This window comes from Anomalospiza imberbis, chromosome 13 (assembly GCF_031753505.1).
Source record: "Anomalospiza imberbis isolate Cuckoo-Finch-1a 21T00152 chromosome 13, ASM3175350v1, whole genome shotgun sequence".
In the NCBI taxonomy this organism is placed as follows: domain Eukaryota; kingdom Metazoa; phylum Chordata; class Aves; order Passeriformes; family Viduidae; genus Anomalospiza; species Anomalospiza imberbis.
Window position 1 is genome coordinate 18,807,112 of NC_089693.1, and position 230,897 is coordinate 19,038,008.

The window sequence follows — 230,897 nt, forward strand, 5'->3', positions numbered from 1 at the left end:
AGTGGGGCTGGGATGGGGCACAGGGTGCAGCCGGAGGGAGGCGGGCACGCCGGGGCGGATGTTCGGTGTCCGAAGGGGGGCTCAGGCAGAGTTTGCAGCCCCCAGCCCCGCTCCCCGCCGGGTGACAGGCCAGGTCCTGCCCTGCAGGGAGAACAAGGGGGACCAGCCCCGCTCCCAAAATCTGTCCCCTCCGCCCTCATCCTTGTTCCCAGCCCAGCCGCTACGAGATGGGAGATAGGCCAGGGGGTCCCGCCCCGCCGGGGGGTCCCAGAGGTGACATTAGGGACATCGCGTGCGAAGGGGCTCCGGCCAGGCCCGGGAGGGCCGTCCTGGTCACTCGCAGTCACGCTATGGGTGGGTGGGGGGGGAAATGGTTTTTAAAGGACCAGGGCGGTGGCCTCCCGTCCAGGAGCCTGGCCCGGGGTCAAGGCGGCGCCGGAGCAGGTCAGGATCAGCTCTCCCCACGGCTGGCTGCGAGCTGGGGTCCCCAGCACTGGGGACAATCGTCGGTGTCAACAGGAGTGCCCTCTGCCACAGGATGCTGCATCACCTGCGAGGGGACGGCAGTGCCCCTGTCATTTGTGTCCCCTCGATAGGACACGGTCATCCCAGCCCTTTCCAGCCACGAGTTGAGAGAGAGAGAGGGGAGTGCCACCTGAAATGTCCCCTCTCAGCGCCAGGCGACACCGAGCGGTGCCCCGGACTGCGGGGCTGCTGGCTACAAATGTCACAAATGTGCCCCACGGCTGGGGACACTCGTCAGGGCGCCCATAAAATCCGGCCGGGGATGGCTCTGGCACCTCGTACAACACCGGGCACAGCGCTCGGTGCGTCCGTCCCAGTGTCCCCGCGTCCCTCCCGCGCGTGGGCGAGCGCCCACGCCGTGTCCCCACACACCTGCGCAGGTGTGTCCCCGCACGGACACGCCGCAGCCACGGAGCCGCATCCGTGTGCGGGGACAGGCTCGGGGGTGCGAACACCCTCCGTGTCCCGCACAGCTCCGTGTGCCTCGTGCGTGGGCACGTTCTCATGCCACACGTGCCTGTGGGCACCGTCACCCTGCCGCTCCCGCCTGTCCCTGCACGCACAGCCCGGCACGGCCGATCCCGCGGGATGGTGACCCACGGAGGGGACAGCGACACCCAGCAGGGACAGGGGGCTGGCAGCGTCCCCGCGGCTGCCCCAGGCAGCTCCGGGGATGCGCGGGCTCAGCGAGGGGCGGCGGCCGGGGCTGAGGGTGTTTTGAGGGTGGTTTTGGGGTGGTTTCGGGCTGTTTTTGGGGTGTGAGGCTGCTTGGCACGCAAGGCAGCAGCTCTTAACGCAGTTCTCATCAGGAGGCACCCTGCCCTCGCAGGGCTTGGCAGCCACCGGGGAAGGCTGGGAAGGGCTGGAGGAGGGTCCTGGGGAACGTCTCTGGGACTCTCCCCAGCTTCTCCAGAGCTTTGGGATGTGATGGATGAGGAGTGGGTGGGTTCAGCATCAGCACAAGGTCTGAAATGCTGCTGGGAGGGTGAGGGGGGGTCACTCAGCCCCCCAGCCCCAACCCCACAGGGATGGGAGGCGCTGGTGGGATCCAGCCCGCCAGACAAGCCCTGCTCCTGCAGTCTGGCTTCCCAAAAGCGTTCCCAAGGGTCTTGGCGGGGCCGGGAGGGCTGCGGCATTCCCGGGAATTATCAGCAGGAATATTAGCAGCCAAAGTTTTTTAGCTGTTCTTGCCAAACATTAATGAACGGCGTCATTGCTATTAACGAGCCCGATTAGAACAGATGTTGAAAGCCTTTATTAAATATTAGCTCAGCTTTCACCTGGGCCAAATTCCCCCTGGAATTTTTGAAGATTGAAGGAAACTTCGGGCCAGATGCCCAAGCTCTGGCTTATCCCAGCTGCACTTCCTAAACTCCTCTGAATTTTGCCCTGCCTGGAGAATCAGCCCCATTGGCTCGAGCATTTCCCTGTCTGGTGTCACCCAATGTTTTGGAGGGAAGAACTGCCCAAGCCTTGCCCCGTGGTGCCCCTTCACCTCTCCTATCTGCCGGGCTCACCTCCTCCCCTCTGCCCCGTCACTCCTCCTCTTCCTCGCTGCCTGTTTGCCCCGGAGGAGCCGGGGGAAGCGAGCCAGCCGCCTTCTCACGCAAACCTGGCCAATCGTTAACCTGAGCCTGGCTCTGCCCCTGGCCCGGATGATCCTGCTGCCACTGCTCCCGGGACAGGGGACCTGCCCAGTGATTCCTCAGGGATGGATGGAGAGGGCTGTGGATGCCTTGCCACAAAGACGTCCCCTCACTCACAGCCTGCTGCTCCCAGCACCTTCAGAGTGGCCATGGAGGGGACAGCCCTCGCTGGCTGCTGGGAACAGCCGGGCAGCCCAGAAAAGCTTTTTGGGGAAATGTTGGCACCTACATTCCATAGGCAAACAATGCTGACAACATGTCCTACATCCTCCCCAAGGCAGGGTTTAGGCACCCCCTTCTGCCTCCCTGTCCTAAGGACCCCCTTCTGCCTCCCCACAGCAGGCTCCAGGGCCCTGACCCAGGAGGAGAAGCCACCATTCATGCCCCAGAACCTGTTGGAGGGGAGAAAGGCTCTTCCCTGCCTTCTTGGGCAGGCTCCAGCCAGGGTCAGCCCCATTTGTTAATGGGTAGCTATTCTCAAGGGCTTTTGCAGATAAAAACCCAGTGGTGCAGTCAGGGGAGAGCTTAGACTTCCAGGTGGCAGGAGAAGGACCAGGCAGAGGAGAACGAGGTGACAGGAGAAGAAGGTTGAGGAGACAGAGGAGGACTGCCCCCTGCTCCTGGTGCCAATCCCTGCTGGGAGCCTTGGGCAATAAAACCAACCAGGTAGGAGAGAGCCTGAGTGTTTGAGGGGAGGGTGAACATGGATATAGGACCAGGAAGGTCGTATTTGGGTGCCCCTGCTCACCCAGTGAGCTGTGTGTTCTCATAGAGCAGCCCTGTGGTATCCCCAAGTCCCCCAATATTGTAGCCAGCAGGTCCATCCTCCTGGCTGTAACTCCAGATGGGTTTGGAGGTCCTGGAACCACATTCACGGAGGAGCTGTTCTTCCTCTCCTCCTCTTCCCCTGGGATTTGCCGAGCTGCGGTTTTCCATGCCTTGTTTTACAGCACTGTCTTCCTGGGCAGGAGCCACGGCTGTGCCAGTGGGGGTTTGGGTTTTGTGTGGGGACAGGGGTGTCACTGAAGGCTCAGGCAGTTGAGGATGGGTGGGTGTGTTTGGAACCTTCACAGATCTCCAGCCTGTGCCACTGGAAACCCCCAGTGCTGCAGGGGCAGCTCCATCCCCCGAGCTGTTTAAGGGCTGTCGTTCCCGTCCCTGTCTCTGTCAGGAACACCTTCAAGTGTCACTGCCTGGAGACCAGCCCCGGTTCCTATATCTTTGGTTCATTCCTGAGGGTTCTGCACACCAGTCTAAGGGTCTGCTGCAGGGAAAGGGGTGCTGCAAAGTCTCTGACGAGTTGAGGTTCCCCTTAAAGTATGGGTGGGTGCCTTTGGACCATTGACGGATCTGCAGCCTGTGCCGCTGCAGCCGCCCAGTGCTGCAGGGGCAGCTCCATCCCCCGAGCTGCTCAAGGGCTGTCGCTCCCTGTCCCTGTCAGGAGCCCCGGCAGCGCTCAGCCCCTCGCTGCTCCCGGCTCTTCCAGTCACTCCGCTCCCCTCCTTCAGGGCTGCCCGGTGCCGGCGGTGATGCTGAAGGCTGCCATGTGGCCGGTGGGGAGCCCCGGCGTGGTGTCGGCCAGCGAGGTGCTGCTGGTGGCCGCCGCGTTCTGCCTGGTGTTCCTGGCGCTGCAGTGGCTGCAGCAGCCCGTGCCCGAGGGGCTGCGGAGGCCACCGGGCCCGCGGGGCTATCCCGTGCTGGGCAACGTGCTGGAGCTGCGCAAGGACACGCACCTGGCGCTGACGCGGCTGAGCCGGCGCTACGGGGACGTGATGGAGGTGCGCATCGGCACCCGGCCCGTGCTGGTGCTCAGCGGGCTGGACACCATCCGGCAAGCCCTGGTCAAGCAAGGAGAGGACTTCATGGGGCGCCCCGACCTCTACAGCTTCCGCTTTGTCGCGGACGGGCAGAGCCTGACGTTCAGCCCCGACTCCGGGGAGGTGTGGAAAGCGCGCAGGAAGCTGGCCCAGAGCGCCCTGAGGAGCTTCTCCATCGCCCCCAGCCCCACGTCGTCCTCCAGCTGCCTGCTGGAGGAACACGTCTCCAAGGAGGCCGAGTACCTGGTCACCAAGTTCCTGCAGCTGATGGAGGAGGAGAAGAGGTTTGAGCCCTACCGATACCTGGTGGTGTCGGTGGCCAACGTCATCTGTGCCATGTGCTTCGGCAAGCGCTACGAGCACGAGGACCAGGAGCTGCTCAAGCTGGTGAATTCAACTGAGGAGTTCACTGATGTGACTGCTGCTGGCAACCCCGCCGACTTCATCCCCATGCTGCGCTACCTCCCCAGCCGCAGCATGAAGTTGTTCATGAATTTCAACAGGTACTTTGTCAGTTTCCTGCAGAGGAGGGTCAAGGAGCACTACGAGACCTATGACGAGGTAGGAGCTTGCAGGAACTTCACCTGCTTTCCTCCCCTCTCTTCCAGCGAGGTGTTTTTGTTCTGGCCACAGCAGCAATGGCCATTGTCTCTCCCCAGTCCTCCTTCTCACAGAATCAGAGTATCATAGAATCATGGAATATCCTGAGTTGGCTCACGTGTGGATCATCCAATCTAGCTCCTGGCCCTGCACACACACCCCAACAATCCCACCCTGTGCATCCCTGAGAGCATTGTCCAAACTCTCCTGGAGCTCTGGCAGCCTTAGGGCCGTGCTGGTTCTCTGGGGAGCCTGGTCAGAGCCCCACCACCCTCTGGGGGAGGAACCTTTTCCTGTTGTCCCGCCTGAACCTCCCTGGACCCAGCTTCATGAGCCTCTCAGCGTCTCCTCCATTCCCTGTGTGATGCAGCCAGTCTGGTGGTTGAACACCTCCTCTGTGCTCGGGTTCCTCAGAGAACCCTCTCCTTGTTTCCACAGGGACCACAGGAGCTGAGGGATGATCCTCCCCAGAGCTCGCGTGACCCCGGGCTCCCCCAGCACCAGGTTGGGCTGCCCAGGAGCACCCACCCCTCTGCAGTCCTGCTCCATGACCTTGTCTCCTCTTCCTATCAGAACAACATCCGGGACATCACGGACTCCCTCATTGAGCAGTGCCTGGACAAAAAACTGGGAGCAAACACGGCCGCGCAGATCCCCAAGGAGAAGATCGTCAACCTCGTGAACGACCTCTTTGGAGCAGGTATCCTCCCACCTTTCCTCAGCTGTGGCAGATGCTCTCAGATTTTTTCCAGCTCCTCCTGCCTGATCCTTCCTTGTCCACCAGCAGGCAGCTGGTTTGGGCCTAAGCACTCGCTCTCCTGCTCAATGGGCCTTCCAGGGATACTTCTAGAGACCAGTCTGGGACCTCAGCTCTGGAAAAGTGAAGGGTGTGCGTTATATAGTTCAGCTGAACCTCACAATCCAAAGTGGTTTTTCCTGGCTGAAGGAGATCTCTGTGGGCTGACTCATCTTTCTGTGGAAATTCCCCCAATTCTGGAGAAGTTGTACAAACCTGACACAACCCTGGAGCGGGACAGGTTGAGAGAGCAGGATGTTTTAGCGAAGTTTGTTATGGCAGAATAAAGCCCCAAGCCTTGCTGTGTGTCCAGGACGTCCCCTGCCTCCTCAGGCAGCCCAGACTGCCCTGTGTGATGGTCAGCCCACAGGCCAGGGTGGGTGCTGTGCTGAACTCACCCACACTCCATCCTCTTTGCCCAGGCTTCGACACCATAACCACAGCCCTATCCTGGAGCCTCATGTACCTTGTGACGAACCCCAACATCCAGAAAAGGATCCACGAAGAGCTGGGTGAGTCCATGAACCACATCCCTCTGGGGCCACAAGCTCTCTGCTCAGCCCTGATCCTGACCCTCTTCCTGATTCACCTCCCCCAGACCGGACCATCGGGCGGGAGAGGCGGCCGCGGCTGTCGGACCGGGGCACGCTGCCCTACACGGAAGCCTTTATCCTGGAGATGTTCAGGCATTCCTCCTTCCTGCCCTTCACCATCCCACACAGGTATGGGCTGGGCTGGCAGAGGGGCTCCAGGGACGAGGCAGCCTTGAGGCACCGTGTTAGGGCTTGTGGAGGACACAACCGCCCCCACAAAACCACCACTGTGGGTCACACTCTTCAGGAGCAGCCTGACAGTCCCCTGAGGATGCAGAAGAACCTTTGGGCTTGCCCAGCTCTCCATCTTTTCTCTCTCCAGCACCACCAAGGACACAGTGTTGAATGGCTACTTCATCCCAAAGGATCGCTGCGTGTTCGTCAACCAGTGGCAAGTGAACCATGACGAGTGAGTACCTTGTGAGGCACTAATCCTCCTGTGGTGGCAAACAAGACCCCTCCCATGGTGGCAAACCATCAGGGATGTTCTTCCTGACAGTTCCCACCTTCCAGTGTCCCCCCGACACCCATGGCCAGGAGAAACCATCTCAACACCTGATGTTCTCCCTTCCAGGAAGCTTTGGAAGGACCCAGAAACCTTCAACCCCGAGCGTTTCCTCAGTGCTGACGGGACCAAAGTGAACAAAGAGGACGGGGAGAAGGTGCTGGTGTTTGGCCTGGGGAAGAGGAGGTGCATTGGGGAGAACATTGCCAGGTGGCAGGTGTTCCTCTTCCTAGTCACTCTGCTCCAGCAGCTGGAGTTCAGCGTCTGCGAGGGTGGCAGGGTGGACATGACCCCGCTCTACGGACTGTCCCTGAAGCACAGGAGGTGCGCACACTTCCAGGTCCGGCAGCGCTTCCCCATGAAGGGCAGGAGCTGAGCGGCAGGAGCAGACATCTCCAGGGTGTCCTTGCAGCAGAGTTGGGTCTGATCGACTTTGTGGGGTGATGGGATAAACTGAAACCGTTGGGACTTCTGTTTTATCTGCTTCGTTTTGTAGCAATTGTTGCCTGTTTTGTTTCCTGGTGTTCCTAGTGTTAGATAGTCCATTAAATGTTGGCTATTCCACCACACCCAGTTTTGGACCGTATCCTTTGGGAGTTGCTCTCTGATGGATGCAGGACAGCCAACCCATGCCATAACCCCACAGCCCCCATCGATGTTTCAGAATTACAGAATTATGGAATTGTTTAGGTTGGGAAAGGCTTTAATATCATCAAGCCCAGCAGTGCCAAGGCCACCACTAACCCATGTCCCCAGGTGACACAGCTTTTAAGACCCCCTGGGATGGTGGCTCCACCACTGACCACCTTTATGGTGAAGAAATTTTCCCAATATCTAAACCTCCCCAGGTGCAACTTGAGCCTTCATCTGCCTCCTCCATCACGGTCGGTGGTGGCCCTGGAGGACACAAGGGAGGACACAAGGAAGGGCACCTTCAGCCCTGGCTGCTGAGAAAGCCGAACTGCTGCTGTTCCGGGCTGGAACAAAGGTGTTTTCACAGCAGGAAGAGAATGAAACCCAAGAATTGCTCCATCTCAAAGCCAAGAGTTTACATTGGCTGCCAGTCAGCCCATGCCAGCAGAGCCAGATGCCTCCTTTTCCCCAGCTTTGCACGCAAAGCCACCCCAGCCAACCCCAGCACCTGGCAGCGATGACACGGGGACAAGCACAACCCCGGTGCAGCACACTCTGTCCTGCACCCATTGCCAGGGGAGCATTCTGCCCCCACAGCCCCAGACCCCGAGCAGTGGGGCTCCAGCCAGAGCTCCTGCGATGTCCAAATGCCAGTCACTCATCGGGCGTTGCACAAAAGCTTCCCAGAAGAGGCAGAGATGAAAGTGTGGTGGGGAAGAGAACGGGGAAGCCAATTGCCCAAGACTTCAGGGAGATCCTGGCTTGTCCAGACCCGCTAAACCAGCCTGGGGGAAAAGGAGTGACTCTGTGTGTCCAGGGCCTGCTTGGTCACCAGATTGTGGTGAAACCCTGAGGGGACACAGCCCCAGAGCCACCTGAATTCTTTGAACCAGCACAAGCAGCTGTTGGCATCACACCAGCCTTATCATCCTTGCTTAACATCATGATCCCAATATCGTAGGAAAAGCACTGGAGGGGAAGGTCCAAACCTGCTGCAGGCTACCAAAGGCATTGGAAAAAAGTGGAGGGTGCTTTAGGACAGCCCATGAGGTTCACCAGCCAAATAACAGCTCCACCAACTACGACAAGGACACAGGTCAATGTACCAGAGTCCCAAACCCACTTCCCACAGGGGACATCCCACAGGTCAATGCACCAAAATCCCAAACCCACTTCCCACAAGGGACATCCCACAGGTCAATGCACCAAAATCCCAAACCCACTTCCCACAGGGGACATCCCACAGGTCAATGCACCAAAATCCCAAACCCACTTCCCACAGGGGGCATCCCAAAGCCAGCATTCCCCTGCTGCAGGAGAAGGTGGTGTCATCCGCTGGAGGTGCACCTCAGTGCCTAACCTGGTGACTCAGAAGAGCAGTAAGTTTGCTGGGGACACACCAGTGCCATGCTGTCCCCGTGGGGTGGACTTGGCCCCGTGGGGACACGTGATGCTGGCCCTGCTGTGGGACCACAGGGCTCGTTTGCTGCAGCCATTGCGTGCCTCCCGTGCCCCAAAGGCTGGCTGGGTGTGCTGATAAGGCTGCAATAAGCAGGAGCAGATAGAAAGAACAGCGGGAATTGTTTTTTCCCCCTTTGCAGATGAGTGTTTTATAGCCCCAGGGCAGATAAGCAGCTTAATATTAACAACAGTGTTGTGGAATGGCCTCTTGATGGTGGGGAGGCTCCCCAAGATCCATTCATGGAGGGCTGAAGAAGTCACCCCTGTGTCAGGATGGAGCAGGGGAAGGGAAGAGGCTGGAGGGGAGAGGAATGGGCAGGCAAGTTATCCTTCCCTCCTCTTCATGGGGCTGGAGGCAAAGCAGCCACTTCATAACTCCCTACCTACATTTAGCACCTCTCCCTCTCTTGATGCTGATGGAGCCATCCCACAGAGCTGTGGAAGACCTTTCCAGGCATTCTACAAAGGCAGGAGGGACCCCTGAGACCTTGGTCTGAAATCCCTGCATGTTCACCGCTCCTTGCACATCCCATCCAACAGACCAGACCCCAGGAGAGGCTCCAGTTTTCCTGCTGGGCTCCATAAAATCACAGAGTGGAATCTCCTGAGCTAGAAGGGACCCCAAGGATCATCAGTCCAGTCCCTGCACAGACACCCCAACAATCCCACCCCGTGCCTCAGAGTGTTGTCCAAATGCTCCTGGAGCTCTTGGGGCCGTTCCCATTCCCTGCTCAGTGCCCCACCACCCTCTGGTGAGGAGCCTTTTCCTGGTATCCAGCCTGAACCTCCCCTTTTCACCATCGCTGCCGTGAAAGCCTCAGTGACTCACAGTAGCTGAGAGGCTCCAGTTCCCCTACCTTTGCCTGCCCCTAATGACCTTCCTCAATTAAGCCCTCCAATTACTCGCCGGGCAGTCTGCGAGCGCCACAGTTTCGTTGCTGGAATCGGGGTGGTGATAAGCCAGGGAAGCTTTGATCACTCCATGGAAAATTGCTTTTATGGTTGGTTTTAAAGTGAGTCATGAGTCCAGCCACGGCATCAGGGCTTCAGCTCCACTTCCAAATGCTCCCAGCACTGTCATTCCTGCAGGAAAAGCCCTGGGCAGACACAGACTTCTCCCTCTGTCCGAGACACCTGCCTGATGCCAGCACTCGAGCTGGTGGCATCTCCTCCCTGGGAAAGTCAGTCCCTAGCCCCAAAATGGGCCAGAACCACCACTTGTGACTCTCCTGGATGGAAGAGAGGAGTTGCTCTAACACCCGACAGCCCTCCCAAAAAGTGAGTCATGCATTTCTAATTTCTGTCCTTTCCTGTTTGGGATCTGTTATCAGGAGTCATCTCGCCATGGGGATTAATACTTCTGTGTCTCACTTTTGCTGTTTTTCCCCAGCACTGGTGACAGAAGAAAATCCCCCAACACCATCTTTCTCTTTGCATCTCCACAGGCACAGAACCCCACACTGGTTTCTGCCTTTTTGGGAGAATAAAAATCTCTGCTCAGCCTCCATGAGCAGCTTCTGGGGTGCTGGAGCTGGTGGCTGAGGAAGCTGCTGGTTCTCCAATCCATCCAGGTTGGACCTGTGGGTGGAGCAGAGCTGGATCCAAAGGAGCTGGGCACATTAAACCCAGCACATGGCTCTGCTCCAGCGGTGCTGCCAAATCAGCCTGAACCCTCTTCCCTCCTGCCACCCTCCCCTCCTTCCTCCTCGTGGGAAGGAGGCTGAGTTTGGGCTGATCGATCGCCCCGTGCCATCACAGGTACAAGGTGCCTGTGAATCAGAGGGCAGGAAAGAAGGCAAGGATGGAGTTTGTCCCCAGGCTGAGAAGGGAACAGCAGAGATGCAGAGATAGCTCCTCCCTGCACGCAAAGCCCTGCTTAGGGAAAGCTCTGGGATCCCAGGAATTCCCTCAAACGTGGCTGTACACCCACCCTGGCAGGATTTTCCGTGGGCTGAGAGATGGGAGCACCAGGGGCCACCAGGTCCCACAAGCGCTGGCAGTGTGAGCCAAAAGCCTCTGGGATGGTGGATGCTCCTCAAACTCTGCAGGATGTGGGCTGGAGAGCTGGGATGCATTCGGGGCTGGCTGTCCCCTGGGTGTCCCCAATTCTGGCCCTGATGGCAGCGTATCAGTGGGAGGTGGGGTCACAGAGGACAGGCTCTCATGTCCCCCCCCCAGCAAGGGGTCCCAGTTGTCTGCCCCACTCTCGCACCCCTAAAATCACCTCCCTGAACCCCAGCAGGGTGGGTAGAGTGGGGCTGGTGCTGTCAGGGTGGGGGACACAGGCAGAGGGGGAGAGCCAGCGTCCCCAGCCCTCTCCCCTTCAATTAAAAACATCCCAGCTCCAGGGGAACGAGGGAGGGCCCTGAAATGAGGCTGCTCTCCAGAGCCGAGGGGAGTTTGGGGTTGGCATGGAGGAACAGGCACCCCGAGAAGCAGAACTGGGATGGAGAGAGCAGGATCCTAACTCACTGAAGCGCTGCTGTCCCTGAACGCCCTCCGGTGGCACCTGTGACACAGCTCCCCCGGTGGCACCTGCGACACAGCTCCGCCAGTGGCACCGAGGAGCGCCGGGCTTTACCCCTGACGGGACATTTTTTGCGGGGAGGGACATTTGGGGAGGGGGATCTGTCGGAGACGGATCCCCCTGCAGAGCATCCCGCATCCCCCAGAGCCCCCGGAGCCCTGGGAGCCGCAGAACCGGCCAAACCCGGCTCCCTTCGGGGCTTTTCCAGCTGGAAGGTGAATTCTCCAGGCTGGAATGAGCTGGGAGCTGTCACGCTGGCTTTACTCGGCTGTTCCCAGCCACAGCCTGCGGATCCTGCGCTGTCTCGAGCATGCCCGGCAGGATCGCTTCCCTTTCCCTGCCCACCCCTCTCATCCCGCCCGCGCTGCCAGAATCCCTCGGAGCCTCCGAGTTCCACAAGGAGCCCATCCAACCAGCCGGGGATGCAGAGCGACAGGGCAGGCGATTTTCCATCCTTCACTCGGCCGGGATTTCACGCTCAGCTCCTCCTCGGCTGCAATTTCCCCCGCTTTTCTTTATTTTCTCTTTCCCTGCGGATTCCAGCCGGCTGGAGGGCCCCCTCTCCTGGAGATGTCCATCCCTGCCTCTCTGGCCGTGCATCCATCCTTCCCTTCCAGCCAGGGCATCACCCCCCCCTCAAACCAAGACCCTTCCAGGGAAAAATTCCAACCGGGACTTTGCCCGGAGGATTCCCCTCCGTGTCTCCCCGCACGGAGCAGCCTCGGCCAAAGCCCCGCTCCGTCCTTCCAGCCACCTCCGGGGATGCTGACGGTCTTGGGGCTCCCGGGGCAAGGAGAAATCCCGACGGCAGAGCTCCTAGGTCAGATGGGCCGGGAACACCTGGGGCTGGGCATCCTTCCCCACCAAGCTGGGTTCGTGCCTGGTTTTTCCCCCACCGAGGAGGGGGCTGCAGGCTCCAGCGGTGCCGTGTTGAGGATTTTTGTGGAATTCTGGTCACCAGCCACCCCAAACACGCCGAGAGCGTGCAGGGCAGGGCCGGGTGGGTGCACCGGGGCGTGGTGCGTGCCTCAGTGACCGCGGGTGCATTTCTGGTGCACTTTCGGCTGCTTTCAGTTCCTCCCAGAAGGAGCCTGGGAGAGGATGGAGCCCCTTCCACACCTCCCCGAGGCCAAAGGAACATTCCGGACGCCGGGGGGAACTCGGGGCTCACCCCAGGGACGCATCCCTGGATCTTTCCTGCACGCTGTTGGAGCAAGGATGTGCTTCCTAAAAATGAGCTGGGCTTTGCATCCCGCTCTCATGGCTGCTGGATCTCCCTGGTGCCGCACCCTGACTTTCCCTGTCCCCTGCGGTCCCCTTGTCCCCATGGAACGGGTTGGGTTGGAAGGTACCTTAAAGATCACCTATTAATTCTATTAATTCCATTTATTCTATATGATGATGTCAGATCATGTCGTTATATGAGATTATATTATGTTATGCTCTCTGATATGTTTATGTGATGTCATGCTATGTATTATTAGTTATTTGAGCAATTTTATTGCATTATTGTTGCTATTAATAACAATAATTCTACATATAATATCTTCTAGGACCACAGAATCAGGGAATGGACTAGGTTGGAAGGGACCTTAAAGATATATTATGTTATGTTATGTTATGTTATATTATATTATATTATATTATATTATATTTTACATTTCATTGTCATTTGACCATTTTAACGTTATTTTTTTGTAGGCTTTGTAACACTTTTTATTATTTTATTGGCATTTCAGCATCATTTCAGTACTACTTCGCACCCACGTGAGCACACACCGGGCAGGAACCGGGGGGTCGGTCCCGGTCCCCGTGCTGCTCCTGGTGCGGGTCCCCATCCCGCTCCCATTGCCGGTGCATGTCCCGCTCCCATTGCCGGTGCATGTCCCGCTCCCATTGCCGGGGCGGGTCCCGTTCCCTTTGCCGGTGTGGGTCCCGTTCCCATTGCCGGTGCAGGTCCCGTTCCCTTTGCCGGTGTAGGTCCCGTTCCCATTGCCGGTGCAGGTCCCGCTCCCATTGCCGGTGCGGGTCCCGTTCCCATTGCCGGTGCGGGTCCCGCTCCCATTGCCGGTGCAGGTCCCGCTCCCATTGCCGGTGCAGGTCCCGTTCCCATTGCCGGTGTGGGTCCCGTTCCCGTTGCCGGTGCAGGTCCCCTTCCCGTTGCCGGTGCAGGTCCCGTTCCCTTTGCTGGTGCGGGTCCCGTTCCCGTTGCCGGTGCAGGTCCCGTTCCCATTACCGGGGCGGGTCCCGTTCCCATTGCCGGTGCGGGTCCCGTTCCCATTGCCGGTGCAGGTCCCGTTCCCTTTGCCGGTGCAGGTCCCGTTCCCATTGCCGGTGCGGGTCCCGTTGCCGCTGCCTGTTCCATTCCCGGCCGCGGTGCGGGTCCGGCTCCCGCTGCCGCTCTCATTTCTGTTCTCGGTGCGGGTCCTGCTCCCGTTCCCCTTCCCGCTGCGGGAGCCGTTCCACGGCCGGTGCAGGTCCCACTGCCCGATGCCGGTCCCGGTGCCTGTGGGGTCGCCAGTACCGGTGCGGGTCCCAGTGCTGCTGCCGCTGCCGTTCCCAGTGCGGGTGCCGCGGGTGCGGGTCCCACCCGCGGTGCGGGTCCCGATGTCCCCGCTGTCGGTCCCACTGTCGGTCCCTCTGTCCCCGCCGTTCCCACTGTCCCCGCCGTTCCCGCTGTCGGTCCCTCTGTTCCCGCTGTCCCCGCTGTCGGTCCCTCTGTCCCCGTCGTTCCCGCTGTCTGTCCCGCTGTCCCCGCCGTTCCCTCTATCGGTCCCTCTGTCCCCACTGTCTGTCCCGCTGTCCCCGCCGTTCCCTCTGTCGTTCCCTCTGTCCCCGCTGACGGTCCCGCTGTCGGTCCCTCTGTCCCTGCTGTCCCTGCTGTCCCCGCTGTCGGTCCCGCTGTCCCCGCCGTTCCCTCTGTCGGTCCCTCTGTCCCCGCTGTCGGTCCCGCTGTCCCTGCCGTTCCCTCTGTCGGTCCCTCTGTCCCCGCTGTCGGTCCCTCTGTCGGTCCCTCTGTCCCCGCCGTTCCCTCTGTCGGTCCCTCTGTCCCCGCCGTTCCCTCTGTCGGTCCCTCTGTCCCCGCTGTCGGTCCCGCTGTCCCCGCCGTTCCCTCTGTCGGTCCCTCTGTCCCCGCTGTCTGTCCCGCTGTCCCCGCCGTTCCCTCTGTCTGTCCCGCTGTCCCCGCCGTTCCCTCTGTCGGTCCCGCCGTTCCCTCTGTCGGTCCCGCTGTCCCCGCCGTTCCCTCTGTCGGTCCCGCTGTCCCCGCCGTTCCCTCTGTCGGTCCCTCTGTCCCCGCTGTCTGTCCCTCTGTCCCCTCTGCCCCCGGTTTGCGGCGCTGCCGGCGGTGGCCGCCAGGTGGCGCCGCGCGCCTCCCGGTGCCCCCGCCCCGCCGCCGGCGCGGTGCTCGCGGCGCATGCGCGCTGCGCTCGGGGCGCTCCGGTTCCGGGCGCCGCTCCCTCCGTCCCTCCGTCCCTCCCTCCCTCGGTCCGTCCCTCCGGCCCCGCCGCCCCGGGACCCCCCGCGCCCCGCCCGCCCCGCGCCCCCCGCGCCCCCCGCGCCGCGCTGGGCCCCGCCGCGCTCCGGCGGCGGCGGCGGCTCCGGCTTCCCCCGCCCCTTCCGCCCCCCCGCGCCCCCCCGCCGGCCCAGCCGAGCCCGGAGGCCCCGGCGGCGCCGCATGGAGCAGCCGGCGGCGGGCTGAGCCCCTGCCCGGAGGGAGGTGAGTGACGGCGGCGCCGGGCGGGGGCAGCGAGCGGGGCGCGGACAATGGGGCGGGGGGGGCGCGGGGTCCGGCCCCGCCTGACCCCCGGTGACCCCGCACGGCCGCGCCCGCCCCGCCGCAGCCCCCGGGGACCCCGCACCCCAATTCCCGTCCCGCAGGCAGGCGGGGAGCGACCCCCGCCACAGCAAGGGGATGCTGCGGGGGTCCCGCCGGGGGTACCACCTCCCCTCCGCTGCATCCCCATCCCGTACAAAGGCCCGCGGCAACGGGAGGTGCGGGGACATCCCGGGCACCCGGCTGCTCGGAGGGCTTGGCGGCGCATTGTTGCTTTGAATGTTTAAAAATTTGGGGCTTTTTGGGGTTTTTTTTTGTTGTTGTTTTTTGTTGGGTTTTTTTTTTTTTTTTTTTTTTTTTGGGCACTAAGGCGGCGGCGGGTTATTTATAGCCGCGGCTGTTGCTCGTTGGTTTAGCGAGAGCGAAAGGGGTTGTGCCATCGGGCGGAAAAAAAAAAAAAAAAAAAAGTCCCCCGAAAAATCAAAAAGTCGGGAAAAAAAAAAAAAAAGGAAAAAAAAAAGAAAAAAAAAAAAAGGCAAATCGGAGGTGCGAGGGCTGGGGAGCAGGAGGAGGAGGAGGATGGCAGCCTTCCTCCCGGGACAGGGGTTTGTTCCCACTGCAAGGAGCACGGCCCCATCCCGGCGGGGCAGGGAGTGCCCGGAGAGGTCCCCGCAGGGATGCGGGAGGTTTTGGGAGCATCCCCATCCTCCCTCGTGGAGCACCAGCGGCGCGGGAGTGACGGAGGCGTGGGGTAACCCCTGCGAAGCCAGGGACTTTTGGGGTGCTTCTTTGCCCTTTGACCACTGCCTGCCCCCAGCTTTTCGGTTTTGAGTGAGCGTTTGCCAAAAAAACCCCTTCCGTGCCCCACTCCGCGTCCCGTCCCCGTCCCCAGGTGACAGCACCTGGGAAGGGGACACGGGGGTGATTTGTGGTGGAAAGTCACCCTGGTGAGGATGGTGTAGGGTAAAAAGGAGCACCAGGAAATGCTCTTCGCAGTGTGGGGTCAGGAGCAGCTTCTCTCCAGGCCTCCACCTGTCCCCCAGGTGCCTCCAGCTCTCTGACCAGCAGCATCCTCTCTTTCTCTTCTAAAAGAATTTTAAAAAACCCTGAAAAAGAGGTTCCTTCCCCCCTTTTTTGCAGCAGGGCACCCGGCTGGGGCTGCTTTGGGGGAGCAGTTCCGAAACGCTGCGAGCTGGCGAGCGAGATGAAGGAGGAACATTTTTCTTTCGATTAGTGTAATCGTAGGTGTTCGTTGTAATAACAGCAGATAACATCTCTCAGAGGCAGGGAGGATGTTGTCTGCTTTGGGTTTGGTTTGGGATTTTTTTTTTTTTTTTGGTTGTTTTTTGAAGTTTAAAGGACTTCATTGGGAGGTGGATGCACGGAAGGGGGTGGGTGTGAGTGGTGCCCACACACCTGTTCCCATTGGGAATGAGGCTTCTGTGCCATCAACAACCAAACTTCATTTCAACAGAGTCATCCTGGTGCCGGGCAGGTTCTGCCCCCTCCCCTGCTTGGGTTTGAAACTGAGAAGCAGCATCTTTCACCCTACCCACCCTGTGGTGATGGCGCTCCTGTGGAGGTCCCAAATTCCTCTCCCAACCCACCCGTGGGTCTGGCACGACTGGATTTTATTTTGATTAAGGAGAGGAACGCTGTCCCCAGCTCATTTCCCGGTGCCCTTTGGATTCTCAGAGGTGTTGGCTGCACCTGCCCTGCCCGCCTTGCCCGGCTCCTGGCTGCTGGGCCGGCCTTCCCATGGGGAGATGCGGGAGCAGGGCCGTGGGGGAGGCATGGGATGGACCTGGGGGGTGAGATCCCTCCCTGGGGCTCCTGCACGGAGGATGCTCCGCTGGGCAAACAAGGGAGCTGGGTTTTGGTTCACCTGAGCACATCCCGAGCCCTATTTGGGAGTGGGGAGCTCGCAGAAGGAACAAACCCTGGCCTGGCAGGGCTGGGAACAGCCAAACCCAGCACTCGGCTCTGCCCAATCGGCCCGGCTGCTCCCTGGCTAATTTTTAAAATTATTATTAATTTCTTTCATGTGCTGCCGCACATCCTCCTGGAGGAGAGAGAAGGGGCGATGCCCGTGTTTTCCCGGCAGGCACAGGATGCTGCTTTTAAGCTGTGGATCCACTCCGGCAGCATCTCCACGTCCTTCTCCCAGCCCAGCATCCCAAGGGATGTGCGGGGCGGGCGGAAGCGGGCACGGGGCCGGGGCTGGCCCGGGTGACGCGCGGCAGGAACCGCTGGCTGTCACATGAGGCCTTGGGGGGCTGCTTGGCAGCTGCCCCGTGTGGTTTCCTCCTCCTCTTCCTCGGAAAGTCTCGGCTTTGAAGCAGAAATTAGGTAACGATTAAAAAGAAAATGAGGCTCAGAGGAGGAAGGCCTGTGTCGGGCTGAGGGGCAGCCTCTGGTGTTTTAACCACCTCCCTCTTTAAAAACTGAAAGGCAGATTTATTGTGTGTAATTATAACAATGCCACGGTCCTGTGCCATGAATATCCACGATCCGGGAAGATAAAAAAGCCTGGGCTGGCTGGAGCGTGTTCTTGGTGGGGTTTGCTCACACAGTTTCCTCTTTAGCAGGGAAAAGAAATTTTCTTTATGAAGGCAGGCTATGAATTTTGTATCCTCGCTGCATTTATCAAATATAAATGCTGGTGACATCCGTGAGCTGAAAGCCCAAACAAGCGGCCTTTGGGACTGGGAGGATTCAGCACGGGGTGGGAAACATGGGATTGAACCTTTGGGCTTCCCTTGCACTGGCTCCAGGGCTTCCCAGCTGGTCACACCTCGGGTGAAACCTCCATCCTGCTGATTTTTGGCTATTTGGAAATAAGGCCTGTGGGAAGTGGCCGGTGGGAAGCGCTGACTCAGGGCTTTGGGCCAGAGCTCTCCTTGAGCAACACCCAGAACCAGCCTGTGCTCGGTGTCCCCACGGGACGCTGGATGGGGAGCAGGGCTGAAAGCCCCAGCGATGGGAAATCCCCCCCTTAAACCTCCTTCCATGCACCAGCCAAATCCCTCCCCGGCCTAGAGCAGAGTTTATTCCCTGGTTTTCTGGTGCTGCGTTTCAGACCGGTGGGATCCAGACCCCTGGCTGAAATTTTTGTTCCGTGCCAGGTGTAAATCCAAAATCTAACCAAAAATCAGCTTGAAACGGCAGGGGGCTGGAGCTGGGAATGTTCTGGGTGGAGCTGGGAATGTTTGCTCCCAGCTGTGGATCCCAGCTGGTGCTCCCCAGCCCAGAATCACTCTGTCCTCCCCTGGATCCTGGCACTCCTGGCAGTGTCCCCAGGGCGCCATCAAGCTGGGTTTGGGTGCCATCTCCAGCTTTCCCCGGGCTGTCTGGCAAAGAAACCCACCCAACTCTGTGGTGATGGAAACCCCTCAGGTCCCCAAACTCTGGTTTTGGGGTGAACACCCAAGCCTCGATTTCTGCCAAAAACGGGGCGCCGTGTGCCGTGTCCCCGCGCTGGGGGAAGGCGAGGAAGGTGCTGGGTGGCAGCGTGACGCCTTTTCCGGAACGCTGCGGGCACGTGGTGGAAACAGGGCCACGTTCTCACCGCGCTCTTCCTCCCGCAGCTCTGCCCCTTATCTCCTTCCTCCTCCTGTCCTCCGCCTTGCCCCTCGTTTCACTTCCTCCTTCCCAAAATACTCCCAGCCGCTGACCGACGCCGCGGCAGGGCTGCCGGCGGTGACCCCAATGGAGGTGATGAATTCGTAAATATTTGGGTGGGTTTTGGGGGTTGCTCTGCCTGTGTCCCCCCTCTGTACCCCCCAGGCCAGCACGACCCCAGCGCCCCAGCCCAAGAAAGGCTGGTTTGATTGTGGGGCCGGTGACTTCATCCCGTGCTGGGGGCTGGAGCTGCAGGAATAAAGCCGGGTTTGTTCCCCTCCCTCCCACACACCCATCCCAGAGCACAGCACCCCCGGGCAGCACATCCCCCTGGGCTTTAGGAGCTGCACGTTCCAGAGTCCCAGTGGTTTTTATGCTGCAGGGAGCAGTTTTGGTTTATTTCTTTTGGATCCCAGGCCTGGGAAGCTCTCAGGGCTGGATGTTTCCGCGTGTGGGTCACCAGGGAGAGCAGGGCTCTGGCTGTGTAGCCTGGGAGAGGAGTGGGATGGACCTTCTGGAGGTCATCTCTGTTCCCTTCCCTTCTCTGGGCATCTCCACCCGTCCATGCTGTGCTGGACTTTTCCTCGATGCAGATGCTGCACTCAAAAACTCAGTTCTTCAGAAGCTGTATCCGTGCAAATGCCTCCTAATCCGGGTGAGCAGCTGCTCCCACCCCGACTGCAGGGGCTGAGCAGGCCCGGAGCTCCCACTTCCACCTCATTCTGGGGATATTTTGGGCACAGGACCCGTTCTTGGAGGGAGAAGAGATGCTCACCTGGCCTGAGAGCTTCCTTGGAGGGGTGCTGCGTCCTCCTTGCACCTCATTCCCGCCGTGCCCCGTTCTCAGCCGTCCTTTCCCCCCGTGCAGGTCTCATGGTACCAAGTGACGTGTCCCCCCTGTGAGAGTCGCTCCCCCAACCTCCTGAGAAGATGTCAGGGATGCAGGTAAGCTCTGGGCGAGGAGAGGAGGGGATGGAGCCATCCAGAGGTGGCCCCAGCGCTCGGGAGGGACGTGGGGACACTCGGTTTAAATAGACCCCGTTTGGGTTCACATCTGCGAGGGGGGTCCCCGAGGGTCGGGGGGTGCCAGGGGCGGGTGGCACGCTCAGGCAGGGCGCTGATGGCACCCCCTGCTCCTGCCAGGCCGTGTGGCCGTCCGGTACAGAATGTATCGCCAAGTACAACTTCCACGGTACCGCCGAGCAGGACCTGCCCTTCAGCAAAGGAGACGTGCTCACCATCGTCGCTGTCACCAAGGTAAGGTGTCCCCTCTCCGTGTCCCTGCGCCCCGTGACACGTGCCAGTGACAGCCCCTGGTCCTGCCGGTCCCGCTGGGCGTGAATCGGGCCGCGAGCTCGGTTAATTAATTCCCGGCCTCGTTAGTTAAGGTTTCTCCGAAAGGCGAGCGCCTCCCGGGAGGTGGAGGAGGGATGGGAGAGGCAGCGGTGTTGGGCTCCTCTGCGGGGAAGGAAAAGAGGGGCTCTGGGTTTGGGGGGCTCTGGGATGCCCGGCAGGTTGGGAGGGGGATCTCACTGAGCCCTGTGGGGCCACCAGCATTGGGGTTTGGTGGTCCCAGCAGCGGCCCCGATGCGCTGCTCATCCCATCCTTCCAGCTAGCAAGGGTGTGCAGGGGTGCTTGGGGAACTCCTGGAGAGCTCCTCGGGTGGGATGCAGGGGCCATGGGCTCGTCGTGACATCCCCCTGTCCCCACAGGATCCCAACTGGTACAAGGCGAAGAACAAGGTGGGCAGGGAGGGCATCATTCCTGCTAACTACGTCCAGAAGCGGGAAGGGGTCAAAGCTGGCATCAAGCTCAGCCTCATGCCGTGAGTATCCAGCCAGGGCTCTGGCTCCCGGGGGAGGTGGCTTGGGCTGGAGCATCCCTGTGGCCAGAGCTGTGTCCCAGCAGAAGGGACACTCCTCAGAGGGCACAAGGGGCAGCAGTGTGGATTTGCTGCTGGGGACAGCTCTGAGTGTTTTGAGAGTAGCCTGCATGGCTGGGAAGGTGATTCAGTGGTTGGGTTGTGTTTTAAATTGTTTTTTTTTTACCCAAGGCTGGGGTTGTAAAGGCTGCTGGGAGGAAAAGGGAAAATTGGAATGGGGTTTTTACAGGAGGGAAGGGAGATAGGCTGGTTTGATGTTCCTGCTGCATCCCAGAGCTGCCAGTGACTCCCAGGCTGGAGGAGGAACCTCCTGGGAGTGTGCAGAGGGACAGAATCCTAGCTGGGGCCAGGAGGAGGGGAGCGGGACACTGTGGAAGGAGCTGTGTCATGGGGTGGGTGGGGACAGCGAGGAACGGGCCACGGGGACAGCAAGGAACACCGGGGACAGTGAGGAACAGCACGGGGACAGCGAGGAACACCGGGGACAGAGGGGAACACCAGGGACAGAGAGGAACAGCACGGGGACAGCGAGGAACACCGGGGACAGCGAGGAACACCGGGGACAGAGGGGAACACCGGGGACAGAGGGGAACACCGGGGACAGTGAGGAACACCGGGGACAGAGGGGAACACCGGGGACAGCGAGGAACACCGGGCACAGAGGGGAACAGCACGGGGACAGAGGGGAACACTGGGGACAGACACTGGGAACAACGAGGAGCACCAGGGACAGAGGGGAACACCGGGGACAGAGGGGACAGCGAGGAACACCGGGAACAGCATGGGGACAGAGAGGAACAGCAGGGGGACAGCGAGGAACACCAGGGACAGAGGGGAACACTGGGGACAGCGAGGAACACTGGGAACAGCACGGGGACAGAGGGGAACACTGGGGACAGACACTGGGAACAACGAGGAGCACCAGGGACAGAGGGGAACACTGTCCCCACGCAGGCAGGGCCAAAAGCTGCTCCACATGCAAACACAGCCCCACAGGGGTGCGGGCAGCCCTCAGCCCGCCCTCCGTGGCCCTGCAGGTGGTTCCACGGGAAGATCACGCGGGAGCAGGCGGAGCGGCTGCTGTATCCCCCCGAGACGGGGCTGTTCCTGGTGCGGGAGAGCACCAACTACCCCGGGGACTACACCCTGTGCGTCAGCTGCGAGGGCAAGGTGGAGCACTACCGCATCATCTACTCCTCCAGCAAGCTCAGCATCGACGAGGAGGTCTACTTCGAGAACCTCATGCAGCTGGTGGAGGTGAGGTCCCTGCTGGCCACTGTGGGGACGTACGGGGACATCAGAGCTTGAGGGGCTGCAGGGTGTGGAGCCTGGCGGGCAGCGGGTGCTCTTCCTTCTCTGCTGGTGCCCTGGGGTGGGGATGCTGGGGACAGAGACCGGGAGGAGGGACAAGGACCTCGGCTGCCACCAGGCCGGTCCGTGGCCTCGTGCTGCCACCTGGTGGGACCTCAGAGCCCGGCACGGCCGGGGTGTCACCCCCTCCCCGTGCCAGGGTGTCACCCACGCCCCGCCGTGTCCCCCCAGCATTACACCACGGACGCAGACGGGCTCTGCACCCGCCTCATCAAACCCAAGCTGATGGAGGGCACGGTGGCAGCGCAGGACGAGTTCTCCCGCAGTGAGTGGCCGTGCCCCCTCCCCTGCCCCTGGGGACCCCCCCCAGCACCCCCTCACTCCCCCTTCTTCCCCCGTGCAGGCGGCTGGGCCCTCAACATGAAGGACCTCAAGTTGCTACAGATCATTGGCAAAGGGGAATTCGGAGGTGAGCCCGCTGTCCCCAGCCCATGGTGGTCCTGAATGTAGGGGGGCTCCTCTGTAGCCCCCCCAGGGTGCTGTGGGGCCCCAGGAGGCTGGGATGCTTCCCAGTGCCTCTTGTGCCCGTCTCTCCTGGCCTGCAGACGTGATGCTGGGGGATTACCGGGGGAACAAAGTCGCCGTGAAGTGCATTAAAAACGACGCCACAGCGCAGGCCTTCCTGGCAGAGGCGTCCGTCATGACGTGAGTGTCGCCCTCAGTGGGGGGACAGCGTGAGGGAGGGGGCACCTCTGTCCCTGTGAGCAGCGCTGGGTGGTCCCTGATACCCCTCTTGTCCCCAAACCCCTGCCCTGAGCCCTCCTGTGCTGTGCAGGCAGCTCCGACACAGCAACCTGGTGCAGCTGCTGGGGGTGATTGTGGAGGAGAAGAGTGGCCTTTACATCGTCACCGAGTACATGGCCAAGGTGAGACCCCCACCCGGCCACCTGCCCTCCCCCTCTGTCCCCGTGTCCCCCCCACGCTCCTGGGGCTTCACCCTGGCACAGCTGAGTCATGCCAGCTTGGGCTGCATCTCACTGGGGCCACAGTGACGGCTGCAAGGTGGCGTGTCCCATGTGCCATCGCTGGCTCCCAGCGGGGGTTGGCATCCCCAGATCTGCCCCTTGAGGAAGGGACACCATCCTTGTGTTCTGCCCCTCGTTTGAAGGGACATCTCCCCTGGTCCTGCCCTATCCTAAAGGGACATCTCCCCTGGTCCTGCCCCATCCTAAAGGGACATCTCCCCTGGTCCTGCCCCATCCTAAAGGGACATCATCCTTGGGTCCTGTCCCATAAGGGACACACATCATCCTTGGGTCCTGCCCCATCCTAAAGGGACATCATCCTTGGGTCCTGCCCCATAAGGGACACACATCATCCCTGGGTCCTACCCTATCCTAAAGGGACATCTCCCCTGGGTCCTGCCATATCCTAAAGGGACATCTCCCCTGGTCCTGCCCCATCCTAAAGGGACATCTCCCCTGGGTCCTGCCCCATCCTAAAGGGACATCTCCCCTGGTCCTGCCCCATCCTAAAGGGACATCTCCCCTGGGTCCTGCCCCATCCTAAAGGGACATCATCCCTGGGTCCTGCCCCATCTTAAAGAGACATCTGCTCTGTTCCTGCCCCACAAGGGAGGAGTGTCATGCTCTGGTCCTGCCCTGTGAGGGAGGGGCAGCAGGTGGGCTGCTGGCCCTGCTGACCCCATCTCTCTGTCCTTCCCTGCCTCCAGGGCAGCCTAGTAGACTACCTGCGGTCGCGCGGGCGGTCGGTGCTCGGGGCAGACTGTCTGCTCAAGTTCTCCTTGTAAGTACCAGGCAAGGCCATGCCCACCACCCTGACCCACCCCACCCATGCTTTGGGGCCGCCCTGCCAACCCCCTTGTGCCTCCCACCCCTCCCAGAGATGTCTGTGAAGCCATGGAGTACCTGGAAGCCAACAACTTCGTGCACCGGGACCTGGCGGCGAGGAACGTTCTGGTCTCGGAGGACAACATCGCCAAGGTCAGCGATTTCGGGCTCACCAAGGAAGCCTCCTCCACGCAGGACACGGGCAAGCTGCCCGTCAAGTGGACGGCGCCAGAAGCACTTAGAGAAAAGGTGGGTGAGCAGAGGGGGGCCTTGGATATGGTGGAAGGTGTGGGAAGGGGGAACTTCCCAGGCTGTCCCAGAGATGGTGCTTGAGTGCCACTTCCCACTGTGTGACCCCAAAAGTAGCTGCCCTGAGGGGTGGGGGGGATCCCTTGCCACTCTTGATCCTGTGGTGTGTGCTGGGATAGCAGGCCAAACCCTGTCTCCACAAATAAAAAACATTTCCTTCCAGAACTGGAAGGAAATAATAAATGCAGATTGAATTAAAGAAGTATAGTTGCACCATGAGGTCTGATTTTTAAATATGCCGTGAAAGGGAGTAACATCTTTAGCTGAAGATGGATCTTCTCCTTATAATTAAATTTGACACGTTAGGTCATGTACATAGAGCCAAGGATCTCTAATTCTTGAGGCTCAGAAGATGCCTTGGGAAGGTGAGGAACCCACTGTTGCCATGCATCCACCGGAATCCAAGGATTATTTGGGGGTGATGCCATAAATGTGCCTGATGTAGCTTTTTGAGTATCTTTTGGGCTTGGCCAAACTTCTACCGGCACACCAACCAAATAGGTGGAAAATGGTTTCTCGGGGGTCGTGTTGGACAAACATACGCTATCTAAACCTGAAGCACTAGCTAAAGTCACCCAAACATTTGTTTTAGGTTGGCTAACTGGCAAATCTGCATGGCTAAAAGCAAGAAAGCAAAAAAGCATAAGAATAGCTTTTGACTGAGCTCCGTATTTTTCTTAAACCATTATCCAACAAAAGACTTCTACAACACTACTGATTCCCACACCCAAAGTCCACAGTCTCCTGTGGAACTGTAGATCCCACACCCCTACCTGAGCCTGCTCACAGGGCCTCTCTCCCCTCCCTCCCTCCCTGCAGAAATTCTCCACCAAGTCGGACGTGTGGAGCTTCGGGATCCTCCTGTGGGAAATCTACTCCTTCGGGCGAGTGCCTTACCCGAGAATTGTGAGTCATGAGCACCCCCGAGGGGCTGGATTTTGTTGGGGGGGGGGGGGTGGATCTGAGCCCAAATTTTTGGGGAGAGCCCCTCCCTGACATCCCGACTTTCCCCCAGCCCCTGAAGGACGTGGTGCCCCGCGTGGAGAAGGGCTATAAGATGGATGCTCCGGACGGTTGTCCGGCCGTCGTCTACGAGGTGATGAAGAAGTGCTGGACCCTGGACCCCGGCCACCGGCCGTCCTTCCACCAGCTCCGTGAACAGCTAGTGCATATCAAAGAGAAGGAGCTCTACCTGTGAGGGGGGGCTCTGCCACCCCACAGCCGCAGGGGACCCACGCTGGGGGGGGACCGGGGTGTGCTCAGCCCCCCTGCCCCACCACGGCACCAGGAGGGAGCCCCGGGGGTGTGGTGCCCCCCCTGCAATTCCCCCGGTTGCTCCCAAACTTCCAAATCTGTCAGTTTTTTTTTTATTTTCTAGGTTTGGGGTTTTTTTTTTGTTTTGTTTTTGTCTCCCACGCTCTTTTTTTATTATTTTTGTGGGTTTTTTTGTTGTTTTCTCAGTTTTGGGGGGGCATTTATTGTTTTGGGTTTGTTTTTGGTTTTTTTTTTTTTTTGTCGTTGTTTTTTTATTATTTCAAGCAGGGCCCAGCTGAGCGTTGGGTGTTTTACTAAAGTACGAATCTTATTTTTTAATGTAATTAAAAGAAGAAAAAAAACAAAAAAAAAAAAAAAGAAAGAAAGAGAAGAAGGTTGTTAAAAGGAGAATAATAATAAATAAACCAATGAAACGGACACATGAAAAGGAAACCCCCAGCGACAGAAGTGATGGTTGACGGGGAGACGCTGGACTCGCTGCCCGGTCGGGAGAGCGCGGCCGCGTCCCCGCCAGACGCTTTTTTTTTTGGGTTGTTTTGCTTTAAACTCGTTGCAATGTTTGCATGCTGTCTCCAGAGGCCTTTTTTTCCAGTCCTGTCCAGTGCTTTATTCTCATGTAATGCTACCGACTGTGAGATTAAAAACTGTAATAAAAAACCATTCCATACGGACGCGGCACACCCCGCCTCGCCCCCACTCTGTTGCCAGCGGGTCCGGGGGTCCCCTGGCAGGGGAAGAAGTGGGGGTGAACCCCCCATCTCCTCCCCGAATAGGTGGGGATGAGCAGCCTGGGCAGCAATTGGCTCCATCCTGCTTGTGAGGACTGGCAAGGCTGTGACAGGGATGAAGTGATGCCAAAGCTTCCCTTTAGAGCAGGATTTGCTTTCTGGTGCTCTGAGCTGGCAGGGGATGCAGTTTGGGGCTGATTCCTGAACCTCGCTGCCTTCCCTGCGTGTCCCACCTGTGCAGTGAGACCCCGATGTCCCGGGCCCCCGTCCCCAGAGTTGTCCCCGTGAATCCCTGGAGGGAGCTGGGTGTCGGTGCCGTCTGGCGGGTTCAGAATAGTTCCGCTCATCCGCAGGGAATTATTCAGCGTTGAACGCCGCGCAGAGCTCCGGCGCTGCCGGCTGCCGGCTTGGCAAGCCCCGGGCGGCAGCTCTCCGCCTGCTTTGGGCCGCGATTGAGACCGAGATTCCTCTTGGAGCGAGGTTAAAGGGGAAAAAAGAGAGTGGTGGGACACGGGCACAGCTCAGGGATGTGTGGATGGAGCGTGCAGAGGGGAGATGTGCTGCTGAGCCCCTTCCCTGAGACCTCGGGGTGTTGGGATGTCCGGAGGGGATGGCATGGGGATGAGGGATGTGATGTAGCTCCGTGGGGTTTCCTCTCCCCTGGACTGACCCCCCTTCTCTTGTCCACGTCCCCCCCCGTTCCTGCCAGTGCTCCAGCAGGCCCAGCCGGATAAGCAGCTTTACTTTTTGGGCTTATGAAGATTAAAGTCATTTACAGGCAAAGCCTGCAAGAAACGGCTTTGGGAATGGCGAGAAAGACCCAGAACCTTCTCGTGATGGGAGACAGCAGGGAGGGCTCTGCTCCTATCCCCCGTGGTGTCCCCTCCTGTCCCCTTGCCCTGGGTTACTGCTGGGGACAGCGGTCAAAAAAGGGGAGAAAACTCACCCCAAAATTATTTAGATCTTAGATTTTTTCGATTTTTGATTTTTCTCCAAATGGCACCACACTTCCCATTGTTGAGGCTGTGCCTGGTCTCAGGGGTGGTGTTTGGTGCCTCAGCATCCTCCAGGGTGTAGCTGAAGGATGCTGAGAGAGCTGCTGGAAGAAATTGTGTTCTTCACTACAACTCAGGGAATTTAACCCTGATTTGCTGGGGTCCTGCCCCTCCTGCCACCACCGTGCCTCAGTTTCCCCACACGGAGAGGGTTGCTCCTGCCCCTGGGTCTCTCTCACTCTGGGCCTGCAGCCGCTTATCCTGGATCCCTCCAAGTGATTTGTCCCAAGGGATTTTGGGGCTCTGTCCATCAGCAGCAGCGTGGGCAGAGGGGACAGGCTGAGTGACACCCCGGGGCTCTGAGTGCTGGCTCACATCATGCCTCCTTTCCTCCTCCTCCTCCTCCCTCGGGCAACCAGACGGGCACTGGGCCCAGTTGTGTCAGCTCCCATCCTGCCTCAAATTCCCGGCGTGAATCGTCGGCGTGCGGGGCGTTATTCCCATGGCACACGGGGACCTCTCCCCACCGTGCCAGGAGGGAACGCGGCAGAGGGAACGGGGACACGGCGTTTAAAAAAGCTCTGGAAATTCCAGCTTTCCGTTCCGGCAGCTCTGCTGCTCCTCTTCTCCACACCGCCCAGCGGGATCCCAGCTCGGGCTGGAGCTTGGGATCCCAGCTGGATCGGGACAGGGCTGGGGAGAGCTGGGCTTTGCTGTGTGGAAAGGAGCATCTCCAAAGTCACACATCCTTTGCTTTTCCATCCCTAGCCATCTCCTGCACCCCACACGGACTCCTGAGCCAAATCGTCCTTTGCAGCCCCGGCCCTGGCTCCCCCTGCTCCCTGCAGATCCTCTCTCTTCCCCATTAGGGCTCCTTCCATGAGCTTTGGCTCTTCCCGATGTCCCCACACCCTGCCTGCCTTCTAGAGCTGCAGAGAGCCTTCTTCACCCTAAACACCCAAAAATCCCTTCAAGGGACCCCAATTCCAGCTGCAGCAGCCGCTCGCTCCTCATTTCCCCGGGTGGCAAAGCCTCCATCCCGAGCAGAGGGGGTGCCATGAGCCCCCCACCAGCGACTCGGTTCTCTCAGTGCTGCCTGGGGCTAATTACCAGCTCTAATTATGGCCCTTCCGCTCCATCCTCGGAGCACGGGCTTCCCAACCCCTGGCATCCCTCGCCGGCATCTGTGCGCTGCCGGCGCCTCCTCCCCCTCCACGATCGACTTTATCACAAGGACTATTTTTAGCGTGATGTACAAAGCCATTCCCATCACCGTTCAGTGCCGTTCACCTCTCCATCTCTCTCTCTCTCTTTTTTTTTTTTTTTTTTTGTGGCTTTTTTGTGGTTTTTTTTTTTCTTCTGGGCACTCCAGGAAACGAAGGCAAGACTGGGAAGATCCCCCGTGGGAATGCTGCGTGTGCGTGGCCGTGTGTGCGCTGGGGCTGGCGTGTGCCTTTGCTCGGGGCTCGCTCTCCACCCGCGGCACGGAGCAGCACATGCTCTCCCCATGTGCCTGTTTACATGCTCTGTATGTCTGTCCGGCCGCATTTGTGTCACGGCTCGGGCGCAGACACCGCCGTGGGAGCCCCCCCGCCGCCCCCAGCACCTCCCTCTTCTTCCTCACCTCACACAGCCCCCTCCTCCCGGCGGGAATCGCGGCTCTCTGCTGGGAGCTGCTTCCCTTCCTCCTCTGCCAAAGCACTCACAGCACCCCAAAACCTCTCTGTCTCCTGGGGCAGGGGCTGTGTGTCCCATGGGACAGGAGAGTTCCCACCCCAAACCCCATCCCTCAGGGTGTATGTTCTGGATGACAGGACCATTCCCACCCCAAACTCACATCCCTTGGGATGGGGGCTCTTTGTCTTCTATGACCATTCCCAGCCCAAACCCCATCCCTTGGGACCAGGGCTCTGTGTTCTGTGTGACCATTCCCAGCCCAAACCCCATCCCTTGGGATGGGGGCTCTGTGTTCTGTGTGACCATTCCCACCCCAAACCCCCATCCCTTGGGATGGGGGCTCTGTGTTCTGTGTGACCATTCCCACCCCAAACCCCCATCCCTTGGGACCAGGGCTCTGTGTTCTGTGTGACCATTCCCACCCCAAACCCCCATCCCTTGGGACCAGGGCTCTGTGTTCTGTGTGACCATTCCCACCCCAAACCCCCATCCCTTGGGACCAGGGCTCTGTGTTCTGTGTGACCATTCCCACCCCAAACCCCCATCCCTTGGGATGGTGGCTCTTTGTCTTCTATGACCATTCCCACCCCAAACCCCATCCCTCGGGATGGATGTTCTGGATGACAGGACCATTCCCACCCCAAACCCCCATCCCTCGGGATGGATGTTCTGGATGACAGGACCATTCCCACCCTAAACTTCCCAAACCCCACAATGGTGAGTCTGGGCAGCCCGTGCTCAGTGACAGGAAGATGAGAACAGGGAATTCCGAGGGAACTGGGGGGACACTCCAGCAGCATCCCCACTCCTGGCTTCCCTTCTCAGCACCACTCAGGGGCTCCCAGGGGCTCTCCCAGGGCACCTCACGGTGAGGAGGGGTGCACTGGGATTTGTTCATCCTGTGGAAATGATGTCAGATTTTGGGAACTCAGAGGCTTGGTTCTATAGGAGTTGGGAGGCTTTCCATGGGAATGCCTCCCTAGGTCAGGGAAATCTTTGGTTTCACTTCCATGACAAGCTGAGCTGCAGTCCCTCTTCCTCAGCCAAGGCAAATCCCAGCTTTATGGAATTCTGTTCGAGTAAATGCTGGAAATTATTTCATTTGGTAATTTACCACACCCTTATCCTAAAGTTTCTTTATTCCCTCTGTTAGTGATATGGCAGCACTTCCATCCCTGTAAAGGACCTCCCAGTCGGGATCCCTCTGAAGGGATGTTTTTCTCAAGACCTTCAGGATATTTTCCCTCAAACTCCTGCGAGCTGGTGGTCCCTAACAGCAGCGGGACTCTCTGGATCGATGTCACCCTGCCTCACCCCCGTGCCCGAGGGGCACAGCAGGGTGTCCCTGTCCCCATCCCACCGCAGCACCCCCATCGGCAGGTGGCAAGAGCGAAGGTGACCCTGCCCTGCGCCCGGGTCAGAGCCGAGCGCGGCGGTTCCTGAGGTTGGCGGTGCCTGTCCCCATCAGCAGAAGTGACAATCAGCTGCCAAGTGCCGGCGTGGCTTCCCCCGGCAGCAGCGGCAGCAGCAGCAGCAGCAGCAGCAGCAGCAGCAGCAGCAGCAGCAGCAGCAGCGGGCTGCCTGCTCGCTTTGGAAACGCCTTCTCATTTCCCTCCCGTCGCGGCGCCGGCGCGCACACACGCGGCTTTCCAGGATTCCCTCACCTACTCCTTCGGGGTCTCCAAAGGTTAAAAACGCTCATGTTCCCTGCATTTCAGGCTGACAAGGAGCAGGCCTTCTGATGGCCTTATTGCCGTGGCCCTGCAGCTCGAGGTCACCGAGCCTTCTTCCCCTCTCCTCTACAATCCACGGGAAGCGGCTGCTCCTGGCCATTCGGGGACCTCTGGAGCATCCTCTGGATCCCGGGTTGTGGTAACTGTACCTTTGGAGCCAGTTACCTGGAAAGAAGAGCTGGAATGATCCCTCTTAGCATGGCAGAGGGAGCTGCTTGCTTCCAATTTAAATCAGGTGTCAACGCTGAGAGAGGATCCTCTTAACTTCCACCGTCTTGTCTGAGGCTGCGGCGATGGGACGTCTCATCTCCCTGCCGTCTAATCCGTGGAGATGTGTGATATAGCATAAGCTAATATAATAGGTCATGCAAGGATTTGCATCTCATTACGGCAGGTTAGAGTCTTGGCAGGAAGGATGACTCATCCTCACTTGAATATATTTCAGGGATGAGGAGCGGTTCAGCTGCCCGAGGAAAAGCAAATGGGGAAATCAACCACCTCGAAGCATCATTTCCCAGCTCGCTGCACCCTCTGATTGTCCCCCCGGCTCTGCCTCCAGGTGGGACACCGGCCTCTCCAGGAAAAGCTGAGGGGATGGGAGAGCTGCAAAACCTCTCCGGAGGTCCTTTCCTTTGCCTTTTGCTCCATCCCTGTAAAACCCGGGCTGCAAGAGGTGCAGAGCCCGAGCTGGTGAGAGAGCGTCCCCGCCACGAGGAACGGGATCCGAGGCGCTGCCCGGCACGCCGGGCTTGTTTTCCCCTGCTTGCCTTGGCCCAGGGGTTCTGCTCATCAGGAGCTGTTTGCTCTTAGTTCCTCAGACAGGGAGGCTCCGTGGGAGCTGACCCATCTAACCCAGCTGGAAAAAATCGGTCCTGACTTCCAGTCTCTTATTGTTAATGGATGCTCGCAGCGAAATCCAAAGCGAGCGAAGCTCCCAGGACCAGCCGCATCCAAAATCTGCTCTGAGCCCGCACGAGGCTCGGGCCAGCACCTAAGGACACGACCAGGGGTGCTGGTCCTTCTTCCTGCCCCTCTTTTCAGCCAGACTGACAGCCAGAACGTGACCACGCTGCTGGCAATGGGACATCTGCGGAGAGCCCGGGGCTCCCAGCCTATTTCTCAGCAGGCTGTGCCAGCTCATTGTGGGTTAAAATTAATTTTCCATGGGTTCTCCATGGGAAAGCACTCAGGAGGGCCTGCAGATCAGTGTGAAAAGCAAAAATCATCACTTCAAAAAGCTGTTGAGGCTCCTGAGCTGTCAGCTCGGGGTGAGCAGCAGGCGCAGGGGCACCTGCGTGGTGGGGGATGCTGTGGGTGACGCTGGAGTTGTGCCAAACAGAGGGACCTCCCTCATCCCAGCGTCAGTTTGCACATTTGGATGGACTCGAGGGAACTGCTGGCATCAATCAGGGGGCTCTGCTCTGCCAGGAGAGCCTTCACCGGGACAAATCCCCTGTTGTCACCTCCAAGAGCATGTCCCAATCCCTAAGAGCATCAGTGACTGCCAAGCTGCTGGCCAGATTATTATCCTAGAAAAATGCGTTATATTTTAATCTATTTTCCTCTTAAGACATAATTTTACCTTGGGCAGGGGGGAGGGGAGGAGATGGGCCCCCTCCCTCTGTCACTTGGTTCTGTCACTCCACAGCTGTTCCATCATTTTAATCTGCAGAGATTGTCTTTATATTTCGGAAATGAAATGATTTCCCGCAAGCCGGGATTGGGGTTTGGATCCACGCTCATTTTTCAGGAGCGGAGAAGAAAAAAGGGAGAAATGTCTGTTAAAGCCAGGCTGGCCATCTGGAAGGGAGGTGCGTTGCTGATGCCATTAATTGCTCACTCCCCAAGGCCTGGAATGCGGCTGCAGTCAAAGGGAAGAGCAGGAGTGGGAGTGGGGTTGGAGAGAGCCAGGGAATGATGCAACACAATCAATGCCTGCTCCGTCCTCCTGATTTAGGTGATCAGTGAACACCTTCGTGCCTGTGTTCTGGGGGCTGAGAGCAGCTTTAGTATTAACTAGTATCATAAAGTCGTGGGATCACAGAATCACAGAATGGCTGGAATCAGAAGGGACCATAAAGCTCTCCCAAGCTCCAACCCCTGCCATGAGCAGGGACGTTTTCCACTATCCCAGGCTGCTCCAAGCCCTGTCCAGCCCGGCCTTGGACACTTCCAGGGATGGGACTACTTCCAGGGATATCATTAACAGGATAAAAGGAAAGGAACTTTTGGGCACCAGCCCTTGGATGGATGCGCAAACAACAGTTGTGACTGGTGCTGGTGCATATGGCTTGTTCCAAGGAAAAGCCTGGCTTTTCCTCCTGCCAGACCCGAAGGATGGGGAATAGAGTGGGAGAAAGGGCGCTAGGGTGGGTTTGCTCCTCGGTGGGATGGAGCAGCCGGGAATCACGGAGGGAAGGCTGTTCGGGGGGCTCCCCGCAGCCCCCACAGTGGCTCCATCCACCCGGTGTCCCCGGGGAGCTCTGGGGCTCCTTCTTCCCACGGGGGTGGCGTCACTCGCGGTGCCCCGGTGCGGGTCGGGACGGCGGCGGCTCCGCCCGGCGGAGGGCGGCGGGGCCGGGGGGAGGCGGCGGGGCCGGAGAGGCGGCGGGGCAGGGCGGAAGGCGGTGCTGCCGCCGCCGTGCAGGGACACACACACCGGAGCTGCGCGAGCCCCGGTGCTACAGCGCCCGCTCCGCTCCGCTCCGGGCCGGGACCGCTCCGCCATGGGCGGCCGGGCGGCGCGGCCCCGCTGACCCCGCACACCCCGGCAGCAGCTTCGGCATCCCGGACTCCGGCACCCCGGCAACTCTGTACTCCGGCATCCCGGCAGTTCGGCACTCCGGCATCCCCACAACTCCGCTCCGCTGACGCCGGCGTCCCTGGAGCTCCGGACTCCGCCGTTCTGGGAACTCACCTCCCGGGAACTCTGCTCCGCTGAGCCCGGCTCCTCCATCTCTCAGTACTCCGGCATCCCGGGAACTCCGTGCTCCACTGGCCCGGGAACTCCGCTGCGCTGACCGCTGGTCGCGGCTCCTCGGGAATTCGGTACTCTGTCATCCCCGCTGACCCCATCTCCTCCATAACCCCGTGCCCCAGGTCCCCGAGAACCCATCTCCCCCGTCTCTGGCTCCTCCACTGCCCCGTACTCTGGCACCCCGGGCATTCAGCTTTCCGTCATCCCGGGAATTCATCCCCGCTGAGCCCCTCTCCTCCGTGACCCCGCACAACAGCTCCCCCGGGACTCAGCTCTGCTGACCCCGCTTCTCATCACTCGCTATTCCGCCTCCCGGGAAATTCCGCTCTGCTGATCCTGGCTCCTCAGGAATTCGGTACAGTGTGAGCTTGGCTCTGCTCATCCCGCATCCTCCCAGCTCCCCGCGACCTCGGCTCCGCTGACCGCGGCTCCTCCCCGGGAGCTCATCTCCCCTGTTCCCAGCTCCTCCTAACGCAGACCCCGCTCCCCAGGAGCCCAGCTCCGCTCATCCCGGCTCTTCCACCGCCCGCTGTCCCAGCTCCCCGGGCGCTCAGCGCTCCAGCTGCCCAGGAGCACATCCCGGTGACCCCAGCTGCTCCCTAGCCCGGCACTCCGGCTCTCCAGGAGCTCCATCCACAGCCTCCCGGCGATTCCCTATCCCGGCACCCCAGCTCCGACCATTTCTCGGCTCCCTGGCGCTCCAGCTCACCCTTAGCCCCGTTCCTCGGGGGCTCCCCATCTTCCACACCCCCATCCTCCCCGGACCACCCGGTGACCCCGGCTGTCCCAGCTGCAGAGCCGCGCTGCCCCCCGGCCCCCCGGCCCCCCGAAGGCGCGGCCATGGCGTTCATGGTGAAGAGCATGGTGGGGGGGCAGCTGAAGAACCTCACGGGCGGCCTGGGCGGCGAGGAGAAGAGCGAGGGCGAGAAGTCTCCGGCCGAGGCGCAGGGCATGACCCGCGAGGAGTATGAGGAGTACCAGCGGCAGCTGGTGGAGGAGAAGTGAGTGCGGGCGGCACCGGGCACCGGCACGGGCTGGAGCCCCGGGGTCCCTGCGGGAAGGGGATGCTCCCGCTGCAGTCCCGCATCCCGCGCATGGGAGATGGGGGGAGAGGCGCTGGGGACAGCAGGACCGCGAGGGGGTTTAATGACCCCCCCTAATCCCTTAATCCGCTTCCTCGCCCGCGAGATGGGATTGTTTCTCCTTCCAGGCTGCGCCGGGGGGAGGAAATTGTGGGAAAGCGGGACTTTTCAGAGAAAATGGGGGTGCTGAGGCTGGGGGGAAGTGCAAACCCGGGGAAATGGGGCACGGGCTGTTGGTTAGTGCCCCGTGTGTTTCACAGGATGGAGAGAGATGCCCAGTTTGCCCAGCGCAAGGCGGAGAGAGCCACAGTCAGGTCCCACTTCCGAGACAAGTACAGGCTCCCCAAGGTACGGCTGCGCTGGGAACGGGGCCACGAGGGGAGCCAAGCTCCAGATGGAGCTCTGGGGTGAGGGGAAGGGACAAGGACCCCCTTGGCTGGCTGGCGTTTGAGCCTCAAAGCCCAAAGGCAAACAAATTCCCCTCAAAAACCATCCTTCTCCCCAAACTTTTCCTTCCCCCTGAGCACCACAGACCACCAGCCTGAGACAGTGGACTCCCAGCCTTGCTTGATTCCCCTCTCACTCACTTTTGTCCCCTAAATCCAGCTGGGTGAGGGAAAACCACCTTCACCCCAGACTCCCTGGAGCTGGGAGTGCAGCCAGGGTTGCACCTTCCTGGCTGGATTAGCCAGCTCCTCTCCCTGGATTATTTGGTGAACGTCTCCTACCTAAATTCCAATTTTGGAATTTCCGCACGATGAACGATTCACTGAAAACAATTTAATCAAGGGATAATTCAGCCTTTCTTGGAATTGTCACAAGCTCTTCTGCCTCCAAACCCACCCTTTATTCAGGAAGAGTCGCTCAGTGGTGAATACTCCAAATTGGAGCCGGGCTAATATTAGTTCCGAAGGGTCAGCTAAGCCAAGTGAGATTGCTCTGATTGTTTGGTGTTGTTCAGCCAGCCTGGATTCACCCCCCCTACTTCCCACCCCCCTTTTATATCCAGGAAATAAACAGCTGGAGAATTTCTTTTACCTCCTGCCAAAAGCCAGAAAAGGCAGAGAAAGAAGAGATGGAGATTTTTTTTTATTTGCCAGGGGAAACTGGGATTTATTTGGATCTGGCCCCACCATCCTTTCACTGCCTTCTTGTGCTTGAGATGTCCCTTCTCATCTTTTGACAAGTTTCTTCTGCTCATTACTGATCCCGCTTGGCAGCCGGGCTGCCTCATCCCGAGTCTCCCCGTGGCTCCCAGCTCAGAGCTGATCCCGTCCGCCGGTGGGAGCAGTCGTTAAGCATAAGCCTAGCTTAATTATGTGCCTAACCCCCTGCAACGCGAGCTGGAAAACAGTCTGTACTGGTGCTGCGCGTGGGTTTCCATCTCGCCTCTCGCTGTGAGTGCCCAGGCTCTCCTCAAGCTGCACCAACATCCCACCCTCACCCCCAGGGACCTTCCCACATGGTCCTTTAAGTGGGAAGACAGCTCAAAGCCCCTCCTGTGATGCTTCCAGAAGCCCCCTTCCCGCTGTGCCATCCCCCCTCCTGACTCTCTCCCGGCCCCTTCCAGAACGAAACGGATGACAACCAGATCCAGCTGGTGGGAGGTGACGTGGAGCTGCCCAAGGAGCTGGCCAAGATGATCGAGCAGGACAACGAGGAGGAGGAGGAGAAGAACTCAGTGATCGGCCAGCTCAGCAACATCCAGAACCTGGACCTTGATTCCTTGAAGGACAAAGCTTCGGCCACGCTAGAGGACCTGAAGCAATCGGCGGAGAAGTGCTCCGTGATGTGATGGGGCTGAGCGGGAGGGGACGCAGCGCAGGGTCTGGCGGGGGCTGCTGCCTGCAGCGGGGACCCCAGCGACGTTGTCACCCTTGCCGTGCGTCACTCGGGTCCTCCTGAGCCGTGTGACCCCTCAAGTCCCTGACCCAGGTGTCCCTGATGTGTGGCTTTCGTTTCGTTCTCTGGGCTGAGGTTAGAGCCAAGAGCCAGCATGTCCCCCCCGTTCCCCAAGGCCTCCTCCCATGCCCGGGCAGGGGGTGTCCGCAGCCAGAGCTGGGGAGGTTGCAGGGAAGGAGAGTGACCTTGGAGTGTGATTGACCTTAGGGTGTGATTGACCTTGGAGTGGTGGCCACAGGCTGCGGCTCTGCCTCTGCGTTTCCACTCAGCCTCCTAGAAATGACCGGGAGGCTCTGATTTGCCTCGCAAGGACGAGGCAGGGTGTGGAACACCCCCCCTCCCCGTGTCCCGTCCCCATCACCCGAGAAACACCATCCCATCCCTGCAAGGAACACCAACCCCTGCGCCCTTGAGGGCCCCTCGGAAGGAGCCAGCCGGGAAGGACCTGCTATATGATCCCTGTGGGAAGGGGGGTGCTGAAGCCCGAATTGACACCAGAGAGGAACAAAAGCCCTCCCTGTTGCTGAGCTGAGCCCGCAGCAGCCCTTCCCCGGAGCAGTGGCATCCCTCTCCTGGGATGGCATCCTGTCCTTGTTCCTTCCAGGAGAAGAACAAAGCCATGAGGGAATGTCTCCCTGTCTCCCGCTCGTCGTGCTGTAGTCGTGCCGTGCTCGGTTGAGTGTCCCTCCCCTCCTGTGCTGTCCCCGTGCCATGGCACTGTTATAACCAGTGGAATAAATACCAGGAGATGTCTATGCATTTACTTCTCTCCCCAAGCTCTGTTTTCCTGGGCAAATTTTCCTATTTTCCTGGTTTTGGGGTGCCCCTTCCTGATGCAGGGACAGGAGCTCCAAGGAGAGCTCCATGGCAGCAGAATCCCAAAGAAAGCTCCTCTCCTCCTGGTTGTGCCCATGTTTGGGACCAAAGGAATGCTACGAGCAACTTGTTGGCAGCATTTGGGTTTAAAGCAAACAAAATTCCCATTTTTTCTGCAGGTTTTTTGGCTATTTTAATACAAAACCTTGAGAACTCTCAGTCTCAGGGGCACTGCAGGATGCCCAGTGCACTGCTCCAAGCAAGGACACGCTGCAGGGATGAGCCCCAGCTTGTGCAGGTGTGAATCCCAGCCCTGGCAGCATCCCGGCAGGCAGGGGGCTCCTGTGGCGAGGCTTCCTGGAAAAACTTGGCATGGGCTGGGAATTTATCGCTCCAAATCCCGTGGGAGCTGATGAGCTGCAGTTTGGTTTTGCAGGGGAGGATGGCTCATCCAGGAAAACACAGGAGAGTGTGCTGGGAAACTGATATTATTATTATTATTATTATTATTATTATTATTATTATTATTATTATTGGTGTTGGATCAAGCCATGGCTGGGGCTGCTGCACCAAGAGATTCCTTTCTGCCCCCAGCCCCTTGATAATCCTGTTCCAGGGCCAGGTAGCTCTGGGAAACTCCTGATGTCCATTCCCGAGAGGACAGACAGACAGAGACAGCTCAGGCGTGGACACACATCCTCCCAACCCTCCAGACACTGGGACCCGGAGACTCCAGCAGCTCCAGGGACGTGTGCTCCCACCAGATCCCCAGCCCAGCTCCGGCTGGGAGCCAGGGAGAAGCGAGAGGGGAGATTGGCAGGAGCAGCTTTAGCTCTGGAAGGAGATCATACCTGATGAGGATCAGCCCGAGCTGATCTAATCCCCCACCAGGAAAGGGATAGCAGGGAGCAGGCACGGCCCCAGCCGTGCCCTCGCTGTTTAAATCCCGGGCCCAAGGCACGATCAACGCTCATCCCACGGGGGAGAGCGGGATTCCAACCGGAGCCGGGAGCCACGGGGCTGGGATGGAGGGAGGGGAGGTCGGGATGGAGGGAGGGGAGGTCGGGATGGAGGGATGGAGGGAAGGGAGGTCGGGATGGAAGGAGGGGAGGCTGGGATGGAGGGAGGAGAGGTTGGGATGGAGGGAGGAGAGGTTGGGATGGAGGGAGGGGAGGTCGGGATGGAGGGAGGGGAGGCTGGGATGGAGGGAGGAGAGGCTGGGATGGAGGAAGGAGAGGTCGGGATGGAAGGAGGGGAGGCTGGGATGGAGGGAGGAGAGGTTGGGATGGAGGGAGGGGAGGTCGGGATGGAGGGAGGGGAGGTCGGGATGGAGGGAGGGGAGGTCGGGATGGAGGGAGGGGAGGTCGGGATGGAGTGAGGAGAGGTCGGGATGGAGGGAGGAGAGGTCGGGATGGAAGGAGGAGAGGTCGGGATGGAGGGAGGGGAGGCTGGGATGGAGGGGTGAGAGGCTGGGATGGAGGGAGGAGAGGTCGTGATGGAGGGAGGACAGGATGGGATGGACAGAGGGGAGGCTGGGATGGGGGTGAGAGGCTGGGATGGAGGGATGAGAGGCCAGGATGAGGGTGAGAGGCCGGGATGGAGGGATGAGAGGCCGGGATGGGGGTGAGAGGCTGGCATGGGGGCAGCAGGTGCAGGCAGTCCCTCCTGCCTTTTCCCTGCCCGCCAAGGATGCACCAAGGCTCATCCCGCGGGAGAGCAGGATCCCAGCGGGAGCGGGGAGCCGCGGGGCCGGGGATGCAGCCCCGCGGTTCATCCCCCCACAGCCAGCCAGGATCCTCTCCCGCACCTTTTCCTGGGCCCCCCCTTGCCCTGCCCCCCGTGCCCGACCCCTGGGCTGTGCTCGGCGCTCTCCCGGCCCACGTGCCGCCACGCAAAGGCCGCGTGAAGCTCAGCGGGTTTATTTTAGGAGGCACCATGACCCCCAGGCATGTGAAAAGCCAGGCAGCCCCCGCTTCCCCCGCCCGGCTCCCGAGACGTGTTAAGCCTCAGCAAAGCGTTCCCGGCAAAGCCGAGCATCGGCAGCTCCGAGGATGCTCCTCCGAGGCTGCGTCCCTGCTCCCATCGCTGGGTCGCAGCCTGTAGTGGGGAGGAGAGGCTGGGATGGAGGGAGGAGGCTGGGATGGGGGGTGGAGAGGTTGGGATGGGTGGGGAGGAGAATTGGGGATGGAAGGTGGAGAGGCTGGGATAGGCGGAGGAGGATGGGATGGAGGGAGGAGAGGCTGGGATGGGGGTGGAAGCTGGGATGGAGGGGTGAGAGGCTGGGATGGAGGAGGAGAGGCTGGGATGGAGGAAGGAGAGGCTGGGATGGGGGTGGAAGCTGGGATGGAGGGAGGAGAGGTTGGGATGGGGGTGGAAGCTGGGATGGAGGGGTGAGAGGCTGGGATGGAGGGGTGAGAGGCTGGGATGGAGGGAGGAGAGGCTGGGATGGAGGAGGAGAGTCTGGGATGGAGGGAGGAGATGTCGGGATGGAGGAAGGAGATGTCGGGATGGAGGGAGGAGATGTTAGGATGGAGGGAGGAGATGTCGGGATGGAGGGAGGAGATGTCGGGATGGAGGAAGGAGATGTCGGGATGGAGGGAGGAGATGTTAGGATGGAGGGAGGAGATGTCGGGATGGAGGGAGGAGATGTCGGGATGGAGGAAGGAGATGTCGGGATGGAGGGAGGAGATGTCGGGATGGAGGAAGGAGATGTCAGGATGGAGGGAGGAGAGGCTGGGATGGAGGGAGGAGATGTCGGGATGGAGGGAGGAGATGTCGGGATGGAGGGAGGAGAGGCTGGGATGGGGGCATCAGGGGCAGGCAGCTCCTCCTGCCTTTCCCCTGCCCACCAAGGGATGAATCCCAGTTTCCAGTGGTTTCTGCTGCTGTATCCTGAGCAACCCTGCAGCCTCCACGCCATACGACTGCTCTGGGCATCAACACACACACCAAAAATCTTAAAGCAAAGAGTAAGTGTGGATTAAAGCAGAAAATGGGTTTTTTTTCTCTCTGTTTTACAGGTCTTATATAATTGCCTCACCTATGGGGCTGGGATTGGGATAGGTTTGTCCAAGCAAGCCCTTGCTGGTTGCTGAAAGACGCTGTCAGTAAGGATTTTTGTCAATAAAATAAAATAACTTTTATTGATCAAATAACATAAATTTTATTGACAAAACTCCCGCCCTCCTGCACCAGCCCATTCCTCAGCTGGCTGCAGGATCTTCCTCCTTCCCAGCAGTGAGTGTGGGACGAGTGAGTGGTTTCCCCAATGGATAAAGCATTAAATGAGCAATTGTTAAAGTGCTGAAACAAATGAGCTGCCACGGAAGGCTGGGGAATCTCCCTTCTCCTTTTTGCAGGCAATTAAACTTCCCTGCGAGTGGCTGTGGGAAGGGATGGCCCATCCATCCACCCACTGCTGGTCCAACAACCAGGATTAATCCAGATTAAAGAGCCCGGGGAAGCCCAAGGCTGGCTCCACACACTGACCCAGCTCTCCCCAACCCATCGCGTGCCTGACCTCACGTCAACCCACGCGCTGGCACCGCCAGGGTGACAACCCAGCTGCCACTCCCGGGTGACAATCCGGCCCCAAGAGCCACCCCGTGAGGGCTGGGAGAGCCCTTTGGAAGGGCTGGGGGATGGCATGGATGGGACTGGAGCGGAGCAGCTCCTCCCTGAGCAGCTGAGGGACAGAGGCCACGCTGCCACCGCTGGCTTTGTGCCACCCTCCTGTGGGAAATCCAGGACTCTGGGACAACTAATCAATATGATTAAGTAGAAGCCATTTATTGTTTATATTATGTGCTTATTTATACATTTTAACTCTACTGTGCACGCTGATCACGCATTTCGTTCGTTCGTCCACACATTCTGCACGCACTTCTCAGAATATGTGACTGGTAATAGTCCAGGTGGCTCACAGCTCTCCGTCACCTCTTTCTTGTGGTCTTGGAATTCAGTTTCTTTTCTTCTTCCTTATTTTAGCACAGTTGATGTCTTAGTAACCTTGATGAATTCTAGAGGGCCCTGAGAAAATCCCGATAAGAGCAGTTACAAGCGAAACAACCGGTGCACCCCGTCATTGCTCAGATACAGAGCTACACCTTCCCTCGGTGACATTTGGGCAGCCAAAAACCCCGGTGCAGGTGACGCTCACATCCACCCTGACTCCATCAGCCCCAGGGGAGCATGCAGAGCCTCGTCCTGCTCCCGAGGGCTGGGGATGGGCCGCGCTGGCGGCCGAGCGTGAAGGCAGATGCGATTATCCGCACCGGCTGCCGCAGCCATGCCCGCGGCCCCGCGCTCGCCACGGGCCGGGGGAGGGCACGGGCTGGGAAAGCACTTTAAAGCCTCGGGATATAATCTCTGCTCTGAATAATAATGATAATAAGAGTAAAAAGATATAGAAGTGCCTTGTCGCATCTGCCCAGGAAGCTCTGCGCCAGCTTGAGCACGGAGCAGCCGGCACAGGGGCAGGATGTGGGGGGAGGCTGTCTTGGGAAGAGGTCATGGCTCAGAATATCTGTGGGACACCCCAAAAATCCTCCTGTTGTTCGCTTCAGCCCTTCTGCCTTCCCTCATGGCCCAGCCCGGGCATTCCTCACCCCCCACAAAAATCTATTGGAGAAAACAGGATTTTACGTAACAGCTCGTGTTGTTCTGCTCCGTGTTTTCCACACACACAGAAAAATAAAAAAGATGGGAAGTGAAAACAAGGTCAAACCTTGCTTTGGCTGCCTCGTGTTCCTGGGGAGCACAGGAAGGAACAGCACTGCTGGAGCAGAGGAGGGGACACCCCAGCTCCGCTCCTGGGGGAACAGGGACGAGGGTCCCCAGCCCGCCTCGATGGCTCCAGGACCCCAGGTGGCCTCAGGGTCCTGGGCTTGCCTGGGGACCCTTCTTAGGCTTAAATCACAAATCTGAGTGCAGAGGAGGTGAAGAAATCAAAATTAAAGTTTATTAAAGACAATAAATTACATTCCCTTGAGATACAGTAGATTTTGAGACAAGTACCTTGTTTTGCAGGACAGGCAACATCAGCACCCCGTAACAACGACTCCTGGGAACGTGATTTGGATGTTGGGGGTGTCAGGGCCCTGAGGAGTGGAGCAGGGCAGGCAGGATGCTGAGAGTGTCTCCCTGAAGGTGACCGACTGCTGCTCGTGCCCGACTCAATCGGTCCCCGCTGAGCACTGCTCACGGGGACACGGATGATGCAGCCAGTACCTGTCAGGCTCCAGGTTTAGGAAGGAAAAGCCTCATTCCCAGTGCTCCAGCAGTGAGAGGCAGGCAGGTACGGCCAGGCTGGGCCAGTGCAGTGGGTGCTGGAGGCTGGACGAGCAGCGGTGGATGCAGAGGTAGATGCTGGGCGAGGAAGGCACAGCGGAGCATCCCTGCCCACCCTCAGCTCCTGGCTGGATTTGTGGGCCGTGTGGGCTCCCCCAGAATTTAGGAGGTGGAAGAACCACCCAGCCGAAAAAGCAGGGGGGATGTCCTGCCAGAGCCCAGTGCCAGGATAAAAATACCCTCCCCATGGAGCCAGCGGAGGGAATTAGAGTGGAATAACCCGGCCGCTGTGGCAGGGGAGGCTGCAGCAGCAGACGGTCGGGGCAGGGCTGGCAGGGAAATGAGCCAGCGCCTGGGAGAGGGGCAGATGGCCCCGCCGACCCCCCCGGGGCCGGGAGCACGAGGGTGACCCCCCAGGTGTCACCCCGGTGGGGGGGACGGAAACTTCGTCTGGGCGCCGGCGTCTCCGGGCAGGGCAGCGAGCAGCGTCCCGCGGGGCAGCTCCCGGGAGTCACTGCAAGGTACAGGCTGTGCCGGGGCACACAGGCACTCACCGGCTGTCCCCGCCGCTGCCACCCCCCGGCGGGGACGGGGACGGGGACGGGGCCGGGTGGGGCTGGGATCAGCCGCGGGCAGGGACATCCCCACGGCTGGGGGAATATTGCCCAAGTCCCCGTGGCAAAGGGCGACTCACCGCTCCGGACGGACTCTGCCAGCGCCTCTTTGCCCATGGATTGTGCCTCCCGCATCTGCCAAGGGAGAGGGGGCTTTTCCAGCCTTTATCCTCCCCCAGCACGCTCCGGAGCCCCCCCGTCATCATACCTTGATCTGATCCTTCAGGTACTCAGCTCGGGCCATCAGGGTCTGGATCTGGTGGGGACAGAGAGAGGACACAGTCCCTCTGGAGCCAGGCCACCAGGGACGGCCGGTGTCCCAGGGCTTGCACTCACCTCAGCGTGGAGCAGCTCCCGCCGCCGCCCCGCCGGCTCCGCTGCAGGGGAAATGTGCCACGGGATGAGGGATGGGAGCAGGACCCATCCTTGCCCTAAAACCCCGGCCTCAGTCCCAACTCACCGGCCAGGAGCAGCAGCAGCTCCCCCAAGCTCTGCTGGTACAGCTCCAGGGCGTCACTGTCATCCCTGCCTTCCTCCTCCTGCAAGAGGCCCCGGGGGCTGGCTGTGGCTGGTAGGGTCCAGCAGCCCCCTCCCCACCAGGTCTGCAGCTTCCCCTTCCCTCGAGGGGTGAGGGGACCCCCAAGGCCGCCCCTCACCTTGGCAATGGCAGCTGAAGCCACTTCCAGCGCCGCGCAGAGCCGGGGCTTGTCCTTGGCCATCTCTGCAAGGGGACACGGCTACGGGCATTGCCCAAAACCTTCACCCTTCAGCCCAAAACCCCACCACGGCCCCTGCCAACCCCGACACCGGGGGATGGGCAAAAACCACTACCTTTAAGGAGCTCCCTGGCCGGGTTTCCTTTCTCCAGGAGGTTCTTGTTGCTGGAGGTGACCAACACCTTCAGCTCCTCTGCTCGGGAGATGTACTGCCTCACCTGTGCACATCTTGGGGGTGAGGAGACCCCCGACACGGGGTGCAGAGGATGGGGGTGCTGCCCCCACCCCCCCAGGGGTTTTGGCTCACCTTGGCCCGGATGGCTTCTTTGCGCCGTGCGTCGCTTTCATCTAAGGGGGAGAATGACCAAACACGGGGTGGGTGGGCTAAAAGCTGGCCTCCCCCGGGGTGCTGCCCCCCAGAAATACACCCAGGCCCCACATAACCCCCGGGGGACTCACAGTGCAGTGCTGGCACGAAATACTCCAGGGCTTTGCGGTAGAGGGAGAAGGCGGCACCGGCGTCTCCCTCCTGATCCTTCCTCACCGCCTCCACCACCAGGTCGGTCTGGGGGACACAAGGGGGGGTCTCAGGGCTTGGAACGCCCCCGTTCCCAGGCAGCAGCCCCCAGCCCCGCTCACCGCCTTGCCCAGGCTCTCGGGGCCGGGGATGTGCTCCATGTCCACGAAGGGGTGGGCAAAGAAGCACTCGAAGGAGATGCGCTTCCGAGGGTCCCTCTCCAGCAGCTGTCCCAAGAGATCCCGGCATTCCAGAGAGAGCTGGGGCCGGCTGGGAAGCTGGGGAAGGAAGGGGCTGAGCCCACTGAGGGCTGCGAGAACCCCCCCAGCCCCATCCCACCCCACGTTACCTCCACAGCCCGGTCGCTGCGGATCTTCTCCTCCAGCTCGGCGAAGGAGCGGGAAGCGAAGGGCGGCTTCCCAAAAAGTGCTTCTGCGGGGGGAAAAGGAGCGGTGGGGGGAGATGGAGAGGAGGAAACCAGCCCTGAGTAGAGCCCCCCGGGGCAATAAAAGCCAAACCCACCGTAAAGGATGACGCCCACCGACCAGAGGTCCACGCGGGCGTCGTAGTGCTGCCGACACACCATCTCGGGGGCCATGTAGAGCGGGGAGCCGCGCAGCACGTGCTTCTCGTCCCACGGGGACATGTACTGAGCAAAGCCAAAATCTGCCGGACAGAGAGCTCGTGGGGGCACAGGGAGAAGGGATTGGCCCCCTCCCAGCCCCTGCCAGGGGCTGCCCTGACCTGCCAGCTTCAGCTGGGGGTTCTCCGGGGCGCTCAGGAGGATGTTCTGCGGCTTCAGGTCCAGGTGGGAGATGTTGCGGTCGTGGAGGAACTTCAGGGCACAGGCTGGGTGGGTGGATGGGCACGTGATAGCACAGCCCTGCACCCCAAAACCCTGGGATGGGTCCCCACCAGAGCCAGAGCGGGAGCCAGGCGGGGGGTCCTCACCAAGCTGCTGCAGGAAGACGCGTGCCACCTTCTCGGGGAGCATCCGGCGCATCCGGATGAAGCGGGAGAGGTCGCCCCCGGCGCAGAACTCCATGATCAAGTAGATGTGGTCACTGTCCCACTGCGAGGCAATAAGACCCTGCCATGCCATCCCAGCCAGTCCCACCCACACAGGTTCGCCTGGACCGGTTTGCCCAGCTGCTGGCACCGAACCCCACGGATACACCCGTGGAAAGTGGGGATGGATCCAAGCCGGAGTAGTTCTGGCTCAGAGGCCCCCCGGGAAGCCCCCAGCCCACCTGGAAGTCCTTGAGCTCCACAATGTTGGGATGGCGGATGGTCTTGAGGATCTCGATCTCTGTCAGCAGGTTCTCCACCGATGCCCGGTTCAGGCTCCTCTTGTTGACGCACTTGATGGCCACCACCTCACGCGTGTCCCTCTGCCGAGGAGGGGGGACAACGCTGGACCCCCCACCCAAAGAGCCACGGCGGGCTGCTCCCCCAGCCCGCCGGGTGGGGACGGAAGGGAAGGACCCTTCAAGGGGGCGGCAGGTGCCAGGCGAGGGCTTTAGGGGTGGTACCCCATGTGGAGAACTGGGAAACGGGGGTCCCACGGGAGTGGGGGGGCAGATTCGGGAGCAAAAAGGCGACGCCCGCGGCGGGCTCGGCCCTACCTTCCTGTAGGCCTTGTAGACGGTGGCGTAGGTGCCCGAGCCGAGGGGCTCGGTGAGGATGAACTCGTCGAGGCGCGGCGGGGCCCAGCCGGCCCCGGCCATGGCCCCTCCGGACCCGCGGTCCCGGCGCTCGTTGCCCCGGAGCCGCTTCCGCCTTCCCGGCGCGCCACGGCTCAGGCCACGCCCCCGACACGCCCCCAAAACACCGGGCCACGCCCTCAACCCATACGGCCACGCCCACCCACTCGTCATCCCCCAAACAAACCACGCCCCCCGGCTCTACCCCATCCATAGTGACCACGCCCCAGCCAATCATCACACCGGGCCACGCCCACAGCCCCGCCCCCAAATTGGCCCCGCCCCTCCCGCCCGCCCGGGCACCGTATCTGGAGCACATGAACAGTTTTTTATTAATAATTTTTTAAACATTAAAAGATCAGACGCGGGGGGGAAAAAAAATTCCAATAATACAGGAGGAAAAGGGTGTAAAAATACCGATTTCTGAATCCCAGCGCCCCCCCCGCCGCCCCTCACCGGTACGGGATTGGGGTCTCATAAATCCCCCAGCCCTGCAAAGGGGCACCACAAAGCCAAATCTGCACGAACACCCCTCCCCGACACCCCAACCACGGGGCTGAAGGAGGGAGAGGTGGGAACCTGCCCCATCCACCCCTGCACCTCACCCACATCCCAAGGGACATTCCATCTTGGGATGCAGCTGAACACAAATGAAAACAGTTCCTTCCCAGCTAAAAAACAATTAAACTCGTGAGAAAGAAGGCAGGGAGGAGCCTTCCCTGGAGAAAGACTCATTCAAGGTTAGTTGGAGAAGGGCGTCACAGGCACTGTGTGACCCGGCATCCTCAGCTGCCAAAGCTGGAGCTGGGAGCCCAACCAAAATCCCTTTTCCCCTCCCTCTCCTGGTTTCAAGTCACTGAGAAGAGTCAGCCTCCACTGATCCCCTTCTCCCCCTCTCCATGCCCAGGGCTGCTGCCTGCAGGATCCTCGTGGAAGCAAGGGATGTGCCCTGGGGGCACCAGGGGAAATACATCCCCCCACACACTCCCCCATGCTCCCAGACTTTCCTTTGCGGCTCTCAGGAAGCCCAGCAGTTATGAGGTCAAAATACAGCATGGTGTGAGTGTAATAAACCAAAAGTACAGTTTCTGTTCTTAAAATTAACGACATCAACTACATGCACGTTACAAAACCCTCCCAAAACAGCAGATAATCAAGTTCTTCATAGCAAAGGCCAAGAGAAGAGAGAGTAAAATCAAAAATCTGCTTCCCCTCATCTTCCTGCTACAGATAGAGTGAGGGGAGGAAGAGACAAACACCTGGAAGGTCCTGGAAAGAGGAATATTTGCCTCAGAGAATGTCTTCCCCCATCTCCCCACACCCTAAAACAAGACAGGGAAAACTAACTAATCACCCAAACCGTAGCTCAGCTGAGGCCAAAAAAAAAACCTCTTCTCATCAGGAGTGTTGGCATCACAGAGCTCACATGGTACCCCCAAAAAAAGTGCATTTTCAGGAAAAAAAAAAAAAAAAAAAAAAAAAGAAGAAGGTTGGGGAGATGAAGGTAGAGGGAGGCAGCCCAGGAAGAAGGGCTGGATTTCCTGGGAAGAAGGGCTGGATTTCCTGGGAAGGGTTAGTTTCCCCGGAAAGCATTCTGTGCAGCCGAGGAGGCCGCCCCGGCCGCTGCGTTCTGGAAGCTCCTGTTGGTGAGGATGCCTTGGGAAAACTCCTCTTGGGCCCTTTGGAAGCTGGCTCCAGTGCGCCGATACAGGGAATGCACCTGGGGACAAGAGGGGAGGGAAAGAGGGAATGAAATCAGCCTGTGGCTGTGGGATTGCTGCTCACACCCAGCTTTTTTCCTTGGCTAAGCAGCTCCCTGGACAGCTGCAGAGCATGGGCTCTGCCTGTGGCTCCATGGCTCCCAGCACGGGATGCTGCAGATTTCAGGAGACCTTCCTTTGCTGAAAAATGTGGAGCTCCCAGCAAAATTGCTGGTTTCAGACCCAAAACTCCCCACACTGTGATGGCTCAGATTTAACCCAGTGTTTACTGGAGGGCAGGACATGAAGGTGCCAACAGCATCAGGATAAAGGCAGGAGAGCAGAAGGAAGTACCAATAGAAACAGGATCAGTCCAGCCTGTCCTTGCCTTCCCCAAGCTCCATTTCTGCTGTTCCTGCAGAAATCCAGCCTTGCTGTTGTCAGGCAGGAGGAGGGAGGAGGGTTGGGTTTAAGAACCAGTGGGAAGGCACTCGCTGGGATCCCACCAGGCTTTGAAAAGCTCCAAAATGCTGTGGGAGCAGTGACTGAAAATCCCTGGATGCTGAACAGAGCCATGGCCACCTCTGCTCTGCCAGCTCCAGGCACGACAAGGGGCAATGGTTTTAAACTGCCAGAGGGCAGGGTCAGATGGGGTGTCAGGGGAAAAATCCTTCTCTGTAAGGGTGGGGAGGCCCTGACACAGGGTGCCCAGAGAAGCTGTGGCTGCCCTGGGATCCCTGGAAATGTTCCAGGTCAGGTTGGACAGGGCTTGGAGCACCCTGGGATAGTGGAAAGCGTCCCTGCCCTTGGCAGGAGGTAAGATGAGCTCTAAGGTCCCTTCCCAAATCATTTCATGATTCTATGACTCCAAAGGGAGGCTGCTTCCCACTTCAAGAGTATCCAAGAAATTTGGCATTGCTGCAGGAAGCACAAGCAAAAATACTTTAATTAAAACCTCTTGACCCACCAGTGCCCCGCTCCCGTCATCATTCCCAGGTGGGTGAAGGGAAGAGTCAAACCCAGGTCCCCTGGGGGCAGCCTGAGCTCTGCTGGCCCCGGAGCCACTCACCTGCTTGAGGAGGAAGAGGGAGAGGACGGCGCAGAGCGTGAAGAACGCTGCCACCACCATCATGATCACCACCACAGCCACGTTCCCGTGCACCTGCGACAGCGCCGCGATCCAGCCGCTGCCAGGGACAGGAGAGGAGAGGAGGGTGAGCATGGAGAGCGCTCCAGCACAGCTGGAGCGCAGGAGGGAGCACACACATGCCTCAGGGGAAGGTTACAGTGGAGCACAAAACCAAGCAGCTGTGGCAACGGGAGCCTGGAGCTCATCCATCTTGTGTTGGGGATACAGCTTCCATTAGCATTTTTAGAGGAGGACTGTGCTCATCCCACCCACATTCCAGCCCAGTGCCCTCCCCTCAGGCAGCAAAATCAATACCCTTGGCGCCAACAGTGACTTCCATGGGCAGTCAAAATTCAGCCAAGTGGGGTAAAGATAGGCTGGAACAACTAAATTGGAAGAGATCAGCCGGCAGGTCTGGAGCCTGGACCTGAGTGTCACCCTGACAGGGATGTAAGGGTCGGGAGCGGGAGGAAGAGGCAGGAAGGGATGGAGGTGGTGAAACCCTGGATCCCTGGAAGTGTCCCAGGCCAGGTTGGATGGGGATTGGAGCAACCTGAGATAGCGGAAGGTGTCCATGCCCATGGATGAGATGAGCCTTCAGGTCCCTTCCAGCCCAAAGCATTCTGTGATTCCACCATTCTAAGTTCCAGACACTGGGAGCTGTTGAAGGGAAGGGGCAGGGAGAATTCAAGGAGTTACCAGCACTTGGCTGTGGCTGAAAATACCAAGACATCTCACTCAGAACACCTTCCTGGGCGCTGGAGAAAAGAACCTTTCCAAGTGCTCCACCAAGCACGCCGTGTGCCAGCAGGAGGGAGGGATGGGGTCCCATCCCATGTGTAGCACCGCTCCTCGTGGCACAGGGAAGCGGAAAGGCACACCACGCACCACAGCCAAAAATATCCGCGCTGTCTGGCAGGAGGAAACGGAGCAGAAAGCTCCAGACAGCCCCTCCAAGCCAGACTAAACCCCCTCCCATCTCCCGTGCCTCGGGCAGCGGGGGGAGGCCGGGGACAGCGCTGCCCACGGGCCCTTCTGCAGGCAGAGGGCAGAAATAGACAGCAGCTCCCGCCTGGAGGCTTCCCTCAGGAGAGGCACCACGGGCTGCTAAGCTTTCCCCGAGCTCCCTAACTGCAGAACTGGAGCTGCAGCCGAGGCAGCAAGGCAAAAGGAAAGGCTGTGCTCTCCTGCAGGGCACAGCTGCTGACACGAGGCTGCTGGACCCGCTCCAGAAGCCCAGGCTCACCCTTCTGGACAATGTCACCGAGAAAGGACGAGGCTAAAAGCCTCTCTGCTCATCTCAGCCTACCAACCACACGCTCCAGAGGGATTCAGGAAGAGTTTGGGGACAGAGTCAGGGTGGTAGCAGCGGTATCAGGCTGAGCAGTACCCAGACTTCAGGTCAGAGATCCCTCAGCCCCACACTGCTGTCAGGGAAGGCTCCAGTTTGAACAAGGCAGATGTGGTACACACCACAGGAGCAAATATGATCTGTACTGAGTGAGGGAGAAGGCAGCAGAAGAGGCACAGAAGAATTCTCACAGAATCACAGAACGGTTTGGGTTGGAAGGGGCCCCAAAACTCATCACATTCCACTCCCCTGCCATGGGCAGGGACACCTTCCACTGTCCCAGGGTGCTCCAAGCCCCATCCAGCCTGGTCTTGGACATGGCCAGGGATCCAGGGGCAGCCACAGCTGCTCTGGGCACCCTGTGCCAGGGGCTGCCCACCTCACAGGGAAGGATTTCTGCCCAATAACCAGTAATTCACATACTCCCCTTCTCATACTCCTTCACATACTGGGATTAGGATGGGAAGAGCAGAGGAGGGAGGCAGCTGGGACCTGCCAAGGCTGTGCATGAGCTGAGAGAGGAAAACCACAGCAGAAAGAACAGGCAGCTGTCAGAAGCAGGCCCCAAAGCTTCTGCCAGTCACAGCCCTGGTGAGAAAAGGGATGTGTGACATGGCAGGCAGCAAAGCCAAGCTTACCTGTCTCCCCAGCCAGGAATTCCAACAGCCTGGATGATGTAGATTGCTATTTGGCAGAAGAAGATGAAAAAGAAGACGAAGAAGCTGAAGGAGCTGTCAGACCTGCGGGAGAGATGGCAACAGGAGTGAAACCTGTGATCCCTGCACTGAGTCCCTGCTCTGAGAGGAAAGGAAAAGCTTCAGTGAACTTCTTTCTCCAGGGAAGAGCTGCTGAGGGGAGGTGATGTGGGGAGGAATTTGGGCACCCAAATGTGTCCACTGCAGATGCAGTGCTCTGCCCAGTGCAAGATGGGGTGAAGGCAGCTCCCTCAACAAACGCAGTGTGCTCGACATCAACGTACCAAAGAGTGTCTTAGGAATTAACAAAGTGAATAAAAAATGAATTTAAAGAGTCCTGTGTCTGCCTAGGCTTGGATTTCAGGATGAAAAAGGATCATCATAATTAAGTTCTATCAGACAGATCTAATATGATTAGTAACATAGTGGTTTGGGTTTATCTAATGATGCAAAGAGCTGGAAAAATCCTGCGGGCAAAACACGATGGGAACAGATAAACCCAAAGCTCCTCCCACTAAGAAATACATCCCTGTTACAGAAAAAAAAAACAAAACCAACCCAGTACTTGCCTGAAAGCCTTGTAAATCGGTCGGTACCAACAGAGAAAGGCACAAGGGGTGAATAAAATTAACCACAGAATCGAGAGACCAAAGTCTACTCCTCTGCTGTTGTCAACTGTGAACCATGCCAGGCAAGCGAGAAGGTTTAGGAGCAGGGTGATGGAATGCACTGTTTGGGGTGGGAGAGAGAGAAAAACAACATCAGCAAGCTCTTGGAAACTCCAAAGCATCCCTAATGTCTCACTGAACACAGGGAGAGCTGCATAAATTAAGGTGACTTTGGGCCATCTAATTTCTCTGCCTCCCTTGGAAGGGAATTAGAGCTTGACCCTAAGAAGCTCGTCTGATCCTGCTGCTCACAGCCAAATCTTAAATAGTTGTTCAAGCCTCCATTAAACAACTAAAATTCTGTCCTGAATGAGCTATTCCCAAAGCATAAACTCGGGGTTCTTCACATTTACCTTCATAAGAAAGGAGGGAAATGTGACTTTAGCCTTGCAGACAACACCAACAGCATTTACAGTGTGACAAAGCTCAGCTTTTCACACAGAACCTCCTCCAGAAGAATTCTGACTGCAGTCGAAGCCGTTACTTACACATCCACAAGTAATAGAGCATCTTGCATATCCGCTGGTAGTCAGCTGGGATGTCTGCAGAGAAATCCTGATAGAAGCACGGCTTGATGGGACACTTCTTGGGGAGAGGAGGCCAGTTGTTCTGCCTCGCTGTGGGAGGGAGGAAGGAGCAGCTCTTCACTCACTCTTGTCTCAATCAAAAACTAATTCCCACCCTGAAATTTCCAAGCAACCATTCAGCTATTGTTTAATTTGTGCATTAAAACTTTGGCAGAGCCCAGGGGTTGGGCAGCTCCTACATCTGAGCAGGCAGCACAGCAGCAATGGGATAAACTGCTGGCCCAGCAGCTGGTTTTCCCTTGAGGAAAGCAGAATTCCCCTGCACTGGCCAAAGGGCCATCACAGCCACCATCACTCAGCCCTGCAAGCCCAGATTCAGCCACTTCAGAGCAAGATTAGGAGGAAAAATATTAGATTCCTGTGGTTAAAAGAGTGTTGAGGCTGAGAAGAAGAGCTTTGCTGCTCCCAGTGAGAAGCCTCAATGTGGCAGTGTCACTCACCAGCTCTGACACAGGTACAGCTTGAGAGCTTTTGGTGGTGAAATACAGCTGCTTGAGGGCAGGGACCCACCAGAGCTGGCCTCCAGCATCCCACCTCTGAGCTGCCTTCCCATCTTGGAAGCTGTGGGATGCCAGGCACTGTCCCAGAAGGGTTGCCAAAGGGAGTTTTCCTGAAATCCTGGCAAAGCAAGCGATCCAGGCTGCTCTGGGCAGGAGTCAGTACTCACGGTCGATGCTGGCTGCGTGGCTCTGCAGTTCCCTTTCCTTCTTCTCCAGCTCAGCTGCCTTCCTCTCTAGCTCTGCCTGCTGCTGGAGCAGCCCTGCCTGTGCTGCTGCAGCCACGGCCTGGGGAGGGGACAGACATCAGAGAGGTCAGCCCTGCCCTGGGCTGGGCTGTGGTGGCACCACCAGGTGCCAGGCTGGGAAGGAAGCAGGGCACAAGGTGACATGAAAGCTCAGCCTCAGACATCTTGGGCACAGGGTGACATGAAAGCTCAGCCTCAAGACGTCTTGATTCTGTCACTGGAGGACAAAATCAAGTTATCCTACAGGAAGTTAGGGCTGGCAGGAAGAGCTTTTCCACAGCTTCTTCTGCCTTGCTGTTCACCTCACTGCTCTGAGCACCTCACAACAGAGTGGTGAACAGGGCTCCTGGGCTTACCAGGACAATTCCCTTCCCAGCTGCCTACCACACCTCTTAAAGATCTCTTCTACCTGTTTTATATTCTGAGAAATGATTCTTTCTCCCAGCAGCCTCAGTTCTTCAGATGAGGTGGTGCTGGCAGCCAGGTACTTGCATTAGTCAGACACACTGGCACTGAGTGTGTCTGACTAGACACCAGAACTAAGCTAAAAGCATTAGCAGGATTCATTCCAGGATTTCCAGAGGGAAGTCAGAGCCAACAGGACACAAGGCAAAGCAAGCTCTGCCACCAGAGGGACAGGGAAAGAGATGTAATAAGGACTGTACGTGTGTATTCCCTACAAAGATCTGCCTTGGAAATGCAAGTTGAAAAGATCACCTGCAGCTTCCCAGTCCCCACCCCAGGGAATCCTGTGCTCCTAGAGGCCCTGGGAGCTCGAGGAGGCTGGGAGGGCAGCAGACAGGGGCTGTACCTGTGGTGTGGGTTCCACGGATGTCTGCAGCACGGCTGGCTGTGAGTGGCCCGAGGGCTGCGCCGCCGGCGTCGTCCGCGCCGCATTGGTCTGCAAGAGACACGGGCCAGCAGGGAAAAACATGGCAGGAGAAACACAACGGGCTCTTGGTGAATTGTTTAAAGCATAAATCTTGCCTTCCTGTCCTCCTTCTCCTACTTGGCTCATGGCAGCAACCAGGGAATAAGGATGAGGGTCTCCCAGCCATCCCTCAGTGGCACGGCCAGGGCAGCTCAGCTCCCAGCCCAGGGAGCAAATAAATCCTGCTGTGCCCCGCCACAAACCATGTTCCCCTTCACACTTCATGGGGCTTCCCCGAGAGTCAGCAGCCAGCTGGAGCGGAGCTGTTCCATGCCAGTGGAGAGCTCCAGCAGGGAGCTTATTTACTGCTCCAGTGCAGGAGCAATTTCCCACTCCTGCATGCCATGAGCCACATCCACAGGGAAATCAGCTGTGAATTCCTTTTTTTTAAGCTGCACCTATCAAGGGACCTTCTACACCACTAAAAGCACCCCCAGGTACACAGAGCACAAAGACACGTGGCACGTACCCGCTGGGAGCTCTCGGAAAAGGGGTTGAATTCATCCAAGCCACTTTGGCTGGTGTTTGTGAGCTGTGTCACCGAGGGGTCCTGGAGGGAGAGAGCACAAGGAGAAATCAGTGCTGGATATGGGGTACCATCACTGATAGCACTGAATTGTTCCATTTGAAAAAGGCCTTTAAGAACATCAGGTCCATCTTATCCATGCTGCCTGCTTTCCATCTGCTTGTTAGCTGGGAATTTCAGGGGGTGAAACACATCCCTGCCACAGGGAGATGGCCCCGGCTGGCATGGAATTTAAATATCCAAGGAGATGATTACCAGCAAGGCAAGACTTGTCAGCAGAAATAATCTCCTGTTCAGCCAAGAGGGATGTCTGAACAACCACAACGTGCTTTTGGCACAGGAATACTTGGTGCAGGTTACTTCTGCTCACCTGCAGCGAGTTATTCCTAATTTCCAGGGATTTGGATTCATCTACCCATGGTCAGGATGTTGCTGGGCATCACATATCAAGCATGGAGCCACAAAAAAATGAGGTTTTAGATACAGCTGATCCTGGCTGAGAGACGCTGGCAAGTTAAAATGCCAATGATTGCTCTGGATAAGTGAAGCACTCGGGAAAATTGAGCTGGAGGTGTGACACCAATTATTTTAGGAGGTTTTAATGCTGCTGGCATAACAGCTCTCACTTCCACTCACAGCATCTCCCACTCATCTCCATCAAATCCTCCGATGTTTAAAAACAGCCTCTCTGCACCTCAGAACACCTCTCTCCCCTCACCTGCAGGGTTTTTACACAGCTGTTTTTATCTCCTCTTTTCCAGCCACTCCTTTGCATGCAGAGATTCCTCTTGGGCAGCCAGGTGCTGCCCTCTGGAGCACCTCAGTTATTCCAGAAACAAGGCCCTTTTTTGAACTCAGAAATCCTCCTGGCCTGGCAACCCGAGAGCCAGGCATGGGTCAGAAAATTAAAAAGTGGCTTCTTCTCCCTCCCTCAGCACCTCGTGTGTCCAGACCAGCCCTTCCAATTTGGTGCTCCATGGGGTGAGAAGGAACAGAAGCTGCGCCAGCGCGTGCGGGGCTGACGGAGCTGTGGCGTGCGGGGCTGATGGAGCCGAGGCCCGGAGGAGAATCCCTCTGGAGCCATTCCCGGGGTTCTAGCGCAGCCTTCTGCTGAGCAGGATCCACAGGGAGCAGTTAATGAGTAACTGCACAGCTCCTGCACGGCAGGCACTCCCCACCAACAGGTCACACTCGTTTGTGAATCACCCCGGGCTGAGGCATCGCGCATTCGGGTGCTGCTCAGGGAAGTTCAACTCCCCAGCAAGGAAGGGCTGCAAAAAGTGGGAAGAAGCAGCAGGACTGCCACGCTGGAGATAAAAAGTGCTTTTATTTCAGTCCTGACTCCTCTGGAAGCTTCAGCTGTGCAGAGATAAGGGCTGTCAGCACAAGTTTACACTTCCCCTCACACACAGTAGTGCTGCACATCAGCACAAACCCTTTAGTCCAGAGCACACGAGCCCCAGCTGGACTAAAGTCCAGCAGAAAACAGCTGCACAAGGAAGAGAAACTCCGTTCAAGGTGTGGGAAGTGGAAAGTGAAAGCTGCATAACCCTTTGGAGAGCTTGGCTGGGCAGGCTGGGAATAAGGAAAAATGCTACAGCAGCACCGTAAAACACGTTTCACTTCCTTTGGCTCATCTGCCCCCAAAAGAAAGCTGGAGGCTCTCCAAGGGCCGGGAGAGCAGCAGCACGGCTTCTGTTCACCACAGTTTGATTCCCAAGGTAGACAAGCTCTCATCTTACTACACAGCTTTAAAAAAAAAATCACTTAATTAGGCTGTAAGGCCAAGGCCCAGCAGCTCAGCTGAACTTGCCTGCTATTGTGCAAGCATGTCTAAAATAGGAACCCAAAGAGCAAGGAATTTGCAACAAAGCTGAAGTGTTTGGACACGTGCCTGGGTAGGGCAGGAAGGAAAGCAGAGGGTGATGTAGGAGCAGCAGCTTCTGTGAGCCCGGAGCAGGCAGTGAGGGATGAGCGAGCACCAGGAATGCAGAGATCAGCGAGGAGCTGCCCACAAACTTCATGTTTTACAGCTATTTTCTGCCAGCTAGGCAGCAAAAGGCAGCTGACCCTCTTGAAACAAGCCTCAGGAAGGGTCAGGAGACAGGGATTTAATTCAGAACTGCCTGGAGCCACAATAAGGGTGTCCAGCCACACAGCTCGTGCTCACAATTCAATGATTGGCTCGACCTGCCAGGGTGCCATGAGCAGATCCCATTTGTTACCCTCCAACCATGCCTTCCTCAAGTGCCAGGGATGCGTGATGCTGTTTTTCATGGCTTCAGATGCCCCCAGCCCAGAATAACTGCACACCTGGACCAAACTGCACTGCCAGGAATATTACAACTATTTTCAAATGCAGCTTTAATGGAAATACGAAGTTGCTGTCATGCTGCTGAAAGGTTTGGGTACAACAGGTTTGTGCAAGGAATTCTGTATTTCCTTTTCTTTCTGTTCCCACAGATTAAATAAACAAAATGAGAGGCATCTCTAGATGAGATCAAGGAAAAAGAGCTCAACCTAGAATCACCTGGAACTTGACACAGTTGTCAAAATATCACAGTATTGCCCCAAATATAACAGTCCTGCAGACTCAGAGTGCTGCCACTGCCTGGAAGATGCACGAAGAGAAATCTTGAGGATTTCATTACTGACATCTCTGGAAAGGACGGAAGTTTCCAGCTCTGTCTGAAGCGTGAATCAAAGTTTTGGAGGCAGCTGCCACTTCCAGCAGGTTACTAGATAAAGGAAGGAAGTTAATCATCTCTCATTAACTGGCTACAATAAGTAACAGAGCAGCCAGAGATATTTTTAACGGGACCAAAGCAGCTTATTTTACACAAAGCTTAACAAACATCATGAACAAAGTCTCCTGAAAAGGCAGAAAGCCTGGTCACACCATGATTTGAGGAGGATGAAGCACTGAACTGGGAGCTCCAGCAAGGAGGGACAACCCCGGTGCTGTGGCATGAGAGATCTGTGGGCTGGGAGGGTGAGGAGGCTTCTGCTCCTCCCAGAGCATGGCAGGGGGTGTCAGTGGGACACTGTCACCCCAGCACAGAGCCAACACCTGGATCCAGCCCCTGGCAGGGAACGGGCTGTCCCACAGGCTGGGATTCCATTTCAAACCAGACCAACGAGGAAGCAGCAGTCAAAAATTCCTCTCAACCAGCTGCTGGGGACTGGGGAAGTTTTCTTGGGAAGGAAAAAAAAAAAAAAAAGGTAAGACAAAAACTTGCAGTCCCGAGAGGAGGGTACAGAACCTCCCACAAGGATCAGATGAGCTGCAAAGAGCTGTCACAGGGAGGGAATCCACGCTGGGATATGTGTTGATCTTCATTAAGAAGTGAGCCTGACATGGGAGTTACTGCCTGGAAATCACCTTCAACCTTTTTTTTTGTTTGAGCAGTGAATAAAGAGTGAGCACAGCCCTGTTCTGCCAGATACCAGGACAGCTTTAATGTGCACAAAGCAGCTGAAGGGAGGCGACAAGAAAGATGGAGATGGACTTTTTACAAGGGCCCAAAGTGACAGGACAACAAAGAATGGCTTCAAACTGACAGAGATTAGATTGGATATTGGGAAATCCTTCCCCGTGAGGGTGGGCAGGCCCTGGCACAGAGCAGCTGTGGCTGCCTGATCTCTGGCAGTGTCCAAGGCCAGGCTGGACGGGGCTTGGAGCAGCCTGGAATAGTGGAAGGTGTCCCTGCCCATGGCAGGGGTGGCACTGGATGAGCTTTAATTTCCCTTCTAACCCAAACCATTCTGTGATTCTAGGAATATTTGCTTCCTCAAAGCCAAAGCAAGACATCCCACATCCATGAACAGCAATATATTCCATCCCCCAGAAGGAATATCAGAGGAACACAATTGTCCCAACTCTTCCCATTCCTGAGAGTCACAAGACCACGTCAAAACGAAAGCGAGGAAGAAGAGAAAGAATTTTTTCACTCTGATTCCTCAAAAGACTCAGCTCATCAACAACCAACTTCTGTTTGGCTCGGCCCTGAAACCCAAGGTCAGGAAAACACTCCTTGCTGGGGAGCACATCCCAGGCGGGCAGCGCAGGGATGCCCCACTGAGCTCCAGTGGGGACCAGGGGCCGGGCCCTGATTCTCCCAGCACGGCACAGGCACCGCGGCCCTGAGGCTGCTCCGGGCCAACTCCCTGCACCAGTGACCCCAGTTTACAGAGGCTAATCCCAGACAGGAGAAACCCAGTGAACACACACCAAGCCCTCGGTGACTTTAACAGCAATCCTCTGCTTTGAGCCACGAGATGCACAGCTGTGCCACGGGAACTCACTTTTAAGCGCTGAAGCACCATAAAAACAGACCCAGAGAGACGCAGCGGCCAGCCAGAGCAGCACGGCCGAGAGAGCTCCAGCCATGGATTATTTTTAATAAGCCCTCAGAACAGGCATTCCCAGCTGTGTGGGAGAGCCCTCCTCGGGGTGAGGAGCAGCCTGAGACTCAAGGGGACACAGCGGGGACACAGCGGGAGGGACCCCGGGGGGGGGCGGGTCACAGCGCTCGGGGGTGAGCTGGGGAAGGGGTTCGGGAGCCCCGGGGGTCGGGGATACAGAGAAGGGCGGAGATGGAAGCCTGAGCCGCGGGCAGGGGGAGCGGGACCCCCGGGCCCGGGCTCCAGGCCGCCCTCAGGGCCGGGGTCGCGGCCGCCTCACGCCGCCTGGTCCCGCCCCCTGCCTCTGATTGGCCGAGGCGCGGAGGAGCGGCTCCGCCATTGGCCAGCGGCGCTTCACTCAGCGCCACGTCCCGGCGTGCGGGGCACGGGGCCCGGCCGGGCCGCGCCGCGCCGCGCCGGGGGAGGCCGCCCGCGCCCCGCGCCCCACCTGGAAGGGGTTGATGTCCACCGGGTCGGCGAACGGGTTGGTGTCGAAGCCCGACATGGGCGCGGTCCGCTCCTGCTCCGCTCCCGCCGCCGCCGCTCCTGGCGCTTCCGGGGCACCCGCGTGACCGGGAGCCGCGTGACGTCACGGCGGCGCGTTCCGCTCGCGCGGGGTTAACCCGAGGGGCGTGTCCGCGTGACGTCACAGCGGCGCTTTTAGACGGCGGGGGGGGAGGGGAGGGGAAGGGAAGGGAGGGGAGGGGAGGGGAGGGGGGCAGGTCCTGCCCGGCCGAGCCATGGCGGAGATCCGGGGTGAGCGGGGCACGGGGCACCCAGCGCCCGCCGTGGGGATGGGGGCCCTGGGCTGGGCCGCGGGGACACCCCCACCGGGACCCCCCCAGGGCGACGGGGCGGAGGGCCCGTGACTCGTGCCCCCAGCCCGAGCACCCCCAAATCGCCGTGTGATGGTTGAAAATGGTCCCCACAGACAGTGTCCCCTCCCAAGGCCGTGGTCCTCTCCTTCCCTGTCACCCTGTCACCCTGCCCCGGGGGTTCTTTGGGTGTCCGGATGGATTTTAGGGGGTTCTTTCTGTGCCCCGCTAACACTTGACTTCCCTCCCGCAGTGTTCCCCCTCTCCTGCGTGGTGCAGAACTATTCCTGGGGGAAGGTGGGCCTGGAGAGCGAGGTGGCCAAGCTGGTGGCCAGTGGTGACCCCCTGGTCCAGATCCAGCCTGACCAGCCCTACGCTGAGGTGAGTGTGTCTCTACGTCCATTCTGTCCGTGTCTCCGTCCCATCTGTGTGTCCATCCGTGTGTTCATCCTACCCTGTGGCGGTGGCTTTCTCCATCCTGTGTCCTACCAGGACGTGATGCTGACCCTCAGCTGTCCCGTGTCCCCTGGGGGTGCCTGGCTTGGAGGGAAGCCCGGCATGACTCAGCCCTCCGGGGAGCTGCCAGGGATCACCTCCGGGTCCAGGCAGCCTCTGGAAAAGCCCAAGTCATCCGTGCTGGCTGCCCGGCTCAGGGTGCTTGCCTGTCTGTTGGTGTCTCGCAGCTGTGGATGGGCACACACCCCCGGGGCGATGCCCTCATCCGGGATAACCGCATCCCCCAAAAGACCCTGGGCCAGTGGATCGCCGACAACCCCGCCTGCCTGGGGGCCAAGGTGAAGGACGCCTTCCAGGGACACCTGCCCTTCCTGTTCAAGGTGCTGTCGGTCAACACCGCCCTGTCCGTCCAGGCGCACCCCAACAAGGTAGGGGGAGCCCCGCATGGCCAGCCCAGGCGGACCCCGTGTCCCTGGCGAGGTCAGCCAGCTCCTTCCCCCTCTCTGCAGGAGCTGGCAGCGAAGCTCCACGCCCAGTTCCCTGAGCACTATCCCGATGCCAACCACAAGCCCGAAATGGCCATCGCCCTCACCCCCTTCGAGGGCATGTGTGGCTTCAGGCCCGTGGAGGAGATTGTCTCCTTCCTCCAGAGTAAGGATGGAGGAGGGTGCGTGGGCAGACCGTGGAATGGGGATGGTGGCCCTGCTCCCTTGGGATGGGGTTTGGGGTGGGGATGGCGGCCGTGCTCCCTTGGGATAGGGTTTAAGGTGGGGATGGCAGCCGTGCTCCCTTGGGCTGGGGTTTGGGGTGGGGATGGCAGCCGTGCTCCCTTGGGATGGGGTTTGGGGTGGGGATGGCAGCCGTGCTCCCTTGGGATAGGGTTTGGGGTGGGGATGGTAGCCGTGCTCCCTTGGGATAGGGTTTGGGGTGGGGATGGCGGCCGTGCTCCCTTGGGATAGGGTTTGAGGTGGGGATGGCGGCCGTGCTCCCTTGGGATAGGGTTTGGGGTGGGGATGGCGGCCGTGCTCCCTTGGGATAGGGTTTGGGGCATGGATGGAGGCTGTGGTCCCTTGGGATGGAGTTGAGCGTGAGGGCAGTGCTCCTCAGGGATGGGATTCGCTGTGGGGACGGTGACTGTGCTGCTCCTCACTGGGGCTGTTCTCCCCTGGCCTGGGAGACTGGCTCTGAGTGGGGCTGGCCCCACAGCTGTCCCCGAGCTTCGGGCACTGATCGGGGAGGTGGCAGCGGAGCAGCTGGAGCGCAGCGGCAGCGACGACCCCCGCGGGGTCTCGGCCGCCCTCCGCGTGTGCTTCACCCGCCTCATGAAGAGCGAGAAGAAGTTCTTCGTGGACCAGCTGAACATGCTGGTGAAGAGGATCTCCCAGGAAGGTGGGTCCTGGCTGTGACACCCCAAACCAGTTGGGGGGGCTGTGTTTAGGGGAGAGGCTGGGGCAGCCCCAGCCCCCTCCCCATGTTGGGCTCGCTCTGTTCCTGCGCAGCGGCGGAAGGGAAGGACACGTCGGGGAGCAACGGGGAGCTGCTGCTGCGGCTGCACTCCCAGTACCCGGGGGACATCGGCTGCTTCACCATTTATTTCCTGAACCTGGTCAGGCTGGAGCCAGGGGAGGCCATGTTCCTGGGAGCCAACGAGCCCCACGCCTACCTGCACGGAGGTGAGCGTCACGGGGGCTCTCCTACTCCAGCATCCTGCAAGGACTGGCCGTGGGGACAGGAGGAAGGGCTGGGGTGGGCTGACAGCGCTGCCTCGTCCCCACAGACTGCGTGGAGGTGATGGCGTGCTCGGATAACACCGTGCGTGCCGGGCTCACCCCCAAGTTCATCGATGTGCTCACCTTGTGTGAGATGCTCAACTACACACCAGCACCCAGCAGCTCCAAGATCCTCCTGGCGGCGCAGAGCCAGCTCGATCCCCACGTCTACCTCTATGACCCACCCGTGCCAGACTTCACCATCATGAGGATAGAGGTGAGCGATGACAGCTCCGTGCTGGAGACACCAGGGGGACACCCCAGTGCTGGCTGGGGCTCGCTCACCTTTATAATCAGTGTCCTGGCAAGGAGGGAGGGATGCTTGGCGTGTTGGGTGCTGGTCTCTTTATCCCTCCTCTGTTCCCTCTGCCTGGAGCTTGTTCACCGTCCCCAGCAGCTCTGGGCAGAGGGAGAACCAGGAAGAGGTCTTGGGTGTCCTCGGCCAAGCCGAGCTCCCTGGGCTTGGGCTGCTGCAGGCACAGCAAAGGGGTGGGAATGGGGACAACCCCGGGCCAGCTCTCCAGAGAGGAGGAAAGCTGAGGGAGACTCCAGCACAGTGACATTTCCCTTGGCAGATCCCTGCCTCCGTCAAGCTGTACCTCATTTCTGCCATGGACTCTGCCAGCATCTTGCTGGTGATCCAAGGGACAGCCGTGGGCACCTCCACAGCTGCAGCCTCCGAGATGTCCCTGCACCGTGGCTCCGTGCTCTTCGTCTCGGCCAACGAGAGCATCTCCCTCCACCTCTCCTCGCCCGACGGGATGCTGCTCTTCCGAGCCTGCTGCCTCCTCTGAGCAGGATCTGGGACACTTCCTCCACAACACTCCATGTTTGAGTAGATAGAAACTGGTGTGGGCAAAGTCTTCTCGCTTGAAAGGTCTCCCTCCACCTATTAAATCCCAAAACCAGCCCTGATGTATAGAAAGAGCAATTCCGTGGATCGACTCCTTGGGTTTGGTGCAGACCACAGGCTTTCTGGTGGGCTTTTCCCAAGCCTGGCTGATGGCAGCCAGTGTCCCCCTTCTCTGGCTGTAAAAGGGGGCTGCGTGGGGGATGATGGAGCAGGAGAGCCTCTGCTGCTGTGAATAAAGAGGTGACTTTGTCCCTGGCAAAGGGCAGCGTGGTGGAGGGAGCAGGAGGATGAAGGGGCACAGAGAGGCTGGGAGCAGCTCCAGCATCCCCCCAACACTGGCTGTGGCCCCCTTGCTCCTCAGGCACAGGAAAGGAATAGAATGTGATGAGGGAACACAGGAGTCCCTCTCACAGCACCAGAACCCCTTCTGAGTAATGAGATCCAGTTTATTGAGTGCTCCCTTTTACAAGTAAAATACAAAAACAAACAAACATGCCCCCCCCCCCCCCACCCCCCAACCAGTTCATGTCTCTTGACATGAAATATTTAAATAAGGTTTCTGTAAAAGAAGCCGATTGTCCTCTATGTCATAGAGCAGGACCATGGTTTAAGGCAGCGTTTATGGTTTGCAGCAGGGAGGCTCTCCAGCCCCCCACATCCAAGCCCTGTGCAGAGCTGGGACGGGGGGCCTGGGCTGTGCCTCACCTGCATCAAAGCAGCGTTGAGGAGAATGGGAATAAGCCATTAGCTCCAGCCCCAGAAACTCCCAAATCCTTCCCTTTATATCACTGTGGAGGTGGCAGGCCCTGCCTGTCCTCCCTTCCCACCCCAGCCAAGTGCCAGGTCCCATCCAGGTCACCAAAATGTCACTGTGCCACCTCCCCCTGATATTGCTGAGTGTAAGAAGTCTTTTGGAGTCACTTGGTCTCTGCCATGAGCAGCATCATTCAGTCCTTGTGTCACTGTCCTGGTGTGGGACCTGGACACCCACCAGCATCCCACGGGACAAAGAAAGTGCTGGATTTTGACCTGTTCTTGTGCAGCTACTGGATCACACAGGAGAGATTTTCTCCGAAACAACAGGGGCAAGAAGAGGAGGCTGCAGGTTTTGGGGGGATGAGATCCAGGTCTTCGTCATCGGGGACCTCGTCGAGGTGGTACCCGTCCTGCAGCAGCTGCCGGCTCAGGTCCTGGGTCACCTGCTGCGGGGGACAAAGCAGAGCTCTGCGGGATGGACACACACCCATGCCCTGTGGGGGGATGCTTCCAGCCCCTAGGCAGAGCCTCAAGGGGTCAGGGGAACAAGGGAGCCCCTGGGGACCCCACAGTGTCAGAGTCAAAGCCCTGCACTTGCCTCAGCGGAGGAGTATCCTGAGGAACACCTGGATCCTGGCTCCCCGTCACTGAGGGGAAACAGAAAGAGAGCTGGCCAGGAAATGGGGTCTTCAGGATGCAGATAAAGGGAATTTGGAGGGAAAAAGGAGCTGGCAGTGCAACCCTAAGGGATATTTGAAATCTGGGCCAACAGGAGCGTTTTGCTGCTCTGAGGTGCCCAGTGCCATCAGGGGTGTTCTACAAGTGACAAGGAAAATCAACCCCCCCAAAAAGCCATCTGGGAGCACCCCCACCCTCAAAATCCTGGGATATTTACCCAAAATCCTGGGATATTCACCTGTCTGAGTCAAGGGAGACCAGGTTTTCATCAGCTGTCTGGCTGAGCGCCGTGTAGCCCTTGTTGAACTTCACAGACCTGCCAGAAAACACAGGAGGGAGACCAGCACAGATGTTTTAGGTGGAAACACATCCATGGAGCTGACAGGCTGAGAAGCCAGGGCAGGAATCCCACTCCTTCCCAGCCAGGCCCTGTCCAGGGCCACCACCAGCTAAACCCCAGGATACCCAAAGAAATCCATACCACCAAATCATCCCCAAAATAAAGAGAAAAGCCGTATATTTTATTATACTGGGTGTTCCTGGCCAAACAGAGCCAGCAAAATAAGGTCCCAAACCCTTATTTTTAATCCTCTGAGTTTCCCAGTCTCCCCAAGAAATGTGAAAAACGCATTTTGAAAACAGGAAGAGGGGCTCAGACCTTTTAGGAGTTGGTTTCAGGGCAGTGGGTGCCCCCAGCAGCCCCTGCCTTCGCAGCACTGCCTTTGCCAGCTCCCGCTGCCTCTCTGAAAGCCAAGCACAGGGACAGAGAGAAAAATTCCCAAGTGCTCCCAAAGGGTTTCTTCTTTTGGGGAATGGGTTAGGAGGGTGGAGCAGGTGAGCGTTGGCGCAGTGTTTGGAAAGTTTGGCTTTCCAAAGGCATCTCTGTGGGTTTTTAATGGGGTTTTATAAAGGTTTTATCCCAACAAGGAATTAAAGGGCTTTTGGTAACCGTGGCTCTGGGAGAGAGGTGGAAATGACACCCGAAATCCCGGCAGAGTCCACCAAGCATCACTTACTCAGCTTGGCCTGAATGGAGGGAGGTTTGCTCATGATGTATGGACCCCTTTTCTCCACCACATCTGCCCCCTTGTTCACCCTCTTCTTTTCAGCCCAAATCAGCTAAAAATAGAGTGGAAGAAGCATTTAGCACCTCTCCACGGGGATGAAGTAAAGCAGAGTCAACTCGGAGCATCCGGTGTTCCTAGGAGCTCAAGGTCAGCAGGGAAATCTGTCCCCAGGGACAGCTCCTCCTCCCCAGCCCAGGTGGAGGGAGAGGAAAAGGAATAAGCAGATCTGATAGCAGATGAAAGGATTATTTGGGAATGGTGATGCTAATTAAAAGCTCAGGTAGTCACCATCAGTTCCTGTGCAAGCCTGGCTGCAGTAGTACTTGGGAAAAGGTGGTGGAGGAGATAGTTTACTGAGAGGTGAATCAAACACAAACGTAAGGATTTTACCCTTCTTCTTTTATCCAATTATTGTCAAGGAGAACAAACGCTCCTAAGGGCAAGGGAGAGGAAAAAACCTCCACAAACACAAGAAGTAATGAAGAAAATAGAGGGAAAATCAGAGAGAGTTGGCACAGGAGGAACGTGGAATTAAAGGAACACAGCAGAGGACTCGGGCTGGTGATTGGAGAGCACAGCCAGGATTAGCCTCAGTGTCTTAAGCCAGAATTAGCATGACAGAGCTGTACAGTAGGAATGACCAGGCAGGCAGTGCCTCCCCAAACCCCTCTGGATGTGCCATACCCCTTCACAGCCAGCTGATGCTGTGCTGATACACCCCTGTGTGTGTACATATATGGATTTATTTGTATATTTATATTTATGCACTCTATACAGTACTGTGCCTGCCAGTCTGCAACTCCGAAAGATGAACTCTCCCACTGTATCGCTCCTACACTGCCCCACACACCTTCCCCACACTGCCCCATGGACACACCCCAGCCCCATAACCCCTGTGCACACACCCCACACTGCCCTACAGACACACCCAGCCCCATAACCCCTGTGCACACACCCCATACTGCCCTACAGACACCCCCAGCCCCATAAGCCCTGTGCACACACCCCACACTGCCCTACAGACACCCCCAGCCCCATAACCCCTGTGCACACACCCCATACTGCCCTACAGACACCCCCAGCCCCATAACCCCTGTGCACACACCCCATACTGCCCTACAGACACCCCCAGCCCCATAACCCCTGTGCACACACCCCATACTGCCCTACAGACACCCCCAGCCCCATAACCCCTGTGCACACACCCCATACTGCCCCATGGACACACCCAGCCCCATAACCCCTGTGCACACACCCCACACTGCCCCATGGACACACCTCAGCCCCATAACCCCTGTGCACACACCCCATACTGCCCCATGGACACCCCCAGCCCCATAACCCCTGTGCACACACCCCACACTGCCCTACAGACACACCCAGCCCCATAACCCCTGTGCACACACCCCATACTGCCCTACAGACACCCCCAGCCCCATAAGCCCTGTGCACACACCCCACACTGCCCTACAGACACCCCCAGCCCCATAACCCCTGTGCACACACCCCATACTGCCCTACAGACACCCCCAGCCCCATAACCCCTGTGCACACACCCCATACTGCCCTACAGACACCCCCAGCCCCATAACCCCTGTGCACACACCCCATACTGCCCTACAGACACCCCCAGCCCCATAACCCCTGTGCACACACCCCATACTGCCCTACAGACACCCCCAGCCCCATAACCCCTGTGCACACACCCCATACTGCCCTACAATACCCGCCACCCCTATGCCACCCCCACGCACACATCCCACATTGCCCTACCGACACAGCCCAGCCCTATAATACCCCTATTCACGTACCCCACACTGCCCCATGCTCTCCTCGGCCCCATAGCCCTATACAGATGTCCCACACGGCCCCATAGCCCCATGCAGATATCCCACACGACCCCATAGCCCCATGCAGATATCCCACACGGCCCCATAGCCCCATGCAGATATCCCACACGACCCCATAGCCCCATGCAGATATCCCACACGGCCCCATAGCCCCATACCAATATCCCACACGGCCCCATAGCCCCATGCAGATATCCCACACGGCCCCATAGCCCATTACAGATATCCCACACGGCCCCATAGCCCCATGCAGATATCCCACACGGCCCCATAGTCCCATACCGATATCCCACACGGCCCCATAGCCCCATGCAGATATCCCACACGGCCCCATAGCCCCATACAGATATCCCACACGACCCCATACCCCAATACAGATATCCCACGCGGCCCCATAACCCAATACCGATATCCCACACGGTCCCATAGCCACATACAGATATCCCACACGGCCCCATACCCCAATACAGATATCCCACGCGGCCCCATAACCCAATACCGATATCCCACACGGCCCCATAGCCCCATGCAGATATCCCACACGGCCCCATAGCCCCATGCAGATATCCCACACGGCCCCATAGCCCCATGCAGATATCCCACACGGCCCCATAGCCCCATGCAGATATCCCACACGGCCCCATACCCACCATGGACATACCCCACCCAGCTCAGCGCTCACCTCCCAGCCCCGCACCCCCAGTACGCCCGTACATCGCACGTACCCCCGGGCCCCGCCGGCCGCCGGCTCCGCTCGCAGCAGGACCCGGACCGGGACCGGGACCGGGACCGGGCCCTGGCCCGGCTCCGCCGCCGCCCGTCGCCATGGCCGCCCCTGGCCCCGCCCCATGGCCCGCCCGCCAATGGCAGCGCGGGGCTGGCGGGGCTCAGCCAATGGGAGGCGGGGATAGGGCGCGCCCCTCAGCCGCGCATGCGGGGTGGGACAGCGGGACAGCGGGACAACGGGACAGCGGGACAGCGGGACAGAGGGACAGCGGGACTATGGGATGGGACAGCGGGACAGCGGGACAACGGGACAGCGGGAGAACGGGACAGCGGGACAGAGGGACAGAGGGACAGAGGGACAGCGGGACTATGGGATGGGACAGCGGGACAACGGGACAGCGGGACAGAGGGACAGCGGGACAGCGGGACAGCGGGACAGCGGGACAACGGGACAGAGGGACAGAGGGACAGCGGGACAGAGGGACAGCGGGACTATGGGATGGGACAGCGGGACAGCGGGACTATGGGATGGGACAGCGGGACAACGGGACAGCGGGACTATGGGATGGGACAGCGGGACAACGGGACAGCGGGACAGCGGGACAGCGGGACAGCGGGACAGCGGGACTATGGGATGGGACAGCGGGACAGCGGGACAGCGGGACTATAGGATGGGACAGCGGGACAGAGGGACAGCGGGACAGCGGGACAGCGGGACCACGGATGAAACAGCGGGATGGGACGGGATGGGACGGGACGGGATGGGACGGGACGGCGGAGCATCCTGCCCCGCACGGCTCTTGTCCTGAGCCCACTGTGCAGAAACAAATTCCTGTTTTCCCAGAAAATTCCCCTCTTCTAGGAGGAAAAGAACAGAATTAAGGTATCTCCCTTCTCCTCCCACCCACTTCTGTTGGTTTGTTTTCTTTCCCAAACCCTTGCCTGGGCCAGAGCTGAGTGGAAAACAGGGACAGTATCTATCCCCGAACAGACGCCCTCCCGGTGGGGACGCGACCCTTGCAAACAGGCGCCTCCCACCCACGCCTGAGGCTTTGGACATCATCCCAGGGAAATGCCTCCTCCCCAGAGCTCTGCACAGAGGAACCATGCTCTCCATGTTCTCCACACAGCTCCTCCTCTTCCCCTCCCAGAGCCACGTGCTTGGGAAGCCTCTGGGCACCAGCTTTGCAGAGTAAGTAACAATTTAGAAGCTCCTAAGAGCACATTTATGGTTTGTTCCTTCTTTTTTTCCCTACAAAAGCAACAGGAAATAACGACAGAAGGCACTGGTACACGAGTCAAACCAGTTTTTCTTTTATTAGGCTCAACTCCACGGCACTTCCATTGTGACTCAATAAAGGAAGAAGTTATTTCAGGTAAGATTTAAAGTTTGTCTCTCCAAGTGACAGTGTACAATCTGGTAGCATCAGTAGAGCATTTGAGTAATCCACCTGGCACAGAAAATAACAGGGGAAAAGTAAAAAAAGCCATTAGAGAAGCAGCCTAGAATGTCCACAAAGTTTCCATGAGGTCCCAAAAGAGTTATTTCCATCCCTTTTAGCTTCAAAACCGTGGTTAACCATGCTCAGCTCAAAAATGCAGGTACTGCATTCCCAGCACAGCTGATTCAGGACGCCTGGCACCAAGACATTGTATCCCAGGGCAAGGAGGAAGAAAAGGACTTAAAATATGCAGAATCAAGCACTATTTGCAGCAGTCTGACACACAGTATCTCTATTCTAAGCATAATATTTTAAAAAAGAATATGACACTGGTTATCTCCTGAGGAAACTGAGATAAGAGGCTTCGCTTCCACGAGGATTTTTATTTAGGGCTTTATTTTAGTCTGGGATTAGGGCACATTAGGTCTTGCCTATGTTGTCTTTGCCAGGGGGTTTGGGGTGCAGGACTCCCATGCCACGAGTCTGGGAACCAACATCAAACCTTACCAACAAGGTTTATGCTTTGTCTAGGCCCAGTTCCTCTGGAGTGGAGATTCCAAGTTCACTCAAAGTTGGTCTAAGCTCCTGGATAACGTAAGGATAGATTTCCTTGTGGGGTCCTGCCTTGTCCTGAAAAAAAAAAAAAAAAAACCCAAAAAACAAAGAATGGAGTTACTTCAAAACACACATTTCCAAAGCCTCCCACCCCAGCCACTGCCTGTGGCAGAGCAGAGCTCCTGGCCTCTAGGGCTGAAATGAAAGTCCTGGCTTCTCTTAACTCCCTGGCCAGGCTGGATTCAGGTTTCAAGGAGCTGGTTTCAGGTGTTCCCCAAGAGAGCTTTCTGAGTTACTTCTCTCAGTCCCTCAAGAAGCCAGCAAGCTTTGTGCTCATCATAGAGCCACAGATTCTGGCAGCAGGAAAGTGTGGTTGTCCTTTGCAGCAGGAAAAAGCCAGGGAAAACTGCCCTGCTGCCAGGCTCTGGCAATAGGAACAGAGCAGTTCCACCCACCTTTACAACTTCTAGGATGCGGACAGCGCTGGCAAAGTCATTTAACCGTCTGCAGGCCCGCAGAGCCGCGTCGATGATTTTGGGCTCGGGGACCAGGTCGTAACCCACCAGTGTGTTTATGCCTGTGGAGACAAGGAAACACCAAGGGGAACATGGGACCAGCTTGTCATGCTCTCAAGAGGAACCCCTTGCTGTCTATTCCGTTCCCCTCTGACAGAAAAGAAACCCCAAAAACCTCATCAGGCAGGTGCTGCTGGAAGGATCCTTCTGGTTGCAATTATCTGCGTTAGAAATCACATTTTAACGCCTAATTGGCCTTAAAGATGAACTCTCCCGCTGTATTGCTCCTATACTGCCCCACACACCTACCCCATACTGCCCCATGGACACACCCCCAGCCCCATAACCCCTGTGCACACACCCCACACTGCCCCATGGACACACCCAGCCCCATAACCCCTGTGCACACACCCCATACTGCCCCATGGACACACCCAGCCCCATAACCCCTGTGCACACACCCCATACTGCCCTACAGACACTCCCAGCCCCATAACCCCTGTGCACACACCCCATACTGCCCTACAGACACCCCCAGCCCCATAACCCCTGTACACACACCCCATACTGCCCTACAGACACCCCCAGCCCCATAACCCCTGTGTACACACCCCATACTGCCCTACAGACACCCCCAGCCCCATAACCCCTGTGTACACACCCCATACTGCCCTACAGACACTCCCAGCCCCATAACCCCTGTGCACACACCCCACACTGCCCCATGGACACCCCCAGCCCCATAACCCCTGTGCACACACCCCACACTGCCCTACAGACACCCCCAGCCCCATAACCCCTGTGCACACACCCCACACTGCCCTACAGACACCCCCAGCCCCATAACCCCTGTGCACACACCCCACACTGCCCCATGGACACATCCAGCCCCATAACCCCTGTGCACACACCCCATACTGCCCCATGGACACACCCCCAGCCCCATAACCCCTGTGCACACACCCCACACTGCCCTACAGACACCCCCAGCCCCATAACCCCTGTGCACACACCCCACACTGCCCCATGGACACCCCCAGCCCCATAACCCCTGTGCACACACCCCACACTGCCCCATGGACACCCCCAGCCCCATAACCCCTGTGCACACACCCCATACTGCCCCATGGACACACCCCCAGCCCCATAACCCCTGTGCACACACCCCATACTGCCCTACAGACACCCCCAGCCCCATAACCCCTGTGCACACACCCCATACTGCCCCACGGACACACCCCAGCCCCATAACCCCTGTGCACACACCCCACACTGCCCCATGGACACTCCCAGCCCCATAACCCCTGTGCACACACCCCACACTGCCCTACAGACACCCCCAGCCCCATAACCCCTGTGCACACACCCCATACTGCCCTACAGACACCCCCAGCTCCATAACCCCTGTGCACACACCCCACACTGCCCCATGGACACATCCAGCCCCATAACCCCTGTGCACACACCCCATACTGCCCTACAGACACCCCCAGCCCCATAACCCCTGTGCACACACCCCACACTGCCCTACAGACACACCCAGCCCCATAACCCCTGTGCACACACCCCATACTGCCCCATGGACACACCCAGCCCCATAACCCCTGTGCACACACCCCACACTGCCCTACAGACACCCCAGACCCAAAACCCCTGTGCACACACCCCATACTGCCCCATGGACACACCCCCAGCCCCATAACCCCTGTGCACACACCCCATACTGCCCCATGGACACACCCCCAGCCCCATAACCCCTGTGCACACACCCCATACTGCCCTACAGACACCCCCAGCCCCATAACCCCTGTGCACACACCCCACACTGCCCTACAGACACCCCCAGCCCCATAACCCCTGTGCACACACCCCATACTGCCCTACAGACACCCCCAGCCCTATACCACCCCAAAACAATGGAGTAAGTTTAATAAAACTTGGCAACTCCACAGCAAACAACTGGAGACAGCCACACAAAAAGCCTGCAGGGAGTTATGGCCAAGCCATTAGCCAAAGTCCAAAGAAAAATGAGCATAGTAGAGCTCAAACACACTTTCCTTGGAGCAAATGTTACTCTCCCTCCCATCCATGTGTTGAAATGATGGAATCATGGAATGGTTTGGGTTGGAAGTGCCTCAGAGATTATCGAGTCCACCATTCTGACATGGGCAGGGACACCTTCCACTAGACCAGGTTGCTCCAAGCCCTCTCCAGCCTGGCCTTGGGCACTTCCAAGGACGGGGAGTCCACAAAATGCCAACTAAAGTTGTTATTTCTGGTCACAAAACATCTATTTACTCCAGGTTATGCTTCCTGGTCTTCAACTTACCTTTCCTGAGCTCCCAGGCATCAATATCTGGCTTGTTGAAATACGTCACCCAGCGAGCATCGAATTCTTCATCTGACTCTTGTGACCCGTGAGAGTAGCAGCGGGCAGGAAGCACAGCTGAATGCAGAAAAAAAGGAACAAACTTGGAGCAAAAGGAAGATTAACACTGCTTTAGTCCTGACCAAGAGGCCAGAAGCCATAAAATATGGATTTCCCTTGTTACAGTCGCTCTGGATCAGTCCTGGATGAGCCCTGGGCGGATGCAACTTATTAAATATAGTGGTTTATGTTGTAGCAAAGTGTCTACTTTTTTCCATATCAGACTTCCAAAGTGTTCCCAGAGCATTGGTCAGAGTAGGGGAAAGACACACAAAAACCAGCTCTGGAGACCAGTCCTGAAGAGGTTTTGTGGCATTCCTTTTTCTGTAAAATACAGGAATTCTCCCTCTTCCCACAGCCAAGTGAGACTGAGAAGCTTTAACATACAAATTCCTGACCAACAAAATTCCATGCAATTCCTACAGAGGCTCTCTAAAGCAAAGGGATGAGAGATATTCCTTCCAACAGAAGGGTTGGAAGAGGAAAAAAAAATTATCACTGTGTCTATCCAAGGGAAAACTCCTGGATCTCAAGGTTACAATTGCATTAACATTTGATAACTAATCACAAAAAGCAGATTGTATGCTAATGCACAAATTAGTCTGATAGGATCATTAATTTGTTTCTTCACTCAGCACTATCACAAATTGCTGGTTTTTTGGATGAACCTGTCTTTTTTAACCCCACAAAGGTTGGGACAGTTTTCTAAGGCAACTAAACTGAAGGACCACAAGCCTGGTGCTTCCTTTCCCCACTGCTAATCTCACTCCACTAATATTTGCAGAGAGGTCACACACCAGATACGACCTTGGAGCTCAAAGCTCTGCTTCACAGAAGTCAAATTTAGCTCCTGACTTTTTCTTTCTTAACCCAGCATGAACCACTCACAGTGATTAACTACATTTATTAAAAAAACAAACAGACAAACAAAACAAAACCAACATCATAACTGGGTTGTATTTTTGCTGATATACTTCTCTTTGGGTTCATTAATGGCAGCCTAATTAGCAGGCAATTTGCTTTTTTAACAAAATTTAACCCGGTCCAACATTTCAGCTGCAATACTGGTTTGTGCAATGGAAGCATGAAAATAGCTTTATTTATTTTAGCTATGGAAAAGTAAACAACAGGCCAAGACAGAATTAAAATGCTCTTTTGGTTCCTGTAGGGAAATTCCCCCTTCTTTCCCCAGCTCCAAGGCAGACCTTTGACCCTGCTTTCTGCAACAAATCACCTGCACAGCTGAGCTCAGAGCAAGAGCAGGGCTCTGTAAATGCTCCTGCTCCCAGGACACTGCTGAAAACCCTCCAGGTCTCAGCTGGTTGAAGGAGAATCCTTATTTTTCCTACACACACAAAAAAAATAAAATCCTACAGAGAAACAGCAAATCTCAGCTGGAGACAAGCTTAAACTGAACCGCTCGAATGCCAGCTTTAAGTCAAAATCTAAAGTCTTTCCTCAACAAAACCATTCCCTGGATCCAGGAGGCAAATACAGACCATAAGAATTGAAACTCTGGCTTTCCAGGATGTGTTTCTCAATTGCTGCTGGTTTTTTTTTCCACATTAATGTTTATATCTGTATCTGGAGAGTCCCTCTGCCCTGAGTTTCAGCAGGGTCCATCAAGGTCACTGTCACACACATGACTTGTGTGTCACAGCCGACCTATCCAGGCAGAGATTCTCAACTCAAGGAAGCACCAAAGGGCAAGCACCTTTGCTTTAAAGTGAACTCGACAGGCATTAAGCCTAAAATCACCTAATGAGACACAAAAACATGTTAAAGCTTCTCCGTGAGGCACAGAATTGGGCAGTTTTCTCCGGTAATGAGCACAGAAGAAAAACACATATGAAGAAAAAAACGTTAATTTACTGAAAATCTGAGAAGGAGGAGCCCAGGGATTACACAGGGGAGGTTTTGCAGCAGCAGAACCCCCGTGCAAAGGGGTGGCAGCAGTGTTAAGTGGGGTGTTTGAAACACAAGCCCTTGGAAAAGAAGAACACAGAGCCAACTGGAAGCGAGGCCCACGAGCAGCCGGGACTCAGCACATCAAAGGAACAGCGAGCAAAGACTTTTAGTGGATTAAAAATAACAAAAGACCAAGGGTGTTGAGCAGCACCTAAGGAATCCTGTGCTAATTGTTTAAAAAGACGCGACAGGCTCCCTAAGGCAGTTGTTTCACTCACGCGTGCCCCAGCAGAAGCACACGCAAGTCTCCGAGCATTATTAGGTCTCTTAATTGGGTATTAATTGCGATGCAGAAGTTAATTAGCTATTAATGGCGATGCACAGGCAGTGCATTCTCTGCAGTCTGCGTCTTCCAGCCCTGCCACCCTGGCCACCATCACAGCACGCTGCCTGGAACTGGTCTTCCTACTCTCCTTATTAACTGGAGAGCTGAAAAGGCGTTAATATTATAAATAAAATTAATTGGCCTGTTAATTAGGAGGGTGAGGGCTGGCGCGGAGCTGCAGCGGACCCGGGGGGGGCCGGCGCCCCGGAGGTCACCGCCGCTCTCCATCAATGTCACCTTGGCGGGGGGCGCAGGGAAAGCGGCACCGCCCCTCGCTGCAGCCCCCGGGCGGTGCCCGGTGCCCGCCGAGGCGGCGCCGGCGGAGGGCTCCCGGTGGCGGCGGCCGGAGCGGCCCGCGCTAGGCCGCGGGGTCACCGCAAGGACACGCAGGGCCTCGCTCCCCGCCGCGCCGGGAGCGCGGGCGCGGACTGCGGCGGGAGCGACGGAGACGAGCGCGGCCGCTCACCTGCTGGGCCGGCGGGCCGGCGGACGGCGGCGCGGAGGCCGGAGACGGCGTAGCGGCGGAGGAGAGAGGCGCTGGCGGCCAGCATGGCGGCGGGCTGTGAAGGGGGGAGACAGCACCGGGGACCGGGGGCGCGCCGCTGGCTCCCGCACCGCACCGGGAGGGAGGGACGGAGGTGAGGGCCGAGGGGGGCCGATGAGGCGGGTACGGCGGCGCGGCGGGGACGGACCGGGAGCGTGGAAGGGCGGGAGGCGGCGGGGACGGGCTGGGGGCGCGGCGGGGCGGGACTGCCGCCATCTTGGGGCGGGGCCGGCCGCCATTTTATGCGTGAGGGGAGCGGCGGCGCGGGTCCTTTTCCTCACGGAGCCGCTCCTCGGGAGTGTTTGGGCTCGTTTTTTGACGAGATCGGGCTCGGTCTGGAGGGGTTCGGGCTGCTGCTGCTGCCCCCGTTTAGCTGAGCCCGCGCAGCCCGAGTGCAGCCTCCCCGCCCCTGTTAATGGACACCCGCCGCACTCGGTCCCCGTGAGGGGAATGGGCTCAGACCGGCTCAGCCGCGTCCGCCACCTCCCCAGCTCTCCGTGAGTGTCCCTGTCCCCACACCGTGGGCTGCTGCCCTCAGCCACCGTCGCACCGCCCCGGGCACGAAATCGCCCCAAAACTTGTCCCTGGGGCTGTGCCTCAGCAGTGCCGCACAAAACCACAAAACCATCGTGATTATTCCACTCACCATGTCCCCCGGTATCATCATTTTGTTAAATACTTTTTTTTTTTTAGCAAGGAGGGTGAAATCCCCAGTGCTGCCTCTGTGATTGGAAACTACCTGCCTATGAAATCTATTAAAAATATCTTGCAAATTAACAAAATAAGGAGACATAAGTGGGTTTTATTCTTATTTCCTTGCTCAGAGAAATGTGAGGTGGCAGCAATGGAGGTGAAGGGCTGTTAGTGTTTGACCGTGTGGCTCCCACAGTCTTCAGGTTCTGATCAGGGTGCTTACAGAGAGATTTATTAATTACAGGGTTTAAAATTAATTTTATTAGTAAATTTAATGCATTTGGTGTAGGTGCCTGTACTCAGTGCTCCTGTGTGGGGTGAAGGGTTGATCCTTCAGATGGGGTCTGCACTGCAGAAGGGAACTGGGAAGGGCTGGATGGGACAGAGCCCAAAGCTTTACCATTCCCAAACCCACAAAAAAAGATCATTAACATAAAAAAACCAGTTGGAAATGAATGTTCACGTGAAGGGAATCAATCTGCAGTAGGACAGATAAGCACGAGCCTCTGGACCGAGGAGCAGCTGCCTGCTGAGGGAGATAACAAGGTCACTGCCTCACAAAACAGATCCTGCTTCCTCCTCTTCCTCCTCCTCTCCTTTCATTCCCGCTCCCAGCCAAGCAAGCCCTTGACAAAAAGGGAACGCTGACTGTCCCTGTAGAGCGGGAGTGAGGCAGGGAGATAAGGCAGCTGCAGCCAGAGAATCCCTCACACGTGGATTTTGGGAAGGGTTTGCTCCTTAATACCGATTAATTCCTCCCGCAGTGCCGCTGGGCAGAGGGAACCAGGTGGATCAAGGCTTGGCATCCCATAACCCATCCCCCAAATCTCCCCTGTCCCCACTGGAACTGGGGCTTTGCCAGGTGCTGCTGTGCTGGCATAGGAGACCCCAATCCTGTTCTTCCAAGGGACAGAGTTTGGCTGGGATCCCCTTGTTGAGAGCTGGCAGCAGCCTTCACTGTGCTGATCCGTGCCATGGCCAGCAGCCAAGATGATCCCCCCATTTTCCCATAGACATATCTCAACTATTTCTAAAGAGCTTTTATTTTTCCGTTAATTTCTCTTTACCCCCTGGAAGTAGCAGGGATTTTGCTCCAAAGCACTCAGCAGCCAAGGCACAACCCCAAAACCGCCTCATCCTGCGCTGGGCACTGCATCCTGTCACAATAACCCCCTGCCCAACGCTTCTGTTGCCCCCAGCACCCCACACCGTGGTTTCCCCCGACTCCAGACCAGAGTATCCAGTGTGGGTTGTTTTATTTCCTTGTGCTGTCCCACAGTCAGGCAGCGCAGTGCAGTGCTTGGCTCTGTGGGTGCAGGGAGAGAGCATCCCCTGTGCTTGTTTGGGTGATTTTTTTTGGGATGAATCACGGCCTCACAGGATGCTGAGCCCGGCATTAATAACTCCGACAGCTCCTCAGCAGCAGATTTGATAAATGAAGGTTTTATTCCAACAAGCTTGGGGCAAACGCATCTCTCCTGATGGATGAGGTGTTTGCAGTGGGGAGCGGTGGTGGAGGTCCAGGCACCCCTCGGCTGCTCTGGCTCCCTGGGAGTCGCTGCAGGATGTAGCTGGTGGTCACGGTGTCCCTGGGTGGCTGAATTAGAGGTCACCAGCTCCCCCCCCCCACATCCTCACCTGCTTCAATCCATGGTGGGTTTAACCGTTTAACGCTCACGCCAAATCTGGGGACCCCCATCCACAGGGGTCAAAGAGCAGCAAGTGGGGACAGGTCAGGGGGAGACTGCAGCCCACCAGTGACCCTGGAATGAGTGGATATTCCTGCCTCGATACCTGGCTGGTAGGGTGGGAGGCGCTGGGGTCAGTGGTCCTGCTGGCCAGCAGTGGTCCCCGTGCCCCTGGGGCTGTCAGACACCTGTACCTGCAGCTTCTTGGGCAGCAGCTCCTCGCAGGGAGGCGGCAGCGGCCGCTTCAGCCCCTTGGTGGAGGATCCCAATGTGTCTTCTCCCGCCTCATGCCGGGGCTCAGGGGGCTGGTATCCCATCTGGTTGGGATCCAGGGGGTCCCGGGAGAGCAGGATGCAGATGGAGGGGACGTTCTTGTGGACAGTCAGGTTCTGTGCAGGGCTGTCGGGCGGTGGGTCCTGGTTTTCCCAGACCTCGAGCACAGTTTTGTAGCGTACCTTGGTGACCTGGTGGAGCCCTCCCAGCTTGCGCTTCATGATTTCCACGCAGGTGATGGTCTTGGTGACCGCCCTGCCGCAGCCGCTGAACACGATCTGCCGCCTGCCCTTCAGCTCCATCTGGGCCATGGCGAAGTTCATCAGGTTCCTGATCTTGCTGCCCTCCTTCACTTTCATCTCCACCACGTCCGGGGGCAGGTCTGGGAAGGGTAATGGCATCTCCTCCTCCGAGGTCCTCACCTTTCGGAAGTTCTCCATCCTGGACTGGGCAATGGGCTTGGCTGTCCCTCCTTCGACAGCCATCCTTCACCTCTTCCCAGTGGATCCACACAGGCTTCTAGCCTCCCGTGACCATAGCAGGGCTGACCTCGCTGCCCTCCAGCCCAGCCGCGCGTGCAGCAACCACCAGCCCTTTCTCCTCGGCTCTCCAGGGGCTGGCAGTGGGCTCGGTGGCAGTGCCAGGGGCTGTCTCCCGTGGGGGACAGGGCTGCAGGATCCTCTGGGTGCTCCCAGTTGCTCCCAGCAGGGATAACAGCCAGCTCCAGCTCTCGGTGATGCTTGGGCTCCTCCGCTCCCACTGCAGCACTCGCTTCTGCTGCTCTTTGCTTCATTCTGGACTTCAGCAGCCCCCAGAGCTGTTCTGTGTAATTAGCAGATCCTCCCCCTCTCCCTCCCCTTCCTCCCCTCCTCCTCCTCTTCCCCTGCTCAGCTGCCCATCCCAGCACCCAGCTCCTGCCTTCATCCCTGCCAGGCAAAGGGGAGGGCAGGGAACCCAGGTCTCTGTCCCGGAACAGAGAAGGGAAGGAGGGGAGGGTGGAAGGCAGAGGGAGAAGCTCACTCTTGCCTTCATAATGTTCCCAAAGTCCTGCCCCCTTAAAGAGAACCTGGTCCCTTCTCTCGGTGCTTGCTCCTCTCAAGGACACCCACTGCTAACTGCAAATGTCACCCTGCCTGCCCGCCCTGCAGCATTCCTAGAGGGAATGCACAGCCACGCTGTGTCCAGGGATGGCACAAAGATGCAGCAGGTACTTCGGGAAGTACTTTGGAGTCTGAGCTCGACCCTTATTAGCCATGAGAGAAGCCACAGGAACCCACAGCCAGGAGAAAGCCTGGCAGATGGCATCGCAGGCGAGCGTGTATTGAGTGTGCCAGGGCTCTGCTCCCCCCAGCACCCCGCAGCCTCAGCCCCGGCTCTGCCGGCAGGAAAACCTCTCAATTCCCAAAGCTCCGAGGAGCAGATGCCGTGGCAGAGCTGGTTTTCATGGGCAATTTCTCTCCCTCTCTCCCGCTCCTCCTCCTTCCCCATCCCTCCCTCTCCCCGCTGCTCTCGCAGTCCCTGTCCCTCATTCATCCCCAATGCGGAGCTGCCCACTGTGGGCTCACCATTACATGTACTGGCAACAAATCCCAGAAAATCCCTGTTGCAGGCCAGGAGATGTCCCCTTCTTGCCCCCAATCCCTTCCCGGAGCAGAGGCGACGTCCCTGCCCCAGGCTGGCCTTCTGCCCGCCCCTGTCACCTGCCTGTCCCCTCCCGCCCCGCTGGCCGGGGGATCATTGCACAGTGGAAAGACATGTGAGTATTGACTTGCAGTCAAATCTTATCGGCCTCTGGAGGCCCCTGGATTGGTTTCACTCCTAGCAGGGCTTGAAAAAAATACATAAATAAATAAATAAATAATCAAATCGATCCCATGCCCGTGGAGGTGAAGGCAGGATGTGGCTGTCACATCCTATCTGGGGAGGATCCCACATCCCTGTGGTCCCCAAAGCAGCTTTCTGTGGATACCACTGCCTAAATGGGGGTGAATTTGGGACACCCCCTGATCCAACCACCAGACTGGGGTCTGGGTGGGTCTGTGGGTTGGGATGGGATGGGATGGGATGGGATCCTCCATCCACAAGCAGTGTGCTGGAAAACCCCTGTAGATGCAGAGCATTGTTTCCCAATCCATCTAACCCTCCCTGAGGTTCCTTGGGCACACAGAGGGAAACTGAGGCAGGGCAGGCAACACTCCCAGGCTCACCACCAGCACCAGATCCAGGCTTTGAACATTCCCAAGTCCCTTCTGGTGCTCTGCAGTAGTAAGCAAACCTATTCCCTGTGCTCCTACTGTGGATTCCTCACTGCTACAACACAAAAGCTGCAATGACATTTCTCCGTCTTTCCATTTGCCAACAATTCATGGAATCCATGCAGAAGGCACTTGGCTCCTTCCTTGGGCAGGCAGGGATGGATTAAACCCCTCAGGGAAACTCCTGCCTTCAAAATGTGCTAAACCCCTAGGGAAATAATCGGGAAGGGTTTTAGTGACTGAGAAATCCCTCGGGGTCGTTATCCAGGTAGCCTGGGAGGGTTACATGGATGTGGAGGGCTGACAGCTGCAGGGCTCTGGGCAAGCCACGTGAATCCCTGGTGCTGGCTGAACCATCCAGCCCTTCTTTCCTGGCCCAGAACCAGCTCCTGCCTCCCGTGGCCCATTTTCCATGGCATCATGGCGCTTCCCAACCATCGGATGATGGAAGCAGCAGCAGCTTCTCCCCCCCTCCATCTCTAATTGCTGCTTAATGAACTCTGCTTATCGCAGCCTCCGAAATGGAGGTGGGAGCGGTGCAATCACAGAAAAGCTTCCAGAGGGTGCATTCCCCACAAGGCCAAGGCTGTGCTGGGAGCAGGGGGGCATTAATGACAGGGGCTTATTTTCCCTCTGCAGCGCTTAAAATGTAAATGAAATTCATTATTAGCAACTCCGTTGCTAATTACCATCTGAAGCTATTCATTAGCCTGTCAGCTTATTTGTTGGAGGACAACAGAGTGGATGGGTTACTCCAAGCCAAGGAATAGCTGAAATGAGCTCAGTAGGGTGGGAGAGGAAAAGCAGAGATGGGGGGACAAAGGCACAGACAGCTCCAGCCGTGGGGAATCAGGGAAACAAAAGCTGGAAAAGAGGATGCGGAGTCCTTTGAAATGGAGAAGAAGCAAATGGGAAAGGCAGGAGTGATGAAAAAATAAGAGTAAAGGAATTACACACTGAGTATTGTCCGACTGCCCTTCTTGAGCAGCCACTCTGGTTACAGTGGTTTCTGCTTCCCCTTTCCCACAGTTTCTCTCTGAGCATTCCAGTGCCATCCCAACCCCATGCCAGAGGATTTCCAAATCCCTGTGGGACCCTCTTGCCTGGTCCCAACTCCACAGGAGGTGTGAGCTTGGAAGAGCTGTTTGGGAGAGCAGCCAAGAGGAGAACTGGTGGTGGCAGGAATGGAGAGGGCTGCTGGACACAGCACAGAGCCCAGACAAACCTGGAAAAGTGGGAGAAAAACCCCAGAAACACATTCCTAATGGAGATCACGGCAGCTGGAGAGGAGCAGTAACCTGAGCCCCTGTCCTCCACCTGCCCTCTCCATATTTTCTTTCATGCAAGGTGGCCCTAGTTGGGAACAGGATGGAAAGTGGGAGCATCCGATACAAGGAAAGTCTCGGTGCCATCGCCCATCTCTGCGTCACATCGGCGCGGCTCAGGTCTCAGCCTCTCATCACGTTGCACTCGGCAGCGGGCTGGTGCCAGGGTGGATTGTAACCCTGGCAAAAGGGGTGCAGAGGCACCTCCAGGATGCCACAGCTGTGGGGATCCCCGGCCTCCATCCCAGTGAGGGTCCTGGAGCTGCTGCTTCCCAGCAGCAGCTCCCTGAGGATACAGCCCAGGGTGCAAGGGCTGTGCCAAGATGCAAGAGGAAACCTTGGAGCATCCTGGGGTGGCACCAGCTCTCTGCTGAGTTCTTATCCCTACCGTAAGCAGAAAATTACAGAGCTCAAGATAATCCTCATTTTTAATAACCCAACAGTAAAAGAAAAGGGAAAAATCCCTTTCATAAGACAAATCCCTTTGCAGAGCTCCAGCATGATAAGTAGAGGGATGTTGTAAGGACCCTGAGGACATTAATAAACCTGGATGTTCCTCACCAACCCCACCTGGGACCTCGACCCCCTGTGCCCACGGCCCAGGAGCTCTTTTTAAGCTCAACCCAGGGGTCTCAGTCCTAGTCTCAGCTATGTCAGGACTGGTCAGCTGCAGCTGGTCTGGACTCCAACCTATAGACTGACCCTAAACTGGACCTGTGGATTGATTTCCTTGTTTTTGAATCTGTTTGCTTGCTGGGAATTTGCTGCTTGATCCAGCCTTTTCTTTGGACCTGCCCTTCCTCCCCAGCTTTCCCTGCTTAGGGAGTGTGGGATGAGCAGGGAGGCTCTTCCCTCTGTTATCCCTTGGCTCTCCAGGAATCCCTGTGAAGGAGGGGAGCACACATCCATTTGATTCCTGAATATCCCTGACTGGAAACCTTCAGGCAGGCAGGAATGTGGTAGTGCCGAGGGCAAGGATCAGCTCTGTACGTGACCATTCCCAAAGCCTCAGTGGAATGGGAAGGTGCTGAAGCAGCAGAGATGCAGGTGGGGAGGAAATTCAGGTGAGAGAAAGCTGGAGAGAAAGAAATAAGGGACAAGAATTCAGCCCCGAATCTTCAGTGTGCTCAGTGCCCACAGGCAGAGCCAGAGCAGCTCTCCAAGGCGCTGAGCATCCCCTGTGCATGGCAGGAGTGGGAATCCATGACCCCATCCCCACCCCCCTTTCCTTCCCTGCTGCTAGGCAGGACATGGAGCTGGATGTGCAGGGGTCCCTGCTCTCTGAGGGGAACAGCTCAGGGTCCAAGACCCAGAAAGGGGTCAGAGTGGACAGCTGGACCCCCTGCTATGGGGTCATCTGTGGCATGCTGGTTTTCCTGCTTCCCTCTATTTTACCATCTGTGAAGAAGGCATTTTCCCTCTTTCTGCCAGCTTTCCTTCCTTGCATCCCCACAGCAACGCTGTTCCCCTGCCGAAGGGGTTTGGCCACCAGGGCTCACTGGTGTAAAGAGATTTTGCTGCTTCCTTGCCCAGCTGTTCTCATCTTCCCGTGGTGGGATGTTGTCCTTGCTGCCCCTCCATGACCCTCGAGGTTGGACCCTGGGAAGGGAGGATGATTTAGTTGTCAAATAAAGTAATTTTCACAACACTTCACTGATATTCTCACAAGCACTAAGGCAGGAGGTCCAAGTGGTGTGCACAGAACTCTGTGTGCACAGAACTCTGTGACACTGAGAACAAGGGACACAGCCTATGGAGCGCTCAGGCTGAGTTGGGATTTATATCCCTTTTAGGAGCTTTTGAACCCTGTCCCGTCTGTGAATCAGTCCAGTCCCTTCCCCTGCCCTCCACATCCCAACCTTGGCATCACTGGCAAAAGCAATCAGCATGTCCTCTGCCCCTCACGCAAGCCATTAATTAATTACTGCTCCCAGAATGAAGCACATCAGGGCATGGACATGGAGTACCCAAACTTGGCCCTGCTGGTTTCCCATTGCCTCCTGGATAGAGGGAGCCTGTGTACCCTGCCAAGGGCTGACCCCCAGGGTCCCTGCCCTTTACCCACACAGTGCTTGCCATGCCCTGGGTAGGGGGCACTGCACTCCTGCCCCATAGAACCCCCATTCCTATAAAGCCCCTCAAGCCCCATAGACCACTCCCAGCCCTATAGAGCCCTCATTCCTGTAAAGCCCCCCAAAGCCAATAGAGCACTCCTAGTGCCATGGAGCCCCCAGCCCTATAGAGCCCCCCAAGCCCCACAGAGCACTCCCAGCCCCATAGAACACTCCCAGCCCTATAAAGCTCCCCAAGCCCCATAGAGCACTCCCAGCACCATGGAGGGCCCCAGCCCTACAGAGCACTCCAAGCCCCATAGAGCCCCCAGCCCTATAGAGCCCCCCGAAACCCCACAGAGCACTCCCAGCCCCATAGAACACTCCCAGCCCTATAAAGCTCCCCAAGCCCCATAAAGCACTCCCAGCACCATGGAGCTCCCAGCCCTACAGAGCACTCCAAGCCCCATAGAGCCCCCTGCCCTATAAAGCCCCTCAAACCCCATAGAGCACTCCCAGCCCCATGGAGCATCCAGCCCAATAGAGCCCCCCCAAACCCCATAGAGCACTCCCAGCCCCATGGAGCCCCCAGCCCTATAAAGCCCCATGGAGCCCTATGGAGTCCCCAAACCCCATATGGCACTCCCAGCCCCATGGGGCCCCCAGCCCTATAGAGCCCCCCAAGCCCCAAAAAGCACTCCCAGTCCCATGGGGCCCCCAGCCTTATAAAGCCCCTCAAACCCCATAGAGCACTCCCAGCCCCATGGAGCACACAGCCCTATAGAGCCCCCCCAAATCCCATAGAGCACTCCCATCCCCATGGGGCCCCCAGCCCTATAGAGCCCCCCAAGCCCCACAGAGCACTCCCAGTCCCATGGGGCCCCCAGCCCTATAGAGCACCCCAAGCCCCACAAAGCACTCCCAGTCCCATGGGGCCCCCAGCCCTATAAAGCCCCTCAAACCCCATAGAGCACTCCCAGCCCCATAGAGCACCCCAAGCCCCCTAGAGCTCTCCCAGCCCCATAGAACACTCACAACCCTATAGAGCACCCCAGGCCCCATAAAGCACTCCCAGCCCCATGGGGCCCTCAGCCCTATAAAGCCCCTCAAACCCCATAGAGCACTCCCAGCCCCATAGAACACTCCCAGCCCTACAGAGCACCCCAAGCCCCATAGAGCACTCCCAGCCCCATGGGGCCCCCAGCCCTATAAAGCCCCTCAAACCCCATAGAGCACTCCCAGCCCCATAGAACACTCCCAGCCCCATGGGGCCCCCAGCCCTATAAAGCCTCTCAAACCCCATAGAGCACTCCCAGCCCCATAGAGCACTCCCAGCCCTATAGAGCCCCCCAAGCCCCAGAGAGCACTGCCAGCTCCATAGAACACTCCCAGCCCTATAAAGCCCCCCAAGCCCCACAGAGCACTCCCAGCCCCATAGAACACTCCCAGCCCTATAGAGCACCCCAAGCCCCACAGAGCACTCCCACCCCCATGGGGCCCCCAGCCCTATAAAGCCCCTCAAACCCCATAGAGCACTCCCAGCCCCATAGAACACTCCCAGCCCTATAGTGCACCCCAAGCCCCACAGAGCACTCCCAGCCCCATGGGGCCCCCAGCCCTATAGAGCCCCCCAAGCCCCACAGACCACTCCCAGCCCTATAGAGGCCCCTAAGCCCCACAGAGCACTCCCAACCCTATAAAGCACCCCAAGCCCCATAGAGCACTTCCAGACCCATAGAACACTTCCAGCCCTATAAAGCCCCCCAAGGCCCACAGAGCACTCCCAGCCCCATAGAACACTCCCAGCCCTATAGAGCACCCCAAGCCCCATAGAGCACTCCCAGCCCCATGGAGCCCCCAGCCCTATATAGCCCCATGGAGCCCTATGGAGTCCCCAAACCCCACAGAGCACTCCCAGCCCCATGGAGCCCCCAGCCCTGTAAAGCCCCATGGAGCCCTATGGAGTCCCCAAACCCCATAGAGCACTCCCAGACCCATGGAGCCCCCAGCCCTATAAAGCCCCATGGAGCCCTATGGAGTCCCCAAACCCCACAGAGCCCCCAGCCCCATAGAGCCCCCAGCCCTATAGAGCGCCCCAATAAAGGCCCCGCCCCTTCCCCTCGGCCCCGCCCCTCCACCCGGCGGCATCAGGACCCTGGACAGCGGCGGGCGCTCTCGCGAGATCCCGGCGCTGCCCATAGCCCGGGCGGCGGCGGCGCCGCAGTCTCGCGAGAGCGCGGTCGCTGCGGCAGGAGCAGCACCGGGCGGGCGGGCGGCCGCCGCCACCCGCCGGGAACCGGAGGGGACGGGACGGGTCACGCCACGTGGTGAGTCCCGGGAGTGTGGAGAGGGGAAACGCCGCGGCGCGAGGGCGCTGGATGCTCCCCCCGAGGGGGCTGACTGCCTTTTGCACCGACCGACCTCCCGCTCTGCACCCCGCTTGCGGGGGGGATGCGCGGCGTGGGGGCAGCCGCGGTGACCCTGCTCACGCGTGGGTGCACCGGGGACCGAGCGGGGGTTGGGCCGCCCTTCCCCCCGATCCAGGCCGCTGCTGGGAGGCTGCTTTGAGGTGGGGATGCGTGGGGCACGCAGCCCTTCACGCGTGGAAATGCACGGGCAGCGATGCACGGCGAGGCCGAGCCCTGCCTGCCCTCCCCACACCCGCCCCACGCACCAGAGGGGTTTCTTCTCCTTGCCATCACCTATGTGATCCCCCGTCCTTTTTCCATCCGCTCCACCATATTCCAACCCCTCCACCATATTCCTAATTTTGCAAAAAAACCCCACCCGAATTTCTCGCTGTCCCGGTGCTTTCGCCCCCCGGTGGCGCGGGTGTGGGGTCGGGGGTGCCTGGCCGTGTGTCCCCGCTCCCGACACACGTGGGTAGGGGCGGCGGGGCGGACGTCACCGCGCCCGAGGAGCTCGTATTTATAGCACTGGCGGGATGGAAGCATCCGGGGGCTGCCGGCGGATGTCGGGGACGGCGAGCCCTGGGGAGGGCGAAAATACCCCTAGAGAGAGCCCCCCAAATCCTGCCGGGAGCCCCAGGCACCAACGGCCGGGACCCCGCGTCCTGGGAAATGTGTTGGCCGCGGCCAGTTCTGCCTGGATAGCTGGGGAAGGGCAAAACCTGCAGGCAGGTGGGGATACGCCATCTTCACGTGTCTCTTTAAAACCTCAGGTATTAATTTTTGGCTTTAATTCGCCGTAATTTTCACTTCTGGCACAGAGTCGAGCATGGAATGGTCTGGGAAGGTCCTGGGATGCCGAGCTCCCCCCTTTCCCACCTGCATGCTCTGGAATGAGGTGCCAAATGACATGAGTAATTGTTAAGCCAGGCACTCGAGTGACTCATTAGTGACAATCGCCACTGATTTATTTTTTTTTCCAGCTGATTTCTCTGCTCTGATTTTCTGCTCCCTTTTTGGCCTTGTTCTTGGCTTGGGCTTGCAGAGATGGCAGCTACGAGGCAGCCAGGTAGTCCCCTGTGCTGGAATTCAGCAAAAAATAACAATAATACTTTTTTTTAAAGAATTATTTTGGGGCCAGGTCATGAACTCGAGGGTTTCAAACTGCTCACAATCACCCACCTCCATTCCCTGCTGCCCTACCTGGCCCTCTCCTGGATGTAGGTCAGTTAGGAGTGGGAGGCCCCACATCGCTGGATCCTCTCGTAATCTTCTGCCTTAACTGGTACATAAGCCTGAGCCAGAGGAGCCAGGATTTATCACACTCCCAACCAGGTGCCATCCTGGATGTGTGATAGTCCAGAGTGTCACAGAAGTGAAGCCAGCTGCTGTCCTTGAGTTGTTTGGGAACGGGGGAAGGTGAAGGCTTTTGCAGAGGTCCCTGACCACTTCAATCAATCTTTTTTTCTCTCGTTCTCCTCCAGCTTTGCTAAAGCTCCCCCATTTTTCCCAAGTATTTTTCCTGAGGAGCAGAGGCTGAGCGTGTGCCAGCATGGCAGGTACGGGGGGCTCTGGAGATCATCGTGGGCTCTACTGGCCATAATGTCACCAGTGGGGTGGTGGGTGTCCATGGGTGCAGGATCCGTGTGGCCAGTGAGGGCTGAACTTGATCCTTTTGGGTGGGTTGGTGGCGGTTTCCATGGGAAATCCTTAACTCCTGTGTAAAATTTGTCCTTTCTTGGGGTTATTTAGGAAGCCTCTTGTTTTTGTTCAGCTCTGGGCAGTGCCTGACACCACTGAAACTTTTCCTTGCAGAAAAGGTGAACAACTTCCCTCCCCTGCCCAAATTCATCCCCCTGAAGCCATGTTTCTACCAGGACTTCGATGCGGAGATCCCGCCGCAGCACCGGACCATGGCCAAGCGGCTTTACTACCTCTGGATGCGTGAGTGGCTGCGAGGGAATGGCTCCAGTGGGATTTGTTTGCCTCTCCAAAGGCTGCTCCTCTGGGAGCTGCCAGCTGAAAGGGCAGGGCAAGGTCAGGGGAAGCCCTTCTCCCCCTCCAGGCCTTGGTGTCTCCTGTTAAAACTCAGGAACGAGAGGTGGGCTGCAGCATCCCCTGGATCCCAGCCCTTCCAGCCTCCAGGATGGAGCTGTGGAGCTGGCTCAGTGTCCCAGGGTCACTGGTGGTGATGTTGACGTCCTGCTGTAAGGAGGAGACGGCTCAGACTGGAGGGCTGGTGTGCCTGCTCCCCAAAACATGGAGCTTGAGGCTTCCCGGAGCTTGCCTGTTCCTCTTGCATGCCTCTGTGTGCCGTGCCGTGCTAACAGAGCTGTCACCAGCTTCCAGCTCTTCCAGCTATCCTGGATCTCTCTTCTTCACCAAACCTGGGCAGGGAACAGAGCCAAAGAGACAGGTCACACCCCAACATAGGTGGAAACGTGCACAGCTCAGGGCAAGCTGGCACCAGCATTTTATTTCTTTCTAGAAGAACTCAGTTCCCTTATCAGGCCCTGAACTTTGGAAGCGTCAGTGCCCAGGGAGTGCCTTGTGCTTTAGGGGCAGGTTAGGAAGAGCTGAGCTAACACCACAGAGGTTTTGTGTTCCTGCTTTTGCCATGGCACCAGGCTGGCATCCCTGGGGCTGGGTCCCATCAGGGAGGTGACCCTGGGGTAGCTTCATCATGTCAGGAGGGTCCACTTGTTTAAGGCATGGGAGGAAAAAAGCTGTGCGTCCCCTGGGAAGCTCTCTTGGGGGTGTTCAGTTCCCTCCCCATCCCAAACAGGATGTTCTTCCTCTTAATGTAACAGAGCTTGGGCCTCGCTCCTCAGCATCAGCTCTTAAGAGCCAGTCGCTGTCCCTTGGGTTTTGCCTCTGGAGCTCCTCTCTGGGGCATTTTCTCCCCACCAGCCCCTCAGACACCCAGCACAGAGTGGCTGGAAGGTCCCTTCGTGTCCTTTAGGGCAGCTGAGCTCCTTCCCTTGCCAGCTGCAGCTCTCAAGCAGGCGGTGGTGGGAGGGCTTTCGCTCTCGTCGAAATAATGAATCATTCTCCGAACTCGGAGGCGTCAGAATGCAGCTGAGCCTTCTCTGCTTTGTCCTGTGTCTGCTGAGCTGGGACTCATAGTCAGAGCCCTTGTGTGGCCTGTTCCCAAGCAGGGGTGGGCGAGGGAAATGTGTCACCCCCTGAACTGGTGAGGCGGGCTCAGGAGTTCAGGATTTTGGCTCTCAGTGGTGCTCGGGGAGCTCCTGCACAAGCTCTTTCAGCAAAGATGTATCTGGAGCAAGCAAAAAACTTCACCACAATTCCTCCAGTTTCCTTCTGTTAGTGGAAATGTGTCCTGGCTGGATAGGAGCGGGAGGATGCAATTCCTGCCAATCTTCAGAGCCCAGGAACTGCTTAGGGAATTACAACTCTGAGTGATACATTGATTTTCCTCCTGTTAAACTCAGCTGAGGTCTGACCCCCTTTTGCCCAGCCAGCCCAGGAATGTGCTCCCAGCTTAATTTAAGGGAAGTCCAGCTAGGGCAGAACTCCGAGGCCACGTCCCTGGGGTCGGGGTCCTTGGTGTCTCAGTGCCACCCTTGCGTCCGTGCTACTCTGCTCTGTGTGTGTGTGTGTTTGCAGTGAACAGCATCACCTTGGCGGTGAATCTCGTGGGCTGCCTCGCGTGGCTCATTGGAGGCGGCGGAGCTGTAAATTTTGGACTGGCAATTCTCTGGCTCATTCTCTTTACGCCCTGCTCCTATGTCTGCTGGTTTAGACCTATTTACAAAGCTTTCAAGTAAGTGGTTGCATCTGAGCCTGGCTTCTTTTTGCCTTGTTTTCCTTCATAAACGGTCAGTGTTTAGCATGGGGCATTGCCTGACTAATTGGGGGAATTCCTTTCTGTGCAGCCCTTTAGCTTTACTTTCTAACCTTCAAAACCAGAGTGTTTGGGATTCCCTGGGGGCCAAACCCCCCATCAGGCGATGTAAGGATACTTTCCTTGTCCCTCTGTGCAGTGGTGGGGGACAGTGGTGAGGATGCAGCTGGGGTGCCATTTTCCCTCTCATCCTGAGGCATTTTTTGTATTTCTCCACGAATCCTTGAGGTGTTTGTACGGATTACCCATGGTGCTGAGGTCAATCCCCAAATCTAGTGAACTAGGGGTGCATTTATTCCCCATGTGGGGTGGTGTGAGCTGAGAGCCGTGTCCCAACATGGATGTCCTCAAGCCCAGCTGACTGAGCCATAGGGAGAGTCTGGTGCCCTGTGGCTTTCCCAGGTGCCCCTTGACCACCTCTATCCTCTTGCAGTTTCTCCTTTGCCTTTAATTTTGCTTTTCATCACCGTCCTGCTAAATCATGGCCAGGTCTGATACGTCGGAGCATCTCCCTTCCCTTGGAGCGCAGCGGGGATGGAGGTGCAGGAGTGACTGAACCTTCTCTTGCAGGACAGACAGTTCCTTCAGCTTCATGGCCTTCTTCTTCACCTTCATGGCCCAGCTGGTGATCAGCATTATCCAGGCAGTGGGGATCCCTGGATGGGGGGTCTGGTAAGGAAAATGCTGCTGTGTTGGGTACAAAGGTGATCACTGTGGTGTTTTAGCATCCTTACCGTTTCTCTCCTTGGGGAAGACGGTTTGAGGAGCTGGGAGGGCTGCTGGCAGTTTGGGAGAGCGGGTGAATGAACCGGTTGTTTCCATCTCCTTGCAGTGGCTGGATTGCAGCGATTTCCTTCTTTGGGACCAACGTGGGCTCGGCTGTGGTGATGCTGATCCCCACTGTGCTCTTCACGGCCATGGCAGTCTTCTCCTTCATTGCCCTCACCATGGTACGGCAGGACAAACAGGGGCTCCACATCGCTTTGGGTGGCCCTCCTGCCACCCCGGGAGCTCCGCGCCGGCCGCAGGCGCTCAGCCCCTCTGGATTTTATCTGCAGGTACACAAGTTTTACCGGGGCAGCGGCGGGAGCTTCAGCAAAGCGCAGGAGGAGTGGACCACGGGGGCCTGGAAGAATCCCCACGTGCAGCAGGCAGCCCAGAACGCGGCCATGGGGGCGGCGCAGGGCGCCATGATGCAGCACGAGACGCAGTACTCAGCCACCCCCAACTACACCTACTCCAACGAGATGTGAGCAGCAGCAGGACTCTGTCCTCGGGAGGAAGAGCTGGGGGGGAAAAAGGGAGGAGGAAGCCTGAGCCGAGTTTCTGCAGCTGTCTCAGAAAGTCAGAGTGTACCATAATGGTGGTTCTTTTCCCGTCTTTGTAACGAGATCCTTTGGGATTTTTTCTTTCCTTTTTTTTTTTCCGTTTTTCTTGTCTTGAGCTCTTCTTTTCTCCTTTCTTTTTCGTTCTGAAGAGGCCGAGAGTTGACCTGCAGGGCTCTTGTTGTGCGTGGTAGTCAAGTGTCCGTTCACGTGTCTTCTTTTTCCCTGTGGAATAGTGTACGGTGGTGGTTTTTTTAATTACTGTGGTGATAGGTGTACGTTAGAACCTCATCAGCCAAAAGCCCCTCCATGCCCCCGAAAAGGGAAAAAGAGCAACCAGCACCCATCTTTCCTCTTGGAATAAGCCCCGAACCTCGGGTTTTTGATGTGTGTGAGTTTTCTCTTTCAGTTGGTAGTATCCAGCCACTTGCCACTGTCTCAGCAAGGGCAAGCAATCCTGGGAATTCTTTTTTCTTTTGCTTTTTAACTAGCAGGTGGCTGGCTGATTTAGGATTAAAAAAAAAAAAAAGAAAAGAAAAAAGGGAAAAAAATATAAGAAACCCTCAATCCTGCTGTTGATATGCTGGAAGCCAAGAGATTCCTAATCTACACCCTGGCTCAGGATCTACAACTTCTCTCAGTGTGTGGTGTTGTGAGTAGTTTACACTTCGATGTGGAGGACCAGTGTGTGTGTGCATGTGTGTGTGCGTGTTGGGGAGCAAGGACAGGTTTTCCCTGTGGGATACAACCATCCCATTCCAGATTCTGCATCCTGAGTCTGCTTTTTTTTAAGGCTTCTGTTTTGAAAAGCAGCTGTAAAAGTGACAGAGCGTTCCTCAGAGGACCTATGCTTGGGCAAGGCTGCGGGTCAAATCTTGCCACCCCGTATCCCAGCACATCCAAGCAGTCTCCCTGCTCATGGAAATAGCCAGGCCAAGATTTGTCCCCGTTAGCTTTGGAGGTTTGTGCTAATTTAAGTCTCTTACGGAAACCTCCAGGCTGGAGGGAAGGACTCCTGCTCACTTGTGCTCCTAAAAAGCCTGGTGAGATGTGGCTGTGTGTTTTCCTGGTGCAGAAATCCCTTTCAGGCCTGAATCCCTGCCCAATTTGCAGATGTTGGACATTAAATAATGATCCTGCACCCTAGCAGGAGACAGCTGAGCTCAGACCAACACTTCTTGGGGAAGGTGACTGGCACACCCTGGAAAATACTATGAATGGGAGCATAAATGGGATGGATGCTGCAGGGCAGGAGTAGGGAAAGCTACTTCTCTGAGATGCTTTTCAACTCTAAATGCACTTTAAATAAGCCAAATTTTTCTCCAAGTCCTTGAAAAGCAGCCCAAACAGAATCCAGTCCAGCCCTTTGTCTCCAGTATCTCCTGCCTGGCACAGGGAAGGAGCTCAGTGTGCCACCAGCCAGGATTGTGCGAGTCCCCATCCCTGTATCTGTCCCCTCCAGCCCTCCAGTGATGCTTGGATGTGATCCCTACCCCTGAGAATCACCCCAAAAAGGACCTTCTCTTCTCCAGCAAAGCACACCAAGACTAGTTTCCTTTTTAAGGGTGTCACTCCAGTCATTCTGCAATAGGCAGTCATCTCTTGACCAGACTAAAATGCAGCTACTGATAAAATGCCTGTGTGTGTGTGTGTATATATTTATGTATAAAATGTCAGGAGAAAAGTAATCCTTTGCTAAGCCTATTATGTACTTAATCAGGTTTAAATATTGTGCAATCCATTTCTAGCTCGCCTAAAACTTACTCTGCCAAACCACGTGCTCTGTCATCCGTGTCTGAGAAATGATGGATTAAGTGACTTCACCTCTTGCATTGACAATAAGATGCATCAATAATAACTGTAACGAGCTGTAACTAACAGACATTGCTTCAGCACCTAACCCTCCTCTCCGATGTGTCTCCTGAGTGTGTGAGCGCTGAAATGTTGCCCCCGTGGCTCCAGCCAGGTGGGAAGCTCGACCCCTCGTTCTCACCTTGGTTATTCCTAAGCTGTCCCTGCTCCAGGTGGGGCTGATGTGGGTGTGATCAAAGCATGGTGCTCCTGAAGCCCACGGGGTGGGAGAGATGGGGTGTTCCTGCTGCTGGGCAAGAGGCCTCTCATAGAACACACCTGGGCTTCTCCTGAGGTCTCCCTGTCGCCTTCCGTGTCCTGCAGTCGGCAGAGCACAGCTCTCTCTGCCTCTTGCTGTCCTTGCTGCTTGTTCGTAGCCAACATCGGAGGGATGTCCAAATAACTGCTGCTTTTGAGCTGCATCTGCAAAGGGCTGGGCACCGCGTGCTGCCCCGGATCTGTTGTGCCTGCATAATCATGGAAAGGTTTGTGTGGGAAAGGACCTTACAGCTCCTCCAGCAGGGACACTTTCCACTGTCCCAGGGTGCTCCAAGCCCTGTCCAGCCTGGCCCTGGACACTTCCAGGGATCCAGGGGCAGCCACAGCTGCTCTGGAAAACCTGTACCAGGGCACAGTTCCTTCCCAGTATCCCACCTAACTCTGCCCTCTGGCATGGGAAGCCATTCCCCCTCATCCTGTCCTTTAATCCACTTTCCCCTGCCAGCTCTGTGTGGCTGCCCTGAATCCCAAAGGAAAGGTTCCACTCCTGTTGTCTAGCACTTTCCTAGGCTCCGTTATCACCCCTGTCACTTGAGGGGCCCTCAGACCCTCTCCTCGACCCCGTTCCCCACATGCCTTCTACCGCCGACTTTTTTGGCTTTTGTTCCGTTCCAAAACCTTGCCACGAGCCAAAATCCCCGTTAAGACTGCTTCTTGAGCAGCCTGAAGCCACCCGCTGGCCCTTGGCGAGATCTCTCGCGTGGGCACGACTGGGTCATAAAATGGCACAAGGCGGGGCCGCCATAACCCGGGACGGGGCCGCCATGACACCCCTTCCACCCGCCCGCCGCGCGCACTTCCCGCGCCAATCAGCGCCGCGGGCGGGAGCAGCGTGCACCAATCAGCGCCGAGGGCGGGAACAGCGTGCACCAACCAGCGCCGAGGGCGGGAGCAGCGTGCACCAATCAGCGCCGAGGGCGGGAACAGCGTGCACCAACCAGCGCCGAGGGCGGGAGCAGCGTGCACCAATCAGCGCCGTGCTTGCGCCGGTTCCCGGCACCTCCTTTTCCGGTCCGCTCGGGGCCGCGGCCCGCTCCCCTCACGGCCCTCACGGCCCTCACGGTCCTCCCGGTCCTCCCTGGAGCGGTGTCGCAGCGCTGTTCGTCACCTTCCGGGGGCCCCCGGGCCTTCTCGGTGCTGGTGTGCGGCCTTTTGGAGCCTTTTTCAGCACCGCTGCCGCATTAAAAGTCGATTTAGTTAACCCTTAAGGGCCTGTAAATTGCTTGTTTTCTTGTGGCTGCTTCCCCACAGCTGTGTTTGGGTAAGAGGAAAGCGCGGCCAGCACTTTTTTGTCGTTATATTACGTATATTATTATACATACAGCCTTTACTATAATCCTTTGCTGTTATTTTATAATTTTTACCACTATTTTGCCGCTATTTTTACATTTGTGCCATTTTAAAATGTCGCCTTTTTACTATTGCTTTACCGTATTTACCATTATTTTACCATTTTAATAATTGTTTTCTAATTTTATAATTTTTATCCTTTTTATCATTACTTTATAACCGTTTTGAAAGTTTCCTACTTAAAAATTTACGTTTTAATACCCAGGCCTTAATTAGTGGTTCCTTCAGCAGAATTAATTGTTGACATTTTGGAAACGTCCAGAAGATGCTTTAAGTAGATAATAATTCTGATTATTTATAAATCATCATCATAATAATCTGAATTTAATTAGATGTAGATAACTGTGTGAAGCGTGGTGGTAGCATTAAAATCTCTCAGCCTATGTCCTGCTACATTTCCTCCCCTCTTAATTACCCTTACTAATCAGCAAAGCTGAAATTGGGCTTTCAGTGGAAGGTGTCCCTGCCCATGGCAGGGGGTGGGATTTGGGCATTTTAATTTCCCTTCCAACACAAACCAGGCTGTGAAATTCCTCCCTCCAGCCTCCGAGTTCCTCCAAAAAAATCAGGGCAGACTGTGCCCATCTTCTTCTTTCCACCCAAAGTGATTCCAAGCAGTTTGAGCAACAAGGACATCACTAAAATGGAACAAACTTTAACGGTTGCAGTGATTTTTTTCGAGAACTGAATTTCCCCTTTGCTACTTAATCATTAATCGATTATATTTGAGACTCTTGTGTCATTTTCTCCACCAAAACATCAATTTCTGGTTTTTATCAGTGTGGCAGCAGCATAGGAAGGCCAGGAGGAAGAGCAGACCTCAATTAGAAGCTGCTAGGGAATTATTCCTAGTGCTGCTGTTAATATTTAGGAACAGAGTGAGAAACAAGATGGTTGTGCATGCAGAGAGGCCCCACATTTTTAATTATTAAGACATCTCTGTGCATTTATTAATCACCAGAAAGCACAGAGAGAAAGCAGCTCAGCAGGGGTTTGTTTGCCTTTAGAGAACTTGGTGTAAAATTTTATCCCAAATTGATTTATTTAACTGCCCTAAATTCTGGACCGTGTTCAACATGTGGGAGTCTTAATTTTGGGAGGGCATGAACTTGACCAGGGCGCTTTTGTGGCCTCTCTGCTCAAGGTTTAGGAGTCTGTTTCCCAGTATCTGAGAGAAAAATGTAATTAAACACCGAGCTGTCCTAAAGTTCTGCTGGTGCTTGAAATCCCTGGGGGATGAGTGACATTTGGGGGATGACCCAGAGTCATCCCATCCTGCTGGCTGCCTCTGGGTCCCGCAGACTCCAGGTCAGATCCCCTCGGGAATGTGTTGGGGTTGGAGCTGTGCTTGGAGGCTCTGTTAGTGCAGTGTCTTTGTTTTCCTGTGCCTGCACAGCTGGATTGGAGCATGGAGCCCATCTCCCTGCCAGAACCAGGCATTGCTGCAGGAAACAGCTCATCTGTGGCACAGGAAAAATTCCATGTGCTGCTGGGAGTGACTGGAAGCGTGGCTGCCCTCAAGCTGCCCCTGCTGGTCGGGGAATTGCTGAAAATCCCTGGGGTGAGTGAAGCTGCTGGTGGAGCTTTGTAAAGCTGGAGTTACCCTGGTTCTGAGGAGTGATCACATGGCTGCTGCTGAAATGACAAGTTCCTCCTTGGGGCCCCTTACTTCAAAAATTTCTGTGAGGAGGATTCCACCTGTTTTTAAAAATTCTTTTTTTTCCCCCCCTTTCTTCTTTCTTACCATTTCAAAGATCTTTGCTTTGGATGTTTTTTTTTCTGGAGTTTGTCCTTGTCAGTCAAGTTTTCAGATGTTGTTGCAGATGGCGGTGATGCTTCTGAAACTTGAAATCTCCAGGGTATTGCAGTTTTTCATGGGTGGGATATGGCTTTTCCAAATGTGATCCAGAAAGGGAAAACAGACCTTGTAAAACCAGAAATGGAGAACGCAAGCTGCTGTATGTGTTTGTGTAGTATTTTTTTTACTGTTTGTTGTCTGGACTAACAGAGGTGCCCAGCAGGGGCCACTGGTGGCTGATCAGGGAGGGGAAATGTGCTCTTTTCTGCTGTAGGATAAAGTTAAACATAGAAAACTTTTAGTTTTTTAGAAATGGAGGAAATTTTTTGGAGCAGTGGAAGAAAAAAGTGGCAGGGGCAAGAAGTTGCACTGAAATCTGCAGATTTGTTGATGAGATTGCTGCATGAATATCCTTTGGGATGACTTGGGAGGCTGTACCTTGTGGGTACCTTGAGTAGAAGCAGAGGAGGTGCTGGTTTGTCTGGTTAATGTTGTTATCCAAGCTGGAAAGGGTGCTGGAGGTGAGGCAAAGTGAGGCCTCAGTTAATTTATGATTTAGCCTGATGTGATTAGAGAGGTCAAAGGTCCCAGCCTGAAATAAGAAGGACAAAGAAAAATGACATCAGGGAATGAATGGGGTGACCAGCCCAAAGCCAGAGATAGAGATCTTCTAATCCTCTCCCTCTTGGATTAGCTTGGCTATTGTCCATTTTCCTTTGCTCCTGGAGCTTGGGACATCCTTTGGTGCAGGTCACAGGCAGAATGCAAATGACCCGTGATAGGAAGGTGGCTCAAACACTTTGCTTCTCTCTGAGTGTTTGTTTCATAATTAAAAGCTCCAGACAGCTGGACTCCAGCTCTCTGTGCAGCCACAGAGGTCTGTGACATCCAGTGCAGATTTTGTGGCCACTGGTTTAGGACAGCAAAAGCAAAAAATAGACATCCCTGAGTTTATAAAAGCTTATTAATCAAAATTATTTGATTACTCCTTTCTGCTGTGATTTCAAGGCCTGCTGAGTCGGTGTAACTTGCCCATGGTGTTTATTGAGTCCTGCACCAGGCTGTTGCATGCATTTCTTTACTGCTGGAGCAGAGCTTTACAAAGCAGGCAGGACAGGAGCAGAATGTCTCTGATACCAGAGGAGATGTGGTCACAGGCTTGCAGCCAGAGTGGTTAGTGTAAATTGATGTTTAGCCTGAAACGGTCCGTGGTGGTGAGCGACTTGGCAGAATGATTTTGCTGCTCGTTAAACTTTAACACCTCCTCGAGGGTGTCAGTGGATGCGACAGCTCACTGCCTTTTGCTTGAATTGTCCTTGACTTATCCCTGGAAGTGTCCAAGGCCAGGTGGGATGGGGCTTGGAGCACCCTGGGATAGTGGAAGGTGTCCCTGCCCATGGCAGGGGGTGGAACTGGAACACCTTTAATTTCCTTTCCAATCCAGACCAGTCTGTGATCCTAGGTTAAAGAAAGACAAGGACACACTTTTTGGTGGGCAAAATCTTTTGCTCTTGAAGCTCCAGGCTGTCACCTGGACTTCAGGTTTAAACCATACCCTGTCACTTCATTGTACACCTGCCAGGCAGCCTCTGCCTCAGCTTCTAGGTGCCATTTAATAGAGGAGCTCGTGTACTCAGGCTATCTGGAAAGATTTTGCTGTCAGAACTGGGAAAGCCATTAAAAAATAACCACGTGCACCTCCTTACCCTGAGTAGAAAGGGCTATGCCAGAAAAATCCTCTATCAGAGACCAACAGCGTAGCCTGAACACAGGAGAGCAGCTTTATGGTAAAGTTTGTTTTGGAGATTTGGCTTAAGCCAAAGAATTTTAACTAATCTAAACTGTCTGCAGTGAGGGAGTTTGAGGCCAAACTGCCTTTGCTGTTCAAGATATCCACAGGCAAACAGAGGGTGTGCCAGGTAAGTAGAAAGAATAAACTATGTAGCTGAAGTAATGCTGAGAACACTGGCTTCTTCCCAGTGTAACTGGAGGGACTTGAAGGACCTGCTGAGAACGAGGGAACCAGGAGCCCACCCCAGCAGAAAACCTTCATTAGGGAGAATATTTAACTCACAAAACAACTTTCTTAGGGGGTGGTGAAATTTCAGCCACCAGCACTCAGACTCCTTGAACATCCCTCTGGAATGTTCTGGCCTGGAATGGTAGAATGCAGTGCTTGACAGCCAGAGCTCTTCCCTAGTCCTGGGCTTATACTTGGAAGAAATAAATTTTTTTTCAGTGGTAGCATTTCAGAGAGCAGCCATCCTCCTTCAAACTGCACCGTGGCCTTTAAACCCCTCAAATAAATAAATAAATTAGTTTTCTTGCAGACTGTGGTTAACACCTCTCCCCAGGCCTGTGGCACAGCGCAGCGGTGATAGCACCTTTGTGGGTGTCGCTGCTTGGCTTGAGCAGCTTCCTGTGGGGTGAGGTTAGCATGGAAATAATACACTTAGCTAATGCCTGTGAGTGTGATCTTCATGTTCAAAAACACTATGAACACCTGTCATTCCCAGTCAGGGGCGTTTCAAGAAAAACAGACATTTAGAAGAGGCAGAAAAGCAAATGTATAGTACTAAAAATGTGTTGTGCAGCTGCATTATCCTGTCACTTTTCCTTCAGAAAATGGGGGAAATTACCAGCAGGATTTTCCACTGTTCCCAGCAGTTCTAGTCTCATAGGATGCAAGGAGCCAACACTGCCTCGTTCCCAGTGGTATAAATGGTGTTGGGAGCTGGATTCATGTGCTCTGTCACATCACTGCTGCTGTTGCAGAGAACTTGGAGCTTGGAGGTTTCCAGCAGTTGATTGTAGCAAGGAGTGCACACATCGAGTGCCTCATTGGTTTTCTACCTCAAGGCACTGTTTACCAGCAGCACGGAGCTGCTGGTGGTGCTGATTTCTCCCCATCTCGCTGTCAGATCAACAGAACGGTGCAGTGGGTTCTGGGAGTTGCTGGAAGGATCAGGCAGTGGTCAATACCATGGAGAAGGGGTATTTTTCACTGTAATCAGCAGCCTGAGGTTCATCTTCTCATAACCATTCTACAGAGTGCTCCATCCATGTGTTTTGATGTTGACCAGTTTAAGGAACATCCTTGGGAGGAATTGCAGCTGGAAATTCAGCTCCATGTCCCACATGGGCAGTCAGGGCATGCAGAGCTGACGCTGGCTGACCCTGGTATGTGGAGGACACCTCTGGTTCACTGCCTGTGGCAGGAGCTGTTGGCAACATTTATCAGAGCTGCAGGACACGGAAAACAGGGGAAAGGCCCCTTTTCCACTTGGGAAGATTTCTGCAGGAGGAAACGAGAGGTTCACCTTAGCACCTTTTGTAAGTGCGTGTCAGATAAACACCTGAAGGATGGGATAGGCTTTCCCCAGTAGACACCAGTAAACGAAGGTTCCAGTGGCTTTGCAGGTTTATCTGAGAATTCAGAGAGAACCCTCGTGTTCAGTGTCAGGAAATGTCAAGACAGCCACTGCAGAGCCGTGGTGAGGAAGTTTGGTGCTTGTCATGAGTCATACTTGTCATGCAGTCTCTCTTTGTGGAAGCCACTGGTTTGCTGCACAGAAACCCTGTGCTATGGACTCACCTGCACAGAGGTTTTCCCTTTTGCTTGGCAGGTGAGGACTTGCCTATTTTAGGTAGACATGAAATGACTTTCTGGCTACTGCAGATGCCTGTGGTGGCCTGGCTTTTCAGCCATGAACAGGGGAGGCTCTCTCTGAAGCCACAAAACCATCAAAATTGTCCTCAAGTCTAACCAGTGGTCTTTTTCCTTCTGCTTAGCTCGAGGTGAAGGTGGTCACTACTGAGAGAGCAAAACATTTCTACGATGCCCAGGAGATTCCTGTGACCCTCTATGGTGATGAAGAGGAGTGGCAGGTGAGTTGTTCTTGCAAATAGAAGTATTCCTCTTCAGTTTTCTTGCAAGAAACCACACTTAGTTCTTCTTTAGACCTGAGCCAAGACTCACTCCTTGGTCTAGTAATATATGTTTGGAATGTGGCTTTTGAAGAATGTGCTGTAAAGGAGGAGGAAGAGACTGCCCTGATGCATTGCAGGATTTTGTCCTGCAGCAGGCAGGGAGGGTAGCAGTGGTCTCTCTCCACCCTAGGCTCAACTGCTCTGAGAGGAGTGTCAGGAAATGTCAAGACAGCCACTGCAAACCCATGGTGAGCAAGTTTGGTGCTTGTCATGAGTCATACTGGTCACACAGGCAGCAGCTTCATTCTCCTTAGCTCAGCTGTCAGGGCAGTGAACATCTCTGCTCCCTGTGAAACACCTTTTTCTCCTCACTGCGGTTTTACTGACACACTTTGAGACTCCTTGAGTATGAAGAGGTTCATTGTACAAGCATCAAGATTTGCTTTTCCATACATTTCATCCCTGCTTTGCAGTGCTGATCTGAGCACAAGGTGCTCTTTCCTTATTGCTATTCCTGCTCACACATGAGGATCACTTTTTAGTGGACAGAAACACGCCAATGGCAACAGCTGGGAAACTTTCTGGCTAGTCTCAGGGATTGGTGGATACCTACTGGATCCCAGGGTGCTACAGCCACAGGCAGTTATTTCTGAGGAGCCCTCAGTGGGGTGACAGAAGAGCTGTAGGTCAGGCTTTGAGGTCTGTTGGCACACTGGAGAGCAGGCACAGAGCCCTTGTGGTGGGAAATAATCACAGAATGGTTTGGGTTGGAAGGGACCTCAAAGCTCCTCCAGTTCCACCCTCTGCAATGGGCAAGGGACACTTCCACTATCCCAGGTTGCTCCAAGCCTCATCCAACCTTGCCTGGAGCATTTCCAGGGATGGGGCAGCCACAGTTTCTCTGGGCAACCTGTGCCAGGGCCTCAGCACCCTCACAGGGAACAATTTCTTCCAATATCCCATCTAACCCTGCCCTCTGGCAGCTGGAAGCCATTTCCCCTTGTCCTGTTGCTTCAGGCCCTTGTAAATAGCCTCCCTCCATCTTGCTGGTTCCTTCAGGCACTAGAAGGACACAATTAGGTCATCCCAAAGCCTTCTGTTCTCCAGGCTGAACACTGCCGGTTCTCTCGGCCTTTCCTCATGGGAGAGGTGCTCCGTCCCTCTGATCAGCTTGATGGCCTCCTCTGGGCTCACTGTGACAGCCTGCTCTGTATCTCTTTGTGAGATCCTTCCCTCTGACAGTGAAATGACAAGAAAGAATAGAAATGAGTGATGGAGGTGGGAAAGGTGTTCAGGAAGCCCCGGCTTTTCGGATGCTGCCTTTTTGTTGTGGCTTCCTGTGACTCAGAGGAGGAGCAGTTTGTGGCCCTGACACAGCCTGTGCTGGCCTGTGGTTGGGTGTCCTCTGGGGAATAGGCACCTGATGCTGTTTGCTGCTTCTCAGGACTCTTTCCCAGGTAACTGAGCTCTTAAGACCAGGCTTCTCTTGAGCAGTTCAGGGCTTTAGAGAAAACAGAAATAATCACTCAAAAGTCAAGGAGAATTTGTGGCTGCCCCATCCCTGGAAGTGTTCAGGTTGGATGAGCCTTGGAGCAACCTGGTCAAGTGGAAGCTGTCCCTTCCCATGGGATAAGGTGAGCTTTAAGGTCCCTTCCAACACAAACCATTCTGTGATTCAAAGAGCTGAGAGAGGTGAGAAGTGCCAAACTGGATAAACCTCATCCATCATGGAGAAAGGCAACAGGACACTGTTCCCTGCAGTACTTAGGGGGGTTCCCTTTGCTTTGAGTGTGAGTAGGGTTGTGCATCCTAATTAATGTTCAGTTAGGGGTCTGTACCTCATGAGAAGCCAGTGGGCAGCTTCACTTCAATGTGAAGCTTATAAATCACATGGGTTCCCCAGGAAATGTACCCCTGGTTTGGGCCTGCCTGGCTCAGCTGGCTGAAGGATGGAGCTCTTAGGAATAATTACAGAGCTGAGGGATGCTGTGGATGGGGACAGCTCTTTGCTGTGAGTTGAAACCTGTGGTTGTCAGATGTGTGGATTGTCTTGTGGGGAAAGGATCCCCCCATCCGCTGATCCGCTGCCATCCCTTGAATTCCATAAGCATAATATTCCATAGGAATTCCATCAGGAATTGTGATTCCTGGGGTGGGATTGATGAGGTGTGTGGGGGTTTGGTGCTGCCCACCTTGTCTCCCCCGCAGCTGTGGAAGGGCCGCTCGGACCCCGTCCTGCACATTGAGCTCCGGCGCTGGGCCGACCTCATGGTGGTGGCACCTCTGGATGCCAACACGCTGGCAAAGATCGCCAATGGCATCTGTGACAACCTGCTGGTGAGTACCCAGGCTCTGCCTGCCACTGCTGCCACCCCTCAGGACTGCCTGACCTTGCCTCCATGGAATCTCAGTGCTTCTGCAGCATCACCAACAGTGAGATTTGCACATTCTGCTCCCCCTTCATCTGCTTGTCTCTCTCTTCCCCAGCATGGTTCCCCTGCTGCTGCTATTTCCTTCCCTGACCTAATCTGTTCCCACTCCTCAGCTCTCTCAGTCTCTCGTCTCATTTTCCAGTCCCTGCTTTGTTTTCCCTGCTTTTTCTGGGGGGTGGTATTTCTTTCTGCCTCCATCCTCTCAGTCATTCATGCACACAAACACACGCTCACTCCCTTTTGAGTTCCACTACTTTTTTTTCACTGCAATCTGGAAAGACACCTGTGAGATCAGATAAAACTGTTTACTTCCTGCTACTTCACCACCTCCCTCACCTAACATAGCACAGACTTTCAAACATGCTCATGCCCACTTACCTCCCAGCCTCAGCTACAGAGGATTTTGCTTGTTCAGACTTGTTTTTTGGTGTTTAAAGGGCTCTTGAGGCTCTTCAGCCTTATCAGAAACTGTATTTAAAAGGGAGTGTGTTTCTTTGTTGGGTGCTGGGGACCTTCAGCAGGGCTGAATGTTTTGTGGCCAGGCATTAACCACACGAAAGATCTCAGGAAGCTGCAGATCTGCATGACCTACAGCCTTTTGGGTAAGAAGTGCATATATAAATGAACAAAATCCACTCAGAGAAGGTCACTGGGAATCTGAGAGAAGCCTGAAAGAGCTGTGGGAGGTACAAGCAGTGTCTTGTCCTTCTAGGTCCTTTGGGGGTGTGCTGAGGGAAGAGCTCAGGATGGATGTCAGGGGTGTGGGGCTTCAAATGCTCCTGCCAATCTTTGAGAGCCTTGTAAAGGGAAGAGGTAGCTCCAAGAAAGGAAAGTGAATACTGGAGGTGCTGGTTGGCTGTTCAGAACAGATTCCATCAGATTTCCTTGGGCTGGGAAGGGTTCAAGTCACAGGGTATAAAAAAAGGATGGACAGGGTTCCTGTAAGGACTCTGTGATCAGAGCTTGGAAGCTCCTTTGTTTGAAATGCTGCAAGGCCTTGGGAATCCAATGGACATTGCACTAAGAGCAGCCAGCATTTATCTCTCCGGGGGTGTGAGGTGATCCTGGGTTATCTGGAAGTGCTGAGGAGTCAGACTTGATTGCCTGTTGCACACAGGAGCTGCCAGATGCCTTGTAACCTGCTAGCATCTCCTGCAGCAGCCCATATGTGCTCGTGGTCTCATGTGTTGTATCCTGGAAGCAGCACTGCTTCCCTTGCAGGGAGTTATGGATCCAGCTGGCATTTCATGTCAGAAAGACTCATTACCAGCTTCCAGTGTTCAGCTTTGTTGTCTGAAGTGTTGCCCCGGGGGTTTCTTTGTAGCCAGTATGATCTGTGGCCACCTCCCAACTTCTCTCTCTCCTACACAGTCTGTACACATCCTCCTCCAGCTTGGTTTACTCCAGCCTGGGCTGCTGGCTGGAGCAGGGTGGGATTTATCCTTTGGGTAGCCTCCCTCAGCTTTCCTGCCTGTCAGAGATGAGCTTGGCTGGAATGTGCTACAAATTAGTCTCAGCCCATGGGTCAGTCCAGCTGCACTGACAAAACAACAGCCAGGCTGGAAAGGTGCAGCAAAGGGATGGGAAGGAGTGAGGAAATCCAAGCCCTGCCATGGCTTCTCCTGCAGACTTGTGTCATCCGCGCGTGGGACCTGAGCAAACCCCTGCTCTTCTGCCCAGCCATGAACACGGCCATGTGGGAGCATCCCATCACGGCTCGCCAGGTGGAGCAGCTGAAGGGCTTTGGCTACACGGAGATCCCCTGTGTGGTGAAGAAACTCGTGTGTGGAGATGAAGGTCAGTCCTTTTCTGTGGCTCCTGCCCTTTTCCTCCCTCGTCCTGGAGGGATGTGCTGCCTTTTACCATGTGGCCACACAGATGTTGAACTGCCACGGTTTGTACAAACAAGCTGAAGCTTTGCCCAGTGTTATCTCTTGTCATTAATTTTTAAGTAGCCTTAAGAGCTTCCAGCTGAGCCTGATATTGAGGAGAAATGCTCATTTAGGAAGAGAGTAGATCAAAGAGAAGGAAGGTTTTGTGGTGAGTGTTACCAGCCTGGGATTTGGGTGTCCTGACTTTGCCCTCTGCTGGGACTGGGGGCTGTTTTCATTGTGCCTCAGTTCCTCAGCTCCATCACTGGGATTAAGTCTTGTCCCTGAGTGCAGACAGTGAGAAAAGCCCTTTGCAGATGTGGCCAGGGGAGTAGCTGAACACACATTTAACATTTGTTGTTGTTGTTGCCTGGGTTACTTTTTAGCTTCCCAAACAAGCTTTGATTTGGGGTTTTGACACCAGAGTTCTCTGAAGAGAAAGAGGGGTGTGGAGGAAGTGCAAACTCAATACATTCAGCTTGCAGTGCTAAAAAATAATGGTCTCATTTGAATTTTAGTAGCTGCTTTACATTAAGGTATTTTGACTTTTGGGAAGGGTTTTGATACAAACCATTTGGATATATGGATTTGCTTTTTTATTAAAATTTCATTGAGCAAATCTCTATAAAACGTCCCCCAGTTCTAGCCACAGCCTGCACAGTACTATGCACCTACTTCTGTGTAACAGCCCTGGCTCCAGCAGGATTTTAGCCACCCTGTCAGTACAATAAACAGTCTGTGAGAAAGACAGGCTGTTAAAATGTCCCTTGTGGTTAAATTCTAGGCCTGGCTTAGTTTTGGAATCCTTAGGTAGGTGCAATGCCTCCATGGTTTTGTACTTTCGGAACTGAAAACTAAGAAATATTTACAGTTAGGCAACTGTAGTCAAGTAACTCAGACATCAGTTGAAGTATCCTGGATGATTAGCCTTCCACTGGGACTTTAGACATGATTACATCAAATTTCCTCATATCCAGCTCAGCTGTCTCAGTTGTGAGAGCAAACTCCTGAAGGAGCTTGGAGGAGAGAGATGCAGGGATGGCAGGAGCAGCCTCATCTGACTGGACTCCACTTGTGCTCTTGAGTCAATTCCCAACAAGATCTTCCTGATGGCAAACAGCAGAACTTTTCCTGGCAGCCTGTAGGGTGATTATGGCAGGGCACTAATGGATTCCATCTCTCTGAAGACCAAACTAGTCTCTACAACTGACTTTTTTTCACCCCTTCCCCTTTTCTCAGGCCTTTCACCCCACAGCCTCTCCCACACTCATTTTGGTTTTGTGGCTTCCATCCACTCAAGGGTTTCCCTGGTTTCCACACAAGCAGCACGTAGCAAAGCTCACACGTGGTGCAAGAGAGACTCAGTTTGCACCAGTTTTGTCTGTTGATGTTGTGGTTTGTTTTGCTCTAGGAGGTTTCTCTTCCTCACCCCATGTGGTTGGGTCTCACTTGAAATGCACCAGATCCTCACTGCGCCCAAGTTTTACCTGATGATTTTTTCTCCCTTACTAAGGAGTGGCTTTAGACAGAAACTCCAGCTAAAAGAGTTAGAATACCAAACTTGAGTTTCTTAACTGGATAGTTTCCACACTGCCATTATCTTCTTTGGCTGGATTTCTAGAGCCTGGCACACTGGCAGATTTCCACCTGTAGGCATGTGCTGTGCTGTTGCTTTGCTAAACCTAAAAATCCAGGACTGAATTGCCAGAGGTGTTGGAGTAGTGTGTGGTGGAGGAGGAAGACAGGCCTTGGAAGTGTTCTGGAAGGGTGTAGCTCTGCCAAACCATGCAGAGGGAGTGTCTCTTGTCAGGTGCAGCTCTTATCCCTGAGCTTAGGAGAGCAGAGGGGTCCAAATCTGCCTGCAGCTTGTCTGCAGGATGCTCCAGACCTCCTGGGGTTTACAGGTCTGAAAAAGAGGAAAATTACATATCCCAGAACTAATTTCTGCTTAGTAGTAAGTTATGAGATTAATTAGCCAGCAGGACACAATATCAAGAGAGACTCCTTTTCAGTCTTCCAAAAGAGACAAATACCTGTGGGAAAAGCATCTTTCCTCAGCTCCAGGCAAATTAGAAGAGTGAATGGCCTCAGTTGCCAGTGCTGAGTTGAGCACACGAGGTTAGACAAGGTGATTTAATCATCTCAGGCTTTAAAATTCTGAATCTGACTTAAAAACTGATTCAAAGGAAAGCAGCAGCACAACATACATTAGATGTTCATCTGGCAGATAACCAGGCCCAAAGGAAAAACCTTTCCATTTTTTTTCTGTCCAGCACTCAGCCTTCTCCAGGAGCTGCTCCCAGGATTCAGGCTGGTGGGAATCCACAACAGTTTTCTCTAATGGAGGTCCTGTCTCTCGGGCGGGGTCATGGGAATGGCATGGATTTGTCAAGTCTTTTGTATAGACAAAGACTTATTTCCGAAAGATGTTGAAAACACACAATTTTGAATTGAAATATACCCTGGAGAAAGGAGGTGAGATAGGGAATTTTGCTTCACACATTTTCTTTAGGTTGCCTCCACCCTGGATTTCACCGTGTGGTTTTGCTCTTGCCCTGCAGGCCGAGGTGCCATGGCAGAAGTGTGGACCATCGTGGAAAGAGTTAAAAGGATCCTTGAAGAACGGGATGTGCCAAGGCAGAGCTGATGTTTTGGCATGATAATGGTGATTTTGTGCCTTCCTGATGGTTTGGAGATAAAGCCAGCAGGAAGCTGGGCTTAGCTGCCCTGGTACCCATGGCATGCATACCTTTAGCTGCTCTTCAACAGAAGGAGCCAACGGTTGTCTTCCAGCTGGTGCCAAACTGAAATGTGGTACCTCACCACAGACTTTCAAAACCAGAGCCAAGAATGTGCTGCTTTAGTGTGGAAAACTCTGTGGTATTTTGGGAGTAACTGTTCCTGAGGCTGCTCAGCTCCAAGTGCTTCACACCTGCTCTGTTCTGGGCAGGCTGCAGAAGGTGGTTCTAGAGAGGAAAAGGCCCTGCAAATTCTGGTGTAGGGTGATTGCAGCCCCTTCTAGCAAGTGTCTCCTGGACCATTCCTGCTCTCCGAATCTTGGTCCATAGCTGTGCTGGCTGCATGTTCCTCCCAGCAGGAGTCACTGTCCAAAAAGATTTTCCCTCTGGGAACTTAATAAAAAAGAGTTTTTAATCCTGCCCTTGATGAGTTGCCTCTTGTAACTGCTTTGGGAAGTGTTCCAAGCCAGTATCTTTGCTAAAGTTGTGGTGTCTGCTTAGGGTGTCTGCTTTTTATCAGATATGGAGAAAAATTGGCTGAAAGGAGCTCTCCAGTCCTTTTGCCCTTTCATAGCTGTTGTCTGGAGAGGGATACAGGTATCAACCTCATTCCAAGGTGCCTGCTGCCCATTTGGGAAACAAGCAGGCCAGGCCCTCATGGAAAGCCAAGGCTGTGTGTTTCCTGTAGGAATGAAGTGAAACTTCACCTTTGAAGACCTTTTCAGCTTGAAAATTAACTGCCTGGCATGAATAAATTGGGAAATCCTGTGCCCTTGTGGGCCAGACCAGGCAGGGCTCCCCCAGTCCAGCCTTTCCTTGGGAACACTCTCTTGCTCCTGAGGGGAATGGGAACTGTGGAACGTACTGCTCTAGCAGAGCACAGCTGACCTACAGAGTTTATTTTTTACTAAACCCAAACAAATTTGAGGCCTTTGGTACAGCATGTGCATCCTGCCTGTGGGGGAAACCTCCAGCCTGCTGTGCATGAGGGAAGAGGTCACTAGGTTAGATTTGCTTAACTTACCCATCCCACACAAATAAAACCTCTGAACCTTCCCTGTTTTGGCTCTTCCACTGACAGGAATCCAGGGAGTCACAATTTCTGAGAAGGATCCTGGTGTGAGCAGAGCTTGTGGCTCACACAGAGGGCTGTAGTGGTGGTGTGGCTGTGACTTCTGCATTTTGTCAGGATTTATGGAGTGACCTGCGTCATTTGCTCGTGTTCCCAGCTCTCAGTCTCTCAGAGGACTTTCCCTTAAGCTCACTGACAGTAGCAGAGATGTTTCTGGCTTCCATGAGTTTTGATGTGAATGGTGTTTCTTCTGTTCACAGGGCAATGTATGTTTTGGCCACTACGACTAGCACTTGTCCTTGGGGTTCTGTCTTGGCTATCGCCTGTGCCTGGAGTTGTTTATCCCTCCTCCTGCTCCCTGACTTGGCAGCACACAAAATCCAACAGAGATTCCTTTTGTTCTTCCCAGGACAAAACACCACATTCCTGATAAGAGCCTTTCTCTCTTCCAAGCCTGCTTTGCTGCCTTGAGCTGCTCCAGAAATGTCGACAAGTGATTTTCTGCACAATTGCTGTGATTTTTTTTTCATTGCAAGCAGGTTGTGATAGCTTTCCAGGCTGGGATAAACCTGTGCCCAAAGCACCTTTCCTTCAGGGCAAATAGAAGAAACAGTTAAGCTCCTTCTGAGAGGCAGGAGCAGCTTCCAGCTTGGCACAGGTACAGTTCCCCCCATGTGACCATGGCCAGGGAGTGGCAGGAGCTGCTCCCTGTGGAAAAGGAGCAGGAATAGAGCTGGGGAAAGCCCTGTCTGCTCGAGGAGGCGACTTTGGGACAGTGCTTTTCTAGGATGAGGCTTGGGGTAGTGATGAAGGACCTGATTCCAAACCAGGGCTCTGTGCCAGCTTGGGGAATAGGCACTGCCAGGCTCTCCTTTAGTCAGTGAGGTCACTGGGAGGTGTTGAGGGATGGATCCCTCAGGGCATTCAGGCTTCCACCTCCATCCCTTGAAGCTCTGTGCATGACCCAGGTTCACACGGTGGGCCCGAGACACTTCCCATGAGCTTTTTCTTTTCCTTCAGCTCTTCTTTTTGAGCCACACGCTGATTTTTTGTTTCACTTTCCCATGAAACACTTGGATGACTGAGGCAGCACTCCCATGAATCCTGCTGCGTTGCAATTTCATTCATCCTGTTTAAAACTGTTTCTCTCAGCATGGCTTGGGAGTGATAAAGAGCCAGGACAAAAGCTGAGTGAAGGCAGCAGCCCACCTCCTTTCCTGGGCTTGCACGTGCCTCTCAGCATCCCTGGCTCTGGCTGCTTCCCTCCCATCCCAAACTTCCCTTTGTGCTTGGATTTGGGGAGCACTGGAGGAGGATTAAGATGCCGTGGTGCTGTTTTGGTCTGGCTTTGATCAGGAGTTGGCTCCCCAGCCTGACCTGGGATGGGAATTGCATCATCTCATGTGCCTGTCCCATCCCACTCCTCCATCTTGGGAGCCCACAGCAGGAAAAGAACATCTGAAAAAAGTGACAAAACCTCCCCACATTTAGACTTTGAGCAGCGGTGTCTCTGTGATGCACCTGGTGCAGCGGCTTTGCACCCCGGGGCTCCGGATTTGGCACCCGCCCGCCCTGGGCGCGGGGATGCCGCCCACTCCAGATCCCCAAAGCACGTGAGGTGGCAGGAAGTGGGTTTGTCCCCAACCACAGCCCAGCCAGGCACTGGCGGAGGCCAGGGGTTGCCACAGGGTGACAGATCAGCGGTGGCAAGTGAGAACAGGAGGTGTTGGTAGGTTTTTTCCTTTCCTTGCTCTGGTAGGGTTCAAAACACCACCATGAGATACAAATCTTCCTCCTGTAAGATTGCAGTGACAGTGGGAAAGGGAGATGATCCAGAGGGATAGTGGTGGTTCCAATTAACTTTTTTGTCTGGCCAGCCCTCCTGACTTGGGAGACACTTGGAAGCAGCTGCATGACCCTGACTCGTGCTAAGGTGGTTGCCAAAAGGCCCAGCAGGGCTGGGCACAGACTCCTTGGCACCAGCAACACAGATAGCTTAACTTCGGTGGGGCAACCTCCCAATTAAAACTTGCAGGTGCAGGGTTCTTCCCCTGGCCACCTGCCTCCGTGGGTGCTTGAAAAATTGTTTCCAGGAGTAATTGAGCTTAATTAGAGCTTGAATTCCCTGGAGCTGGGATGCTCAGAGATGCACAGGGGACTGAAATAATCTGATGGGGCAGTTTCCTGCTAGGTCTCACTCTGAGGTTTTAATCATGGGATCTCCTGTCCTTTAGATGGAGATGGAGTTTTTTCTTTGGGAATGCTGCCTTTGGTGTTGTACCTCACTCTTCTGATTCCAGGGAAAATGGGATAAAGGGGATGGAATGACCAAAAAGCCTTTGTGCTGTCCAGGGAGATGAGGAATAAAGGTCACTTTAGTCATCACAGTAAAGATAAAATTAATATACTCTTGACCACAGGCTCCTGGGATCCTAAAGGGAAATGAGCTCTGCATGGAGACTCCTAAAATGAGGCTTAAAATCAGGCTCTAGCAAGTGTGATTGCAAAGACCCCTCAGTCTGAAATCAGGATTGGGTGCTCCCAGTCCCCTGTGCCATGGCATTCAACCCCTGGCAGGTCATCGTTGGCCACTGCCATCTGTAGGGGGAGAGCACCCCTGTGACCCTTTGTCCCCCTGGTCCCACAGGAGTATCCGGAAATCCCCCCTGCCCCATCCTTCTTCCAGCAATGGGTGAGCCTGCCAGGAGAGGCAGTGCCAAAACAAGCTGGGGGAGGGCCAGCACAGTGATAAAAGCTTTAGAAAAGGGATTTATTCCTCCATGGCTCCTTGGATGGCTGGAAGAGCCTTTCCCCAGGAGAGCTGTACCCCCAAGTGCAGCCTGAGCCCCCGGGCCTGGCTCTGCTCTGTCTCGCTTGATTTCCACGGGGTGCTTGGGTGGTTTATAGTTTTGAAGAAATATGATTCATGAACTCCAGCGTGATAAGAATGAGGGAGGAAAGAAAAGCCACGTCAACCTGAAGGAATGTGGCTGGTAGAGAGCCCAGCCTGTGGCTGGCAAGAACCCTGGGAGAGAGGATCAGGCTTAAAAAGGGACAAGATGAGAACATGTGCCTGAATAAATAGCTGAAAGCCTCCCATCCCTGCTTCAGGGGCTCTTGTCCCCCAAATACACTGCAGCTCAGAGGCCATGGGATGGCTCCAGATAAACTCCATGGACGTGGGTCAGCCAAACTTCCTAACTGTGGTTAATTGATGGCCCAAGCTGCCGTGTTTGCACAGGACTGACTGCTCCCGAGGCTCCAGAACACTGCTCTGCTTCCCCGAGGATCAGGACCCAGCATGGGGTCTGGGAGCCATGCCAACCATCCCAAAGCAAGCTCCTGTGTGAGTGGCAGGCAAGGAGAAGCATTGTCCCTTCATCCCCCTGCTCTGCTGGGCAGCGCCTGGGCACATGGCTTGGGCAGCCAATGCCATGCTGAGATTTCCTTCACCAGTGGGAATCAGGGTGGCAGGGAAAGCCCTGACCTGGTTCTTGCTGCCTCTTGTGCAAACACACCATGTTTGCCATCCTGGCAAACACAGCCCCTTTATAAAGGCAGCAAAATCTGCCTGTGATGAGAGAGCACGGCCATTATCAGAAAGAATTCCAGCTCTGGGATGTGCCAAGGCACACACAGGCAGATCTCTGCCCCTTGTTCCCATCCAGAATATCCTTCCTGAGGGCGGGGAGCTCCTGCTCTTGCAGCATCCCCAGGGAGTCCGTATCCTGCATACCCTCGGGGTGAGTCTGCTCTGAGATGTTCTGGGTGGATGTTATTTACAGCAGCATTTTTCATTGATAGGAAATCGCTCTTGGTGCCGGGAAAAAGCTGCTGAGGTGCTGGCAGGGTGCAGCTGGAGCACCCAAATGCCTGCCTGCCGTGAAGCCCGCCAGTTGCCTCAGCACAAAAGTCAATATTGACCCTCCGTCAGCGCTCGCACGCAGCGGCACTCCCGCTGCAAAGCAGAACAAAGCCCAGCGCGTCCCTCCAGCACCGCCTCTCTGTGCCGGCTCTTTAAAAATAATCGTCACTAAATTGTTGGGTCTGCTGGGGCTTTGCTGGAAGTCAAATACCTGGGAAAAGCCATGGAGAAAGAGAGCTCCAGCTGCTCTGCTTTTTTCTCCTCACCCTTCTCTCCCTTCCTGACCCAGCATCCATCCTCTCCCAGAGCACCCATCCAAGCTGGATCACTGCAGGGAAGGGACATCGCTTCACATCCCTGTCACATCCTCAGCTCCTCAGAGGGCACTGTCGTGCCAGAGCTGGGACATGGGAACTGGCAGCGCCCCAGGGAAATAAAAGCTGAAGTGCTTTGAAGGCTTGGCTTCCGAAGGGGGAGGGTGATGGGGGAGCGGAGAGGAACCAAAACCCAGTAGTGGAGGAACAGGCGAAGGGCGAAGGGGAAGTGAAAGCAGCTGTGATTACTGAAAGCTCAGATGTGAAAAAGTGGGAGCACTATCTTTGGGGCTCTCACTTCCCTGTCTGTGCAGGTCTTCTTGGCTTCGGGCTATTTTTAACCCCGTTCCTGTCTTTGCTCATAAATTCCACCCTGGGGTGGGTGGGGTTGGTGTCACTGGAGGTGAGTGCCACATGTGCCATCAGAGTTTGGAGTCTGGGGACTGCTGAGCATCTCTGCATGGTGGGGTTTGGGAGGATCACCCAGCATCCCTGCATGGTGGGGTTTGGGAGGATCACCCAGCATCCCTGCATGGTGGGGTTTGGGAGGATCACCCAGCATCCCTGCATGGTGGGGTTTGGGAGGATCACCCAGCATCCCTGCATGGTGGGGTTTGGGAGGATCACCCAGCATCCCTGCATGGTGGGATTTGGGAGGATCACCCAGCATCCCTGCATGGTGGGGTTTGGGAGGATCACCCAGCATCCCTGCATGGTGGGATTTGGGAGGATCACCCAGCATCCCTGCATGGTGGGGTTTGGGAGGATCACCGAGCATCCCTGCATGGTGGGGTTTGGGAGGATCACTCAGCATCCCTGCATGGTGGGGTTTGGGGGGGTCATCCAGCATTCCTGATCTGCTGAGTTTTGGGGACTGTTCCCTGCCAGTGATGCAGATATATCCATGCTGCATCACCCCTCTCCGTCCCATGGCACATGGGCTGTGTCTGCATGTTTGGCCTCCAAATAAGGAGGTGTTTTAGTCTTTCAAGCAGACTCACAAATATGTGGTCCCTGTCCCCAAATGTTTTCTGCAGGACTGTGCAGCTGCTGGTGGAGCAGAGTGGGGTGTTGGAGTACATCAAGCACCTCAGTAAAAGCCTTTTTAACATGGAACACCATCACCAAGGGTTGAAGGAGCTCCTTAGTCTGGTGTCAAGTGTGAAAAATGCCATTCACTTGTGTTAAAATTTCAGAAGTTTAATAGTAATGAAAATTGTAATAAAAATTAGGATAACAGGACAATAAAAAGCAAAGAATTACAGATGTCCAGGTGCCTTGCACTCTGCCCCAAAGCACACCTTGCTAACAAAGGATTACCCCTTAAAAGCAATAGCCTGTTGCATATTCATGTATCTCATACATGATTCAAACATTCTTTTCAAACGAGGGTGTTTCTGCTTAATTTTAGCTTCCCCCCCTCATCTTGTAAATCACTTTTCTTGGCTCCTCAAAGTCTGAGCATTCCCGATAAGGAGGCAATAATTCTTTTCTTGGTATCTTGGTGTTTTGTTACTGTTAGGATAATGTGAATTGATTATCTTTTCCATTTCTTGCACTAGTTACAAAAAGTATCTTACATCACATAGTTTATATTTTAATATTATGCTATAGCCTAAAAACTATATTTACCACACTACTTAAAAAAAAACAATACAGCACTACTTAAAAGGGATTAATACAGCATAACTTTCCAACATACACATATAGTATTCGTTTTAACATTTGCAAAGTGCCAATCATATAATATGCATTTTTCACATCAAGCAAGGGTTTTCTTTCTCAAAAACTAATTAGTGATGCTTCCTCCGATAGGTCCTTATCCCCGCAGCCTCCACGCTTAGTTTTGAGTAACAAAATTCTGCAGGTGTGTGGATTTAAGCAATTTAGCAGCACTAATTAAAACAGTGCACCCCCCTCCCCTACCCCATCCCTGGAAAGAGTCAGCATAACTCAGCGGTGATCTCGGCTGGGCTGTGTGACTACTGTCCTCTGCAGGACCCCAAACCTGGGCTTAAAGTTAAGCTTGGGATTAGAGGTTGTGCTGAAGCCAGCAGGGTGAGTCCCTCGCTGTCCTGAATCAGCAGTGGCTGCACAGGGAAGCCCCAGAGCAGGCAGGACGTCTGGCAGCTCGTGGGGTGTTGGATGCTCCAAGGAGGGAGCTGGCCGGGGGTCCCCTGAGCTGCAGGGGGCAGAAACCCCAGTAAAATTAACACCACTCCCACACACACCTATTGGGTTTAACTCACTTCAGCCTCTGTGCCTTGTCCTGCTGTGGAAGAAGCATCCCCATTCTTGCCCAGAATTCTCCCAGGGCTGTCTGCCTTTCTTCTAAAGTCTGTTTTTTCTCTTCCCTCTGCTCTTTTAATGCTGCTGGGTCGATTTACCCCGTTTCCTCTATACCGGCCTTAAATTCCATAATTAACAGGTCAATGCAGGCAGTCCTGTTCCAGGGATGGGGAGGGAGGCAGGTCCTGCTGCGTGCTGAGGAGGGGATACAGAAGGAAGCATCTGGGGACTTTCCCTCTGAAATAAACCAACGCAAGAAAGAAAGGATAATATAATTAGGTGCGAGGAGAGGCAGAAGAAAAGTCACTCCCTGAAACCCAGCCCCTTTCATCCCGCGGGAGCTCGGCAGGGAGATCACAGGCAAAGCTGGGTCAGATGCGCTGGAACATTTCTAGACCTGGAGTGTTTAAATAGAAAGGTTATGTACCTGGGAGATTTATTTCATCTCTTAATTGGTTGTTTGTTTACATGACTCGGGAGCTCTTTTCTCGTGTTTGCTTTGCTGGCTCACTCAGCTGCTGAAAATCCTGGCCGGCCGGTCCCGACCCGGCCAGTGCCGGGCATGGGGCTGGCTTTCGACTCCAGCTCCTCCCCATGACCCCTTCCCATCCTCCTGGAGCCAGCGGCTCTCCCATGGCACCCAGGTGTGCCGCTGGGATGCTCCAGCTGAGGTTCCACCGTGCCAGCATCTCCTCTTCCCTTGTGGAAATCAGGAGATGGTGGGGATGGACCCCTCTGCACCAGGATTTGAGGCTCTCTCTCTCCCGAGCATCCTGCCAGGCCCAGCAGAGGATGAGGTGCAAAACGCCTCGGGTTTGGGTTTGGTTTTCCCCCTGGTCTTGGTTCTCTGCTGGCCTCAGCCTGCACAAAATTTTGGAGGAAAATCAGCTTTCTCCTACCATGGCTCTGGAGAGACGTTTTAGAAATACCTGGAGAAGTGCAACAGCTTCTCTCTCACCCTCCTCTCTTGGCTGTATATACATTTTATGCTAATTTTCTCTTGGTTTTGTGAAAAATGCATATTTTATGATTGGCTTTTCGCAAATATTACAATGAATATTGTATATGTAATGTTAGAAAGTTATGCTGTATTAATTCTCTTAAGTAGTGTGTTAAATATAGTTTTAGGTTATAACATAATGTTAAAATAGAAACTCTGCAATGTAGGATATTTTTTACTAGCTCAAGAAAGGGATAAGATAATCAAGAAACTTTGCACAGAGATAACAGCGACGGGGCACATAAAAAGTTACGACCTCCTTATCAGAAAAGACAAACATTCTTCAACCTTCTCTCCATCTCTATGGAACCACTAGGATTAAGGGGAAGAAGTTGACAAAAACCAGAAAAATTCTTAATTTGCAAGGAATTTATGCATCATGTATGAGGTACATGAATATGCAACAGGCCATTGCTTTTAAGGGTTATTCCTTTGTTCACAAGGCATGTTTTTGGCAGCTCAGTGCCCAAAAACATCCGGACGTCCGTAATTCTTTGCTCTTTATTGTCTCCTAGTGTCCTAATCCTCATTGTCCAAATTTTTATTACTCTAATTTTATTACTATTTTTTATAACTATTCTATTACTAATAAACTTGTAAGAATTTTAAAAACAAGTGATTGGAGTATTTCACAGTTTTATCTCGGTTTATGTTAATTTCCCCCTTTCCAGGCGTGCCCAGACAATGGGTGTGAGGTGCCCTGGGGCTCTTTGGCCCGGCGGGTGTCCTGATGGCAGATGGTCCCCTCCACCTCGTGCTTGCACGGGAGAACCTTTTTCCATCCCCCTCCCTGGAGCCAGTGGATCTTTATCTCAGCCTGGCATGCATCCCTGGAGGGGAGAGGGGAAGCTGTGCTCCTGGCTGGGCAGATCGGGATCAGCCACCCAGGTGGATCAGTGGGATGACCTTGGGAGGAGCGGCCTCGGGGCATGGGGAAGCCGAAGATAAAGGAGGGGATGCCCGAGATGAGCTGGCACCACCGCCCTTGAAATGAGGAAGGTGTTTCCAAAACAGGCAGGTTGGCCCCAAAACACCTCCCAGCTCCTGCGGCTCCCCTGGAACTGATGTCAGCGGTGGCCACGTGTGTTTGGGAGGAGTTGATGGGCGTCAGTGCAGGAATGTGAGGATTTGGGGCTTTCTTTCCCATGGGTTTTTGGGTTGCAAAATGTGTTAACATCTGGGGTTTTTTTTTTTTTTTTTTGTTTGTTTGTTTGTTTTCCAAAATCAATCCCTTTCTCAATCGTTGCTGGATGCAAAAAGAATACACATTGCTAAGAGCTAAATCAGAGCCTCTGCTCCTCCTCCTCACCTCTTCCTCTCTCCTTCTTCCATTGAAGTCTGCATCAACAATGATAATTAAAACCACGTTTAGGAGAAGTTTATTGATTTCTCCTCTGGAATTTCTTTTTCCTTCTGGACTTTTGAACTGCTGTCATGGAGAAGGACTTCCCCGTGTGCTCCCACACGTTTTTGTGGGGATATGATAGGGATTTTAGGGAAAACACCAACTTACAACCATCCCAGGTCTTGATGGTGTCTCCAAGCTTTGAGGCTGTGAGAACAGCCTGTGCTGTCTCCTCAGTCCGTCCCCAGTCCCTTGGAGTCAAATCCAGCAGGACACAGCAACCCAGCCCCAGGCCATCCACTGAGCCCCATGAGATGTTTGGAGCAGCAAGGAGGTCAGGAAGCCTCCAAGCTGGTGCTGGCCTGAGGTGGTGGGATGGGAGGACCAAAGGCTGTGGGGGATTTTTCCCTTTTGCTGCAGGGTGTTGGGGAAAAAATATGTCAGGATGTGGTGATGGGATTACCTGGCCACAGCCACGCTGGGTAATGGAGGCTTCTCCAAAAATTCATCATTGTCTGGGGCTGAAAAGTCCTGCTGGGGCTAGAAGGCCCAAGCTGGACTTGTGAACTGGGAATCACCTTTTGGAGAGCAGGTAAGACCCTGCACTGAGCATAGTTCTTCTGCTGGTGCTGAGCTTTGATGGGAAAGTGCTGGGGTTTGGGACTGTGGAGAACAGCAAAGGCTCATCCAGGATTTTCCTGGGCTGGGATTTATGTATGCCACTGGCCAGCTGATGAAAAGTCTGGAAAACCCAGGACCTGTCATGTCTTGCAGAGCCACTGGCTTGGCGTAGGCAAAGCCCAAGCCACTAATTACCTGCCTGAGGACAAAAAACGTGTGGATTTTTGTTTTCTTAGTGTCTGATCCAAGGAGGTCCCCATCCAAGTGGCACCAAGAGTGCCCCAGGGAGATCTGGCAGCCTTCTGGAGAACATACAAAGGAGGAAAAGCTTTGAAAGCCAAGAGAAGGAGGAGGAGATCCCTGGGTGTCACTGAGCATCTCCTCCAGGCCTGGCTGATGCAATGTGAGTCCTTCCAAAGGCTGGGAAGCCCTGGAAAGTCCCCAGGAACTTTGGTGGCATCAAGGTCAGCTGCTAACTGGGGCTGGGGAGTCCCCAGCCCAGGGGCAGATGCTGAACTGAGGCCAAGCTGTGGTTCCCTGTGAGAAGGGCTGATCCAGCTGCTGTGGATCAGATGGCATCAGATATCCCTGAGGGAGGTTCAGCCAGGAGTAAACCTCCTTCTAACAGGTTTTCATGATGAGGATGTGGGGTTGGGATGGGGAAGAACAAGGCAGGGGGTCATTTCAGCCCTAAGCCCTGAGCAGCCATTCCTCTCCTCTCCCTGAAGTGGCAGCATGGTTCATCCCACCACCTCCTTATTACCAGCCCTCTTTCCTGAGGGTTTCCACAATAAAAACCCTGCTCAGGAAACTGGGGTCAGCCCCAAAGTTGGTGTCCCAGTAACAGAGGGATGGAAAAGGACAGATTGTACATCCAAGCAGTTGGCTGGGGAATGTCCTCTCCCACACTGGGCTGGAGAAGGTCCTGCAGCCCTATCCAGGGATGCTGCAGCAGGCACAGCCAAGAGCCTCACTCATATATTGTTATTTTCTTTTCCTTTGCAGGCACTGAAAATTGCTGTGTGGGAAGAGAGGTGTCTGAAGGTGATGAATGGCTTTGCTATGTTTGCCAAGGAGATATTTTCCTTTGATGGGCACCAAAACACCTGGGCTTGCCCTTCCTGGCTGGAAGAGTGAAATTCCCTAAAACAGCTCAAAAATACAGGCCAAATCAGTAGTTTCAGGAAAAAAAGAGGAAGGCTGGAGGTGCCATTGCAGAGGAGGGGAGAGGCCAGGCTCAGCAGTCTGAGGTATGTGATGTCCATGTTCTGCTTCTGTCCCAGCTGAGGGGATTTTCCAATGACCTGGATGTGAGCAGGGCACACTCCATCCCTCCCACCAGTCCTGGCTCAGGGGAACTGGGCTAGATGAGCATCCCTGAGCCTGGAGGAGGGGAACCACACAGGGATGGAAGCTCCCAGGTCCCAGGGATGCAGCACCCCAACCTCAGCTCCTTGGTTTGCGTGTTGAAATCGGGGTTTTCTCATAACAAGATTGTGGTGTTGCCCCTGATTCCTTGGAGGAGCAGCATGTGGGTTGTGAATCATGCCTTGGGTAGCAAAAAGGAGATCTTCAGGGCTTGCTCCCTGCTCCTCTAAGTATCCATCCATGCATCCATCCATGCATCCATGCATCCGTCCATCCATCCATCCATCCATCCATCCATCAATCATCCATCCATCCATCCATCCATCCATCCATCCATCATCCATCCATCCATCCATCCATCCATCCATCATCCATCTATCCATCATCCATCCATCCATCCATCCATCCGTCCAGCCATCCATCATCCATCCATCCATCCCTCCATCCATCGATGCATCCATCCCTCCATCCATCGATGCATCCATCCATCCATCCATCATCCATCCATCCATCCATCATCCATCCATCATCCATCCATCCATCCATCCATCCATCATCCATCCATCCATCCATCCATCCATCCATCCATCCATCCATCCATCATCCATCTATCCATCATCCATCCATCCATCCATCCATCTATCCATCATCCATCCATCCATCACCCATCCATCCATCCATCCATCCATCCATCCATCCATCCCATCCCATCCTAAGCCATCACACCAAACCCAGGTGCTTCCTGTCATCCCAAGCTCTCTGCCACTGCTGCTTTCCTCCCTGGGGGTGGGATCACAGGGATTTGGGGCTGTGGATGTTGGCGCACATCATTTATCCTGGTTTATCTGCTCTGTTTGGGATGTATTTATACTTTCTCATGGTACTTCTGAGGAGCAGAAACCAGACAGCTGTTGGGCTGCAAAAACTTCAGTGGGCTGGCATGGACGATCTCTTCAGAGAAACATTTTTAAGTGGGAAAAAAAGGGACTTATTTATTTATTTTTACTAGCTTTTTTTTTTTTTTAACTACTTAGCTGGTTCTTCAAGGCATTCCAGCCCCAGCAGCATCCCGTGGTGAGAAGTTGCCTGGATGAACACACAGCCTTAGCTCACCTCTGCCAGGGCAGGGACCTGGCACTGGAGCATCACCAGTAATTTTCCACCCATCTCCACGGTGTGGAAATACACCCAGGCATGGAAAAAGCCTAGAAGGGAATAAAGAAGACACTTGGCCAGTAGAGCTTGGCCAGCTCCCAGCTCAAGGAACGGCTTCAGGTTCATCCCCAGCTCTCCAGTGCTTGGCAGGCTCGGCTGTCTGAGCTCCTGCAAACGGGACAGGCCAGCAGCATTCCTGCCAAAACCCCGGTGCTCCCGCTCCAAGAGCTCCCTGCGCCCACGGCTTAGCTGCAAGACAAACAGGGGGGAAAGTGGCCCTTTTGTGGGGTTCGGTTGGGATTTTTTCCTTCTTCTCACCGCAGAGAAAAGGAGAGGGAAATACTTGGCACGGAGAGCGGAGCGAGAGGGAGGTTGGGGACAGCGGGGATGTGGCGGTGGGAGGCGAGCGGGCCCTTTATGAGATTCTAATTACTCCAGCCAAAACCCACATTAGCCCGATGAGTGAAAAGAGGTTTTTACGAGGGCAGTAAGGCGTCCCAGCCTGCCGGGGCGGTGATTGCCAGCCCGTGGCCTCGGGCTCTCCGAGGAGCCGCTGGTGCTCCTGCTGCAATTCGACTCCAGCTCGGCAAGAGGGTCCGGCCGTTTCCCAACCTCGCGGTGCTAATCCCTCTTACCTCAGTGGTGCAGCAATAACCCCCGGAGCCAGCAGCACCTCCCACTGCCGGCGGCTGCAGAGCACACGATGTTCCCAGACAAGGCTCCTCACACCCTGCGCAGCCCCGGCAAACAAGGGCGGCTTCCCAAATCCCACGAGCATCCTTCCCCCAGCAGCTTTTGCTTGGAAAACACCCTTCCAGAGTCACTGTCCCCAGCTCACTTCCTTGAAAACTCAGGTTGCTGTGAAAACGGTGGTGAAACAGGCTGGGTAGGGGGCACCAAGGGCAGAGGTGACCGAGGTCTGTGATGTCCTGATGAGTCCAGAGAAGATAAGTGATGAGAGGGTGATGACTCACTGCCTCTTGTGCAAAACCCAGGACCATCCAATGCATCCAGTATGTCCAAAGGAGATGTTTCTCCATAGGATTTCTCCTGACAGGGGAGGATGAGGACAGCTTCAAAAGGTAATTCCTGGAAGAGGAAGCCACCCAGGACACCAAGACCATCGTCAGCTGACTCTGCTGGGTGTAGAAGCTCACTGAGGTCTGATGTTTTCCTGGGATCCTCTGCTTCAGCCAATGGTTGTGGAGGAAGAAAACCCATCAATGAGGTGTTGCTCCCACATCCAAGGCACAGGGTAGCAGTCAGTACCTGGGGACAGGCTGGCCAAGGGTTGGCCAAGCTGCAGGGTCACGACTGGCAGGCCTGAGCAGGAGGGGGTTATTTGGTAGAGGTGGTCATGAAGGAAACAAGATAGCCGCTTTCCCAAGGTGGCTGAAGGGAGCTGAAGAGACCAGGATTTAGCCCCTGGGAAGAATGAGTCAGTCACAGGGGTGACCACAAGGATCTGTTATCGGAGGAAGATCTCATGAGGGCATCAAAGCAACTCCTTGTGTGCCAAAAGGAAGGGGGAAGGGGAGGAAAAGAGGACAAAGATCCTCTGTGCCAGGCAAGGAGAGTTCTGTGTCCCCCAGCCCCTCTGGGATGGTGCAGGAGGGGGTTCAAAGCCCCGTGTCTTTCCATTTGAGAGCTTCTTTGGCCCATCCTGGCAGCCCTGGGGCTGGGGGAGCTGGGAGGGAAGGTCTCACTCTGTCAGCACCACCAAGCCAGAGCTGGGCCCAGCGTGTGTTACTCACCTTGAAACTATGTGAGTAAACAGAGAATGCTCTTCTTCCTGGTCCCACCTCAGCAATTAGGCTGCAGACTGGAGCAGATACCTGAATCCACCCTGGCAGATCATGGCGATGCTCTGCTCCCTCCTGTGCTGAGTCCTCGGGCCAAGCCACCCAGGAGAGGAGGACGGTGAAGCTCCAGTTGGCCTCCTGGGCCATCCCCTCCTATATGAAGCTTCTTGGAGATGTCCCACCAGGAGGAAAACACCCCTTTCCCATCACTTCTGGTGTTTTTATATGGGAATAAATCACACGGGACTCCATTTTCTTCATGGTGGAAAAAGCCCATTCTTTATTCACATAGCTCCTTTCTGTACAGTTTTACAGACCTTGTGTGTGACTCCATTTAGTTAGTAGCTTTCTTTTCAATTATTGGTTAGTAACAAGTTGTTATTCTGTATTGATTAGTCACTGAGACCCTCAGGGTGTACGTGCAGGAAAAATTGTTTGTGAGAGATAGTTTTCATTTTTCTATCTCATGGTGTAAAAACAGTTTATACAGGTGCCAGTTGTTTTTCACCCAGGAATAGATTGTTATGCTAACAAACTGCTCACAACAGGATTGCTTTCACATGGGAACTTGCAAAGTGCTAGCTTGCCTTAGAAGAAATGACAGGCTAGCCAGAGCAGGCCTGATTTTATGAAGCCTTTCTTTATGATTTTTCCACCTTACTGCAAAATTTTTATAACCTGTGTCACCATTTTTTGTTGCTGAGCAGCAGCAACACTCATGGCTCGCTGTGACATGGGAGAAGTGGAGCCAACTGGGAAGAACCTAGTTGAGAGCCTCAGCACCAGCTGGGAGGAAGAAGAGGTGATCCCACAGAAAAGGGACCACCCTGCTGGCACAGCAAAAGCCTCTGAGCTCCAGGGATTTGGTGGCCACCACTGCAGCCATGAGTCCCATTGGATCCTGATACCTTCCACCTTGGTCCTTGGGGTTCCCAGAGAGGCTTGGCTCTTCTCTGTGGAAAACCTTCATCCATCTTGGTGTCCTCTTCCCCACCAGTGCCTAGAGGAAGAGGAGAGACCACCCTGGACCATCCTAGAGGGAAGAGAGCAGCCTCCAGAGTAGGACTGCAGCCAGCTCAGGGCCAGGGAGCTTTGCAGAAGACTGAAGCATTTCCAGGATTGACAGTGGTTTCTGCAGGCAGGAGAGGGAATAAAATGGTCAAATTCCTCAGGATTCCATGCCTGTCCTCCCACACAGAGTAAAGGAATGCAGGAGATACCGCAGCAATGCCGTGCAAACACCCCGGAGAGGTGAACCTCCTCCTGACCCCAGCTAGGAGAGAACAAAAACTGTTTTAAAGACTTTTGGAGCATCTTGATGCATCCGTGGGAGGCTTGTGGGCACTGGATGTGTGGGAAGCAGCTGATGGGTCAATAGCCTGAAGGAACACTGACCACATGGACATCAGAGATAACTGGTGGAGACAGAGTCCAGATATGTTACAGAGACCTGTAGCAATTCCCACACTGGGAATCATGTAGAAAGAAATGAATTAACAATTCCAGAGCTTTAGGTACAAGCAGCAGCATCTGTGCTGGCACGGACACAGGGATTCTCTTCAGGAATGAGGCCATGGATGGGAGGAGGAGGGGAAGAAGGTCCATGTGTTGCTGAGGTTCAAACTGGGTGACATCAACCAGAGCAGAAAAGAAGAGAGGGGAAAAAAAAAAAAGAGGTTAAGAAACGTCAGCTTCCTCAGGCTGATCCCTTGCAAGGCTTACTCAGAGTTACATCATGGTGCTTATTAGGATGCAGATCCCCAAGAACCATGGCTCCAGAGCCTCTGGAAGGATCCCTGGGGATGTGGGACTCCCTGGCCAGCAGGCAGGGCAGTAGGGATGGCACCCCAATCCCAGCTGTGCCACTGAGGCCAGCTTCCCAAACACGGGCACTGCTGATGTCCCCACGGAGGGACTCAGCTTCGTTTCGGAGCCCAGGGAGGTGAGGGGTGTTTGGGCACGGGGCTGCCTCCTGTCTGTGCTCATCCCGGTGTTCCTGTGGCTGGGACTGCACAGCTGCTGCTGGCCAGAGCTGAGGGCAGATCGCCAGCTTCCCTGAGTCGGCTGTCACCACACCCAAGGCTTTTCCAAGACCACAGGGCTATTCCTCACCACACAGCACTGAGCAAGGTGGTTTCCCTGCACTGGCTGCTCTCTTCTTCTGAACCAGGAATGCTGGGGTGTTCCTGGAGGTGCCCAGGGAACAAACTTGGGTAGGGGGCTGCTTTCCAGTGGAAGGGCAGGATGCAGAGGTGGGGCTCACAGGGGAATCCCAGCCCAGAAATATCTGCTCTTGGGTGTGAGATTCCTGCTGAAGGTCTCCTCTCATGCCCCAGGATGCTCGTGAGAAACTGGGCAGTGGGACTGGCCTGGATGTTCCGTGGGTATGCATCCTTGAGTTTGGGGGTGTTTCCTTCCTGCAGGCAGGGAGCAGGTGAGCCACCCCAGTGCCTGCATCCTGCCTGCTGAGAGAGCAGGGAGTGTGTCAGGAGCATCCCCTGTGCTGCCATCGTGCCAGGATTTCCCACAGAGGAGCATCCAAACGTGCCAAGCTTAGCAAGTTCGGCCGGGAGCTCAGCGCTGGAGCCGTGGGCTCCAGGCCCATGTCCTGATGCACAAGTGGCTTTCCTCAACTTTGGATGGGTTCGATCAGCCTGTGGGCTGCTCCAAGGGGCTTCTCCCTCCCTGCATCCTCCTCCAGGGTTTTGCAGGATTTCACCTCCCATACTGGGAAACAAAAGCAAAAAGAAACACCACGGCTTTTTTATTATGAAGTGCAGGAACAGCGTGTGAATGCCCGGGCAGTAATTCAAGTGGGAACATGGAGCTGGAAAGCTTTCAGCTCCCAAACTCGACCCGAGCCTCAGCACTTGGCTTTGTGCTGCTCATTCATCCACAGGGTTATTTTTGGATTCCTCCTCCTGGGAGAAAAGGATTAGTTTTGTTTTCAGTGTTCCTTGGAGAGCAGCTTGCTGAGGGAATGACATAGCAGAGAAAAACCCTCTTGGCTGGTGGGGTCCGCTCGATTCCATGATTCTGGGTGGGAATGTGATGATCTTTCATGTCCCTTGGGGATTCATTCCCACTCTGCTCTTGCTGGGGCCTGGATATCTCATTACCTATGGATAATTATCTAGAGATAATGAGCTACCTGCATCTCTGGGTTGCTGGGCCTTGTCTTTATTGCTTTCCTGGGGCAGCAAGCAGAGTAGGTTGGGATTTTTTTAATTTACCAATAACTGTAGGCCCTGGCAGGATCCAAATCAAAGTTTTGAAGGAGATAGAAATATTGGATGAGCAACCAGACTTGCCCATGCCATATTTTCTTAGAATCATAGAATGGATTGGGTTGTAAGTGACTTCAAAAATCATCCAGTTCCAGACCTAATTTTCTCCTCGTTCAACCTAAAAAGGGGATCTTAGAAGGAGATCCAGAGCAAAGAGGGGTGGGAGAAGCTGTAAAGACCCACCCCAAGAAACACTCAGAGCATGGGATCTGATTTCCCAGGCAGGGAGAGATGTGGGAGTGGGTATTTCAGAGGATGTTTGGATCTCCTTCTCTCACTGCCAGCAGTCAGTTGGAGGCTTGGAAGGAGCTGGCAGCTTCCAAGGCTTCAACTCCTTCTTGGCTCCAGAAGAAATGAGTGGGATGAGGAAACCTGGATCCCTCTCTTCACAATGTGTACTTTAAATTTAACCATAGTGGCAGCTGTTGGGAGCCCTCCCTATAACCCTCCTTAATCTTCCCCCCACCACTCCATCCCTTCATCCCTGTTTTCCTCTGTCCCTCTCCTCCAGCCAGGCTGTGCATGGGAAATTGGGACTGTCTGTACAGCTCTCTTATTCCAATTAGCTGGCTAATTAGAGCCTCATCAGGGGTGCCGCTGCATCAAGGATATCTCCAAGGCGAGAGTTGCTAACGAGGCCGGGAAGTCCCTGGCAGGAGCCCTGGGGATGGTGGGGTGGGATAAAGCTCCCTCTTGTCCTCTTGGACAGAGCAACAGATGCTGGTGTCCCAAATTCCTTGCAGTGGGATGGAATTTGGGGATTTTTTGGGGGGGACCAAGGGGATTTGCCTTCATTCCACTCGTGGGACGTGTTTCAGCTGTAGAGGAGGACCCCATCCACCTCCCACTCCCCTCCAAATGGCTCCTGAGCCAAAGAAACCATCTCTGTTTTGGCTCTGTTGGATAATTTGGGGGATTGCCAGATGATTTGAGGCATGGAGAGGGGTTCTCTGGTCCCTAGGAGCAAGCCCAAGGTCATTTTGGAGGGCTGCTGTGTTTAAAACCAGGGAAGCTGTGCGGTTTGTGGCAGCAGGTGACCTTTAAATCCCACCTCTCCCTCTCACCAGGGGATCATTTGAGTAGCTCATCTCTCCTGAACCTAAAGCATGACTTTATGGGGAAGCAAACCAAAGAGAAGAGGGGAAAAAAAGAGGGAAAAGGAATGAAGGTAGATGTTCCTGGGCAGATCTGCCACAGGAAGAGGTGATAGACAGGCCTGTGAGCTGGGGACGACCCACCTTTCTCCATCACTGATACCCCTGGCTAGCATCACTCCAGGTTCTGCCCTCCTAGCGGGGACTAAATCCTTCTGGGGGGCTTAATTAGCACCAGGACAAATTGGGGAGCAAAAACTGGGACAAGAACTGACCCTTTTTGGGGTATGGGAAAAGAGGTGTGGCTGGGGAGCAGCAATGAACTCCGAGTGCTGCCTGGATGCCCATAATCCCAACTGGAGCCCCCACATCCCTGTGTCTGCCAGGGTGAACCTCAGGATGGGTGTCCCACAGGGACATGGAATTTGGGGACCCTGCAGGCAGTGACAATGTGAAGCCAGCAGGTTTCCTGAGCACTTAGGGGGAGCCACAGCCCAGCAAACAACAGATTGAACAGAGATGGTGAGGCTGAGAAGCCTCAAAAAGAGAATTGAAAACCACATGGCTAAAATTTGACTGAATCAGTCAAATCCTCATCTCCCTGGGCTCACAGCAAACCCTGTGGGGATTCTGGGGCTGCTCCCATCACTGGGTACAAAACAGAGAGGATGCTGATGGCTGGAGGGGCAAAAAGGGTGGGAATGGCCATGCCCTGAGTGGGAATCACCACTCACCTTTCCCCCAAAGACACATTCCCAAGTCTTTAAAAATTAATATTAAAAAAACCCAATTAAAGTTAAATAATGAGGGGTTTTTTTTTTAAAGTTGGTGTCTCCTGTGCCAGCAGGTTTGATGCCTCAGCAAGGAGCTGCTCAGACCATTGGACTCACTAAGGCAGAGATGAACCACACAGGAAGCGGAGAGAAGGAAATTCACAGGAAAAAGAACAAAATAGCAGGTATTTGCTGAGACAGCAGGTAGAAACTCCCTCTCTGTGCCAGAGAAATGTAAGAGGGAGAAAATGTTGTAGAAATTTAGCTTTCAGAGTCCAGCTGGATGCCTTGCAGCAGGGATGTGGCCAAACCAGGATGAGGAAAGGTGTTTCTTGAGTAAAGTTATGTAAATGTATGAGCCAAGTCCAACTTAAAGGGATTATCTGCCATTTTGAGGGAATTGTGATTCTGTTCAGTCAGGTAAAAATTAACACTGATAGTTTTAATGCCCATAACTCTAAATAACAACCTGTATTATCCACCCATTTGCTTGTTTTAATATATATTAACTATTCTGTGTTGCACACTAATATATAACATCTCATAATTGAATGTAATAACTATTCTGTAATTGCATTACCATTTGGCCAAAGAGAATATTAATGGCAACACCTGATCGATGAGCTCCAGACAAAGCAGTGGTGTGTGAACTTTGGAGCCAAGGGACTGGGAATTCCGCACCAGCTCCTCCCAGATCCTTGTTTTCTTTGCTGCTGCCACAAAACTGCTATAAATTAAAGCTGTAAGTGGAAAATAATGCTTGTGAGGCCAAGGAAAGGAGAATTTAAACCCTCCTTTCTCGGTCTTTGTTCAATGAAGTAATAAAAAAGGGGAATTATTTCTTTTTCACTAAAAAATCCTTATTTCTCACTGCCTGAGGGAGCTCAGCCACTGCTTCACTCCACGGCCTTGGGCAACGCACTTAATCTCCCAGGATCTGTGTCACTCGGTTAATCATATTTACGTGCCTTTTATGAGGGTTAATGATTAGTCTGGGAATGTTTGCGTGGACTTTTCCAGACGCGACTCCTTAGATAAACGCTCCGTGTTAATGTCTGGGGCTGGCAGGGGTTAAATGCAGGAGGAGGGGCTCTGCTTTGGGGTGGGGAGTGACTCTGAGAGGGCTCAGAAACCATCCCCAGCCCACCCTAGGCTGCCGGCGGATCCCTGGCTCTGCAGACGAGATGGGAAAGCGATTTTTTTGTGGACACAGGGAGCTGTGTCCGGCCACATCCCGGTGGGTTCAGCCTGGGGAAGGCTCCTTTGTGCTCTGTAACGGGGCAGCTCCTGTTTCACAGGAATCCCCACAATGCATGGGCTGCAATGGGGGATCCTCTTCATGGGGACTGCCAGTGTCACCGAAATTAGGAAATAAAACTCCTTAACACCGCTGGAGTTCTAAGAAGCAGACGTTATTGTCCTGCCGGCTACAGGGCGGGTGACTCCGCCTAAGGTGCACTCATGGCTCAAGATGATACACGCCTTTATTAAGCGATGCCAATTCATCAGAAAATGTTACATATGAAGGTCTTCGCTGTCGGGGTGAGCTGTGCACGTGTTTTATGAACAAGTTGTTACTCAGGCGGCCGTGGAGCCCCTGAGCTGGATTGGGCGGCACGGAGTTGTTACCGAGCCCTCGGTGATCTACAGCCACATCATGTTCCGTGAACCGTGACTTCGCCGTCAACACCTGCACCGGGGGTCCCCTCGATGGGGGCCCTCTCTTGTGGGGGTGCCTGTAATTGGGGAACCTCCCTAATGGGTACTGCCTGTAAGTGGGGGTTCCTTCAGGGGGTCCCTCCCTAATGGGGACTGCTTGTAAGGAGAGTGCCCTTAATGTATCTCCTCCCGAATGGGGTCGCCCCTAAATGGGGGAGGGTAGTTCCTAATGGGGCCAGAAATGGTGGCCCCTTCACTGCGGGCTCCACAAAATGGGGGATCCTTTAAATGAGGCGCCATACAACGAGGGCTGCTCTTAATAACTCTCCCCCCACACGGTGGGCTCCCCATGCGGCCCCTCCTCTATAACGGGGGGCTCGCTGCAACGGGGACCCTTCCCTACAGCGGCTCCCCGGCTTTGGATGCCCACCCCTAACTCGGGGGATGTCCCCGCTCCGAGCGCAGGGACAGAGCCCGGACCAGCTCAGCGCTGGTGAGGCTGGGCTGTCCTCTGCTGTCCCGTCCCGTCCCCTCCCCTCCTCCGGCCGGCCCACACGCACACCCAGCCCTCCTCCTCCTCCTCATTCTCCACCTCCTCTACCTCCTCCTCCCACTTCCTCCGCACAACGCGGGCTGCCGGCCGAGGAGGGGCAGCGCCCCCCGTTCCCCCGTCCGCGCCGAGCCCCCACCCGAGCCCGTAGCGATGCGCCGGGGGAGGCTCCGCGCCGCAGCCGCAGGTGAGTGCGGGCCCGGAGGGATGCGCGTCCCGCAGGAGCCGCGCTGGAGCGGAGCGATGCGGGGGCAGCGGGGCGGGGGGACCCCCAGCCCGCGCCGCGCCTGCCTTGGGCTCCCTCGGCGGGTGAAACCCTCGAGCAGGGGGAGATCCCTGCACGCCTTCCTCGGGATCGTCTGCTTCTCCTTGGGCCGTGCAAGGCAAAACGGGTTACAGGCTCCGGATCTCGGGATTTTACCCATTTATGGACACTTGGGATCGTGCGGCTGATTCGCAGCCTGAGTGCGCTCAAGCTCCTGCGAGAGGTTTCTTTTGGGGGTGGCCGGAGTGTTGCCCACACTGATGCGGTGGCCGTGGCTGTGCGGAGGGGACAGAAGGACGGCCACGGCCACCCACCCTGCCACATCCATACCTCGTGTCCTGGCAAGGGCCTGCGAGCACCGAGGGGGTCCCAGCCGTGACCGTGGCCAACCTTGGATGTGAGTGACAGCGATGGGCCGGAACGGGATCGATGCGTTCCGGAGGGGTTTTAATGCCCCGAGTAGAAGGGGACGCAGTCACTGAGCCCTTCTGGTGACTGCTCATTGCTCCGTGAAGTTTTGGGGTTTTTTACGTAAAAGTGAATATTCCTTGGCGGGAGTGGGGGGGGGTTCAGCTTTAATCGCAGACAAGCCGTGGCTTGGTGCATGCATTCCAGAGGGATACTGCCTTAAAAAGCAGCTGGCTTGGTCCACGGGAAGTCTCCGGCTGGGCTTTTGCCCGCCTGGGAGAAGCTCGGGAGCTGCAAACTTTGTGGAAAAGGGACAAGAAGTGGAATGGGGGAGCTGGGAGGGCGGACGCCTCCTGTTTGTTCCCCCAAATGACCGAAGCTGCGGGGAGCGATGCCGGTGAGCTCATCCGAACTCGCCGGACATGGGAACGGTGACCTCCTCGGCAGGATCCCGAAGTGCCCGAGGTTGTGAAAGCAGGCTTGCAGGCGGCCGGGGGAATCCGCCTCCTTCCCGCTGGGGTCCGGGGAGACCCCGGGAACCCCCCCGTGCCGCAGCACCTCGGCGGGGCTGGGGTTGCTGGGTGGCAGCGGGTTTAGGAGATTTTCCTGCTCGATTGCTGCGGCTTGGCCGGGAGTTGGCGGCTGGTTTTGGCATCACGTGGCGATGGAGGAGGCGGGAGACTGCGGTGAGAGGCTCCCGCTCCGGGCATCGCATCCCGGGGAGAAAATTCCGGAGAGCCTGCGCGCCCCGCTGATAACACGCACGGGCGCATTGCTGGCAGCTGTCGGGGCAAAAAGAGATGTCTGAGGTGTTCCCAACGGCCTTGGCAGGCCGAGGAGGAGCGGGAGCCCTCCCGTGTCCTGTGGACACCCAAAACACGGCAGATAAGGCTCCCGCGGGAGCTTATCAGGGAGGCTTCGCTGCTGCTGCTGGCACGTGTTCCCTCTGCGCTTGGTTTTACTTTTACTCCCTCCCGGCCAAACGGCCCCGTGTGGGAAGAAGGCCTGAGAAGAGGGAAGGGGGGAAAAGAAGGAAAAGAATATTAAAGGAGCGGAATAACGGGTTGTGTTTATTCCACCCGCTGCTTTTCCGTGCTGTAGCGTTTTGGAGTTACTGGCTGCATGTGTTGGGGTTCTTGCAGGCATCCTCCAGCGCTGATTCCCACGTGTCCCTCTCCTCCCCCGCTGGCTGGGATATTCCCAGAGGGAAAAGGCTGATGGTGACAGCAAAAGCCGAGCAGTTTTCATGGCGTGGTGCAGGTGTGGGGGTGGCACTGGTTGGGCGAAGTCCCTGTGGATTTCATGGAGAGAGGGAGCTCCTCTCCCGAATTTGGTGAACGAGCTCAGCCCTATCAGACAATCCCTGTGCCCGGCTCCGGGCCTGCAGCGGGATCACTCGTCCTGCTCTGCAGCCCTCCAGCCAGAATTGAACTCGGAGCTGGGTGAAACAGGGTGACTGCATCGTGCCCGGCGGCGTCGCCCGATGCCGTGGTGACAGCGGGGCCGGTGTCACAATACCCCCACGGTGGGGAGTTGCAGATCCCCGGGGCTTCAGGGAAAGGGAAGAAGCAGCCGGGAAACTCTGGGACTCACAAGACCCCAGATTTCTGTCCCAGCTTGTCCAGCCCTAACATTGCCACAGCTGGGAAGGGATCCCATGGCTGCATCGCCCTCCCATGCAGCATCTCCCAGGGAGATGGATTGAAACACCACCCTCCCTAGGCACCCCTTTTGGAAGGAAAATAACCCAGCCTGGGCTTTCCTTCAAGCTTGCTTCCATTGGAAGGGAGCTGTTTTCCCTGGATCTAAGTGCTGGCAAATTTAATTGGCACTGCATGTCTTGGGAATGACCCCAGGGACTTATCCTGAGGATAAAACTGTTGGAAATGATGTGGGGGAGCTGCTTCCAAGGGTGCAAGCAGGGAGGGAAGCACCGCGGCTCCCGTGGGGGTTTCCAGGGGATTCCAGGGAAGCAGTGTCCTTCCTGGGAAGTGATGAATTGTTGAAGCTTGCATGGGAAACCCGCCAAGAAGGCTCAGTGAGGGGTGCAGCCTCAGTTGTGCTGTTTTGGGGTGGGCCGGGGAGCTCTGGTCCCCTCCCAGCAAACCTGCAGCAGCAGTGGCTCGCTCCCTTATCTCCCCCACAAGTCTCCCCCATATCTGCTCTGTTTCCCCTGCTGTTGATATGGCTTTTATCTTATCTCCACGTGCTCTTCCTCCATTTCCTCCTTGGCTTCTCTGCTAATACTGCCACAAAAGGAAAAAAAAAAACCACCAAAATTGAAAGATCCTACTGCAGGGAGTCCATCCCTGGGCTTGGGGTTGCTGGGCCGTGCTGGGTGACAGGGGATGACATTTGGCCGTGCTGGGAGGGTGCTGAGTGGTGCTCATGTTTGTCCTGGGGCTGCTTAGGTGATGTACAGGATGCTCAGGTGATGCTGGGGGATCCTGGTTGATGGTCCAGTGCTGCTCTTGGGGCTCAGGTGATGGTCAGGTGTCTCAGTGGGATGCTCAGGAGACGCTGGGTGGTGCCAGGTGATGCTCAGAGGACACTTGGGGTTCTTGGGATGCAGGACTGTGCTGGGCCGGGCTGCCAGCTCCACCTGCTGGCACCCAGGGCACCCACCGCCTGTCACTGCGGGCCAGCCCCCACCCCACAGCAGCCCCAAATCCCCTAAGGGAGAGGCTGAGCTGCTGCCTGCGGGTAAAAACCTCACGTCACTTTACAAGGCGAAGCCAGGGATGGGAATTTTGGGCACTCTGTGTCTGCTGGCTCCTCACGTGAGCTGAGCCAGCTTTGCTCCCTGCTGCCTGCAACAGAGGCTCTTTGAGCTTTGGAACTAAAGCAGCCTGAGCTTTCCAGGACTTTTCCAAGGAGAGGGATGGAGAAATGCCCTGCCAGCCTCCCAGGACTCCCTCCACTGGCAGGGAGGGTCGGATCCTGTGGAAAGGGGAGATCCCTGCACAACTAAAGCCCTCACGACTGGCCACGCTGTAGAAAGTGTACAGAAGACTGCATCTCCCATTCATGCACACACAGTTATTGGACCTGCAGTGACATTCCCCTGTGGAAATGGACTCGGATGTGCAGAGATTCCCTGTCTTGATCCGAGGCCTGCCTGATCTTAGCACTAAAAGTTTGTGCTAAGATTAGCAGATATAATTATATTTATAGCTGTTTTGTTACTGTTTTCATCAGAAGTATCTTGTTTGGAGGCCAAATATTAGTCAAACTACTTTTACACATTGTTACTTTCACTTTTGCTAAGTTTATTTTGTGTCTTTTCTTGGAGAAAAAAAAACGATGTGGGAAAAGCTTTTTATGTTACAGAAGTAAAACTATGTTTCAACCAAACTTAGCCTGGGAGTTAGTGTAAGGATTTATGCATATTTGGAACAAAAAAGGCATGCACTAACCTTCCATGTTCTGCCTCAGAAGGCTTGAAATTTATGATGATGAGGCTACATTTTTCAGAGATATTATGAGGAGAACTGAGCAATCTCGACAAAGTACTAGAAAAAAATGTCACATGACCTTCTGTCCCATTCTGTTGAAAACCACCACCGTGGGAGATTTGGAGTGAGCAGCAGCAGAAGAGAACTGATGGGATGTTTGAGCTGGGGTGGTGCAAGAGGCTGGAATGTAAATGGTTAATGCCTCAAACAATGCAGCATTTGCAGTAACTGTCCAGGAGCACAGGGCACACCCCCATCCAGGGCTGCAGTTACCTGTTGGACAAGATAAGGGCAGAGGCTGATAAGAGACAAATCCTGCCAAGTGCGATGGTGCTTTCTGGTGCTGCCAGTGCCCCTACACTTGTGGCTCAGCTGTAAAAACTCCCCTTCCCGGGACATTCAAGTTTAGCCTGCAGATATTCATCCCCTCTGATGGGCCATAATTGGCCTCTCAAGTGCACCTACACTTAAAAGAAAAGGTGCCACAGGCAAACAAATACACCGAGGTGTCCCGTGATCCATAGCCCTACATCACCCGGAGTAAAACTCCCTGCCCCAGGAGAGGTACCCAGGCGTTCCCACTGAGCCTGAGCATTGTATTAACCCATGGAACTTTGTGTTTCCTTCGCTTCCCTCATCCCAGATAGATCATCACAGTGGAATTGCAACCTCCCAGTCTTGTTGGAAGATCCATGGGTGGTGGGATCTTTCTACTCTTACCCTTTCCTTCCCTTTCTTTTCCTTAGGCATTTTTGAAGTGTTATTTTTATGCTTTTATATTGCTGTATTGCAGTAGACAATAACCAAAACAGCTCCACTGCAACCAAATTGTTCTAAAATAAACCCCATTTGTAGAAACAAATAAATAAATAAATACATAAATAAATATATAAGTCCCGGTTATTGATTGTTTTACTCTAATCAGCCCCCAGAGATCCTTTAACAAGAACCTGGGTTACCCTCATCTCGCAGTCAAGATGAGCACATGACTTGACACTCGAGGTTCATGTGGCAACAGGAGATTTTTTTGAGTGCAATTCCCTTTACATATTTTCAGAAATCCGATGCGTTTTGTGCTGATTGGCTGAATTTAGTTACCACCCAGCATAGTGGCCAATAGCTGTCAACATCCATAACGGCCTAGACTAGATTCCCCAGCAGCCTAGACTTGGTTGAGTTATAATTAAGGTTATCTACAATTGTGAGACCTCCAGGCCAGCTGTTAGCCACCACAGATCCTTCTTTCTGTTTTGAAATACAGGGCAATATTTGTCGTCTCCTGCAGGACAAACTCTGCGCAGTGTCCAAAATAATTGACACACTTAATAAACCTAGGCTGGATGAGGCTCTGCATCCAGCTCAACAAGTCTAGCCTTACCAGTTGTTTTCTATTCCGCATACCTTCAAAAAGGATTTTTCAAGTGTGTCTGAGAGCCATGAAGCACGGCTTCTCATGGTGGTATGCCACACACTATCCACATTCATAACCCAATTACACAAACAAAGAAAATTGCATTTAACTTGCTTACAAACTCTTAAATAGTTTTTAAAAACTATCCTGCCTCTGCTTCTGGTCTGTCCCCATTGGGTTAGACTTAAAGGGACAGTTCGCTTTTACATGACCTTGTTGCCCACAGCCATAACACCGGTGTGTTAGCAGCAACTGCAAAATAATCTGTCTTCGGTTGCAATGCAAGATGCCACCAAAAGCATGTATTCCATTGCCATCAGTTAAAACCAGGTGGGGCAGTGTTCTTTATCTCTTCCATGACCCATCCTCTCTCAGGGAGATATCTTCTGTTAATGGGCCACTGAGTGTCACTGCGTGACTGATCACATTGCATCATCCCATTGTGAGAGGCTCTGCCCAGGGGCAGGAGCCAAGCATTCCTACTTGGGTATAATCTGAGACTTCAAACACCACAGCAGCCTTTTCCATGGGATTCCCGGAGGAAGACCAGACCCTTCTACGTTACCACTGGGCCTTCAGAGGAAAACTACACCCTTCTACAGGATCACTGCTCCAACAGAACCACATCTGTCACTCCAGGAAGACTGCAGCCACCACTTAGTCAGACTGCTACCAATACCCTGACCCACAGGGTGTCAGGTCAAGATCTGACTCTGTCAGTGGGTTTTTTTTGTACTATTGCATTTTACTTTAATTTTCCTATTAAATTGTAGGTTTTTTTAAAATTTATGCATACCAGTAAAGAACTGTTTATCCTATTCTAATCTCTTTACCTGAGAGCCCCTTAAATTCTAAACTGTAACAATTCAGAGGGAGGGGATTTACATTTTCCATTTCAAGGGAGGCTCCTGCTTTCATTAGCAGACACCTGTTTTTCAAACCAAGACAGAATCAGCTAACAAAGCAATACTATCTGATTCAGCCCCAACTTTAGCACATGCATAAATTAATTTATTTAAGGATGGATTTTCTCTTGGTAACAAATCTATCGCCCTTTCGCAGTCTTCATTTGCACTATCCCATGCCAGTTTTCAGTTAATTGATTTCTTGCATCATTATTTATTATTTGCTTTTCCATGGCATCTGTAAGAGACAGTCCAAATATCCCTCATCTGCCTCACGAGCACCATCAAGAATGGAGATTGAAGCCCCCCGCCAGGGACTGAGACCCTTAAAATTCTAACACAGGGGCACTGGCCTGACTGAAGAGGGATGTCTGCCAAGTGTTACCTGCAGATGTGTTCGCTGGACCAAGACTGGTTTTCCATGGGAACCAGTCCTGAAACAATGGGTCCTGCTCGCTGCTGGGACTGGTTTGTCCTGTTTGGAACTGGACTGTCTGTACTTGTTCTCAACGGGCTTATTCTCCACTGTCCTATGAAATGAACAGGGCTTATGCCTTTATTAATGTTCAGTTCTTACGGAGCTCGCCCCCATTGTAGCTCTTCCAGGTGGCCAAAAGGAAGGAGGCGTGCAGGGTCTGTCACTGAAGTCCAGAGCAGCAGCTGTCCCTTCTTCTTCCCTGTGGCACAACCAGTGGCCAAAGGGTGAGGAGGCGCGGCGTGCAGAGTCTGATGCTGAAGTCCAGAACAACAGCTGTCCCCAGGTAGCTCTCTGTTTTCTTCCAGCTCCACTTGCCCCAGCCCACCCTAGTCTAGTCGCTTCCAGGTGGTGGTGACAGACGAAAGCACATCAGGCGTTGTGTTTCCCTCTTCCTCAGCTAGGGCATTTGTCTATCCCCCTCTACTGTGTTTAGTCCTTTATTTAGGGGTGTCTTTATCCCCAAAAAATACTCCCATGATCCCAGGGGGTTTTCTTATTTGCATGTTAGTCCCAGAATTTGGTGTGGTGGAAGGAAAGCAGATTATCTCTAGGTAGTTTAGAGAAAACAAACCGAGCAATTAACTAATTAACATTTCAATATCGGTAGCCAGCAGTCATTCCAGTGTTGCCATGGGAACTAGGAAGGCCCTGCCCGCCTCTCTGGGGAACACCTGGAAACTTTGCTCATTACAGAGACTGTTCATCATATTTTATCTCCATTTGCAGAAAAAGAGGGTCCATACCTGTACAACAGCCTTTTCCTCCAGAAAGACTTGAGTCCCCATGTTCGTAGTGCACACTTTTTCTATTTACAATGGTCTGCACTCTCTGCAGCTCTATTCACTGCTGGCAGCTCGCCGGCTACCTCTCCGCTGGGCTCAGTCTCCCTGCTCTCTGGCACAGCAGGCTGCCACCAATCACGTTGGTATCACCACCTCTTGCAGTCAAGATGAACACGTGATACGACACTCAAGGTTCATGTGGCAACGGCAAATTTTTGTTGCATGTAGTTCCCTTTATATAGTTTCAGAAAGCGTGCGTGGTTGGTCCTAATCGGCTGAATTTATTTACCACCAGTCTTACTGGACCATAGCTGTCTGCATCCCTAATAGCATAGACTGCTTCTCCAACGGCCTAGACTGGTCAAGTTATTATTAGGGTTATCTATAACTGCAAGGCCTCCAGGCCAGCTGATAGCCACCACACCCTCACCTTGTGGAGTGGCTTGTAACCCTCTGTCACCTTGTGCCACCACAGGCTGCTGGCACTGGGGACTTGCCTTGCTCATGGCTTATTCTCTCTCTTTTCCAGGAAGGCCAGCTCACCTCTCCTGTGGGGACACTGGCACCAGTGTGTAAATGGCCTCAAAACGGTACTCACAGTCTGCAGACCCTGTGATTTTCAAGAAGCTACCTCGTCTGGAGCCTGCCACCGGCTTCCTGCCCAGGAAAATCCCCGGCACATCCAGCCCTGTGCCTCACCCTGGCTCTGAAAACCATTTCAACTACAAGGGCTCCTACTTTGCCTGCCCGCTGCAGAGCCCCAAGGGCCCCAAGCAGCCCCCAGCCGGCTGGAGCCCCACACCTGCCTACCTGCACTACGGCCCCGGTGCCCTGAGCCAGCCCGTGCCAGCTGAGGGGCCACTGCTGAGCTTCCTGCTGTACCCACCAGAGAGCCCTGACACCAGGCTGCAGCCCCCGGACAGCCAGAAGTGCAAGGACAGCCTGAGCCAGGAGCAGCTGATGGCCAGGAAGAAGCTGGACAGTCCCAGGTGCCCCTTGCCAGTGAAGAAGCTGGTGGTGGTGAAGAAGACAGTTCCTCTAGCAGTCCCCAAGCCAGTGTACGGTGCCCCCGCCTCCTTCTTGGCTCCCAGGATGGCTCTGCTACTCGGAAAACAAGCAGAGAGCCTGCAGCAGCGACCAGGGGAGGCAAACTGGGCCCTGCCCCCTGCCACCCACCCTCTGCACCCCAGTGAGCCCCACAAGAGCGGTCCCTGTGCCGACCACAGCCTCCTGCTGCTGCCCTCCAGCCTGGCCCTGCCTTCCAGGGAGCAGCTGAGCTCCTCCACTGCCTTACCCCACTACTGCGTCACTGTTGATAAGTATGGGCCACCCCCCATCGCCCCGTTCCTGGAAGCAAGTTGTCCCTCTGCCCAGAGCCAGAAGAAAGTGCTGGAGGTCCCTAGCCTCAGCCTGGACCCCTGGCCCAAGCTCCAGCTGCCTGACACCAGCCCAGTGATGCAGGAGAGGTCAGCAATGTGCTACCCACCCCCCCCATACCCGCTGTCACCCCACAGAGCTGGCCCCCTCTACCAGCCCCCAGCTCCCACTGCGGGGGAGCCCAGTGTCCTGCCCAGCTTTGGCTACGTGGGAAGCAGGGAGCCCTTTCCTGGCACCTACCTCAAGCCCCAAGATCCCAGCAGTTATTTTCCCAGCCCCTTGGAGCCCTACGTGCCGAGGACAACGAGTGCCAGGCTGGGGGCGGCGCTGAGGGATGCTGAGCCACCCAGGGATGCCGAGCTGCCCAGGAACACCGGGTACCCAGGCTTTGCCGTCAGCCCGGGAGATGCATCCGCGTTCCACGCCTCCTTTCCCGGCACGGAGCCGGGGTGTGAGCAGCACAGGGTAGACAGTCCACAGTGGCGAGCAGCTCCGAGGCACAGCAGCGCTTTCCAGCCTGTCTGCACCCCAGAGAAGCTTTCTGGGGGCTCCGGTGGGCTCGCTGAGTCATTTCCCAAGAGAGGAGGGAGCTGGGAGAAGCCCAGGCAAGGGGAGGAGGAGCACCTATACCCAGGGAGGAGGAACAACAGCCCAGCCCCTCAGGACACCCCCCATGGGGGACCAGGGCAAGGAGACGCCTGCAAGGTCAAGGATCCAGCCAAGGAGCTCATCCACGCTTCTCTGTCCTTGACCCCCATCAAAGGGCTGGAAGACCTGAGGGACACCAAGGCTTTGTCTTCCTCCCCACCGATGCCTGTGATCCACAATGTCTTCAGCCTGGCACCTTACCAGGAGTATCTGGAGAAGGCCAAGGTCACAGACCCCATTCTTTTCTGCAGGAAGCATCTGTGGGAGGACTCCTCACCCCCAGACACGGGTGGCAGCCAGGAGCCTGCTGCCCTCAGAGACGTCTCAGTGGTGTCCAGCCTGAGGTCAGGCAGTGATGCAGTGCAGAGCCAAGGGGAAAGCTCTTACAGGAGCATCCCTAAAAAGCCAAAGCCTGTGGCCCAAGAGCTGGAGTCTCAGGAGGGCAGCCCTGACAGGGTGGGCACTGAGGAGCCACCCCCTAAGGAAATGGTGCTGGACCTTAGCTTCAAGAAGAGTCTGGTAGAAGCTGGGGACACCCAGAGACCCACTGGCTGTGCGGAGGGGACACTGGACCGAGAGGACAAGGAGGAGAAAGAGGCTGCAGGAGGGAAGGTGGGGTCGGGAGAGGCTGCACAGCCCCGGGTGCCTGAGGCGGACTCTGGGGACAAGAGCAGCTTCCAGAGCTCGGCCAACTTCATGTTCCAAAAATACAAGCTGCTGCCCTCCCTCCCACCCAGCACTGAGCCCACCCAGCAGGATGGCAGCTCTCAAGCCCCCCAGCCCAGCCCCCCCAGCAGCACCCCCGCACCAGCTCAGCCAACCTCCTCTCCATCCAGCACCCCCCTGTTCCCACAGCCTGGCCCCCAGCTCAGCATCATCCTAGCCCCAAACCCTCCCCAGATCCTGGTTCCCAATGCCCCCTCCACTCCAGAGGAGGAGAAGGTGTTGGTGGTCAAGAAGGTTGGTGTTGTCCCCTCACAGAGCCCCTCGGGGCAGTACTTCACCTCCCTGCACACCTTGCTCTGTGACACAATTTCAGGCTCAGTGTCCCGCTCCTCCCCAGAGCTCCTGCAGGAGTGGCTGAAGAAGGCTGAGCAGGCAGAAGAGCTGGGAGAGATGCCCAAATCCCTGCCCAGCCCCAAAAATGGCTCCAAGGCTCCCAGTCCTCAGAAGCCCAGCAACGGCAAGGAGATCTGGCTGGCTTTCCAGGACGTGGCCAAGCTCCTCACCGACCTGCTCTCCCAGCTGAAGACCTTCATGGCCGCTTGCCCTTTCCCCCACGTCGTCCGGGCAGGAGCCATCTTCATCCCCATCCACGTGGTGAAGGAGAAGCTCTTCCCAAAGCTGCCTGGGAGCTTTGTGGACCAAGTGCTGCAGAAGCACAAGGTGGAGCTGCGTCCCACCACCTTCTCGGAGGAGAAGCACCTGAGGGACCTGGAGCTGAAGAGCTGCACCTCCCGCATGCTGAAGCTCCTGGCGATCAAGTGGCTTCCCGAAATCTATCCTGACCTGCTCAACCTCCACTGGCACAACTCCATCCGGCAGCAGCTCGGTAGGTAGCCTGGCATCTCCTGGGGATGGGTTCCTGGGGCTCTCCCAGGGATGTTCCAGCTGCACTTGCCCTCCAGGTGCTGCTGTTGCTGGGGAGCATCCAAAGGCGCCTCAGCATCCCTGTCCTACCGAGGGTTCTGCGCAGCTTTTCCTCTGTGGGTTGTGGACGGGGAAAGTTTGAGCTGGAAGGGAGAAAATGCATCCTGGGGGTATTGAGGAGGTTTCAGTCAGTTCCAGACCACCTGTGCCCATCCAAGGGTGCAGTATCAGACCTGCCACCCATGGCTGTCCCATCCAGCTGGTGACTTCACTGCTGTGTCCAGATAACCTTTTGTTGCTGCTCAAGGCCATTAACAGCAACTTTATTTCTTTCAGGTTCAAGCTCAGAGACTGGCCAGCAGCCATCCAAGTAGGTAACTCCTCTTCCATGTGGGTTTATAGGAATTGATGGGATTTGTTTGTCGTTTTTGGAGGTGTATGTGTGTGGATTTCATGTGATGATGAGCAGCTGGAGCTGACCGGCGAGGCTCTGCTCCCTGGGCCAGGCTGCAGTGGGGAATATTCGGGATGTGGAGATCTGCCCTCCCTAACCTCTCCTTCCTCTCCGAGGTAGCCCTGGCATGAAGGCACTGAAAGCTGATGGTAAAGCGACAGCCATGGACAAATCAAGGGAAAGGAGGCACCAAGGCATGTGCCAAGGACAGCAGCCAAACAGTGACGGGAATGGGAAGGTCCTGAGTCCCCAGAGCCATGGATGCTGAGACCACCAGCAGCCCTGCAGGCAGGTGCTCAGCTCCCACCTGCATCAGGATCCTCCAGGATGCTGATGCCTTGCCAGGGACCCTCTGGGGATGCTGCTCAGGGCGGACAACAGCTCAGTGGTGCTCCAGGGACACAGACAGGGATGCTGCTCGCGGGTTATCTGGGCCCAGGCATGGGCTCGAGCCCCTCACAGCAGCTGGAGCTGCTTTCCTTTGAATGGATCATCTTCCAGTGCATCTCCTGCCTCCATCCGTGATTGCCCTGGTGAGCTGAGAGGGAATGGCTGGAGTTCCAGTGGAGCTGGAGCAAGAGGAGCATGGAAATGGCCACAGCACCATCCTCAGCCTTGGAAAAAGGGACTGCAGGGATAACATCCTCCTCTCTCCTCTGAATCCCCCCTCCTGCTTTTCCTTGCCATTCCCAATAACATCCCCTTCCTCTGGGATTTTTATCTTTAAAGTGCCACAAAGACCTGGCACAGCAGCAAGGGCAAGGGAATCATGACTTCCATAGCCTCAAACTAAGTTGTTTTTTTATCATAAATGACATAAATGAAGACATTTTACAAATGTTCTGGATTTACCTTTATAAGGAGCTGCTGCCTTCAGGTCATGTGTTTTGGGTTGTTTTTTTTCTTTAAATACAGTAATTTATACGTGTCTTTTTTTTCTAACTAAAAGGCTGCAAGAAAGATATAAAGACTCTTAAAGAAAAGAAAACCAAATCGCTTTGCATCCCAGATCCTGTCCCAAAGGAGAACATGGGAGATGCATGTTTAGGGACCACCTTGGTGCCAGACCTCAGAATGAGGGATCCTTTCATCCCAAAGGGTTACGGGCATGCCAGGAGGGATGTGGGCATCCCAGAACTAATGGACAGCCCCTCACCCTGGGGGGGCTGCAGCAGGGTACCCAGCAGAGGCCTTAAAAACTCATTGCTCAGGTGTTCTTCAAGCTGCTGCAGGGCGCGAGGAACCAAACAAGGGTTACTCAAGTTTTATTTCACTACAGGGGATATTTATTTTAAACTAAGAAGATGGGGTGGGAGGGTGAGTGGAAATGACCCTACCCAAACTGTACTTATTTTAGCCAAAATGTGTGTGTCCTACTGGGGGATTTCTGTGGGTGCCTTCCTGTTTTTCCGTGGGGATGGGGTGGCTGTGGATGGGATGGGTAAGGGGGATGCTGCTGTTCTCCTCACTCCCCCCCACCACTCCATGCCTGTGCACAGTGATTCAGAAAGCAGTGTTTGTTAATAATGTTGGTTTTGTACATATATAAGGTTCCAGGACACAAAGTTCCTTCCCTTTATGTAATTTTTCTTGTAAGACTATGAAGAGTTGCCTCACCTGGTTTAAAAGAGTTTGGTTTGTTTCCAGACATGCCCAGCTTCTGTGTCTGCTTCCCAGTGTGGGCACAACAGGACCTCCCTGGGCTTGGAGGGTCCCCACATCCCCCACCTGATGCACTTGCCCTCTTCTCCCTGCAACAAGCCACGAGTGCTGTGCCCAGCCCCTCTGTCCCATCACTCCAGGCTGGATCCAGGGTCCAGTATGCCACCACAGGAGCACATCTCAGGCTCCCCAAACCCCTCGGGTGACAGCCTGGTAAGAGGGTGCTGGTGGATGTCTGAGCATCAGAAACTGGGCAGGAGAGTCTGGGGTGCTCAGGGATGCAGCCTGGGCTGACCCAGTGGGGCCCCCTGAGACCCTCCCCCTTGTGAGCGTCCATCAGGCACAGAATCTGCCTATCCCAAAGGCCAAGCGCTGCAACCCACGTTTGTCAGCCCCAGTTAGGGGAGCCCAGCAGGTGAGCACTGCCACAACCTCACAAACAGGGAGTTCTGGGGAGCATCCGCAGGGTTTGGGGATCACCCTGCCCGGAGGGACAGGCCCACCCCCTCCTTCTGCAGCTGAGTGCTCCATGGGGAGCAGAGGGAAGCTAAGACCCCTCCAGCCACATCTGGGAGAGTGCAGATGAGTTTGTGTGTTAATTGGGAACAGCTGGGATGGAGCCACATCCTCCCCCTGGGAAACCAGATAAAAGGCAGGGTTTGGCTGGGCCTTGGTGCTCTCTTCTGCAGGGGTGCTGCCAGGTGAGGGGTGCTGGTGGTCCTGGTCCTCCTTGGGGAGGTTTCTGGGGACAAGGTGGGTGTTTGGGGCGGGGAATGAGGCAGTGTCCGGGCCTGGGGCTGGTTACAACCCTGTGCTGCTCTGGGAGCTTCCCAGGAGATGCTGAAGCCTGGCACAGGCTTTGCTGAGCTGGGAGGCTGCTGGGAAGAAGGAAGGGGTTTTAATAAGGAGCTCTGGGGATGGGAAGCTTGGGGATGGGCCAGGCCCTGGGATGTGGGAGCTGCAGAGACCCACCCTGAATCTCCTGCTGTCCCTCTCTGCAGCTGAGCTCTCGCCGTGGCCTCTCCCAAGAGGAGCTGAGGGGTTGGACCACCGAGCCCCCTGGACGCTGCTGCTGCCCTGCAGGCAGGAACGATGCTCTGTGCTGAGAGGGAAGGGGCTGTGGGCACAGCCCCGTGTCCCGCTGCCCGCGTGGCTGTCCCTGCCAGCAGGCTGTGGTGCAGAGCCTTCCTGCTGCTGGCCGTGTGTGTGTGTGCCTCTGCTGTCCCCTACGGCCTGGGCGCTCTGGCTGCTGTCACCTGGGGTCCCCCGGGCTCCTCAGCCTCCCAGCGAGGGGTGGCTGACAGTCTGGGGACAGCGTGTGGGGACCTCCTCTCCTCGGGCTGCTTCCCAGGGCTCCCAGGAGTTGTGACCCCTGGGAGAGGTGCTGGGGGACGGAGCCTGGGGACAGGGACTGCGGCCACAGGGACATCTCGGACCTCCCTGCAGTGGCAGCCTGGATCTGGGGACAGGGAAGGGCTCAGGCTGGGCACAGCAGTGCCTGTGACGCTGTCCCTCGCACAGCGGCCTGGCAAAAGGGTGCCTGCTACCTCAGCTTGGCCCTTCCAGCCGGGGGGTGTCCCCAGTCCTGGCTCCGGGCATCAGCTTGCTCAGGGAGGCCTCCCGAGAGCAGGACCAGGCTCCCGTGGTGCCACACAGATGCCAGCAGTGACTTCAGCTGGTGGCCTGGGGCAGCCAGCGGGCACAGCAGAGCCCCAGAGCTCACAGAGGGGGTGTGAGGCCACCTCCAGAGCTTGGAGTGCGCCAGCTGCTGGGGTCCCTGCCACCTCCCAGGTATGGCTGCACGTTCCTTCCCTCCCCACAGCTGCTTCTGGCCCCTCTGCAGGGGCTGCAGTGACGCAGGTGACACCCAACCGAGTGGTGCCGCTCCGAGGGGCAGCTGCAGGGTCTCAGGTCCTGGTCCTGCCCGATGTCCCCGCACGGACACCCACGGGTGCTGGCTCCCCGCAAGAGACACCCAGCTCGGCCCAGCTGAGCCCAGGCACGGTGGGGGTGCCCCCTGCCCTGACACCAGAGGGGCTCTGGGGCACTGCTGGCACTGCCCTGCCTGGGGCAGCTGCTCCCTTGGTGGGTGCTCTGTTGGCCCCGGTTCCAGGAAATGGGTCTGGACTCCTGGATGCTGTCCTGGCATCGCTTCCTACCACTGCAACAGCTCCTGGTGCCCACAGTCAGCATGGGCTGCCTTCTCCCCTTCCCACGGTGGAATCTGGGGCTGCTGCTGTCACCTCGGGGACACAGAGTGAGTGGCCGTCTGCCCCTGCGCAACCAATGTCCCCTGGAGCCTCCCCAGCACGGCCCAGGGCTCCCAGCCCTGCAGGTCCCACCGTGGCTGGGATGAGCTCCACAGGCACCGGTGTCATCCCAGAGCTCGGACAGATGTTTGTGATGGGAGAATCCAGGCACAGTGACCCCAAGACAGCGTCAGTGGGAGCCGTTCCCACTGCAGCAGGACCTCCTGGGCCCGGCCCTGCCAGCCCAGGCTCTGTGCCTCCCCCCTGCTCCACCAAGCCAGCTGTGCAGCGTGGCTCTGAGCGCGGGCCCCTCGCTGCCACCTGCAGCAGCGTGACAGCTCCATGCTGCCTGCCGACTTCTCCTGGAGCTGGGCATGTGGCCAGCTCCCTGCTCAGCTCCCAGACCCTGGCTGTGCCCACAGCAGTGACCCTCGTTGCCCACGTCGTGTCCAGCGGCTCCAGCACTTCCCAGCGCTCCTCCACAGCCACAGAGCATCTCCCTGCAGCCACCAGAGCGGCCTCCAGCCCAGCAGAGCTGATGAGCGAGGGCAGACCTGGCTCCACAGGGATGAAACCCCCTGCATCCCACCCCTCCAGCCTCCCCCTGCCCGCACAGCCTGTGCACATGCTGCCCTTGCAATTCCGGCTGCTGGGCATCGCTTACGGCCCGGCTCTGGGCAGCAGGAATTCGGAGAGCTACCGGCAGCTGGAGGGAGATGTGAGACTGATGGTGGGTGCTGGAGGTGGCTGGGACAGATTTGGCACTTTGGGGGGCTGGAGGTGGTGCCAGGCCCTGCTGGGGGGAGATGACTGGGTGCTGCATCAGCCCTTGGTTGGTTGGTTGCCCACCTGAGCTTGGCGGAGGTGGGTAAACCCCTGGCACTGCTCTGCTGGAGCTTGGTCTGAGGTGGGACTGGGCTCCCCTCACCTCTGCCAGCCCGCAGGGCCATGGCACATGGTATTATTGCTAGGTGATCGTGGCTGCTCTGGGTGTCCCAGCTCATCCCCAGGCATTCCCAGAGGGCTGGCACTCCCTGGGGTGCCGGGGTGCCCTCCCCAGGCAGGCTGAGCTGGCTTCCCTCTGTTTATTGCCCACCTGCTTGTACATGTCCCCTTCATATGGGGGAGCTTGGGAACCCTTCTCAATTAATTACCAGGTGCTTCTTCCTTCCAGCTCAACCAGATGCTGTCCAGCTACAGGAGCTTCCTGCAGGCAAATGTCCTTGAGTTCATGTGAGTGTGCAGCTGCTGTGGAGGGCTGGGTTGTGAAGAAGCAGTGGCCTGAGGTAGCCCCCCTGGCCTTAAGAGAGACCAGTGTAGAAGAGCAACTTGTTCCACTTGACTTTGACAGAGACTCTCTGTTCTCTTGGGGAAGGTGCCTGCCAGAGGAATGGCTGCAGCCATAAACAGCGTGTGTGAATGTTTTTCCTTTGCCTCCCAGAAGGCTGGGAGGTGGATGTTGGAGTGAATGGCTGATAAGGGCAGAATCGTCTGCTCTAACCAATGTTTGTTGGTGTAGGCTGTTTTGGCTTCCCTCTTGGGTTTTCCTGAGACTTTCTTCAGCCTTTCCCATAGCAGAAACATAAATACTGGAGTGTGTGTAATAAAGATGGATCCTGCTGGAAGAAGCAGTGGTCTCTGTTTTTGTCCAAGCTGCTGCAGGTTTGGCCTGGAGGGAAGGGTTTGCCCAGGAAAATGCTCCAGACAGGTCATTGTGAGGGGCTATGCTCCCTCACTGGTGTCATCATCCTGAGGGATCCCTGTCTGAGTTCATGGATAAAAGCACCTGGGGACAAAAAAGGCAGCAGGTGTGCTGCCCACAGTCTCCTCTCCCTCCCAGGAATGGCTCAGTGGTGGTGCGAGGGGAGGTTCTGTTCCGGGGGGATGCTCCTGCTCCCACCAAGTCCCACCTCATCCGGACAGTCGTCACGGAGGCAAGCAAGGGAAGGAGCATCTTCAGCTGGCAGCTGGAGCCCCAGTCTGTCCAGTCTGGTGGTAAGTCCTGAAGGTCTTCCCACAGCAGGGCTGCTGCCAAGCGCCCTCCCTGTGCCTCTCTCAAAGCCAAAACCCACGCCGTTTGGGTCCCAGGCTTTTCCTTCCCTTAACATCCCTTCTCCTGGCCTGTGTAAAACCCTTGTGAGGGTGTGAAGGGTGGTGGAGTGCGCATCTGAAGCAGCTGGACCAGTGTGGGCCAGTGCTTCTGCTTGGCTCCCTGGCCTCCCCTCTTTGTCCCAGCTCTCCTGTGCTGGGAAATGCTACATCCTGAGCCCTCCCCACATTCCAAGGGATTCCTCCTCGCTCAGCTGCCCTGCTGCTTTCTGCTTTTGGTGTGTGGCCAGGGATGAGCTCAGGGCTGAACAGTATCTCCCAAGGAAGCTGGAGGAACAGGTATGAGCGTGACTCTTCCCATCTCCCCTAGGCTTCAGCCTGGAGAACCTGGACCCCGAGAAGCTGTCCATCTCCCTCACCGGCTCCCCGCTTGGGATGAGCAGGATGGATGCTCTGGAGAGGCTGGTCAGAGAGGTGTGCCAAGCCTTGGGGGCTCTTCCAAAGGGCGATGCTGGGAGAATGGGCACAGGCTGCCTGGCTGGTGGAGTAACCTGTGCTAAGCAGGGGAAGGTGTGAACTGTTGTCTTCTCCCTACCCAGGTAACTGCAGCTGTCAGTGCCCTCTACCACGTGAGGAACTTCACCATCTCCCAGCTCAGGTATGGGATGCAGCTACTCTTCTGCCAACCTCCTAATTTCACTACCCTCACTCTCTCCTGTGCCCTCTGCAGCTAATTGGCTGTGTGGCCAGGATGGAGAGGATGGCAAAAGCTGGGAGGGGATGTGCAGCTGCAGCCAACTGCAATTGAGCACCTTCTGTGGGCTCTCAGGGGAAAACCACCAGTGAAGGTGCTGGAGCTGGGTCCCAGCCCTCCTGCCTTGCTCAGAGCTCTCCTCTCCCCTCAGACACCTGGGTGGGAACACGGAGATCACTGGAGACCTCTACCTAGACACAGTTGTCCATGCTGACGTTACGGAGGTTCTGGAAGCCCTGACTACGCTCTCAGGCCTCTCCCTGGACCTGACCTCTGTCTCGGTGGAGGGTAAGGACAGTCCCTGTGTGTGGTGTGGGTGGGGTTGCTGCCAAATCTGCACAGCCAGCACTTGTTTCTTGTTCCTTCAGGCTCCAAGCTTGGTCTGCACGTGTACCCTCTCTCCTTTGTTGTCACCAACAGACACTTCAGCCAGAAGCTTCAGGATCCGCTCTCTGCCGAGCACTGCAATCTCTCCAGGGACCTTGGCGATGCGGTAGGAATGGGGCTGGTGGGAAGAGGGGATTAAGGTCCTCCCAGCAGGGTGAGAAGAAGAGGCATGGGAGGAAGAGGGGCTGCTTTGGGGTGTCCAAAGAGCTGAGCTGAGCACAGCCTTTCTTCCAGGTGGCGAGAGCCCTGAGGGATTACCCCACCTTCCTGACAGCGATCATAAGAGAATTCCTGTGAGTGGGAGCAGGGGCTCTGCTGGGGCAGGGAGGTCTCCCTTCAGATATCGGCTGACAGGTGCAGGTTCTGGCTTCAGAAGGATTTGCAGAGGAAGCTGAGGTGAAGCATGAAGCCGTTGTATCAGTGGTGATGTGCTGGACCTCCAGGGATGGCCCCTCCTTCCCAGGGCTCCCTGAGTGCAGAGATCCCTTCCTACTGAGCCAAACCCTCTGGGAGGAGGCTGGGAGTGCCCACCCCATGCCACTGTGGGGTCATGGTGGGACTGGCAGCTGCTGCAGCTCTTCCCAACCCTGTCTGCAGGCCTGGCTCCTTGATCTGCCATGGGAACATGATCTTCCGTCCCCCTGCTCCTAGCAGTGTGGAGGTTCTGAAGACACTTGTGCTCTCGGTTGGGCCAGACCAGGCTTTGGCTGACTCTGACATCCATGTGGATCCACACTCTCTCTCTGTGGGAGGTAAGCTCCCCTCTGGGATGTGGTTATGTGAGCTCCACAGGCCCCATGCCTCCACTGTGAGCAGAGTAGATCCACAGCTGACCCCACCTGATCCCTGGTGTGAAGAGAGGGTCAGGTGTCTTGGCTGGTGGGGTGAGCAGAGAGTAGAATTTCAGCAGCAGTGGTGCCCTTTCCCTCTGCATAGCCTGGGGCATTGGGGTTGGAGACCTTCTGCTGCAGGTGTGGTCTAGGATGGGAGGAAAAGGCATGGAGGGTGTGGAAGAGGTGTTATGAAATGCCCTGTGTTTGTCCTGGAGCAGAGTGGGTGGCTGGCAGCCCGTGGGGGCTGCTCCAGGCTCTAAATGCTGTGCTCTGCTCCAGAGGACACCCTGGACCCTGTCACACCCCAGCCGGGCTTCCCAGCCTACAGAGTGGCCATCATGGTCATCGGTGGCCTCTGCATCATCGCCGTGCCCATCGTGCTCGTGGTAAGGGCCAGTTCTGTCTGCTGGGCTGCACCAGCAGCCCGGGGCCCTGGTGTGGAGTGGGCTGAGGGGCTCTGTGGGGCCAGCTAGGGCTGCAGACCCTGTGCTCTCTTCCCCAGTACCTGGGGACCAAGAGGCTGGGCTGGCAGGATGGAAGAGCCCTTTGGGACAGAAGAGACCCTGAAGTGGGGATCCAGACGTTGCAAATGGATAACCAGGGCTTCTGGACAGAGGTGAGTGGCCTTTGCAGCCCTTGGATTGTTTGCTGTGCCTGGCAGCTGATGTTTCTGCAGCTCACAGCTTCTTCTGTTACCTGGTGATGATCTCTGGGGCTGGAGAAACCTGTGGGGAGCTGGAGGGAAGGGACCCTCATTCCTGCCTTGACTGGAGCTGTTTAAAGTGACTTCTTCCCTCTCCCCTGCAGGGCCCTGAGGATGGTCACTTTGAGTGGCAGAGCACTTCTGCCTGAGGAGAGAAGCAGCAGCAGCTGGGGGGCACTTGGAGAGGGGCTGTAGGTGGGAAGGAGATGCTGAGGAGCTCTCCCTGATCTTGTGGCAGCAGCTGCCAGGTGCTCCGTGAGCAGAATGCAGACTCAGGCATCTAAAGGAATAATTTTGTATCTTAAATAAACTGTTTGTAGACTGTGGATCTCAGTTGTGAAGGAAGTGTGTTTGCTGAGGGCGTGGTGTTGAACCCCCCTCCCTCCTGGGCTCCCAGTACCACCACAGCCATGTGCTGCTGCTGAAAAAGTATTAATGGATAAATGTACATATTTTAGGCATCTGAATTCAGGGATGTGTGTGACATCAGTTTGCCAGACTTGGAAAGCCTGTAGTCCACGAGGGTTCACCCCCATCTGCAGTGGTGCTGTGTGGCCTTGGCAGTCAGCACAGGTGCTAACAATATTATGAGCCTCTGTGTTTGAAAGCTGGAACTGCTGTTGTAAGGCCTTGGTGGAAGAACACCTTGGTGGAAGAAACCATGTGATGCCTTTGCTTGTGCCAGCATGTCTGGCTGTGGCGCTTTCCAAGCAGAGCCAGCTGGCCAGTCTGCTCGAGCATTGCCCTCTGTGCTGAAATAGGGTAAATTTGTTGTGACTTCTGATTTGTAATACGTAATAGGGCATGTTCTGGCCAGGATGGTATGGCGCAGAGCTTTTAGTAAGTCAAATAGTTTTGCATTGTCAATTTCCTCTAGTAGTGCTTGATCTAATCTGTGTGATATCAGCACCATAGGTAGAGTCAGTCACAATATGTAGGGGAATGTGGGGAAAACTTTGGCAAGCCATAGCCACAGCACGCAGTTCTAACTGCAGTGATCCATTTTCATAGCCCTCCAACATTTGCCACTCATCTTCCTCTTTCCATGTCACAATGGCTTTTCCTATTTTCCCAGAGCTGTCAGTAAACACTGTAGTGCCTTTTAAGGGTGTTCAGCTATTTAGAGGTTTTGGAGATAGTGCTGTTTCCCCACTTAACTTCAGCAATCTATGGCTTGGTAAGTGGTAAGAAAAATTTTGCAAGGCTGTACAGTTAGCAAAACACCATTCAAACTGCTCTTGTGTTACAGGAATAATAATTTGTGAAGGATCTCTAGCATTCAGTTGTAAAGACTTGTGATGATATTTGATAATTAATTATGCAATTGGCTCAAACACTGTGGGTGCTGTCTTTCTTGGGTTGGTGAGGTAAAAACATCCACTCTAAAATGTGCAAAGGGTCAAGCCTGTGAGTATCCAACTGTCCAATAATATCAGTAGGATAAAAATCAACAATGCGAATAAACAGAGTGATACACACCTCTGGGCACATCCAGTGGGCTTGTCTGTTTGTGATAGCTTGCTCTACTCTTTCAAGAGCTGCTTTTGCCTCCAGGGTTAATTTTCTGGGGGAAGTTAATTCAGGATCACCTTTTAGGAGGTCAAATAAATGGGCTAATTGTGAGTTGCTCAATCCTAGGAAAGGTCTGACCCAGGTAATGGTACCCAAATGTTCTTGTGCATCATTCAGAGTTTGGATTTTGGTTGAAAAATGAATTATTTGTGCCTGTGTAATCTGGTTCATTATTTTGAGTCCCAAATATTTCCAGGGTGCTTGCTGCTGCACCTTCTCTGATGCTACCTACAGCCCAAATGCTTCTAATGCTTGCAACAGGCTTGGCTGTGAGAGTTCCTCTTTCATTTGGGTTGTAGCGGAATGAATCATGTGAGACTCCATTTTCTTCATGCAGGAAAAAGCCCATTCTTTATTCACACAGCTCATTTTTATACAATTTTCACAGACCTCGTGTCTGACTCCAATTAGTTAATAGCTTTCTTACCAATTACTTTCTTGGTTAGAAAAAGGTATTTTACTTGTCCATTAAATTTTTCTATTCTTAAATTGTTTATATATTTTCTCCACTGATTCTCATGGGACAGATCTATTGTTTATGCAGGTGCCACTTATTTTTCCCCCAAAAAATAGATTGTTGTGTTTACCCACAACAATAGGTTCTTGAATGCAGATTATCTTTCTCAACATATTTTCACGTGGGAACTTAGCTAGCTGCTTAGCTGCACTTAGAAGAAGTGACAGGCTAGCTGGTAATTTAGCAGAGCAAGGCCGGGTTTTATGACGCCTTTCTTTTATAATTCTTTTACCTGTCACAACAGGGCTGCAATCCAAATGCTGTCCAGGTAGTGGTAACAGTATGCCCTGGAAATTGTTCTCTCACTGATGAGAGAGCCTGTGCAATGTACCATTGACAAGTTGTAGGGCTGTTTTTCATGCCTCGGGGAAGAACTTGCTATTGATAAAGTTGCACTGGTGCCGTGTTATTGACAGAAGGCACTGCAAAAGCAAACTTTGGGGTATGGTGTGGGTGCAATGGAATAGTGAAACACCAGTCCTTCAGCTCCACAATCAGGATGTCCCAGGGGGCAGGTATCATTGTAGGAGAAGGCATACTAGGCTGGAGGGCACCCATGCTCTCCATCACAGAGTTAGTTTTTCTCAGGTCATGGACTAACCTCCACTTGCCAGATTTCTTTTTTATAACAAATACTGGGGTGTTCCAAGGGCTCACAGATGGCTCTATGATTCTTTGAACTAGTTGTTCTTGTATCAGAATTTTGAGGGTAACTAGTTTCTCCTTTTCAAAGGATCACTGTGGTACCTACACAGGATGAGTTGTAAGACATTTTAAAGCAGATGTGAGATACCTTACGCCTTCTAGTGCAGTGGCCCCTGTTAAACTCCATCCTCACCCGGACTTCCCATGCAGACAAACCATCCCTCCCCCACAGGTTCAGTGGTGCAGCAGTGATGTATGGCCGGATTGTAGCTGTTTGGCCCTCAGGATTTTTGATCAACACAGGATTGCTGCTCAAGCAGCTCTGTGCAGTCCCTCTGAGGCCAGCAAAAGGCAAACAGTGAATGTCCTGGGTGAAGTATAGGGTCAGGAGCCAATCATCTGCGGGCAGTACAAGGGCATGGCTAAGGGCAGTGATCTATGGGGAAAGGGCAGATTAACACAATGCTGCAGTGCGCCATGGCAGAAGCCCCTTTTGGCTCACCCTATGGAGTGAGGCATTCTCGAAACCAGTGGTAAATTCTTCCAGAGCACTATCCTTGAATTTTTCTAGTAGGCTCAAAGGCCTCCACATAAATCCAGAACATTTCTAAAATGTCCTCATTTATGACAAGAAAGCCACTTAGTTTGAGACTAAGGAAGTCACGATTCCCTGAAAGAAGAAGGATCCTGAAACTACACATGTCTTTTAGATATAATTACACAAAGAGATGTTAAAGCATAGAAGATGCCAGCTATAAATACAGTAATAACATCTTATGAATAATGCATACTATTTAATCAGTAAATTCACATTCTGTAATCAATATATCAGTGGTAACTATCTTAGGCTGTTGAGATAACACCTTTATAAACAGTCATGTCCCTGTGACAGTAAAATGAAACAAAGGAAAATGCTAAAACAGCTTACAATCAGAAACAGCTATAATGTAAAATCATCACTGACTCTTACTTATGTCTTACCTATGGAAGACAAAACAGCAATTGCAACAAAGACTGTAACAAGCAAAAGAATCTTTGACAAAATCAAAGTTGAACACACTGTATCTTCTTTATCCACAAACAGGTATTGATCAGGGTTTCATTATAGCTGTTTTAGTCGCATTGGTCTTACCTCTTAAAAGAAAACAACTATATATCTTACAATGTAGAAAAGTAATATTTAACTGTCTTAGACTGCAATGCAAGATGGAACCAGAAGGATGTACTCTGTCACCATCTGTTAAAAACCAGGTGGGGCAGTGTTCTTTATCTCTACCAAGATATCTCTCTCTCCGGGGAGATATTTTCTGTTAATGGGCCATTGAGTGTCACTGCATGACTGATAAGATTACATCATCCCATTGTGAGAGGCTCCGCCCAGGGGGAGGAGCCAAGCATTCCTACCTGGATATAATGTGAGACTTCAATAATCACAGGCAGCCTTCTCCCTCTCGATTCCCAGAGGAGCATCTTTCTTTTCCACTGGATTCCCAGAGGAAGACCTGACCCTTCTCCTTCCCCACTGGACCTTCCGAGGAACACTCCACCCTTCTACAGGATCACTGCTTACACAGAACCACATCTGTCACTGCAGGAGGACTGCAGCCACCATTTAATGGGACTGCTGCCAACATCCTGACCCACAGGGTGTCAGGCTGTATTCTGACTTTGTCTGCTTGAGCAGTAAAATTCTTTTCGTGAGCTAATTATTTCTAAACTCTAAAGAACTGCTGCATATAAAATTCAAGGTTCTAGGACTTAGTTAAGAACTTAAAAATAATTGCTGCAAATAATCTTGAGAGGAGAGCCGTGGGCTGGGTGCAGGGGCTGAGTGGACGGCATACGCGGTCAAGATGGCACTCAGCAGCTTTTTGCCAGCTCCAACGCAGCTGTCCCAAGATCAGCTAGAACTAGAAGAAAGAGCAAGAGCTCAGAGATCCAGGCAGACTGTTCTGGTCTCCTCACAAAGGGAACCTCCCCCATATGGTTACCGGAAAGGATGGATACCGCGGGCGCTAGAGGATTTTGGAGATGGGGGTGCCTTCCCAGAAATTCATGTGGCCCAATATCCATTGGATATGGGCCAAAAGAAGAAAATTTCCAATGCTTTGGCTCTTCAGGTGGATGCAGAAGGGAAAATAAAATATGATGCAATTGCTCGACAAGGACAGTCAAAGGACAAGGTTATTTACAGCAAGTACACAGATCTTGTGCCAAAAGAGGTCATGAATGTGCATGATCCTGAACTGCAAAGACCAGATGACAAGGCAATTAGAGAGATAACAAAGAAGACAAGAGCAGCCTTGGAGAAATTAGTCTCCCAAAAAGTTACAGCAGCCATGCCAGTTCGAGCTGCTGACAAGCCAGCTCTTGCACAGTACATTCGGTACACACCATCTCAGCAAGGAGCTGCATTCAACTCTGGAGCAAGGCAGAGAGTTATTCAGGTGGTGGAAATGCAGAAGGACCCTATGGAGCCTCCAAGATTCAAAATTAACAAGAAGATTCCACGAGGACCACCATCTCCTCCCGCACCTGTAATGCACTCTCCAAGTAGAAAGATGACTGTGAAAGAGCAGCAAGAGTGGAAAATTCCTCCGTGCATTTCAAACTGGAAGAATGCAAAGGGTTACACCGTTCCCTTGGAGAAGCGTCTGGCTGCAGATGGCAGAGGATTGCAGAGTGTTCATATTAATGAAAACTTTGCCAAACTTGCTGAGGCGCTCTATATTGCTGACAGAAAGGCTCGTGAGGCAGTAGAGATGCGTGCCCAGGTGGAGAGGAAGATGGCTCAGAAAGAAAAGGAGAAACACGAGGAAAAGCTGCGAGAAATGGCTCAGAAAGCCAGGGAGAGAAGAGCAGGGATCAAAACACGTGTTGAAAAAGAGGATGGAGAGGCTAGAGAAAGAGACGAAATCAGACATGACCGGCGCAAAGAGAGACAGCATGACAGAAATCTTTCCCGGGCAGCTCCTGATAAAAGGTCAAAGCTGCAAAGAAATGAGAACAGAGATATCAGTGAAGTTATTGCCCTGGGGGTACCCAACCGCAGGCCATCCAATGAAATCCAATATGACCAGAGGCTGTTCAACCAGAGCAAGGGTATGGACAGTGGCTTTGCTGGAGGAGACGATGAAATTTATAATGTTTATGACCAGCCATGGAGAAGTGGCAAGGATATGGCCCAAAACATCTACAGGCCAAGTAAAAATATGGATAAGGACATGTATGGTGATGATCTAGAGGCTCAAATAAAGGTCAACAGGTTTGTTCCTGACAAAGAGTTTTCTAACTCGGATCGTAACAGCAGAGGCAGGAGCAGAGATGGACCAGTTCAATTTGAGGAGGATCCATTTGGTTTGGACAAGTTTCTGGAAGAAGCTAAGCAACACGGTGGTTCTAAACGGCCATCAGACAGCAGCTGCCCTAAGGAACACGAGCATCGGAGCATAAAGAAGAGGAAGGACTGAATCTGCTCTTTGAGGGGTAGGGAAATAGATTGCAAAAGGATTAGACTTCATGTAAAAGGATTTTTAATATTGGGTGTACAGGAGGATGGCATTGTAACACAGCAGTTCACAACTCTAGTACGCATACACTAATTCTTCTACATAGGACAGCTACCTGAGGAGAGGGAAGACATGGAGACCACTTGGAAACATTTCATAAGGGAATTAATTATTCTTTAGTAAGTTCTCTGACTTTGCTGATTCCCCATGGCCCAGCATCTAAGGGTAAGAGTGTAGCCCCCTTCCTACAGCTTTGGTTTTTGCAGGTAGCTAAAACCTGATCTGTTAAAGCTTTCCTGCTGTGTATAATGACAGTCTTATGCTGTAACAGATGCTGGGGTGTTAATGATTCAGTGTTTTAGTGTGGCTATACAGTTTATTACATTTAGCGAAATAAAACCTCCCTCTGTAGTAGCAGCTCCCTGGTCAGAGAGAGAGAATCTAGATAAGTTTTCCCAGAATTGGCCTGGGCCAGCTTCAGGGAGCTGGAGAGAGAGAATTCTAAACAATTCTTATCTTAACTTGCTTTACCTGATGTTGTAAACATGTGGAATGTGTTATGGAGATTTATTTACCAAAGAGTGGTTTCTTAATTATGGTGATGGTGTTTTAATTAAAGGACCAATTAGGTCCACCTGTAATGAAGTAGGGTATAAAAAGCATGGATTTCTTAATAAAGATTATTACCCTTTTGCAAATATCTTGAGAGTCTATGTCACTTATTACCTAGTCCTGGCTCGCTGTGCCAACATGCTTCCACCATTCAAAAAAAAAAAAAAAAAAGGAACAGAGCTGCAGCGGCCAAGCTGCACCAGGGTGAGGTGGGGGGGATGTCCACCAGGGCAGGGCAAGGGGAGGCCTGCCATGCCACCCCATATCTACTACAGGTCTCTTAGCTGAACAGCAATTAAATGTAGATCAGCTGGTTCCAAGTGATGGGCAGGCACCACCCTGAAAAGTGGGGGGCTGAGCTGTCCTGTGCCGCTACTACTGCCAGCTATGGGAGGGAAAACTCTGTGGCACCATCCTGCAGCTGTGAACCAAGCCTGCTGTACCATGTCACATCCATTGGGATTAAATTCCTAACTCTGAGAATGACTGGGCAGCCATGGTTGTGGAGGCCATACAGACCCGACGCGGCGCCACCATGCGCCTCTTCAGCTCTGTTCCTCCCCCAAAACACTTGCAGTTGAAATAGAGGAGGGGAAAAGGCAAAAAAACCCAAACCCTAAAAACTGCACACCGTAAGGGGGAAAATACCAAAAGACAAACATTGAAAATGCTAGAAAGGCAAAAGTGTCCATGGCTCTCCTCTTCCGTTTTGATGTCCATGAGTCCTGTGGGGGACTGAGGGGCCCATCATGGTGGAGCTGCCAGGGCTGGAAAGAAACTTTCCTACAAAAATACTGTCCGGACACCTGTTTATGTGTTCTGCACAGGGCCGTTGTGCTCAATGTCCATGCCGTTTGGGGCTTGGGATATTTATGGAGGACAAGATCTGCTCAGACAGCCACCACACCACCACCTGCTGCCCCCCTGCAGTCACCATGGTTCCCCAGAGACCCGAAGCTGGCCAGCCCTGAGTCATCTGTCCGTGCCATCTGGGGCAGAACTTAATCATGCCGGAGGCAATTTTGCAACTGCATGCAACTAAGTTCCAGTTGCGGGCTCCTGGTTGTTTTTTTCTCCATGTGGTTTGACTCTCGCTGTCCCTACCGCTGCATCCGTCTCTGGGATAGAAGAGAAAATTGCTGACATGGGGGCCGTGTGCTCTCGAGCATCTGCATGCAGGGACACACAGACGCAGGTGCTGTCCCGGTACGGGAGTTTAGGCTTGAGCTCTGCTAAATAGATTTGTCAAACTGGGGACTGTGGAGGCCTGTGAGCCTACCAGGGAAAGGGCAGTAGCAATACCCTGGAGAAACACACAGTAGGCTCTGGGCATTCCTCACAGCTCAGGCTTCCCCCATGGTGCTGTTCTGCAGCACTATGTTAATTTGTACCGGTTCTCTCTTCCCCATTGGCCCCTTGGCCTTCCCTACCCATTTTACCCTTATATGTTCAAGCTCTAGTAAGTTCTCCAATTCTTGTAATCCCTTTGGTGTCTGTAGCCCCACCTATCCACCCTGGCGTTCCCTAGTAGTCCCTTCCCAGTGTACGGCCCCTCACCTTTGGATCCCTGATGCTCTTCTCTGCCCCCTCTTTCCCTGTATTTATACCCTAGACCCTCTTTTGTCTTTGTCTTTGGCCCCTGGACCCCTTCAGTGTCACCTGAAATAAAGCACGTTGGAACTCTCTGCCTGGACCCACCTGTGTCTTCACTGCTGAGCTGCCACGTGTGTGTGTGTGAGTGTGTCTTTGTCTGTGTGGGTTGGTGCGCTTGTGGCTCCAAACCGTTGGTGCAAGATGCTCTCGGGAAGGGTTGCGTCCACCACCACCACAGACTGCAACATCCCCTGGACCACACAACACAGTAACAAAGGTATCAGCATATACCTATTGTACTTTCTTGTTTTTCCAACATATTTTGCCTCGTTTAACTCACAGTTTGGCTTCCTTTCTGTGATGCGTATATTTCCATGTGGTTGCTGCTCCCGCGTGCCATTTCCACGTCACGGTTCTATTCTATAGCTTGTTTCCCCACACCTCAACAGATGCAATGTATTTTCCAGTTCTTGACCATTCACTCACCACAGTTCTTGAGAACGTTGTCCCCAAAACTTGCTGGGCCCTTCTCTCCTCGGGAAATTTTAAGCTGCATCATCTTCTGTGTCTCTCTTTGATAAGGAGAGGAGCCACGTATGCTCCGTGGTTCAGGACCACGTATGGATCGGTGGCTGGGTTTGCATTTGTTTTCTCACTGGGTGCTCGCTTTCTCCCGGGAGTTGTGTTCGCCTCTATGTTTTCCACGTTTTCTGTGACCACTTGCACTCACCGCCCAGGTTCCACTTCAATGGCTGGTTCTTGTCTTTGCTTGTTCCACACTGATCCTGTTGCTGACTGTAGCTGTAGCCTTTTCCTACTTTGTATATTCATGGCTTGAATTCCTTTTTGTGCTAATCCTGCGGCCGGTGATGCTGCTGGCAGTTGTGTTTGTGTGCTGTGTCTCGTCTCGCTGCAGGCTGTTGTTCATTACTGCCTCAGCCGTGCTCGCGGCCAGGTGCAACCTTCTTTTCACGACTTTATATATTCCATCTCTAAGTTCCGGCTCACTAGCGGGTCCCGCAGTCAGCTTGGCTCTTTTACCTTCTTCTTTCGCAACCGGCTGTTCGTCTCGCGTCTTCAGGATCACCATATGTTGGAATAAATTAGCCGTGGCTCCATTTTCTTAATGCAGAAAGCCGAATCTTTATTGTATAGGTCATATTTTATAGGGTTATCAGAAGGCACTGAGTCATATTTCATTGGCTGGCAACACAGTTACACCCAGTTTATTGGTCAGTACATGGTATTTTGGATATCTATCAATCTTCTGTATTTTTTGTGAGTTTACATTTGTTTTTCCACTGATTCTCATGGGACAAATCCCTTGTTATTGGTGGGGCATTTGTTTTTTGCCCTCAGAATAGACTATGGTGTTAACAAACTCCCACTCTCAAAATAGCTTCACATGGGAACTTGTAAGTGCACTGAGAAGAAGTGACAGGCTAGCTTTGGCAATTTAGCAGAGCAAGGCCTGATTTCATAAGGCCTTTGTTCTGTAACTCTTTTACCTGTCTACCATACAGAGGTGGTCTGGAACTGACTGAAACCTCCTTGACACCCCCGGGATGCATTTTCTCCCTTCCAGCTCAAACTTTCCCCGTCCACAACCCACAGAGGAAAAGCTGCGCAGAACCCTCGGTAGGACAGGGATGCTGAGGCGCCTTTGGATGCTCCCCAGCAACAGCAGCACCTGGAGGGCAAGTGCAGCTGGAACATCCCTGGGAGAGCCCCAGGAACCCATCCCCAGGAGATGCCAGGCTACCTACCGAGCTGCTGCCGGATGGAGTTGTGCCAGTGGAGGTTGAGCAGGTCAGGATAGATTTCGGGAAGCCACTTGATCGCCAGGAGCTTCAGCATGCGGGAGGTGCAGCTCTTCAGCTCCAGGTCCCTCAGGTGCTTCTCCTCCGAGAAGGTGGTGGGACGCAGCTCCACCTTGTGCTTCTGCAGCACTTGGTCCACAAAGCTCCCAGGCAGCTTTGGGAAGAGCTTCTCCTTCACCACGTGGATGGGGATGAAGATGGCTCCTGCCCGGACGACGTGGGGGAAAGGGCAAGCGGCCATGAAGGTCTTCAGCTGGGAGAGCAGGTCGGTGAGGAGCTTGGCCACGTCCTGGAAAGCCAGCCAGATCTCCTTGCCGTTGCTGGGCTTCTGAGGACTGGGAGCCTTGGAGCCATTTTTGGGGCTGGGCAGGGATTTGGGCATCTCTCCCAGCTCTTCTGCCTGCTCAGCCTTCTTCAGCCACTCCTGCAGGAGCTCTGGGGAGGAGCGGGACACTGAGCCTGAAATTGTGTCACAGAGCAAGGTGTGCAGGGAGGTGAAGTACTGCCCCGAGGGGCTCTGTGAGGGGACAACACCAACCTTCTTGACCACCAACACCTTCTCCTCCTCTGGAGTGGAGGGGGCATTGGGAACCAGGATCTGGGGAGGGTTTGGGGCTAGGATGATGCTGAGCTGGGGGCCAGGCTGTGGGAACAGGGGGGTGCTGGATGGAGAGGAGGTTGGCTGAGCTGGTGCGGGGGTGCTGCTGGGGGGGCTGGGCTGGGGGGCTTGAGAGCTGCCATCCTGCTGGGTGGGCTCAGTGCTGGGTGGGAGGGAGGGCAGCAGCTTGTATTTTTGGAACATGAAGTTGGCTGAGCTCTGGAAGCTGCTCTTGTCCCCAGAGTCCGCCTCAGGCACCCGGGGCTGTGCAGCCTCTCCCGACCCCACCTTCCCTCCTGCAGCCTCTTTCTCCTCCTTGTCCTCTCGGTCCAGTGTCCCCTCCGCACAGCCAGTGGGTCTCTGGGTGTCCCCAGCTTCTACCAGACTCTTCTTGAAGCTAAGGTCCAGCACCATTTCCTTAGGGGGTGGCTCCTCAGTGCCCACCCTGTCAGGGCTGCCCTCCTGAGACTCCAGCTCTTGGGCCACAGGCTTTGGCTTTTTAGGGATGCTCCTGTAAGAGCTTTCCCCTTGGCTCTGCACTGCATCACTGCCTGACCTCAGGCTGGACACCACTGAGACGTCTCTGAGGGCAGCAGGCTCCTGGCTGCCACCCGTGTCTGGGGGTGAGGAGTCCTCCCACAGATGCTTCCTGCAGAAAAGAATGGGGTCTGTGACCTTGGCCTTCTCCAGATACTCCTGGTAAGGTGCCAGGCTGAAGACATTGTGGATCACAGGCATCGGTGGGGAGGATGACAAAGCCTTGGTGTCCCTCAGGTCTTCCAGCCCTTTGATGGGGGTCAAGGACAGAGATGCGTGGATGAGCTCCTTGGCTGGATCCTTGACCTTGCAGGCATCTCCTTGCCCTGGTCCCCCATGGGGGGTGTCCTGAGGGGCCGGGCTGTTGTTCCTCCTCCCTGGGTATAGGTGCTCCTCCTCCCCTTGCCTGGGCTTCTCCCAGCTCCCTCCTCTCTTGGGAAATGACTCAGCGAGCCCACCGGAGCCCCCAGAAAGCTTCTCTGGGGTGCAGACAGGCTGGAAAGCGCTGCTGTGCCTCGGAGCTGCTCGCCACTGTGGACTGTCTACCCTGTGCTGCTCACACCCCGGCTCCGTGCCGGGAAAGGAGGCGTGGAACGCGGATGCATCTCCCGGGCTGACGGCAAAGCCTGGGTACCCGGTGTTCCTGGGCAGCTCGGCATCCCTGGGTGGCTCAGCATCCCTCAGCGCCGCCCCCAGCCTGGCACTCGTTGTCCTCGGCACGTAGGGCTCCAAGGGGCTGGGAAAATAACTGCTGGGATCTTGGGGCTTGAGGTAGGTGCCAGGAAAGGGCTCCCTGCTTCCCACGTAGCCAAAGCTGGGCAGGACACTGGGCTCCCCCGCAGTGGGAGCTGGGGGCTGGTAGAGGGGGCCAGCTCTGTGGGGTGACAGCGGGTATGGGGGGGGTGGGTAGCACATTGCTGACCTCTCCTGCATCACTGGGCTGGTGTCAGGCAGCTGGAGCTTGGGCCAGGGGTCCAGGCTGAGGCTGGGGACCTCCAGCACTTTCTTCTGGCTCTGGGCAGAGGGACAACTTGCTTCCAGGAACGGGGCGATGGGGGGTGGCCTGGACTTATCAGGCTGTCCTTGCACTTCTGGCTGTCCGGGGGCTGCAGCCTGGTGTCAGGGCTCTCTGGTGGGTACAGCAGGAAGCTCAGCAGTGGCCCCTCAGCTGGCACGGGCTGGCTCAGGGCACCGGGGCCGTAGTGCAGGTAGGCAGGTGTGGGGCTCCAGCCAGCTGGGGGCTGCTTGGGGCCCCTGGGGCTCTGCAGCAGGCAGGCAAAGTAGGAGCCCTTGTAGTTGAAATGGTTTTCAGAGCCAGGGTGGGGCACAGGGCTGGATGTGCCGGGGATTTTCCTGGGCAGGAAGTCGGTGGCGGGTTCCAGACGAGGTAGCTTCTTGAAAATTACAGGGTCTGCAGACTGTGAGTACAGTTTTGAGGCCATTTACACACTGGTGCCAGTGTCCCCACAGGAGAGGTGAGCTGGCCTTCCTGGAAAAGAGAGAGAATAAGCCATGAGCAAGGCAAGTGCCCAATGCCAGCAGCCTGTGGTGGCACAGGGTGACAGAGGGTTACAAGCCACCCTACAAGGTGAGCATAATCCAGGTTCTTGTTAATGGATCTCTGGGGGCTGATTAGAGTGAAACAATGCTGAATAACTCGTGTTTATAACTCTAGACATAAAAATACAGGGTTTATTTTAAAACAGTTTGGTTGCAGTGGAGCTGTTTTGGTTATTGTCTACTGCAATACAGCAATATAAAAGCATAAAAATAACACTTCAAAAATGCCTAAGGAAAAGAAAGGGAAGGAAAGGGTAAGAGTAGAAAGATCCCACCACCCATGGATCTTCCAACAAGACTGGGAGGTTGCAATTCCACTGTGATGATCTATCTGGGATGAGGGAAGCGAAGGAAACACAAAGTTCCATGGATTAATACAATGCTCAGGCTCAGTGGGAACGCCTGGGTACCTCTCCTGGGGCAGGGAGTTTTACTCCGGGTGATGTAGGGCTATGGATCACGGGACACCTCGGTGTATTTGTTTGCCTGTGGCACCTTTTCTTTTAAGTGTAGGTGCACTTGAGAGGCCAATTATGGCCCATCAGAGGGGATGAATATCTGCAGGCTAAACTTGAATGTCCCGGGAAGGGGAGTTTTTACAGCTGAGCCACAAGTGTAGGGGCACTGGCAGCACCAGAAAGCACCATCGCACTTGGCAGGATTTGTCTCTTATCAGCCTCTGCCCTTATCTTGTCCAACAGGTAACTGCAGCCCAGGATGGGGGTGTGCCCTGTGCTCCTGGGCAGTTACTGCAAATGCTGCATTGTTTGAGGCATTAACCATTTACATTCCAGCCTCTTGCACCACCCCAGCTCAAACATCCCATCAGTTCTCTTCTGCTGCTGCTCACTCCAAATCTTCCACGGTGGTGGTTTTCAATAGAATGGGACAGAAGGTCATGTGACATTTTTTTCTAGTACTTTGTCGAGATTGCTCAGTTCTCCTGTTAATATCTCTGAAAAATGTAGCCTCATCATCATAAATTTCAAGCCTTCTGAGGCAGAACATGGAAGGTTAGTGCATGCCTTTTTTGTTCCAAATATGCATAAATCCTTACACTAACTCCCAGGCTAAGTTTGGTTGAAACATAGTTTTACTTCTGTAACATAAAAAGCTTTTCCCACATCGTTTTTCTTTTTCTCCAAGAAAAGACACAAAATAAACTTAGCAAAAGTGAAAGTAACAATGTGTAAAAGTAGTTTGACTAATATTTGGCCTCCAAACAAGATACTTCTGATGAAAACAGTAACAAAACAGCTATAAATATAATTATATCTGCTAATCTTAGCACAAACTTTTAGTGCTAAGATCAGGCAGGCCTCGGATCAAGACAGGGAATCTCTGCACATCCGAGTCCATTTCCACAGGGGAATGTCACTGCAGGTCCAATAACTGTGTGTGCATGAATGGGAGATGCAGTCTTCTGTACACTTTCTACAGCGTGGCCAGTCGTGAGGGCTTTAGTTGTGCAGGGATCTCCCCTTTCCACAGGATCCGACCCTCCCTGCCAGTGGAGGGAGTCCTGGGAGGCTGGCAGGGCATTTCTCCATCCCTCTCCTTGGAAAAGTCCTGGAAAGCTCTGGCTGCTTTAGTTCCAAAGCTCAAAGAGCCTCTGTTGCAGGCAGCAGGGAGCAAAGCTGGCTCAGCTCACGTGAGGAGCCAGCAGACACGGAGTGCCCAAAATTCCCATCCCTGGCTTCGCCTTGTAAAGTGACGTGAGGTTTTTACCCGCAGGCAGCAGCCCAGCCTCTCCCTTAGGGGATTTGGGGCTGCTGTGGGGTGGGGGCTGGCCCGCAGTGACAGGCGGTGGGTGCCCTGGGTGCCAGCAGGTGGAGCTGGCAGCCCGGCCCAGCACAGTCCTGCATCCCAAGAACCCCAAGTGTCCTCTGAGCATCACCTGGCACCACCCAGCGTCTCCTGAGCATCCCACTGAGACACCTGACCATCACCTGAGCCCCAAGAGCAGCACTGGACCATCAACCAGGATCCCCCAGCATCACCTGAGCATCCTGTACATCACCCAAGCAGCCCCAGGACAAACATGAGCACCACTCAGCACCCTCCCAGCACGGCCAAATGTCATCCCCTGTCACCCAGCACGGCCCAGCAACCCCAAGCCCAGGGATGGACTCCCTGCAGTAGGATCTTTCAATTTTGGTGAGTTTTTTTTTTCCTTTTGTGGCAGTATTAGCAGAGAAGCCAAGGAGGAAATGGAGGAAGAGCACGTGGAGATAAGATAAAAGCCATATCAACAGCAGGGGAAACTTGTGGGGGAGATAAGGGAGCGAGCCACTGCTGCTGCAGGTTTGCTGAGAGGGGACCAGAGCTCCCCGGCCCACCCCAAAACAGCACAACTGAGGCTGCACCCCTCACTGAGCCTTCTCGGCGGGTTTCCCATGAAGCCTCAACAATTAATCACTTCCCAGGAAGGACACTGCTTCCCTGGAATCCCCTGGGAACCCCCACGGGAGCCGCGGTGCTTCCCTCCCTGCTTGCACCCTTGGAAGCAGCTCCCCCACATCATTTCCAACAGTTTTATCCTCAGGATAAGTCCCTGGGGTCATTCCCAAGACATGCAGGGCCAATTAAATTTGCCAGCACTTAGATCCAGGGAAAACAGCTCCCTTCCAATGGAAGCAAGCTTGAAGGAAAGCCCAGGCTGGGTTATTTTCCTTCCAAAAGGGGTGCCTAGGGAGGGTGGTGTTTCAATCCATCTCCCTGGGAGATGCTGCATGGGAGGGCGATGCAGCCATGGGATCCCTTCCCAGCTGTGGCAATGTTAGGGCTGGACAAGCTGGGACAGAAATCTGGGGTCTTGTGAGTCCCAGAGTTTCCCGGCTGCTTCTTCCCTTTCCCTGAAGCCCCGGGGATCTGCAACTCCCCACCGTGGGGGTATTGTGACACCGGCCCCGCTGTCACCACGGCATCGGGCGACGCCGCCGGGCACGATGCAGTCACCCTGTTTCACCCAGCTCCGAGTTCAGTTCTGGCTGGAGGGCTGCAGAGCAGGACGAGTGATCCCGCTGCAGGCCCGGAGCCGGGCAGAGGGATTGTCTGATAGGGCTGAGCTCGTTCACCAAATTCGGGAGAGGAGCTCCCTCTCTCCATGAAATCCACAGGGACTTCGCCCAACCAGTGCCACCCCCACACCTGCACCACGCCATGAAAACTGCTCGGCTTTTGCTGTCACCATCAGCCTTTTCCCTCTGGGAATATCCCAGCCAGCGGGGGAGGAGAGGGACACGTGGGAATCAGCGCTGGAGGATGCCTGCAAGAACCCCAACACATGCAGCCAGTAATTCCAAAACGCTACAGCACGGAAAAGCAGCGGGTGGAATAAACACAACCCGTTATTCCGCTCCTTTAATATTCTTTTCCTTCTTTTCCCCCCTTCCCTCTTCTCAGGCCTTCTTCCCACACGGGGCCGTTCGGCCGGGAGGGAGTAAAAGCAAAACCAAGCGCAGAGGGAACACGTGCCAGCAGCAGCAGCGAAGCCTCCCTGATAAGCTCCCGCGGGAGCCTTATCTGCCGTGTTTTGGGTGTCCACAGGACACGGGAGGGCTCCCGCTCCTCCTCGGCCTGCCAAGGCCGTTGGGAACACCTCAGACATCTCTTTTTGCCCCGACAGCTGCCAGCAATGCGCCCGTGCGTGTTATCAGCGGGGCGCGCAGGCTCTCCGGAATTTTCTCCCCGGGATGCGATGCCCGGAGCGGGAGCCTCTCACCGCAGTCTCCCGCCTCCTCCATCGCCACGTGATGCCAAAACCAGCCGCCAACTCCCGGCCAAGCCGCAGCAATCGAGCAGGAAAATCTCCTAAACCCGCTGCCACCCAGCAACCCCAGCCCCGCCGAGGTGCTGCGGCACGGGGGGGTTCCCGGGGTCTCCCCGGACCCCAGCGGGAAGGAGGCGGATTCCCCCGGCCGCCTGCAAGCCTGCTTTCACAACCTCGGGCACTTCGGGATCCTGCCGAGGAGGTCACCGTTCCCATGTCCGGCGAGTTCGGATGAGCTCACCGGCATCGCTCCCCGCAGCTTCGGTCATTTGGGGGAACAAACAGGAGGCGTCCGCCCTCCCAGCTCCCCCATTCCACTTCTTGTCCCTTTTCCACAAAGTTTGCAGCTCCCGAGCTTCTCCCAGGCGGGCAAAAGCCCAGCCGGAGACTTCCCGTGGACCAAGCCAGCTGCTTTTTAAGGCAGTATCCCTCTGGAATGCATGCACCAAGCCACGGCTTGTCTGCGATTAAAGCTGAACCCCCCCCCACTCCCGCCAAGGAATATTCACTTTTACGTAAAAAACCCCAAAACTTCACGGAGCAATGAGCAGTCACCAGAAGGGCTCAGTGACTGCGTCCCCTTCTACTCGGGGCATTAAAACCCCTCCGGAACGCATCGATCCCGTTCCGGCCCATCGCTGTCACTCACATCCAAGGTTGGCCACGGTCACGGCTGGGACCCCCTCGGTGCTCGCAGGCCCTTGCCAGGACACGAGGTATGGATGTGGCAGGGTGGGTGGCCGTGGCCGTCCTTCTGTCCCCTCCGCACAGCCACGGCCACCGCATCAGTGTGGGCAACACTCCGGCCACCCCCAAAAGAAACCTCTCGCAGGAGCTTGAGCGCACTCAGGCTGCGAATCAGCCGCACGATCCCAAGTGTCCATAAATGGGTAAAATCCCGAGATCCGGAGCCTGTAACCCGTTTTGCCTTGCACGGCCCAAGGAGAAGCAGACGATCCCGAGGAAGGCGTGCAGGGATCTCCCCCTGCTCGAGGGTTTCACCCGCCGAGGGAGCCCAAGGCAGGCGCGGCGCGGGCTGGGGGTCCCCCCGCCCCGCTGCCCCCGCATCGCTCCGCTCCAGCGCGGCTCCTGCGGGACGCGCATCCCTCCGGGCCCGCACTCACCTGCGGCTGCGGCGCGGAGCCTCCCCCGGCGCATCGCTACGGGCTCGGGTGGGGGCTCGGCGCGGACGGGGGAACGGGGGGCGCTGCCCCTCCTCGGCCGGCGCCCGCGTTGTGCGGAGGAAGTGGGAGGAGGAGGACCAACAGGGCGTCAGGTGTTGTTCTGACTCTGTCCTGTCAGTGTTGTTTTGTATTACTACATTTGGTATTTTAATTATTTTTCCTTCCCTAATAAAGAACTGTTATTTCTTCTCCCGTCTCTTTTCCAGAGAGCCCCTTAATTTCAAAATTATAACAATTCCGAGGGAGTGAGTTTACATTCTCTATTTCAAGGGAAGCTCTTCCTTCCTCAGCAGACTCCAGTCTTTTCAAACCGAGACACCGGGTGACAGCCTGGTAAGAGGATGCTGGTGGATGTCTGGGCATCAGAAACTGGGCAGGAGAGTCTGGGGTGCTCAGGGATGCAGCCTGGGCTGACCCAGTGGGGCCCCCTGAGACCCTCCCCCTTGTGAGCGTCCATCAGGCACAGAATCTGCCTGATCCCAAAGGCCAAGCGCTGCAACCCACATTTGTCAGCCCCAGTTAGGGGAGCCCAGCAGGTGAGCACTGCCACAACCTCACAAACAGGGAGTTCTGGGGAGCATCCGCAGGGTTTGGGGATCACCCTGCCCGGAGGGACAGGCCCACCCCCTCCTTCTGCTGCTGAGTGCTCCATGGGGAGCAGAGGGAAGCTGAGACCCCTCCAGCCGCACCTGGGAGAGTGCAGATGAGTTTGTGTGTTAATTGGGAACAGCTGGGATGGAGCCACATCCTCCCCCTGGGAAACCAGATAAAAGGCAGGGTTTGGCTGGGCCTTGGTGCTCTCTTCTGCAGGGGTGCTGCCAGGTGAGGGGTGCTGGTGGTCCTGGTCCTCCTTGGGGAGGTTTCTGGGGACAAGGTGGGTGTTTGGGGTGGGGAATGAGGCAGTGTCCGGGCCTGGGGCTGGTTACAACCCTGTGCTGCTCTGGGAGCTTCCCAGGAGATGCTGAGGCTCGGCACAGGCTTTGCTGAGCTGGGAGGCTGCTGGGGAGAAGGAAGGGGTTTTAATAAGGAGCTCTGGGGATGGGAAGCTTGGGGATGGGCCAGGCCCTGGGATGTGGGAGCTGCAGAGACCCACCCTAAATCTCCTGCTGTCCCTCTCCGCAGCTGAGCTCTCGCCGTGGCCTCTCCCAAGATGAGCCGAGGGGTTGGACCACCGAGCCCCCCGGAGGCTGCTGCTGCCCTGCAGGCAGGAACGATGCTCCGTGCTGAGAGGGAAGGGGCTGTGGGCACAGCCCTGTGTCCTGCTGCCCGTGTGGCTGTCCCTGCCAGCAGGCTGTGGTGCAGAGCCTTCCTGCTGCTGGCCGTGTGTGTGTGTGCCTCTGCTGTCCCCTACGGCCTGGGTGCTCTGGCTGCTGTCACCTGGGGTCCCCCGGGCTCCTCAGCCTCCCAGCGAGGGGTGGCTGACAGTCTGGGGACAGCGTGTGGGGACCTCCTCTCCTCGGGCTGCTTCCCAGGGCTCCAAGGAGTTGTGACCCCTGGGACAGGTGCTGGGGGACGGAGCCTGGGGACAGGGACTGCGGCCACAGGGACATCTCGGACCTCCCTGCAGTGGCAGCCTGGATCTGGGGACAGGGAAGGGCTCAGGCTGGGCACAGCAGTGCCTGTGACGCTGTCCCTCGCACAGCGGCCTGGCAAAAGGGTGCCTGCTACCTCAGCTTGGCCCTTCCAGCCGGAGGGTGTCCCCAGTCCTGGCTCCGGGCATCAGCTTGCTCGGGGAGGCCTCCCGAGAGCAGGACCAGGCTCCCGTGGTGCCACACAGATGCCAGCAGTGACTTCAGCTGGGGGCCTGGGGCAGCCAGCGGGCACAGCAGAGCCCCAGAGCCCACAGAGGGGATGTGAGGCCACCTCCAGAGCTTGGAGCGTGCCAGCTGCTGGGGTCCCTGCCACCTGCCAGGTATGGCTGCACGTTCCTTCCCTCCCCACAGCTGCTTCTGGCCCCTCTGCAGGGGCTGCAGTGGCGCAGGTGACACCCAACCGAGTGGTGCCGCTCCGAGGGGCAGCTGCAGGGTCTCAGGTCCTGCCCGATGTCCCCACATGGACACCCACGGGTGCTGGCTCCCCGCAAGAGACACCCAGCTCGGCCCAGCTGAGCCCGGGCACGGTGGGGGTGCCCCCTGCCCTGACACCAGAGGGGCTCTGGGGCACTGCTGGCACTGCCCTGCCTGGGGCAGCTGCTCCCTTGGTGGGTGCTCTGTTGGCCCCGGTTCCAGGAAATGGGTCTGGACTCCTGGATGCTGTCCTGGCATCGCTTCCTACCACTGCAACAGCTCCTGGTGCCCACAGTCAGCACGGGCTGCCTTCTCCCCTTCCCACGGTGGAATCTGGAGCTGCTGCTGTCACCTCGGGGACACAGAGTGAGTGGCCGTCTGCCCCTGCGCAACCAATGTCCCCTGGAGCCTCCCCAGCACAGCCCAGGGCTCCCAGCCCTGCAGGTCCCACCGTGGCTGGGATGAGCTCCACAGGCACCGATGTCATCCCAGAGCTCGGACAGATGTTTGTGATGGGAGAATCCAGGCACAGCGAGCCCAGGACAGCGTCAGTGGGAGCCGTTCCCACTGCAGCAGGGCCCGGCCCTGCCAGCCCAGGCTCTGTGCCTCCCCCCTGCTCTACCAAGCCGGCTGTGCAGCGTGGCTCTGAGCCGGGGCCCCTCGCTGCCACCCGCAGCAGCGTGACAGCTCCATGCTGCCTGCCGACTTCTCCTGGAGCTGGGCATGTGGCCAGCTCCCTGCTCAGCTCCCAGACCCTGGCTGTGCCCACAGCAGTGACCCTCGTTGCCCACGTCGTGTCCAGCGGCTCCAGCACTTCCCAGCGCTCCTCCACAGCCACAGAGCATCTCCCTGCAGCCACCAGAGCGGCCTCCAGCCCAGCAGAGCTGATGAGCGAGGGCAGACCTGGCTCCACAGGGATGAAACCCCCTGCATCCCACCCCTCCAGCCTCCCCCTGCCCGCACAGCCTGTGCACGTGCTGCCCTTGCAATTCCGGCTGCTGGGCATCGCTTACGGCCCGGCTCTGGGCAGCAGGAATTCGGAGAGCTACCGGCAGCTGGAGGGAGATGTGAGACTGATGGTGGGTGCTGGAGGTGGCTGGGACAGATTTGGCACTTTGGGGGGCTGGAGGTGGTGCCAGGCCCTGCTGGGGGGAGATGACTGGGTGCTGCATCAGCCCTTGGTTGGTTGGTTGCCCACCTGAGCTTGGTGGAGGTGGGTAAACCCCTGGCACTGCTCCGCTGGAGCTTGGTCTGAGGTGGGACTGGGCTCCCCTCACCTCTGCCAGCCCGCAGAGCCATGGCACATGGTATTATTGCTAGGTGATTGTGGCTGCTCTGGGTGTCCCAGCTCATCCCCAGGCATTCCCAGAGGGCTGGCACTCCCTGGGGTGCCGGGGTGCCCTCCCCAGGCAGGCTGAGCTGGCTTCCCTCTGTTTATTGCCCACCTGCTTGTACATGTCCCCTTCACATGGGGGAGCTTGGGAAACCTTCTCAATTAATTACCAGGTGCTTCTTCCTTCCAGCTCAACCAGATGCTGTCCAGCTACAGGAGCTTCCTGCAGGCAAATGTCCTTGAGTTCATGTGAGTGTGCAGCTGCTGTGGAGGGCTGGGTTGTGAAGAAGCAGTGGCCTGAGGTAGCCCCCCTGGCCTTAAGAGAGACCAGTGTAGAAGAGCAACTTGTTCCACTTGACTTTGACAGAGACTCTCTGTTCTCTTGGGGAAGGTGCCTGCCAGAGGAATGGCTGCAGCCATAAACAGCGTGTGTGAATGTTTTTCCTTTGCCTCCCAGAAGGCTGGGAGGTGGATGTTGGAGTGAATGGCTGATAAGGGCAGAATCGTCTGCTCTAACCAATGTTTGTTGGTGTAGGCTGTTTTGGCTTCCCTCTTGGGTGTTCCTGAGACTTTCTTCAGACTTTCCCATAGCAGAAACATAAATACTGGAGTGTGTGTAATAAAGATGGATCCTGCTGGAAGAAGCAGTGGTCTCTGTTTTTGTCCAAGCTGTTGCGGGTTTGGCTTGGAGGGAAGGGTTTGCCCAGGAAAATGCTCCAGACAGGTCACTGTGAGGGGCTATGCTCCCTCACTGGTGTCATCATCCTGAGGGATCCCTGTCTGAGTTGATGGATAAAAGCACCTGGGGACAAAAAAGGCAGCAGGTGTGCTGCCCACTGTCTCCTCTCCCTCCCAGGAATGGCTCAGTGGTGGTGCGAGGGGAGGTTCTGTTCCGGGGGGATGCTCCTGCTCCCACCAAGTCCCACCTCATCCGGACAGTCGTCACGGAGGCAAGCAAGGGAAGGAGCATCTTCAGCTGGCAGCTGGAGCCCCAGTCTGTCCAGTCTGGTGGTAAGTCCTGAAGGTCTTCCCACAGCAGGGCTGCTGCCAAGCGCCCTCCCTGTGCCTCTCTCAAAGCCAAAACCCATGCCGTTGGGGTCCCAGGCTTTTCCTTCCCTTAACATCCCTTCTCCTGGCCTGTGTAAAACCCTTGTGAGGGTGTGAAGGGTGGTGGAGTGCGCATCTGAAGCAGCTGGACCAGTGTGGGCCAGTGCTTCTGCTTGGCTCCCTGGCCTCCCCTCTTTGTCCCAGCTCTCCTGTGCTGGGAAATGCTACATCCTGAGCCCTCCCCACATTCCAAGGGATTCCTCCCCGCTCAGCTGCCCTGCTGCTTTCTGCTTTTGGTGTGTGGCCAGGGATGAGCTCAGGGCTGAACAGTATCTCCCAAGGAAGCTGGATGAACAGGTATGAGCGTGACTCTTCCCATCTCCCCTAGGCTTCAGCCTGGAGAACCTGGACCCCGAGAAGCTGTCCATCTCCCTCACCGGCTCCCCGCTTGGGATGAGCAGGATGGATGCTCTGGAGAGGCTGGTCAGAGAGGTGTGCCAAGCCTTGGGGGCTCTTCCAAAGGGCGATGCTGGGAGAATGGGCACAGGCTGCCTGGCTGGTGGAGTAACCTGTGCTAAGCAGGGGAAGGTGTGAACTGTTGTCTTCTCCCTACCCAGGTAACTGCAGCTGTCAGTGCCCTCTACCACGTGAGGAACTTCACCATCTCCCAGCTCAGGTATGGGATGCAGCTACTCCTCTGCCAACCTCCTAATTTCACTACCCTCACTCTCTCCTGTGCCCTCTGCAGCTAATTGGCTGTGTGGCCAGGATGGAGAGGATGGCAAAAGCTGGGAGGGGATGTGCAGCTGCAGCCAACTGCAATTGAGCACCTTCTGTGGGCTCTCAGGGGAAAACCACCAGTGAAGGTGCTGGAGCTGGGTCCCAGCCCTCCTGCCTTGCTCAGAGCTCTCCTCTCCCCTCAGACACCTGGGTGGGAACACGGAGATCACTGGAGACCTCTACCTAGACACAGTTGTCCATGCTGACGTTACGGAGGTTCTGGAAGCCCTGACTACGCTCTCAGGCCTCTCCCTGGACCTGACCTCTGTCTCGGTGGAGGGTAAGGACAGTCCCTGTGTGTGGTGTGGGCAGGGTTGCTGCCAAATCTGCACAGCCAGCACTTGTTTCTTGTTCCTTCAGGCTCCAAGCTTGGTCTGCACGTGTACCCTCTCTCCTTCGTTGTCACCAACAGACACTTCAGCCAGAAGCTTCAGGATCCGCTCTCTGCCGAGCACTGCAATCTCTCCAGGGACCTTGGCGATGCGGTAGGAATGGGGCTGGTGGGAAGAGGGCATTAAGGTCCTCCCAGCAGGGTGAGAAGAAGAGGCATGGGAGGAAGAGGGGCTGCTTTGGGGTGTCCAAAGAGCTGAGCTGAGCACAGCCTTTCTTCCAGGTGGCGAGAGCCCTGAGGGATTACCCCACCTTCCTGACAGCGATCATAAGAGAATTCCTGTGAGTGGGAGCAGGGGCTCTGCTGGGGCAGGGAGGTCTCCCTTCAGATATCGGCTGACAGGTGCAGGTTCTGGCTTCAGAAGGATTTGCAGAGGAAGCTGAGGTCAAGCATGAAGCCGTTGCATCAGTGGTGATGTGCTGGACCTCCAGGGATGGCCCTTCCTTCCCAGGGCTCCCTGAGTGCAGAGATCCCTTCCTACTGAGCCAAACCCTCTGGGAGGAGGCTGGGAGTGCCCACCCCATGCCACTGTGGGGTCATGGTGGGACTGGCAGCTGCTGCAGCTCTTCCCAACCCTGTCTGCAGGCCTGGCTCCTTGATCTGCCATGGGAACATGATCTTCCGTCCCCCTGCTCCAAGCAGTGTGGAGGTTCTGAAGACACTTGTGCTCTCGGTTGGGCCAGACCAGGCTTTGGCTGACTCTGACATCCATGTGGATCCACACTCTCTCTCTGTGGGAGGTAAGCTCCCCTCTGGGATGTGGTTATGTGAGCTCCACAGGCCCCATGCCTCCACTGTGAGCAGAGTAGATCCACAGCTGACCCCACCCTGATCCCTGGTGTGAAGAGAGGGTCAGGTGTCTTGGCTGGTGGGGTGAGCAGAGAGTAGAATTTCAGCAGCAGTGGTGCCCTTTCCCTCTGCATAGCCTGGGGCATTGGGGTTGGAGACCTTCTGCTGCAGGTGTGGTCTAGGATGGGAGGAAAAGGCATGGAGGGTGTGGAAGAGGTGTTATGAAATGCCCTGTGTTTGTCCTGGAGCAGAGTGGGTGGCTGGCAGCCCGTGGGGGCTGCTCCAGGCTCTAAATGCTGTGCTCTGCTCCAGAGGACACCCTGGACCCTGTCACACCCCAGCCGGGCTTCCCAGCCTACAGAGTGGCCATCATGGTCATCGGTGGCCTCTGCATCATCGCCGCGCCCATCGTGCTCGTGGTAAGGGCCAGTTCTGTCTGCTGGGCTGCACCAGCAGCCCGGGGCCCTGGTGTGGGGTGGGCTGAGGGGCTCTGTGGGGCCAGCTAGGGCTGCAGACCCTGTGCTCTCCTCCCCAGTACCTGGGGACCAAGAGGCTGGGCTGGCAGGATGGAAGAGCCCTTTGGGACAGAAGAGACCCTGAAGTGGGGATCCAGACGTTGCAAATGGATAACCAGGGCTTCTGGACAGAGGTGAGTGGCCTTTGCAGCCCTTGGATTGTTTGCTGTGCCTGGCAGCTGATGTTTCTGCAGCTCACAGCTTCTTCTGTTACCTGGTGATGATCTCTGGGGCTGGAGAAACCTGTGGGGAGCTGGAGGGAAGGGACCCTCATTCCTGCCTTGACTGGAGCTGTTTAAAGTGACTTCTTCCCTCTCCCCTGCAGGGCCCTGAGGATGGTCACTTTGAGTGGCAGAGCACTTCTGCCTGAGGAGAGAAGCAGCAGCAGCTGGGGGGCACTTGGAGAGGGGCTGTAGGTGGGAAGGAGATGCTGAGGAGCTCTCCCTGATCCTGTGGCAGCAGCTGCCAGGTGCTCCGTGAGCAGAATGCAGACTCAGGCGTCTAAAGGAATAATTTTGTATCTTAAATAAACTGTTTGTAGACCGTGAATCCCAGTTGTGAAGGAAGTGTGTTTGCTGAGGGCGTGGTGTTGAACCCCCCTCCCTCCTGGGCTCCCAGTACCACCACAGCCATGTGCTGCTGCTCTAACTGGTGCCTGTGAGCTGGGCTTGGTCCTCTCCAGCTCTGGGATAACAGCCCTAGTGCTAGGGAGTTAAAAAAGCAAGAATGTGCATGCCAGCCCCACAGTCACTTTTCCAGCTCCACAGTGCTTCTCCTTGCAGGACACCGGATTTTATTTCAGATCCTGCTCTGGAGTGTTTGCTCCAGCCCTGACCCTGCCCCACAGGCTTCATCTCAGCTCCAGCTCTAGAGCTCTGACTGCAGCTCCTGCTGTGCATGCCGAGTGCCCCAGGGCCTTTATTTCAGATCTTTATTTCTGTGCTGCTTTGTCTCTGGCTCTGCAGTCCCTATTCCAGCCTCAGTGCCAGGAGCTCTGTTTTGCCTTTCCCCAACCACAATTTTTACTTCACCTCCAGGCCCCGTGTCTCTATTTCAGGCAAGCCAAGGGCTTTTTTATTTCAACTCTACAAGCAGGATTTCCCCTAGGTCAGCATTATATCCCCACAATCTTTACAAACATCTCAATGATATCCCAGCTTTACAGTGGTTCCAGCTCCATTCTCACAAACCTTTATTTCGCCGCCACCTCTGCCTCTTCCCCCTACGGGCAGGTGCAGCTGCTCATGTAGCAGAACAGGATCTCGAGTTCACGCCGAGGGCTGTGAGCTGCGAACGCCACGGTCCCGCCGCAGCCCTGCGGCCGCGGGGGCCGGACGCGAGCGCGGGGCTGAGGCGGCGCCTCCGCTCCCCTCACGGCCTGAGGCGCTGGGCCGGACTGCGCCTGCGCGGGCTGAGCCGGGCGGGGCCGCGCCCCGACTGAAAGGACGGCTGTGATTGGACAGGGCGGAGCAAGGCGGGCCGGGATTGGCGGGCGGGGCCGGGGCTGCTCGGCGGGCCCGGGGCCGCTCCGAGAGCCCGTCCCCTGCCCCGGCGCTCGGTCCTGCCCCGGCGCTCGGTCCCGCCCCGGCGCTCGGTCCCGCCCCGGCGCTCGGTCCCGCCCCGGCGCTCGGTCCTGCCCGCCTCCCGGCTGAAGGCCCCGCCGAGCGCCTGCCGGAGCGCCCCATCGGCTCTCGGGGCTGGGGGCGGGGAGGGGCCCGGGAGTGGTTCCGGGTCGCAAAGGCGGATTCTGCCGTAGCAGCGCGGACCGGGGAGCGGCGGCGACATGGTGGGGAGGGGGCCGGTGGCGGGGAGCGGGGAGGGCGTGCGGAGCCCGCTGCGGGCTCTGACCGCCTCTTTCCCCGCAGCGGTTCCGCTTCTGCGGGGACTTGGACTGCCCCGACTGGGTGCTGGCCGAGATCAGCACCCTGGCCAAAATCGTTAAGTGCCCGCGCCCCCCGCGTCCCCCTGCCCGCCCCCGCCTGCTGCGGGCCCGCTGCTCACCCTCCTTCTCCCCCGCAGTCCTCGGTGAAGCTGAAGCTGATCTGCGCCCAGGTGCTGCGGGACCTGCTGGGGGAGGCCATCGAGGTAAGAGTGGGGCTACTGCAGTGGAGGCCAAGTGTTTCAGCACTACAGTGGCATAATGAGCGACATTAATTAATCTCATGTTCTTCATGCAAGCCTCAGCGTTAAGAACGCTACCGGCCTCTACTAGTAGTACTACTATGTATAGTCAGTGTTATTAGTATTACTGTCTAGGTAAGAATTGTTAGTGTTAACACTGGTAGTGAGCGTGTTAGCTGGTGCTTAGTGTGATGCTCTGCTCTCCCACAGTACGACAAGATCCTGAAGCTGACCTCAGATGCAAAGTTAGGTGAGCACTGCTGTCCTTGCCAGGATCCCCCGATGGAGCCATGCCCCAGGGATGGGCAGCAAGGCATCTGCAGATGCCTTCCCAAGGTGACAGAGCTCACCCTCCCTCCCGTGTGCAGAGTCAGGGGATGTGAAGGCGACCATTGCTGTCCTCGGCTTCATCCTCTCCAGTGCAGCCAAGCACAATGTAGACAGTGAGTCTCTGTCAAGCGAGCTGCAGCAGCTGGGACTGCCCAAAGGTAGGGGAAACCCTCGCGGTGGCACCATGAGCCAGACTTGGTGGGGTGTTGCTCCACCCAGGTGGAGGGCAGGCTGGCTGCTGTGCTGTCCGCCATCACCTCCCTTCTGTGCCATCGGTCCCTGGGGTGCTTTGGTGGGGTTTGGCAGCTGCAAGCCTGGTGTGAGCAGAGGAGTTCTCTTGTGTCCCCTCACGAGCAGAGCATGCCAGCGGGTTGTGCCGTTCCTATGAGGAGAAGCAGAGCCCCCTCCAGGACAGGCTCAGGGCCTGCAGCCTGCGATGTGAGTGGGGTGTTGGGTCTCACTAGGGCTGCGGGGGTCACCCTGCTGGAGTGAGCCGGGGTGCTGACCCCATCCCACTGCCACCCTAGTGAGCCAGCTGGGCTCAGTGCGCTGGCGGGTGGATTACACCCTCAGCTCCAGCGAGCTGCAGGAGGTCAACGAGCCCGTGGTGCACCTGACCTTCAACGTGCGGGACAGAGAGTGTGAGAAGATGACGGCTGTTCCTGTGACGCTCTCGGCCAACAAGTTCTGGGTGCTGCTGGCAGGTGAGGCGTCAGGAGGGGTGGCAGCAGGGACCTCCGTGGGGGATTCTGCAAGGGGAATTGCTGTGGGAGGCACGCTGGGAAGGGGATGCTGGAAGTGATGCTGTAATACCAGCAGCTCCCCCACATCTCCGTCCTCTCTCTGCAGAGCTGAAGCAGGCCCAGACCCTGATGAACACCCTTCTCTGAGGAGCCAGAAAAGGGCCACGGCGGGAGGCTGCGACACTGAGTTGGGGGTCCAGATTGGTGCTCCTGGCTGGGGAGGAGGACTTTTCCCTTCCCTCCGGGTTTCCGGGAGTCCTCGGGGCAGCTCCAATAAAGTCCGGGTGACGAAGCTGAGCCGTGTCCGCTGTGTCGCCGCGTTGTGCAACATCTCCCCGCGGCGGGACCGCCCCGGCAGGGCACCGACCTCCGGTATCACCGCGCGGCCAATGGGAGCGCGCACCGCCCGCGCCGCGGCCAATGGGAGCGCTCGCCGCGCCCCGCGCAGCCAATGGGGGCGGGCCGTGCTGCCGGCGGTGGCGGCGGGCTCGGGCTGTGCTGCGCGGTCGCGACCATGCCGGAGTGCCCGGAGCTGCACCTGGCCGGGCGCTTCATCAACGGGGCGTGCGGAGCGCTGGTGTTCGCGGGCGGCGTGGAACGCTCTGCCGTGGGCCGCGGCCCCGAGGTGCCCTTCCGCAGCGAGGCCTACAGCATCTCGGCCATCGCCCGGGGCAAGGAGCTGCGGCTGACGCTCAGCGCGCTGGACCCCGCCGCCGGTCCCCCCGCGCAGGACCTGGTGTTCCGCTTCGGCATGTCGGGGTCGTTCCGGCTGTGCCCCGCCGCCGAGCTGCCCCGCCATGCCCACCTGCGCTTCCTCACCCGTGAGAGCCCCCCGCGCGCCCTCTGCTTCGTCGACCCCCGGCGCTTCGGGTCCTGGCGCCTGGGGGATGCCTGGCAGCCGGAACGCGGGCCCTGCGTCGTCTCCGAGTACCAGGCCTTCAGGTGAGCGTCCTGAGGAATGCCCCCTGCTCGGTTTTGGCTGCTTTTCTTGCACAGACATGTCCAGGTGACTCTTCTTGATGGCCCGTGCTCGCTTGCAGGGAGAACGTGCTGAAGAACCTGGAGGACAGGGCTTTTGACAAGCCCATCTGTGAGGTCCTCTTAAACCAGAAGTATTTCAATGGAATTGGGAATTACCTGCGTGCTGAGATCCTGTACAGGTGAGGTGGCTTGAGCACCTGCTGACCTGCCACGGAGGTTCAGTCTAAGAGTTTGCTGGAGCTTGACAGCTCCTTGGCTAAGCCGGCCGTGCCTCCTCCCCTGGTAGACACTGGAAGTGGCAGAAGCGAGGCTTCAGGCTGGCGTGTAACTCTCTCAGGTTGAAGATCCCTCCCTTTGAAAAAGCTCGGACCGTGCTGGAGGCCCTGAAGGAGCAGGAGCAGGAGAGGAGGAAGAAGGTGGGGAGTACCAGGTGCTTTCACAGGCTCAGAAAGCAACAGGTTTTCAGACAGATGCCAGAAGCAGGGGTTTGGTTGCCCATGGCCCTTTGTGATGAACTCTGCCAGTCTCCTGCCCTAAGGAAGTCCACAAGTGTTTTTGGGGTGGGTGAAGAGGAAGAGGTGAGGGAAACAAACACCTTGCAAGCTTAAAATCTCCAAGGGGAAGGCTGCAGTAAAGCAAAGGCAGATGTTGTGGCCTCAGGGGAGAGGAAGTGGCTATTTTAAGTCTGAAAACAAGCTACACGACCTGCTGCTGGTGTTTTTGTGTGTTAGTCCTCTTTCATGGCTTTGTAGCTAAGTTGGAAGCCTACTGTGTGGTGAGCTCAGGGCTATCGTGTGTGTGGAGAGCGTGGTAGCTCATCTTCTGGAGGGCAAGAGATAGGGAAAAAGATGGAAGGAGAGAAGCCGAGGAAGCAGAAGTAGCTGGCAGGTGACTTCTCTGCCCTTCTCCATGCCCGCAGGATCCTTCCCTGACGCTGAGCAAGAAGGTGAAGCTGAGGCGAGAGAACGCAGATCTCCTGGAGCTGTGCCACACCGTGCCCATGGAGGTCATCATGGCAGGTGAGGGGACAAGACAGACAATGGGGAATGGGGCTGGCAGGGAGGCCGGGGCTTTGCATTCTCAGCATCAGGTTTGGGGGGCCACCCTGCCATGGTGATCACAGCTTCTGCTCTGGTTCTGTCCTTTCCCTGTCTCCCCTCCCAGAGAAGCAGCTCTTGGACCCCGAGCACTCGGATGATTACTCCACCTTTAAGAACTGGCTGCAGTGTTACTTGGTGCCTGGCATGAGCTCCCTGCGTGACCGCGGTGGCAGGACTATATGGTTCCAGGTAGGAGCCTGGGGCTGCTGCCTGGAGCTGGGGAGACCCCAAACCACTCCTCCAAGGGCACACTGGGCTGTTTTCTGCTTGCTGAGACTCCCATTACACTCTGGCTGGGGGTCTCCCTCTCCATCAAGCTCCTGGGCATGGAGGTGACAAGGACCTCCTTTGTGGTGGGCAGTCAGCTAATGCTGGTGAGCAATCTGCAGCAGATGGAGGGAATGGGGGGGTTTGGGTGGGCTGGCAGCCCTGTTCTTCCCTCCTGGGCCCTGTGTTTGGGGCCTTGCAGGTACAGGGAATGATGGCAGAGTCCCCAAGGCACAGGGCAGGCAGAGCAAGTCCAACTCCCCTGCCTTCCCAGGGAAATGTGGCTCTTTTCCCTATCACTGCAATGGCTGCAGGATGGAGAAGGAGCAGGGATTCTGCTGCTGCTGCCTGCAGAATGACTGCTCCCCAGTCAATGCTCTGTCCCTTCCTTACAGGGAGAGCCTGGCCCCATGGCTCCCAAAGGTGAGTTTCCTCTCCCCTTCCTGTGGGACCCACTCTTGCTCCAGGAGGGCTGGAGCCTGGGAAACCCTGTTCTTGCTGTGTAGCACAAGGGCACAGGCAGGAGCAAAGCCATTCTCTCTGGGGTGCTGACAGGCCTGTGACAGTTGTTGACACCAAGAGACAGAAGTCATTTGTCCCCAAGGCTCCCTACCAGCATCCAAACCTGCCTGGGTGCGGCTGGTTTTTCATCTTGTAGTTCCTCACTCAGCACAGCATCCCTGCAAGGTCACTGTGCCAGGGGCTGTCCCTTGGGGTGCAGCCTCTGCCTCTTCCTCTCCTCAGCCCTCCTAAGCTGGGCACATCCTCCCGTGCAGGGCAGAGACCCCGCAAGACGCCCCGCAAGAAGAGCCCTCAGCTGAAGGCAGACCCCGAGGCGTCGAGCCCCAAGGTGAGCAGCTTTGTGGCTGTCTCTGGCTCTCCTGCTGCCCGTGCCTTGCTCGGGCTGCTCACGAGTTCACGGTGATGATCCTACATGGAGTTTCCCACTTTGGTAAGCTCTGGCTCTGACGCCCACCCAGGTCACCCCACGTGCCGTGAAACAGCGCCGCAGGGCTGCAGCGAACCCCCCGAAGTCAGAGGAGAAGGAGGAAGAGAAGGAAGAGCAGGAAGAGCAGGCTGACAGGCCAAGGAAGGGACGTGCTCGTGGGAGGAGGGCAGTGACTGCTGCTCCAGCCTCACCTGAGGAGCTTCTGAGTGTCAGAAGAAGCCGCCGGACGTCTGCTCGCAGGGGCCGGGGTGAGCCTGGCAGTGCCTGTGGCTGTGGTGCACACCTGGGGGCTGTGGGAGAGCTCCCTTGTGGCAAGGGGACAGAGGGGCAGGAGAGGAGTCCATGGGGCAGAGCTGGATACGCCCTTGCCCTCTGACTCCTCATTTCCCTCTTCCTTCTCCAGGTGCAGCCCCTGCCGTGTGAGTGTCACCTGCTGCCACCTCCTGAGGGGCATTCAAGGGGCCAAGAGGAGCTCAGGCAGGGCCTGGCCACAGACCAGGGTTAGTGCTAGTGAAAATGGAGCTGCTCCCTACCTGTGCTCACACTTATTTGCTACTGTGGCATCCTGCCGGTGTGGGAGGGAGAAGCTGAGCCTGGTGATGGGGCTTTTTCCTGCTGTCCACAGGCATTTCAGGGGAAAAAGGGCCAGGACCATGTGTTGTGCTGGACTCTGACTCTTCCCGCTCCCTCCTCCCTTTCTGGCTGCTGATCCAATCACTATTTTTAGCTGACTAATAAAGTATTTTGTGTAGAAATCACCGTGCATGCCTTTTCATGCAAAGGATAAATTCCTTTGTGCCCAGCCTCTTCCCCACGGGGGCTGGAACAGAGTTCCCCTCCACCTCATCCCCCCAAAATAAAGGTAAGTTCAGCCTCCCCAGTGCCAGGAGTGAGATCCTGCTCAGGTGGACACTAAAAGAGCGACTACAACAGAACCCCTGGGAGGAGGCGGGTCAGTGCAGTTACCTTGAAACAAGTTAAGAAAACAGGGCGGAGCTTGTTCTTATGTAATTCTCTTGATTTTTTTGTGTTTCCTCTTCTGCAAGGGCAGTGCAAGGAGCAGGCAGGGGGAGAAGGGGAGGAGTGGAGTGTGTTTTTACACTCACTGCTGGGCAAGATGAAGGCTGCGACACAGGAGTCACTGTGGAAGCTGCTGCTCCCCAAACCTTTACAGCTGGAGCAGAGCTGTTCAGGGCCACCAGCCTGTCTGCACCTTTGTCCACACTTAAATGAGCTCAGAACTCACTCAAGACCACCTACCCTGGTCGGGCAGTGGGCAGCTGTCCTCCTTCCCTGAGGAGCGGGGCTGTTCAAGCGCTGCTCTCCGACACTTGGGTTCAGGACACGGGGACAGTGCCCTTCTCTGGAACTGCTGCCTTGCACAACTCTTGGGATGGGGAACAAGCTCAGAGTGTTGGTCCAGGTGGCTGCAGCATCAGCAAGGGGCGATGTTTGGTGTCAGCAGCTCCGGACCAGGAGGACGGAGAGCACACGGAAGGGTGTGAAGGAAAGCCTTAGGCCCTGCTGCTCCAGAGGCAGGTGGCCCTTCGCAACCGGACGCTCCAGGAGGTCACAGCTGGGGGGCAAAGCACAAGGCTGAAGGACTGATCTCCATCCCCAAGCACCCCCAGCCCTCTGGCATGGACTCACAGCATCGCCTCCTTAACGGGGAGGGAGGTCTGGAGCCAGGCGGTGACTGTGCTGCCATGGGCCTCGTAGAGCCGAACCACCACAGCCTCAGGTCTGTCCTCGGCCTTTGGGGCAGTTCAGACAGATGAGACAGGCACAGCCTCTCTGACACAAGTTGCTGCGCTCGGCTGAGCCTGACCACCACTTGGTGTGGTTGAAAGAGCAGCCTTGCTCAACAACAGCACCTTAGCCCCTCTGCCCTCCCCTCCTCTACCCCAGCACCTGCCTGCTTGACAGTCTCCAGCACGATGGCAGGTGAGCTGACAGAGAAGGCACTCCAGGCTGGGCACTGGGGACTGCTGGCTGGGACCACGTGGAGGGGGAAGTTCAAGTTGTAGGCTTGTTGAATCACACCGGCCTCCTGGAAGGAACCTGCAGCACAAGAACCTCTCTCTGGTCAGCCTCTGTACACACACAGCCAGAGGCACCCTCACCCAAGGCTCCCTGGAGCAGCTCCCACCCTGCATGTCCCCAGCTCTGTCGCTCACCCTGGTGAGGCATCACAGCGTAGGTGAACTGGTGGTGCCCAATGTCTGCCGTGGAATCGGGGGACTTGGGTGCTCTCAGCCTAAGGCAACATGAGGTTAGTGAGACCAGTGCCTTGGCAGCCCCCACTGTCACCCAGAGCTCTGTGACAGCTGCTTCCCTTGCTACCTCGAGGCTGGGCCCTGAAGTGGAAGCAAAACACGCAACAGCAAACAGACCCTGGACAGTTCCAGAAGCTAAAAAACTGGTGTGTCATCCTGTGAAAATTGTGGCTGACAGAGTCAAACTGAAATAGGCAGTTTCTTCTAGCTTTGTATGCACCCATAACATTACCACTCCTGTTCCTGTCCTCTCCTTAAGCCTCCCTTCCTGGAGTGTGTTTTGGTTAGCAACAGAAAAGCTACCTGCTACAAATATGAGTCAGATATCTCCTGAATCGTCTTTGAGCACAGTTCACAGGAATTAGTTCTAACTGACTAAGATAATGTAAGTCAGCCAAATTCTCAGAAAACAGCCACCCACCAGACTATTTCCCTGTTATAACTAAGGTCATTTAGGAGCAGGTGTTGCCTTGACTTCCGAGAGACACCTCAGAAGGCAGAGTGCCCCAGCAGCTCTCCCATCACCCACCCCTAACTCACAGGGAGAGGCTGAGGATGTTCCTGTGGGCCGATGCTCCGTATTTGCAGTCGTTCAGCAGAGCTACCCCAAAGCCATGCTCAGAGAGATCCAGCCACTTGTGAGCCCACACCTGCAGCAGGCACCAAGGGATGTGTTCACCACACGGAGCTACTGCCCCGAACAGGAGCAGCTGAGCCCCAGGAGCAGAGCAGCTCCCTCCTCACCTCGAACCGAGCCCAGTCCCAGGACGTGTTCCAGTGCGTTGGCCGCTGCAGGTGGCCGAACTGGATCTCGTAGGTGGCGTTTGTGCTCCGGACCTGCATGGGGAACTCCACCTTCAGGAACTTGTGAGCCTCCTTCCACTCCACCTAAATGTGGCAGCAGAAGGATGTCACCGTGGGGGACTGACAGGCAGAGACTGCACTTCTCGTGTCCCGGTGTGCAGCAGCCAGTCCACGTCAGCTACAACAGAAACACACCAGAGTCTCAACACGGATGAACTGGTGGGTCCCACTTCCACCCTTGGGACCCCCAGCCTTGGGCTGCTTGCTGCAGAGGAGGACAGGCAGCAGGGGACTCCAGGGAAGAAAACAGGGAGGGGGGATATAATTCAGGCACAAGGTTCAGCTCCCAGCTGCACAGGATGTTAGTGACACACAAGCAGCCACGGGCCAAACCTGGGTCAGGAAGCGGAGGTATGGGCACATGGCATCCAGGATGATCTCCTGGGTTAAGGTGCTGCTTTTCCCGACCTGCAGGGAGAACCTCACACTTCCCCGCAGGCCCCCAGCCAGGGTGATTTCCAGAGGCTTCAGCAGTGCTGTCACTGGCTTCCTAGAGAAAGGAATGAAAGCAGAGATAGTCCAAATCCCAATAGCAGCCACCCACACAGCAGGCACTCACTTCTCCAGAGAGAATGCTCTCTTACAGCTAGGACTGACAGGGAGGCAAGAATCTCAGGGCAAAGCCAAAATCCAAGTGCTGCACGCACTGCTCCTCTACCTGGTTTCCAAGTGATAATCCATCACATCCCAGGCATCCCAGTAGAGGGGAACATCATCAAAGAGTGCAAACTGGTTGGCATAGCAGCCATCTGGGACTGACTCTCTGAAAGAAAGTGGAACAGGGGAACAGCAGCATCAGAAGGACTGGCAATGGAGAAAGGTGCACAGTGAGAAGTCCTGGGAGAGGTTTGAGGAGCTCAGGGCCAGGAACTGAGTGACACAGACCTCCCCGAGTCCAGCAGCTGAAGCGAGGTCAGGCGCCCCATCATGTCCAGGCAGACAGCAATTACCCCATTCTCCATGGTAATGGAGCCATCCTCCTTGGGAAAAGGCCAGAAACAGGTGTCACAGACCCACAGCTGCGGGAGCTGAGTGACTCCAATGCAAATTTAACATGTGGATTCCTTAGATTTCTCCTCCTTTCAACCCTAACCCTGATTTCTCCTCAAACAACCTCCGATGTGGGGAACACAGACCTGAGGAAATCTGCCTTGTGCTCACCTGTTTCCTCACTGCCACAGGCTGAGGAGGCACAAATGGCTCCTGCACTAGAGCATAGCCCATGCTGGGGACTGTCACCAGAGCTGGAAAGCAAAGAGGTTCTGCTCCAACACTCACCCCAGACTGAACCCTAAGTGACACGACTGCTGCCCTGCCGCTGTCATGTCAGATCTACTGCCTCCTCCCATACCCTCCTCTTCTTCATGCATGCTTCAGGGGATTTCATCTCCTTTCAAGTTGTCCAAAGAACAAATTGATCAGTCAATAAAACCCTCCCCAAGGCAGGGAGAGGCAGAGTGTTTCCGTGTTAGCTATCTCTGCCCCTGTAAGGAACTCTGATACAAGAGCTACTCCCAGGTCAGACATACCCAAAGTCTCTGCTCCATCTGGCCCAGGCCTGGAGATCACCTCGGTGCGTTCCCAGGACAACGTGTTCAACACAAGGGTGCTCCGGGTGCTGCACGCCTCGGGCTGCAGCAGATCCCTGCACAGGGACTGCACAGCCTCCTCCTGCAGCTGAGCACCAGCCCTGCGGATCTCTGGGCAATAAAAGGGCCCGAGTTGGCTCTGAGAGAGCTTCTGGCACTCCCCATGCAATACACACACACTTTATCTCCTTCCAAGCTACAACTGCTAATTATCATTAATTATTATTATCTATTAGTGATTCAAGTGTATAATTATTCTGAACTTTGTTATTACAAGATTACAATGAGCTGTGCCAGCTCAGCTGGAAAATTCTGGTTAACAAAGCTCCTGCAAGCACCCCTGGGCAGGCAGAAACAAACCTTGGTGGGAGTCTATCCTGGCATGCCAGCAGCAAGTAGAAAAGCCAATAAATTGGGATGGTGCTCAATCCCTTGGCTTCCCTGCTAATCTAACACTATTTCAGACAGGCCAGCCGAGGCAGCCGAGCCCTGGCAGTCCAGGGCTGGAACCTCCCCGCAGCCCCACCAGGCAGGACCTGCTCCCACAGGTGAGCGCCCTCCTAGCCAAACTCCCTGCTCACCTGTGTAGTATTGCAGGGCATCCTCAACCACCAGCTGGATGCAACTGCCTGGCAGGACATCGTGGAACTGGTTGAGCAGCAATAACCTAAAACAGAGAGCAGAAACCAGGGAAGAAAGTGGCAGAGAGCACTGGATTTGTGCTGGCTTAGAACAAGCTCTTCTCTCAAACAAGAGCCCTGTTTGCAACACAGACAAACTTAATAACTGTTCCTTATTCCCCCATTACCTAACACTTGAGATAAAAGGATTTTTTCCACAACATCCTTTAAATCCCTTCACGTTAGGGCTTGTCAATTGTCATCTCAGTAAACCACAACCACGGGCAGTAAGAGCTATTTGTTCTTACCCATCAGGGCTACGAGATACGTTGTTGCACAAGCTCAAACAAGCCAGAACTGGGGAGGAAGACACTTCGGTAGGAAATGAAGCTTCCAGACAGCAGAGCAGTGAGGGTTTGGAGTTACCTTTCAGCAGGAGAATCAAGCAAAGCAGCAAATTCTTTCCGGGTAGATTCCAGATCAGTTTATGGCAGGGGTTGTGTACACACAGCGCTGCAGCGCTGAACTCTCTCCCAGTACCACCAGTGCTCATACACTCCCTCACCTCCAGAGCTGCTGGAGCTGGCTGGCAGGATACTGGAACGCTGTGTCTTGAGCCACAGCCAGGCTGCTGAGCACTTCCACGTCATGGAGAATCCGCTCACATTCCCGATTCCCCTTCTTTATCTGGTGCCAATTAAGGACAGAAGGAAGATGCTGAGGAAGTGGGCAGCTGGGAGTGGAACTCTCACACCAGCAGCAGAATCCCAGCTCCACTGCAGGAGGGCTGGCTGCTTGCAGGTGTCTCGAGCTTGCATGGCCCCCTTGCCTGGGAGTGGGACCCTCACCTGGGCCTGCGTGGTGTAGGTGCCATTGTGCAGCTCGAGGAAGAGCTCTCCCACCCAGGTGCACAGCTGGGATGACTCCTTCTCCAAGACAGAAAAGAGTTGGTCAGGAGTGGAGATCTGCACCCTGTGGGACAGACACACAGACAGTGATGAGCTGGACAGAAGCCTGTGACACGGCTAATGGTGCATCCATTAGCCATGGATGACAGGCCTCATGAACTGCAACACAACCATACCAAGTATTCCCCTCACCCTTCTCCCACCCTCTCCTGTGACCCTGTGACTCTGTCCCTCTCCTGTAGACAGTCCCCAGGCAGGTGGTGACAGCCAGGCACAGCTGCTGTGCTGGCCATTCACCCCACAGCTCTCCTGAGGGGTCACAAGCAGTCCATGGCTGCCCTGTGGACCTATTCTTAACAGCTCTTGATGATGGAGAGAGTCCATCTCCCTGAAAATCCTTCCCAGCCTTCTGCTTGCCCTTCTCCCTTTCTTTTGGCACTGCTGAAGGCCAGGCCTGGCTCAAAGCAAATGCCCCTGCCAGGAGAGGGGATGGGAACTCTCCTCTCACCTGGGCAGCCCATCTGTGTTACTCATTCTTTTCATCCTGTCCAGCATCTTCTGCGTGGGTCCCCCTCCTCCATCCCCAAAGCCGAAGAGGAACGCGCTGTGGTTCACACGGCCTTTGTCCTTGTTGTTCTTCACTGTTTTCAGCATCTGGAGGGATTTTTGGGCAGCTGCAATCCCCTGGTACCCAGCCCCAGCTCCCACAGCTCCATACAAGAAAGCCAGGTCAGTCTTTAGGATGCAAAGCCCAGTCTCGCTCCTCTTCCCTGGCCCAAAGTGCCTCAATCAAGTGTGGGCACATCTTGGAGTCAGGCACCCCAAGAGCCTTTGTCCAACAATGCTGCCTTCCGAGGCAGTGCCCTCTCCCAGGAGCCTCACACCTGGCCTCAGAGGGCTGGCACTGCCCTTCTTGTGCAGGTCTGGCAACCTCACTCACCTCTTCCACTCGCCCATGCATCCCATAGGAATCACCAGGGGGGAAATGGGTCAGGACCTGGGAACCGTCAATGCCTTCCCAGAAAAAGGTGTGATGCTGGAGGGGAGAGAAGGGAAAATGTGGTGCACAAGAGCATTTCAGAGCCTCTTCAGGATTCAAACTGGGCCTTCACTTTCTCTCCAGAGAGGTGCAGGATGCCCTGATGGATCAGTTCAAGGAGAGGACAAGAACAGGGAATGTCACCAAGGCAGGGGCTGGATTTGCTGTCTGTTGGACACACACACAAGTCACAGCTTCCCATGTGGAGGTAGGAGTACCTAGGCCAGGGGCTTGACTGGGATCTCTAAACACATCCTTCCTCTCTCCTAAAGCCTGTCAGGACATCACTGTCACCAAAACCTCGTGGCTTCTGGAAGCAGAGCCTGTGTTAGCTGAACTGAGGAACTGTGGAACCAACAGGTGGTCCAGCCCTGCAGAAGACTCCAGCACCCACAGTCCATCCCCTGGGGAGAAGGCAGCACAGCTCACCGGGAAGGAGTTCACCAGGTTCCAGCTGAGTTTCTGCGTGAGGAAGCGCTGGATCCCACAGCCACGCATCAGCTGGGGCAGCTGGGCCGAGTACCCAAACGTGTCTGGCAGCCAGAACTGGGAGCACGGGAGCAGAGGGAGAGGGACACACACAAGTCAGCCCAACCTCACAAAGAGCAAGGGGCAAAAGGGGATGGTGGGCAAGGAAGGTGTGATGGAAAAGAACAAGTACCTCCGAGCAGATCCGGCCAAACTGCTCCTGGAAGAACCTCTGTCCCTGGAGAAACTGCCGCACCATGGACTCCCCACTGGGCAGGTTGCCATCCTGGGGGAAGGCACAGGGAGTCCATGAGGAAAGCCAGGCACCAGGGAAGGAGAGATCTTGTAAGACCTCCATTCCCACCCACCTGACCTGGCAGATTGTGGGGAGAACCTCAGCAGGGCTCAGCAGAGGGGAAAAGGAGGAACACACTAGGGAGTCCAAAGCTCCTTTCTCAGGGAACAATTTGGGAAGATTGTACTTGTGCTAGGCTGGACACTTCGGACAGCTGCTGTTCCTAGGCCTGGAGACCATCGCCCACCAGACAGACTCAGCAAAGGCCCTGTTCTCCCCTGCAGTGTCAGGCCTGGTCCCAGAGGACGGCACAAGGAGGGTGTGGCAAGCCAGGCTCACCATGCTACTCACCATTTCCACCCAGGTGCCTCCAACAGGAATGAACTGTCCCTTGGCCACGAAGTCCTGAATGCGTGCATAGAGCCCGGGGTAGCAGCTCCGCACCCACTCGAACTGCTGCGCCTGCCAGAGCCCAGGGATCAGCCCCAGCTCCCCTCACACCCTGTCCCTTCTCTCTGCAACGCTCCTGGTTCGTTACATGCCCCCATCTCCTTTTGCTGGAGAAGCAACATGCCACGAGCAGAGGAGAGGTGTGCAGAGGGAGATCACTCACCTGGGAGCAGGCAAAGGTGAGCTCTGGATTGTGCTCCATCAGATGGACCACGGTGACCCAGCTCCGGGCGCACTTACGGATGGTCTCCTCGTACGGCCACAGCCAGGCTGCAGGGACAGGCACGGCCCCCCCATGGTTATTACCTAACACAAGCTCCGCACAGAGCTGGAACCTCTCTGAAACCCCTCCTGGGATGGGGAATCGAGGGCTGAAGCCCAGCAGGTAGAAGACAGCAGACTGTAATTCATCCCTCATCCCCAGTCCCATCAGTGCTCCAAAGGGCACAGCTAGTCAGACCCACACTCCCACACTGCCCCAGTGACACACCAGCAATGTGGCAGCACAGAGGGCCCATTCCCTTCTCTCAAGGCATGGTATCCTGTGCCTGGAGCCCAAGGGCAGCCGGTTCTCCCATTGGGCAGCACACTCTGGCCTCCAGGTGAGAGGAGAGGGAGCGCTGTGCTGCTCTCACCAGAGTCAATGTGGCAGTGTCCCATGGCATGGATGGTGTGCTGGCTCTCGCCGTTCCTCTGGCTGAAGATGGCTGCAGCCAGGTCATGTGCAGCAGGGAAGGTGGAGGGGTCGGTAACATCACACACGTTGACCATCTGGTTGGCAGTGTACAGTGCCTGGAAACTCCTCTGGTTTTCCTCCCCGAGGAGCTGGGGTTGAGAGGGATAAAAGTATGACTCTGGCCACTGTATCAGCTCAGATGTCACCTGCCTGCAGGAGAACCTGCTACCTCCCTTCAACATCTATCTCAGGCAGTCATAACAGGTAAACACCATGTCTCTGCTTCACAAACACGGCCTTTTGCCTTTTCTCACATGCCTTCCAAATCCCATATGCCCATTCCAGGGGACTGTGGTTAACATATCCTGCTTTGGAGCAGAAAGTGGATGAAAAAACACCCGTGGTTTCTCTCAATTCAGTTTTCTCCTACTCTAGAATATCCTGAGTTGGAAGGAACCCATGAGGATCATCAAGCCCAGACAGTGTCAATTGTGCTAAAGCAGAAGCAGCCAACATTTTCTCTTCTAAGGTCTCAGGTCACAGAACAGCAGGAGGAGGAGGTGCAATGAAGCTGAGGAAAAGATGAAAGAATGGAAGAGGAGCTCCCAGACCTGTGCCATGTCCAGCAGTATTTCCAGATCCACCAGCAGTTCATAGACATCTCTGTTGAAGACAACCAGCTCAGCCTTGCTCAGGGTAACCCTCCTGTCTGGGTCTGGAGGGGCGATCATGCTGCCCTTGCCAGCTCCAAAGAGCCCATTGCAGGCCAGCTCCACGTACAGTGTCAGGCTGTGGGGACAAGAGGAAACCATCAGGGAGCAGATCACAAGCACCAGGACACAGACAAGGATGTGTGTGTCCTCGGCCTCTTGGCTTCCAACAACACCAAGGTCCCCCAGCAGTGGGGGGCTCTGGCTCGCCTGACCACCCACCTGTGGGGCTCTGACTCTTTCAGGCTTCTTGTCAGGATGTAGCTGGTCTTCTCACCTTCCTTAGTCAATCCCTGCACAGGAAGATGGCACATTCAGCACATGTCATCAGAGATCCATGACAGCAGGCTGGATGGGCAGGATAAGATACCCCAAAGTCCAGCTGGACAGAGGGGCTGGTCCCACATGCTGTGGGATCATTGTTGGCACAAGAACAGGAAGAGAGCCCTGCATGCACCACCCCAGAACGTGGCAGGGGTTCCAAAGGTCACCACTGTAGGGCACCTGGCACACCCTTGATCCGTGTCTCCATACCTGGACAGGCTGGGCATCTCGCCACACCATGCCCTCCCCATCGCTCTCCCAGACGAAGTGCACTTCCCGCCCTGCCCATGCCGGGGGGATGCTCAGCTCCACCTTAAACCAGCACGTCTGCCATCTGGAAGAGAGCAAGCAGCACCCTCAGTCCACTGTGTGACCTTCTCCTGAGGGAAAGCACACTTCCTCAGAGCCCTCCATGGGAAAACCAGAGTGGGGACAGCCCACGAGTTTGATGGGATTCACACACAAGGACGCTGCCTGTCCACACACACGCCTGATTTAACCCGTGCCCTTCTGGAACCCCAGAGAGACCATCAGTGGCATCTTATCTGACCACTGCTGGGATAAGATCTTCTCCCAAACTTGACAAGCAAACACATCCCCCCCAGAAGCATCAGAGACCCAACCATGGCCGCAAGGAGCTCTCAGCAGAAACGAGCAAGAAACTTGTCTGTTCGCTCATGAAATCTCCCTTAGGGCTTCTGAGCAGCCACCTCCAAGCACGCAGCGGGGAAGATCATCAACTCACCTCTTCACCAGGGAGAGCTTGTGAGGACTCACCCGCACAAAGAGCTCTGAGACACCAGCTCCAACCCCACCACGGGCACAGCACCACCGAGACCTGCTACTCACGTGGGCCCGAAAGCCTCTCCCACTTGAGCCGGCCCGAATTCCTGCACGACAGCCTCCTCGTACGGGATGCGCCGCGGAGTCTGGAAGTAGGAGAGCGATGCCTTTGGACAGCGATCCCCAAAAAGCCTGCGGTCGGAGATGGCCAGGACACAAGACGAGCAAGATCAGTCCCCCACGGACTAGCCCAGGGGTGGTACAGAGAGCTTTCACAACACGGCTGAACCGCCCTGCCACCACCCAGCACCCTCAACAATGTTAACAGATCGCTGAGTGATAAAGGGCCCTGTTGACCCCGGGTGGCCAGGGGAGGGCTGGGGGGCTGAGGGGCTGTGCCGTGGAGGCCCGAGGCAGCGCTCCATGCCGACTGAGGAAGGAGTGTGTGTGTGTGTGTGTGTGTGTGTTTGAGATTTGTCCCCTCAGTGTGAGGCCAGCGAGCTCCCCGAGCCCCCGCACCCAGAGCCGGCAGCGCCCCGGGGCAGCGTCCCCACCCCGAGGGGACGCGCCGGAGCTTGGCCCAGCATCCCGGCGGTGTCCCGGAGAGTCCCCCCCGCCGCCCACCTGCCCCGCAGGTTGCAGTCGGTGAAGTAGGTGTCGGAGAGGAACTTCTCCACTCGCTCCAGGGCCGTCCGCCGGTTCTTGAGCGCGGCCATGGCAGCGGCCGAGCCCCGGCCCCGCCCCGCGCGGCGCAGGCGCCACCGAGCCCCGGAGCCCGCCCGGAGCCCGCCCGGAGCCCGCCCGGAGCCCGCCCGGAGCCCGCCCGGAGCCCGCCCGGAGCCCGCCCGGAGCCCGCCCGGAGCCCGCCCGGAGCCCGCCCGGAGCCCGCCCGGAGCCCGCCCGGAGCCCGCCCGGAGCCCGCCCGGAGCCCGCCCGGCCCTCTGCGGATCGGGGCGGCCCCGGGGATCGCCCTCCTCTCGCCTCCAGCTCTCCTCTTTCCAGCCTCCGCGGCGCATCCCGTACGAGGAGGCTGTCGTGCAGGAATTCGGGCCGGCTCAAGTGGGAGAGGCTTTCGGGCCCACGTGAGTAGCAGGTCTCGGTGGTGCTGTGCCCGTGGTGGGGTTGGAGCTGGTGTCTCAGAGCTCTTTGTGCGGGTGAGTCCTCACAAGCTCTCCCTGGTGAAGAGGTGAGTTGATGATCTTCCCCGCTGCGTGCTTGGAGGTGGCTGCTCAGAAGCCCTAAGGGAGATTTCATGAGCGAACAGACAAGTTTCTTGCTCGTTTCTGCTGAGAGCTCCTTGCGGCCATGGTTGGGTCTCTGATGCTTCTGGGGGGGATGTGTTTGCTTGTCAAATTTGGGAGAAGATTCTTATCCCACCCTGAGCGCTCCCTGGGTGAGAAGGCAGAACCCCCCTCATCGCTGTCCCTCAGCCTAAGCAATCCTGCATCCTCCTCTCCATGTCCTGGTTTGCCTCCAAATCGCCCCAAACTGACATTATCATCAGGAGGGAAGGAAGAATCTGTACACGATGCTCAGCCCTGATGTTTTAATGGAAATACTGCGCTACAGTCAAGTTTACAACATTGGTATAGAAATCACATGGGTTGTGGGCCGAGGATCACATTACAGAATACAAAAAGCAAGAACAAATAAAAAGAAAGTTAGAAAAAAGCAAACCTCTGCTGTTGTCCAGGCTGGGAGGAGAGCTGGGATGTCAGATGGAGCACCAGAGGCAGAGGTGTGTCCCAGGGACCTGCACCAGCCCCCCTTGGCTCAATGACATGCAGGCACAGATCTCTCCTGGCCTAGCACCTCCACCAAGCAGCAGCAGTTGGTACTTCCGAGCTGGCCAAAAGTCTAAATCACCAAAGGTTTTCCCTTCCACAGCACCTTGAGCATACACCAGAATAACAAAAGGGGAGAAAGAACAGGGGAGAGTGCACGACACCTTTGGAATGGAAGAGGACACATGAGAGCCCCTTCCTGCCTGGTTACAGCAAAGGAGGAGAAACGGGTGATTTATTGCTAACAAAGTGTGAAAAGCTCCTGCTGGGCTCTTCCTTCTCTCCCTCTTCTCCGTAGGAGGCTCCCATTCCAGACCTGCCTGCTGTGCATTAGCTGCCAATGACTCGTGGCCCCTCGGGGCAGTGCTGCCACCCCGGCTCCAGGTCCCCTCTCCAGCCCGGCTCCCCGGCCTCTCTCCGCAGCAGGGAAGGAGCTGTGGTGGCAGCAGGAGAGAAGCTGGAACTAGATGATATTTAGGGTCCCTTCCAAGCGAGGCCGTTCTGTGATCCTGTGAACCTGCTGTCTCAAAGCACAGTGAGTTCCTGGGAGGGGCTGAAGCCCTGGCAGAGCCCTGCTCGTGGCTCCCTATCCAGGGACGATGGAAGCCACGCCAGGTGTGTAGGACTGGCAGCATGGATTTTTGCTAGGAAAGCCACCTCCTTTTGAGGAGACACGGTGCAGTGGTGGCTGTCGTGGCTTACCAAGTCTGTGCTTACTTCTTTATTTTTAAATTCAGAATCTTCCCCCACATTTTAGATATCTGCCAGCATTAAATTTCTCTACTTAAAAAAATATATATCCCATATGTGGATTTCTGGAGTGAAATGCACCAAGACCCACCCCCCAGTCCCTCCTCCTCCTCTTGCCCACATACACACACACACACACACACACACACACACACACACAGAGCAGTTCTGTCAAATACTGGCTTGGTATTTCCCATGATGTCTTCTCCAACACAGAAAGGGAAAAATACATCAGCACAATCAGCCCCAGCTGAGTTGCTCAGCAACACTTCCCAAAAGCGAAGATCCTTGGAGCTGGAAGACAAGGTGGATAAAAATTACCCACCAGGAAAAAAGCCAAACATTTAAAAAAATTAAAATTATATACTCTGTATTTATATTTCTTTCAGGCTGCTTATACTTCAGTTGTTTAACCCCCAAATGCACATGCTGCCTCTGCTGTTTCCTCTTGCCAGCCTTAGAAAAGGGGTTGGGATTACACCTCCCTCTTCCCTCCCCTCTCCCACCCCAAAACCTGCATGCTGCAACAGCACCTTTCAGACCAGGAACACGGCTGTGGGTGAGCGAGTGTCTTCCTCCAGTTAAGAACAAAGACATAATTTTTTTTATTTACAAAAAAAGGAGAAAAAAGTTTCCACACAAAAGCACTACAATGATAACTCCCTTTGGTAAAAAGTGTAATAAATGTCTCCATCGGTCTGTCGGTACTAATTCTCAAGCCACCTGGTACTATGGTACACAAGAAGCTAGTACAGTTATGCTAGCACATCAAGCATAATTCCTTTAATTAAAAAAAAAAAAAACAAAAAGAAAAAAAAAAACAAAAAAATTGACAATTTGTACATTTATTTACAAAAAAGGAGGGGAACATGTTAAAATCGTGTTGTTCTCTGCTGTGTGTGTGTACGTACATGTGTGTGAAAAGCTGGTGCATGGCACTAGGAGAGACTAGTAAACAAGCAGGTACAAAAAAAAAAAAAAGAAAAAAAAAAAAAACCAAAAACCCAAAATAAAAATTAAACAGTTCCACTGGCACTAGAAAGGACAGACCGATCTGCACAGGGTGAGTCCAGCCTGGGAGGGAGGGGAGGGAGCGAGAGGAGCCCCATGGCCCCACGCCGGAGCCCGCTAGGAGAGGAGAATCCGGTGGCGACAGGCACCTGCGGATTTCGGGGACACATCCAAGCGGGCCGGTGGTGGAGAGCATCCTGCTCCCCTCCCTCGCTGCTCGGGGCCTCCGGGGAGTCAAAGCCTCAACGCTGCTGGTGTGTACGAGCTCGTGGTGTTTCTCTGGGATGGCTCAGTTCAGAGAAGGGTCCTTCCTGCCCAGAAAGGGCCGGCAGCCCACGGCCCCGGGCGGAGATCCGCGTCCCCACGGGGAATCCCGCCGGGACAGGCTGTACCAGCCACGCACTAGTCAAGTGGCCACGTTAGGAGATACACAGTGAGGGGAGAAAGCATCTCCCTCCTTCCCTGGATGCGCGCACACACACACATCTCCCGGGCTCTTCCCTCGCCCCGGGGGACTCTTAGGGTGTCTTGAATATCGTGCCGTATTTGACGCGGTACTTGTTGATGCTGACAAAGTGCAGGGTCTCTGTGTCACAGGTGGTGGTGCAGGGCACCAAGCCCTCCAAGCCTTCACCCATGAGCCACTTGTTTGTCTCGGCTGCCATTTCGCGGGGCACGTGCTCCTTGGTCCATTTGTCCACCCAGGCCTGGAACCGCTGGTGCAGCCGTTTGCTCACCCTTTCGTGGGACTGCAGAAACAGGGAGAGGCGTTAGGAAAAGGCAGCTTTGAGCCCCAAACTGCAGCATAACACCAAGCTTGGCTACTGGTTGAGACAGGCAAGAGGATCAAACACACAGGCAATTTGTAATGCAGGCACTGGACTAATGACAGAGGGAAAGCTCTGATGAAGGTCCCCCTGAGTCTCCTCTCCAAGCAAAAATGTGGCAAAATGAGCTCAGAAATAAAAAAAAGTTTATGCCCTTTGTTTAATACAGCAGTTCATGGGCTAGGGACACAGGACATATCCAGCGGGAGCCTGAAAGTTGCACGCCCAGCTGAGAGTGAGTCCCTTCTGCATTGCCCAGAAGATGCTGCTGTCTCCTCTGCTAGCCAGGACCAAGCAAGTCCTGCTCTTCCCAGCCCTCGGGGTCTGTCCCCAGCCCCCCGAGAGGGGCACAGTCCCAGGAAAGAGCAAGTTCAACGTGCGTTACACATACTGGGGACACAATTGCTACAGAAAATTAAGACCCAGATCAGGTCTAACAGGCTCAAGAAGCTCTGACTTAACAGAAGCATCAGGAGAGGAAGAACTGCAATTTTTTGGGTAAGAGCATCTGCCTAAGGAATGGAAAATGGAGGACAGATGGTATAAAGCCATGGCTACAGTCATAATTGAAAACAGCCAATATAATTAAACCTCCAGATTAAAACTTAAGAGATTTTATTGTTTGTTTGTTCTTCTCCCAAAGACTGACTGCTTTGGGGTGTTAACTGCTAAATCCAATAGATTTGTTTCTAAAATCCAATGTAGCTTCTACAGCTCCCTCAGTGTATTCCAGTAACCAAAGGCCAAGCTGCACACTACATATTCAACACTTCAAGAATTTATGCTCAGATTCTCTGTGAAGAACACTGGCACACAGTATCCTGCTTATAAGCTTACATTTCCTTGAGGTTTGTGCCAGTTGAATGAGATAGACGGAATTCAATCAGAATCTTCAGTGTCAGCATTTCAGAGAGTCACTATGCTGCAATAAAACGCTCACATCTGATGTGGATGCAAAGTTTAAGAGAATTACTTTACAACTGATGAACTAAAGCCACTACCTGTATCTCATCAGCAAGAAACATGGTAAGTAGTTGTTTTATAAACCTAAATACATGATAGAAGTGGATGGAAATATTCCTATAAGATGAGAAAATGAGAGTGTCAAAGCATCCAGATGGCCAGATCAGTTTCCTCCAGTGCAATCCTCCTAATTTCACCCATCTAGAGTCACAAGCTCTCTTCATCTTGGATAAACCCAAACCTTTACAGCTTCCCAAACAGCTGGAAGGGCAAGGCCTCCTTCCTTCCCCTGGGTCCCAGGAAACACCAGCAGCCCACCCCATTCTCTGGCTGGCTCCTACCTGCTGAGCTCGCAGCAGCGCGGTCCTCCTGTACATGTAATCCTCTGATTTGATCACGTACACCATCTTATAGGAGTTCAGCTTGAATTTACACTCCACCTTGTCCAGGTTCTCCATGTTCTCCGTGGACTTTTTACTGTTTCCCTCCTTCCCTTCCTTCTCCTGCTGCTCCCGACCACGCTGACACTTGCGGATCCGCCTCAGATTCCTGCAAACCAGAGAACCCCTCTTGGAATTAGCACCCACTCCTGGCACGGCACAGCTGGGTGTAGCTCAGCTTAGGTGGTGGATCTCAAGGCCAGGTTGGACAGGGCTTGGAACAACCTGGTCTAGTGGGAAGTGTCTCTGCACACAGCAGGGGATGGAATGAGATGAGCTTTTCCCAGCACAGCCTGGCCACTCACCTGGGCAGGAAGACGGGTTTCTGGGCCAGGTGCTCGCGGAGCTCAGGGGAGGTAGAATCAGAGTTGACGTACCGCTCCACGTAGTCGGACCAGCGCTGGAAGCAAGCACAGAGCACACATCAGCCACCACCCTCCCACCAAACAACGGGCGAGGGCTGAGGAGGCTAAGCTGGAAGTCATGCAGAAGAACACAACATCCCTTCTGAAGGCTCTGTGCATCTTATGCCCAAAAAGGCAGGTACAATGGTTCTTTACGTGGTTTTGAGTATTTTCTAATACGAAATAAACCAAGAAGGATTTGCCTGCTCACATCACCGGAAGCTTTATGGCATGTCCTTGATGTTTCTTTGTCTTGTGTGTGCTAACAGCCCACGCCACCACTCAGCTGGACACTCTGATCCAGGGCAACCTTGACCACCACAGTGAGCTCTCTGGACAAGCTGTCCTTACCTCTGCTTCCACAGGGTCATCCGAGTTTTCCTCTTCTGTGTCCAGCAGCTCAATGGTTAACTGAACTTGACCTCTGCTCTGAATGAACATCAGCTACAGAGAAAAAGCAGACGGAACTTCAGCAAGAGGACGTTTGAAATAGAAACAAACACCTTCACTTCTCACTGGGGCCAAGGGACAATGAAGCAAGTTGGCAGTTTTGGGGGCTTCTTGGGCTCTCAAAGTAAGTTTGAGAGCACAGGAAGAGATACTATACACTCAGGCTTTTATCCAAAGTACTCCTCTGGCTCAGAAAGGGCCTGACCGCTTCCTGCCTCTTCAGCAAAGGAGGTATGGATTTGATTAGCACACGTTTATTAGCAATGTATGCAGGCAGCAGTGATTTAATGCCCAGTCAACAGTGGCAGATCTCCCAACAGTCGACAAAACTGAGACACCAGAGAAACAGGAGAGTTTGAGCTAACAAATTAAAAGCAGTAGCAGCCAAGCAGTCAGTATGGTACAGCCCAAAGCTGCTGTGAAGCACTGGGGATATTCATTGCTGTTCCAGGAAATATATTCCTCCTTGAAACTTCATTTCTGAGGGGCCCTTACAGAAGCATTAACCCGTTCCAAAAGCTGGCAGCACGTGTGCTGGTTTTGGCTGGGATGGAGTTAATTTTCTTCATTTTTGGTTGCCTAAACAAGGCTCTTTTTTAAAGGACCAGTGCCTCTCCCTTCTGAGGCATCCCCCTCAGCTCTTGCTGGTTTTGCAGTGCAGTTGAGAGCCTGGCTTTACCTTGAAGCAGTTCTCCTCAGACATGAGCTGCTCAGCTTTGCGCTGGTAGGCGGCTTCCAGGAGCGTGCGGGAGGACTGGGACGCCAGGAGCCCTCCCGTGGCTCCGTTGCTGTTCTCTGACAGGTACAGGTCTGTCACCTGCACACAGATCTCATCGCTCACGATGTGCTGGAGCTGCAAACAGGAGCATCGGGGGGAAGGGGTTTGTCAGGGAGGCTGCTACACCCCCATCAGAATAGAATAAAGTAAGGGTGTGACAATGGGATTGAGCTCAAGCAAAAAAAATCCCCTCACTTCTTCCACTTGATGATGATGATCTCTGCTATGTGAAAAACCTACAATATCTTTAGAAAAATTGGCAGTTGGCAAAGCACAGCTACTCAGAGAAAAACTACACACAGAGAACATTCTGATCAGCAGCAGGGGAGGAAGGGCCAGAGCTCCGTGACACAGCGTGTCCTCTTCTCACCAAGGGGCTGCTGCTGTGTCTGAGGAGAGGGGTGGGAGGTTTGAGATCAAATCCATATTTTGTGCAAGTTTAAAAATCAAAAGTCTCCCAACTGTCTTCTGAATTCAGTTAATCTCTGGACTGAAGGGCCTCTGAAGAGCAGCTCTGCCCTTCTGAAAGAGGAAAGCCCTTTCAAGCTATTTCACTTCCAGCCCTTGTGTCTGTTTTTGTTCTTTATGTTACAAAAAGGCACAAGAATTTTTCCTTTGCTCACACATTCTTCCTACTAACCCAATAAAAGGACTGGAGTTTAACAGCCAAAATGAGCTACTCCAGCAGCCGGATAAAAGAGACAAAAGGTTTTTAGAAAAAGTGTGCACTCCTACAGCACTGATGGAAAGGAAATGAACTATTTAGATGTAATTTCTTTTTTTTTTTTTTAAGCTAAATCAAGATTAGCTCTGGACATGCTTTGAATGCTTACATCCTAAAACATCTGGAAAACAAGGAGAACTCTGTAGAGGATATTCTCAATAATTCGAACAGATCAGAAATCAATTTCTATCATTTCTGTACTATGAGGGTTAGAGAGCTGGGTGAAGAAACACCCTGAATTTACCTTCTTACCCCTGAAATTCCCCATGTGGGCATACAGCACAGCCTCCAATGCGAGCCTGGGTTCTCAGTGCAGCAAACAACCTGCCTGCTTTCTCTGCCCCACCCCACCCAGCCCCCAGGCCCTGCTGGCAGGCACCTGTCGGACGATGCTCTGGATCAGCTTGTCCATGGTGAAGGCGATGTAGGCGTGGATGGTGAACATCTCGCGCAGCGAGTCCTCGTACTGCGACGAGTCCATGTTCCCATCCAGGAGGTTGCGCACCATGTCCAGGAAGGCCGGGTAATAATCCTCAACATCAATGTCCACTGCAGCAGGAGAGAAGGGGAGAGATGGGCACACCACCCCCAGGAAGGGCTGCTGTGAGTTTTGGTCCTCAGGTGACCCACATAAGCTGAAGAGTTAGTTAAACTTGTCCTTTATGCACATAAACCTTTGTACATAAAATCATACCTTTTAAGGCCACAGGTATTTTCATAATCTCTTGCTTTCTAGCTCTAGTCTCCCCCATGAGCTTTTTATTCCTGAAAGGTTTTACTTAGGGAACTTGAGGATATGCAAGTGTACAATGACAGCTCTTATGAAATAACTGCAGCGTATTATCCTTCTGCTAGTCCAAGTCCCACGTTCTCTACATCTTCCCATCTCCCCATAAAGAGAGCCCATCTTAAAGGGTCACTGCTGTCGCGTGCCTGAAGACGCCGAACACTCTGAAACCACACTACAAACAGAAACACCATTTTCCCCCCAGCCTCCCACCAGAAGTCACTCACTGGGCTCCTTCAGTCGCAGCTGGATGGCAGGACTATCGCTCTTGTCTCGCTTTATGCCCAGCACTTCCCTCTCCCACTCCCGTTCCCGCGTCTCCTCCTCGATCTGCCGCTCGGCCTGGGTGCAGATCCGCAGCAGCCGCAAGCACAGGATCTGGTGCAGCCTCATGAAGATGTACCAGTTGCTGTTCACGTAGAAGAGGTTGTAGACCTCATCCATGCCCCGCAGCTTCTGAGCTGTCGTGTTGTTGAACATCAGCTTGGTTTTGGGAGGACTACCCCCAACACCGTTGTGCTTTTTTGCAGCCCCAGTAGCTTCGTCCACATCCATTTCCTCTTCTTCTTCCTCTTCCACATCCGAGAGTTCACCTCGCTGAGCAAACAGCAGGTCTGGAATGAAGTGATACATGATCTGCTTGATTTTGTACTTGTCCTCTTTCTGGATTCCCGTCTGCCGCTTCACGTGGTGGATGATGAGAGAGGCAGCGTCCTCCAGGATCTGCTTGTCTTCATAGGCGAGCGAGAGGTGTGGGCCTGTGGGGACTCCAGCATTGTCTTCTGAAGCCTGTTCTTGCCTCTACAAAGAAGAAACAGCATAAAAATCAGCCTAAACAGCCCCTCTCCACCACCTAAGAGCCTGCTACGAAGCTCCACCAGTGGAACAGACTTCCTCCTTCATCAAGCTGTGAGGAACAGGAACTGAAACTGCACTAGCAAAGTACAGAAGCTTTAGGGAAGGAAACAGTTGGTGACCATCTCACCTCATCATAGATGCTTTCAATCTCATTGAGGAGACTCTTTGACCTTAGGACCTTGGTATCATTCTGCTTGAAGTTGATGCCCTGGTGGTCCAAGGATTTCAGGTAATACTTCTCATTCTGCTCTCGCCAGACTTTATTAAATCCTCTCTGGGCTTCTCGCCACTCTTCCTCTTTCATCTTTAACCTTGGATCAAGAAAACAAAGGTGAGCCAAGAGGTGAGCATAGAAGAAAAACCTTGGCCCCTGGCTCTTGGTGAGTGTTGACAAGAGCTGAACTCCCAATGAAATGGGCATGGATCAAAGACATCCAACAGAAAGGAGCTTTCCAGGAGGTGTCCCCTGGACACATCGTTCTGGAGAAACCACTCTGGGTTTCTTTCACATTTAGGTAAAACCACACAGGAACAAAGCAGCCCCAGGGGAGGGAATAAAGGGACAGGGAAGGCAAAAAAGCCAGCCCTGGTCTCTCAGAAATCCCCAGAAAGCTCCACCTGTAGAACAGGGGCAGCTTAGTTTGGACAACTGAACAAAGCATGGACACCTGAGTACCCTGGGAATGCACTCCTGAACCTTGACTCAGCATCCCAAGAAAGCACCTCTGATTCATTCCAATAAGGGTAGGGAAACTGGGACCTTGCAGGTATCCTGGGAAAGCTGCTCTGCCCAGCTCCAGAACTCCAACACACAGGACCAGGAGTCCAACAGACATAAAGCAGCATGTGCTGCTCACACACTCGACCAGTTGCAGCATCCACTCCCCTTTAACTGAGGAAGGGGAGGCTGACAACAGAAGCATTCCTCAGGGAATTTGGGGATAGCAGAGACACCACGGTCTGGGCATATAGGCCCACAGGATCTGGAAAGGGATCACAGTTAGCCCTGGGATAACAGTTCCCTTATCTTACACACAGTGCTGACACCAGGGAAGGAAAAAGTTTAAGAGGAGATGATAAAAAAGCTCTATATCCTTCCTGCTGAGCTGTAAGGATTTTGTTTCAGGAGGGCAATTCCCTCTAGGTGATTATTATGGAATACACCAACTGTCCAGAATATAAATGAACTTTTTAGTTTCACGGAATAATAGAATCATGGAATGGTTTGGTTTGGAAGGGACCTTACAGATCATCTTGTTCCACCCCCTGCCATGGGCAGGGACACTTTTCACTGGACCATGTTGCTCCAAGCCCTGCCCAACCTGGCCTTGAACACTTCCAGGGTGGGGCAGCCACTGTCAGAATCTGTGATACTTAGATGCTCCCGAGATTGTAGAAAGTCTCTGTCTTTCAGCCCCACTGCCAAAGAAGAAGTGGTAATTCATCTGTGCTGGTTTTCAAGGTTGTTTATTTTTTCTTATCTAAAATATTTTCTCTCTGACCTGCAGCAGGTCTGTCCTGCAGGACAGCGTGCGGGGCTCTGCCCATCAGTGGGATGTTACAAACATTATATACCAAAAACTACGTGTGCTATATTTACAATAAAGTGCCAATACCTATCACCCATGTTGAACAGTGTGTGCCCAGCCTAAACCCATAGAAAAATTCACCACGGTGAAACACGGAGGGCATGAAGAAGAAGAAAAAGGACAAGGCATGCCCAGTTTCCTCCATCTTGCCCCCTTTGAACCCCTTATCTAGAATCCTAAAATTCTACTTTTGCACCCGTGCCACACTAATTACTACTTATATCAAGCACTCAGAGAAGCACTCTTTCAATTCATCCTGAAAGATTGAAAACTCTTTTCCATGGACAGAGATCGGAGACTGTGTCTCTCAGGGCTCTGTACAGGGGGTTTCTGACCCGCTGCCAGGGTCCCAGACCTTCCAGGGCAGCCAGAGGAATGCCCTGGATTCCCACAAGCCACAACCTTTCGGGGCAAATTTACAGCCTTGTGGAGGGCACACTCAGAAATCAGCCACTTTTCCATAAATTTGGATGCTGCAGTGCATTACCCTTTGGGAAGGACCCCGGGGCAGTCCGTACCTTTTCAGTACGATGGGAACAGCCACCGAGGGGTTCTTGCGAAGCCCGTCGATGATGTCAGCCGCTTTGTCAGCGTATATCCTCTGGAGAGCCTTGCGGTGGATCACCTCCGAGGTGCCCCCCAGGGTGTTGTCCAGCCGGAATTTGGCCTGCTCCTCCGCAGACAAACGAGACAGCTTCTTCTGGATTGCCTCGAGAACGCGGATGGTTGCCAGGTTGGTCTCCAAGACAACATCCAGCTGGAGAGAACAGTGCATTAGCCGTAGCATTTGAATATAGACAAAACATGATACTTCACGGAGGCAAATATTCAAGTGACATGAAACAAGAAGCTGCGCCTGTTCAACAAGGTGTACTCGAGCACTTTGGTGTTCAGCTGCACTAAAATAATCCAATTACATTTCATCTGCTACCTAAATAATACTGTGGAAGAATTTAAAAGCTACCAGAATGATACTGTTCGGAAATTACATCTTCCAGCTGGGAACAGAACACAATTGACAGTTACTCTACAAAAGGACGTGCCAAATCTGTGCAGATTCAGGTAATTGCTCAGCTAACTTCCATTTCCAGTCAAAATGTCAGTCATTTAAAATCCTGAACATATTGCTTTGCAGATGATTACAGGGGAATGCATGTTCTCATGCACTTCGTGGGTAGGAAGAACAGAAAAGATGCAACAATTCCATGCTGGCCATTCAACAGTTTCATGTGGAGTGGGTGAACGAAGAGCTCTGCAGAAAAGGTGAGGGGCAGGGGATGGCAGCTTAGTGGTTATGCAGCCACTGCTTCTTGCATGAAGAGAAAAACAAGCTTTTATGCCAAAAACCAGGCGGCAGACACAATAAAAGATGAAGAACTAAAGGTATCATTACATCAGACTCATTAACTGTTCACAGAACAGAGCTGAGACATGCAATTTACCTCAAAACGCTCGTCCTCACACCTGTAGATGTGCTCTTCATATTGTGTCTTCTTGGAGCTCACAAATGTGGAATCTTCAGACCAGGATGGGAAGGAGACCCAGGTGTCATTCAAAACCTTTGAGGGCAGCATAAGGAGAACAAGAGTCACGGTCAGTGTTCAAGGGGATCACACCTGGCCAGCTTCAAGAGCAGTCTTCTGATGGCACAATCTAATTCCCAGTTGGAAAAAGTGTGTGCCCCTTCCAAAGCCCAGCTTTCACAGGGCAACACCAAACAGCCAGAACCCAAATAGCCAGGCAGCCTGAAAAATTCATAGGCTGGAGCTGTGAGGAAAAACCTTGCGGGAGAAGAGGAAAATAAAGGTGAAAGGACCTTTTTCTGCTACTTTGGATTAGTCAGCTGCAACCAGCTGGTTCCCCATGTGTGATTTACCATCAACACTGTATGGTCACCACAGCAGACCTGACTGTTAGGTAGGACACAGTTGCTGCCTCCAAATAAGGCTAATTGGAAGTTTCAAACCATACCCCAGCATCACCTTTCCTGACAAAACAGCTCAGCACCTGCAGCTTTCAATATAGGAGCAGAACATTAAAAAGCAAACAAACAAACAAACAAAAAAAAACCAACCTCAAAGAGGCCAAAGGTAAAGAAACAATGATTTTGGCAGTCAGTCTTGAAAGCCACGTCCAGTTTTCATAAACCCAAAGCCTGAACAACTGAGTCATTAGAATCTCACAGGGAGAAAAGTTTGTAACTGCATCACACAAGAAGCTTTTGAGACACATGTCAAGACATGGATTAAAAATTCAGCATTTCAGGGAGAAAGAAAGATGCATCTGAGGGAATACGTGGGAGAATCTGTCTAGAGAAAACATGATTTTTCTTTTAAAGTTGGCCTGGAGACAACTCTAAAAGCAGGCTAAATGAGAATTTAGGTAAAAAGGTAGCAGTAATCCTGGAGACAACTCTGAAAGCAGGCTAAGTGAGAATTCAGGTAAAAAGGTAGCAGTAATCCTGGAGACAACTCTAAAAGCAGGCTAAGTGAGAATTCAGGTAAAAAGGTAGCAATAATCCTGGAGACAACTCTGAAAGCAGGCTAAGTGAGAATTCAGGTAAAAAGGTAGCAATAATCCTGAATTACATACTACCTTGTAAAGGACTTCTGAGATCACATTAAGACCACACAGAAAGACAGTTCTGTCATCTCCTACTTAAGTTTGCAATCTTAATGCTCCTTTCACATAACACATCATAAATAAGGTGTAGGAGCATTGGCTATGTCAGTAATTAACCACCATAACTATTCAGCAGGTTTTTCTCCAGCTGCCCCCAACGCTCTATGCAAACCTTCCACAAGCGCTGCTGGAGCAGAGCTGATGCCAGCCATCAAAGCCACGTGGGTACCACAACTCCCAGCCAGCTTCCAGCATAACCCAGTTCCTAGACTGACACCTCACCCTGTGCAATAGCTTCTGGATATGATCCAGACGTTTACGGGAGCGCCACCGGGAATTCCTTGGGTGTGCTCCCCTCGGGCTGCCACACGCGCCGTGGCGATCCCGAGCCAGGATGGTGTGCCCACACACGCCTGGGTGCAGCAGCAGCACGGATCAGTGTGGATCAGTGCTAAGCAGGCAGCTGCCTGGCCCCAGCTCCATGTTCATCACCACCAGATGTGCCCTGACATCCCCAGGAACCTTTCCAACACAGGGATACAAACGAAATCCCCCATCCTGCTCTGTTTTGCTGGCTTTTGCTCCGATGCTTTAAAAAGGCTGGGAAGAACTTTCCTCTGTGGCACAGCCCCTGCCTTACCTCTTTACACAGTGGAGTCCTCCCCGTGCACTTGGGCTGCTGGTAGCTCTTGGGCAAGGCTCGGTAGCTGGAGCCCAGCCTCTTGCAGGAGGCATAGTCAATCTCCATGGCAATCCCCTCAGTAGCCCGCTCCTTCGGATATGTCTCCATGTGAACAGACTCCTTATATCCCAGAAAGTTTTTAAACCAAGTGAACAGTTCTGGGAATTTCCTAAAATAAAATGAATGAAGTGAAAAACTAGCTAAACAGAACTGAAACAGCATCGAGCTGCAATGCTGAGGGTAGAACTGATTACTACAGGCAGCCCTCTAAATTACCAATTTAGAGGGTAACAAAACAAGACTCTCTCTGCTCAACCCCACTCCCAGAGAGCCTGACCAAATGGGAAGCAAGCACCTGCTGTTGATCAGGTGGGGGATTGCTCTCTTGGAGCAACTGAGGTGCTTTAGGATGAGTGACCAGCAAGGAGCAGCTGATAAAGCTTTTGCTCCAGGAAGAGCACTCGTCTCTGGGTCTCCCCAAACTACCCTGGTAGTGAACTCAGGCCAGATTCCTTGTTGTTTGCCAATGGTTTGAACCTTAAACCAGACCCTTCCTTTCCAGTGGCAGCAAGAAGAAACCAAAAGGCAATTCTGTAACTACACAAAAGGTTTCAGTGCCAAGCAATTGCTTCAACCAGATTTCATAGAGCAGCATAAATCATGGGAGAAACCTTTGCCTGCAAGGCCCAAGTTTGCCTGTTTGCAGAATTTCCTGAAAAATTTATTCATCTAAAATACAGCATTTGCTCATGTCCTCTTATTTTATGCAAAGCTCCTGCAATAGGATGAACTGAACCTGTTACTAATTGAGTCACTAGTTATTCATTGCTTATTCATTGTATGGCAAAAGATAATGTCCAACTCCAGAATAAAAAAAACCCCTGTAGTATATCTTTCTCTATAGTTAGGAGCACAGGCATTAGATGGGAAAAAGTACAGAATTTTCCTGTCAAATATTGCACCTTTTCTACTTATTGCACCTTTTATGATGCCTGACTAATTCCAGTGGACCTACAGAGCGAGTGGAAGCTCCTTAGGGCAGTTTCTCTGCACAGTAGCTACTGTAATGGGGTCCTGAACCCAATTTATGTTGCTCCTGCCTTCTCCCTTGAACCAGCAATTCAGTGTCCAGGCAAAAGAAACACTAATCCTGCTGCCCAAAGTTGATGAGAGGATATCTGTTGGTTTTAACCAATTAAAAGAGCTGTTCTGTACACTGACAATCATGGAAGTAATAAATTCCTATTTAAAGTACGGAGTTCCTGAACATTTTTGGCTTTGTGACAGAATTCAGCTGCTTTTTGGAAACGTCAGTGAATTTATATCAGCACTCTGCTTTTTTGGGGGGACATTTCCTGTGTAATTAGACAGTCGATCTTTTCTCAAATGACATAACCCATAATTCCAGAGCAAGAAACTGCAATAAGAGGCTGCTAATAATTTTGTTTGCCCTACTGGAAAGAGAAGACACACAGCCAAGAAACACCTGTACTGCGCTCCTGCATGCTGCCTGTCAGGACACAGCTGGGAATCTCTCTGGGATAAGGATAGGAAAGGGCAGTGCAGAAGACCATGAAGGTGACTGTTTCTTTCCTGGCTCCACAAGAGAAACAGAGCAGGAAAGGGGCTGCACTTACCCCAGGAAGGGAGAGACCAGCTGCACGAGCTCGGCCCGGGAGATCACCTCCTGGTTGAAAATCACCAGGCAGCGCAGGAAGTTCTCGTACGCCTCTGTGCTACGCAGAGCTTTGCGGACCTGACCCAGAGGAGACAAGAGAAGAGGAGCTGTCAGGGTGAGTCTAAGCAGGGAGAGGTCCAGGAGACCTGGATTTGACACTGTGTTTCCCACCGAGGCACACAAATCCTTGAGCTGAACAGAGAGAACGTGCCCTGTACACAGGGCCAGACAAACTGGTACTGATGGGAGCCACCCCCACGCTGGGATCCCCTGCAATGTCAGCACTGGGGCATTACTCTAAGAAAGGAGCTGCAAGCGAAGAACTAAATCCTTCAAAGAACCCTGTAACAGCTGCATTACAAAACACTGGAATCATGGACAACATCAGCTGTAACTGCAGCACCCAGGGCTGCTTTTAAACTCCAGAGAGTATTTCAAATAGAGAGTGGGGGGTATGACACCCATGCCCTGGGTAACACCTCTCCAGCCTCTGCCTGCTTCCAGCTTGGATTGTCACAGACAATCCTCCTTCTGTAACCCCAATCTTCACAGAATGAGGAAGCCAAACTACTCATCCCAACACCACTACCTTTCCCACAAGAACAGCTGGATCTACACATCAGACTCAGATCTATCACTGTTAAGTTATTCATCATTCTGGTTATAATTCCACATCAGGGATTTCTAGGTTTACTCATGTTAACACCTACACATTCTCCAAGCAATAAACTGGTTCCCAGTTAGCATTAGCTGGGTCCCATCATGCTGCAGAATTCACCAGATCAGCAGGGAGCAACCAAGACTGTCATCAGTGTGTGAATATTGCTTAAAAGGATGATTTTAAGTTCATCCCATAGTCCCCTCTTGAGCTATAAGGCACTGTATGGACATCTCAGAGAAGACACCAAGGTACCACTTGGCAACATCCCATATCTCCTTCACTTGATCTGTGTGCTAAACCAGCAACAGGTAACAATTGTGCAATTAATTAATTAATCTCTGAGGCGAAATTAAAAAAAAAAACAGCCCAATGTAAATATGAATCAGGTGCTTTGTAAACTGAGCTCCCCCACTGCAGCCAGCTGGCTGTAGATGGGTACAAGCTGTGCCAACACAGCAAGACATGCCACGCACATCATCAGCTGTACAGCGATCTTATAAAGGGGAAAACCATTTGGAGTGTGGGTTACAGGAAAAAAATCCCATTCCCTCAAACAAATTGCAGCAGCAGCAGGTGGAAAGCTGGAGAAGGAGCTTTGGGGAAAAGGTGTGTGTAAAAAATATAACCAGTTTTAAAAAAATTCAATGTATCTGACTTAGAGGTCGCAGGATACATCTGAGGTCAAGCTGAGAAATGTTATCAGGGCGGTGTAAATCACACACTTCACTGTGATAAAAATCCAGATGTGTATACAGGAAGGACATACATCAAGGACATGCAACATCTACCTCCTGCCTCTCACCTTCTCGAAGAAGAGAGATTCTGTCCCCACACCATGTTTGCTGGCTTCTGCCAATGACTGGTCTTTCAAACCAAGCAGCTTTGGTTTCTTCTGTTACCCAAAAAAAAAAAAAAAAAAGGCAATGAAAAATAAAAGGGGTGTTCAGCAAGTTGGGATAATTTGATTATCTACCACACATGAGTGCCAGCTCCCTCACCCCACCAGGTGCTTCCCACTAAAGGAAAAGTGGCCTTTCTGGAGGAAAAGTCTATTAAAGCATGTGCTACAAGTTAATTTACTGAATGTCAGTAAGTAGCATGCCACTCCAAATATTTGTAATACATTGTTTCACCCTTTCCTGTAACTACCTCATTGTTTCAATCACACTACAGCATATCTTACTTTGATAACTGGTTTGGAAAGCTGCCAGAATAAATGATTTTCCTATCACTCATCCAGTTCTGCAAATCTTACACCTCCCCAGGATGACAAGTTTTTTCTCTCTTACATTCTACTGCAAGATGCTTTATTTTCCCCATCATCAGAAAGGCTGAAAGTTGCCTCCAAAACATGCTTCATTTTGGTGCCCTCGATTTGAAGAGGAGGAGAAAGGGCAGAAGGGGACTTACAATGGTACAATTATGCCTGCTAATGCTTTTCATGACAAAGGAAGATATACTGGCTTCAAAAAAGCAGGCAAATTTATCTCTCATGCACAAACATGAGGACACCTGGCCACAGGACAATTTTTGTGGCACTACAAAGCCTCGCTGCTCTCACAAATCATGTGTCATTTGAAAAGGGTAAACTCTGCTGAGAGAATAATAATTTATCATTGTATTAAAAGCTTTAGCACAGGAAAGATGAGCAAACATGATTCTACTGCATCTGCTCCAAGTTCTACTACAACAAAGCTTTCAGTCACACCTTTTCAGCTCATCTTTTCCTACATGCCTTAGGAACATTTGCTACAAATATTGGGCAAATTTATTCTGTGGCATTACTGAGACTTTCGTCTCCACACTCCATAACTCCCCCTTCATTAAACACTGCTAATAAAGCTACATCTTTATTAGAAAGTGATGAAAACTCTGTTTCCTCAAGCCATTAAAGTAACTATGACCCACCCTGAGGAACAGATCCCACCATTTTGCAAAAATCAGAGGCAAAGACTTGTGCTTGGAAACAAGGACTTCTGAAAGGTTAAAAGACAAACACTATTTTCCGTGTTCTCAAGCTGCAGCCCATGCCACAAAAATCACAAGGGCTTGGAAAACACATGCTGCTCTGCCCCAGCCTCCTGGGACACAGAGGGCTCTGAAGGAGCAGCACAGGCTCTTACCTTCACCGGAGGGGTTGCTCCAGTGCCCGAGTGCCTTCGGATCTGGCAGCCATTCTGGTTGGGTCTCTGCTGCTTGTTGTTGAGCTGCGGCTTCTTCACCGTGCCCCCGTGGTCATTCCTGACCGATTCCACTTTCTCTGCAGTTGTCTTACTTAACAGCTTGGTCAGAGACAAACCCGTAAGGCCATTAGGGCTACATTCCACACAAAATGTCACTGAATGGGCTGGGTTGGAAGGGACCTTTAAGATCATTCAGTTTCAATGCCATGCCATGGTCAGGGACACCTTTCACTATTCCAAGTTGCTCAGAGTTCCATTCAACCTGCCCTTGAACACCTCCAGGGACAGGACAGCCACAGCTTCCCAGGGTAGCCTGTGGCAGTGTCTCACCACCCTCACAGGGAAGAATTTTTTTCTAGTATGTCATCTAAACCTACACTCTTTCAGTTTGAAGCCATTTCCCCTTGTCCTGTCACTCCATGCCCTTGTAAGAGTCTCTCTGCATCTTTCCTTGAGGCTCTCTTCAGGTACTGGAAGGCCACAATTAGGTGACCCCTGAGCCCTCTCTTTTCCAGGCTGAACAATCCTAATTCTGTCAGCCTTTCCTCACAGGAGATGTACTTCATCCCTCTGATGATCTTGGTGACCTCCTCTGGACTTGCTCTGACAGATCCACATCCTTCCTGTGCTGGGTACCCCAAAGATGGATGCAGCAGTCCACAGGAGTCTGCTGCTCCTCCTAGCTCTAGATGATCAAAGGATTTTACTGCAGTTACAGCACTAACTTAGAACAACCCTTTCAGGCAAAGGAATTGCATTTACAATAAAAGTTATTTAAGAGATAAGTTGTAGACAGAAAACATAGTCTACCCCCCCGACCTCCTTCCTACACCCCAGGAAAATTACAGCAAAAGCGCATTTTTCTGAACACTGGCTTCATACAGAACAGTCTGCGCCAGGTATTTCATCCTATCTCCAAAGGTACTCACCACAGAGCTGTTGGCATCAGGCAGGAATTGCCCAAATTCCGAGAGCAGATCCTCCTGGTTCTTGAAGAGGCGAGCTACCTGGGCATAGACCTCCTGCTCTGTCAGAGCTGGTGTGTAGTTCCCTCCTGCCTCCTTGGCATTACGCTGCTCTTTCTGCCAGAGGAAAGAGGAGAAGTGTCAGAAGAAAGGAGGCACAAACTATTCAAGTGACAAAGAAAAAACAAACAAACTTTCAGTGATAGAAATCATGAAATAGCAAAGGTCTCAGCTTCTTACATAAAGCATCACACTATATCAATAGTATGACTCTCATATATTCTAGGTATCTATACTTCTATATACTATAGATAAATCCTAAATGCCCAATGGGCCCTGGACAGTAAGACACTGACCAGGAAAGTGGGTTTTTTGCTTTTAACATAGAGCTATGGCCACATTGCCTCATCCTGACACACGCTCATAGAAAAACACCAAATCCAGTTTTTAAACAAGCATTTCAGACACGTCCAAACAAAGATGATGGATTGAGATCTATTACTTCATACGGCTATGTAATCTTTTTAACTTGCCAGACTTCTGCTTAATTCAAGCAGAATTCAAGACCAGGCTGGACAGGGCTTGGAGCAACCTGACCTGGGAGGTGCCCATGCCCATGACCTAGATGATCTTTAAGGCCCCTTCCAATCCAAACCAGTCTATGATGATCTGCTGGCCACTGCTAGTACAGCACAAGAACCCAAGGCAAGTTTTGGACACCACCCCCAGAGCAAAGCAAGAGAAATAACCACACGTAGACACAAAGTCAGGTTTCCAACACTCACCTGATACGTGTGGAGAATCTCCAGGAAGGCTTTGTAAATGTCTGGCTGTCCCTGGAACCGATTTTTGATCTTGTTGACGTAGTTGATGGCGTGGTTAAACTCCACGGGCTGATTGTTCTGCAGGGATGGTGTGGTGCCCAGAGAGATTGTCACAGGCGTGTGCGGCTGCACCGGCGGCGAGCGCGGCGACGCGTACGGCGGGATCGGGGGGGTCTGCTGGCTGGCAGGAGTATGAGCCTGCAACTGCGATGGCTGAGGAGAACACAGGCTGTGTTAGGAAGCATCAGATCCCCTCATGGTGGGATAAAGGCACTTTTAATCCACTCAGGGATAAATAGATAAATAAATAAATAAATAAATAAATAATATTTAGTGGGCCAGCAGAGACTAAACTGCATCACAGAGACAAAATGCCTTGTTGTCATTGAGCAGTTGTTATTAAGATGATTTTCCTCGCTAATTGCTTTGGACTGAAAACTGACAAGAGACACAAACTACCGCAAAAACTTAACAGAGCCAAAATGCATAGGTATGGCTGGCTCCAGCACTGCAAGTCACTTTGGCACTAGTGAACAATTGTGGGATGTATGAAGGCAATAGCAAGGGAAAACATGAGTTTCTTGAGACAAAAAGCAGGCAGTGAGTAATTATTTTGAATACTCTCAATGGACGTCGAACATCCAGGTGAAAATTCAGTTTTGAGGTGGCAATTTTAAATGGAAATGGAAGTACTTATTCCCCTCACGTTTTACATTTCAAAACTTGTATCACAGAGTTTTCAGGAATGATAATGTAAATAACTGCTTTAGGATGGCCATAAATATCATGTTACAAGGTCCTGCCTTGCTCAGCTACAGCTTTACCTGCCTGGTAGAGACATTTTACCTCATTGTCTAGCCTGTCCCTCAAGTTCATTTTAAAGTTTCAGCAAGGGTAGTTCAACATTTTGCAGGTCTGATAGGGAGAAAACCACTTGTCCCATGGTATTAAGAAGGAGACTGCTACAACTTCACTGAGAGCATGTACTTCTTCAGAAAAAATCCCTGAAATCTGGCACAGGCAAGTTCGTTCTGGAATGACCTGCAGTGCCCGGTTTGGTGAATCTTTCAGCAAATCTTTCAGCATGTTTTTGTTTGCCATTTCTGAGCAGGAAGTTGCATGTCCCAACAATGTTTGTCCAGAGATCAGCTAACCGCCACATTTTCAATCCTGCTGCTTTTTAACTGCATGTTGCCTTTTCCTTTAGCTTTTCCAGGCAATTGCTATCGAACAGTTTAGGGTTTAACAGTTTAACCCTTGAAACTCTGGAGATTCCCTCCTCAGGCTCTAAAATATTTTTGCACTTTGAGGCTAAAATACACAAAATTTGATCTAGAGTAATCTCCTTGAACGTCTATTATCCTGTTCTGTTTCACATAAAATACATATTTTGGACAGTAGCATCTGGATTGTATCTAAGCCAGAGCCAAATTTTCTTTGTTACTAAAAGGTCTCTGTTTTGGGCACACACAACCAATACCAACAGGCAACATCATGGTCATCTTGCTAAATTCTTGCACTTTAAATGTTGCCAATAACTCCTGAACCCTTCCAGCTGACAGCTGAACCAGACCCCTCTACAAAAACCATTCAATCTGAAAACAAGGCTTAAAGCAGTGCAGAAGCCACCAAATAACAAATCAAGGTTTCCTAAAGGCTTCATTGCCTCAAGCATTTGAAACGACACACACACTTTCACACCAAAGAGAACATCTTCATCACAACCTCTGTTTTATGGGCAATTTCTTGGGACTTTAGGTCTAACACAATATACACAATAGCAGGCAGATAGTGTGTGCCCAGTGCTTTAACTGGGAACCTTTTCCCTAGGGCTGCTGGATCACTTCCTGAATAATGTGTGTGCCATTTACCAGATGCTCTGACTGTCTTTCAGTTCCCCACTGCCAGCAACAAGGCTTTTCCAAACCCTTAATGTTTTGGAAAGCTTATTTGAATTGCTGTCAAATTAACTATGACTGCATCTTCAAGTTTGAAAACGAGAAACGAATCCAGCAGCAGAAGGGGAACACATGAAGGTTCACAAATACTGTGGAAAAGCAGCGTGGAAGTTCATTTTTCACGCTCTAGCTCCACACCAGCTTCAGCTGGAGGCAGGAGGATCCATGTGCTCTTAGTGCAGGTCACCCAAAGCCTCTCACCTTGCTGATTTTGGCAGGTGTGGGCTGTGGTGCCGGCTGTGCTGGTGTCGGGGTTGACTGCGCCGAGGGCTGCGACGGATGCGGCGGCTGCGGCTGCGGCTGGGGCTGCAGCCCGTGGGTGGGGATCTGGTGAACCTGCCCCGGGGTGGTCACGTTCACCATGTCATTGGTCTGCACCTCAATCTTGTAGCCAGGTGGCAGGAAGGTGTTGAAGCCCATGATCAAGTCTGGGTGGCCCTTGAAGAGCTGCGACACACGGCTGATCACCCCCGGAGTGTCGATGCTGAGGAAGGAATAAGATCACAATGTCACTGTCCTCCGGCACCTTGCAGTGGGACAAGGTTCTCCACACAGCAATTTTCCAGTAGATTGTTTTCCCTTACCACCTCTAACCTATGAAACAATGCAAAACTGAGTCCTATAAACAGACTCCTGAACTCAAGAGTGACATTAGCATTATTTTATCAGCCCAGACAGTTTTATATCCACGAGATCCAGTCCCAAGTCTGACCATTATTAATGGGCAGACAACCAGACAGCCAGATGAATCAGCTGTCAAGGCTGAACTTCTGAACTCCCACTCTAAGCAGAGATTTAGTATAAATGAAGGGATGCATTTCATTTTCAGAAAATACAGCACGTAACTGCTTTTACATCATTGTCCAGGTGTGTTATTCTGCATACAAAGGACAGAATTCAGCTCCTGCCCTGTGCTCCCATGTCCACCCACACTCTTTCTAACCTGGAAAGAAGCAAAATGCAGCTTGTTACCTTTGAGATTTAAATTCCTTCATAATATCCAAGAAGTCATTGTAGACCTGTGGCTGACTACCAAACTGTAGCTTCACCTGGTCAAGGTAAGACAATGCATCCTCCACCTGGAGACAGACCAGACAGGTCATATTAGCAGAGAAGATTTGATTTCACCTCCCATTGTTCTGTAAATCACTCATCATTTGAAAACACAGCTGTTAGCCCTCAGCCTGGGCAGGGAATTAAGCAGCAAAAAGCTCATGAGCCTGGTTTGTGTACTACCAGCACTGTTTGAATAACAGGTACTCACTCCCCACTCCTGGCTCACAAGATAAAACTCTACTAAAAAAAAAAAAAAGACAAAAAGGAAAAAAAAAGGCATCACAGATCAGTAGAATTACTCAGAATTAAAAAAAAAAAAAAAAAAAAAAACCCAAAACCCAACACACTCCAAATCTACCATCACTGAAGTGACTGCTAGGATAAACAGAACTAGACTGAGTATTTTTCCTGCATTCATATGTGGAAATTATTATGGAAGTCTAAGAATAAGCAGAAAGTGGAAATGACATATTCAGTGTAGTAGATGTCTGCCAGGTACACGCTTGCACTTCTCTCAAAAAGCCAGACATTTCAGTTCAACATAGAAGGGCTTCGAAAATGGCAACTGTGGGCGGTAAATTGTTTTACACCTCAAACAGTAAGAGGTTCATGATTCGTGTACCAACAGCCAATTTTCAGAGGTACTGGAAGAACAGCCACGGCCTAAAGTGAGAGCTCTGGGTCCCTGTGCCTCCAGCAGCCTGGCCATGCACTCAGCAGCTGCAGGAGCTACACACGGGACCTCTCTTTCGTCTGAAATTAAACAACAGCAACGGAAGAAAGACTCGTGTATGGCCTCAACCCTGCACCAGCAAAGGACTTTCCATGGATTTCCCTGTGAGGTAGAAGCACTCTTTTGGAAACCGGTTTTCAGAGGTTTGTAGAAATGAAACTTCCCACATTCAGCAAAAGGAAAGGGCAGTGGTTTCCACCAAAACTGGAAAAGACTCACACCGTATTTGGAAGAGGCTGAAACAGGCGTCAATTTGTATGTATGTGCCTTCTCCAAATGTAGCAACTTAAAAGGGTTATTTTTGGTGGACTTTTCTCTTTGTTTAAGGGTTTTACAGCACATAATCTGAGACTAGAGCCTTCCTTACTCCCAAATTACTCCCACACAACCTCCCACATATGCCATGTGTTCAGAAAAGCACCAAATGTTTTGGTAATTTAACCCATTCATCCAAATACTCTAAGCAATACATTCCTCCCTTCCCTCCCTGCCACAAATCTTTTCCTGGCCAGTCCAATTTCTTTTAATTATGGTTATGTGAAACAACAGGGCTTCAGCAGAAGGAGAAGTCCATTTCTGCATTCAATAGACTCCCAAACACAAGAAGCATAAGGGAGGGAAAAACGGATGGAAGAAGGGACCTGGCTGGAGAAGGAATTTGGGGAGAGGATGGCTGACATCAGGCAGCTGCTGACATTACCTTGAGCCTCTGGAACTGCTGCTGGCCCTGCACAGGCACGGCCGGGGGCGTGGGGTGCGTGTGGCTCTGCACCACCTGGCTGCCGTGGGGCTGCACGGGCGCGGGGTGGTGGTGGCCGCTGTGCACGGCGGCGATGGCCGGCCCGTGGCTGCCCGAGCTCTGCGGCACGGCCGACACCTGCCAAGGCAAACAGCACGTCAGGCACGGCCTCGTGGCACAGAGCAGAGAGCCTCCCGGGCTCCCCAGACACAGCAATACAGTCAAGGAAGCAGAACATGGCTGGGTTGAGCTTTAACCACGACTGCGAACAACTTTACTCAACCAACTCCAGACAACTCTCATCCCATCCTCCAAATACAAGAAAGCCCTCCCTGCAGACACATTCCAAACACAGGTTGTCCCCAGCCTGCACGCTCCCTGGCTGTCCACTATGTCCTCTGACATAAAGACCTGGAAAAGGAGGGTAAAATGGAATTTTTAATCTGGCAAGAGTCAAGGTTCTCTCCTTTCCCTACATGTGACAAGTAATAATCTGTATGAATTAATCTACATTCTTGATAATTCAGTTTGGGTACTGAAAGTCAGATTGTGGCTCTCTGACATCAGCACGCTCAGGGGAAACCCAGCTTGGTATTTCCCCTAGAAAACTAGGGAAAGAACAGAAAGCATGCACTTTTGGGACTTCTTCATACTGTAGACCAGGAAAGCTTCAATTTGGAAAATCATTTTCACAAACCCAGTTTTCCATTCAAGCCTCTTTTAGATGGGACATACTTAATTTAACCTCATGAACAAAATAAGGTTTGCCTGCTGGTCCATCTAAGTTCTTTTTAGGAAGGACTGCCAGTATCAACACACCCTTTGCCGGCCCCTGCAAGGGTCTGCCTGCAGCTCTTCAGCTCTGTGGCTGCCACTATCAGCGTGAATATCCTTTCTGCAGAAGCAAGGATGAAGCTGTGTGTAAAATCAGGCACTAGACAGCCTGGGAGAGCAGCTCACCAGCAACACAAGTGTGGAAGATTAAACATGCCAGAAATGTGGCAGAGACAAATATCCCACAAATAGCCTTTCCCTGCTCTTTCACTGACAGCTATCTGCAGTGTACTCTTATAAAGATTTTTTTTTTCCTTGTTCCCAACTGCCAGCTCCTTGTAAAGGAGGCAAGAGAGGGAAGAGTGCCACCTAATGACTCTGGGGTAATGTTTTATGAAACATTTCAATTTTCCTGAAAGTCTTCAATCTAAATGCTGATCTAGTCTGTTAAGCTTAAGATCACCCAAGATACCATACGTCTTTTACAACAGCAAACCTTTTCCTGCTGAAAAACAGAAAAATGGAGGAAAACCCCTGCACAAAGCTGACTCTGTGATCCAGAGACCATGGTCTGAGAGAATCGTTAGAAGAATTGTGTTCAAGAAAGCAAAGTCACACCACGTTGCTTCATGAACAAAGCCAAAAAAGCAAGCATTGACAACGAGATGTACATTGTCAACTTTTTAAAGGAAACCTCGTTTACCAAAACAGAACCTTGTGCCAAATACGGAACTCTACAGTGCCACGACTCGGTGCTGGCTGGCCAGGGAGCTAAGGGCTGAGCACACACACCTGGTAGCTGGGAGTTACGGAGTACTGGATCCCCGTGGCCGACTGCATGGTCTCGGAAACCGCCTCATAGACCGGCGGGGCCGGGGCGAGCACGCGGTGCTGGTGCGGGAACGCCTCGGTGCTGCTGGTGATACGTCTCTGCTGCGACGCATACACGGGTGACTCCTGCTCATCCAATCGCCGCTTCATGCTGAACTCATGCTCGGGAAGCACAACAAAACCTGGGGAAACCAGACTGGTTAGCACGGGGAATTGATCCGGCGCTGCCGTCCCGCGCCACGGGTGACGCGGAGATCACGGCACGGCGAGTTTCTGTCTATTCAGGTGCTGATATCTTGCAAAGGGAAAAGTGCAATTAAAGATTTAGCTTTCAGCATAAAACATGCAACTGTATCTCACCACAAAAAGTACAGCCTTATTGTTGCAGTAACTTGAAAGTTAAGGGTTTCTTTAGTCTCACCTAAAGGATGTTGCTAACACACAGACCCTGAGCGATGCAGAGCTCGGGAATGCATCTTTTGTCCCGGGGAAGGAAAGATGTGTTACCTACACACCATTAATACTGACAACAGAAAAAATACCATCTTGGACAGTGCAGGTGGGATGACAGCTGTGAGAGACGCTTTAAAACATGGGAAAAAAAACAGGCTGCAGAATCAGAGTTTGAAGTCATTTACAAAGCCCCAAAGCATTTAATACATGTGTATTAAATACATTTCATGCGTAACTTTAGGGAAAGACATAGGTCTACTATACTAGGAGTATTTTGGGTACCACAGGCCACATCTGAGGTCCTGCCAGCACCCTGGCCCCACTCAGAAATTGGATTCCTGCCTGCCAAGGAGCACAGATCAGCAGCTCCCTCACTTACTCCTCTGTATTTTTTTTTGTGTTCCTGCCCAACCTCAAGTTGCTTTTCTGCAACTTGATTTCACTTCACATCTGACAGGTCATTCTGCCACTGTCCCACTCCAAAAGGAGCCATGAATTCCTGCCTCTGTTGCATTGAACTAGTCACTCCAGTACTCTTTACTGCAAGCAAATTCTAGGCTGTTTTCTGTCCTTTGATAGTTATTGCCATCCTTGAGATGTTATCTGCTGTTTAACAAAAACACAGGCAGCCTGTTAAGATGTTGGAAGGACAGAAAACAGAGAGACCACCCTCTTCTGCTTCAGGATTTCTCTAAAGCAAGGCCTTTTCAGTTCAGTGCAGTTAAGACACACTCATTGCTAAGGCAAGCACATGGATAAATGAGAGGGAACGATGTTTTCCCAGAATAATGGTAACAGCCAACTGAGCCAATCCCCACCCACCAAGTCAGGACAGCCCTGCACAGTCTAAATCTGCCCTTAATCAAATAACCCAAAGATCATTAACTAATACCTCACATCAAATACGGAAACAGGAATCAGCGGGACAAAGGTGTAAATTTTCTGCTCCATGACATAAAACATGGAAAAGATTTGGAAAAATTTGTTATGGAAGGGACCTTAAAGATCATCTCATTCCACTCCCTGCCATGGGCAGGGACACCTTCCACTGTCCCAGGTTGCTCCAAGCCCTGCCCAACCTGGCCTCAGACACTTCCAGGGATGGGGCAGCCACAGCTTCTCTGGGCAACCTGTGCCAGGGACTCACCACCCTCAACAGGAAAAAAATTCTTCCCAGTACTCAATATCAACTCTCCCTATTAGTCCCTCCTTTCACTTGGAGAGGGTAGGACAACAAGGAAGATGACTCAATTTATTTTTGAATCTACTCTTCAAGTTTAACCTCTCAAGAGGTCCCCAAATCACCTGGCACAGGTCACAGACAGGAAGCAGAGGAGGACTCCTTGCCCAAAGTAAAGGGGAAAGCTCGTCAACTGCATCAATTGCAAGTTACAAACCCTAAGTAAGCCTGACCCGCTGCACACACTCAGCAAGCAGAGGAACACACTCCAGGAGCTCACTTCTCTAATGCTGCCTGCACTGGTTGTCTTTTCCACTGGTGTCTGCTGATAAATGAAGAGCCAGGAAGGTTAACATGGAGCTACTTCTCTCAGGCACAGACCACATTTCACTTTGCAAAAACATTGTTTTATGCTAATAAGGCAGGGACTAAAGTGAGTAAATCTGGCCTCACACCATCCACCCACGAGCAGAGCTGGCCAGGATTTTGCATGACAATGGCTGAGTGCATGAGTAAAGTCTGGGCAAAGCTTTGGTGGCAGCTATTTACAACCTACTCACCTACTTGGATACCCTTCTGCTCTGAACACTGCTCCCTCAGCCAGTCCTGCCACTCGCTTTGGACCTCCCGGGCTGGTTCTCCCCTCATCCTTTCAATATTCTGTGTAGATCCACGTGCTGTCTAAGTGGTGTGGTGGCTGCTCAGAGTCCCACCCCTGGGTCTTGTTTCCCAAAGCAACACTCCACACTCACCCCTTCAGAAGGACTCCCCAGCCCCTAAAGCAGAGGCTGTTTGAGGGCAGAAGATGGCTGGAAGACTCACGTGCCCTTGTGAGGATTAAAATGCCACCTTAGGCTGTCTGAGAAGACTTTTCCCCATGAAGCCAACCACAGTTCTTGGCCTGTGAGGCCACGGGAATCATGACAGCACCAGGGATCCATCACCACACACACACCAGCAGCATGAACATCAGTTTTTCAAGCTCCCAATTCTTGCAGGCCAAGTGTACAATCTTCCAAAAATTTAGTTTGCTGCGTGGTTGATATTGTAAAACAAAATTGAAAGCTCGTGTACGTTCATCTTCCCTCTGAATTCCCCTCACCTTCACTAAATGAGCCTGGACTCTGCTTTTATCCAAGCACTGGACCTGCTTCAGCTGTGAAATTCTGTATTATATATGGGGGTGTGTATATACAGAGTCAATATTTAGGTGATAGTCAATAGCACCAGCCAATCTTCCCAGATAACACCACACTAACTCCTACCAAGGGTCTGCAGACCACTGAGTTAGAGTGTCTCACAGCAAACCAGCCCTTAATGAAGGCTGCTAATTGACAGGCTTTATTAATGTGAGCAGAGAGATGATGTCAAAGCTCTGCTGTACCTAGACAGAGACTAGTGATGCTAACTCTGCATCCACCACCACCCAACCCTAGAGAGAGGGGAAAGCAAACCAGCACCACAACAGGCACTGGTCTGCATCCTGCAGGAGGAGGTATGATGCTGAACGGTCCCAAAGTGCATTCATTTCCTCACTGAAGTCCTGCTAATCTTGACCTGGCATCTCCCACCAATCTCCTCTGTTCAAAAGCTGAAGAGATCTGTCCTGCAGCAAGTCCTTCCGCTCCTACAACCCACCAAAAAAAGCTGAGGGAGGAACAATGAGATGAAACCCAGGACTAGACATGTCATTTTGAACTGATTTAGCCAAAGCATGCTGCTCCAAGGGGCAATTCCACCCACTTCCACCCTGAGTAACAACTGATTTTCCCTTAATGATGGCAAAGCCCAGCTAAGGGAAAGGTATTTTGAGAATAAGCATATAACATCAAAGACTAGTACCAAGAGCTTTCCCTCCACATTACAAACAATACTATGCTTATGCATCATCTCAGAAATGCAGCACACATCTCTGGCATCCCCTCATGGACTTTGAAGTGTAGATTTAGAGAGCCCCAATTCAAACTGCAACATCTGCAACCTTAATTTGAGGCTTGAAAAGCCCTCAAAATACAGCAGGGACTGAAAGTAAGTCACAAAATTCAGGTACTTTCCTTTGTTAAAAGCATTAACAGGATGCATGTAGGAGATCTTAGCTCCACCTGGGCAGACCAAGTCAAGAATTGAATTCCCTTTCCCCAGCAGCATTTTTTTAACTTTAGAAAGTTAAAGCACTCAAAACCAAACTCCCTTTTAACTCCTTAAAAGGAGCACACTTCATTCGGTCTAAGGGACTAAGGGAGGATGAAAACTATTGGTTTTTTTTTTCTCTGAGGTTTTTAATTTTTATGTTTTTAGAGGGTTTTTTTTGCAGGAAAAGGGGGCTGCATGGGAACACGCCCCTGGATCTCCCCATCTGTGCCACCTCCCAGCTCACCAGCTCTGTGCCACAGGTAGGATGCATCAGGCAGACACACACACAGGATCCTCAGCTGGTAAAGCAAAGGAAAAAATTAGGAAAAGCTATGTTGCATCTCAGTAACAATGCTAGAATTATGGAATTTTACCTCACCAGCTTCATCAGAGCGTTTCCCCATCCACCTGAGTCCCACCACATGAGCTGCTGGGACAGATCAAGTGGAGCACATCCCTTTCCCTCTGGTACTGAGGAAAGCAGAGGAGTGGCAGTAGTGACACAGAAGGAGAAGGAACAAAGCAGGGACAAGGCTGGATTCAGCTGGTGGAGCAGTGCAGGGCTCTCCTCCTGCCTGCTCACTGCTCCATGGGAGCAACAGAGGCACAAGAGCCCAGGTGCTCTCCTCTTCTATCGCAAAACCGCCTCTCTGGTGGCAGCTCTGCTCCCCAGCATTTTACCACATAATATCCCAAAAATCTCCATTATTTCTATTGCAGGTTTTCCCACCACACAGGCAGGGTCTTCTGGCACTGGAGATCAGCTGGTAAAGTTAAAAGAAAAAGCCACATAGAGATGAGGAAGAAAGGAAACTGGGAAGGTGTGCTGCCTCAATACCTGTTGGAAACCCAGAACACCTGTGGATAAACACCACCTTCACCCACAAGCTGTAAAAACCCACTGGAGAGGATTTTGGTCCCTCTGAAAAACTGCAGGGAAATGGCAGAGCTGCAGAGGATTTGGTTAACACACGTGAGGGCTTTTTAGAAGGTTTTCTTTCGAGGGAGAGAAGACTCAAAAGTAGGGAGCAGCAAGCGTGAGTCTCAGCTCTGCTCCCGGAACAGTCACGGATGTCCTGCAGGACACATCCCACACAGGATTATAGAGGAGTGCACAGCAGAGCCTGCTGGAAAGGAGCCGGCTCAGGTTCCAGCAGTGCTGCTAACCCAGCCGCACGACTTCCAGAACATGACCCAGCTTGTTCAGCAGACACTGCTACACTTTGTTTTTATGGTGCCACACGGCCCGGATTCCCGCCTGCAGCACGGGGATAACCCCTTGGCCACGCTACGGAAAGGCACATCTAGGACCAGAGCATCATTCCAAAATGGAATGAGAAGCATCCTTAGAAAAAGGTGCTGGAAAAGCACGACCTGAAGCTTTGGAAGAAGTTGGGAGAGTTTTCTGCAGGGTGACATCGTGTCAGCACTCACCAAGAGGCAGATGGGACACAAAAAAACCCCACTCGTCCAGATGGGGAACAAGGTGGTGAGGCACTGATCCCTGCTTTGCCAAAAAGTGGCCCAGGTGCCAAACCCCACCGCACACACGATCCAAAACACGCTGACAGAGCTTAGAGCATTGTTTTGCCCCATTCCCTGACTGCACCTTCCCCACGCACAGAGAGAATGATCAGAATCCTTTTATTTAACCAAAAGAAAAAAGAAAAGACCCCAGCAGGGCTGGAAAAAAGTAGCATGGTCCCAAAAGCACAGCCCAGGCTGAAGTGACAGCTATTACGGGGCTCTTTTCTGCTCCAGCTCCAACAGCCATAAAAGCTTTCCAATGCTGGAGAAGTCCAGAACAGCAATCTGGACAGAAAACGATTCATAAATCCTGGAAACGTAAATGATCCGCCTGCCAATTCCAACACGATGCTCCCAGCCCCAAGACCCACACGTGCCAGGAGCCTGTGCAGAGGGCTCCCCCGGCAATCCAGGCTGGGGCCGGGGGGAGAGCGTCCCCCTTTCCCACACTGCTCACAGAACCAGCCCGAATCAGCCAGAGTTTCCCCAAACTTGAGCAAATTAGCTTTTTTTTTTGGATGAATGATTACATTGCAGCATCTCAAACAAGTTCATGCTGAGACCATGTGTCTTCCCCAGAAGCGGAAGGTGGGAGGGATGAGGATAAGACACTTTGGGGGGGAGAAAGCACGATTTGCTTTTGTAAAGAGAGCACCCATGTGAAAAACTGCTAACTTCACCTCAGCAGGGAAAAAAAAAAGAAAAGACCCTAAAAAGTGTTTTTCTGTCCTTGGAGATCCAGCACAGGCTGACACCAGGCTGCCAAGGCACTTTATGCGATGAAGGAAATTGTACAGATGCTTTAAAATTAGTATATAAAATAAAAAGCCATTTTAATTTAAAATACTGCACTATACAGTTAATCCCATATAGTAATGTTTACTTTTCTGAAAGTGTATTTTTAAAAAGAATTACAAGTTGGGAACGGAAAATGGCCAGTAAAGATACAGCTGTACTGAATTAAGTTGGGCATTTCTCACTTGTTTACTGACCCTGCACCTTTTAGCACAACTAAAAGCGGCAAGTAAAGAGAAACATGAGGTGTTATGTCAGCCCAAAGCTACACTTTAACACACAGACCAGGTTTAGATTCCTCTAGACAGCGTGGAAGACTGAAAATCCACGCACAGCTGGAGATGCCTTTGATAATTAGTTCAAAATAGAGCTGACACAACAAATTTTTCCCCATTTCAGTGGTCCAAATAAATAGGTTTCTTCAGGGATGTGACTTCTATTTGAGCACACGTGCTATTCACACAAATAACGACTGTTAAAATTCATTCTGAAAATTCATTCTGAATTTTAACAGGCTGAACCTAGGCCGGGAAAAGGCAGAAAAAACCAGGATTTAGTTAAGCAGACACAAAGCACCATCCTACTTTTAAAGCTACCTGAACTCCACTAGCCTCCTGCTAGCAAAAAAAATCCCCACAACCCTAAAGTAGCTTCTAGGGATGTACAACAGCCTGAAGAATTTTAAAACAGGGACGGAATACCAGTGTAAGCGTTTGCCAGGATCACAGCACGGGAGGACGAGCACAGGGACCCAGCTCGCTATTAAGATTGCAGGAAAATTAATGGGTGCACGAGGAGCTCTCGGGTTTCCGCGCATCCACGCGTCGCTCCAACAGGTCCTTTCGGAGAGAGCGGGAGAGCTGCGAAAAGCCGCGGGGGGAAGCCGCGGCCATCCCGGAGCCTCCGCGGAACGGGAGCGCGGCGGGGGCACGGCCCGGGACAGCGCTTCCACGGCAACTCCGCGGGGAAGTCGGGCGAACGCCGGCACCGGGGAGCACCGCGCCCCCCCACCCCACCCACCCACCCACGGATCGCCCCCCCGGGCGGGCGGGAGCCCCGGCGGCGGCTCCAGCGCGCGGTGCGGCCGGTACCGGGGCCGTGCAATGCGGGCGAGCGCTGCCGGGGGCGGTCCCGCCGCAGCCCGGGAGCGGCACCGGGCGGAGGGCGGGCGGAGGGGCGGGGGGAGGAGGCGGCGCCCGGCTCGCAGCGCGCCCAGCGGCCGCCGCACGCTCCGCCCGCCGCTCCCGCCATGCCGGGGCCGGGACACCCCGGCGGGGCGGGGCGGGGCGGGAGGACGCGCGGCCGCCCGCGCGGGCCGGGGCTCCCCGGGGAGCCGCGCCGCGGGCACCGACCGGCCCCCCCCCCCGCAACCCCGCGCCGCCGCCGCACCGGCGCCGGGCCCCGCCCCCTACGGATCGCCGGAGGGGGCCGGCCCCGGGCCCGGCGGCCTCCCGTCCCCGCCGCCCCGCTCTTCCTTACCTCGAAGCGGCTCCTGGCAGCGGCCGGGTCTCCCTCAGGGTCCGGGGGTGGCGGGCACCTCCCGGGCGGGCGGCGGGGGCGGGCTGTCCCCGGCGCAGTGAGAAGGGGGGGTCCCCGCGCCCCTCCTCCCGGAGAGGGGGGGGGGCGGGCGGGGGCGGCGCCGGTGCCCCGGCGGGGGCGGGGGGCTCGGCGGGGGGGGTAAGATGGAGTAACCGTCTGTCGGCCGCCGCGGCGGAGCGCTGCCCGCTTCTCTGTTCCCCGGGAAATCCCGCCCCTCCTCGCGCAGGGGGGGAGCCCCGAGCGCCCGTTGGCTGAGACGCGCGCCCGTCACTCTCTTGGCCAATGGGAGCGCTGGCCCCGCCCACCAGGCCCTCCCCTATTGGCCGCGGCCCCCAGGAAGGGGATGTGGAGAGGAAGGGAGGGAGGAGAGGAGGGGGGGAGCGACCGCCGAAGAAAAATGTCCGTATAAGCAGCGCGCCCCGCCCCCGTCCCGCCTCCCCCGCCGCCCTATTGGCTGCGACACCGAGGCGCCGGCCAATTGGCGAACGGGGCCGCGCCGCCGTCACGACGAGAAGCCCACCCACGCGGCGAATTGGCCCCGCCCGCCACCGGCGAGGCCACGCCCCCCTCTCTGGGGAGCCCTTTTGTGGAATGTTTACATCGCGGCCGCGGCCCGCGCCAGCGGCTCCCCCCGTCACCCCACCACCGGCCCCGGGCCCCGGTGCCAGCCGGTTCGGCGGGAGGAGGGCGAGGGGTGGGGGGGGACGGGACTTGGCGGCGGGGCTCGTGCCCGGGGGCGGCGCGGCGCTGCCTTTTGTCCCCGACCCCTTCACTTCCGGGATGGCGGCGCCCCACGTGGGGCGGGCCGGTTCCACGTGCGGGCGGGGGGCACACTCGCACTCTGGCTCCCGCACACGCCCCGCACACCCGCACACGCTCACGCACGCACCGGGGAGGGGGGGGGGGGCCGATCCGTGGGCGGTGCGCGCCGCGGGGGGCGGCGCCCTCAGCTGCCTCGGCCAATGGCGTGGCGGGGAGGGGGCGTGGCCGCCGCGGCAATGGCCCCCTCTCTCCCTCCCCCCGCACACACTCAGGCACTCGCCTCCCCCCCCCCGCCCGCTCCCGCCGCCCGTCGCGCGCTTCCCGCCGGCGGGATCCGGAGCGCGCGCGCGCTTCTCTCCCCTCCAACCCACACCCCCCCCCCCCACAACCTTTTCCCTCAGGTTCCCGCCCGCCCGGCCCTCGGGAAGCGATTCCCGCGAAGGGGGGCGAAACTGGGGAAGTGCGTGTGGGGGAAGCAGCTGTTACATACCCTCAACGCGCAGGCGAGCAGCCCTGAATGGAGGGGGAACTCCCCCCGGGGCGGATTGGCCCCGCGGTGCCGATCGTCACGGCCGCACCGCCCACGGCGGGAGGGGGGGAGCGAGCGAGCGAGCGAGCGAGCGGGGCGTGAGGGGAAGGCCTCGGCGGAGGGCGGGAGGGAGCTGAGCGGCAGCCGGCGTTCCCGTCCGCTGGAACGCGAGATGGAGGTGGGGGTTGACGCCTTCAATCATCGTGTTCCTCTCCCTTTGGAAAGTTGTGGAGTGGGTTGCTGGGTTGCCCAGACGGAGGCTGCAGGAGCCAGGCCTGGCCGCCCCTTGGTGCTCAGCTGGGCATCTGGAGCGTGCTCGGGAAAGGGTGAAATACAAACACACATATTCCACGCTTCTATTAAGATGTGTGTTTTAAGCACCTTCACTCAAAGAAGGTCTAAATCTAGTTGTTTTTTGCTTTTCTTTCCAGCTGTTCTTCCCTTTCTCGGGCTGGGAGAGCAGGAGCAGGCAGCGGGGTGGTGCCGGGACAAGCAGGCTCAGCACAGTAGGCTCTCCGCAGCTGCGAGCTGCAGCCCGGTTTAACCCCTGCAAGGGCTCTCGACACGGGCTTTGAGCCTGCACGGGCTGCAGTGCCACTGGAGATCCAGCCTGAGCCGTGGAAACCGGAGGCAAGGAAGCAGAAGGGCTGGGAAATGAAGCGCTCTGGAGCTAGGCTCTTTCCAAACTCCCAGGGCGCAAAATTACAAGCACTAAAGTTAATCGTCATTCGCGAGGCGGCGTGCATGCAGCCAAGAAAGCCAAATGAGACAGGTGGGCACAGCGATGGCAGCGTGCTTTAGGATTGCCCTGCAATGCCTTTCAATCCCCGTTTCCAAACTCCAGTGGAACTTTGGATTTCATTCTTGGAATTGCCTGTGCTGTTACTTTTGCCCGTGGTGGCTGATCCCCATCTCTGGGCCACTTCAGGGAAGAGGAGATCCTCCAGGCATCAGACTGCTTGCACTCAACAGCCCGTTTTTCCCACTGCTTTCCAAACAATACAGAGTTTTTCTTCCCAGTAACTTTTGGCTGTCTGCATGAAGTGACCATTTCCAGAGAAATCTTTATTTCTGCTGTTGTGCAGGACCTGCTGGCACGGACGGAATGGATGGAACAAAACATCATGTTGTGCAAGAGGACTGAAAATGCTGCCTTTGAGAAGAAACGCAGCCCTGGAAATAGTAAGGGAGGGTGAGTGTTTGGGTTGTTTTCCCATGGAAAAGGTTTACAACCTTTTCCTCCGCCTCCAGCACAGATGGGATCTTCATCTCTCCTCAAAGGGAGCAGCATATCCGATCTGTTCCCATTCACAGCTAGAGTTGGTTATCTCCCTCCCTCTCCTCTGGTTATTCCTACTCGACACCCAGGACACGAGTCTTGGAAACATTTTAGTTCTCTGTGCCCACATCATGTGGAATTGAGCTAGAAGGCACAACCACCTTTACTGTGTGCAGAGAGCCGGCTTGGTTGGGATTTCACAGCCAGTGGAAGAGAGACATGGGCTGGGCACATTCGTGGGGCCACGTGGGACACTTGGCATCACCTGCAGCTTTCGGATCTGGACCCAACACTTTGCCAAAAGCCCCGCTGAGCCACAGAGAGCTGCTGCTGACAGCACTGGATTAACAATAAACTGCTAACACTCCCCTCCTGCACGTGTGCCGAGAAAAAAGCCCAGCTGGGTGCAAAAGTTTGGCAGTGAGGAGGTGGGGCCCCAAGGAGCCTTCCTTCAGAGGATGAGAGCTCTCTCGGGGGAGCCACCCTGCACATTGGGTGCCTGGAGGGAAACTCTGGGGCAGCCTGAGCCGGAGGAGCAGATCACACTGCCTGCACTGATGCTGCTCCGGGAGACAGCTGGGTGGAAAAAGGTGCCTGGAAGGACGGGACACTGCAGCTGAACCAGAACCACTCCGCAGGCAGGATGTGCACAGCTCCAGGGGTGCTCCCAACACCCACCTCTCATGCACTCCTATGCACTGGGACATGCAGCCCTTCCAGATGGATTCCCTGCTGCCTCTGGTTCTTTTCCAGCCTTCCAGTGCTTGTGTCTGACCTCGGTTTGGCACAGCCAAGCCAGTCCACCCCCAGAGCACAGGGGAAAGCTTCTCCCTGTGCTAGCTCTAGAAAGACACTGGCATCCCTCACTTTTTTAGGCTCCAGCTGAACAAACACAGGTGCTGCTTTTCACACCCACCAGCTGCCCTGCTCTGGGCCATGAGCTCTCTCACTGGCTCTAGGGCTTCATTTGCACAAGCTGCCTTTTTATTCCCTCATCCCTAAGCCTCAGGCTGCGGCTGCTGCTCCGGGACTGGCATCACTTGCACCTGAAGGCACTGGGGCTGCCTGAAAGCCCAGGAGTTCCCCCTAATTTTTCCACCCTACTTGCCTGCTCAGAGGGGATCCAGAAGCACAGAGGCGATGCCTGCACCCCCAAAATCCTGCAGCAAAAGGCAGCAGCAGGCAGATACCATGGCCAGACAGGAGACTGATGTCCTAAGGCTTGTCAAGGCCCTGGGAAAAGAGGCAGGAGCTTGGAGCA

General features: G+C 54.7%; 20 protein-coding genes, 2 long non-coding RNA genes and 1 pseudogene across 43 annotated transcripts; 12 read left to right on the top strand and 11 right to left on the bottom strand.

Annotated features, from left to right (window-relative positions):
- Nucleotides 1–3,663: 3,663 nt before the first annotated feature.
- LOC137482137 (cytochrome P450 1A5-like) lies at nucleotides 3,664–7,051 on the top strand. The gene is made up of 6 exons (XM_068204359.1): nucleotides 3,664–4,549; nucleotides 5,162–5,288; nucleotides 5,807–5,896; nucleotides 5,983–6,106; nucleotides 6,300–6,386; nucleotides 6,552–7,051. Exons 1-6 carry the CDS (start codon nucleotides 3,701–3,703, stop codon nucleotides 6,856–6,858), a joined length of 1,584 nt encoding a protein of 527 aa, XP_068060460.1. The 5' UTR covers nucleotides 3,664–3,700; the 3' UTR covers nucleotides 6,859–7,051.
- A 5,776-nt stretch (nucleotides 7,052–12,827) lies between these two features.
- On the bottom strand, nucleotides 12,828–15,068 carry LOC137481784 (putative per-hexamer repeat protein 5). The gene has a single exon (XM_068203687.1). It carries the CDS (start codon nucleotides 15,066–15,068, stop codon nucleotides 12,828–12,830), a length of 2,241 nt encoding a protein of 746 aa, XP_068059788.1.
- On the top strand, nucleotides 14,608–25,805 carry CSK (C-terminal Src kinase). 2 transcript variants are annotated; one of them, XM_068204360.1, is made up of 13 exons: nucleotides 14,608–14,821; nucleotides 19,368–19,444; nucleotides 19,643–19,756; nucleotides 20,213–20,325; nucleotides 21,420–21,639; nucleotides 21,925–22,018; nucleotides 22,097–22,162; nucleotides 22,299–22,398; nucleotides 22,529–22,619; nucleotides 23,426–23,499; nucleotides 23,597–23,792; nucleotides 24,672–24,758; nucleotides 24,868–25,805. In XM_068204360.1, the coding sequence occupies exons 2-13, from the start codon at nucleotides 19,430–19,432 to the stop codon at nucleotides 25,048–25,050; spliced, it is 1,353 nt and encodes a 450-aa protein (XP_068060461.1). In that variant the 5' UTR covers nucleotides 14,608–14,821; nucleotides 19,368–19,429; the 3' UTR covers nucleotides 25,051–25,805. The 2 variants fall into 2 exon arrangements, with proteins under 2 accessions (XP_068060461.1, XP_068060462.1); XM_068204361.1 differs by lacking the exon at nucleotides 14,608–14,821 and adding an exon at nucleotides 19,134–19,154.
- A 7,255-nt stretch (nucleotides 25,806–33,060) lies between these two features.
- Nucleotides 33,061–36,980, top strand: CPLX3 (complexin 3). The gene is made up of 4 exons (XM_068204362.1): nucleotides 33,061–33,308; nucleotides 34,034–34,238; nucleotides 34,580–34,667; nucleotides 35,890–36,980. The coding sequence occupies exons 2-4, from the start codon at nucleotides 34,078–34,080 to the stop codon at nucleotides 36,112–36,114; spliced, it is 474 nt and encodes a 157-aa protein (XP_068060463.1). The 5' UTR covers nucleotides 33,061–33,308; nucleotides 34,034–34,077; the 3' UTR covers nucleotides 36,115–36,980.
- Nucleotides 36,981–41,975: 4,995 nt separating this feature from the next.
- On the bottom strand, nucleotides 41,976–46,128 carry ULK3 (unc-51 like kinase 3). 2 transcript variants are annotated; one of them, XM_068204364.1, is made up of 17 exons: nucleotides 46,118–46,128; nucleotides 45,799–45,970; nucleotides 45,424–45,564; nucleotides 45,125–45,245; nucleotides 44,918–45,022; nucleotides 44,696–44,839; nucleotides 44,523–44,605; nucleotides 44,296–44,451; nucleotides 44,116–44,221; nucleotides 43,964–44,004; nucleotides 43,772–43,874; nucleotides 43,597–43,661; nucleotides 43,401–43,479; nucleotides 43,277–43,317; nucleotides 43,149–43,196; nucleotides 43,021–43,075; nucleotides 41,976–42,854 (listed from the first exon to the last, which is right to left on the bottom strand). In XM_068204364.1, exons 2-17 carry the CDS (start codon nucleotides 45,898–45,900, stop codon nucleotides 42,838–42,840), a joined length of 1,407 nt encoding a protein of 468 aa, XP_068060465.1. In that variant the 5' UTR covers nucleotides 45,901–45,970; nucleotides 46,118–46,128; the 3' UTR covers nucleotides 41,976–42,837. The 2 variants fall into 2 exon arrangements, with proteins under 2 accessions (XP_068060465.1, XP_068060464.1); XM_068204363.1 differs by having other exon boundaries at nucleotides 44,523–44,839.
- Nucleotides 46,129–46,183: 55 nt separating this feature from the next.
- Nucleotides 46,184–59,223, bottom strand: SCAMP2 (secretory carrier membrane protein 2). Its single transcript, XM_068204374.1, has 9 exons — nucleotides 59,061–59,223; nucleotides 54,152–54,232; nucleotides 53,563–53,652; nucleotides 52,674–52,791; nucleotides 51,908–52,036; nucleotides 51,321–51,480; nucleotides 50,695–50,796; nucleotides 48,646–48,763; nucleotides 46,184–47,596 (listed from the first exon to the last, which is right to left on the bottom strand). Exons 1-9 carry the CDS (start codon nucleotides 59,115–59,117, stop codon nucleotides 47,450–47,452), a joined length of 1,002 nt encoding a protein of 333 aa, XP_068060475.1. The 5' UTR covers nucleotides 59,118–59,223; the 3' UTR covers nucleotides 46,184–47,449.
- MPI (mannose phosphate isomerase) lies at nucleotides 58,948–62,765 on the top strand. Of its 2 annotated transcripts, none has more exons than XM_068204373.1 (8): nucleotides 58,948–59,096; nucleotides 59,681–59,808; nucleotides 60,111–60,311; nucleotides 60,393–60,534; nucleotides 61,090–61,272; nucleotides 61,383–61,556; nucleotides 61,661–61,869; nucleotides 62,228–62,765. In XM_068204373.1, the coding sequence occupies exons 3-8, from the start codon at nucleotides 60,117–60,119 to the stop codon at nucleotides 62,444–62,446; spliced, it is 1,122 nt and encodes a 373-aa protein (XP_068060474.1). In that variant the 5' UTR covers nucleotides 58,948–59,096; nucleotides 59,681–59,808; nucleotides 60,111–60,116; the 3' UTR covers nucleotides 62,447–62,765. The 2 variants fall into 2 exon arrangements, with proteins under 2 accessions (XP_068060474.1, XP_068060473.1); XM_068204372.1 differs by lacking the exon at nucleotides 58,948–59,096 and adding an exon at nucleotides 59,324–59,368.
- A 94-nt stretch (nucleotides 62,766–62,859) lies between these two features.
- FAM219B (family with sequence similarity 219 member B) lies at nucleotides 62,860–67,727 on the bottom strand. Of its 2 annotated transcripts, none has more exons than XM_068204383.1 (6): nucleotides 67,582–67,727; nucleotides 64,956–65,058; nucleotides 64,598–64,682; nucleotides 64,178–64,255; nucleotides 63,860–63,908; nucleotides 62,860–63,704 (listed from the first exon to the last, which is right to left on the bottom strand). In XM_068204383.1, the coding sequence occupies exons 1-6, from the start codon at nucleotides 67,681–67,683 to the stop codon at nucleotides 63,549–63,551; spliced, it is 573 nt and encodes a 190-aa protein (XP_068060484.1). In that variant the 5' UTR covers nucleotides 67,684–67,727; the 3' UTR covers nucleotides 62,860–63,548. The 2 variants fall into 2 exon arrangements, with proteins under 2 accessions (XP_068060484.1, XP_068060483.1); XM_068204382.1 differs by having other exon boundaries at nucleotides 62,931–63,707.
- Nucleotides 67,728–68,883: 1,156 nt separating this feature from the next.
- COX5A (cytochrome c oxidase subunit 5A) lies at nucleotides 68,884–75,540 on the bottom strand. Its single transcript, XM_068204366.1, has 5 exons — nucleotides 75,282–75,540; nucleotides 72,424–72,540; nucleotides 70,035–70,156; nucleotides 69,532–69,654; nucleotides 68,884–69,033 (listed from the first exon to the last, which is right to left on the bottom strand). Exons 1-4 carry the CDS (start codon nucleotides 75,364–75,366, stop codon nucleotides 69,541–69,543), a joined length of 438 nt encoding a protein of 145 aa, XP_068060467.1. The 5' UTR covers nucleotides 75,367–75,540; the 3' UTR covers nucleotides 68,884–69,033; nucleotides 69,532–69,540.
- A 1,751-nt stretch (nucleotides 75,541–77,291) lies between these two features.
- On the bottom strand, nucleotides 77,292–78,803 carry RPP25 (ribonuclease P and MRP subunit p25). The gene has a single exon (XM_068204365.1). The coding sequence runs from the start codon at nucleotides 78,496–78,498 to the stop codon at nucleotides 77,875–77,877; it is 624 nt and encodes a 207-aa protein (XP_068060466.1). The 5' UTR covers nucleotides 78,499–78,803; the 3' UTR covers nucleotides 77,292–77,874.
- A 7,054-nt stretch (nucleotides 78,804–85,857) lies between these two features.
- Nucleotides 85,858–91,873, top strand: SCAMP5 (secretory carrier membrane protein 5). The gene is made up of 7 exons (XM_068204368.1): nucleotides 85,858–85,971; nucleotides 87,537–87,611; nucleotides 87,868–87,996; nucleotides 89,680–89,836; nucleotides 90,488–90,589; nucleotides 90,750–90,867; nucleotides 90,976–91,873. Exons 2-7 carry the CDS (start codon nucleotides 87,605–87,607, stop codon nucleotides 91,168–91,170), a joined length of 708 nt encoding a protein of 235 aa, XP_068060469.1. The 5' UTR covers nucleotides 85,858–85,971; nucleotides 87,537–87,604; the 3' UTR covers nucleotides 91,171–91,873.
- On the bottom strand, nucleotides 86,992–87,396 carry LOC137482144 (uncharacterized). Its single transcript, XR_011003900.1, has 2 exons — nucleotides 87,256–87,396; nucleotides 86,992–87,134 (listed from the first exon to the last, which is right to left on the bottom strand). It is a non-coding gene; the product is annotated as an uncharacterized lncRNA (long non-coding RNA).
- Nucleotides 91,874–94,422: 2,549 nt separating the features above from the next.
- Nucleotides 94,423–127,661, top strand: PPCDC (phosphopantothenoylcysteine decarboxylase). Of its 10 annotated transcripts, none has more exons than XR_011003904.1 (6): nucleotides 94,430–94,633; nucleotides 96,119–96,283; nucleotides 100,313–100,408; nucleotides 102,659–102,787; nucleotides 119,003–119,247; nucleotides 127,551–127,661. XR_011003904.1 is itself a non-coding variant. In XM_068204375.1 (6 exons), exons 2-6 carry the CDS (start codon nucleotides 96,131–96,133, stop codon nucleotides 112,484–112,486), a joined length of 666 nt encoding a protein of 221 aa, XP_068060476.1. In that variant the 5' UTR covers nucleotides 94,432–94,633; nucleotides 96,119–96,130; the 3' UTR covers nucleotides 112,487–112,512. The 10 variants fall into 10 exon arrangements, 7 of the variants coding, with proteins under 7 accessions (XP_068060480.1, XP_068060476.1, XP_068060478.1 ...); XR_011003905.1 differs by having other exon boundaries at nucleotides 127,548–127,657; XR_011003903.1 differs by lacking the exon at nucleotides 127,551–127,661 and adding an exon at nucleotides 120,400–120,552.
- Nucleotides 120,422–128,611, bottom strand: LOC137482153 (uncharacterized). Its single transcript, XR_011003906.1, has 3 exons — nucleotides 128,089–128,611; nucleotides 122,275–123,595; nucleotides 120,422–121,843 (listed from the first exon to the last, which is right to left on the bottom strand). It is a non-coding gene; the product is annotated as an uncharacterized lncRNA (long non-coding RNA).
- Nucleotides 128,612–129,746: 1,135 nt separating this feature from the next.
- On the top strand, nucleotides 129,747–142,119 carry C13H15orf39 (chromosome 13 C15orf39 homolog). Its single transcript, XM_068204369.1, has 4 exons — nucleotides 129,747–129,872; nucleotides 137,919–140,966; nucleotides 141,341–141,374; nucleotides 141,575–142,119. The coding sequence occupies exons 2-4, from the start codon at nucleotides 137,966–137,968 to the stop codon at nucleotides 141,576–141,578; spliced, it is 3,039 nt and encodes a 1,012-aa protein (XP_068060470.1). The 5' UTR covers nucleotides 129,747–129,872; nucleotides 137,919–137,965; the 3' UTR covers nucleotides 141,579–142,119.
- Nucleotides 142,120–142,256: 137 nt separating this feature from the next.
- Nucleotides 142,257–150,399, top strand: LOC137482146 (mucin-1-like). 3 transcript variants are annotated; one of them, XM_068204371.1, is made up of 10 exons: nucleotides 142,257–142,691; nucleotides 146,544–146,602; nucleotides 147,210–147,364; nucleotides 147,789–147,892; nucleotides 148,018–148,076; nucleotides 148,324–148,460; nucleotides 148,541–148,665; nucleotides 148,794–148,852; nucleotides 149,157–149,311; nucleotides 150,200–150,376. In XM_068204371.1, exons 1-10 carry the CDS (start codon nucleotides 142,488–142,490, stop codon nucleotides 150,205–150,207), a joined length of 1,065 nt encoding a protein of 354 aa, XP_068060472.1. In that variant the 5' UTR covers nucleotides 142,257–142,487; the 3' UTR covers nucleotides 150,208–150,376. The 3 variants fall into 3 exon arrangements, 2 of the variants coding, with proteins under 2 accessions (XP_068060472.1, XP_068060471.1); XM_068204370.1 differs by lacking the exon at nucleotides 142,257–142,691 and adding an exon at nucleotides 145,085–146,099 and having other exon boundaries at nucleotides 150,200–150,393; XR_011003901.1 differs by lacking the exons at nucleotides 142,257–142,691; nucleotides 148,324–148,460 and adding an exon at nucleotides 145,081–146,099 and having other exon boundaries at nucleotides 150,200–150,399.
- A 4,259-nt stretch (nucleotides 150,400–154,658) lies between these two features.
- LOC137482154 (SNW domain-containing protein 1 pseudogene) lies at nucleotides 154,659–156,329 on the top strand (annotated as a pseudogene). Its single transcript, XR_011003907.1, has one exon. The product of XR_011003907.1 is annotated as an SNW domain-containing protein 1 pseudogene (transcript).
- Nucleotides 156,330–160,122: 3,793 nt separating this feature from the next.
- Nucleotides 160,123–167,077, bottom strand: LOC137481785 (uncharacterized protein C15orf39 homolog). The gene is made up of 3 exons (XM_068203688.1): nucleotides 167,072–167,077; nucleotides 162,674–162,916; nucleotides 160,123–162,611 (listed from the first exon to the last, which is right to left on the bottom strand). The coding sequence occupies exons 1-3, from the start codon at nucleotides 167,075–167,077 to the stop codon at nucleotides 160,302–160,304; spliced, it is 2,559 nt and encodes an 852-aa protein (XP_068059789.1). The 3' UTR covers nucleotides 160,123–160,301.
- Nucleotides 167,078–170,523: 3,446 nt separating this feature from the next.
- Nucleotides 170,524–175,424, top strand: LOC137481787 (uncharacterized). The gene is made up of 12 exons (XM_068203690.1): nucleotides 170,524–171,099; nucleotides 171,544–171,602; nucleotides 172,210–172,364; nucleotides 172,789–172,892; nucleotides 173,018–173,076; nucleotides 173,324–173,460; nucleotides 173,541–173,665; nucleotides 173,794–173,852; nucleotides 174,157–174,311; nucleotides 174,673–174,779; nucleotides 174,896–175,009; nucleotides 175,201–175,424. Exons 1-12 carry the CDS (start codon nucleotides 170,524–170,526, stop codon nucleotides 175,243–175,245), a joined length of 1,695 nt encoding a protein of 564 aa, XP_068059791.1. The 3' UTR covers nucleotides 175,246–175,424.
- Nucleotides 175,425–176,575: 1,151 nt separating this feature from the next.
- Nucleotides 176,576–178,366, top strand: COMMD4 (COMM domain containing 4). Its single transcript, XM_068204407.1, has 8 exons — nucleotides 176,576–176,661; nucleotides 176,741–176,812; nucleotides 176,895–176,960; nucleotides 177,207–177,246; nucleotides 177,365–177,484; nucleotides 177,684–177,764; nucleotides 177,854–178,030; nucleotides 178,176–178,366. Exons 1-8 carry the CDS (start codon nucleotides 176,659–176,661, stop codon nucleotides 178,214–178,216), a joined length of 600 nt encoding a protein of 199 aa, XP_068060508.1. The 5' UTR covers nucleotides 176,576–176,658; the 3' UTR covers nucleotides 178,217–178,366.
- Nucleotides 178,367–178,488: 122 nt separating this feature from the next.
- Nucleotides 178,489–182,121, top strand: NEIL1 (nei like DNA glycosylase 1). Of its 5 annotated transcripts, XR_011003908.1 has the most exons (10): nucleotides 178,489–179,011; nucleotides 179,110–179,229; nucleotides 179,337–179,466; nucleotides 179,970–180,069; nucleotides 180,215–180,339; nucleotides 180,813–180,840; nucleotides 181,194–181,267; nucleotides 181,398–181,614; nucleotides 181,770–181,866; nucleotides 181,992–182,121. XR_011003908.1 is itself a non-coding variant. In XM_068204398.1 (9 exons), exons 1-9 carry the CDS (start codon nucleotides 178,521–178,523, stop codon nucleotides 181,787–181,789), a joined length of 1,305 nt encoding a protein of 434 aa, XP_068060499.1. In that variant the 5' UTR covers nucleotides 178,489–178,520; the 3' UTR covers nucleotides 181,790–182,121. The 5 variants fall into 5 exon arrangements, 4 of the variants coding, with proteins under 4 accessions (XP_068060499.1, XP_068060500.1, XP_068060501.1 ...); XM_068204398.1 differs by having other exon boundaries at nucleotides 181,770–182,121; XM_068204399.1 differs by having other exon boundaries at nucleotides 179,388–179,466; nucleotides 181,770–182,121.
- A 242-nt stretch (nucleotides 182,122–182,363) lies between these two features.
- Nucleotides 182,364–193,131, bottom strand: MAN2C1 (mannosidase alpha class 2C member 1). Its single transcript, XM_068204390.1, has 26 exons — nucleotides 192,993–193,131; nucleotides 192,435–192,560; nucleotides 191,796–191,919; nucleotides 191,484–191,554; nucleotides 191,163–191,340; nucleotides 190,511–190,700; nucleotides 190,039–190,145; nucleotides 189,777–189,887; nucleotides 189,324–189,416; nucleotides 189,092–189,208; nucleotides 188,564–188,659; nucleotides 188,132–188,277; nucleotides 187,564–187,687; nucleotides 187,281–187,402; nucleotides 186,677–186,762; nucleotides 186,036–186,206; nucleotides 185,668–185,750; nucleotides 185,392–185,486; nucleotides 185,165–185,269; nucleotides 184,840–184,996; nucleotides 184,387–184,530; nucleotides 184,183–184,292; nucleotides 183,544–183,623; nucleotides 183,282–183,427; nucleotides 183,017–183,120; nucleotides 182,364–182,942 (listed from the first exon to the last, which is right to left on the bottom strand). Exons 1-26 carry the CDS (start codon nucleotides 193,082–193,084, stop codon nucleotides 182,825–182,827), a joined length of 3,096 nt encoding a protein of 1,031 aa, XP_068060491.1. The 5' UTR covers nucleotides 193,085–193,131; the 3' UTR covers nucleotides 182,364–182,824.
- A 2,352-nt stretch (nucleotides 193,132–195,483) lies between these two features.
- On the bottom strand, nucleotides 195,484–228,345 carry SIN3A (SIN3 transcription regulator family member A). Of its 2 annotated transcripts, none has more exons than XM_068204389.1 (21): nucleotides 228,319–228,345; nucleotides 219,401–219,621; nucleotides 217,796–217,972; nucleotides 216,279–216,385; nucleotides 215,508–215,790; nucleotides 213,310–213,561; nucleotides 212,489–212,641; nucleotides 211,500–211,658; nucleotides 210,179–210,268; nucleotides 208,675–208,793; nucleotides 206,996–207,206; nucleotides 205,176–205,292; nucleotides 204,252–204,490; nucleotides 202,272–202,455; nucleotides 201,514–202,087; nucleotides 200,879–201,048; nucleotides 199,677–199,850; nucleotides 198,899–198,991; nucleotides 198,449–198,543; nucleotides 198,045–198,252; nucleotides 195,484–196,662 (listed from the first exon to the last, which is right to left on the bottom strand). In XM_068204389.1, the coding sequence occupies exons 2-21, from the start codon at nucleotides 219,587–219,589 to the stop codon at nucleotides 196,432–196,434; spliced, it is 3,825 nt and encodes a 1,274-aa protein (XP_068060490.1). In that variant the 5' UTR covers nucleotides 219,590–219,621; nucleotides 228,319–228,345; the 3' UTR covers nucleotides 195,484–196,431. The 2 variants fall into 2 exon arrangements, with proteins under 2 accessions (XP_068060490.1, XP_068060489.1); XM_068204388.1 differs by lacking the exon at nucleotides 228,319–228,345 and adding an exon at nucleotides 227,007–227,133.
- Between the last annotated feature and the right edge of the window lie 2,552 nt (nucleotides 228,346–230,897).

Bases quoted from the DNA above. Each gene is read 5' to 3' on its own strand.
- LOC137482137 (XM_068204359.1), top strand. From the start codon at position 3,701: ATGCTGAAGGCTGCCATGTGGCCGGTGGGGAGCCCCGGCGTGGTGTCG. The intron at 5,289-5,806 runs GTATCCTCCCAC...CTCTTTGCCCAG, and splicing joins GAACGACCTCTTTGGAGCAG to GCTTCGACACCATAACCACA. The intron at 6,387-6,551 runs GTGAGTACCTTG...TCTCCCTTCCAG, and splicing joins TGGCAAGTGAACCATGACGA to GAAGCTTTGGAAGGACCCAG.
- LOC137481784 (XM_068203687.1), bottom strand. From the start codon at position 15,068: ATGGGGATGCAGCGGAGGGGAGGTGGTACCCCCGGCGGGACCCCCGCA.
- CSK (XM_068204360.1), top strand. The intron at 20,326-21,419 runs GTGAGTATCCAG...GTGGCCCTGCAG, and splicing joins ATCAAGCTCAGCCTCATGCC to GTGGTTCCACGGGAAGATCA. The intron at 22,620-23,425 runs GTGAGACCCCCA...CCCTGCCTCCAG, and splicing joins TCACCGAGTACATGGCCAAG to GGCAGCCTAGTAGACTACCT.
- CPLX3 (XM_068204362.1), top strand. From the start codon at position 34,078: ATGGCGTTCATGGTGAAGAGCATGGTGGGGGGGCAGCTGAAGAACCTC. The intron at 34,239-34,579 runs GTGAGTGCGGGC...TGTGTTTCACAG, and splicing joins CGGCAGCTGGTGGAGGAGAA to GATGGAGAGAGATGCCCAGT. The intron at 34,668-35,889 runs GTACGGCTGCGC...GGCCCCTTCCAG, and splicing joins ACAAGTACAGGCTCCCCAAG to AACGAAACGGATGACAACCA.
- ULK3 (XM_068204363.1), bottom strand. From the start codon at position 45,900: ATGGCCGGGGCCGGCTGGGCCCCGCCGCGCCTCGACGAGTTCATCCTC. The intron at 45,565-45,798 runs GTAGGGCCGAGC...CCTCCTCGGCAG, and splicing joins TCTACAAGGCCTACAGGAAG to AGGGACACGCGTGAGGTGGT. The intron at 44,452-44,522 runs GTAACGTGGGGT...TTCCTTCCCCAG, and splicing joins GCAGCGACCGGGCTGTGGAG to CTTCCCAGCCGGCCCCAGCT.
- SCAMP2 (XM_068204374.1), bottom strand. From the start codon at position 59,117: ATGTCGGGCTTCGACACCAACCCGTTCGCCGACCCGGTGGACATCAAC. The intron at 53,653-54,151 runs GTACGTGCCACG...TGTCTCTTGCAG, and splicing joins TTTCCGAGAGCTCCCAGCGG to ACCAATGCGGCGCGGACGAC. The intron at 47,597-48,645 runs GTGAGTGGCTCC...TCTTGTCCCCAG, and splicing joins CCCTCTTCCTCCTCAAGCAG to GTGCATTCCCTGTATCGGCG.
- MPI (XM_068204372.1), top strand. The intron at 59,809-60,110 runs GTGAGTGTGTCT...GGTGTCTCGCAG, and splicing joins CTGACCAGCCCTACGCTGAG to CTGTGGATGGGCACACACCC. The intron at 61,273-61,382 runs GTGGGTCCTGGC...GTTCCTGCGCAG, and splicing joins GAAGAGGATCTCCCAGGAAG to CGGCGGAAGGGAAGGACACG.
- FAM219B (XM_068204382.1), bottom strand. From the start codon at position 67,683: ATGGCGACGGGCGGCGGCGGAGCCGGGCCAGGGCCCGGTCCCGGTCCC. The intron at 65,059-67,581 runs GTACGTGCGATG...CTCTATTTTTAG, and splicing joins GCGGCCGGCGGGGCCCGGGG to CTGATTTGGGCTGAAAAGAA. The intron at 63,708-63,859 runs GCAAGTGCAGGG...TGTCCCCCGCAG, and splicing joins CAGGATACTCCTCCGCTGAG to CAGGTGACCCAGGACCTGAG.
- COX5A (XM_068204366.1), bottom strand. From the start codon at position 75,366: ATGCTGGCCGCCAGCGCCTCTCTCCTCCGCCGCTACGCCGTCTCCGGC. The intron at 70,157-72,423 runs GTAAGTTGAAGA...TTGTCTCCACAG, and splicing joins TGCCTGGGAGCTCAGGAAAG to GCATAAACACACTGGTGGGT. The intron at 69,655-70,034 runs GTGGGTGGAACT...TTTTTTTTTCAG, and splicing joins GCATCCTAGAAGTTGTAAAG to GACAAGGCAGGACCCCACAA.
- RPP25 (XM_068204365.1), bottom strand. From the start codon at position 78,498: ATGGCTGTCGAAGGAGGGACAGCCAAGCCCATTGCCCAGTCCAGGATG.
- SCAMP5 (XM_068204368.1), top strand. The intron at 87,997-89,679 runs GTGAGTGGCTGC...GTGTGTTTGCAG, and splicing joins GCTTTACTACCTCTGGATGC to TGAACAGCATCACCTTGGCG. The intron at 90,868-90,975 runs GTACGGCAGGAC...TTTTATCTGCAG, and splicing joins CCTTCATTGCCCTCACCATG to GTACACAAGTTTTACCGGGG.
- PPCDC (XM_068204375.1), top strand. From the start codon at position 96,131: ATGGAGCCCATCTCCCTGCCAGAACCAGGCATTGCTGCAGGAAACAGC. The intron at 96,284-100,312 runs GTGAGTGAAGCT...CCTTCTGCTTAG, and splicing joins AATTGCTGAAAATCCCTGGG to CTCGAGGTGAAGGTGGTCAC. The intron at 100,409-102,658 runs GTGAGTTGTTCT...TCTCCCCCGCAG, and splicing joins GTGATGAAGAGGAGTGGCAG to CTGTGGAAGGGCCGCTCGGA.
- C13H15orf39 (XM_068204369.1), top strand. From the start codon at position 137,966: ATGGCCTCAAAACGGTACTCACAGTCTGCAGACCCTGTGATTTTCAAG. The intron at 140,967-141,340 runs GTAGGTAGCCTG...TATTTCTTTCAG, and splicing joins CTCCATCCGGCAGCAGCTCG to GTTCAAGCTCAGAGACTGGC.
- LOC137482146 (XM_068204370.1), top strand. From the start codon at position 145,407: ATGTCCCCTGGAGCCTCCCCAGCACGGCCCAGGGCTCCCAGCCCTGCA. The intron at 146,100-146,543 runs GTGGGTGCTGGA...TCTTCCTTCCAG, and splicing joins AGGGAGATGTGAGACTGATG to CTCAACCAGATGCTGTCCAG. The intron at 148,461-148,540 runs GTAAGGACAGTC...TTGTTCCTTCAG, and splicing joins GACCTCTGTCTCGGTGGAGG to GCTCCAAGCTTGGTCTGCAC.
- LOC137481785 (XM_068203688.1), bottom strand. The intron at 162,612-162,673 runs GTGCCAGCTGAG...CCCTGACACCAG, and splicing joins CCGGTGCCCTGAGCCAGCCC to GCTGCAGCCCCCGGACAGCC.
- LOC137481787 (XM_068203690.1), top strand. From the start codon at position 170,524: ATGTTTGTGATGGGAGAATCCAGGCACAGCGAGCCCAGGACAGCGTCA. The intron at 171,100-171,543 runs GTGGGTGCTGGA...TCTTCCTTCCAG, and splicing joins AGGGAGATGTGAGACTGATG to CTCAACCAGATGCTGTCCAG. The intron at 173,077-173,323 runs GTATGGGATGCA...CTCTCCCCTCAG, and splicing joins TTCACCATCTCCCAGCTCAG to ACACCTGGGTGGGAACACGG.
- COMMD4 (XM_068204407.1), top strand. The intron at 176,961-177,206 runs GTAAGAGTGGGG...GCTCTCCCACAG, and splicing joins TGCTGGGGGAGGCCATCGAG to TACGACAAGATCCTGAAGCT. The intron at 177,247-177,364 runs GTGAGCACTGCT...TCCCGTGTGCAG, and splicing joins GACCTCAGATGCAAAGTTAG to AGTCAGGGGATGTGAAGGCG.
- NEIL1 (XM_068204398.1), top strand. From the start codon at position 178,521: ATGGGGGCGGGCCGTGCTGCCGGCGGTGGCGGCGGGCTCGGGCTGTGC. The intron at 179,012-179,109 runs GTGAGCGTCCTG...GCTCGCTTGCAG, and splicing joins TCCGAGTACCAGGCCTTCAG to GGAGAACGTGCTGAAGAACC. The intron at 180,340-180,812 runs GTAGGAGCCTGG...CCTTCCTTACAG, and splicing joins GCAGGACTATATGGTTCCAG to GGAGAGCCTGGCCCCATGGC.
- MAN2C1 (XM_068204390.1), bottom strand. From the start codon at position 193,084: ATGGCCGCGCTCAAGAACCGGCGGACGGCCCTGGAGCGAGTGGAGAAG. The intron at 192,561-192,992 runs GTGGGCGGCGGG...CTCCGACCGCAG, and splicing joins GACTGCAACCTGCGGGGCAG to GCTTTTTGGGGATCGCTGTC. The intron at 191,555-191,795 runs GTATGGAGACAC...CTTCCTGTGCAG, and splicing joins GAGATGCCCAGCCTGTCCAG to GGATTGACTAAGGAAGGTGA.
- SIN3A (XM_068204389.1), bottom strand. From the start codon at position 219,589: ATGAAGCGGCGATTGGATGAGCAGGAGTCACCCGTGTATGCGTCGCAG. The intron at 217,973-219,400 runs GTGTGTGTGCTC...TTGCCTTGGCAG, and splicing joins CCGTAACTCCCAGCTACCAG to GTGTCGGCCGTGCCGCAGAG. The intron at 205,293-206,995 runs GTAAGGCAGGGG...CTGCCCTCAAAG, and splicing joins GGACTCCACTGTGTAAAGAG to GTTTTGAATGACACCTGGGT.